Here is a 257,811-nt window from a genome sequence, read left to right as displayed (position 1 = left end):
AGCGCCAGCAGATAAACTAATGGAGTCCAGCAAGACAAACATCTGTGGGGTTAACTTCTGCTCTCCTTTGCATCCTCTACAACCTGTTTGAAGTCTGTGGGGCCATACTAAGTAAATTAGAGGGGAATCGTGTTCACAATGTCTCTGCTGTAAAAATAACACTACCATATTTCCCCATGGACATTTCAAATAACTTTCAAGAATCAGTAAATCATTAAATTAATAAAATAATGTTTAAGCCGGTAACTCTTCCCTGAGGGTTTAAAACCTTTTTGTTTTAAAAAATAAAACCTAAAATTAAGTAGGTGAACATCTCCTGAGTAACTTCCAGAGGACCAAACAGGAACTGTCTGATAAGGTCATGCCACAGTTAATTAGACCTCACCTATGGGAAAGTTTTACCAACATTCAGTCCACATTTTTCTTGCTAGATTTTACCCTACAGCTCCTTGCTGGCTCCATCGCTGGCATCCTTTACAGTAAGGAACTGATCACATCAAGAGTCTTTGAAGGCCTGATTCAGTGCCCACTGGAGCAGTGGGAGCACTCCCAGTTACTACAACATGGTTACTGGTCTGGGTATCCTGGCCCTGCCCTCTAGTCAAAGCAGAAAGATGTGTTGTCACAGGTAGGTACGAGGTCTAGTCCTCCAGCAGGAAGCTGGTGGACTTATGTCCAAGAACTTTGATTTAGGATCATTCTGGGCAACAGCTAGTGCCTGTTTTTCAGTGAGGCTGAGAAAGTCAATATGTGTAACGTGCTCATTGTCTGTAAAAGTCAGACACATGTAGGGATAAACACATGCTCAGCACTGGGGAAAACAGAGCTGTTTGGGCAGTTTTGATGAATATGCATACCATCACTCCATATGGATATCGTGCCTTCCAAAAGAGAGCGCTGTGTGGTTTGTATGGACTTCTGTCGCCAGAGCTTCTAAATCATAATGAATCGTCAACTTCTAAATCATAATGAATCAATTTTTTGGGGTTTTTTTTTCCTCTCATCACTGGCTTAATCCACTAAGACAAATTTTTCACATTGTATTTCATTCTTAGAAGAAAACTGCAGGTAACAATGATGCTTGTTGAGATTCCTTTATCTCAAACCTTATTTTGACAGCACTGTAAATTAATTACAGGACCGGGCTTGGCTGTACTGTTAGCCATTGGTCCCATTTTCATGGTGATTTTGACACTATCTCTAGTACCGTCTTCAAAGCTCCGTATGGGCTGGATGCCATGTGGTTTAACAGTGAGCTTTCTCATTGAAATCCATACAAGTCTAGCACATGGGCAATTTCACAGCATGGAAATGATGTTTCCAAAAATGTACAGTGTCGATATCTTTTCCTTGGGCATGGGGCCCACTCGCTGCCTTCTGAGCTGAAAAACACTCCAGTTGTAGCAGTGGCTTTGCGCAACTTATTTAAGGAGCAGTCTCAGCTGCTGCAGACTTAATAGATCCACTGATTTCTGTTTCCACCTGATAAAATTACAGCTCGTTTGTTTGCTTGTTGGTTTCATTTAAGGTTTGAATTGTGCTGATGATCCTCACAAGATCCATTTCCTTCTGCATCTTTCATTGAGACATCGGTGCTGAATTGGGTTGAGCTGCGATGCGGGAACTCTTCTTCTTAAAACAAACGTTGGGTGAAATTGTGATGCAGGCTCTGGCAAGGAGAGGAGGGTGATGGCCTTTGGTGGGGCTCCAGCTCTGAGACCTGGTCATTTGTCCCTCAGCCCTCTTACCTGTGCCACAGGAGAGCTGACAAGATAATGAAATTTTTTGATCTGGGAATAAAATCGCAGTATTGGAACCCAACACAGTCACAGCACTGAATTCTTCCTGATCATTTAGTAAGGCAAAACACACCAGAACAAAGCAAATGTAAAATGTTACTGTTCTTACTTTGTAGAGCTACTTCGTAGCTGTATAGAATTTTTCTCCACATGGTTTGATTTCAGCAGTCCAAGGGCACAGCATGCATGGCAATGGAGTATCAGACTGTGTCATTTTAATATGGAGTTTTAGCTGTGTTTCATTTCAGTAATATTTCACAGGAGGCTTCTATGACTGACAGGTACCATATAAATAAAATATATGATCATTTCAAAAGCATAACCCGTGGGTTGCTCTCTTGTGCTGACTACAACATTTGCTACTAACATTCTTCCTCAGCCATAAATACAATGAATCAATGAAGCTGCTGGACAAGGTGGGTTTTAAACCAGTCTATAAACTAAACATGTAAAAGAAGTATATAAACCATAAGGTAGAGTACATATATATATGCACCAGTTACTCACTCACTGTCACTTATTCACATGGTGCAAGATACCAAGTTCTTCCTTCTCAATCATATACTTTTAACAAATGTAAAAATAAATCACCAGTAAAAATAAATCAAGTGACTCAGTTGCCCACATACTGTGAACTGTGATATGCTCTACTTGTCAGTAGGTGTCATGCAACACCACAGTTTTTAAACCCCAGGCTTGCATAAATATGTTCCTTAAACTGGATATTCATCTCCAAATGGGTTTTGCTCTTTTTTTAAGGTCATAAATATTCTCATCTGGGTGATGAACAAGTGTAAAGTGAGTATCCAGTAATGACGAACTTCAATTAATTCCCCTCTTTTTGGTTATGCAGTTGGTTGTGTTTGGAAAGGCAGCAGTAGCCAACACAGCAGTGAGCTGTGTAGGCAGGGTAGCAGAGAAGAAGGGAGCCCTTGTTGGAGAGACTAAGCACGAAGGCACAAAGCCTAATACCTTCTCACCTTTGTATTACCTTTTCTTTCCCCTTTTCTTTCCATGCCCCCAATAGTCCAATAAAAAATTTTTCTCTCATAGCTGCAAACACAACTCAATAATGTCATCATACAGATTAGCCAGCTCAATTTTTCTCTAATCCAATCAATAAAATGACCATGCTGTCTCCCTGCTCCAATTTAAGATCGAGGGTGATAACCTGAAAGAAGTAAATCCCAGCCCACTGCTGATCAGACCTTAGGGTATCATTTTGTTTGGTTGCTGCTTCCACAGCTAGGTCGTATGCACATCAAACCTACAAACACAGCAATGAAGCTAAATGGGGGGTGGGAATAAAAGTTGATTTTTACAGATTTTAGGCTGATTGGAGCCCTCAAAAAGCTCATCAGATGCCCCATGGTTAGGAAGGAGGAGGGTTCAGTCACATGCCCAACATTACATGTGCAAGTGACATGACAGATCACAGTGATTTATGTTTCTGTGCCCCAAAACCTAGGTCAGTCCACAGCCCTGAGAGGTTCAGACTGCCCTGAGACAAGGCGTTAGATACAGCAGTTGAGATCAGTCTGGCATTTCCATTCCAGTTCCCTCTGGCTTATTCCTGATAACACTTTGAATGTCTATTGATCAAACAGAAGTTTTTCTATTTGCTCCTGCAATCGAAATCTCATTTGATTTGTTGGCATGAAGCCATCACCAGTCTTTATTATGAAGAAAAAATTTGTTTCCAACATCTATAAAGAAGAAAATTGTTGCAACTTTTTTTTTTTTTTTTTTTTTTTTTTTTTTAAACAGCTTTAATGCCAAAGCAGCTGGGGGAAGCAAGTCTGAATTTGTCAGACAGATAGATAGCCCTCATTGTAGAGAAGTGTCTTGGAGTGTTCCGGTTAAAATTGGTTTTGATTTGCCAGAGTTAAGAGCTGTTGAGAATTGCACATGCAGTAAATGTTTTAACACTGATAATGCTGAGTTGGGAACTGGCAGAAGCTCGCTGCTGCCGTAGCTGCGGTCTGGCCAAGTTTGCTGAGGCATAGGATGTAGGAGGCCCCCAGAGGCTATAAACCAAAGGGGCCAGGTGGAGGGATCCTGACCACTAAATGAAGTGAACAGGAGCCAAAAAAGTGCCAAAGCCCCCAGGGGGATCTGACCTCTCAGACCTCTATTAAATCCAGCCCTAAGACAGGCTGATTTTTTTTTTTTTTTCTCCTGCATAGAGTCACACTCTCTAGGGAAGATGTCATGCTGGTGTCGCCAGTAAGGCAGCAAAGCACTCTGACAGCATATTGATTTTGTGCAATGTAAGATACTTCATGGAAAGAGAAAGATTTACCATGTGACTGATAGACAGAAAGGCAGGTAGCTGTGTAATCAGAGAAAATGGAGTCTACTAGAAGCATCTTATTTATGGTTGTTTATTGTGAAAACACAGAGCACCCAAGAAGGACTGTTATTTTGTCTTTAAAAGCTCTTGGAACAGCTTCCCAGCACCGCATGCAGTATTGCAGTTAGTGAACTATTGGACTAAGTAACTTGGACCAATGTTTTGTTAACAGATATGTATTACTAGTAGCATATTTATTGATCTATCACTTGAACTGTGGCCAAATCTTGATTCCAGTCAGAACATCTGGGGTAGCTATAAGCTGTACAATGTACAGCACCAGTACAGCATCACCCTCTTCCCCAAAGAGCACATCACCACCTATTTATGTCATTGTTTCTGCATCCTGTATATGGCTACAGGATACCCCTCTATAGGTCCAACACTGGTTGGACCTCCAACATGCTGGTGAGGAGAGAGAAGACATGGATGGTGGTAACATAGTTGTCTGTAAGTTTGTCAGTAAAATCTATAGATTGAGAAAAGGATGTAAAAGTGGAGCATTCAAACAACTGAAATATACAGAGATGCAGAAATATGGAGACTGAAAGACAGAACTTCATTCATGAGATGTATTCAAATGAATGTCTGCAGATACACAATTTCCAGACACATTACAAGGCAGCAGAAAGAGGAGGGTGGATATGCATTTGCAGAGATATCCAGTTCTCTAAGCATGAGAAATATGTAAATATAACAAATAGCTCAGAGCAGCAGAACTAATGCAGGCCGCTTTCTTATGGATTTGTGTCCTTGCTTGACTATACAGCATATAATAACGTGTGAGCTCCAAATGACTGTTGCCCATGTCTAGGAACCTGACAGTGTTTTCTAGCATCTGACAAAGGGTTAGACAAAGCTTGTGCTGCAACCTTTCCTTCAGTGGAGATGACAGCACAGCTCTTTCCTCTACTTGGATGCCAATTTACAATAAATCTGTAGGGATACAGTACCTCTGAGATTGTCAAATATGGTTGAAATTAGTCCAGAGGTTGAAAATTTATTAGTAACACATATACATATATACATACACACGTGCAGTGTGTGCTTGCAGAAGCATGGGCTCATAGGAAGACAAACTAAGAGGTCTCTGATCTCGAAGCTTCTCATTCCCAGTGTGAAGCAAAACAGCAGAATGTAGTTTACTAAAATATTCATCAGTGCCTTCTTAATTTTAAATCTGGTTCTTTCTATAGGAGAAAAAAAGAGGTGCCCCTCTCAAGAGCTGAACAAGAGTCAAATGTGCAACTGATCATAGATTTGAAAGCTGGAGGACAATTACACTCCTGTAGTCCCATGTCCTGTATCACTCATGACAAAGAGTGTACAGGTGAGGTAGTTCCCACATGCATAAAGCACAGTTAGTGCCGTAAGCTGAATAAGACTTTGGCAAGACTATATCTGGGAGTCCCACACCCAGTTCTACTGTCATGTGATAACGAAGAAGGATTCAACCTGGAACAGGGTAGAGCAGGCCTCATAGGATGCTCAGGGATTTTGACATTTATTTTTTGAGAGGAGACTTGTTCTTAGCAAAATAGAGGTTGAGAGACAATATGGTAATTCTCCATAAAAATATCAGAGAGGTAAGTGTGAGCACAGCAGAAGTACTGGTTAAATGTAGAGATTGTTGCTAGCGTTAGACGTCACAGTTGTAAGATAATCTTCCAAAATTAGACTAAAAGTGGAAAGGAGCTACTTAGTGAGCAGAAAAGTCAATTCCTGGATCTGCATTTTAACACAAGTGGAAGTAAACAACAAACTCAGGTTAAGATGTAGCTTAATAACAGATTTTCAGGAGGGTGTTTGACACAGTGATATATGACGAGTAAAACCTGCAACCCAAGATGTTCTCGATCATCATGAGGTTCTAAAGGACTTCATTCTCCAGTTCAGAGGATGGAAATTTGGAGCTGAGCTTTACATTATGTTGGAAAAACAATGTGACATAGGGTAGCTCTGCAGTGCAAAGTCACATTCAGCATTGAAGGAGGATTGGGATCTACCCAGGAATGAAGGGGAATTTAGGCCCCTTCCCCTACACACCACACCACACCAAGTGGCATACCACGCAAGCTTCCAAGTGATGTGGTTGCAGCCCTATCACTGCCCCCACTTAGCCTAGCACCATGTCAGCTCCTGTTAAAGGCTATCCCATTAGCAAGAAGCACAGTGCTCTAACCTGTTTCATTACTCTATCCTTGTGTTTGCTCATGCCCCTTTACTGGGTTTGTAAAATGTGTATAGGCTACGAGTGGCAGAAAGAGTTTGACTAAAAATATAATTAAGAGAATTCTGTACAAAGCAGATACGATTACCGTCGAAGGCCATAATGACAATGCTGTTGGACACGCATAATTGAATGTCACTAAGCCACCCAACAGCATTCCATGTTATGTGGGTTTGATTTCTTTTTCCTGGATACTGCTGAACAGATTGGTGGGAGTTTGAGGGGAAGAAAAGAGAAAGAATTATATTCTGACTTGCACCCTAGATGCTAAGCCCCACCTTTCAACAGCTTTCTACCCTGAGATTGTTTCTCCTGGTGTGTAGTTGTAGGAGAAACCTCATTCCTAGTGTGGCATATAGGCTGTATTTCGGTCTCTCTTTGTGTTTATCAGTAACATAAATCTCTCTTCTTACAGTGCAGAACATCTCTCGGAGGCAGGAACTCATTGACCACATGCTGCAGCAGTTGGAGAGGCATGCCTACTAATTACTGGCACTCTGCAGCACTTACATCAACATTTGCTGTTGCAAGTAATAATAATGAGCTACAGCATGGTTTGGATCACACAACCAATAGCCTCCTTCCTACTTCTTGGTTTTCACCCTAGTTTGTTCCTTTTACTTTCCACCCTGATCACCTCCCTCATCGCTGGGCCATGAACAGGCTCCAGGTCTGACAAAGCTTCCAAGTTGGAATGAAGGAAAATAAAGGCACTAACCCTGTCTGGAAATTTGTCTGAGATGGAGATTTCCCCTGAGCCACTATCGCTTATTTCAAAAAGTATGTTCAGGTTAATGTTTCTCCAAGGTATGGCAACCCTGGCTGTGACAGCATGGGCTGGTCTTACAGAACAGTTTTCCTATATCAAGTGAGCAGGAAGCCTTTGTAGATCATAGGCAGAGAAAACTTGTTTTATGTCCATCCAGTTCTGAGGTGTTTGCCATCTTCATTCAGACTAAAAAGGTGTCATGGGAGCTGATGGTGCACTGAGTTACCGGAGTGAATCAGCAAGGTCTGTTTAAATGAATGGAGATCTAATGCTTTAAAATACATGTGAATGTTAGGAGAATGGAGATTTTATATGGTTAGCTCTTCATGGTGGCCTTTTCATCTTGGCGGGTTCCTCATAAGCATGTAGTATTAGCAAAAGCTGAACGACTTACAGACAGCTGTGGTGGATACTTCAGGACACCGCAGCAGCCTTGACTGTCCTTGTAACAGACATTTACTTCCAGGTGCTTCATAGGTTATTTCACACAAACTGATGTCTGTAGTCTGAGAGCTACTGCTAATGTGCTGGACTCACTCGTGTGTTGCTCTGGTTTGTGACAACGCCACCCTGCCTGAAACAGGACACTGCACCAGCAAGAAGAGCAGAGCATGGTGGGTGCCTTCCTCCTTTTCTGTCCCTGGTCACCTTTCCACCCAAGTGATCTTGGAGAAGTCAGCTTTCTATGCATGCCAGTGGGAGCAATTGCCAATCCATCTGAGGCAAAGCCCAGCTAGCATCAGCTCAGGAACTCCCCACCTTTTCCTGCAGTACATCAAGAAATTAGATGTAACATCAGCAACTCCAGGTCACATTGTCTTCTCAGGCTGGGCTACACAAAGGATGACTCCCAAAAGATGCCTAAGCCCTCACCCCAGATCGCCCCTCACCAGAAAGTTACTTCCTTATTGCTTTTCTACCTGGTAGACCAAATCACCTTCTTCTTTCTATCCACAGGCCCCCTTAGTCCCTCTTTAGTCAAATTAAAGTACACTAGCAGTCTGGAGACTCACAGAGAGAATTTCAGCAACATGTGCTTGGCTCCTACGACAAGTCCATGCAGGGCACTCACATGCAGCTACACAAAGTGAAGCAAAGTATGTCCTATGCAGCATGTGAAGCCTAAAGTTTAGCACTTTATTTTCTATTCTCTTTTCTTTCTTATTTTGATTAATACTTAAAAAACCCACTTCCAGACTGAAATAATTGCCAGTATCTTGACTGGCAACTTATATTTTCAGGTTTAAGAAGCTAACGTTAATCATAACAGCAGTCCAAAAGGGCGTGTTGCCCAATATCCTATTTCTGAGAAAAAGCAAGGGAAGAGCACAGCCACATGTACTGGTACTGCCACAAAATAACCTCCCTGCCTCCAGCAGCTTGGGGACTACACAGGATGTGCAGGCAGGTTTTGTATGAATGATAATGTGATATATGCTCTTTATTTTTAGTCAGCCAGCACATATAAGAAGCTTCTAGGATTTTAGTTTACTCAAGTAGGAGGCAAAAAGATTTTCAGACATTATTTATTTCTATATATAAAGAGAAAAGTACTGTTTATTTCCCCCAATGAATTCCTATTTTCCTCTTATTCTTAAGGCTCTCCATGCTGGAAAAGCAAATATACCTGTAAGTTAAACACATGTCTTTAGTTGAAACTGATATGATAAAGACTTACTGGGAGGAAAGAAAAAAAAGAAGAGGTAAAATGCTGTCTCAGTTGAGCCTGATTTTTCCGAAATAAAAATCCGTACTGACAAATACTTGTTGAATCAGAAGATGAATGTTTAAACAGCCAGGTAAGCAGGGTTAGTTTGCTAGCTGTTTGCCCAAATCAGACCCAAGATTTTTAATTGTGCCAAAGGTGAGTGTTCATAGGTACGAAAGAACGTCTGTACAATGCATAACAGGAAATTTTAGTGGTCCTACCAAGTCTAGAAATTATGCCACATTCTCTGAGTGTCCTTTCTTGGCACTTGTATATTGATCTGCTACATACATATGTGCTATAACATAGTTAAGTTTCCTAATTTGAAATATTACTGAGTCTTCAGCTCCCACTGATCTCAGTGTTTAGGTTTCTGGGGAAAAAAAACAACAAAACAAAACAAGAAAAAGATTTGGCTGTCTTTTCAGGAGTCTAGATATGGAGACAGAAAAATGGATACTCAAATCCTGGCACCAGATGTCTGATGGCATGTTTGGAGAATTAGTAAGACTGGATAGACAGGAAAAATCGAGAGAAAGGCTTCACCCAGTATAATAGGAATGTATCTGCAAGCAATTATTATGTCATTATAATTTCACAAACAATACGTATTAACCAGTACGCAAATCTCAGTAAGTGCTAAATGAAATGTTAACCGTTATATTCCAAATGCTTTATCACATGAGACGTTTTGTGACATCAGAAACTAGTTTTCCTTCCACTCAATTATCTCTATTAACTGGTAATGTATACTGAATCCCTGCCATGCGTTTTGTAATGCTGATCCTCATTAACTGAGTAAACAGAAATACAGCCTCATTGGCAAGGCGACTCAAGTGACCAGAAAGCAGAGATCACTCTGGCCAGAGATCATCCATCATCCGTCCCTGTGCCAGGGTATGAAGTTAGCATGTAATTAATAGGCACTTAGGGAGAGCTGGACTACAGATGGAGTCCAGAGCAAGCACAACACTTCCACAAAAGCCCACAGCTATGGCAGGGTGCAAGACTTTGCTTTATAGGAAGCATTTGACAATATCAGGTGATTTCAATCCCCCCAAAATCTGAAGCAATTTGTAAAGCAAAATGACATAAAACCAAAAAGCACAGAGCACACAAACGCGTAACTCGCTTTTGTTTTCTCCTAGTCTCCCAGCAATACAAAATTGGACAATTATCCTTCTCTTGAGATATTTGAATTATAAATGACATTTCTAGATCTCTGTAAATGTGTAATTCTCACACTGTCATGTAGCAGGCCTGATGCTTATTAACTTTGACCTCATATATAAAATTCTATCAAACCAAGGACCTGCTTCAGCAAAACATTTAAACACGTGCTTAAGCTTAAGTGCTGCAATGAAGTTGGTGGGAGTAAAGCTCATATTTAAATACTTTGCAAAGTGGGGTGTCATTATGAGTTGAAAAGCAGTCCTGGACTGCAACTGCTCTGACTCCAGAGTGTCTGCGTCTGCTTTGTCTCACTCTGGAGTGTTTTGAATGACCAAGCAGGGAGCACAGCTGTGCAGAAACAGCCCCTGCCCCAAAATCCACCAACTTCAGTTCTGCTGGCCTCTCCCCTTCGTTCAGTATAATTGCATGAGCACAGCTTGATTCTCTTCTCACTTCTGTAAGTGTAAATCACAAGTAAATCCTCTGAGGAGAGGACTGCATAGTGGAAACAGGGAGAGACTGAGGCCAGCTCTTCTCTCTGTAGGTACTCAGTAAAATCTCACCAGCGCTGGAAAAACAATCCCTAGAAAAAAAAGAAAAAAGGAAAAAGGTTTCTGTAAAACTGTCACGCACAACAGCTCAAGATTTCCTACTGTGCTTCTGTCATCACCTTCTGATCACCCTTTAACTTTGTAGCTTATCTAATTCTTCCTGAGTTTGCTGAGCCTGCTTGTCCCCTGACAACACTTTAGTGTAAATCCACCGACTGCAGTTACACACAATTTACACCAGCAGGAGCGGGTGAGTGGAGAAACGGCCCTGGTGGCTCTTACCTTCCCACCACTGAGCATTTTTAACACACAAAGACTAAGGATCACACCCGGCAGCTTGTCCCTTGTGGGTTGGGTTGTACAGGCATGGAGTCCATTATGGGATTTATTAACGGAGAAGGTGGTGATGGCAGTGCTGTTCTTCCTGAAATTTGCATAAAATCTGTGCAGAAAGAGGGAGAAAAATTGTGAACATCTGGCTATACCCATAGCAGGTACAGAATTCCATTATCGTGTTGGCACAAGCCTGTGAGCATGGCACTGCTAAATAATTCATTAAATTAGCAGAAGTTGCACGCGGAAGATGTACACTAACGCAGAGGAACACTGTTCTCTATGGCAGAACAAGCTTTACAAGAATGAGGTATTTACCACCTGATGTCAAACCAAAGCCTAGAAGGACGTTGCTCTTCTTCCAGTGTATTTAGTAAGTGATAGAAGCTCGGAGGATACTCATTGCCCAGTCCTGTCGAGGTTCATTCTGCATCATGGGGAAGAAGGATGGCTGCTTTCCCTTCCCATGGCAGTTGTGTTACTGGGCTACAGAGAGACCCTGCCCAAGCACCAGCAAGACAGAAGGTGTGATACAGTCAGGACTGACACTGTGTCACTCACTTGGCATAGCAGCTCTCCCAGCATCACTCTCTAGATGAGGCTGATGAACAGCTCTCAGCTAGGCAAGACACGTGGCTTCTGCCCACCTTGAATTCTTCCATTGTGTGGGTGTTGCGCCTCCCAGTCTCTGGACAAGAACGACAAGGCCAGCATGGTGAAACTTGAGCATGAGGCTCAGTATGGAGCACAGAGTTCCCCAGGGCCAGATCCAGAACACAAGAGCGCAGGCTGAGGTTCTTCATGGTCACAGAAGAGCTGTGAGCAAGTTCCGGGGCCAGAACTTCTGCTGCAGTTCAATACATCTCCCCGCGCAGGAGAAGCCTTTCCTCTCTCTGTGTAATGAGATGTCTTGATGTCTTTGGTGTCTGCAAGCAGTTCAGGTACTCACAGGATTAAGCCGTAGAAGAATCTGCTTAAACAGCAACAAGAGCATAACCAGAAAACAGCATCAGCTGGAGAACCCAGACAGAAGCACAATGTTGGCCATTTATTCATGATTAATTCAACCATCTCTAATTTGCCTAACATACAGAATTTGCATTTACTCTGAATTTGCTATATTAGCTTTCATGCAGCATGATGTCTGCTCCATGCAAAACCCATTTCTCATCTCTTCATAATCTAAGTATTTCCAGCCTTTTTCTTTCCTTTTTTTTTCTGTCTCTCTTTATTTTTAAGGCAATGAAATCAAGTACAGTTCCTCTCTATTGTTTCGCAAACAACTGTTGAGTAAAAGAGCAAAACCGTGTCAGATCTCCATATCACCTGAATGAATGCCATTCTCAGAAAGGACAGCGCTTTCATCTTAATTGCTAGCTAGCAACAAAAGTGTTGGAGTTCAGCACTTCAATATAAATCAATGATGGAAAAAAATCATAACCATTTACTAGAAAAGAGAGTATCTTTTATTGTGGGTATTTTATAATGCTGCAAAGAAGGGAGAATTACACAGCCTACTTGCTCTGCTAACACAGTATTTATAAATCCCTATTATGCCAGTTTCCAGAATTTAAAATTTTTTTTCTATTCTTGAGCAATTTTCAAAGTGGTATGTGTTCTGATAAACACTTGAAATGCAGATACCTTGCAATACCCAGCACTTGTGAGTTTACAAATGAGCTGTACAAAGCACTTGTAATTTAAATCTTATTTTTTAAAAAACATACGCAGCTCTGAGACTGCAGAGCTATAAAATAGCAGTCTGAATAGGCATGTGACTCACTGAAATGCATTTAATGTCAGGGCTTTCATTATTTAACATGAAACCTGGCCAGCATGGCTGGCCCAACTCCAGTGGGCACTACAATTCCCAAAATGAACCCCCCATAATCATGTAGCCTGATCTAGTGGTTGCTTAGCCTGGTGTAGTGGTTGCAACGCTAAAAAGGGGACTAGTGATCTGAAATATCCTGCCTTACCTGAGAGCTTCACCTCAGAGATGGGGGAAGCAACTAAAAGTCTATTGAGTATCCAGAAGCAGAGGTGCCTAAGACCACGGACACCAGTGGGTATCACCCTTCCCAAGAGAGAACTTTCTATCAGAGAACATTAAACTGACATTTGCTTTTAAAAAGACCAGTCTCTAATTAAATAGGATTAGTATATCTTGTGATTCAAGATTAATCTTTCTGGCTAAAATGCCAAGACTTTATTATAAACAAAACCAGGCTTTTCCATATGTCTGTGGTGATCTTCACTATGAGGGTGTTGAAGCAGTGGCACAGGCTGCCCAGAGAAGCTGTGGATGCCCCATCCCTAGAAGTGTTCAGAGCCAGGCTGGATGGGGCTTTGAGCAACCTGGTCTGGTGGAAGGTGTCCCTGCCCATGGCAGGGGGGTTGGAACTAGGTGATCTTTAAGGTCCCCTCCAACCCAAACCATTCTATGATTCTATGTATGTTTTATATACATATATACACCTATAAAAGTGTTTTAAATGTGTACCCACAAGCCAGTGTGAACCACTTTCCTTAGTATTTGAAGTTGATATCCAAACTTCTCCAGCAGCTGGTCTCTGTATCCAATTAGTTTTCTTGACAGGACCTGAATATTAAGTTGTTGTGGGTTTTAATTAAATATTGAAGAATTATGGTGACATGGCATGACAGCCTACTGCAAAATAATTTACAATATCCTGTTACATTGTTATTTTAAAACAATTTTCCTAGCATGTTTAATCTTCTTAAAACCTGCTGCTAAATGAAATTACTGTATTTTGCTATATATCAAATAATGATAAATGGCATCTTGCATTTACTTGTGCCTTCCATATCTAAGAAGCAGAGTACTCACTCCTTACCTGCCTCCCTCCTTCTCTTAAAAAGAAAAACATTGCTTTCAGATCAGTACAGATCCTCAAGGGTGTCACTTATATTTTAAAAACCAGGCTTACACTGAATATGTGCTATTACTGTCAAAGGCAGAGAGGTCAAAATGGATATTACAAATCTGTACAAACGTTCTTTTGTCTAGCAGGTCGGGCCAAAAAGTGCCCATTCATGTGTCTGACATTTTGATGCAGTTTGTGCATTGGCTGATAAATGAATCACAAAATCCACCATTCAACAACAATTAGGTGTGTAATAAAATGGGTTGGATCCTGTCCTCCCTTTCAGCTGCAAACCCCACAGAGCATGATGAAATTCCTTGGGTAAGTGCAACCCAGAGAAGGATTTACCTGGTGAGTACCAGTATCTGCAGTTACTGTGTCAACCTAGTTGGAAATATATAGAGAGCTGGGCTGATGTTTCTTTTCAGGTTTTTTTGCAGTGTGCATCCCCTCATTAGCCAAGCAGTGATCCACTGTGCTTATCCTTCCACACATCCTGAGATCCTGTGTTTAAAATAGACCTTCATGATACCAGTATTTGAGTATCACTGGCCACCTGAATGATGCTAGAATTGAATTTTTTGATCAGCTTTGTTTGAACTAAACCAGAAGAGGAACATTAGATCTCTGAGCACACAGCATATTTTTCAAAGGTTAGAATGATCTTTTTTCCTGCACAAGCAGGAAAAAATGCAGAGTTAATTTTGACAGCGCAGACACTGCTGCCATTGTGCAGGCAGAAACTCGAACTTCCCAGCTGTCTTGCTGGCTCAACACTCCATTAGATGTTTGAAAGGGAAGAATACATGCTGGAAATTTTGTTGGGAGGAATAGCTCAAGGGCAGAATGTTAGACTGCTTTCACAAACACCATTCTGGAAGCCACATTACTACTACTACTACTACTACTACGACGACTACTAAGATGACGATGACGACAATGACGACAACTACTACCGTTATTATTATTATTGTTACTGTTATTGTCATAATTTCTGTTTGCCCCTTTATAATCTCCAGCTTCCAGGGACATGATGACACACTGCTATTTCTCAAAACCATAACCGTAAGCATGGCAAATGAAACTTGTGCCAGCATCATCAACAGAAGTAGCTAAAAGCATGCAGCACTGGTGTCGTTTTTTAGCTTTATGAGGGCTATAGCATACGGATGGTTCGGCTCGCTCCCTCCTCCTCAGACCACAAGGAGCAGGGACTGCCCAGGCAATATCAGCCTGCTCCACCTCTGGAGGAAAAACATCTCAGCAACAAATGCAGGGCGGGCAGGAACTATTTGTGGGCACTGTGATCTTCTCTTCCCCACCTGCAAACCCCCATTCAATCTCTACAGTGATATTTTGTGCCTGCCTCGGTAGATGATTTCCATAGCTCATGTGCTGCCCACAGAGCTGGGGACGCACGAATCCATATCTAGTGCCTGGCTGACACCCTCCTCCCAGCTGGTGTCGTCTCAGGCATGGACTTGAGCAGAGCTCTGGTACTTCTAAGGAGATCCCCATAGAGTGACATACCTTTGTGCAACCCTACCATCACACAGTGTTTGGCCAGGCTGTCCATAGACAAGTCCAAAAGTTTCCTCTCCAGAAGGTACCCCCAGCTCAGTTTTTGGGACTAAGTAGTGATGTGGATAATATGAAGGCAAGCTATCTGCAGGTTTTAATAGCTTTGCTGAGCACACAGGTCATGAAGAGTGTCAGAATTCAATTTACTGTATAATTTTGGATTATCAAGACAGATGTTGCTTGCTACAGCAAGAAATGCCAAACCGAGCGATGCCATGCTAACCTGCAGCTGGAAAACAGGCAAGGTAGAGGTGCCTGTGAGCCAGCCTGCACGTCACTGCAGAAATCCTGCTCAGTGTCAGTCTTATCTGGTACGATGTAAGGGGCATCTGTCTTCTAAAGCCAAAATAGTCAGCAAACTGAATTATTTCAATCCAGCTGCAAACACAGCAACAGAGAGAAGGATCAGGAAACAACGGCATGGATTAAACATCTTCCCACAACGGGGCTGTTTCTCCATGGCACTGCATGGCCCTGCAGAGAGGCGATCCATGCTAATGGCAGCCCTGCGCACAGCACAGGTGACATCTTCGTGCTGGAACAGAGGAAAGAAGTTTTACTCTCCCTACTTTCCCCTTAATGTATACTCATCTTTCAAACTAAGTGACTCGGATTGGTGCCATGGAAGTGCTTTGGGGAGCCCATGTGACGAAAGCTTTAAAAGCATAAAGGGAACTATTAGTTTTTATGAATCCCAAAAGGCTATTCTGAGAGTTGCCCAAAGGGAACACATGAGTAATACCTGAGAAGAAGAAATATTATTTTTCAATAAGGTAAAAAATATTTACTATCTGCCAGTGATGGGCACTGAATGATTTGTGGATATCGCTTTGACAGCACAGTATTTAAGGATGCATTTCACCCTACGTAGGCAATCATCAGAGCAGTATATCAAAACCTAAAAATCTCCTGCTGGTATAGATATTGACTGCATCTGAAAACAAATACATGTATAACTCACCATATATAACTTACCTTAAATCTGTGTGATTTTTAAGTATGTGCATACATATTGTTGGACAAAACTCACAGCTGATATGTTTTGTTTCTCAAGAAAGAAAAATCAAGGCTCTACTTCACATCAGATGCGGAAAATTTAGATGCCTTTCTCATTATTTACTTAGGTAGGGTGGCTGTACTCCATCCTGCCAACCGATGAATAAAAGCTTCCTCCATAGTCAGAGCAGAGCAAAAGGTAGCCCTAGGGATAATTCATCTTTTCTATCTCAGATCTTGTTTTCGGATGGGAGGGGTTGCTCTCTGGAGGTGCCTACCTCTCACCACTTGATGCTGATGAGTTGCTTAGCCCAGAGACCACAGAAGGGAAGTAAAAATAATGTCTACTGGTAAAACAGATGTATTAATATTTTGCATTGATTTAAAAAATATTTTCTCAATGTTCTGGAGCAGCATCCTTATAGCTTGTAGATCTGTGCAAAACGCCCATGAACAGTTTTTTCCTCCACTGGTTTTAATCCACTTACACCCCAGCCCAGTGTACTGCATTTCTAATTCTGGCTTCCACTGAACTCAAACTGATCAGGAAGGCTGTGGCTATCACTTTTCAGTATACAAGAGTATTCAAAGCCCCAAGTTTTTAATGGTTCCACAGCAAGCAACTTAAATCCCTTCAGTTCCTCACTTTTTTTCCCCCAAATGTTACGTTTCTTTTCAAATTGGTTTGAAATAGCAAATTTAAACAAAGACTTCACATTTGCAGCAAAGATGTTGTGTAGATGTGCATGTAAAACTCTAGGCCACTTGAGCGATGTTATTCTTCTGAGTGCATTGCCCGGTAGTAGCACTGGACCTCTGGAAACCTAATTACACACTTCTGGATTATTCACAGGAGTGAAGCCTAGAAGATCAGTCTCCCCTAATGAGAGATTGCTTCACCCAAACCTGACATGTAGCCACTTCTGATATGGATTGTGGTAGCATTTAATAGTGCACAGGAAGATAACCCAACTAAATTAGGACAAGAAGTGGAAAAAGAATAATGCTGCCAACAGGAACTCCAGGGAGACTGTAAGGCAGATTGCAGCTACCCAAGCTGTAATGGGGCCAAGGGGCCAGGGGGACTGCTGTCGGTAGCACAATAGTGGCTGCACTGTTACAGTGACCTGAAGGTACTAAAACCTGGTTTATCTCTTACACCTTGTATGAAACTGCACCCCCCCTTTATAACTGGCACAGGTGGGAGTCAAGAGCAATACCTCTGAGTCAGTTCTCTAGTTTGCAAAAGGGCCAGTGTATGCTGCTGCCTGGGTGCATCCTATGCAGCAGGTGACCCAGCTGACCTTGTCTGGCTGTGTGCTCAGAAGGGAGGACTTCAAGCTCTAGGAAGTAATCTGCAGCTATTACATTTGCTATTACTTTTCCAGTGCTTGCTTGCTTTATGGAGCTGTCTGGGGCCATTAGGAAGTTTCTGGATTGTACGAGACTTTTAAACTCTTTGGGTACCTATGAATAAACTGAGCCACATGAAATCATAGCCTAAAGGAAATTAAGAGTCAGAGTCTAATACTGCATGCATGCCTGAAAAAATCTGTGAGTACACCAGCAAGCTTAGATGCCCTCTCTTCATACCAAATTCCTAGTGAGCCCTTGGTTGCTTTTATCATTTTCTGTTGCTCAGCTTCAACCTGAGAGTATTTAAAATGACCACAGCACAGGCACCTGAGCTGGCAGGGCTAGAAAGCATCAGTTTCAGCCTCTTAAATATGAAAAGACTTCAAGCTCTTCTGAAATAAGCCTTTTGTTGGCTGCTCAGAGCAACACAGAAAGTGCTAGCAGGAACATGAAGTTGGCTCCTTAACACCAGGAATGCAATTGTTCAGGCATCCCATGACACACCAGAATACAAATTAATATTAATGAGAAAGCTCCCTCTGCTGAACTTCTCTTCAGCATTAATTTCTCAGCCATGTTCTGTGAGCCTGAAACCACAAGTGGAGTCCATGCAAAGAGAAAGTCTGGCATCTCACAGGGGTGAGAAGCTTGGAGCCCAAATCCGCCCCCGCTGGGAGGGTCCCCTTGCTCTTTGTTGATGGAACAGTTATTCCCTGTCAATGCTAACTTGTTGCATGAGGACTTGCATATGGTTTCTGCAGTTGTCTGAGATGTGCTGCATGCCTAGCAGTGACCCACTTCACTTATTTACTCCTTCACCAGTAGTGTGATACATCTGGTTTAAGGCATTTGAATTGTAGCCCAGAGGTTCATACAGTGCTTCAAATAATAGAGCTGACCGTGAGAAAACAGATTTTTTTCTCCAGGTCTGGGGCTGGCTTCCCAAAGACTACCAAACAAAGTTCACAATGTGATGGATCATTCAAATGATTCACATCTTTGGCCCAAAAATATCTTAATAACTGCTTAAAGCCCTCAATAAAATATGTACTCAGTAACTGTGCTCTTCTGCTGGAACTGGACCTCTCTAAAACTAGGGCAAAGCTTATCTGTGGAGGAGACAGAGCTGGTCAGTCTGCGACTGTGGAATGAGCTCCCTCAAGACTTAAGGTCCCCATTTCTCTAACCTTGCCTTCTCTAAAATAAATACAGAGCAATGTGTGCATTTTTCAAAGAAAACAAAGCCAAACAAAACCAAACCAATTAAGCTGTACCTAAATAAGACATTCCAGGGCACACACTTCCCTCCAGAGGAGGGGAGAAGAGTGAACATCACATGAAAGATATTAATCTCATCACTTAAGGCACCAGTGCAAGGCATTCAGATACTGTCAAGATGAACATATGCATATTCAAAATCTGAGCTATTCAGCCAATTTTTTGAATGGTCAGCTGTGATACTTTAACTTCTCCCTTAAAACCACTTTGGAACTGGAAAACTGAAATGTCCTCGCTTTCGGTAGGGGAGATCAAGGGAGCTATTGACATCTAAAACTGACACAAATTAGTAGGAACTGCAGTAAAAATAGAAAAAGGTGATGCCTGAATACCTATGATGTATTTTTTGGAAGTCAGCACAGCTTTTATAAAGGTAAGTCCTGCCTTAGAATTCCATGATAGGCCTTTGAACAAGGTGGAAATAGGTGGGTGAAGGGGCTGCAGTCAATAAAGGCTTTTCCTTTGCCAAAGGGTTTTGTGCATGTAATTTTTCTGGACGGTTTCACTGAACACCCAAGAAGTTAACGGGAGGGAAAGTAATAATAATGTCTTGTACAGAAAACCTCTGAACTGAAAACAGTTGAAAGCTGTTCTCAGTATCGTGTATGTTTGTCTTATTCTTACATCTTCATTATACAAGCATCTTCGCTCTTTCTTACACATACAAGGGTACCAAACTACATAAGCCTTTGATTTGACTGTTTGCCATTTTATTGGGCTATTGATCATTTCAGCACCTTTCATGAATTGGCAATAAAGGATCATCATCAGAGTAAGAAACGAAGTTGGGAATTAGGCTGTGAATGAGTTTGAATCTCTCTTTTCCCAATTTTCTTCCCACTGGACTTTAAATGGCAGTCACTCTACTTCCCTACTTCAATGATGTGATGTGAAAGACTGAGAGGTGCCTTGACTTTGCAGTAATGAGCAACAGTAGACACCCTATTTATAGAGAAGGCAGGAAAAAATGCATTGTAGGAATACAGACATGGTCTGTCCTTGGTTTTATGAAAGATAAAGAACAGAATTTACTTCAGCAGAGTGTTTTAATGACTCCCAGGTTGAAAGCAGGGTAAAGAAATGCTACCTGGAAGCATAGCAGTGCGCAATAACACAGTGACAATGAATCTCTTTCTTTTAATACGATCATCTGTGGTTCTGTTGACATAGCCCTGTAAGCCATGTTCCTGTGAAGTAATGGAAGAAAACCCTGGGTTACAATTTCCAGGCTCTCAGAGAAATCCAGTTATAGCTTGATATGACTTCTATCATGCCCCTACTAGCATTAGTAGCCTGCAAGAAAAAAAAACTAGAGCCCTTCAAAAAGCTATTTAAGAGAGATCTGCAGTGAAAACAAACCCATGTGAGCCGTAGTCTAGGTTAAGGACTATCTCTGTTAGCAGGGGTTAAACAATTTTCTTCAGAAGTATAAGGTAGACAAATCCTGCTGCAATTCCTTTAGCTGCAAATAGACATCTACTATCTTTGAGATGTTTTTGGGTACCCAGGACAACCACATGAGACTGCCAGATGAGACTCCAAGTTTCCAAGGGGCCCATCACTTTCGAAGGGTCGGCCACGGAGAAAGGTGTACTGAGGGCATCTGCAGTGGCTCAATGAACTTACTTTGTTTTTTACAGCCACAGAATGATTCAAGCTAGATTGAGCTGCTTTGGGTTTTGACTCCTGAGGACCAGAATGAGAGCAGAGGCCTGCCCCACCAGTCAGTATAGATAGGAGCTCTGGCCTTTGCAGTGATAGAAGAGAGCTGTTCTGCTAGCTGTGAATCACTGCCCACTGACAAGGCCCTTCAGCTTCACGAAGCTGATGATCTTTTCTTCTCAAAGCTGTGCTGTGAGCCACTCTTCTATGCAGTAAATCAGATGCCTTTTATCTCAAGCCCAGTGCCTGTGTGAAAAAGTAACAATATACATGGCTCTACTTTGGGCTACAGCAACCGTGAGATGCAGCCACATTGCAAGGAGCAGGTTCCAGAAACTAAGGCAGAATCAATGTCAAGCCTTCAGCGCTGATTCGATTTTCTTCTATTTTTACCTGATTTATTGTGGTTTTATGTAAAGGGCTCAGAAAATCACTAGTAGATAAGTGCCCTGGAAATACAAATATAAAAATATACTTATGTTCCTATTTTTCAAATCACTTCTTAGAAGCCAAGTCTTGTGGCCACAAGAAAGGTACATTGCACATGTTAGTAAGTGCGTACGGGAGACACTGAAGTGAAGCTGGGGTCTGCTAAGGAAAGCCCATGATAAAAAGAGAAAGGCTAAGAACCTCTGGGAAAGCTTTAAATATAATTAAAACATGGAAAGGAGAATGTCAAATGGATTAAGGTTAATGGTTCATGAACTGTCACAGCTTGTTCATGAAGAGCATTAATGGTTTTATCAGAAAAGAGTGGAAAAGGGGAGTGTGCAGCAATCTCTTCTGAGGCAATCTGCAGAGTGCTAGCTACTGACCTCAAAGGCATTTCTTGACCAGGTCAAGAATGGCCACCTAAAGACTACAGTATATTAAGATGAGGAGGAAAAAAGTCTTAGAAACATGGTTATGCATCCTGAAATCTGATTGAACCTCACTTGGCTTTCAGTTTGATCCAAAAGAAACTGTAGCTGGAAGCTTGGACAGACTTGAAATATTATCTCAGAGCATCTCTTTCAGCTCCCTCCTGCATTATTTGACACTGTCTTTTGATACCACTGTTCTTGTCTCAGTGATTTCAGACACAGCTGGCTTTCCTCCAGGCAAATGCTGGCTGGGGAGCTGGGGGAGAGGCCACTGAGGCCTCTGAGGAAAAGCCCTTGTTGTACATTCTGTGCATGGAGAGGAAATCCTAACGGTGTCCACATCATGTGGAGGGGTGGGAAAGAGGGTGCAGGGGCCACACTGGGGAGCCAGATAAGAAATGGAAATCCCAAATCTGGCATAAAATGTGAAATAAAACCCCAAAACAGTAATATGTTAAGAAATTATTCAGAAACGTAAAGGTTCTGGTTTCTTCAGGGAATTAGTAACACAAAAGTCAGCCTGATTTTGCTTAGCAGAAGAGAAACAATACCTAGCTGACAAGATAGCTCCAAGTACAGGAGATGACTAGTTAGATTACTTGGAACAAAGGCGCTGTGGTGACAGCAAAGTTTCCTTTCCTGTGTCTCAGGGTCTTAACAGATGTTTACTGAGAGCACTTTTTTTCCACTTGGTCTTTTCAAAAATTTAGTTCAAAGGAGTCAGGAATTCACGACCATCAACATAACAAAAGAAGCAATAAACTTATGCATATCAAGGCTGATGTGTCAAAAGCTCCAAAGACCCAAGCAAGCAATACAGTGATGTGCTATGATACAAATAAGATGCTGTAATCCATCTCAATAAATAGTCAGTGTCTCCAAAAAACACACCTTCTGAAGTGAAAGCTTCTCTAATAGAGAAAGGTTTCCCTTATGAAAAGATGTATCTGTTTTACAGGTATTCCAAGTGCTCTTTGTTAATTGGACTTTTTTGCATTAGCAATACCATTCCTATCCTAGTTTCATTTGCCATGGTGTCATTTCTGTCATAATAATTAAGCAGACTGGGGTTTGTTTGTTTGTTTGTTTGTTTATTTATTTATTTATTTATTTATTTACTTATTAGCACTCAGATGTAGAACCACCCTGTAAATACAGGCAGGCCCTTTCATCTTGACTTTTCAGTTGTGGAAACAGAGACACCTTCACCTTCATGGAGATAAGACCAATATTTTCAAAGTGATCACTACTAGTCCACATCGCTCGCTGATAGGAATTCATTGAGCTTGTTTATTTCGGTTTCCACATTTTGGCCTAATTTAGCTGCTTTACTATCACAGACTAGCTTCACATTAAAGACAGCAGCAAAGCGTGTGCTTCCTGATGTGTTACCCTCCAAAAATGTTCTCTATTTTTAAAGAAGGAGTGGGATCAAGCAAAGACAGGAGTTACAGTAAGGGTAGGGTGAATATGTTTGAAGATGCATTGTGCTATAATGAGCCAGAGCTGCCACTGCACACTTTAAAACCTGAACAGCAATTAGTAAGAATGTCGTCCACGTGTGACAGCTGCAGAGCCTAGTGAGGGTCACAGATTTCCTCAGGTTTGGTATGAGAAATGAAATTATTTTTATAGATTTACTGTTGCACTGGGAGCTGTTTATGGTAGTCATTGGGTGAAACAGAAGACCCCATATTTTTGGTGAATTATTATAAAAAATGACAATTGTATTTCAAGAAAAGAAGTAATCCCTCTGGTACTGTCATCCAAGCTTTTGAATTCAGTCTACAAGCTCATGGGCAAGCAATGCAACTTTTGTCTGTGCTACAAGCGTAACAATTGCCATAGCCAGTAGTGTTCTGCATCATGGACTTGCTTCAACTTCTGAAACATCACAAGGCTAATGCCAAGGAACCACCTGAGAGGTACAGTTGTGAGGCAGCCAGAATATCATTAAAGCAAGGTCCACAATCATAAGAAAGAAGATGCTTCTCTCATCATATTTCACAGAAAAACATATTAGTTGGACAGCAGCCACTTATGTCCAGTAAGGGCCATCTGCCTCATTACCCAATATCACACACCAGCTGCTGTGCCTACAACTTGAGCAAAAAAGGGTAAAATCGGCCTCTCCCTCTTCAGTGCTCTGTAAAAGAGACATGATCGTGTCCGTTGGTATACCCTCATAGCAAGAGGCGAGGATGATTTGACCCAGCCTTCTTACATGGATTTTAGTGTTAAAGCAGTGAAGCTAATCTCCAGCAGAGTTCTTCCATCCATCCAGACACTAAGGTACTTAACTGACTCTAGTTGCCATGATTAGTTTAGCTGTGAACACTAAGGCATGCAGACAGAAATATGATACTACCGAGACTTTGGATTTAGGCCAGTCAGTCATAAAGGCAGGGGAGTTAGAAAGTATTTTCCAAGCGAGGAGGCACACATACATCTGGGTAAGTTAGTGCAAGCAGTAAAGGATGGGCAGATAGCCACAACTTCTGAGGCACACATGTATTATTTTAAAACAGTTTTCCTTCAGTATGTCTGTCACACCCAAATTTATTATCTTCACATAAAACTCATTCCTTTCACAGAACTGGCTTCTAGTCATCTCTTTCTAAATTATATGGGTTTCTCTAGCACAGTTTTGCTGTTTGGGAGAGGCACTGTAATCATCTGGAGTTACAAGGCCAATTCACACAGAAATAATTCTTGCAGAAGCTCAGTATTAGGGTGGTAATATGCCTTAGGCTCAGTATTCCTACGTCTGGAAGATTCTGAATTTCACTGGAGAGGCGTACTCTCAAGAGCTAAAGAAATGTCTGTCTCTATGGGAGGTTCACTTGCCACGAACTTGGTAAGTTATGGCCCGTCTGTGCTACTGGTCTTGTGCCATGCTGTTATCAGCAAACAGCGTTTATCCACCTTTGTGCCTGCTTTGAGATCTCAGGATACAAACCGGTGATCATAGAAGAAAATCAAAAAGGCAATTCAATATCATCGTGAACAGGGCTGTTAAATTCCTCTGGGCGGTGGCCTCTCTCGGCACAGACTAAGTTCTTGCACATTGTTTGAGTATGATCCATGTCTGTTTTGGTCCAAATGCCTGAAATATTACATGAGAAGGAGAAACAGGGGATAAAAGGCTAAAGGAAAAGCTCATGAGAATAGAAGATGTCTTTTAGTATTGCAGCTGCTTAGCTAGAGACCCTTCTCAGCTGGCCACCCTCTCCCAGGGTGCCACCAGACATGTCCTGTGGGTCCAGAGTCATAGTAGTGACCCACAGCCTGTCTGAAGAGGCACAGCCCAGGCTCAGCTTCTGGAATACTTGTCCTGTGTTGCCTTCACAGGCACACGGTGACCTGGTTCAGGAACGGCACGGCGGCCGACCCCTGGCCCCGCGGTCCATTAGCTCACAGACACCGATGTGGTGGATGGCAAATGGCGTTTATTGCTGAACGACGTGACACTATATAGCCTAGGTTTACAATGTCACTTCCGTCTGCTTACATCATAAACTAAAAGCTGTTGGCTACCTGGAGGGGGACCCTATGTTTCCGTACAGCGCGAGATCTTCCGGGCGCCAGGCCCTACCTAGCAACATTCCCCGGCCCCCCCCCCCCCCCCTGCTTAACTAAACAAGCTAAAATAGTAAAAATATTTCTAAAAAAGAGTACAAAGATAAGGCACACTGAGCAATTGGCACTTGAGAAACGACTGGGGGTAATGGAGTGTAGCTTGGGATATTTGGGGAGAGCCAGGGAGAATCAGAGGAAATACTGATCAAGTACATTTTTAAAGCAGTTGCTGGTGTTCTACAAACATGATGTTGACCCTTTCTAGCCGGCTCTGGACGCCCCTGCGGGGGCTGTATCGCCGTTGTCTGGACTCCGCCGGTGCAGAGCCCTCAGATGCGGACAGGCCGCTTGCCGACTCGTCGTCTTCTCTTGTCACCAGGGTATACGGGTTACGGGGGTGTCCGATGATCCGGTCCTGCAGATAAAACCTCACAGTTTTCATTAGTTTTATTCTGAAGGTCTGGCTCGATAGACTTAAGTGGACACCATTTGATTCTGTTATCTTTTCTGACCGCAGCAGTCCTGAGAGGAAGATAACAGTTTAATGTGACAAACTGGCTCTGGAGACCCCCGTTTCCCTCCTCTGCCTGTACATGAACCCCTTTCCCTCCAGCTCTCTTAAAGGTAACCCAAGCCAGTACTTCCAGCTTGCTTTTCCACTTACTTTTTGAGTTGCCCTTGACTGAACAAACTACAAATGTAGAGAAATGTCAGGTTTGATACTGCTGAACACTTCTTCATGGGTTATGGAAACCTGCTGAACCAACTAGAGGCCAAATTGTCCCGTTAACATATGGGCCTCTTGTGCTTCAGGCGGGTGAGTAATCACTTCGGGCATGTTTCTGTCACTTGGAAAGAGCAGCGTGCCCAGCAGCCAGGACCGTGCTGGGCCTGGCCTCCCACCCTGTCACCAGCACCTGGAAGAAGGCAGCTCTCCCAGTGCCTGCCACCCCGCCGCCGGCACCTGGAGGAAAGATTCTCTCCTGATGCCTCAGCGAGAGGCCCCAGCACTGCCTCAGCCTGCGCTTGCAGGCGCACGAGGAGTGGGGCTGGCAGCGAGGCCGCGCTGGGCCACCACTAGCCCACAGAGCGGGCAGCGCCACTAGCCAGCCAGCCCCCTGGCTTCCCGGCTCCGACACGCTTCGGAGAGTACAGCTGGAAAGTAAGGACTAGCAGAACAACTGCCAACAGTTTTTAGCTTGTTGTGAGCATGCTGTGTTCTCCTCTGGTTTGGAAATCACGTCAAATCAAGCTATCTTTCATGAAGCTCGTATGTGTGCCAGAACGGTGTACCTGCAGATGCTCTCTGCAGCAGGTGCAGCCCCCGTATGGCGTTTGAAATTGCGGAGTGAAATAATGGGAAGGCAAAGCTCCTGTTCTGATCTTTCCTAGCAAACCCAGAAGACAAAGGGATAACTAGCAATAAAATCCCAAGCTTCCCTCTGACGGTCTTAACAACAGAGGAAAATGCCTGTATTGAAACACCCGAGGAGAGCCGAAGGGAGGAGGAAAGTTGTGCTGGAACAGGCAGCAAAGAGTCCCAGAGCAGCTCCTAGCACCCGTCTGGGCTGCACTGGGCTCACCAGCCATGCTCAGAGCCTTCACCCCCAGCACAGCTATGCCACTGCATCCAGCTTCCTACTTTTTGTCCCTGGCAAATAAGTTGAGGAAGCATTGTATTCAGTCTCATCATGGGGCAAGCAAAAGGGTTAATCCATCACTGCCATGCAGTATCACCAGCTTTCTGATGTTGCCTTGTTTTAAAACAGGACTTTAAACATTTCTGACCCAGACCATCAATTATTACCATGTGCTGCTCAGTGGCCTTCCTCAAACATTTCTGCAGCACTGCAGCACCCGTAGATGGTTTCGATATACCGCAGCCACTACTTAGCCACAGGTTAACTCAGATGGTCTCCTTCCCTCTTTGCAGTCAGTTTGCTTGCTTTCCAAATGGTAGCTCAGCAATTGCATTTTTTCCCCTTTGACTTAACAACCCCTGTCCTTTCCCACCTAGTAGATCTGTGTGCTTGTCTGAGGGTTTCGATAATAAGAATAGTAGGAATCCTAACCAGCCCTAAACATTCTCTCAAGCCATACAATTTGTAAAGCTCTCAGCTCCTTCACTGAGAAGCTTTCATGGTCAATTAAAGCAAGGATTGTCAAGACGTCTGCTTTCAAAGTCCAGAAAATTCTTTGGTTTGGCACTTTTTAAAGAATATGATTTTTAGAAAGACTACAGTTGCTGAACAGCCGAAAAAGTTGACTCTCTTCAGATTTACTCATAACGATAGGGAACTTGGTTTTCTGTCACATTGTTCTCTATTCAGACAATTGGTGGATATTTATGATAACTCCCAAGTTTCATACATTGTGGGAGGGATGGCTATCCATCTGAGAACACCCACTGAGTGTGTATTTTCTGCAGTTATTATTTGAATTGTCCAAGCTCCTTACAACCCCCAGTACGTCTATATAAACCAGATAGGGGCTGCCAGAGAAGGCTGCTTCTGATTTATCAGATGGCTATCTCTGCAATCTGGAAGACTACATAAACTCAGAGAATTGCAGTGATTTCCCAAGATCATTTATAGCATGTGTAGTAAAAGCTCCTTTTGACGCCCAGCCCAGTACCCTAATGAGAGAAATCAAAGCATTTCTTGGTTTAGGTGGTGGGGGAATGTTGGTTACTAGTATTCAGTGTTCATCTTTTCAATCAACAGAAATAATATCTTGAGATAGAGATGACCAACAATTTTCAAAGTAATAGAGAAGTGTAGATATCATCAATAGATGAGATTAGAGAGATGTTGTCTGTATTGCATTTATAACTGGCCTGCATTACAATGAACATATGCAGTTTAATGCAGTTAAAGATAATCTGTATCGCTTGCTAAACACATTCCATCAGTTTTACATTTATGCAGCTAAAGGCAAATGTTTAAACATTTGGTTAATGCACCATATGTCTAAAATGTTTTAGTTCCATCTGACATTTAAAAAATATTTTTATTTCAGTGGTAGCTCACTGAGTAAATTCATTTTTTCTAAAGCCGAGTATCCCATACTCCCTTTTGCCACAGCATTCCTGGACCTGTCCGCCATGATGTCTTAATTTTTTGGCTCACTAATCTAATTCAATCTAATGTAATTGGTTTGGCAGCTCTATTAACTTTTTTTTTTTTTTTTTTTTTTTGCATGTAGGTGCTAAATGAGGCAGAATGTGTGCATGGTATGTGAAGCTGCCTTTTTCCACTTGCCCATTTTAAAGCATGATTGCAATTTTATGGACAGGGGCAAGAAAAGTGGGACAACACAGCCCCTCTGTGCAACCCACCTGGCAGCAAATGAAGCATCCTTCATGGTAGATTAGCAGTGAAGCCTGCTGGCAAGCAATGGCACAGTGCAGATCAGGATCAACTTGGTGCAGGCTGCTCAGGGTGACTAATGTGCATGAAAACTGGACCTCAATAAGACGACGTTATGCAGGCAAATATAGAGACAAGAGAGACAATGCAGAGCAAGAGACCATCTTACCTCATCCAAGGGAATTGAGATAATGGCTGGGAACCTTCATGACTGCAGGCTGTGCTTCGGACTCCTCATAAAAACATTAGGCAAAAATATCCAAGCAGGTATTATTAGTTCAGTGTTTTCATTTGATGACTGCTTTTTCGCACGTAACTAACATTCTACTTCCCAAAAAGCTGTAGCTCTCTGAGAAGTGCTATACTGAGGGCAACAGTGCAACGAGTTTTTCACTAGGACACCAAAGCCATTATAACAAATATCAAAACAGCAAGTCAGCCTAAACGTTTAATGAAGCGAGATTCAAACATAGCTTAATAGATTTTCTTCAAAACTTCACAGAAACATCCTTCTTGGTTCTGAAAGAAAATCTTCTAGTTTTCTGTCTGGATCAATTTTGTAAATTAAAATTTACTGCTGAAACCTCATCACGCAACATTGCAAGGAAGATTTATTAGTGTGGTACTAAAATCAGAGTTGGTGCTCTGACTGCAGCGATAGCAAAACAAACTCTCTGCTAATGTTACTTAGTTTAGATCCTGGGTGCCATGCAGAAAGGATACTTCACCTGACGCCACAATCAGGCTGCTCCAAGAGGTAGATTAATTTAGATTCAATGGATTTATGCCATGAGAGAATTTAGCCCAATATTCCTCACTCTGTCTTCTACCTAGGGAAATATTCTAAGATTAATTTTAAGTGGGTTTTGACTGATTTTATTTATTAAATTTCAATAGAAGACCTTGCTGGAGAAAGGAGGAGATCAGCTTTTCTCAGCACAATCCAATTTAGATGATTGTCAGAACAACAGCAGGTGGGTTTGAAAAAAAAAAAAAGTTAAATATTTTTCAGAACTTAGGGACAATTTCTTCTTCACAGATAGCAAGGCACCGCTTGGTCATGATGGAGTGCAATTTCCACAGGTATGTCTTTGCCTCTGTGGACATCAACATTGGTTTCCCCAACGTCAGTGGAAGGAGGCATTAAGCAAGAAGTTTGCACGGCTGCAGGTTCAAGCCACAAAGGATGAGCAGGACTTTAAGAACAATTTACACAAATGCTTGACAGAGAAGGCAAACGGTGGGTTTAATCAGATCTGCCTTGGACTCAGGGAGAGACTGGGCAACTTCTTGGTTTCAGCTCCCCTGCCGACCTCTGTGCAGCACAGGCTGCTTTGCTGTCACCTCCTCTCATACAGATCCTGCCCTCCTGGCAAAGGAGTAAAGTCCCTCTGCAAGACACTGCTTTATACAAATGCTGGCAAGTGAATCCTGATAAAGTAATCAATCAGTTTAACAGAATGAAAGCCCTGTGTACTAAAAGGTGATGTGAAATTATTGCCTAACCTATTAAAGGAATAAGCCTGCTGTAGCCCAATTACACCTTCACTATATACAATGAAATAGCTTTCAAGCAATTCCTCAACAAAGGAATAAACCTGTCATGAAAGAAAAATTTATTGTTCATCAAGGCTATGTATTCAGGAAGTAAGACTTCCCTCAGGGTCATGTTGGTAGTAACTCAGCATGAGATTAAAGGAAATTAGAGGGAGTCTTCATTGCATTTTACATTTTCCCTTTGTGAGCTACGAAATGTCTATCTGAATCCCTAAATTCCAACCAGCAAATGATTATTCAGTGGAAAACAAAAGTTTAAATTGATAAATACAAAGAAAAAAGTTTATATATGTACAATTTTTTACTTTGTAAGAACCTGCTTCCTAAAAATAATCTTCTTAATAGTTACAGCAGCTAAAAAACTGAAGTAACTACACTGACTTTTGAAAAAATATTTTCCTGATTTGCACTGGTGTAGCTGAGAGTTTAGTCTGTTCTGTTTTCAATATGAAGTTTTCAGACTCCAGGTTCCTGTAGCCATCTATAATTCTGTTTGTAGCCTAACAAAGAAATTGTGAGGTGAAATAGTTCTAATGATTTTCAGCATTAAGTATAATTCCTCTATCAATCTGTGCAAAAAAAGATATACTAAAATAGAAAGGGTCATATCACAGGCTCTTGGTTAGCTGAGCAGCATCTAAAAGTCACAGGTAGAAAAGATTGTGAAATAGGCTTAAATACTGATTGGATGCCTGGTCTCATTCCGAAAAGTTTAAACTGTATATTCCCCGTGAGCTTCAATCGCTAAAATCTTTTCTAACAGCTTTTCCAGTCTATGCAGGCAACTGTATCTCTCACTAACTGCTTATCTAATCAAGTTGTAATTAGCATGGTTTTCTTTAGAGAAAAATAAAAAATGACCCAATGCTATGTTATAGAAGATGCACATTTGGCGAAAGGAAGAAATGCAAGAGATTTGAGAACTGTCATTTACAAAATGAGTGATGCTTTTCCCATCATGGGTTTTTGTGAAGATCAGTGGAACAATTGCTCCAGATAAATATGATTCCTGAATCATTTAACAATCATTTTAAGGAGAGCAGGTTCTGCTTCTGAGCAATTAGAGGTATGATTAGAAATCACAGAGCTGCTGAGCAGGGAAAGTGAAGCTAGTTATAATTCTGCTCTTCCACAATGGGGTGAAGAATTGCCATATAATTAAGCTTCTTCGAGCTTTTATGGAAATATTTATGAAATTAGAACATCTTTTAAATAAATTACTGGCCTATTTATTATTCAAAAAATGTCGCATTGACAAAATATTCACCCTGGCTTGATTGTTAAACTTGTTCGTGAGTCAGGCTCAGCAAACAGTCAGAAGCTAAAATGCTGAACACTACAACCACAGGACATTTTCAGTCTGTGCTGACTACATGACCCTATCAACTCAGGCAGAAGAGACAAAACATACTGGGATCACAGCAAGTGGAATGGGGAAAATGTGCCTCCCCAGCATTGTCTTCCCTTACCCTGACTACACAAAGGCTGTCAAACAAACACTATGTGAATTACGGGTCCCCTTAGTTCAGAGAGAATATTGCAGAGCTGCAGGGCTACAGGAAAGCAAGGCAGGTCAATAGACACAATAAAAGTACTTGAAACATTCTCCTAGGAGAAGATATTGCAATGATTGGAGTTATTTATCTGAAAGTCCCAGTTCATGAATAGGAACCAGTTAGCTTAGGATGGCTGAAGTGGTTCAGACCTCCAGACATTGGCTCTGCCTTCTTGGAAGACGTATTTGTGTAGCAGTACTATCAGAGAAGTTTGTAGAGCTACTGCTGAGCACCATGGTGCAGGTCAGCTGGAGTGGGGACCACTAGGGCCAGCTCCCTTCTGGGCTGTGACATAAAGACCTTAGAGAAGGCAGAAAGGACATTTGTGTTCTTTCTGTCTCAAGGCACAAGCTGTAGGCAGGATTGGAGGTGGTAGGAAGGCAAACACTGAAACAACTCAAATACAAGAGCAAATTTCTTCCTGACAAGTGCACGTGTGCTACAGAGCACCATTGAAAGTGAGAAGGTGAAAGAATTAGGTGTGAATACTGCTCTGTTAAAGATAGGGTCAGTGAAAATTACTACAGCTTTGACTTTCACTAAAACCAGTAATAATCTTTCTTATGCTTACTTTGCAGTCTTACTTCATTGCTGGAGCCAATCTGTAATGAATAGCAGGCAGACAACTCCTAAAGCAGTAGCTCTCATACATGGAAGTCTTCTGGCACCTTCCTTTAAAAGGAGGATGATGGGACACTTCCAGATGTCCTGTCAGAGCTGGCCGGCTGTACTGCCCCTTGTGCCCATTGCCAGCCCCAGCAGGCTGCAGCCCCAGGATGGTCTGCAGAGCCCCTCTGCTCAGGGTCACAGTGAAAGGACGAGGCAATGGTCACAGGTTGCAGCAAGAGAAACTCCAACCCAGCACAAGGAAAGAAGATCTCGTAGCAGGAGCAGGGGCCTAGAGGCACAGTGCCGCCTCCCTCTTTGGAGGTATTCAAAACCAGCCTGGACAGGGCTTTGAGCAACCTGGAGTAAGTTAGTCCAGCTTTGAGCAGGAGACTAGAGCAGCTGGTTCCTCCTGTCACATACTCGCACATACTTTACCACAGATCCAGATTAAACATTGATACCTCAATATTAGCGAGACTTCTCCTGTGAGATGCTGGAAGGAAAGATGGAAGATTGACTCAACACAGGAATGACAGTGTGGACTAGTCCTGGACTCTACAAGGTTTTAGGTGTGGGAGAAGAGCTGACGCTGGACACCACCTGCTCTATAGACTGTGGATGGAGGGGAAGGAAAGCAATGTGTGACAGCAGTGCAGGTGTCTATCATGATAGCTTGATTCTTGATTTGCTAATGGATCTACTTTAGAGAGAAGGGAGTTAAATAAAGATTAATCTTTGTATTCTTACGGAACCGAGAAAGAAATGTAGAACAACCTTTTGCCAATTCACTGATACACTTTCCTCACTATGTCTGGTAAAAGGCAATAATAATCACCCTACAGAGACTCAAGGAAAGTCATCAGTGTGCATTGTTCCCATTTGATTTTTCATCATTTCTGTCTATCTCCTGCCACAAATCATCTGAAATTGTCTCCATTCATTAGAAAAGAATATAATTAGGGATCATATGAAAACATTTCTTTTTATAAAGAGCACTAACTCTGCAAATGTCTGGTAGATCAAGAACATTTTCCAGATTCCCAGGCCCCACTGGAATGAAACTGAACCTGAATTATTTTTCAGAGATCCACAAACCTCCAACATTTTCATTTTATTTCAGTATTTTTTTGCTGTCCCTACTGATCTCAGAAACTCATGCCCCCAAAGCATGGAACAATCAACTTTTCTGTTATTATTTGAAGAGAGATATATGTTCCATATTTTTAAATAGCAATGTGATAATAAGGCGGAGGTTTATTTGACTCACAGATAGCAGAAGCTGCAGTTCCCCTCAGCAGAATAACCACAGCTTCCCAGGCTGCAAAGTTTACATGACATCCTTGCACATCGTATGCAGATTTATGGGCAAGGCCATCTGCAAGACTATTTTAGAAAAATGATTGTGTAATTCTAGAAATCGGGGCTCCCAAAAAGCAATCTAGTATGTATTAGAAAAAAAAAAATATTGAAAGAGTTTATGCTCTGAAAAAAGATTAAAATTCATCTGATCACAAGGAGCTTGTCTTAACAGTGTCTGTGTGAGTACTCACATGGCTTGTGTAGTGCACAAGACATTACAATGGCTTCATGCACTGGTGCTAAACGCAGGCAGACTTGACTGTTGTTTATCACTCCACTGCTTTCATTCAAGTCTCCAAACATGCAGCAGTCATACTTGGATGCAGCATTTCTTTATATCTTTTTGGCCACTTACTCAGTCTCCTTTTAAAAACACCATCACATCCTCAGCAGATGCAGTTCTTTGCTCTTCCCTGTAGTTTCATGATATACTACCAAAGTGTAAGCCCTTGGCTTTTCAGACTATTAAAACTCCCCTTTATATTCTGTGGGCATCAGGCGTTCAGTGTGAATGAGATCAGGACACCTACACGTTACGCAAGCACAAATACAAAGTGCAGCACAGTTATTTTCTGACTTAAGAACTGTAGTGTAGCCACTGACTTTTTCTCCCTCCATTCCCATTACTGTTGTTAGCAGCATATGAAGGCACTAGTTCTGCATATACTCCAGTGAAGACAGCAGGATATCTTTTTCTCCTTTGACTTCAGTAAGGATGAGATTTCTTCCATGAAATCTAAATGATTTTGAGAAAAAAATATTAATTTTAAAGATAGCTGCATAAATCTGATCAACAGCAAATTTCAGATCAATCTATTTTAAAATGTCCCATTTCTGACTGAGTCTCATAGTCCAGAGCTGCTCATCCAGGGTTGTTTACCACTGTTGATGTCAGCAAAACTTGCCATTTTACACCAATTAAGGATCTGTGTCAATTTACAAAGCAAAATCATATAAAAGTGATTCTCATTTATTCTGTGACCTTCCCTTACAAAATTAGTCACCCAGTGTGAGTAATTTCCATTTAATACGTTTTCCCCATTATGATCAATAATAGAAGCAGAGAGCAGATGAGAAGATATTGTAGCTATACTGGCAAATTTTCCCAAGAGATTTGAACGACTGGTTTATTTCTCACAAATACTACATTTTTAAAGCAGTCTTACATGTTTTAACTGTGATGGGTAACGCAGCTCGCTCGACCATCACTGCAAAGCAGAGCCTGAAGCTCTAAAACTTTGAAACTAATGATCTAAAATTTCACAGAGAGAACCACAGGCTACATAGTGGGTCTGTGTTTCTGTTACAGTAAAATATTTTTATGTAAACCAAAATGACACATATAATTTCATGAATAGATCATAGACCACGGGAAAAGCGGTGTAGCCAGTATGTATTTATACAAAACATCTCTTGCAAGATGCAGTGTGACTGCTGGGAGTCTATCTTTCCCTGTCATGTCAGTCTAAGTGTATGCATCACATTGGATGGGCTAAATTCATTTTACTTATTTTCTCATCCCAGGAAATTCAGCCTGATGATGAAAAAAAAAATGTCCTTTTTGTTTTCATACCAATTCTTATAAACATTTGATAATTTTTTGTTATTGTTTTTAAATGTCTTCACTGACTTTTGACAGGCTAGAAAGGTCACCAAACAGTTTCAAAAGAGTTGTCTGATGATTTTCCTATTGTGTTGGTGAGCAACATCTTTATTTTGAATTCATGAACAGCAAAACACGTTTTATTTTTCTTTCCCCACAGGCAGCCTCAACACCATGAGTACTTGGGATTTCTGTTTCACATTGGAAACTTAAGTAAATCATTTCAAGCTCACTATTTACACCTTTTACTCTGCTTCAGAAATGAAATAGAAGTTTACTGAGCTGGTCACAATGTTCCTTCATATAAAAATAGTTAAGGGTTTTATGTTAAGGAAGTACAGGCTGGGATAACAGTTATGACACAGACCAGCAACAGTGTACAGCTGGTTATCCAAAGCTTCTGGCCAAAAGTCCACTGGGGCAACATTTCTAGTGGTAGAATAAGGATAAGTTCTGGGTTTGGTTCTGCATCTTGTAACATGCACGCTAGGGATGTGCAAGGGATGTCTCTGCCCAGTGTAGGCTGTGGCGGGATGGGATAACTCCCTCCCTGAAACTCACCAACACCCATTTACATTGCTCAGTGCAAAAGCAGACTCCATCCCAGACTAAACCAGTACACCTGGCTAGAGGCAGGAGACAGGCTACTCTCAAAAAATCTCACGTGAGCATGAATTTGGAAGCAAAAATGCTTGCAGCTGGAGTGAGGAAGGGGACATCTGTCCTGCTTACTGCATGCTGCTGAAGAGGCCACCCACCTGGGAGATTGAGCTCATCAGCCATGTGGCCCATGCACTAGTAGCTCTGCCAGCAGGTATCACCAGCACATGCTGTCCTTCAACCCCTGGCTGGACCCCAATACCTACAAAGTAGTTGTGTCACCTCGTACGGCCACCCAAATTACACTGCAAGCAATGCACAGTGAGGGAGCCAGAGTCACAGCATGGGCAGGCATGAGGCGTGCCAGGCTTGGGCATCTTCTCACAGCTGCCCATTGACTGCTGTGGAGCCACAGACAAAAATCTCCACTGTCTGAGTGGCAGACAATGTCCTTCACTGGAGGCTTTATTCTGTGATCTTCATGGGTGGTAAAGAGATGGAGAGGGAAATGCTTGTCACCCGCCAGGAATTATTAATGCTTTCCTTTATGAAATGAGAAAGGCATGTATGAGCAATCACTAAACACAAACTAGATGGCTAGATCAAGGGGCTGCTGGTCTGGCAAGGTGCCATTTCCTATTTTGCTATGAGTTTTCAAGGGGGGCCTCCAACAGTTCCATGAATCCTCAGATTTTCTTCCCCAGTTAGCACGGGCCATCTGGGTAAGGGCAGCAACTGCCCCTCTTACAAGCTATGAGCTCTTCCAAGCAGTGAAGAAGTAGCTACTGACACTTTGCTTTTCCAGAAATCATGTCAAGTACAGGGATATGGAGCTGAGGTTAAAGTCATCAGCCTGCTTTTAGAAAACTGGATCTCTGTAAATATTATATGTACATATTATACATATTACATGCATGTATCCATTTGCAAAAAGAATAAAGATGCACAATAAAGTAACAGTCTGGAATACTTAAAGCTGTTTTGCCTTATTTTTTAATCACTATTCTTCTCTAGAGAAAACCAAACTGGGAAGGGTGGGGGGAGCTCTTCAAAGAGAACAAGAGGCAAACTAGATATCCAAAGGCAGGATAGGTTTCTGATTAGACTGCGAGAAGGAGCAGGTTACAGCTGTGTCTTTAATTTATGACTAGGTACTTTTTTTTTTTTTTTAACACTCTGTCCAATTATCCTGATATTTTTAAAAAAAACCTATAAATCCACAGGTATTCAGTAAAATATTCCATGAAATATGGGGGTGTTGGGGGGTTATAAAATGCTTTGAAATACTCCAACAGGGAAAATTTCTGTGCTGAAGCAAAGGAGCAGCCTTCTACACTGTAACCAGAACTTCTAAGAATGAAAGTCCTGACTGAAACAAACATCACACAGAGCTGAGACCCTAAATAACTTAAGTGCAAGTATTAAGGAAGTGAAAAGCATACCAGAAATTTCTTTAAAAAAACAACAAGCAAGAAACAAACGCAAGAGCAAATCTGTCTGTGATTCTTCTCTAGGAAAGGCATTGTACTTTATACTTGAAAATCCCATGTAAAATTCAAGGAAACAAGACTACTCCCACCCTTTAAAAAAATGTGCACCAGCTCTTCTGGACATCTATAACCCAGGAGTGACAACTGGCCTTTGTTTTGCCAGTTGTTCAATTCTGGCAAGTACTTCATTGTATATGATCTAAGATTTTGTTATGGGAAGAAACCAGTGGATTCAGGAACATTGTGCAACTCCCAAAAGAGCCAGTCAGTATGGTTCTATGATTCTGTGTCTCCCATGGCCTAGATATGTTATTTAGCCTTCTCTTCCTCAGACCCTTGCTTGTGAAATGGGTGAAAGGATGCTGTCCTCCTCAAAGAGCTTTTGTGTGAGAAAGACATTGAACAGATAGTACCACACCCATGCTTTTTGGTAACTCAGATACTATATGCATACAACATGAATAGCAAAGCTGCACAGCAGGGAAGTTGTGGATGCAGCCCGCGTGGCAGAAGGACTTCTGGGTTCCTCCATTGCTCCTATATTCCCCAAACAGATGAGAGGAGCAGGATTTAAAAGAAAATGGAGTCTTGGGTATTTGCAGGTTTCCTAGCATGGGTATCAGACTTCCAGTAGTCAGCATTTTAGAGAACAGTAATATTAGAAAGCAATTTAGGAAAGAAAAAAAGAAAAGGAGAATGTGATACTAGAAATAACAAAGAAGTCAAATGTTCTTGTGCTCCTGCTAGATGAAATGCAGCAAATTCAGATTTAACAAAAAGTAATCAAAGATAAGACTATAAGTCATAAAACCCAGCAGGTACTGTACTAAGACAGACAGAAATCTTGCTGCATGGGGTGGCTGCTGTAACAAAAGAAAACCACACCAAAGAGGAAAAAGCCAAGGAAAGGGTGAAATTAAGAGTACACAAGAACTTGAGGTAAACAATAGAACGTTTTTCAAATATATAAAGAAGAGGACAGCAAAGGAATCATTAGGGCCTCCCAGAGACAGAAGAGCAGAGACCAGATGCCAGAAGAGGTAAGCATTACAGAAAAATTAAATGAACTTTCTGATTCCCTGTTCATGAGGGAGGAGAATGAACTGTTACCAAAGAGAGCAACGCACTTTCCCAAGTGAGAAAAATGAAACACAAAAAAAAGAACTCAAGGTCAAAGAATAAAAAGTGATAAAGCAATTGATTCTGAGAATGTTTCTGAGACTCTGAGGCTGAACAGGTCCCATTCCACTCATTGGGAAGAGCACAGCAAGGAGTCCCTTAAACTGAGTTAGCCTGGATTTACGAAGGTATATAACTCCTGATCAAACTGATTGCTTTCTATGACAAAATAACTGGATTCGCGGACAAGGAGAGATCAGTGGACATCACTTATGTCAACATTATCAAGGCTTTTGGCAGTGTCTCCAACAACATTCTTGTAGGAGTTGGGAGCTATGGTCTGGGTGGGTGGACAACCAGATGGGTAAAAATTGTTGGGAGGGTTAGACTCAGAGGAGAGTGGTTAATGGGTTGTACTCTACTCAGAGTCACGCTGGGGCTCGCTGGCTTTACTGCAGAAGCTCTGGAGAGTCCTGGTGGACATCATGCTGCCCATGCATCAGGAGCGTGCCCTGGCAGCAAAGGCAGCTAATGGCATCCTGGGCTGTGCTACGGGGACCATAGCCAGGAACCTGAAGGAAGTTCCTGTTCAGCACCTGTTGGACCACATCTAGACACTGTGTTCTTTTGAGCCCCCTCAGTACAAGAAAGGCATTAAAAAACTGGAGAACAAATTCTCAGGAGCTGGAGCACTAGGTTTGTTCAGCCTGGAGAAGAGGTGGCTTCAGGTAGACCTGACAGGAGGACCTGTGAGAATATCATCAAGAAGATCAGCAAGCTCTTCACAGCAATGCATGGTGGGCAGATGGGAGACACCAGGCATAAATTAGAACAAGAAAGGTTGAAATTGGGTATTAGGAAAAACCTTTTCCCCATGAGGACAATCAGGTATTGGAGCAGGTTACCCAGAGAACTTGTGTAGTCTCCCTCCTGGCAAGTTTTCAAGCCTAAACCAGATAAAGCCCTGAGCAACCTGATCTGATCTTACATGTGGCCTTTCTTTGAGCTGAGTTTGAACCCGAGACCTCTTGAGGTCCCTTTCAGTCTGAATTACCCTGTCATCCTATGACCTGTGGGGTTCAAAGAGGAGCCAGCTGAGAAAAGAGCAATGGAAGGCCCCATTAGACCTTGGAAACTCAGACGTGAGAAATAGCATCAGTGCCAATTAAAGACAAGATTAGGAACAGAGATTAACCAGCAAGATAGGAAAAAAGGAGCATATAGGATCAAGGGTAGAGTCTACAGTTCAAGGCAGAAAAGTTGTTTCTATGAGACTGTCCTTGGCTTGTGGAGATATGGAGAAGTCTCAGCGAAAGTTCTCCCCTGTGGTTAAAACCATACTATTCCCTGCCCAGCTGCTGTAAAAACACGGACAACCAACAACCCAGCAACAAGGGTGCTTACCAAAGCAGGGGCAGCCTTCTAGGAGCTAAGGGCATGATGATGGCGACTGTGTTGAAGATATACAGATAAGTCCATGTGCATGTTCTCTCCAGCAAACACCTGTGGTCCAGGCCTGGACCTGTCTGAGACAAATTTTCTACCTCTGGCGAAACCACCCACCAGAGAAGCTCACCAGCTGGAGCAGCCACCACAGCAGGAACCACGCAGAAACCTTCCACCATTTTTACCAGTTTTCTTCATCATGAGTTAAATGCCTACTTGCCATGGTGGGCTAGTAAACACAAACACACTGATTCTGCCTGGAGAAATCCCTGGGAAACCCCAGCTGCTAAAGGCTGGAAAAGTATCCTAAAGTATTGCTGCTGTTCTGTCCTATTCCTATGAGGGACTGGGCTGGGTAGACCTTTTTCCTGTTATCTTTTGTAATCTTTTGTCCCAGGTGATTTTGATTTCTATCCATAATACCGGGGGGGCGCGGAAATTATTCCAGTAATGCAGGGACTTTGTCACACTATATTCACAGTAATAAGGGGCTGTTAGATCTTCAGAAAAATGCAGATCACAAAAAACCATGTGTTCTTAAGCTTGTAAATAATTACATTTTAAAATGCCATAAAGAGAAGTCAATAAACCCATTCCCAGGAGATCAGCAAAGAGCATTGTCCAAAGATTATAACCCAAGACTGGGGTCATTCTCAATAGATAGCTGTCTCATTTCCCTTTCAAAGAAGCAGCCGTATATCACACTGCAACTCGTCGCAGAAGTGTAATAAACAATACACATTCATTAACCTGCAGAAAAGAAATGAGAAGGGATAAAGCATGCTGATGAAACAAAAATAAGTCAGCCTAGCCAAGACAGGAGGTTGTAAGGAGCTCCAAATGGACTAAACCAAACTAGGTAATTGAACAGTAGCATACTAGATGAAACTCAGCCTAGACATGTGGTTTGCGGGAAACAGTTTAAAACTACTTGTAAACATTTATGTTCTCTGAATTAGTTGTAACCTCCAAGGAAAAAGATAAACGCATTATTGTGGGCAGCTTAATGAAGACATGTATTCAATGTGCAGCAGCAGCAATCAAAAAAAAAAAAAAAAAGAGTAAAAAGCTAGGGGATATTGAGCTGGAACAGACAGAGAATAATACAGAGAACACTGGAATCAATGAGACATCCTCAGCCTTGCCAAGTCAATAGACATTTGTTTTGTATGCCACCTCTCCTGAAATCCACAGCCCAAAGCAACCTAATTGCAGAATTAAATAATAACAAGGGGAGATAAATTTGATTCTCTGTTCACAAATTGAGTAAAGAGCAAAGGGTTGAAGTGAAGTCTGGATGAGGGCTGCAGTCCTTCACAACTGATGGACAATTTCTGCCTAGAGATGATCAGAGACAGAGGAACAGATAAGCAAGGAAGCAAAGAAAAATACAGTCCTGCTCTGACTGTTGAGTGGGAAGCAGTGTGAGTAGATGGCTAGGTTGGTTTGTGGGTATGTATTCCCATACATAGTAAAAAAAAATATATATATATAATGGATTATCAGAGGTGAATCCCAAGGGAATCATAGTCACTGGTTTAGTAGTTGCAGTGGTGGACCTCAAGCGAGGCAGCCAGGGTTGAAAGTCAGCTGTTTCAACTTTCTGTGCCCATTCATCATATCCCCTTTTTTGCCTGTTTTTTCCCCTTTGGCTATATATTTTGTAGGTTACAAACTACTTCTTTATATTTTCTGTATGTTTGTGCAGAATGGGAAAAACACAGGGTATTAACCATGAAACAAATACACAGAACAATGCTGACAGGCTCAGAGCAAGACAGCTGAACATCTGATCTGTCAAGGCCACGTCATATATGTGCAGTTTTACAGTGGTAGTAATAAGGTAGATGTGCAGACTCAAAAGGAGGAAAAAAAAATGCAAGGATACTACCGAGTTAACAAACAGTAAAACTAATGGGAAGCCTGAGTTAAGGAGGCTTCATGAAACCTAGGTAATAGTAGGTAAACCTCAGATGAATGCAAAGTCGAAGGCAAAGTAATGATGCTGAATTCTACTCGAGTGGTTCACATTCACACTTTTAAAGGTGGAAAGGAATCGCTATCCTCATGGTACAGATGAGAAAAATAAGAAAGCAGTTAAAGATCATCCACAAAGTCATAGAGTCAGGCATTAGTACATAGGGGAATGAAACAGCTTTGCAGTGACCTACCAACAGACTACACTGCAGAAAAGTCACTGAAATGTTCTATTATGAGAAACACCATTAATGTGCTCAGAAAAATTCCAGTTAGAGGTGAGCTACAAAAAGTGAAAAGGTGAATAAGGGAAAAAAAAAAAAAAAAAAAAAAGTGTCCTGAAAATGGCACTAACTTGGGTCACCTCATTTCAAGAGCGATGTAGCAGAAACAGAACTGATCAAGAAAGAATAAAGAGGCTGAACTGGCACTGCTCAGCTTTTGGGTTGTAACCCCAAGAAAGGGTACGAAAGTCAACGCAAGAGGGCAAGCTGAAGGAGGACTGGCAGCATAATACGCTGCGAGTTTAACTTCAGTCTAAGGCAATCTCACTCGCCCTTTGCCTACACATCCCACCTTTGGCGTCAACCTTGCACAGCACACACTTGGGTCCACTGTATAAGTTTGGCGTTAGTATCACGGATATATATTTTATTCTTACATGCAGAGTAAATTTAAATGTTTCAGGAACTTTTATTTTTCTATTCTAAGTAAAGGAATTTAAATCTGAAAAGGCTGCATGGAATTAAATTAGAGAAAAGATCAGCACGGGCAGATATTTGGAAGGAAAAATAAATCAGATATTGAAGGTGGATCTATTTTGTACCTGTTTGTAACTGAAAATATACAGAAAAATAAAAAGGAAAATCTTACTAAGATAAAAAAATATTTTAAATTTGGAACTGGATCAAAAAAACCCCTACAGTTTTTATTTACTAAAATTCTCTTTTGAAAGAGTGGAAGAAGGGGGGGGGAAGGAGGAGAAGAAAGACGTTGGAAAGAAGAATGAACATTATTTCTTAAAGAAAGTTAAAGAAAGAAGCTCCAGTTTAAATTTGACTTTGTCTAATACAGAGATGATGACCTTCTCTCTTTTGAAGAGGTGAACAAGTTAAAAAGGAAAATTCAAAAGTGGTCCTCTTAAAGTAAACACTTAATATTGTTTGCTTCCATCTGCCTTCCTGTCAAAAGGGAGAAAAGGAAAAGGGTAGAAACTGAAGTAAGATTAATTCTTTTTCTTCTCACTTAAAAAAAGGCAACTTTACAATCTAATTTTGAAAATAAAAATGACATAAAATAATTTGAGGAGATCCTATGTGATCAAAGAGAAAGTGTCACCTTGGTCACAGCCACGCAGGTCACTGTCTGGGGTAAGAGTTGAGGAAAGACACATAGGATCTTTTCCTACAGTCATAATCCCATTTGTACAATGAAGTGGTAAAGCATTATGTGGTAGAAATCCAGAAATTTCAGAAAACTGAAATGGAAACCATATCCCCTGTTGCAGCACTCTCCAAACTATCAAACTGCAACAAGGTCTTTTACCATCTCATACCAGCACACTCTTCATGCCAGTCCCTCTGCTGCCTTCTCCTCATCTCACCTCATCCAGGACGCATATCCTGTCTTCTCTTGCTTTTTCCTCTCTCTCTTCTTCCTTGGCTGCCTAACATCGTAACAAAACAGCCACAGCTGCACCTTATCTACATCAGCCAACCCACCGCCCCTGAAGCCAGCCCACAGCTGTGTGTTATCAATATTAATTAACTCAGCTTCATTCCTCTACAGTTCTCCCTGCAGGACCTACTGCTTCCATGTTTAGACCTATTCCCTCCTTTCAGTGCTGTCTCGGCTTCCATCTCAGTGCTCGCTCCTCCTAGCACTTCTCAAAGTAAAACAGTTGATTAATTTAACCTGAAACTGTCATCCAACTATAAAATCTATATTATTCCCAAGGTGGTAAGTTCTTTTCATTCACTGTCCTAATGGTACTTGAGGACAAGAGTGAATCTGGATTGTAATAAACATAAAATATTCCCAAACCCTTTTTTCCATACACAGCTGTCCTGAATACACACCACATCCAGGTCTTACATGACAGAGAAGTGCTTGAGCAGTCATGGCCTCTGACCACCTGCACGTCAGTTTGACTTGCTGAGCAACTGAAAGACCTTTGCTTGTGCTGTTGATGTTGAATGGCTCTTTCTTGTTTGCTAAAAGATACTAAAGTCAAGAAGCTTCTGCAAAACTCCACCATCATCCTCTGTTGTCTGAAGGCACTATCCTCACTGCTGCTGGTACTGTTTAAATACAGTGGTTTTAGCTTTTTTTCCACTTTTCTTCCACGTCACTGTCTGTGATCTCCTGTTATATTGTTGGGACAAATTTGTTCATTGACTCCTCCTTGATGGTCTTACTTTTTCATCTAAAAAACCCTTTTTAGATGTGTTTCTCTAAAATATTGGGAGATTGAGGAAATTCCTTTCTGCCTCAGTCAGGTAAGTAAAAAAGCCACGGCTATGCTAATGGAAGGAAGACACAGCAGCTCTCCTCAAATTGACATTCACCTCCCACAATGAAGTGACCTTGCAAGAGGCTCCATCCATCTGGGCAGAGCAGAGTGCTGAGCCCTCCATGCAGACTGTCCACAGGGCAGAAATGGGGCAGTCAACAGCAGCAAAGGCAGGCAGGACATTTGGGACATACTGCACTTCTTTAGCAACGTGACTGCTGACTTCCTGATCCAGCAGTGCAAAGCTGTTGCAGGCTCCCAGGTCACTATATCCACCCTCTGGAGCACACCAGCCAGGTCCACCTTCCATACTGGTTGAACACCAGCAAGATCCACACCTCCTTCGAGTCCCATGCAATGCACCTTAGACCCTAAGACAGAATTAGTATTTTTGGTTTTGTCTCAGAGACACACAGTGGGGCCTGTGCTGCAGCCACCAAAGCTCCACTTCATAGTGTGAAAAAGAAGGCACGTGTTGCCTCTGCTGCACCATGGCACGAGAGCACCTGGTATGTTTTTGGGTGAAGACTCCATTATCCAGCTTAATATATGTCAGTAACTATCGTCATGGGTGACTTGCCATCTTCCACACTGAGAGAAGTGAGTCAGTCCCAGAAAGAGCACCCAGTTCCCCCACTTATTTTTCAAAATAAGTTTCAGGCAACTGAACTCCTTTAGATGCTATGGACTGACAATATCTATCTTACCTTCATATTGAAAATGCCACATCTGGTCCCAAGCCTTCCCTAAACAGTTGCCTCATATTAGCTGTAACACATTTCTTGGTTAAAAAGAAGAAATAAAAGAATAGTTTTTTAGCCTTGTTAGTCAATTGAGCAAGGGATTTGGAGTCTGTAATACACTATTGCCCAAGAGTCTTTTCAGAAACTAGAAATATAAAACTGAAGCATAAACCAAACCCAACCCTTAGAACCATGTGTCCTAATGTTTCCTGGTGCTGTGTTTTCATAATGTCTGTGTATCGTAGCCAGGACAAACAATATGTCATCGCAGTTTCTTTCTCCCTCTCTGCCCTGTTGTTTTTCAGTGGAAGATGCCCTGCCCTACATTTACACTGCTCCAGCAGTTGTTCAGTTATAACTTGCTGCAGGAAGCATCCTGGCAAGATGCTCATCCCCAAGAGAAGGGGATGTTACTTCTCTGAAGCACCTAGAAATTAATCGGCTGCTCTGAGTATGCCTGTGCAGGCAGGATGAGCAAATCAAGTCCCTTTTGCTCTTGTCTGGGCTTGTATTATATATTTTATCCCTCAGGGACTCATGTAAAGGATACAGACAATAAATGGATGACTTTTAAGCAGATTCCAGACCAGAGGGAGTTAATGCAACTGTACATAGCTGCCCCCAGTCAAGAAGACATCCTCCTGGGAGAGGAATGCACTCCTGGTACAGCAGCTTATCATTACTGTTCCTGGAATATATACACTCCTCTTGTATCAGTTCTTGGTAGCTTCCTTCTATTGTACTCCACACCCATTTCAGAAATGGAATAGCACTCCAAAGAACTGATTGCTTAGGATCATCATAGAAGTAAGAAATATTTCTGGAAATCAGTTTCCCCTGATTTTGATTTTGATGCAGAAGTCTGGGTTTGGTAAAGTCTTGCTGCTTCTCAATTATGCAGTAAAGCGGTACTAAACACAAGGAGGTTGAAAGAATGCCCAAGGTCACAACGGGAATCAGTATCTCAGGTTGAGTGAAGTGTACAAACATGTGAGCTCTGATTTTCGTCATCTAGCTATTGGACAACACTTTATTTCCAGCTACTATTGATTTACACCCTTCTACCCTCAGAATCCATCTGGCATTTTGTTAATTCAATACCCAATAGCTCATAATGATCCTGCTAAAGATAGACTGCTACGGGGCAGTCAAATTCCATGAAATGATTGTGTAGAAGTGTGATCAGGAAGTCATTTTTCTTACATAGTCTGATATATAATTCCTCAGCCCAAAGAAACTTTTTGCTCAGCTAAGTTTTATGTTGAGCTGGTAAAAAAAAAATTCAGTGGAAGAGCTTTCTGGCAGAAATAGCTGACTACATTCAAACAGAATGGTTTTCAGGAAAGATTTTTTTACTTTTTTTTTTTTTTTAATTTTCAGTAGGATCCTGTTGAGATTTTCCATTTTGATAAGATGGATTTTTTTTTCCCTAAAATGGGAAAGAAAGAAGGAAAGAAGGAAGAAAAGAAAAAAAAAAAGAAAGAGAGAAAGAGAGAAAGAGAGAAAGAAAGAGAGAAAGAGAGAAAAAGAAAGAAAGAAAGAAAGAAGGAAAAAGAGAGAGGGAGAGACGGGGAGAGAGAGAAAGAAGGAAGGAAGGAAGGAAAGAAAGAAAGAAAGAAGGAAAGAAAGAAAGAAAGAAAAAGGGAGAGAAAGAAGAAGGAAAGAAAGAAAAAGGAAGAAAGAGAGAGAACGAGAAAGAAGGAAAGAAAGAAAGAGAAAGAAAGAGAAAGGGAGAAAGAGAGAGAGGGAGAGACGGGGAGAGAGAGAAAGAAGGAAGGAAGGAAAGAAAGAAAGAAAGAAGGAAAGAAAGAAAGAAAGAAAAAAGGAGGGAAAGAAGGAAGGAAAGAAAGAAAAAGAAAGAAAGAGAGAGAACGAGAAAGAAAGAAGGAAGGAAAGAAAGAAGGAAAGAAGCAAAGAAGGAAGGAAGAAAGGAAAAAAAGAAGGAAGGAAGCAAAGAAGCAAACAAACTGCTCAAGAGGCATGATTATTGGGAAGATATCCTTAAAAGAGATGCTGATCAAAAAAAAGATGGAATTTTATCACACTGTTCATTTTCCAGGTTCCTTGAATGACACAACATGTCAACCAGCACCACTCACATCATTTGCCACGACAGACCCAGCCTGACGCAGTGAATCACAGTCACCCAGGGCATGTGACTGGCAGTCATTAATATAGCGGGGCTGGTAAATCACTGGTTTTCATTTACACCGACATACCGTGCACAGGCAAAAGCTGGGGTTGCACACGCAGCCAGCTGCTCTTGGTTTGTTTGCAGATTCAGAGAGCGCAATAGCAAGGGACAGAGAGCCCCTTTCAGCACTCCTATTTCTTTCCAATTCTCCATGCAAAATGACTAGAGATTTCCATTAAAACATCAAAATATCTTTCTGGGTGTAAGACCAACTCTGCATAAGATAAAGAAATAAGAACTGTATAAACAGTCTTAGCATTCAAAAGCCTTTCCAAGCCAATTGCAGTATAATGAATTCAGTGCAAATTTGTGCTGACCTTGGATACAAAATGATCTCTTTCTGCCAATAATTTGCATAGTGGATATTGCTTTTGAGTCAGGAATACTGTAAATTGCAGTGTGAAGGTTTTAAAGGATGAAAAGAAAGCAGAGACTGAGTCTCAGCTCAGAGAGACCTACATGAGCAGGAGGGACACCAACAGAATCAGCAGAATTTTCTTCCTCAAGTGAGGAGAGAATTGCATTGTTTTTGAGGAGCAAATGCCTTTGTGTTTATTCATGTATGTTAATCCATCTGCATGATCTGGCTGGAAGATCATAAAGTAAATTGTACATAGCGCAGAGAAGACAGAAAATGGCTGTTCTAGCTACACCTGCTGTGCTGACAGCCAAATGCTTTCTCATCAACCTGGGTGCACCTTTGTGCTTAGGGCAGGGGCTGGTGTGGATCTGGGCATCTCATTCCACACACTTGTGATCCAGCTGGATCCAGAACCAGCCTGCATGAAAGCAGAATGGAAAGGAGAAGGAGTATGTAGAGCATAAATTGTGGTTGCTATTTCTCTGTCTCTTTTAAACACATATAACTGTTCAGAGAGCTATTCACACTACATGATCTTAATCTAGTTCAGTCATAATAAACATCATCTCGTGTTTGTAGAACACCTTTGTCCCATAGGATCTGAAAGTACTTAACAGAATTGTACTGTTTTCCTGGATAGATTCATTTTTATTCAATAACATCATAATAAGCCTTGTACAGCCAGAGACTTTTTAAGTGAATCTTTAGATGTGTCAGCCCTTGCCCAAGAGAATTTCACTAAATATGCCTAGATCATTGATTCATGCAATTCTGGACCTCTTCCACTTTATTCTGAAAAGTCAATATTTTTGAAGGGTTTGGTATAGGAATGTTAGAACAGTATGTTGGTAAAGACAGCTCTTCTGAGGGGATATGAATGCTAGCACCAGCATAACACTGTAAATATTAGGAGGCTATTGCTCATGACAGAGGGGTAGATGACGTAAAATGAGGGCCTGACTAAGCACATGCATTGTTTAATGGGTGGGCACTTCTAACAGCAAGGAAGGGTTTCCTGCTACATGGCATGACACAAGAGATGTCAACAAACACAACGTGGTTTACAAACCATGCTTGACTGGCTGCCTGAAGGCATATTCCACCACCTTCCCCAAATCCTGAGTGACGAAAGCATGGGAGCACACAGCACTGTGGAGCACCACAGGGGAAAGGATTGGGTGAGGTTTCAGAGGAGACATGGCAATGGAGCCCCACCTCTGTCCATGGCATGTGGCACTGTGGATGTCACAGAGGCCAATGGGACCCCTCATACTTGATGGTGCTTTTGTCACCCTGTAGGCTCAGAAAGGAGCCACGTTCAGATGTCTAGCACCTCTACTGCCAAGGGCTTTCCCTGTCATCCCTGTCCTCCTCATCTGCACAGTGGCGAAAAAACACCCTGCTTACTATGGTGACATGATGGGCTTTGAGATGATGCGGTGCAAAGCACTGGGTAAATGTAAATGACAGCCAGGTCACCAAGAGTAAAGAGCATTTGACCTTTCTTCCTCTGTTTGCACAGGGGAGGGAAGAGAAGGGGGCTGGCTTCAAAATAGAGATGAGCTATTTCTGTTTATATTATTGGTGCTGATGATTTTTCCAGATGAGCTGAGAACAAAGGACTCAGACATACACTTCTGCCCAAACTATAGCAATAGGTCACTTCACAATGTCTTTGCAGTCACAGAACAGTGGCCAAGTGACACCCTGCCTTCTGACGCCTTGGCCTTTAACTGATACTGGCAGTGTAGGCAGACTGCAGACACTTTGCCTTTGAATAGTCTAGGCAGTATAGACAGGCTGCCAACACCCTGCCCCTGCCTGACATCAGTAGTGTAGGCAGGATAGTGCCCACATGATTCACGTTAGGTACGCTTCTCTCAGGTTGCACTGCATCACTGGCTGCTGCTGACGCACAAGAGCCATGGCATTGCCTACAACCCTGTGTTTGATATCAGTGATTGGTTGAATCACTGTATTGGTGCGCTGTTGCTCATCTTTCCTACTACCTCAATAGAGCTTTGTTTTATAAAGTGTTGTCAGGCTCCAGTACTGTTTGGACCACACCAAGTTAGGTGGAAACAGTTAGCAATCTTAGAGCACAGCAAGGGTTTTGAATGAAGATGCAAAAACAAGGGTTAGAAGGTTTATGTGCAAGGAAGATTTAATAATTCCAAGCACCCAATCAATATTGCAAAATTATCTCAGCAACATGTGTTAGGCTCATGACAGGGTCAGAATGGTTCAGCTTCCTTCCATAGTTTAAAAACAAGCAAACAAACAAACAAAAGCCCCTTTCTCTAGTACCCCGCAGCCTCATTCTTCAAAATATCCCTGGAAAGTGGGACCCTAGAGCTGTCCCTAGACAGAATAAATCCTACAGTGCATCTCGCAACAGGGGACATTTATTGGGAAGTCCCTGGACCTGAACTTTCTAATCCTGCAGCATGTGATCCTCATAACTTGTTGGGCCTGAGAAAATGTTCTCTAAGTTAGTTGGATTTCCCTAATTGATTGCAGTGGAGTTTGCAGGTTGCTTTTACTGGGAACTCCTTGGAAATCCTTAGAGAACAAAAGGCTTTAAGCCCTCGGTGGTAGAAAGGAAGGATGACTTTTGGGGGTGCTTGTGAATGCCAAGCTCCAAAAGAAACAAGTTTTGAGGTAGGTCGTGGGGGAGACCAGACACAACCATTCAAACCCACATACTTTCTAACAGAAAACATCTTCATTTATTTCACCTAAGGACAGAACAAAAGAGAAAAGCAAAGGGAGATAGAGACTCACACAGATCTGCTACAGGACTGCCAAGTTCTTGAGCAAGACCAGTGAGCCCTCTGGCCTCTTTCTTGCATATTCTTTCTCCCAGTCATACAAGATGGATAACTACACATGCTGCAGGGTAGGTGCTGAAAGGAGAACTACACAAGTCTTTGTTCTGTGTTTTGGAGCCAAAATCTGTGCTACAAATGGCGGAGATTAATATTATTAATTCCAAGATAAAGTCCTGTATGGAGCTAATAGAACTATTTTTTATCAGGACACTCTTTCCTCTAACCCCAAGGTTACTGCTGAAAGCTTTCTATTTTTTTCATTTCTTGCTGGCGTACAGCAGTGGAGAAGGAAAATTACTGCTATACACATAGGTGGTCTGAAAGTTCAGAGAGCAGAGGTAGATGGTCAGGGATGTTAAATAAACATGGTATCTTGCAAGCAGATGGCCAAATTTGTAAGATAGAAGCAGTCACCGTAAGAGCCACACAGTCTTGGTCCAATGTCACTCGCAGCGTGCCTTCATCAATAGCTGAGAAAGGGCTGCTTGTCCAACACCCTGATGCCATCCCATCCGACACCACAGGCTGGTTAACTAACAGCACGTTGCAGTGGGTGATGTGGAGCAGCAAAAGGAAGCAGCTGCAATACGGGATGTGCAAACTAGGCCAGAACTTGCTGAGTATGAGGTTATTTGCTCCTAGCCTCCTAGAGAAAAAGTAATAGTTGCCCGATACAACCACATGGGTTGGATGAACTGGGACAGCTACCAGGAACCAGATGAAACTCCCATGCTGGGCAAGAAGCTGACCCAACCTGACAATTTTTGTGTTGCAACCACCATGCCAGGCTTGAAAGGGGTGATTTTTCAATCAGATTCATCTCTGAAGACCTTTCTAAGCTTAATTTTACTGCTTTTGCCTAAGGGAGGGTAACAAACATGACTGCTGAAATTTCTGCCTTCTGAAGGCTAAAAATATAGGTGAAAGAAAACTTCATTTCAAACACTTAAAGCTGCTCTGTTCTCAGAAAGGAATCCAAGTATTCATGTTCCTACCATGGTGTGCACGGAATAAATTAAGCACTCATGCTCACTTCTTGCTCTCAGTGCTTAGAGGAGAACTCAGGTACTAAACCTATTAGTAAATGGAGAGGAGGACAAAAGACAGTGAACCCACATTTGACAGTGCTAAAGCTGAAAGTACTGCTGCTAGTCATTGCAGCCAAAAATCACATTTTACGGATGAGTGTTACCAGACTCCTGTTCAGCAGTGCCCGGTGATTCGGCACACCGTGTCCATGCTGCTGGCTAGACCACTGCGCAGCACAAGTGGGACTTACAGTGAGGGTGAAAAGACCTGAAAGCTGCTTGCTTGAAACAGCCCCTGTGATGCCGACATTGCAGCTAGTTAATTGCTTACCTTCAACATTACTATTGATGGCAGACTGACAAGAAGCCTGGGAACAGCCTAGGATGGAGTCTTCTCTTGTTAGCCCCCATGCCACCCACAAAAAGGGATGTTCTTCAGCTGCACAAGCATTCTGGTTTGCCTTCGTGGCCAGACAATTAGGAGGGCTGGCCATAAGCAACAGCGTGCCCAGGGCCAGAGATCAGCAGGGCTGCTTGAGGGAGAGGAATGCTGATGAAAAGAGATGTCACTTGGCCACTGAGTGATCTTTGTCAGCCTGAGCTTAGCAGGAAGGTTGTTGCTTCTCTTTAAGACCAGAGAGAGGGCTTGAATAGCTGAGAACTTGCCTGCTTTCTTCTAGATATATTAATTGGTCTGATAGAAAAACACCTCTCCCTATGACCTTCATCTCATGCAGAATGTAAACAACCCTTAACATAAACAGCAAACTCCATCTACATGATGATTATTTAGTATTAAGTGAAAATGGAATATGCTGCTTTATATTAGCTGCACAGGAAGGCAATGACAGCTATTAATGGTCTACACAGACTCAACACGGAACAATACCGGCAGACACAAAACCATGGTGGAGCTGGCCTTATGGACATGTGGCTTCAGTTCCCAGTCACGTGCAGGCAAATTCCTCACTCCTGGATGTAAAATAGGGGTAACATTGCTTCTCACATCCCAGGAGTTTCAAGGAGACCAATGGCCTGATGCTTGCAGAGTCTTCAGCAGCCACAGGCATAGAACTTTTGCTGCTGCTGGTCTGTATTTTTGAAAGCAGCAGACACAGGGACATTTCAGAGAACCTGTATTGAGCTGGTGCACATGTGTCACAGCACTCTCCAAACTATCAAGCTGCAACAAGGTCTTTTACCATCTCATACCAGCACACTCTTCATGCCAGTCCCTCTGCTGCCTTTGCCTCATCCAAGGCCCGCTCTCTCTTCTCTTGCTTCTTCCTCTCTCTCTTCTTCCTCAGCTGCTCTCTTCATTGACTGCCCAACCACTTCACAGAACAGCCACAGCTGCACCTTATCTACATCAGCCAACCCACCGCCCCTGAAGCCAGCCCACAGCTGTGTATTATCAATGTTAATTAACCCAGCTTCATTCCTCTACACACATGGAGTGGTTCTCTGTTCAGATGTCTGGAGACTGGGGCTTCAGATGGTCCATCTCACAGGAGTGAGCACCAGGGTGTCCCTTGCACTCACCATTGGGGAAGGCTACCAGGAGCGATGGGTCAAGGCACCAGCTTCTGTCATCCCCAGGCACTGGCTTTGAGGCAGGTCTGGAGTGGACCCACAGCTGCTGGCCACCTGCACCACATGCAATAGCAACCTGGAACTGCTGTCAGCACAAGCTGAACCCAAATTCAGCAAACATCTACTTATCTCAGTCCTTGCACACCCTCTTTATCACAGTCTAGAGGTAAAGAAACTGTATACTTGAGATAAGGAGGGTATCCACCGCTGGGACACAGGAGGTCAAGAGTTTCACTGTGGTAGGTGCCAACCAGGAATTCCCCTGCCTGATGAACTTCCTGACAGGGCAGCACCAAAGGAGAGCTGGCAGCTACTAAGGTCAGAGAGAGCACAAACCAAGTATTCCCAACCATAAATAATAACTTTATTCTTGTTCTTTGCACAACATCAATAAAATTGTATGAACCTACTCTTTGCACATAGCAATAGCTGATCAACAGTAAAAGCAACCTCTTACCACAAGCAGGCATTTTTATGGCACCAGTTAAAGTGCAAGATGAACTAAAAGGGGACACCCCCACAATAATTTCAGCATGTTTGTATGTTTAAAAGCTGAGTGGTACTCTTTGTTTCTAGTCTTGATCTTCAGAGCCACACCACAAGCACTGGAGCCTGAGAAGCCTCCTGCCACCCTGCATGCAGCACCAGGCTGCGTGGAAACATCCACCTATTCACCCTGGTGCCAGCCCTGCCTTCCCGAGCATGCTCCCTGTGTGGCTGCATCCGACGAGCAAGGAAGGGGTGATGCCAGGTAGGCAGAGCTGGCTGCTGGGATAAACAAGCCCCATGATGAACATGGCAAAGGAGCTCAGGAAACTATTTCAAAGCAGAGGCTTCATGGAGTAAGTGGTAAGGGACTTCATCCCCTCCTCAGGCCATCAGCAGCAGCTGAATTTGGGAGAACAATGCATCCAGAGCAAGGGCTTTGGCTCAGCACTCACTTTCCTTCTTGGCTGGAGAGAGCCCTTTTCCATCGACTGTCATGGATCCGGGCAGTCTTTACTCAGGTTTCCACAGATGGCAACAAGTCAAGGGGCCCAGGCAGAGAAAGTAATTAACTTTTCCATGCAAGCTGGATCTACCATTTATGGAGCCGACTGGTGCGCTCAATGTATATCACAGGCCTGGCCTTTGGAGGGATTTCAGGAAGGCAGAGGGACATATTTTATCCATCAGTCTTCTGATTTCTGTGCTGGTACAGCCAGAGTTGCAGCAGTAGATCTGCAGGCTTTAAGGCCAGTGGGATTGTTACGGTCGTCTCATCTGCCCGCCTGTGCAAGGGAGCCCATCAGTTTTCCCTGGCGATGCCCTCATCCAGCCCAACGCCGTGCAGTTTGGTGAGACTACACTCCTTGGAAAGACAGCCAGGCCTGATTTACAGGCTCTGAGTGATGGAGATTCCCTCCCATCCCTGGGTAACCTGTTCCAATAATGAATTATGAGAAGGAAGGGAGCCATTTAGTCGATGGTATTTGTGTACGATGATTTTACATGTTGCAACAGTGCCCACTGCAGTAAGTAAATTGCCCCCTGGCTTTCATAAACATCATCTGTACACAAACATTATCCAGAGCAACTGTATGGCAGAGAAATTCTCCAGTGTAAGATAATGTCATCTCCACAGCAATAAGAAAGGTAAAACAGTACATACCAGCTGGGAAAGAGGGAGAGGCGACAAACAGCAGCCAGCTGTAAAATGACCGTGTCAGGGCTACAGCTGCTTGGGTCTGCCTGATTTAAAGCACCAGCCCTGCAAAGGCATGCTGAGGAAACTAATTCTGTAAGAGAGTAAATTCATACCCAGAAAAATTACGAGGCACCCGGAGGTCAAGCTTGTTCTGTGGGGTGCCTTTATAAGACAGCCACCAGCAGAAAAAATGTCAGAAATTAAGTTCTACCTAATCAGATGGAATTGGCAATAAAGCCAGGACTGCTCCATTTATTTATTTATTACATTAGGTCCAAGGCAACAAGAGCCCTTTTTCTTTCTAAATTTGGATGTATTTATAGCCCGTTCTTCATTAGTGCTTTCTAACCTCCATCTTGGAGCGCTTTGCAGAGGAAGCTGATGGCATCGTTCCGGTTTTACTGGCGGAGAAACTGATGCTCAGAAATTGAGAAGTGATTTTGCCAAATTCTTGCAACATCCCAGTAATAGATCATAGAAGGGAACATGGCCCCACTGCATCATATCCCTTCCTTGTGTCCTCTCAAGCTGTGCCCAGCAGGAGAAAAGCCCTGTCATTTCAGCATAAATCTATCACTACAAACCAGGCACAGTCAGACTGAATGGTCCATTTTGACCATAGCCAACTCCTGCCTACATCTCTGAAGACTGCAACACCCTTCTCCACCAGACAATGAAGGGGATCAATATTTTTGCTCATGCAACGTAGACTGATCTAATCGTGCTGTAGGAAGTTATGCAGCGCTCAAGCGTCTCTAGGTTAGGTTATGTGATCTCTCAGTTGAGAGATGGGACAGAACTGCTTTAGGCCATTTAGTCATTTCTCTAGTCATTGAATGTTACTTTCCAGGACAGAAAAACTTGTCATTTTGTGGCTGAGAGCAGGGCACCAGGTCGGACTGCTTCCAGACCTCAGCATCCACCCCACCACCCTACTCTGACCAAGGGAATACTGCTTCCAGCAGCCACACTTTTCCACTGAAAAGCAAAAAAGGGAAATAAATAAATCCTCAGTCTGCAAGCCAAGATTTCATAACCACTAGTAGTAAGGGCTTTTAAAACACCGAGTTGCTGAGGCACCATAGGCCCTTGCCCTCAGGTGCCCAGCTGTGAGCCTGTCCCTGCACAGGCAGGACATTAGCCAAAGCAGACCTCAAGGCAGAGCAGGCGGCAAGACTGCGGCAAGGCTGCCCTTCGCTTCCAGAGGTTTTTCCAGCTGCCCATTAGCCAGCCGAACTGGAACATCTGTTCTCAGCAGCCCAGCTCTTGGAACTTCTGCTTTTATTACCCTGACAGGAAACTGCCCAGGAGAAAATTTTAATCTGCCTTTAAAACATAAATGGGTCTGTCCTACGTGGACTTCTGACTTCTTCAGATATGTTTAAAAATTAACACTTCTTCCTCCAGCATACACCCATTAACACAGAGCAAAATGAGAATTTCATTTCTACCTGATGGTGTCAACAGAGCAAGCAGCCTCGTCATGCACCAGGAGAGAGCAGGAATCTGAAGCCTTTATCTTCCATCAGCATCTTCAGCTTCCAAAGAAAACACTAAGCAAATTGCTATCAGTTCCTCCAAGGTGGGGACTAAAGAGTTAATTTTAGATGAATCATCAGGGCATAAGCCCAACACCAATCCTTGTGGTACTAGGCAAAGCATAAAATAAACAACAGTTATTGCTCCCAAGGGCTTACAAATGGCTGGATCTTTCTGAACAGTTCAGCATGGCTTTTTTTTTTTTTTCCCTTTTTTAAAAAAAAAAAAATCTATGATTAAGTGTCCCAGGGGAGGCAGCTGCCTGATGAGCACTTCAGGAAATTTGGCCCTTATCTGCAGGTGCTTAAATGGGAGCTGAGCCCTGGGGAAAAATCATGCCTCTGAATAGCCCAGTAAGTGGCAGTGAGGATGGCAGGGAGCTTATTCCCTTGCCAGGAGAGCATGGATGTGATTCAGTCTGGACCAAGGCAGGAGCAGGGAGAGCAGCCTAACCTCGTGGAGCACTCCCCAGCCCAGGAGCTGAGACGATACAGGCAGCCAGAAATGAGTGGGAGGAGAAGGAAGGGCAAGGATCCAACAGCCCCAGTACCACACCAGCACCCCTCTGCCTGCAGGCACGGACACGCTGCTTGATCTCGGCCAATGTCAACACACACACACAATGCAAAAGCAGGATCTACCAAATTAAAGCACTGCACTAAGCTGCCTGAAGGATGTGTGCTCTGTTTTGGTGGATCTTCTGGCTGTTTGAGCCTGTCAGGCAGCACCAAGCACTGGTTTTGTATTGTAGGTCCCCCTCCTGGGTCCATGAGCAGCTTGGTAGTATTTCTGCAAGTAAATACAGCGGGGCCAGGGCACCCAGCTGCCTGTGCTGTTCCCCATAAACACACCTCCTGGTGCAGTTTTGGCTTGTGCCACCTTCTTGTCTCCCAGACATCTCCCATGCACCATTTTGGGGATGGCACAGGCTGGGGACTGTCCCTACCAGTATCTGACCATATTCACATTGGATTTGAAGGCAGAAAGAGAGCGAAGGGAAAAACCCAAGGTGAGTGGATGCAAGTCAGGCCATGACACAGCTCCAGGGCTGCAGAACAGACCCTGTGCTGTTTTAGCTGCATAGTTGGAGCCACTTTCCAGCCTTTCCCCATTTCCAGTCCATGGGTGTCAGCAAGCTCTCCCCTGCTCTCTCCTGTACCCTCTGTCCCCTTTCTTTACACCAAAGTCACAGGTCTGGGTCTAGCACGCCTTACTGCAGCAGCAGGACTTGATGCCTTCATTAACATGTTACAGAACATTGACAGTGGAAGCCACACAAGCCAGTCAAATTTCTGTGCCTCAGAGACAGCTCTCATCTTCTGTTTCTGTTCTTTTTGCTAAACAATCATTTTCCAATACAACTCGGCTCAGGCTTCCAGCCAGCCATTTTTCTCCCACTCTTCAAATCCTCAGCTTGTTCCATCTCACTTTTGTCTCCAGGGATCGCTTGCAAAAGAAACTAGGGAAATAACATGTGAGCTTCTCCCTCTGCTCACTTCATTCTCACCTCCTTCTCCCTTGTACCAGCAGGTCACAGCTTTGTCTCCCTCTAGTTGCTGAAGTCCCCCAGGACAAAACACCCTCTGTTCTCTCACGGCTATACAAACACAATCTTGATGCTTTTGCTCTTTACAAAAAATCTGGCCCAGTCTTATCTTCCCCTTCCTTGTCAGTCTGGAAACCTTTGCCACTACCCCTGGTTGCTCTGGTATCTTTTTAATGGCTCCTCTGGGATTTTCTTCACCTTCTTTACAACTTTCAGGGAGAAATTATATGGATCTCTGCTCCCACTTGTTCTATCTTCCTTTTCCAAAGTTTATTCCCAGCCTATTCTGCTCATAAACTGACAGTTCCTGGATCTCGCTTCTCACTTCACATTTGCAGGGACCAAGCACATTGTATTCCTCCATATATTCTACCACATCTTTCTGTTTGCTTGCTCTCTAGCCAAACTAATTGTTAATTAGTCATAAAAAGTGAACATTTCCAAAGGAAGGAGGCAAAGAAATAGGCTCTGCAGCAGAGCAAGGAGGGTGGTCATGGGGGGCCAAACCCTGGAAAACTCCTTTCCCTTAGCTCTTACCTCTGGAAGCATCCAAGCTACTGACAGCTCCCTGGAAAGGGAACAGCCTTTGTCACTCCCCTTTTCCTCCTCCTCTGTGGAAATGGCTGCACAGAAATCTCCCCTGAAGATGCTGGGAAGCAGGTTTGGCTTCCCAAAATGCACAACACCTGTGAGCCTGCCAGTGCCCCGTCACACTCCATTGCCAAGGGGATGGTCCAGGTTGGCCTCGTCTTGCATCCCAGACTCCCTCCCCAGCCAGTGCCGGGGCATTCCTCACTCTTCTGCTGGTCAGTGGCAGGTTTATGTTTTTATTAGTACCTTCAGCATAATCTGGTTGTCCCCTTCTTTCCCTTAAGTATTTTTAAATATACTAGACACCTAGCGAGGAGCAGGCAAATCCCACTCCTGTCAATAGCAAAAGCAGCAGTGTATCGCTGCCCCTAATGGGTTGTTTCCAGATGCCTTCATTGAATATACGGTCACAACATCTATAGATGAAAGCCTTGTGCTATACGTCTTGCAAGGGCAAGCTCTATACCCCAGACAGAGGACATATACTAGATATTAAACATTGAGGACCCCATTTTCTGCTATGCTGCAGCTGCTGAGAGCCACTCTCATGCAGCAGAGTAAACATAAACCCAGTTAAACTGGGTTTACAGCTGCTATGTGCCAGTTTACTGGCACAAGGCAGCTGGAGTTTGCCAGGAGAACCGGCCCCTACAATATTCTTGAGGCCATGTCAGACCTCATTTTATCAGCACACTTCAGATGGCATGGGTGGGAAGTGTAGATCATGAACGGAAATACAATTAAATCAGTTAAAGACAATGATGCACTCTCTCTGAAAAATTACACCATAGCAAGTATTTTGTAGGAAACCCTTCGAAGTCGGCTGCTTTGGAGCACAGAGGAGAGAACTGAGGCTCCCAGAAGCAGCAGTGCTTCAATGATCTTACCCAGCATCCTCTTCCTCACTCCTCAACCCATGTTTGAATGTTGAAATTAGTTGTGCTGGGGGGTGAAGAAAAGCTGATGCATTGCCTACTTCTAAGTATTCATATAGTAACTTTCTGCCATGGAGTCAAAGAGATTCTTTTAGCCTGGAGTTACGTGAGGAAAGGTCATTGTTCACACAAGGTTTGTAAAACCCCTTAATGTGATGTGATTTAAAATTGAAGTAGTATAAATTTGTAACCAGATAAAAAGGGGTAATTGCAAAAAAGGGCAAGGCAGAGCACACTTAAACCAGCGTTTTGGAAATTTGAAGTAAAAAAATGAAAGACTCAGCACTCTTTAGCAAAGAAGAAGGTTGTGTAAGCACTCGAGAGGAAAAATGGAAGAAAGAAAAAGCTTTTTTCTACATGGAGAATTAATCTGGGCACTGTCCTTCAACCTGCTCTGGCACTTACACAGTGGTACAAGGGGAAATGCGGACATAGTGCAAATGACATAAACAAATTCCTGCAGAGGAAATTCTTCTGATGAAAACATCCATTCTCCAGGCTCCAACCCACCATGCTAATACACTTGCTTCTTGCACTGTGCACAGCTCCTGCTCTGCTGATGGAAAACCTCCCGCACAAAGTGTAGCTTGCAAGTGAAAAAAAAATCAGTGCAGGCAGGTTTGAATTTCTCAAGAGCAAGAGCTGCCATGCTTTGGCAGTGAGAAAAGCCTTTGGCTTTGCAGGCTCACCTAGCCCACGCTGAGCCCGAGCGGGTTGCCAGCCTGGAACATCTACAGCCCCCTGATCTATTGCATTGCTTGAGGCAGGACTGATGACAGTGGGCTTGGCTTATCAGCTAGACTGAGTTACGCTGTCGGGTAAGAAAATGGATGCTATTGCCTGCTCGGCAGTAAAAAGAAAAGGGAAAAGGCAATAAGGGATAGAGACAGTTATAAGTTTGACTAGGGACAGAATTAAATTGATGCAGTAAATGGCACTTAATGCACTTTAGTGACCCAGTGCATTTACTTCATCATACTGTGCCGTGCGGCTGATCACATTTGATGCATAGCGTATGAAAAGCACTAGAGGCCATTGCTGGAAAATCTCAGGATGCAAAATGAATTGTCTGGGCACCTCAGGTTTTCAGCATTTCTGCGTGCACAGGCACAGTCTCTCTTGTGTGGCACAATGGATTTGATAGCACCTTTCAGAGGTCATCTTGGCACCGACTTCACACTGCCACTGAGTTTGCCTTGTTGGGATCAGCAGTCAGGGCTCCAGCCCTGCATAAATTCTGACAGTTTCCCTGGTTTTGTTTGATTGAAATAGCATAGCTGCATTTTTTTTGTTTGTTTGTTTTCAGACCAAAAATCCAAGAAAACTTGGTACAATCTTGGAAAATTAAATAAGCAGTCAAGTTTTCCAGCTGCAGAATACAGTGGAACTTCACTCATTCGCATGGCATTGGTCCATACACACAAACCAGGCAGGCTGTCCTCACAGAGTTCAGCTCTGAGGGCTACCTGAAAGCTCAGATTTCTTCATTTACATGACACCCTGGGGAATATCCGATGCCAGAGCAGTGGAGATGTAAGAAAAGCAACACAGTCCTAGGAAGATGCTGGATTCTTGTCTGGGCATTGATTTGCCTTTTTTTTTTTTTTTTCTTTTTCTTCTCTGTTGCCACCTTAGTCAGGGAAGTTGCTAAAGACTCTTTGAGACCCTCTGAATCTCCTTGAGACACAACACTGGGCACCCCAGCAGCTCCCCCCTGCCCAAATCTGCAAATTCCTGTACCATGAACCAGGCAGCGGGGAGGTTTCTCTGCTACTCCGCACCCAGCTCCAGAGCTGAAGTTGTGAGCGTCTCTAGCCTGGCTTGCTATCAGTGAATTGGGTTAGGAAGAACCCCCATGGGTGCTTTGGTCAGGAGGTCTGCACTGCAGGGTTCCACAAACTCTGTGCATGCATGCTGTGGACTTGCCCACTGCTACTTCCACCCCCATAGTCATTCTCCTTCGGGACAGCATGCTGAGAGTCTGCAAGCAGATGGAGAAATAGCACATGAAAGCCAGACATCTCCTAAATTGATGCTGAGGACACAGGTAACCTCCACAGCAGCTGGAGCTTCAGACAATGTATATCGATAATTGTGACGAACTGGGACTCAACAGGTTGAGGTAGCCATGCCTTACAAGACTGGACCTCAAAAGTCTGTCCCCCGGTTATACAAGGATAATGATTTTGAACCATTCTTGTAAGTGCTTGTGACTGTGGTATTGTTATTGCTGTGTGTCACCATAAATCATTATGGTTTTCCAAGCCTTCTCTTCATTTAGAAGTTAAATAGAATAAATGAGTGGAGAACTGCAACCCATTACACATGCAACAAAATGAGGGGTTGGAAGCAGCCACCTCCAGCACTCCCACCTACTCGTATCAGTTCCAGAGCTTCTTCCACATGATGTAATAAAAATTTACTTTAAAACCCAGTGCTTCACCTGAGGACCAGAAAGCACTGGCATGAATCCCTAAAGCTCATATTCTTCCTTACAAAATGAGGGTGTTTATGAATATCCACTTGCTGTTTAGGAACAGTGAGGGGCAGAGAGGTTAAATGGGTTTTTACCTCAGAATAAATCATTAGAAGAATTTGGAACAGGACCAAGAATCCTATCGGCGAGTCCTCGGTCTCATTACAGGAAAGCTGTCTTCCTGGGCACTTTACTGAGTCCTGACATTATTCCTCTAAATGTATCTGGCTTGACTTCTGTTACTAGGGTCATAAAAAGCAATTCAGGGAGGCTAAGCCCCATCCCCGCCCTATCCAACACGTCCCACATTTGGACTTGTATTGCACAGCAGCGCAAAGCGCAGGGCAAAGCCACCGCTCCCCCTCAAGGACTTGGAGGGGAAGAGTCAGTCCCAAGGTGACCTCAGGCCATGCTCACCCCCGGACCACACAGCTAAGGAAGCTCACTGATATCCCGTGGGACCACAGCTTGGGGCTCAGGGGAAGCGTGAGGAAGACTGCAATAACTCTGCATTTACTCCAGTGTTGCTGAGAGCAGAATTTGGCCCTGCTCTATGAGAGGGAGAGAAAAATATATATTGGATTTATTTGCCTTTGGAGTGAACTAGACAGATTTCAATACTTAAGGGGATTGCATTTAAATCATCTGTGGATTTTGAAAACAACATTATTGCTTGGTATCACAAGCAATTCCCAATTTTTAGATCTTCCTGAGCTAGATTCAGTTTTAGTCCTAATAGCAACAATTCTATTACTGCTGCGAGGGAAATGGAATTGCAATGAACTGGTATACATTTTCCTTAAAAATTATAAAGTGACAAATGTTTTATTTCAACTTCTTTTGAGGATTTGCTGGATATTAAAAATAATCTTAATGTAGTCACTGGTTGGCGTTAACACAGTACTCTAACTGTCTGTTTCAGGGAAAGCAGAGGATTGTGTGTTTTCTCAGCAGACTCTCACAAGGTGCTGCTCACATTATAAATGCGCTTTGTTATCTATCAGCATCAAGACATCAATGAATAAAAACGTATTGTAACTTCATGTTTTGAAAGTCTAATTCCACCCTTTTTCAGGCTCAGAACAATCCATTGTCTTTACCACAAACAAGAAGGAAAATCCGTTTCCTCTTGCCGTATTGCCCTTCATTGCTGTGTTTTAAATTCTTGGTTTCCAAACCCAATTTCAGCTATTCTTAACTTGTCCATTTTCATATTGTCTTCCCAGCTCCCTGATGCCCCATCAGTGGTAGCAATAGCATGTACATGGCAATCAGGCCACTGGTACATTATCTACTGCATCACGCAACTCCACGGCAGGTGGTGAGATGGTAAGACGGGGCAGATTTTCAGAAAAAACCCTGGTATTCATATAGCAAATCATGGCAGAACTAAAAACCGAACATTTTTAATGTCTGACTAGTCCATTTCAGACTTATATTTTCTAAAGAACAGAGTTGCTGCAGATGCCTCTGTTTCTCCATCTCCCAGTTAAGATGCTATAAAAAGTCCTAAACTCTTCCTGAAAATGTAGGACCTTCTCAGTCTTCTAAGGGGCTACTGAATGAAAACCCCATTGGGGCTGCCACAGACCTCAGGGTGCTTAATACTAGCAGGAACTGAATGTGGATCCCTTTTAGAAAAAAACAAACCCCAAAATGTATCCCTGTTGCCACCAGGTGGTCTGCCTTCTGGCTGTTTTGTGACCCTGAATAGGAGCTGCTTCTAACCAGAGGGGAAGGGAGAAATTTGAGGAAAAATATTTTACAGACTCAAAATTCTTGTTTCTGCTGCAAGTTCAAGAGTGTTGTATTGCTTTTTTGGCAGTCACTGCCTCAGCAGTTATCATTAGTGTTACATCTTTCTTCTTGTGAAATCTCAGGGATGGCTTTATCTTATGTTTTCTGGAAAGAAAACCAGCTCTTTCTTCATTTGCTTCAGCACCACCAGCAAAACAATAGTTAATTACAGAAAGGAAACGGGGAGGAGCCCAAGCTGCACAGAGGAGCCACTGCAGCATGGAGCACCCATCCATCCTTAATGCGCAATAGAAATGCAGGTAATGTGCAAAACGAGCTACCCAGCGCCAGCAGTACCTGGAGCAGGCAGCTCATAAAATCCGCATACAGCCCTGAATGCCACGGAGAGGAACGCAAGTGTGGAAGAAAGCGTATGGTGCAGCTCCTAGAATGTCACCATCATACTGCTCAAAATCTTGAGCAGAATCTGTTTCTCCCTGATAACATTGTAGGTACAATTAGCAAACAGCTTTAGAAAGGGAAAGCAGAAGCTTGTTTCTTTTCTTTCTGCTAATCATGTAAAAGAGAAAATAAAATAAGAGTTGATCAGTGCCAACTCTTATCTATCTCCATTCAACTGATAGCACAATGAGTTTCAGTGAGATTTTCAGAAAAGTCCTCAAAAGGGCATTTAACATTGACCTGATTATTAAATATTTTGGGTCAGATCCTCTGTTCATGTAAGCAAGGTCCCAAGGACTTCACGGACCTGGCTTTGGTTTATTCCAGCTAAGAGCTGGTGTCTGTTCCCAGTGTGGCAGATGAGCAAGCAAAACTGACGCTCGGTGTGGGATTCCCCTGACCTAACAGCAGCACAGAGAGATCTCCGATGGAGCTGGTTCCTCCTTTACAGACCGCTGTTCTATACAACAGAGGGGCAGCAGGCACAAGTCTCAGAGGACAACATCCATCTGATTTATTCTGGATTTGATCTCCACTGGCAACAGAGGCTGTGAGGGCTGCACAGCGACAGCAGTGGTTTGGTTCAGCCCAGCCCGGCACTTCTGAGGTGACCATCCCGACTTTCCCCACTTACCTCATTTTGATTCACACCATAGCACAGCGCTGGAGCACACAAACTGGATCTTTTCCAGATGAACTGAGCTGGCAGGTGCAGATGTAGATGTGGTGCACTACATCCCCACATCCAAGTCACCCCCTCCAAGATGTGTCTAGCACCAAAGGTCTCACGCTACAGCTCCACACCAGCTAGCCCACGCTAACTGCTAATGTCCACAACAGCCTTCTGGTACCTCCTGCAGGTGTAGCTATCTGCATTTAATCGAATGAATTCCACCTCAAGTTGTTTTGCACGAATAACATGGCAACAACCCAAGAATTCAGGTGTTGAAGGAGTAGGAACACTGTTCTCAGATAGTTTTCAGAGTAAAATTTTTTGTTCATTTTCTGGCAGAAAGAAGCCCGTAGCCAAGATCAAACACCAACAGCTGCTGGGATGCTCTCTTTTGGAGGAACCTGCAGCAAACCTCAGAAAACCATGAGCAGAGCAGGCTCGGCCACATCTGTCAGCCTCTTCCCAAGATACAGCAGTCTTCTATGACTGGCAGATCAGATGGGATGCTGATATAAGGACCTCTGAATCCCAGAAGGGATGAAGCCAGTCTGGACATCTCCAATGGGAACAAACCCGTGGCTAATCCCTCAAATTTACAGGCCATGACTCAAGCCCTTTGGTGTCATCAGGAACTTTCCCAGCGTGAGATACATCTGAGCAGATGTTGGTATCTATGCTGCAGGACCTGCAATCGGCGTGCTTGTACTGCCAGCAGGGAGAAACCAGCACACTTGAGGTGCAATTTACCTCGTGCTAAAGCCTATGTGTGAAACAGGAGAGGAGGATGATCCCCAGCAGAACTTTGCTCTGTCCATTGACAACGCAGGGAGACAGTGAGGTCTGGCTCTGACAGGAGTGCTTTGTAAGCACCTAGAGATAGGTGGGATGAACGTGACCCCCCATGACTGCGACAGGCTTCCGATAACCCCCTAACAATAATTATGGGTCAATAAATGACTATATTCTCAGCCTGCAGGGATGAGCCCTCACGGCTTTCCAGGCTGCTGAGCGATCATTTTGGCACACGCACATTTACAGCGACTCCTACAAGTCACCATTCCCTACCAATGACCACGTCACAACACAGGGACACTGTCCTGCCGCACACAAGTGACACAGACTGAATGTATTTTCTGCCCTCAGTAAGACAGTAAATACCTGTCAGTGTCGCTGGACTAGTCACCACTGTGCATAGATGCTATACCACATGTATTACCTATGTAACAGAGCCCGAGGATATATATCTAGCCATTGCTCAGGTCAAGCTGAGGAGAAAGCAGATAAAGAGCCATTCATTTAATGACCCTGAACTACCCATGGCAATCATGCTCCCAAGTTTGCGTTATTCTACCTTAAAAATAAAAAACACACTGCAACAGAAATGTATGTCCTTTATTAACAACTTTTCAAAATAAATCTGAAGAAAAAAAGTCTTTGGTGACACTATCTATAAAAACAACCTATCTTAGATGGTAAACCTATGATGTTATACAGGTTAATGAAGTAAACCAAATTATATGGCTTTTAAATTTCTCATTCTCTCTTTTTCTCTCACTCACACACTTGCTTTAGGTTTAATTGCACCATGTTGTCAATAGTCAAACAAAGAGGGAGAAACACTTTAAAAAAGATGTGGCAGCACTATGAAAACATTGGTAATGCATTAGAAAATTTTTCTCAAAAATGTACATTTTATACAAAATAAGATTGTATTTTTGTTTGCTTTTTTGCTTTACATTTGCCCACCTAAGAATTCCCATTTCAGGTTTCCATTCTCATCATCCAAACACTATACATATTTTCTCTCAAAATAAATATACAGAATTATGTACAAGGTTGCAAGGCCCGTTGGATCATCACTAATCCACTGTGAAATAGTCACTAAAAACATCATGGAAGAGTGGGAGGGAGCATCTCAAAGCATCTGATGAGTCCCATACCTCCCCCACCCCACCCCGCCCCCACAATTTAACTCCTCCTAATTTAACTCCCAACTTAAAAAACGTGTGTGAAGACATTTAAAATGGTATAAAGGCCAGCTTGACTTAGTTTTAAACAAGGGTGAGATGTACAATATTTTGGAAGATGCAGTTTTATTTCCAGCAGACAACGGCTAAGACCCTGCGTGGGGCAGGTCCCTTCTTGGAAGACCAGAGGCCCATCCCCGTGGACTCCCGCTAAAGCCCAGGGAAATGGCTCTGTCAGGCTGACACCCTTGAAGGGCACATTTCTGCAACAGACAGCAGAGCCAGCCTGGAAAAAAAAAACAAAGGAGCAGACCACCAACCCACCCCTTGCTGCAAGAGGATGTTTAACTGGAGGAATTAATCAAGCTGTTGTCAATCAATACAGCGTTATGACAAACACTGAGTAGTCTAGTTTCAGTATGGGGGGAGTGAGAAAGAGGGGGACACAGCATTTTACACTGGGAATGTAACGATTTTAAAAAAAACCCTAGTCTATGTCTAGCTCTTTCATTGCTTCAGTGTCAAATGACGACTTCCATTCTCCAAATGACATCTTTTGGTAAATGAGCTTTTTTAAAAGGCGCTCATTGGTGAAAGATTAATTTCTTTGTCAAAGTTGGCTCTAAAAAATAAATTGCAATCTGAAATTGATCAACTCCATGATGTCTTCCAATGGAAAAGATCAAAGCGCTCAATAGCCATGCATTAGCACACCAGTGTGTTCACTATGGAGCTGTTAAAAAGCTTAAACATTCACATCTAGAAAAAGTTATGGTAACAATTAGTGTTTTCACAAAATAGGAAGAGGGCAAATAAAATCTTCTACAGGCCCAAGGGACTGCAAGGAGAGCCAGGCACTTTCTATCTTGGAAGTCTGCCCCTATTTTTGTGTCATGTTTTTCTCCTGAAACCCTCCTCCAGCAATAGATCTTATTCAAATTGTAACTGGGAAGGGTTTCTTTCCCTATTTTCCCCCCCCTTTAATAAATTCGATTAAAAATTCATCAGTTCTCCCAAACTCTAATCCCTACTTTTATTCTGTTTTAATGGCATGGATCTATTCACATTCATCCATCCATCTCACCCCTGATTAAATTAAGGTCAGTAACCTTTACAAAAGGCCACATGCGTAACACTCAGTCAAGTCATCAGGCATTCAAGTACCTGTAAAGTAAAGGCTAACATAGCCTGCTGTTAATGAAAAATAATAAAAAAAAATCAACCTACAAAAGGAGCAACAAGGAGTGAACCTTGTTTCAGCACCATCTGATTTAAGGAGGGGGGAGGGGAGAAAAAAAAAAAAAAGAAGAACCATTAACTCATACATAGGACACGACAAAAGGGTGATTTCATTCATTAAGGAAACAACACAGCTCTATCCAACAGGGATACACCCGGGAGGCTCGGAAGCATGCCTGCTGTCCTTAGGAGCACTGGCTGGTAACATCTGCATTGAGCGTAACACACCAAATGTCTAAGCTGGATCTGCATCCCGCTCTTCCCCTGGATCCCTGGCCGTGGACACGGAGACCGAGGGCCATTCTTGGGACTGGCTGCTAGGCACATTCTTTCCTAGAGAGACGGCTATGCCCCGGTAACTTGCTGCAAAGGGAAACGCTCCTACCTATCCACATCCCTTCTGGAGCTAAGCCTTTCATTGTTACTTGTTTAATTAGCGATCTGTAAACAGAAAGGGCCTCGAATCACATTGAGAGCGAGCTTCAGCACAGTCTCTTTCAGCCACCCCTAAAAGTGATGGCAACAGAATGTCAAACAGCTTAAAAGTTTGGCCTCGCTTGCTGTACTCCAAAAATGGTTAGCTACTCCCTATTTTACTAAAAACCCAACCCACGTGCCCCAAAATGGCATTAACTAAAATCTAAGCAGAATTTTAATTCTTGTTTTTGTAGGGTCCCCTCTTTCCCTCTCCCTGGCCCCTCTTCCTGGCTACGGACCATTAACTGCTTCCCAGAGCTGCAGATGCTCTTTGTGGACACATTCACACACATGCCTGCAAACCAGGACACGAGCAAAGTGTGAGCCCTGCCAACCTCATCCAGGGTTTCGACACATTGTCCAAAACCCGAGACCTAGGAGAAGGTCTATTCCAGTCCCTGAAAGAGCTGCCTGATCTCCCAGAGGCAAAAGTGGCACGAGAGCCCCTGAGGCATTCACTCTGAAAAATCAAACCACCAGACTTCACCTTCGCCTGCAGATCAGCAAGCGCAGACCCAAGAACACAAGGAAGTGAGGTTCAGGTTTTTATGGGATGTGGGGAGCTGAATTAGCAGCTCACCCTACAAAGGCAGGATCATATCCCGCTCCCCTTCCCTCCCTGGCCCTGCCTACCTACTCTTGCCTCTTTATACGTCTCTCCACATGCTGATTTAACTCTCTAAAATAGCATTTAAAAAATCCAATAAATCACCAGACACTCTTGTGCAATTTTAGAGCTGAACGGGCTCACAGAAGCATCTGGTGGGCACCAGCGTGGCAGAAGGTGACAGGCAAGGCTACGTGGCCAGGGGCTGGGAGACCAATGGGAGTGGAGGGAAAAGTGGCACCTCCTTCTCTCACCAACTCACTAGCTGCAGTCTCACACATGTTTTGGCAGATTCCTTTACAGATTTGGTTCAGATTTACAAGGGCGTGTAAATAGGGCAAGGGGTAATGGCTTTAAACTGAAAGAGCATCTATGTAGATTAGATGTAAGGAAGAAATTCTTCACTGTGAGAGTGGTGAGACACTGGTAGAGGTTGCCCAGAGAAGCTGTGGATGCCCCATCCCTGGCCGTGTTCAAGGCCAGGCTGGATGGGGCTTTGAGCAACCTGGTCTGGTGGGAGGTGTCCCTGCCCATGGCAGGGGGGTTGGAACTACATGAACTTTAAGGTCCCTTCCAACCCAAACCATTCTATGATTCCATGATTTTAACACAAAATGTCAGGAACCTGATGTTCCTGCCCTAACTCGCTGTGCTCTGTTCAAATATTGCAATACATACACAAAGCAAAGCATTCTTTGCAAGTCTTTACATGTCAGGTTGCACACAAACATTTAGCAATATGTACTTCGCACTTTTAAAGCAACTTTCCATTTAGGGATTCTGATCTTACCAGCATAAGAAATTATTTAGGCTTCACAGCATTCCCTCTACAACCAGTAACTATTACTTTTACAAATGAGGAAACTGAGGCATGCCTCAGTTGTGGGAGTTGCTTAAAGCTGCATAATAAATCAGTGCCTGAGCCTGAATTAAACTGGTGATAATGCTGGTCCACCCTTCCTAGCACTCCAGCTACTCTTCAAACCTGCTACCGGACCGCCTGTTTACAAAGGAATGAGGTATAGAAAGGCTTGCTGGTCTTCTGGGCATCGGCAGCAAACCCTCTCGCTGTGACCTTAACAGAGCTCTTGAGGGTGATGATTGTTACAGAGCACCCCAAATGCACCTCATCAAATGTGAGAGTTCAAAACAGTTTTAAAGTGCTTATTTTCTTAGCAAATTGGAACGGCATCTTCTGGCCCAAATCACTGCTTTTGTTTTCATTCTTCAATGTAAAGAAACACATAAATAAGCAAAGCACTACAGAGAAATAAACAACTTGAATATTTCAATTTAAAAATACTTCCATTTGAAATGCTAAAACCATTTTGGAGCAACACCAGTACTTCAGGGGAAGGTTTTTTTGTCCAAGTTATACTGCCTCAAGTATGCCTGGGAGCACCCACTGCCGCCAGTACCCGGTGTCTGACCACACACTTTACTTCAGGTGTCAGACCTCCAGGAGGGAATTTCTCCACCTATTTGCACTTCCAAAAAAAAAAAAAAAAAAAGAAAGAAAGAAAAGGAAAAAAAAAAGAGAAGCCCGTGCTTTGATTTCAAATAAACCAATTTGTTACAGGCCAAATTCCTGTGTTGCAAGCACTAACATGCTTTCTTTTTTTGCCAACACCCCTCCTGCCCTCAGGACAAAGTTGTTTCTAGAAATCTAGCTGCTGTGCGTGGCTAAGCAGCACCGCTGCCCCTGGGCAGCAGGGACTTACTCAGGCTTTGCTGGCCGTGCTGACTGCCCCTGTGGCGCTCACCCAGGGGCAGGGCCATTCGGGATGCACCTCTCCTACCAGAACACACAACTGGCACGGCATCCCTGCTGTGCATGGAGCCCTCCCTGTGCTCCACGTCACTGGTTTGCTCCTCTCTCCCTTCAAGGCAAGGCTGATGGCCTTTACAAATGGTTTCCCCAACAAGAAGGATCTACACTCCCGTCTGGCTTGTTGGGGGTTCTCCAGTTTTCCATTCGTCCCAAGGAGTTTTGCCACAGTGGCTGCTACTGGCGTGGGGAAAACAGGAAAAAAATATTAAAAAGTCAGCAGTAATTGAGAAACGTTAATACTTCGGTTCTGTCCTGTTTGTGCTCAGTTTGTTTCTGAACCTGCTGCATTTTCTCCCCATGAGATTCAAGTGTTTAACTTTGCATGGGAAAATGAATGAAAATTGCATTGACAATCAAATGCATGAAAGAAAGAAACGGCAGCTTTGAAATATTCACAACCAACACAATTTTGATTAAAGAAAGAACTCTGTTTTTAATAGGTTTTTTTTTTGATCATTAAAAAAGTTTAAACCTGCATAGCAATCATTTCAAAAATAATTATTTAATGTTCCATAATGAAACTGTACACGACCTAGTCTTGAGCGACAGAAGCCTGCCGGGTGGTGGGGCGCAGTCTGGGCCAGGGCAGCCCCGGCGCTGGGACGCTGCTCGCCGGGTCGGGCGCTTGCCGGTGGCGGCACAGTCTGGCTCCCCGTGCCGGTGGCCGCGCAGGGCCGGGGGCGGCTTGGCCCCCTGGGCAGCGCTCCTCAGAGTCGTTCAATGTCTCGGTACTTCTTCCTCAGGATGGAGACCTGGTCTTTAAAGAGGACAGGGTCGAGCCTCATCTGAGAGTGGATCAGCGGCATATAGCCAAACCAGCTGGCAAAAGTGTTCATGCAGCTCTGCCGCTGGGCGAAGTGGTCGGGGTCGGCCCAGCGCGAGGCCCGGGATGTCTGTGCGGAGAGGAGAGCAGAAATCAGACGTCAGTGTGGCACAGCAGAACGGCAGGACAGGGCCGGCGCCGCGGCTGGGCTGACGCCATGCTGCACAGCAGCCCCAGGGCTTGACAGCGGTGTGGCCCCCAGTAGCTGTGTGAGGGGTTTCAAACCCAGGGGAAGACGCCGGGCCCGCGGCAGGAGCTGGCGATGGCGAGCTGGCCACCCTGACTTTGCAAACAGTGCTGAGGGCAGTCTGGTGTGGTGACCCCGTGTGTGACCATAAGCCAGCCTGACCCTGAGCATGACACCTGTGAGCAGACCCCAAAAAGCTTCCCAGCAACTATTTCACCCCAGCTCACACTATTTTTTTTTTTCCTCCCCTGAAACCCTCAAGCTACTCCAGAGATAGAACAAATCCCTAAAAAAAGACCAGGAAAGACAAGGCCATGGCCTTCCCTTAGAGGTGCACATCCAAGCACGGGCCAGCTGCTGCCCATGGCCTTCAGCCATAGAAGGAAACCACGTTACAATTATTACAGTTTCACAGGTGAAAAATGCACTTTTGCAGTCCAGATCTGCAGAAATTTATACACAAGCAATTTCAGCTGGCTTGTAACTGAGCTCAGAAGTTCTTATGTGCTTGGCATTACTCATGCGTGTAGATGTCCTGCCGGGAAAAGCAGGGTGCTTCCAGGAATCCCATCAGCTGAGGCAAGTGCCTAAGACAATGCTGTCTTATGGATAGAGAAAATTAACGGAAGTTCCACATTAGATCACAATGCACGCTGACCCAAGGAAAAGACCATGGTCTTTGCATGCATACATGCAAAATACTGTGGCCCGATTTTCCAAAATTTTGGGCAGCTGTAATTTCTATGGAAGTCAGTATCTCTGGATAAGGCTCTAACAGCTCTGAATATATAATTACAAACTACCTTTATAAACATAATAAAACTATTCTTTAAGATAAAGTATGAATGCTGAGAACCTACAGGAATTTTTTGTGCCACTGCTCACGCAAATCTCTTCTTTCCTTATGTTTCCACTACACTTTAAAAACCAAATACAAATTCCTAAACTCCAAGTATGTTAATTAAAACATGAAGAAACTGATAAAGTCAGGGGCATGCCAAATGAATGTGGAATCAGACTTGATGTCTGTCCAAGGCCTGTCCAGTTTAGCTCAAGTGGTAGGTTATAATGTGCATTGATTACAGATCCTTGATTATTACTGAGCTGCTAAAGACCAAGCAAAAGCTTGTTGCTAGAGGATTATAGCAGACATTCTGACCATTAACAGTGAATTTCCATATGACTATTAATCTCTGTCACACACTGAGGTTATGTTAATTTTTTATTTGTCTTTCAAGGAATTATGAACATGGTCCATTACATTTCCCAAAGCTGCGGGAACAACTTGTCTTTTGAAGAGAGTTATAGTTCATGGCTGACTCTAGTCACCCGTGCTACAAGAAGAAAAATGAATGTTTAGACTTTGCCAAACAGCCAAAGCACAGCCCTGTGGAGAGGTGAAGTGCAAATTGGAAGCAATAGGTACTTTCTGGATGGCACCTTCTTGTCCCTGTGTCTTCTGGGTACCCAGATGAGTCAGAACTGCTGAATGCTACCCACACCTCAGGTGAAAGTGCAGTGGCGTACAGATAAAGGAGTCTACCAACTGGCATTGCCACTCCCCAGTCAAAGATCCAAGTGATGCTAATAGGAGAAAATGTGAGGGGAAAATAGAGGGCCCCTTCATTCTCCTGCCCCCTTGTAATCACGGCACTGTTTGTAGTGAGGATCACAGACACTGTGGCAGCACAGATGGGAGGTTATTTAGGACTTGCAGGTCTTGCAGGACTTGCTGTTCCTCCCATGGCTCTCTCACACAGGGCAGGAGGAAAAGTGCCCCCAGGCTACCATGTATCCCTGTTACTAGAAGGTATATCCATTTCTGCAATAACGAGTGCTTATCCAGTAGCTGGAAGGGGATCTAAGGCAAGTATTTCATGGCTGCTAGTGAGTGATGTCATCACTGTGGGACAAAATGTTCCTCACTGGGGAAAACGCTTGGACATCACAAATTACCTCTGTTGTGACAGTCCAATGTCAGTGCTCGAATCACACTATAGACTTCAAAATATCACAGGGATAGCCTGGTACATTATATTAATTAATAATAATTAAAAATAGAAAACCTTTCTAGAATTTACTTCTGTTTCTAGCATTCCACGACTAGGTCTTAGTTCTAGAATATTTAATTAGAAGACTAGAGTTTAACTGAAATTTGGTCACCACAATCATTAATTCCGTAAGTTTGGGATCACCGTGAGAGAAAACTAGGAAGAGAAGCTGTCATCCACAGTAAATGTTTGCCATTTCACCCTTTCCTTCATTAAAATAAGCATATCTAAATCTATTTACATTCCTGATAAACTAAAAACTGAAAAAAAAAAAAAAAGACAGACAGAAGTGTATCATTCTGTAAGCCTAACCTAGAAATAAAACTGCCATATTATCAGTACATCCAAACTGGTAAAACGTGCTGTGGATACATACCTGTCCCATCATGGTCTCCTTATACTGTTTTTTCTGTGTTACTTTGATTGGAGGCAATTTTGTCACAGCTGACACCAAAAAATTCATTAGAATGTCCTCACAATTAGCCAGTTGGTCCACCATATTCTTTAGGCTGGCAGGCAGGTAATGAGTGTACAGGTAGTGATAATATCTGGAAATCAACAGCAGCATTATTAATACAAGTCACTGGGCTTTCAGGGACTTCTGAGACTTCAGGAAATTTCTGCCTCAGCTGAGAAACAAGTTCTGTACTCAACTCTGGATATACCACTTCTTTTCTTTGGTCTCATCCTCCAAAAGGAAGGGAGAGCAAATGAGCATCTCATCAAGACAGTAAACAGCGCAAATGGAGAAACAAAACATACGTCTTTTTTGTAACTGCATTGAAAGAAATAATGCGGATCTAAGTATCAAGATAATGGAGTAGCAGGAAAGAGAGCACTACGCTGCTGTAATGTGATAGACAACACTGATGAATCCATCCTCCCCCTCTTCTTTCAAAACTGTTCAGCTGGAGAGAATTCTATTAAACTGGCCTACTCCTGTGCTTAGATTATCCTTACATATCCCTTTTTGGGGATGTGGATTAGATACTCCAGAATTTGCTGACCTTCTCCTAAGATCTAGAGAGGTCTTTGGTCTGCTGAAGTCCTAACAACAAGGGTTTTCTCCGACGTGCTGCAATATGTTGATCTGTGACATGTCCACTGTGCTACATTTCTAGAGTAGCAGGAAGACTGCAGTTTGCAGCTGTCAGCCAACACATACCCAGAGCTGGTCTGGAAGTAACCTCCTTTCTGCTATGCTACAGGCCATTCAGCCAAGCAGCTTAATGAATTCGGGAACTCTTTGAAGTGTGTAATTCCTGATGTTAAAAAGAGCAGTCCGACTGCCTCAAAATACAAGTGACTTCAAAGAGACCCAACAAGCGCAATAATGATTACCAGATCCCCAGAGCTAAACCAAGAACTTAAATTATTACCCCATAAAAATAAACCCATTTATTATCTTTCCATTTTTTCCCCTCCCCGGAAGAATGTTCTTCACACACACACCCCCACCCCCATTTACTATTTTGCTTCATACAGAAGGAGGACAACAGATGCTCTAGGTTCTTACTTGTGGTAAATAGCAGCTCCTGTCAATACCATGGAATAGTCATTAGTCCATTTGGAGGTATACCCCCACCTCTCCTTAGTGTTGTCCCAGAAGTGACTGCGAGCAGGGTACCCTACAATCCTCTCTGGAAAACTCTGCCAAACTGTAAAGGCAAAATCCACCTGCAGACAAAGGCACAGGCCAAATGAACACCGAAACTGTTTCAACAAATGTCAACAAAACAAAATATTACCTTGCCAGTAATTCGTAATTCAAAATCTTGGAACTGTTGCAAAACATTAATTCTATGTATTCATCAGTAAATTAAGCTGACTGCTTGACATTTTGCCCTATAATTATGCACATTTTAATGGTTCCTGTTAAAGGGAGTCTAGAGCATCACAGCATTACATTAACATTTTCAAGCTTGCCCTTTACATATCAGACCTCTTCCAGTTACAGAAAGAATGGGTGTAGGTGCACGTATTTATACTTAGATGCAACATAGAGTGGAAATAGCTTTGCAATAAACTGAAACGCTGGCACATCTTTGTGCATCTCACCTATGATTTCAGTACTCTTAAAACTTGGAAAATCAGGAGTCAAATGCCTGAAATTACAAGGGTGACTCAGCGAGATTAAAACAGGCAATCAGTGCAGAGTCCTTTTATATCTTCCATCCACTCTGTGCCTTTGAGGACCACGCAGGTCATATTTTTAAGACTGTCTATACATCCAAGAGGGTTAAACATATAGCTTAATAAAGAGGAAGGTAAGATTCCCATGTAGTTAAATGGCTTTAGGAGCCTATACTTTAAGAAAAAATGACTGATAGTGAATGAGCCACAAGAAGATGTCAAATGCTGCTGAGTGTTTTTTTATTTTACTGTCTTGCCATAACTATTTTAATAACTCAGATCTCTGAGAATTGAAAAGGTGACAGGACATTGCTTCCCCAGGATCCCACCAAATTCCTGGTGACACTAGTAAAGGGAAGATTGTGGTTGTCTGCAGAAGGCTTCTCAGCACTAGATTTGAAAGGAGTATGGTAAAAATATGTATGGAAAGATTTTTAGTGCTGTAAATTTCATTGGCAGTCCCTCCACTTCAACTTAGATTTTGGAGCTCAAGCTAGACCAACATTTTAGAAAGAGCTAAAGACAAGTGTAGTTGTCCTGGTCAGACCCAAAAAAAGGAGCACTTTGTTTCTGCACTACACACCAAGTTCCTTCCAGGACCAGAGGGACCTAAATATGTGTTCAAAAATGCTTGAAAAACCTTCCAAGCACCTACCCAAAGTCAAGGGTGTAGAGGTTAGATAAAGAATAGCTGCTCTGAGAACAGTCACATTTGGTGTGATTACTGTCAGACTTCTCGCATTTACAAGTGTTTTTATGAAACAGAAGAGTCGCACATGTACTGGAACACAAAGTTAGGGACTGGTTATTTTCTTTCAAGTTGTTTCAAGGAATCTGAGGCCAACTAGAAAGACAATATGCACAAGCCAGTTACCGTTGTGATAGTTCTGATCTCATCCAAATCAATACCACATGAAAGAACTAAAGGGTTTTTTCCCCCGTAAAGGCCTTTCCCATAAAACGTGACATCTGTTTTCTTTAGAGAAGTCTGAGAATCTCAAACTAAATAAATAATAAAGCAGCTGCACTCAGTGCCCTCACTTACGCTTTCAAGTATCTCCCCTTGCACCAGGGAGATACGCTAAAGCAACTACCCTAAAAGAAAACTCTCTTTATTACCCTCCCCCCCCGCCCCTCCCCTGCCCCAGCCCTCATCCTGTATAAATTCCAGCAGCATTACCACTCAGCTGATCAGCAGGAAAAGCCAACCAGGCTGCCAGTCTCTTAAACCCCTGTATCACTTCTGACCCGAGCTGATTTCTAATTACTTCCCACGCAAACATCCCTCTGCGCATGTGAAACAGCTCCTCTCAAAAGAGCAATGATGTGCTGTTCTGTTGTGAACAGAAAATCTTTTACTACTTTAAGAGCCGGACAGTGCAGAGGATGTGCCTGGTGACTGCTCCTCTCAACAGGAACGTGATCGTGTTTGACCACATTTCTAAATTGCCTTTTCTGGGCCCTGAGGCTTTGCCACAACGACCACCCATGTGCAGCTAGTTTCAAGGGAAGCTTCACACCACACGCTCCATGTCAGTGTTTCAACACGCTGCTCCTTTGCGTAAGTTGTATGATGGGGGAAGTGAAGCAACAGAAAGGCCACAGTTCTTCACAGAGAGCCACCAAAGAGAGCTGCTGACTCTGGCACCCCAGCAGAGACATGCCGAAGCTGCGAGGCAGATGCTAGGAGGAGCTGGACAGCTGGTTCTCTCTGCAGCACTGGGGCCATGGGTCTCGTAGAGCTTATACCCACCACACAAACATGCAGTATCAGCTGCAAGCTGCTCACAGGAGGGAAGAAGCCAGAAAAAAATGTGTATGTTGTCTCACACAACAACAAATATTTGCATTTCAGAATCTTTGGGGTAAAACATGGCCAAGCTGAATGAGAAACACTTTATTTCATATGCGTTCCAGAGAAGCCTGAATGACTCCAAAGTTTGGATGATGACTAAATACCAGTCAAAACAAAACAAAGCCCCTAATCCTCATGGAATCCACAGGCTGGATTGCTGTAAATAGCACCTCAGTGCAATGAAGTCCCTGAGACATCTTACCATGGCCCCCAGGGCAGCTGAGACAGGACCCTTCATCCTGAGCCACAACCTGCTTAGGAACTCCAGCTCTAGGATAAATGCCTTTTATTGGTTTTGGGGCAGTCTGGCTATGCAGGGCTTTGCACACATGTGCTTTGGCAGCAGCTGTAATTCCTCCTCATCTAGCAGAAACTACCAAGGTATAATCTTTGGATCAAATAGGTTCAATGCCAACTACTTATTCCATCTGTGCAGGAAAAGAGGGCTATCGTGGCTCCTTCTGGAGCAGTCTGACTCCATACTGAGGAGAAGAGCAGTTGCAATCTCATCCATTTAGAAGAAATTCAGTGACGTCTTAGGGTATATAGCAGTGACTGGTGACTAATGTTAGGCATTTCTTCACTGACACATAAGCAGTGGTAGCATCAGTGAAAGATCCCCACCGCTGACAAAAAGACATTTTTATAAAGGTGAAGTGGGGAGAAGGGAATGGCCATGAACATGGGGAAAAAAAGGGAAAAAGAAAAGAAAAATCGAGTTTTTCAAGCTGTTCCCTGGACATCATTAATAATGTATTTCCCAAATATTGCACTCTATATAAACTGTCATCTGTTTCCCCTGTGATTCTCAGGAAGAGGTTCCAGAAATCAATACTCATCCCAGTTGTAAAAATTGGTTTTCTACAGTATTTTTCTTTTCTTAGAGCTATCTTGCTCTTGGCACAAACACTCCAACACCTAAACTAGCAAAGACCTCCAATTTTATGGGGCAACACAATGGTGAAAGAGCATTCCTCAGTGAAATCCTGCATTAGGGTGATAATGCTGTCTTTTGGAGCGACAGCAGTCCCCTGCTACTGACACCCCTCCCTTCCCCACCTACACCCTACTGATAATGTGGAGGGAAAAAACCTACCCCAATCAGAAAAGTGAGAACAGAGTATTAAAGCTGACTGCTCTTGGCTGCCTACACCCGCCTGCAGCTATGTTACTAAAATAATAAGGAATGGAAGAACCATATGCTAATGATGAGCCAATTAACCAGGGCGAAAAGCTCCTCTGATGGCAGGCAGTGGCAGGGTTGCTGAAACAAGTGCAACACATTAAATCTGAGGAGCATAGCAGAAAATCTTATAACATTTGCTCACTGGCAAAGCCATGAGAAGAGCCTGTCTGCTATGCTCAGGCTGAGCTGAGGAACCAAGCAAAGCCCCAGGCCGACAGGGACCCTTACCTCAGTGGTTGAAAGCACGGTGTCCTCATCCAGGCTTAGCACTGCATCTGTCACTATGTTGTCGTAGGGTAGGAAGCGACTGCTCATAACCTGTGGGTATCCAAGGCAGGAAAGGGAGGAAAAAAAATCACTTGAAGGACTCTTTCCAAGGGAAATACTTTATTTCATTCCTCACTCTTATTTCCTTTTGTCTGAGGTACACTGCATATCTCTGTCTGATGGAAAGGACACTTCAGCTCAAGAGTGAAAGACTGTCATTTTTGTCATCCCAGCAGTCAGCCTACAAGTTCTACCTGAGGAGTAATTTCTGAACAGACCTCCCTCTTTGGAGCAGGCTGCTTTCCTTTTGCAACAAACTGCAATGGTCTGTACTGAGAATTACATATACCTACAGCTTCTTCAGGGACGACACTTTCCTGGTAGCTAGGACTGTCCCTCTGCTCTCCTACAGAGTGTGAGGATCAAAGATAATGAATGCTGAGAAGGACTTTGCAGCATTCATAAGGGTACACAGCTGGGAAGCCAAGCAGTCCAGGCTGTGTGTGAAGGACGTTATGCTGCCAGGATGGTTCTCCTGTAAAGTGGTACAGCTCCATCTCTGTGCATTGCTGTTGTATCCATAGGGAGCTGCTGCCAAATGGTGCAACATTCTCTATCAGGAAAGGAGAATATGATAAAGAACATGTGTATCGGTTGAGCTTCACATGCATCAAGGATTATATTGGTATTGTAGCATTTTAGAATGTCACATTCTTAAGTGATATAGCTATATAAAAAAATCTGTATGGAGAATAAGCTTTTAAAAACTATGGCAGCACAGTTCTCAAAGTAAAAGGAAATAGATGGGAAAGCAGGATCAAAAAGATAACAACAGCAAGAAATGAGAATCCATATGGTTTCTTTAGCAGACTAATTAGCACCTCTTGAGAACTGATGAACAGTAACAAGGACACAACACAATTTGTTTCCCTCATTTTCTAGGAAAATAGCCTGGCTAGTTAATAGACTTATTTTCCAATTTATTATGGCAAGAAAACACTACAAAGATCAGGCCCAGTAGGAGGAAATCACTGTATGGAAACAGGGACATGGAGAAGTTTTACACATCCCTCATAATGGACATGGTCACTTTTGAGTCCCCTGAAATCAGTTTGGAAGCAACTCTTTGGAATCTACACCTTGATTCAGGGAAAGCTCTGCCTCCATAATCACGATGTTCACGGTGCCTGTCTGGAGAGCATCCCTTCATTGCTACGATGGCCTCGGTCCAGGGAGGCAGGGGCTGTGAGGAAGAGGTAATCTGGCAGCGGCTGATCGTTTTGCTTTGCTTACACTAAGGCAAAGCAGAGCAAGTCGTCAGCGGGAGACCCAAATTCTCACCCCAGCTCTTTTACAGACCGTGTGAAATTGTCAAATAGTACAACAGTCGGGAATACCCATGCATTTGTTTTCGTAGCTAAAGCTCCCTTTTGTAAAATGGGTGTGACAATGTATCGTGATTTCAGGGGAAGAGTGAAGGTTAGGTAAAGGCAGACCTCTGTGATCACCTGCACGGAGTAACTGCCTGCCAGTACGCTTCAGTTAAGTCTGAAGATGAAAAGGAGTCCCTCTGTGCAGCCTTTGAATTGCACTGCTCTGGCTCTGCAAGCTTTGTCCAAACAAACAGCTTTTCCGTGCAAGAAACCATTTGGCCTATGTTGGGATATTAGAGGTAAGAGACTGTCCACTATAAACACACCTTTGTGTACTCAGGAGACTCATTTGTAATCTAAACAGTGCCTGGGGCCAATTTCTACAAACACTGTAGAACTGGTCAGAGATTTTCTCCCCTATCTCACCTCTGAAAGTTTTCCAAAAAGAAAAAAAAACAACCCCCACAATGTTCAAAAGACTCAGAAATCACCACAGCCTTCCTTGGCCCTGCAGCAACTCTCCTGATACTGTTTACATGGCTAGCTAACGCAAGAACCGTTAGCTGCCAACTTCACAGGGCTCTCACCTTCCCCTTGTTAAGGTGACCGGGGGAAAAGACCAAAGACGGGACTATAAATGCAAAACAGCACTGTACAGCCAAAGCAACTAAAAGTTCCCTTTGCAAATGCAGAGCTTGGTCTAGAGCTCGATCAAATGCAAGGCCTGCGTTTGGAAAGGAATCATCTACTTCAGCATGGATTTTAAAAAAAAACCACCTCTTTTCTTATCTGGGTGGTGTCTGTTTCAGCTTTGTGGAAGTACAAACAAAGTGTTGCACAGCAAGAGATGACACAATGACTTTGTTCTCAGGCAAGTGTCCCTTGCCTCTTCTTTTTTTTTGGTGGTGGGATCCCATCACCAGCAGCAGTACCCTACAAGGCCATGAGAGAAGGTACTTTTCAAAGGGAAGTTAACACCATTAATTCTCATCTCTTCCTCTGCTTTTGAGTCCACAGCTGACCCCCAAGTCTTGCATCTGACTGCTCAGACTCAATGAATCCAGCTGCATCACTGCTTTCATGCACCTGCAGACAGAAATCTCCAAAGACGCGGTCAGCGCTACCTACTCTCGGGGCCACATTTCAAAACTAGGTCCCACCTGTGAATCTCAGATTCATGGCATTATTTGCCATGCTGATGATTTCTGAGAACATGGGCCTCATGCATGAAACACAGATCCGTGACCAAGCTGGTACAAAAGGCCAAGGAATAGAAAGGAGCTATCATACTGCTGGGAACTACAAAGCTTTCACCAAAGCGGCTAGAAAAATAAATTCTGGTCCCATTGGAGAATACAGGCAATCTTTCACCATGCTTCTCTCCACCTACCTTGCTCTCTCCTTCAATGACTATGACAGGCACAGAAGTGGCAGGCCAGCGGTGTTTGGCTGGGAGGGGTTTATCACAATTCCATAAAACAATAATCTGAAAGACAGTATCGGACCATGATCAGAGACCTTTGTGGCAATGCAGTTCAAACCCTAAGGATCTCCAGACAGAAATGTTAAATTCCAGTTAGGAATTTCAAAATCAACAGCTAAGAATAACACTTCCTACAGTAATTTCACCCATCCTGACTATTTACAATATACATCCTCACAGGCAAGTATAGGCTGGACAGGAACTCAGGAAGTCTATCTCAGCCAGGTCATACGGTTGTCACTGATTTACTTTGGCTCTCATTAAAGGCTAAACCACTTGTAACACTTCACTGCAAGAGGGTGCTCCTCCTGAACTCCCCAGGGTTTCTTTTAGACAAGCCAAAATTCTGGCACTGCTGAGACAAAGAGCCACCGGCAGCAGGAAGGAAGATCACATCGGGGCTCTTAAGGCACAGACATCCTTTTGCAATTTGCAGCGCACACAATCCTGATCTTTAAAGTGCATTCATTGTTCAACCTGCTTTGTGAAACAAAGGGGTTTAATTACTGTCTCTATTCCACTCCCACTACACTCAGAATTTTTGTTTGCCGTGCATGCAGGTCACAGACAGTAGAAATCTCAGAGAAAAGAAACATCAGAATTGAAAACAGGGTTAAAACAGGACTGAGAAGATTCGACATCAGTAGGCTCTTCACTCCTGGGTTAATAGTTTTGTCTCCCTTGTGACTGACAGTCAAACAGCGCTGCTTACCTGTGCACAGTACTGGGACTTGGCTACAGCAACCAGGAGTTTCAGCACAGGCTGAGACTGGGAAACCAGGGGAGTTACTGCGTGGATAACGGCAGTGAATGTGGAAAGAGGCTTCAAACCTGAAGTGAAGAGATATGTGTTCAGTAAAGACAAAATTGCCCCGGTTAGTACAGATTAAAGGACTCTGGAGATGGAAAAATAATCTGCGCTTAATGCAAACCTTGCCATGTTTTTTTAGACCACCTCCTTTCGTCTCAGATAGTAGGATACCAGATGCTTCAGAGGAGATCACACTTCCCTTTAACTCCCATGCCCTCTGAAATCCCTGACTCCAACACAATTACTGCCTTTTCTTACTCAGTATTTCCACAGATGTCCTGCAATCTCTTTCTTTCATTCAGTTTGTCCCACAGATCATATTGATATCTCGTTTGTTCAACTAAATGTGTTTCTTGACGCGGGCTCTGTTTTGCTGCCTGGCTCTGGATGCTTGATGTTTTCTACAGATTATCTCTACAGCTTCCAGAAGCTTGTTCGGTTTCTTCAGTTCCATTACAGACTCAGATTTTTGCTCTTTCTGGGTTGATCCCTGTCCACATGCGTCTTCAATTACCTCCTGAGCTGTTAATTCTGCTTGCATCCTCGCCTTCCATTCTGACGTTTTTGTCTCACTACGATTTCCTTTTCTGCCTGAAGTAACAGATCCTACTGCCATCTACCCTTCATTACTGCTCTCAATCTCATCTAAATTCATCTGTGTGGGGTCACAGTCATTTTTCATCAAAATTCCCACAAAAAACTTCTCCTCCCTTTTTAACATGGCAACTGTGCATTTTTAGCAGGTAAGCAGTACAGATCCACACAAGTGGGATGGCACAGGCTGAGCCAAAAGTAGCAGCAGTCTGGTAAGCAGGATCACTTCAGCATGCAGGCACACTCCCCTGCAGAAGTCATTGTTTAAGTTCCACTTCAGGAAAAAGCCACGGACCTAAGCCCTATTCATTCCTGCTAGTGGGATCCATATGAAGACACATAGTATGGAGAATAAATCCATACCAGCTATGCACTCCAATAACAAGTGTCATGGGTAAATTACCAGTTTTCCAATTTGCCAAGCACAAATAAACAAAGAAAGCAAAAAGCTATTCCTCTTATGTCCCCTTGGGCCATGAATGGGTCAGCAACTCAGACATTAATTACTGGCAACTGAAAAGTATGAAAAGACATAGATTTTTTTAAAACAATCTTTGCAAGTGAGAGGCACGTGATGCATGTTGATGAGTCAGAGACATTCCAGTCTACAGTGGGCAGGCAAGATTGAGACAGGATAAACAAAAGGCACCATTAACTAGAAATGAATGGTAAGTCACTTGGCCCAAGCTACTCAAATATCAAATTCCAAATTTCCGCTAGACATTCCAAATACCTCTAGATTATAGCAAGGATTCACTCACCAAGATTAGCATAGTAGTAAGGAAAATCTCCCAGATATGAGGAATACTGTGGCAGTACAAATAACCCTCCAGGATGTTTGTTCCATATTAAGCTGTTACGTGATATGTGCTTAAATATTCTGTCCTGAATAATCTGGAAAACAAGAGAGGTAATGATTTTTAAATAGACTGTAATAGTCACCGGTAGAAGCTTCAGGGACTCCAGCTGACTGGAATCATCACCCATTCTGCAAAAAGCTGAGGCACACAAATTACTAGACATTCCTGCTTAATCTCTCTTAAAATGACACCGAACTTGCACACTTTGACACCACTTCAGCACCTCAGGCTTTGTGCAATAGGTTTCAGAACACCTCGTTAGCCTCTCTGGACATGGGGACCTTGCAATTCATTGCATTTTGTATTTCAAGTCAAATATTTTGTCTATTAGAGTATCTTAGCAGTTGTAAGCCTGATTAGTTCAATGTCAGTTTTACTATCCAGAACTAACAGAAGATAATTATTTGAGGATAGCATTACAAAGCTAGGTATTATTTTGAGATAATGAGAGCATTCAAAACCACAAAGACTTTCAGCAAATCAGGCTGCACTAATTATTCATTTTTGCTTAATTATAAAGGGATATTAGCATTCAGATACATCATCTCAGTTCTATAACAGCTCCTTGTTGAATGAAACAGAAAAAGATCTTTTGGCAACTACTGTTTCTGTAGAGGGCTGCAAACGCAGATTTCTAGATTTCTAAAGGTCAAAACGGATTGCTAAGTCATCTACTTTACCACCTAGAATACCACAAGCCACAAAAAAAGTTAGAAAGCTATACAATTGATATGTGTTTTACAAACTAATGATGGTTAATTCACATCAGATGCCTGTACGCAAGAGCCATAGTGGTTCTTATACCAATGGGAGCTTTTTCAAACTTGCTGCAAAGACATAACAAGACTCAGTAACTGGACAAATTCAGCCTCCAAATAAGATGCAGCTTTCTAAGTGCAATACGCTGTTGGACATATGTTCTTATAGATTTGCCTTCCCTCAGAGCATCAGAGGTTGGCAGGTCTGGAGATGGGACATTGCAAAGGGCCAGAGGGTGGTGAGGAAAGAACTTTGCCTACGTCAGCTAAGCAGGATCACCTTGCCGCCTTCTGCAGCTCATGTTCTGTCATCAGCTAAGGAGATTTCACATAAATGGCGGTTCATGTATTGCACAGGGCTCAAGTGCCAAGAACACGTTGGCTCTCCTAACCTAATGTCTCTGGCCTTAACACAAGCATATCTGGGTGAAAATCTAAGGCTCTGAAGTTGGACTAAGTCTGATCCCTTGTCATTCATTCTGGCCTTAAAATCTATGCAACTAAAGAACGTATATACCCACAGCACAGGAAAACTAAAAGCAAGCAAAAAGACCCAACACAAGCTGAACAGAAGCAGCTGTTGGAGTCTAAACAAGCTAAAATCTCTGTAAGCAGCTGAGTTCAGGGACATTTGGTCAATACAGAACATGAATAAGTGTTGCCACAAGCAGTGGTTGTCCTGTAATTTTTGATTGCCATGACAAAAAAACATTATAACACCAGTTACATTGCGCTAGACAATCCACTGCTGGTGGCAACACATATACTGCTAAACAGGGGCAAATGTTAGGTGTTTGCATGCTTGTCTACAATTTAATTTTGCCTACAGCCAATTACCATAAATAATATGCAATAATTCACTCACAGGAGTAAGCAAATGTAACTTTTTTTTTTTTTTTCTGAGTGCATCTGAATTTTTCTGTTTGGAAAATTAGGTGCATCAGTTGTCAGATCTTGTGCATGGTGGTGGGGAGAGGAAAAAAAGATGCTGACTGCGGTTTCTCCACCTGCAATTTATGCCACTAAACAAAGACAGAACCTAGAAAGTATGTATTTTTGAGTGTTTACCACAACGCCTAAATATTACAGCTCCTTCATCCTGCTTTCTCAGAACTGGGGCATAATCAGATAAGGAGAAGTCTGCAAATTTACATGGTCAGGGGGTTTTCACAGATGATGGAGTTTTCCACCGTGCTGGTAGCCAGCAAGGCTGCAGGGGAAACACATGGCTCGCATTCAACGCTGCCTCGGTGCACCCAGAGCTAGCGCAGCTCTAACACAGAGCAGGCCCCGGGTGCCACACAGCCTTCAGTGCATGTCAGGCACACAGATCTCACCAGCACAGTTCCGCACCAGGCTGGGGAGCTGGCCTCGGTGATTTATCACAGTTAACAAACGGAAGATTAATTTATCACACTCCTGGTCTACATAAGAAATCTAGCTGTCCATCATGATAGAGAGGAGAAAAGACCACTTGGCAGAAAGAGAACAGAAAAGTACACAAAAAGATAACATGGAGGACCAATCAATTAAAACGCAGAGTGTATAGTGTTGCACATATTGCAGAGACAGACAGCAGCTACACGGCCTCTCCAATGATGAGGCATGAGAGGAAGTTTAATAAGAGAAGGAAGGGGTTAGGATCTCTGGCAAGATCTCCCTTTTCTTTTTGGAATTCATTACTAGTCCAATATTTTTGTCCACCTCATCCTCACACTTCAAGAAGTTCACATATTGCCTTAATCATTGATGCTTCTCAACATGCCTCAGCCAAGAAGCAAACATTTCTTGTCTGTACTTTATGCCGCCCCTCTCCCCTCCTCTTCCCAAGCAGTGGACTGAGCATGCTTCACAGAGATTTAGGGAAGTTTTAGGTTTGTTTTCAGAGAAGACCAAGCTAAAAAAGTGCAGATACACTGCAGCATGCATCTGGATGGTGTTTGCAGCAGTTCACTGCTGCGCTGCCAGCGTTCCCACTCACCAGCCTGCAGCAGACACTCGTGAACAGTTTCCTGACCCACACGATAGCCACGGCACAGGGCACTTCCTCTGTGCCTGCAGTAAGCGCTGATGGCCAAGTGATACAAACCTCTTATTTTGGCTATGAGCTGTCTGGCTTAGGCCACCAGATGCCGTGAGAAGATCGAGGACCTTAAAACGTGACTTGATGCTTTCAGAGGTGTGCAGGATAAAGGGCAGAGAGAGCTGTGATGTCCTTGCAGACATCTGAGTGGGTGAATACTTTTTCTATACCGATATCCTCATATGTGGACATGTACCAGCACTGCAGTCAGCAGGCAAGTGATTATCTTGATGATACCTAGCATCATCAGAGCATTCTGACACAACAGTGTCACAACAGAATACGGATAACATCCACCAGAAAAAAATAATCGTGCTAGGAATTTATTTGCAGGCATCAGATTTTAAGAAGAGATTATCTGCTTGTAGATTTCAGACACTAAAAATCACGCTCAACTGTTTTTTTTTATTTTCTGTCTATTTTTATTTCTGTAACTGTTTATTACTTTCCTAAGGAAAGTTAACTCAGGACTTTACTCAGGCAAGTTGAAACGTTCATAAATCTGTTCATAAAACCAGAATCCCTCTTAGCTGTCTCAAAAATTTCTGAGAGTCCTGTATTAAAAAATAAACAAAAAACACCTCAAACCAAAACCACCCCCGCAAACAAATGAAAAATCCCAGAACATAACTTCAACACCAGGCATGCATTACTCAGTTTCATTAAATTAAACCTTCTAGGAAGATTTTTGTTTTCACTTTAGTTTTTCCCCTCCAAGCAGAAACTCCAGATCGCTGGTTGCTCAGCTGCTTCAGCTTTATTAAGGGTTTTGCTGTCCCCTGTGCACCTGTGGCCACATGGGCCAACGTGTCCCAAAGCAGCACTGAAGACACATCTGTGAGCGCTGGAGCTTGATGTGATGGACACCAAGGCTGTGGGGACTGCAGGTTATGTCCCCTCAAGATCAGCCCCAGCACAGGCAGGAGAGGTGCAGTGAGGAGAGCCGTGCATCTCTCTCCTTTTAGCAATCCCTCGCAATAGCAGGGTGCATGCAGGGAAGGGGCAGATGGTCCAAGAGGCACCCTGACTGTCCCTGGGAATACGGGTAAATAAGGCTGTGAGCAATGGCACACGGTCTTCCAGCTTTGTGAGTTTGATCCTGGCATGGGCCGTGATAATTATAACCATCTCATCAGCACTTATGGGGAGTTTTGAGGATGCAGAGCAGTTCCCAACAGGCAGCACAGATGAAGACAAGCTCCTCCAAGGGCAAGGAGAGCATTGCGAGGATAGCTACGCCAGGAGCTCTGAGAATGTTCCCTGGTTGGTTTTCTTTACTGGCACAGAAAAGCCTAAGGGACTGTCCTGCAGCAGCTGGAGTTAGATCCGCCACAGGCAACCTGTACTGCAGGCAGCAGCACTCATTTGCAGTTTTCAGGGGAAAGCAGGCACAGCGAAGAATGTGGAGCCTTACTACTGTGCACAAGAAAGGATGCAATTGCAGAAGCATTAGCATAAAACAAATGCATTCGCACCTACAAAGTGAACCACTTCCAGTGGTAAAAGTGTGTCAAAAATTTATGTGCAAAATTGCAAAACAATTAGAAGAGAAATCTGCTTTTGAAACTGTAGCCTGGGCCCTACTTCTAAAGAGCCTTTCATCTCTCCTCTATCTCTGAATTCAGAAAGGATTCTCTCCACACTTGAGATCATCTGTCTCCCTGTTTAACAGCAGTCTAATTATGATTATTTATTAATATTTTATATGGATGATCAGGCCCATCCCTTATCCTGTGTGTGAAGATAGGACACAGTGATTTACAAGCCCCCGCTTTTCCTTGAGCCAGACCAACAACCCCATCACAAGGCATCAAAATGCTAAGGGATGGTCAAGGAAGAGCACTACTGTAGCGTTTTTACCAAAATGAATTCCAGCAAGGTTTCTTAAAGAAACACATTCACTACCAATGACAAGGATAGTGATTCATAAGCCACAAAGCTTTGCGAAGGCAAGATCACACATGACAGCTTTTTCACGTGTTGTAGCTCCCATTTTTCACTGTGTCAGTTTTCTCATGTGGATTCTGATAATGAAGAAAGTATTTCCTTAGGGGAGAAAATTTATCTAGATGACAAACTTTTTTCCCATTGACCAACTGTGCGTCATGAAAACCAAGGTCCGAAGCCAGCAAGGACAGGAGCAACTGGACAGGTATGGAAACCTCGCTGTTCAGCAAGGTCCCAGACAATTTTTACTTACCTCTAGTGTAGTCAATACAATCTTCTCAACTGAAGAAAAATAAGCCTCCCACAAGAACTGTGTCTGCTGTCTAAGTGCTAGGATTTTATCCTGATGGATAGACCTGATTGTAGAAGGAATCTGTAATACAAGATGTAATATAGTCAGAAGCTTCAGAAAACAACGGAGTCTCATCAAATTAATATGCTGCTGACAAGCCCTCTCCTCTATTAGCAAGCTGCGCAGCTTCAGCACTCCTGTCTGACAGAGATGCGTGTGTCAACAGTTAAAGCTTCGATGTAAAACGAATGAGACACAACCCTTTATAACCTTTGGTACTGAATATATGAATTTTCTTTTTTATCTGTTTTCTTTTAGGTTTTGGTTGTTTTATGGAAACAAAAGCTCCCTCTCCCCAGGCAGCACTGTGCCATGGCACAGCAAGGAGCTCCTTCTTACATCCCTCATGCACAAAGCTTTTCATGGATTAGTATTTTAACAAACTAGTACCTGCAGGTCTTGAGAGTCCAACAATAATCGCCACTTTCAAAGTGTATTAAAAGGATCTGGAACTGCATTTACCTCAGCATGGTAACACTAAGTGCCCTAAGGAAAACATAGCAATGTCTTAAGCAAGACTCCACTTTTTGGGAGCCTGTGGATCAAATTGCGTTTTACTAATTGCTGGGGGTCAAAAGAATAACGCCTCCCACAACACCTGTTATTCACAAGGGAAAACACTGCTTCTTTTTCCCTCCTTTTCATTAAATCAACACATTAATTCTGGTATAAGTTGCCTTGCAAATAAAACCCAAATTGCCCTGCTGCAATGCTTTCCCATCAAAAAATTTAACTGCACACTGGATCTGATGGGCAGGGTTCACTTCTACATCTTTCCCCATTCCCATGTCCCTCATCCAGACTGGAAGGAAACTAACATATGTACATGTCGTTAACTTAGGACATTGACCAAGGCCTCCAGTACACTGGTTTGACAATGTAAACTGACATTATCAAGGGAATGTAATTGCAGTTTTCTTCAATTACAAGGGCTACTCACAGCACCAGAAAGGCATCTATGATGTTGCTGATTTATGTTCATTTTTAGTACGAATGAAGAGTTGTGTTTTTGCACCTACCTTTTTGTGATTTCAAATTAGGCCACCTTGTTCTCAGACACTCGTTTCTCATAAATTTTTTACCTAAGTCGTTAGTTGTAAAGGCATATACCTGAGCAGTGTGTTGCTTTTTGCAGATCCCAGCTTATTCTGAGTTTGCTTGCACCCCACTACATCCTGCCCTTTCCTGACCAGAACACACGTTGCTTATTCCTAAAGTATTCTGAGAGGTTGCAGTGATCATTATTTGCTTTCACATGCTCCCAAAACAAGTTTTCCTGAAACATTTTCCTGAAGAAAATTAGAGATTTTAAGAATTGATACAAAAACAAATTTCCACGAGCATCATCAAATTCCCTGTAAAACTAGTAAGAAAGATAGAAGCTAAAAACATGTATTAATACATGTTTTTCTAATCAATTACATTACTATTCATGACATGAGGCAGTAAATAACTCCATCAGATTTCATCTTTTGGGGTGAACTTTCTTTGTTTTCATTACTTATCCAGTAAGTTCCAATAAGCAGAAGGATAATGAACATTATCTGTACTGGCTGTACATAAATGTGTATTAATCATCTTATCTTTATCAGCAGCAAATGAAAGATCAAAGTCACTTCACAGTGTTGATATTGCATTTTTTCTATAAACGTAAAAATTTCATTGCGTTATGTGCAACCTTGCGCCTGTGTGCGTACGTGTGTGAGCACCTAATAAAAGCAATACTCATTGCCAACTACACTTTTAGAAAGGGAAGGCTGCTCTGACTGTGAAGGTTTACTGAAAGAAGTTATGATTTTACAGCGCACACCATGCTTGTGAGTGCCTGCAAACACAGTGCCAAGGCTAAAAAGCAGCCTTGGCGCCTCCTCCGTTACAACAACCAGAAAGAAAAATCAGAGACTCCTTTTTAACTGCATTTGCCTTTTAGTTATTAATCGACCTGTCCAGAAAGACAGGTGGGAAAAATGATGTATTAATACTAATCTGACAGAATTACACTGGAATTATTAGAATGGGTGACGTCTTAATAAAAGGTCATTTCAGTAATAAGTAGGGGGAAGGGAAAAACCACCCTGCACAAATAAATGCAGGAAGGCTGGATTAAGCTCTCCTAGCACTGTGACGAGGAGAATATGCAAATAAAAACATCCAAGCTGCTCTCAAACAGGAAATGAAAAACTGTAACATAACAAAAACATTTCCCAGAGCAGACATTCAGGCCCTCTGCCAGCTCTTTAAAAACACTGTTAATAACGGTGCAGTAGCTGTTCAATATGGAAGCAGCTGTGAAGAGAACGAACAGCATGTTACCGGAAAGCACGAAGATCAGCACATTATTATTATTTAAAGAGAGAAATAATTTTGCTCAGAAAAATGTGCTGTCCACCGAAGCAAAAATCAAATGGCCCTTTTATATTTGCAGCTTATATCACATTAAGGAGAACAGGCAGCACTTTGCAAGGCTTGCTAGGCCAGCTCTTCACAAATATTTACATCTTCCAACATGTAAATAGGCATCTAACAAGATTTTCAAAGGTACTTCATTTTTGGGGTGCCAAGACACCTGTACTTTTGAAGGCTTCTCTCTGTGGATGACTATAGCTTGCCACTTTGGAAATTAGTTAAATTTAACCATAAAAAACCACCCGCTTAGTGGCTACTTAGTGCCTACGCCAGATCTCGTGGATCTCAGCTTCATGCTGGGCAATGGCATTTTATCAAATGCTGTTTTGGGGAAATGAATTTTTCAAGAGTTTTTCCTAACATCAACTTCTTCACATACTTTACAGAATGTTTTTATACTATAAAACCCACTAGGAAAACAGAAAAAAAAAATCTAGTGAATTTAAAACCAAGGTAGATGCTGAAGGTGGCATGGAATTTCTAACTTCTCAACTTGCTTTTGTTCCATGACCTCAAGGAGATTAACAATAAGTGACATGAACGCTGCTTCAGAAAGCCATGTGACACAGTCTAGACAACTGAAAAGGGACAGATGATGCTTCCCACAAAACTGTTAGGTGGTAACTCCTGCCTGAGAAAGTACCTGCTTTTCTGAGGAATCCCTTCAGTACCTGCCAGCCAGAGACACAACGCTGGTGGGACAGATGCCTGAGGATAAACTATTTCTGAAGGACTAGAGCAGACGCTGCCTTCAAGTGTTTTCTCTCATCAAAGCACACAGTCCAGGAGAGCTCTGCTTCAGAGAGGCATCCAGGTGCTCCACACCAGAAGAGATTTCATGCTTTTAGGAAAAATCAGAGTCTCATGCACTTAAGAATGTGGCCTGGTGGCTGCAATGACCTTCAGGTCAAAAAATGAATGATGTCATATTAAATGAGTTCATAGCCGATGTGACACAGACAATCCCTTCATGATAAAAATTCTTATACAGCCCTGACCTTTTGGATTCATCTTCCCCGTCCATTTAGATGGCAGCAGCAATAATCAACTGATCCGCTGAAGGCTGCGGTCTTTTCCTTACCTGTAATAACAATCTCTCATCGCCTATGACGGCAGCTTGGTTCCAATCAATCACTTCCGAGAATGGCAACTCCCATCCGTTGCTGAGCATAACCGGGACACAGGCAGCCTGCACGCACACAGAGGCATCACAGTTGTCAGCGGTACCCGATGGTTAGGGCAAGCTTTGAGGTTTGCACCAACACCATGATCACTGTTTTCTGTACAAGCTCAGGAAAGGCAACAGGGCAAAGAATAGCAGAAGCTAGAGGCCACAGGAGGGTAGCCCAAATGTTGATGGTTTTCCATTTTGTACTTATGCACGTTCACTGAAAGGTGGGGTTTGCATGGAAAGTGGCATTTGAAATCTGGTGCTTATGCTGCCAGATGAGGGCTGGACTGTTAAAATGCTGCAGATGTAACACCAGAGAATTTAATAAGAAATGATGGCCACGTCTGCTGCTTTGTGAACCATTCAGAAAGGAGGTAACTCCCTCAGTTTTTATACATTGCAAGACAACCCTACCGAAAATATAGATCATATTTAATTCCAGAGCACTTTTCCCACAGAGTGAATTCCCTATCCTGTTTGATATGAACTCTCCAAACACAGGTAAATGCACAAACACAACTCATCTGTCATCACCTGTCTACAAAAATAAGAATCGTTTTCTGTCTTAAAACAAACAAAAAGCATACACATTTAGTATCTCTTTCATACCAGTACGATCTGTCTACATTATTTAATCTTTTACGAGTTGCACATGTTCCTTTGCACAGCAGCAAGTTTGGGAATATTCAGTAAATAGGGCAGTATTTCTGTAAACAAATGATCACCACTACGTTCCAGTCAGCTGGATCACAACATAAGAACCAAACAAAAAAACCTCCTGATGTGATGAAAGAACCTATTACCAGAGAATATGCAATGAGCCTGTACTCTGGTTCAGTCTCCTTTGCATCAAGTCAAGCTTAAGTGCTCTGAATTTGGTTCCGACTAGAGTTTGGATCTCCCCACACCTCCAAAACGATGGTATAAAGGGGATCCTTTCAGACTGCTGTACCTTCCTTGGTAACATGTATGACACACAGGATCTTAGACTGGTCAAGTCTCTGCATTATAGCAGTGCTTATAATGTCTAAAGAACTGTGATCTTTCATAAGGAAATTACATTAGTGCATGAAAAAAGCCAACCAGAAAACACTTAGCAATGTGTTTTATGTTTAAAATATTCCACTAATGTGGATTATGTCTTTCAACATACCCTGGAGCCAGGCAGAAATTGGGAATTCATCATAATTGGTGAATTCTACTACCAGGCTGCTAAGAAAAAACTCAGTGCCTGTATTTTATCATCATCAGCCTGGAGCCTCCAAGTTCTGTACAGTGAGGTACACTCCCTGCTTTCTTTTTCTGAGATGATGTATCTAACAGAAGCTGCGTGACTTGTGTCCCAGATAAGAGAATAGCTAAGCAGTGTTCTTCAGAAGGATCTGAAGTGACTCCTCATCCTAAATAAGCCAGTCTCACTTCTTCCTCTGAAGAGGCTGGAGAGGGAACAGCACTTTGCAGGCTATCAATCTGAGTAGGAGCACAGAGGTAAGCGACTGTCCAGAACCTGGATCTCAAATCTGACAGCAGGTGTGGGGTTCAGTTGTTAAACCTAAGTGTCCAGCACATTTGGGATTCTCTAGGCTATCCAAGAAACCCATCAAAGGCTGGTGGACATGACACAGGATCTCCTGGAGGCCTTCTGGAAAAGCAGCAGGAAGCCAGAAAGGCACCCCTGGGCTTCTAAAATGACATTTATTATACACCTGCACTTATGTACCTGAATTCTGTTCTGCGCAAAACAATACTCTTTAATAGTGGCTGGGACATTTTACGGTTGATGAAGAAAAGTGATGCAATGATATTCATTAACAGCTTTACTGCCAGTGCTGGAATGCTTCCCAAATGGCAAAAGGACAGCAGGAGGCAGGACTCAGTGAGGTGTTCTCATTTGCCATCTTACTGACACTAAGAAGCACCTCAGCCTCCCCTTCACTCCAGCCCCCACGGAAATCCAGATGCCAGTCCTAGAGAGGAGCTGCAGCCTCTCTCAGGATGCTCTGTACACCTGACTGAACATCCAGGACCCCAGGGCTGAGCTGATGCTTGCCAAAAAACAAAGTCATGTTGGCTGCAGCCAGAGTAGGTCAGTGTCAGGCTCCATCACTGCGCTGCCAAACCCTGCTGCCACAGTGACTCAGGAGCCCCTCTGCGTTGCCCTCTGCTGCTGGCCAACAGCCCTGGCTAACCAGGGAGGTCCCAGAGACAAGAGGTTAGCCGATGCGATGCCCATCTACAAGAAGGGCAGGAAGGAGGATCTGGGGAACTACAGGCCTGTCAGCCTGACCTCGGTGCTGGGGAAGGTTACGGAGCAGGTCATCCTCAGTGCCATCACAGGGCATGTGCAGGAAAGCTGGGGATCAGGCCCAGCCAGCGTGGGTTTATGAAAGAGAGGTCCTGCTTGATGAACCTGATCTCCTATGACAAGGTGATCTGCTTAGTGGATGAGGGAAAGGCTGTTGTCTGCCTAGACTTTAGTATAGCATTTGACACCATTTCCCACAGCATTCTCCTGGAGAAACTGGCTGCTCATGGCTTGGACAGGTCTACTCTTCACTGGGTAAAAAACTGGCTGGATGATCAAGCCCAAAGAGTTGTGGCGACTGGAGTTAGATCCAGCTGGTGGCTGGTCACAAGTGGTGTTCCCCAGAGTGTGGTACCGGGGCCAGTCCTTTTTCATACCTTTATTGATGATCTGGATGAGGGGATCTAATGCACCTTTAGTAAGTTTGCAGATGACACCAAGTTGGGCAGGAATGTTGATCTGCTTGAGGGTAGGAGGCTCTGCAGAGGGATCTGGGCAGGTTGGGACCGATGGGCCGAGGCCAATTGTGTGAGGTTCAACAAGGAGAAGTGCCGGGTCCTGCCCTTGGGTCACACCAGCCCCACACAGCGCTACAGGCTTGGGCAGAGCGGCTGGAAAGCTGCCTGGGGGGAAAGGGCCTGGGGGTGCTGGTTGACAGCCGGCTGGGCATGAGCCAGCAGTGTGCCCAGGTGGCCCAGAAGGCCAACAGCATCCTGGCCTGTATCAGCAATCGTGTGGCCAGCAGGACAAGGGCAGTGACCATCCCCCTGCACTGGGCACTGGTGAGGCGGCACCTGGAACCCTGTGTTCAGTGTCGGGCCCCTCACTGCAGGGGGGACACGGAGGGGCTGGAGCGTGTCCAGAGACGGGCAACGGGGCTGGGGAAGGGGCTGGGGCACAAGTCTGATGGGGAGCGGCTGAGGGAGCTGGGGGTGTTCAGCCTGGAGGAAAGGAGGCTGAGGGGGGACCTTGTCGCTCTCTGCAGCTCCCTGACAGGGGGCTGTAGGCAGGGGGGGGTCGGTCTCTTCTCCCAAATAACAAGCAACAAGACAAGAGGAAATAGCCTCAAGTTGTGCCAGGGGAGGTTTAGATTGGATATCAGGAAAAATTTCTTCACTGATGGGGTGGTCAAGCATTGAAACAGGCTGCCTGGGGAAGTGGTGGAACCACCATTCCTGGAAGTGTTTAAAACACGTGTAGATATGCTGCTCAGGGATGTGCTTTATTGGTGAACTTGGCAGTCCTGGGTTAATGGTTGGACTTGATGATCTTAAAGGTCTTTTCCAACCTAAATGTTTCTATGATTCTATGAAAAAAGGGAGATCATTAACCAAAGTTTAAGGGGATTCAGGTGCTGTCCCAAACACACTGTGAGCTCCCTGAGATTAGCCTATATCCACCTTCATGTGAAGCTTCCATCTGGGGCTTTACAGCCTCCAGGCCACCTTCTGCATGTTCAGCAAGCACCACCTCAAGATAGGCAAGGCATAAGCAGGTCTGTTTTGGCTAAATAAAAATAAAAAACTATTTTTACTGCCCCGGGACTTACTTGTAGTAGAGGCCAGTGTCTCATGGAAAGTCTTGCAGCTTGATAAAATACTGCTCTAAACCGGTCCAAGCCTCACCTCACCCAGGGAGACCCTCTTCCTGGAGGTAATGCAATTCAACCTTCCAATGAGCTCAGTGCTCAACCCCTCCTGGGAAGAAGCTGCCAATTGCTCCAGAAGTATGAATAGAGGCTTTCGCAAAGTGGATTACTGTCCACTAGGGAAATGAAACACATTTCCCTCCTCCCCACCTCCTTGCTATTGCATGCTGAATTGCAGCCAGCATAGCCAATGCTTTAAACTGCAGCTCTTACCTGCAAGGCTTCCAGAAACCTGAAAGAGCCAAGCCTGCGGCCACGGGGAACCAGACAGAAAGTGGCATTGTGCAGCATTTCACGGTAATCATACCTAACAAGAACAGGGGAGAAAAGAGAAAATTCAATTAGCGGTGAGTCCTAGAGTAACTGGGCGTGAAAATGCAAACAGCTGCTGAGACACATCTGGATAAAATCACCCCCAACCAAGACTGCTCACCACCAGGTTAACTAGCTCCCTCCCTGCACACGTGTGCTAGCCATCTCCCTGGCTCCTTTTTGTTCATCCTTAGGAGCAACCACCATGGGAGAGAGCTGGGGAGGGTGGCAATGAAACTGAGAAGGAAATAATTTTGCCTTTGCAATAATCGGCCATTTCTAAATAAACAGGTATGCATGAGTTCTAACAACTGTGGTTGTTAGAAGTGGTACTTCTGTGACCCTCATTTCCATTCAGATTTAGTCAAAGTCATGCACAACTGTGTTCATTTCTGTGCAAGAGGTTTGTACAAAGAAAAAAAGCATTCAAGCTATGCCAAAGAAACCTTCCCTTATCAAGCAGGCACTCAAAAAGGGACAGAGGGGTTACAATGACTCACTTGGTGGTTATTGTCAAGTGTGGCGAGAGGGATAACTGCCAAATTTTGGCAATTAACTACATAGCTGCAATGGCCCCTGCTACTCCGAATTAAAATTTTAAGCACCTACAGACACTCCTGAGCTTTATTCTGATTCCATCAATCACCTCAAAAACACACATGCAAAAATCCTCACAGTTTCCAGCCTCTTATTAGCTAATTGTACTTCTGGCAAACCCATGAACTGTGAATGGCATCAACCTTGACTGAGACAAAAGGATCCAGATTAAACACCCTCTGTTCTCCAGAGTGTCCTGGACTCTGCAGACAATTGTTATTTTCACAGTAACTTGTGGCATTTACATTTTCTAGAAATAATAATCAAATTTAACTGTAACCTGCAGGCAGAGCAATTTTTTTGTATGTGTGTTTACATGTATGTATATACATACATATATGATTATATTTTATATACAAAAAAGTCCGGATCTACGTTTTTATTCTCAAACAGGCCAGACAGATGGGAGTAAGGCAATTTTCAATTATAAGCTCTGTCTTTAGGAAGAGACATCTTGCAAAGGCCCATTTGCTTAAACAAGCGTGTACAGCTAATTTGCACAAGAAAAGGTCACTGTGAATGGATTAAGATTATCTCCACAGAGAGTAAAATAAAAAGCCTCGTTGCATTAATTAAAACTACAAAACAGACTTCAAAGTACTTTTTTTTTTTTAAACCGTATCTCAACTTTGGTTGAAATACATATATACATATTCCATTTAAGTGGCAGCCATTTCTTTTTCTCCATGTGGGATATTGATTGGCAGCCATGTCCCAGCTCACCAGCCAGCAGTGACACAACACACAGGGGAAAACGTCAGGAAACTGGAATACAAAAAAATAATAATAAAAAAAATCTGCCATTTTTAAGCATTCTGTTTTTTACATATTGAGAGGTCTGAGGCTCACCACTTCTGCTGTATATGGCAGAAAATGTTAATAAATACCAAAAATAGAATACCCCGTAGGGCTAGAATACGCCAGTCAGAAGTCCCCCATCATTAGCTAGCTAAAAATGTAAAATCCTGTTAATACCCCAGAATGTAACAATATCCACAAAACACCGGTGGCAGAACCAGAACACAAAGACAATCAGAGAACAAGGCCAGCACAAGTGACTTCTCCATATGCCAGTGATATCTTACACTGGGCACCTTTTCTTTTGTAACTGATTTGTTGATATTAGGATAGATGTACAAAGGAATAAAAAAAAGGATTTTGTTGACCATTTCCCACCTGGAAACCACTTAGCGTCTTCCTCCCATTTGTGTGTTTTAAAGCCTAACGTGTGATTTATTGCTGAGCTCTGGAATAGCATGGTTCATGGTCATCAAGCAATTTATCTACATAATACAGACACAGAAACCTCACCCTAACCTTGATGTATGGCCACAAAATTTCCACTCACTTCAGGGAGAACGTGCAAATACAACAGGAGCAGATCCAGAGTAAAGTAATATCCATTGAGAGCTGCTGCAGAGAATGACATGCAGCAGAGATTCTTCTCATGAACAAATTTCTTTACGATTTCAACCCAAGTGTTTTCAGGTGACTCAACAAGATCTTTGAGCTCAGTGCTAAGGGGCTGATTTCCAGTTTAATACCCCTCAGCGACCACTCTAGGATCCAGCATTTATTTGAAATCCTTAAATACAAGGTGCTAATTTTACTCCTACTGGTTCGTGGGTAGCATGCAAAGCAACAGAGGCACCCTGCCTTAGCTGAAAGACAGAAGATAGCCCAGTATGTTTAAATACAAAATTGGAAACGCTTTTCACACAACACATGTAGCCAGCCACAAATACATAAACATCTCTGTCAAACTGCAAGCATAGCTTTGTAATTTGAAGCATCACTTATGGAGGAAATTGTTTACATGTACTTCAGTCAGCCTGCAGCAGAGGCCGTTTCACTTTTTTTTTCAGGCTGCCAGGCAGCATTTGGAGGAGATCTTGGCCACAAAACATCACCTGGTGAATGAAGCTCCAGTCCACAGGCCATGGTGGGGGACAGAAGGTGTCAGAGCAAGCCCCAGTTTCAGATTCCTTCCCATTCAGCCGTGTAGGAATCACACATGCAGTAGGAGGTTTGAGCTTTGCCAGTGTTTTGTCAGGGCAAGAAAATAACTTCTGTATCATTGGCATTTTTTTCCACATAGAAAGCATACACACATCTCACCTGAAAGCATCTCTGCATTTCCCTTAACTCTGACTTGAAATACTTCCAGTGAAGTCAGTGAGATAACCTCTATGATTAAAGGTAGGTATCTGAGTTAAATCTTTGCTGTACTTGAAATTTCTCCTTCACTTTTTCAGGAGAGAAACCGAAGCTGGCACAGACATCCAGGAACACTCTCTCAGCCAGAGCAGGACACTTGTACATTAAGTACTGATCTGGCACCTACTGCAAATACCAGTATAGCATCAATGACGGGCTTGATTTCCCCACCACCTTCACTGACTAATCTCAACAAGACCTCAGGGAGGCAATGAAGTATTATAATCCCGCTCACAACTGGCAGAGGGGCCTTAAGTTACAGAGAAGCAAGTCAAGTGCTTAGAAGAGGTTCTTCCAGAGCCTCCTCTTCTTCTCCCCTGGCAATGGGGGTTATATCTGTTTTCAGAACTACTTATTGCCATTAGGCGGTAATGGCTGAAGATGGCAGGGAGATTTGTTACGGTCTTCCATCGCTGTGGTTTCTGCAAACCTGGAACTGCCGGCTTGTGGGGACAGCTCTGCATTACCTGCCTATCCGGATGCACTGGTTTTACCCGGCTGCAGAGGTTTTTCAGGCTTCACTTGCAGCTGAGGAATTGGAGCTCAGACCAGCGTCGTGGGGCACCACGCAGGCGGCTGGCCAGGCACTTCTTCCTTACTTGTGCTGCTTCGGTGTCGCACTCCTTCTGGTGCTTTCCTTTACTGCTGGCAGTTAATCTTTCCGAGTATTTACTGTAAGAAAGCTTTAAGAGGAGTCCTCTGCTTTGCTTGGAGGGTATTTATTTCCAGAATAATCCTGGTTTCTGTGTTAGAAGACTGCTGGGAGAGGGGGCACATGCTTATTGCTCATATTCCCATACTCCTTCATTCTGCACGCTTGCATGGAGGTAACATTTTACTGCCAATTTTAGGGTCGGCTTGGCCTGGGCCTCAGCTGCATCATTCAAAGATGTTAAAATCCAAAATGCATATGCTTTTAAAATGACAGTTGGGGCTTTAGAACTAAAATAGCTACAGATTTAACCCAAAGCTGGCATCCCTCTGTAAGGATCAGCAGTGTGTTTTATTAACTTTCATGCTTCCTTCTGTAATGATTAAGTGCACCTTGTTCACAGCTAATACCTTTTTAGGCAGCATAAACAAATAGCTCTATTTGTAATCAATTCTAATTTATTCACACTTTAATTGAAATATCCCCTCCCTGCTACCACCCATAGCTGAGAAAACATGTTCGGCCCCATCTATCACGCAGGTGTAAACACTGCAACGCCATGCGGGCAATTATATGAAGGAGAAATGCTGCTCAGCCAAATGCTCTTACCATCTTAACTTCTTGATCCAACACATTGCTTCTGTCTTTCTCCACCACCCTCCCCCCCACCTTTTTTTTCCTTCTGATGTGCCGACCTTGTCAATCAGCAAACGGATTAGAGGGCTGCTTGGGATTCCTGGTTCACCATTATCCCAAGGAGCCCAGGCAGGCTGCAGAGGCTCTGCAGTAACTAATCAGCCATGCCATACATTCCTTCTTGCAGCTTAAGCATTTCCCCATGTCACTACACTTAAGAGATTATAAACTAGCCTGGGAAACATTTTCACTACCAATTTTAACATAAACTATTTTTTGCCCAAGCCACATTGTCATCACTATTGATTGAAGAGAGGTCTAAAAAGACGTTGGCTGTTTAGATCAGCAGATATGTCCAGCTACCCAGATGTGATGATATCATACTTTATCCAGCTATATGTCACCTGTCACGCAGGACATCATAAAGCAGTGTACATATTTTCTTATCTAATCCTTTCAACACTGATATGGGACACCATCACCATTCCCATTTCGTAGACAGAAAACCTGAGACACAGATGACTGGTGGCTTCTACCGCAGCTAGACAGACCTTGGGAATGCTAACCCCGGCGTCCTCATCTGCCTCCTTCCTCTCTGGTGATAACAGCACTCACCGAAAAGCAGCTGTATGTTATGGCTATCAAAATTCAGATGGAGATACAGGAGCAGAAACCAAACCAAATACAATGGGTTTAACCCAGGAGTACATATTTTAATAGCGCCACATATAATCCATCTTTTGGAAGATGCTGGAGCTCATCTTTGGCAGGAAGTATCAGCACGTAATGCCATAGATATCAGATGGGACTAGAGCTGTTTTTTTCCTTTCCCAAGCCAAAAATTGCGATGGCACTTAATCAACTATGTCCAGGGCTCCCTCCCTGAATCTACACACTACATCTACCAGAAATCTCTGCATCAGTTCAAGTGCTACAACAAAGACAGATATAAGACATGTGTAACACAAGGCTAAGCGGTGGAGTGTTTCCCAGTTTTCCAGTATATTCAGTTTCAGCTACTAACCGGCCAGTTTTCTATGCATGAATGCTTAATGCAGATGGCTCTGAACTAGTGGCTGGAGAGCCTGAAAAGAAACCCACTCTGTCACACAGAGCATCTTGTTGCTTGGCTTCCATTAAGGTATGTTGGCTTTTAAATAAACTGTCAAGTAAAACTTGGCATTGAAAACACCAAGTGAGTAACTGTCTTTGTAGAAAAGCGGACGGCTCAGCTGTGCATCAAATAGATAGCTGCCCAAGACTGAGCTCGAAAGACTAACGCATCCTACTTGGAAGGGTGCCGTCGCTGCAAACTGCTTGCTTTTGGATTTACGGCTGCACAATGCTTTGGGGTGATCTTAATGCCGGTTAACAGGCTACTGGCTGGCAGTTCATCTCCCTCTCTGCAAGCACTGGTTCTGGAATTAGAAAGTTTGGAGGTGCAAAAACATAATTGGAAAACTTTTTTTTTTTTCCTGCTTAAAGGGCTAATTGATTTCACAGGTGTTTAATTATCATTTGCTGTGAGATAATACCTTGTAGTGCCATAAAAAATGGATTTAATTTTCGAGTGCTTGCAAAACCACTGCCAAAGCCAAGTTAGAGCTAAAGCTAGATAATTGTTCTATAAATCAAACACACTGCCTCCTTTCTTTGAAATTTTTAATACTTGGCTATAATGATATCTGACGACCTTGAAACTAACATAAAAAGGATTTTCTTGCCAAGTGCTGAAAGGCAGCCATTGGAGTATTTCTTTCAGCCTGGTTCATTACTGCAGCCGCCACAGACATGTGCCCTGGCTGCAGGACTCCAAGGGATGCTATGGTGTAAGTACAGCAGCAGCATGCGTGAAAAGTGATTTCAGCACAAGGTAACAGCGAAGTACAGGTATGAGCATGAGCACAATCTGAAAATACTCCTAAATTAATGAAAATACTGCAGTTCTAGACATGGCAATGGAAATTAAACTCAGCAAACATTCAGCAAATAATGTCAAGGTACAACTGTTTCCTCCTTTCCATGCCAGCATCTTCTTCTAGTTCAGAAGGTTGGAATAATAAAGAAAACCTGGGAAGCAGAGTTTTCACTTTAATGTACTGCTAAAGCAACTTTGTCACAGTTAAGATGGACAGTAAGCATTGAGATTTAAATAATATTTAAAATCTTCAGTGACATCACAGTTGGATTCAGTTCGCTTTGGTATTACACACAGAAACATTTCGATACGCAAGTCATTAAAGTCAATATACATTCTAACAAATAAAAAGGCTCTAATGACTTTTGTCTAACTATTTACACAGAATGCCCTGTAAACCTATATGGTGCATATAAAGCACACAGAATATCTGCACTGCCAAATACTATCCAGCTGGCTCCCAGCATGGCGGTTACACCATCTATAATAAGTAGTCTTATACAGTAGCAGATGTGGTCCCACCAACCCAATTTGATATTTAAAGATAACCGCTTATTTAACAAATGCACCACAGAGGGTTCCTGAGCAGTGTGTCAGAGCTAAGCCTTGCTGAGGTGCCTCTCTAGGCAGTGTTAAGCCCCAGCTACCAGCAACCTGCTAATAGCATGGTGTAGCTTTTCTTCTAAAACCAAATGCCATCTCCTAGGCTTTGAAGTCCTCTAAGAGTGCCTGTTTCACAACAGCACCTTGCTGTGCTGGCAGAAAGAAAACTCAAAACATGCCTGAATAAGAAAAGTCCATGAGGAAGCAAATGTTCTGCTTGCTTGTATCTTCCAAGGAATGTAAATGCAGCACCACATATTGTGAATTCAATACCCCCTAGGTCGGTGGAAAAGCAGTGAAGATGCTGATGCTTACATGCGTGGATGCATGCACAGGAACACACACAGAGCCACAGCGTAAGACTATGGACCCACCTCCCCTGTCAGCCCCTCTCAAGTGACATGGATGTGTATGAATCCTCTTTGCCTGAAACATGCCCATCTAGCAATTACTGCCTGTCAAGCTGCTGAACCCTTACAAGGTAAAGACAAGACCAACCTGTTAAGATGATCCAGTGGTGCAAGCAGGCTCTTTCTGACAGGATTCTTCTAACAATAAATTATGCCAACACTTTGCATCATTATGGTACCTCTACCTTGCCATTATCTGGAGATCACAGACTCCTTTTTGAATATTTTAATATAAAGAACCCCAGCCTGCCAGCAGGAGAACAAAGCAGCATCTCCATTTCACTGATGGGGAAACCACCACACAGCCTGAACTTGGGCTTCATCTACTCAGCCTTGTTCCCCAGTACTCTGTACAGAAAAATATGAGTAAGTTGAAAGTAGCATCTAACTCTTGACAGTATGCTTTGGCATTTCGACAGAGAACTAATATCCTGGGCTGCATCAAAAGAAGCCTGGCCAGCAGGCTGAGGGAGGTGATGCTCCCTTTCAGCTCCGCTCTTGCGAGACGCCACCTGCAGTGCTGCATCCAGCTCTATAGCCCCCAACACAAGAAAGACAGGGACCTGTTGGAGTGAGTCCAGAGGAGGGCTATGAGAATGCTCAGAAGGCAGGAGTACCTCTCTGATGAAGAAAGGCTGAGAGAGTTGGATACAAGGCTCCAGGCAGACCTTATAGCAGCCTTCCAATATATAAAGGGGGCTTATAAGAAAGATGGAAAGAGACTTTTTATCAAGGCCTGTAATGACAGGACAAGAGTAATGGTTTTAAAACTAAAAAAGGGTAGATTTAGATTAGACATAAGGAAGAATTTTTTTACAATGAGAATGGTGAGGCACTGGCACAGGTTGCCTAGAGAAGCTGTGGATGTCCCATCACTGGAAGTGTTCAAGGCCAGGCTGGATGGGGCTTTGAGCAACCTGGTCTATTGGAAGATGACCCTGCCCGTGGCAGGGGGGTTGGAACCAGACGATCTTTAAGGGTCTCTCCCAATCCAAATCATTCTATGACTCTGTGTGTCTAGTTTTTAAAATTGGGGATATTATATTGTGTCCTTCACAGAGTGACTTTGTTTGGATTTTAGCCTTTTCCTAGCAGTGAGGCAGTGTCAAACACTTGTCCTAAATAGCCCAATCTGGTCCCATTAACCAGCCTCGTATGCTGTGATGGTCCAGCTGTGAACATCTTTGGGGCAATTTCCCACTGCAAAGCCCGTTTCCTTATTCATAGAACCATAGAATCAGAATGGTTCGGGTTAGAAGGGTCCTTAAAGATCATCTAGTTCCAACCCCCCTGCCATGGGCAGGGACACATTCCACCAAACCAGGTTGCTCAAAGCCCCATCCAGCCTGGCCTTGAATACCTGCAGGGACGGGGAATCCACAGCTTCTTTGGGTAACCTGTGCCAGTATATCACCACTCTCACAGTAAAGAATTTCTTCCCTCTATCTAATCTAAATCTACCCCTGTTTAGTTTAAAACCATCACTCCTATTGCTACAGACCCTACTAAAAAGTCTGTACCCATCTTTCTTATAAGCCCCCTTTAAGGGCTGAAAGGCTGCTATAAGGTCTCCCCGGAACTTCTTGAGGCTGAACAACCCCGACTCTCCCAGCCTGTCACAGGAGAGGTGCTCCAGCCCTCTGATCATCTTCACAACCCTCCTCTGGACCCGCTCCAACAGGTCCGTGTCTTTCTTATGTTGGGGGCCGCAGAGCTGGACACAGCATTCCAGGTGGGGTCTCACCAGAGCCGAGTACAGGGGCAGAATCACCTCCCTTGACCTGCTGGCCATCCCTTTTTTCAGAGAATAGATCTATTAATTTATTCTCTAACTTTAAAGAAGTAAAAAAAAAAAAAAAAAAAAAAAAAAAAAGCCTACTATTGGAATTTCAGTTATTAAAGCATCAGTTTGAATTAAAGACCCAAACAAAGAAAAATCCATACTGCATTTTCTGAACAAAGAAACAAATTCTAGCTCATCTGCCACACACTCTAATTCTGAGATTACAGGGCACACCTGAAAGCCTCAGAGTGCAGAGAAATAAAAGACTTATTGTGAGATCTCTCACCTGTCAGCACCTGCTGGCTCTGAATCTGGCGATTCCCTCTTGAGGGTCAAAAAAAAAAAAAAAAAAAAAGGGCTCCAAATTTTTCCTAATAGCTCTTTATTGAAAACCTGAGGTTAAAAAATGCTGAAGAGGAAAAGTTTTCTAGGGTTTCATGCTTCAGTATCTTGGCCTACTGAATGTTTTAACTAACCTAGAAAGAGAAGTGGTTGATTACAAGCCCTGGATAGTAAAACATGAATAAAGCATCTGTTTATGCCACAGTCCAGTAACTGGACCCAGCAGAGTCCAGAGGACGCTGGTGTAAAGAACACTGGCCTCTCCATTAAGCTGCCTGTAGGACTGGGACTTCAGCAGGACAGTAGAGAAAGCACAAACCCCTGCAGATTGAATTAGAAGGGGTTATCATTTCTATTCTTGCTTTGAATGTCTGGCTGAGCTCTTTACCAAACGATTTAGAATAGTCATTATGAAGCTTATCATTTTCTATTCAGCTCCACAGATTTTCCCATTACGGCTATCGAGCTCCTAAGTGGCTTGTTGGCATCTTTAAAAGTTATAGTCCTCCAGACGCAACATCTAAAAATGGAAAGCAAAGATGATGTGCAATACTGGCTCTAATTATGCAGGAGTTCATTTCTATGAATGACTGGATTTGTTTCCAAGGAAAAAAGAGGGACTTTACACAGGAACTGCTGGCAGAGCCCCATGTTGTCTAGGCACGCTGACCCAAAATGTGACCATTCTTGGAGGAAAAATTAGTTCAGTAAATGCATGGAACAACTTTGAATGAAATAGAGAAGTGATTTATTTTTACTCATAAGAAGTCAGCTGCAGCTTAGTCCCCAGGAGGCGTAACACCACAAGATACCTAGATACTTCAATATTTTGATTCTTTATTAGTTCTCATATTTGCTTTCATCTGTGGATCTCAAAGTATTTTCTTTCTGCCTTCTATAAATGAGATAAAGCTACCTCAAAAATAGGAGTAGGACACAAAGCAGGGGAAAAATAAAAAGAACCCTAATTCAGTGTATTTTGATCTTGTAGCACTGAACTTTAGGGTGAAACCCCAGCGCTGTCAGTCCAGGGCAGGCTTCCACTGACAGCGGGTGCTGATATTCTGGACCTAATGAGGACTAACTAACTTCTGCAACAAAGCAGTGCAGGAGCATGAACTGTGGAAGGGCAGGAAACCGCAGATTTTTTCCCTATTGCAGTGAACAGTGAGCATTCAATTAATTTTCATCTAAGCGAGAAAAGAGGAGACAGCAGGAAGAAATATAAAAATGCACTGATAATTGTTTTTCAGTGACACCTCCCATTCCTGTCCTCAGTTTTGTTAACAGAAAGCTAAATCAGGCCACTTCATGTAAGACTGTGCTTCAGAGTGGCCTGATAAAAAGGGATCTGTCACTCAAAGATCTGCTCCTTCTCTGTGCTTGCTCACTTCTGCTGACTACAGTAAAATAAAAGTTTTCTATTATTTGCTTTTCTCAGCAAAAAAGGCAGCTAGAAAAAAAGTATGACTCTTCTGCATCTCTGCATCACCAAGTCCCCTTCGGAACTGGACTCTCTTCTCCTCTTGAGCCAGAGGAAAACATGAGCTGCACACCGTTAAGTGCAAGCTTAGAATTGTAGCTTGCTTTTTTTAGCCAGTTTGTACCTTTTCTAGGGTTGTTTAGGCAACTCCAGCGGTCTTCAGCTGACATTACACCAGAACAGGGTGACTGAGCTGGAGAGTGTCTTATCTTACACACTTTCAACAGGACAAGAGGTAATGGTTTCAAACCAAGAGGGTAAGTTTAGATTGGATACTAGGAAGAAATATTTTATGTTGAGGGTGGTGAGACACTGGAAGAGGTTGCCCAGAGACGTTCTGGATGGCCCATCATTGGAAGCATTCAAGGTCAGGTTGGTTTGGGCTCAGAGTGACCTTATATATTGAAAGATGTCCCTGCCCATAGCAGGGGGGGGGTTGGACTAGATGATATTTGAAGGCCCCTTCCAATCCAAAACTTTCTATGGTTCTACGATTGCCCATGGTGGCACATGGGACTTTTAGGTCCCAGCTTGAGCCATGCAAAACTGCTGTCTAAAAAACCCCACAAGCACGTCTGCATCCATGCATACTTAGACATACACACTTCCACACTATTTAAAAAGGACTTCCATCTGGAAACCACTGATGCATGCGCATATCCTTCTTCTCTTGGCTGACCCTGCCCTGACACACAAAGAATGTCACACATGATTTTTGCAAAATTACTTTTTTGAAAATTCAAGGCCCATTTTGAGAACAAAGTTAGAGGAATAGCCAACCAAAGCAAACTGAAACCTCGTTTTGAAGGAGACGTCTTCTCAAGCATTCAAAGCAAGTCTTTTGAAAACCAGTCTGCAAACATGAGTGCCAAACACTATCTAAACCAGACCATATCGTAATTCTGAGAGCTGCTTATCGTTCTGCTCCTAAGAGTCCCAGGGAAACCACATACCTGCTGATGGTGAATGCCTGACTGCTCGCATCTGTAGCCCTAATGCATCACTGCAGTGTCAGGCACCTGAGCTACGTTGGGACCAATCCTAAGAGATGCAGACAGTGTTTCTCGGTCCCTATTGATGCCCACTCTCACTCATGGTGTTCAGCACCACATAGAATCGTCTGTTTCACTTTTTTTAGCATTCCTGCCCTGCTGGGCAGTGTCTGCCTGGAACATGCTATGTCTGTTTGTGAGCTAATACATTATTTACACAAACTATTCAGGCATAGAAGCAAGGATATAAAACATTTATCAACAAAGGGACCTGTTTGTCATTTTAAAATAATTATGTTTCTTTAAAGAAACCAACAAATTCAGTTGTCTCAGAATTATTTATTAGGTTGCACAGGCTTGAAAGGACTCTCTCCTTCGGGGGGAGGAGCCTCCACTCCACATAAAGCTTTAACCATAAGAAATTTTATACCTCAGCAATGAAATCTCAAGCTTGCAAGTTTTGTAAGTCAGAACTCTAATGAGAAGCACAGGTCAGGTTAGGTGTATAGCGGCACCTTCTCCTGTAACCTGCCAGACACTGAAACACCTGAAATGAACTGTGGGGTTGCAGGGCAAGGAATTCCCGAGGGTATTTACAATTCTGCTCTACTGTCAGTAGCTGGAACACACCTACACTACACTTATACCTGGAAGCAGCTCTATCAGCCCCAGCCCTAGTGGGATACAGCCAGGCATCTCCTCCAGCCCCGCTGAGAAGTGTGTGGGGCCACCCTGGCACTGCCTGGCAAAAAAGCCCTTTGCTCTCTACCTGCTCCAGGCCCTGCCCTGCCTTTTTATACCTCCTCCAGCAATTCAGGCGCAAGGACAAATGGAAAGGGAAAGGCATAGTCATGTAAGTGTTCAGATCTGAGAGGGATCTGTGATCTGGTGTGCTTTGCAGATTGCTAAGGAAAACATGACTGTCCATACAAAAGGGCTTATGAGGGGATGCCAGCAGTGATCACATTGGTTGGAGGAACAACAGCTCTTTGACCAAGAGCTAACAGCCAACAGATGGAGGGGAATGATGTTCACTGTAAGAGAGGCCATGTGATGACACACTGCAACATGCAACTGGACTGTTTTTTTATACAGGTGTGTTAATTTTGATACTAATTTTAAAGTACTTAATGTTATTTTTTAACCTTCCAGTGATAAGCACACAGCAGGTACAAAGACATCCCTAAAGGAGTTTTCTGCATCAGAGTAACTTCAGCTTCCTACCTCTTATAAACTATAACCGCAGCACCCTGCGCTGGCAGGAGAACAGGCTGCACCGTTTCCAGCTGAGTCTGGGTTTTGTGTGCTGTGTCCCCACGGGGCATACATGAGACCATGAGCTCTCCCTGCAAACTTCCAAGCAGCTTTTCTCCCTGAGTTCCTCCCCTCAGATTCCAGATGGGCTGCGATACAGGCATTTTCATACAGCAGCGCCTCAAATCATGTGTTAGACATGTCAGCAGTTTTTGCCAACATTGGAGGCTAAAAAGGTGCAGACCTCGAGCAGGTTTTCTGGAGCATCCTCATGCAGCACAGACATCTTTTACATACTGTTTAAGAGACTATAAAATGCAGTAAACCAAAATCCTCTGTAATGCTTGGTATCTGAAACAAGACTTTTTACCTCTGAAAGGAGCAACTCTGTAAAGGATTAGAGGGTCACTGTGGACAAGCAGCTCAAGGCTGTTACGAGGCAAATGAATCCTTTGACACATCAACCACACTGTACACACAAAGAGGAAACAGCCCCTAGGTACCCAGAGCTGGTGTGGCAGACACCAGAAAATATCCAGTGCTAATACCTCCACATTTTAGAAAGATGCTGAATAACTCAAGACAGAGAAAAGGGACAGGAAAGTTATTTAAGGGACTGTAGTAAATACCCTTCTGATAGAGGTTTAAAGAGCTCAGTGTATTCAGCTTATCAGAGAGAAGAGGAAGAAGTGGCTTGATTACGGCATGTAAGTGGCTCCACAGGGACAAAAAGAAAAGGAACTGAGAGTTCTTTAAGCTGCTGAAAAAGGACACAACAAGAATCAAGAGGTGGAAGTTAAAAGTGAAACAAACATCAATAGAAATCTGTACTAACGCCCCGGCACCAAAGGTATTTTAACCACTGAACCAAACTGTCATGAAGGATGGTCGCTCCTCCATTAAGCCATCTCTGGAAATCAGAAGCAAGTGCTTTGCTGGAGGATACGCTTTAACTCATCATGGTTCACTGCAGCACAGGGGTAAAGCCGGTGACACAGAATGGGCTGCAGCGTGCAGGAGATCAGACGGAGTAATCTCCTGGTCCATCTGGCCTTCCGTTTTCTGAAAAACCTACTAGTTCTGGTGCTTTCTGATAGTCCTGAGCATAAAACCTCTATCTCCAATACGCTGTCATGCAAACTTCATCCAATTAGATTTGTATTGAAATGCAGGGGGACATGAAAAGGGATGGTATCTTCCGATAAGCAACCCATAGCACTACTTAGATCACTTTACGATACAATAAATTCTGTAAGACTGAACAATAACAGACTACACTTAATAACAAATAACCTTCAGGATTTTTGCTACTTCAGACCAACATATTCAACTTACTCGAGAATCATTTATTTGATGAATGGGGCAGTTTAAAAAGTACCTATCGTTGTACAGAGATCAGTATTGTATTTCTGTAGATCTCAATTGGTTTCATTCCTATAAAACTCTTAAGACTTTTCCATAAGGATGATCATTCCAATCAAAGCACCAAGTGAAAAGGTTCACTCTTTGATTATCATTCGGGTAAACTTAATAGAGGCATCCATAAATTAGTAGGGAAGAAGGAAGGGAAAAAACCCAAATCAACAAATGATTATGCCTGGGTGGAAATTTTTAAATCTTTTTCAATGGATTACTGAAACCCTCCCGAGTTCATCTGCAGATACTGGAAACATGAATGGATAAAACTGGAAGCCTAGGGATTAGCAAAGTCATTACCATAATCACATTTTCCTTATGTGAAATATTTTGCTTTCTCCTCCCTCCACCTTTCAAAGGTTTATGATCTCTGTCTAGTAATGCAGTCAGTTTTTCCATGAAATGGACCAAGTCCTCTGTAATTTAGCTGGGAACATCGGTGTTTACTATCTTTTGCAGTGAGCAGTCCTGTTTAAAACCAGTTTCTCGTCACACATTAATATTCTGGTGTGGGAGGTTTGCAGACATGGAGAAGGAACAATAAATAAGTTTGAAGGCAGCTCCTTGCCTGTTTTATCGTCTCACAGGTTAGTCTGCGTTCAGAGGGGAGGAAGGTCTGCGTACTGCAGTCACACCTCACAAATACAGTTTTCTTGGTTTATACCATCCTCTGCTTTGAGTTTTCTCGCTCTGCTGAGTAAATACATCTTTGGCAGAAGCCCAATGAGGCGAGGAGACATGTGGTTTGTGCCTTGCCCACACCTCAGCATCTCGAGATGGCTGTGGTTTCCACAGGTGTCTCCCAGCTCCGCTCAGCTGCTCAGCTGGCACCAAGAGCAGCATCGGACCCCGCCTTGCTCACAGCGTCTATCACCCCCTTCTCCCTTTTCAGCCTGACAGGTTCAGTGTGGTTCTGCAGCGACCTTTTCCATGGAGTTTTGAAGGATAACGTAATTGCTGCCTCAGCATATTCCCCAAGAAATTCATGAGAGAGCTTTCAGCTCCAGTTTTGTGAAGAATTTGGAAAAAATTAAGCCTTTAAAGTGACACACGACCTTACTGTCTGTCCCAGCGCTGCCACAAATGTCAAAAGCCTCAGCAAACACTGCTTGAATGAGAGATCTGACAAAAGCCCCATAGAGAAGTTATGGCAGATAATGTTAACCCGTTACTCTGTGAATTTTATTATAGCCGCTGATTTTTGGGCTTCTCCTCAACCCCCAAACTCCTGATGAATGTGTAAATTAGTTTTGCCTAAGGACACCAGCACACAGTTACTGAATCGCTGTGTGTTTAGACGAATGCTGCAGGGAAATGTCCATGTACATCCTGTAGCTGTTTATATTCATCACAGCTGCGAACTAGCAGTCTCTTGGCCTTGGGTCCTAATGCACCTACAGTCTCACTCATTTGCAGGAACGTAACTCATCTGCATGTGCTGCACGTGGAGGGAAGGGCGGCTTTAGCTGGACTGCAGGTTATGGTGCTCCACAGCATCCCAGGTGCAGTGGTGCAGTGCTGCTTCTCCAGTAATACAAACCAGATTCCACTAAAAGCCGGTACCCGTCTCATCCAATTTAATTTCCAAGCAGCAGAGAACTCAGTAACCCCTGCTGCACAGACCAGGTCAGAAGGGAGCAGGCTCAGGAGACAGTCAAATGCTGCGTGGGAGCAGGAGCCGCCTGCCTGCAAAAGGAGAGCTGGGATCTGGGGTTAACCAGGACTGAAAGGCCAAGCACCCAGCAGAGACATCCCCGCAGGCTGGCTGGGACCCAGCAGTGGCTGGGTCCCCAAAGGAGAGGACAGAGCCTGCAGGCATGATTCTACTGCAAAAGGCTCTTACCCACGTACTGCCAAGACATGCTGCCCGCAGGGGACAGCCCAGACGCTCTCATAAATTAGTGCATCGAGGTCACCACAGCCAGGTTTTCACACGTCCTGGGCTGCAACAGCCCCACTAAAAGCTGTGCTCCTTTCCCAAAGTCACGAGGCTGCTGACAGCAGTCCTGGGCCAAGGACAGATGGTGCCTGTGCCCACGTGGCCCCATGGGCTGCTTCAGTGCCATCTGCCTGGGGACACGGTGCAGCAGTAGGCATCCTCTGTAACCTCATCCCCTGAACTTCAGCCTCTGGAGTTTGAAAATCTGGCTGTAGTTCTCATACATTGACAGCAACACAGCCTTTACTTTGCTCTGTCCGCTGCTTAGAAAAACACACCAAGGTCAAAGAAAGAACATGACTTGAAGGCTCCTCCCAGCAGCATCAGGGTCTTGGTGCCTAACAGAGGTTACACCATCAGGAAAAATGCTTCTGCCTCTGACGTCTGTATTGTGACCCCGAACAGCCAGTACCGGGTGATTTTTATGCTTAGCCCGAGGAATGTTTGCAAAATGATCAATGACGCACACAAATGGGCTCTTGTTTGCCTTACTGTACACTGCAAATACTGTTGTTGATGAGGAGGTTTTTGCCAAATGGTTCTGAACACACCCAAAATGGGATCCCAGAGATAAAACTGCAAAAGCAAAGTAATGTGATCACCAGCTGTCTTCTAAAAGGGACGGACTAGTGTCTTCTGATTTGGGCTTAGCCTGCAGGACTGTTTCAGCAGAAGTGAAAACAGACGCAAGTAATGTCACCTACTCACCTCTGCTGCTCTTAGGACCAGCCTGGATTGCAGGGAGCTGTTGTACTGCTTTTAAGCTGAAAATCCTTTCCCACTCAGCTTCTGGAGCAACTCTACTCTTTAAAATTTGAATTCCCTCAATTTCCAAGCAACACTTAATCGGAACTTGTTTCTGAAGGGGTCTAAACTGGGGGCTGGAACGAGATGATCTTTAAGGTGCCTTCCAACCCAAACCATTCTTTGATTCTAAGTTAATAACAACTATACAAGTGCAGGTTTTGGTAGCAGAATCTCTAATTACTTTTACCAATCATTAAAAGTAAATAGGTGGTTACTGTATGATTGTACCATGTCCCCAAACCAAGTAAAATTGAATTCACACCTCTCTGAAAATCAGATGTGAAAGGCTTGTAAGAGGAAGGTAAGCAAGCTATTCCCCATCCGAGCCCTCTCCTGAGGTCAGGTGGATGATGTTGGTCAGATTCTGCTCTCAGTTACTCTGGTGTGAATCTCAGTGGAGTTGCTCTGGATTTACACCGATGTAGCTGAGAAAAAAACCTGCCCTGTCAGTTTTCCTTCTTCGGTGACCATTCTTCTAAATCTTGGGCTCCATCTTAGATCTGCTTCTTCTTACGAGTTGCCTGACTTCACCATGATGCCAGCTGGCATCGCTCTGCTGATCTGCCTGTATTTAGTTCAGAGGATTTCCAGACGGCTTCACGGATACTTTTAGTTGTTAGAAAAACCCCAGCAGCTCAAGAGGTACCTCTCCTATTCTGAGTGCAGTCATTCGGCTAACAGGTCCAAATGGCTCTGCCCGTGCCCCAGAAAAAAAATAAGCAGCACCACAGAAATTGGAGTTTAATGTTCTGCATTTAAAGCTGAGGGTTTTTTAATCTTTGGCACCCATGAAAGGCTGTTTTTCACAAAACTGAGTGATAAAACCCTACAAGAAACACTCATCCTCAAACTATCTGTGTGGCTTTAGCACACATCTGTTTCTCTCCTGTCCTCAAGAGATGTCTAAAATCTAATTAACCAATTAATTTGCAAATATATTCTAATTTATTCAAGGCAGATTTTCTTAGTGTTAAATTATCTGACAGTGAACCATACGCTGTACACAGGAACAGGACTTCATTAAAATACCAAAGGTTACACAAATGGAATAAAAATTATATTCGTACTACAGTCAGCACATACTTATATCCCCTAATGAGAAAATGTGTTTGTATTTCCCTATTTCTAATTTGTTTTTTCATGTTTGGTGTAAACCTGCAGTTAATACATTTGCAACACCAAACTACTACACCTAGTATGGAAACACAAATACCCTGAGAGGTTTCCACCTCCATCTAACTTGCAACAGAATTTAAATACACCAATAATCCACCATCAGCACTGGTAAAACTCTTCTCTAAGCCCAAGCAATGCCACAGCTCATTTGTTATTGAGAATTAGATCCAAGTCCCCAGCCAGCCCCACTCCTCCTGCCTCCCTCTGCAGGTAGCACTGTTGGCTGGGAAATCTCAAGTTCTAATTGACGGCACTTGTGCAAAGCCAGTCTAAAGGGAAAAGCTGATGCCTTGTTCTTGATTGTTGCATTGAACTGCTTGCTTCCCTCCCACCACCACCCCCGCCCTCCCAGCTCAATAGCTGTGTGGGTACAAAATATGACAGCTGGTTTCAATTCTGCCAGCTACTGGAGAGATTTTATCATTCACCATCATGTAGCATCAGTCACAGCTCCGCTCGACTTTCTCGAAAGCACAGGAGGTGCACTGTTGTGCTCAGTAAAAACCACCCAACAACATCAACAAACACCCCCCACCCCCACCCCAGTTACTAACTCTCCAAGTGTGTTATTATACAGTGTTAGCACAAACAAAAATACTTTGTCTGTATACACTGGGCACAGAATTATTTCTTGAAGACATTAATACCGAACAGTTGTTTTCTTTGCTTCACAAGCAACTTAGTATTTTTATTATAGCTCATCACATTCCACTTGCGCCACGGTCAATTAAGACAAGTTACAGTTCTAGGTGCATGTAGGCTCCTATACTGAAAGGCAGTCTATCATTAATGCATTAAAAAATAAGGGACTTCCCCCACATCACACACCAGATCAGTGGCTCAGCTAGGAACGGCAGCCAGACCTCTCTGCGCTGCAAACCCCGGGCTGTCGAGATGCACCCAAGCCTGTTTTCGTGCCACCAGGGCTACGTGCTCACAGCAGGCTCCCTAAATCAAGCGCTGCTCCTGGCCGCGGGTGCCGGAGCTGCAGGAATCCATCAGTGGCAGTGCCGAGCCCCCACGAAAAGGGCCGGGGGCTGTGGGGGGCACAGCAGCTCCCGCGGGGTTTGACAGCCCAGTGGGATGGTCTCAGCAGCAACTGAAAGCGCTGGCAGCACTTCTCTTGATTAAAGAAAAGGTGTAGGACCAGCTAGCTATTCTGGGGGTGGGTGAATTAGGTTGGAAGACCGGTAAAGCTGGGGGGAGAGTGAAACTCCTACCTTCTGGGGCCCACTAGCGATTTTAAAATTACACTTCTCACATTTTTCTCCACTTACTTTTAGCAGCAATATTTAAGGCAAGTACATAAGAAGGAAGAAGTGCCCTACCTGCCCCTAACTCCTTATATTTAATTTTTAAAGTGTTTTCTTTGAGCAGGCACTGACCTGGAAGAGGAGATGACCTGCAAAGCAACTGACTCTGCAGGTGACTAGATGTATAGCTAGATGTATAGCAACTGTCAGAAGGGCAAGAAAAATATGAAAGCAATGGAATGAAGGAGGAGGAAAGGCCCATTAGAGCACAGTGGTAGGATATGAACGGCACTGCTCAGGCAGCCCTGAATGCTCCCACAAGAACATCTGGTCTGAGTCCAAAGATGGTTAATGAGAGAAAACAGAAACAGTTTCCTAAAAAGAAAGCAAGTGTTTAAGTTCAGGGAGGAGACCAGAGCCAGATCGACAGGGAATGCAAAACAACGAGCAATACAAAGCAGGGAGACTTGGCACTCCCATTTGTTTTTAGCTGTACAATAAGAACAGCCAATAAAAAGAAGATGGATTTAAAGCGCTACAACATCTTATTTTTTTTAAAGCCACAATTTATAATTAAGACGTGGAACTAATTGTCTCTAAATATAATTGAGGCCAGGAACTTCTGGGAGAGGAGAGAAAGGACGAGCAATAGATAACATGACTACCACGTCTGTGTTCTATTCCATGTCAAATGGGTGAGGGATGCTTAAACTCCACAGATCTGTGGTGCACCCTGGACCGGAGGTGAGGCAGACGCCAAACCTTGGGGGAGTTATTTTATAATTTTCCCTTAGGGACTGTAGCATCTTCCTCACACATCAGTACTGACCTCAGCCATAGGCTGGAGGACACTGCCCACAGATGCCAGCTGGCAAGGGAACAGCCCCATCAGGAGAACAGCTTCAGGAGAAGCAGGAGAGACTCCCTCCGATGCCCCCAGGAGAAGAAGGGATAAGGAGGAGAATGGATTGAAAACAAGTTCTGGATGACTGAGGAGCAGAGACAGGGTCTGAAACTAGTTTTAACTCCTTTTCATATGCTTCCTTTACAGCTGTAGGTGAAGTGTGGAGAACGCAAACACCCAGGTACAGGGCCAGGAGCACAAGGGGCAACTTTGGTAGTGAGGTGAACTGTTTTGAGTTTCTTATCGTGGCCCATGATGTCAGGAGGAGTTGTCCACATGGCTTGATGTGGATGATCGTTCCTCCAAAAACCTTTCAAATTCATTTATGTTTGCTCATATCCGAACTGAAGGATTAAGTAGCTATTTGCTTACTGCAGTGGTCGCTGACAGAGCTACCTAACAACCACTGAGGTCTGAAAACAAAGATCTTACAACTTCACAAATAAACCACAAAAATAATCTCATAGATGCTCTCAATTATTTCTAACCTTTGACTTGAAACCCCGCCCGTTCCAGCTCCTGCTGACTGAATCATGAAATGCAGACAGCCACACACCAGTGCCTCGGTAAGTGTGTGTGGGGGCACTGGGTTCATGTTGGTTGCCTTGTGGGTCAGTGTGGTTGTCAGTGTACATGGGTGCAATCTTGTTCCCTTATGGAAAATTGATCAAATTTAAGTATCTGAGAATCTTTCCCGCTTGTGCTGCTCCTGACCCTTTTTCTGCCCTCAGCCTTTGGTTGAAGACCTTCAAATCCTTGAGTAACAACAGGGTATTGCCTCCTTTCCCCCACTTTGAAGTCTTCTTGTCCTACAGGCTATACATCTTTACATACTTAGCTATAATGTACCACTTCGAAACTGTGCAATCAGACAACACTTTAGTTATTAAGACATTATATTATACATACATATGTACATTAATACAACTGCTTGTTATTAATAAAATGCAGATGCATCCACCACTGACCAAAGAAACGAAGGTTGTGAAACATGAGAAAGGTTGACCAAAACCCAGCTCCTGTTTTAGTGACAGCTTAAGCTATTAAAAAATACTCAGTATCATTTGCCTTAATGTCAACCATAGTAAATACTACTGTTCTGATACAGAGCATTGCTGGAGCAAGAGCACATTTTCTTCTACATTTCTCATATGAAGCAGATGACACTTTTTACCTTGCTCAAGCAAGGTCTGCTACCACTGACAATATATTTCGTATGCATACTGCTTTTGGCTTACATCTGAAATGGCAGTATATGCTCTCAGATCTTCCCAACAAGCTTCAGCTTATTTAAGACCCACTCAATATTTTCATTTCAGCTGTTGGGAGAGGAAAATAAGGTGGGGAAATGTCTGAAATTGTCACACCACCAAAGGGCATTGCCTATAATCACGCAGCTGTGATTTAAAGCTAAGTGACAGTCTATAATTGAATTGTCTGGGGCTGCCGATGGTTTACTTACTGAAATCAGATGTACTGCGGGGGGCCAGGGGGAGGGGGGGCCGGGGAAGAGCACAGCTCTTTACTTATTCCTAGTGAAAGCAAGAGGGGGGCCCTGGCGATCCAGGTACATCTGGTGTTGAGGAGCCTTCTACATGTGTTGTGGCTTTTACACCAGCTTCAGCAGAGCAGCAGCAAAACATTGCCATGTTGAGCAGAGGGGAAATGCACCCATCAGCATGGGACTTCTCACCCGAGGAGAGGATGCAATTCCTTGCAGAAAACTGCTTAAGTCTCTCTAGACAAGGGCTTCATCAGGCTGAGAGGACAGAGACATTTTTCAAGCTCTCACCTCCACACCCTCCTTTTCTCCTGGGTCTTTCTTGCATGGGTCTCAAGGTGGCCTTCTGGAAGCAGGCACAACTCCTTCTTTAGCATACTTAGAGGTATCACCAGGGTAAAACCAAACAGCTGTGATAAAGCATCCAGATGAACCCCTCCTGCTGTCCCAGCATGGGGCTGCACAAGGCTGCAGGATTCATGCTAGCCCAGGCTCCCAGCAGTACAGTCTTGTTTGCAACAGCCTCCAAACCCAAGTGGATGAATGAATGGACATGGTGGAAGTGAAAGACTGCTGATGCCTTCGCTGCAGGGAGCTGATGCTCCAGCCCTGACCCCAGCCTCTCCATCAGGGCTACCAAGAACAATGTGGACATCTGTCCGTGGAAAAATAGGAAAACAGGTTCTGAACCACCAACACATTTAACACCGAAGAGCTAGCACAGTCTGTTAATCTGCACCACCACGATGTGTTAACCATCAGCCCCTGCCAGCTAAGGTCTCTGCTTCTCAGGAATCACAGACTAAAAGAACCACAACAGGTACCGCACGTTTGTCCCAGCGAGCATGCACTGATACTTTGGATATCTCTGCAATACTTACACTCAAAACTACAGACATACAGAAACACTTCTGCAAATCTATGGGAATGGCTTTCGTATGCTTTGCCACGTGAGCTTTTAGGGACACCCTGTTGTGCGCCCTGTTTGCCCTACCAGTGAGTTAACAGCACGCAGGTGTAAGGAGGGACAAGAAGATCTCCCCTCATCCCAACTAAAGGAGTAGGTAAGGAGAATCAACATACATATACACGCACCCACAAACACACTCAGATCCAGCCTACTCCCTTCAACTTCAAACTGGCCTCGGGTCCACTTGTGGCTGAGAAGCCCCATCCCTTCCTGGCATGGCAGATGTACTGCGCTGTTTGCTAGGAAAGAAGATGGGAGTGACACTGTGGTTTAGGCTATTCTGCCTGGGTAAGTCCTTGCCACTAGCAAAAAGCTTTTCAGAGCCTTTGACAACACTGTCCTTACATTTCTGCGCACTTTAGCTAACTCTAAAACAATCTGATCACATACTGGACATTCCCCAATGCTGATCTACTGAGTGCTTTGAAACCCCGTATGTTAACTATAGCATTTCTCTTGCCACTTTTTCAGTTAAGGACACTTTACCTTTGCACAGTATAGATATTCAGACTCATTGTACTAACCTGGGGCCATCCAGCTGAACCAGCTGACATTTCCTGGTGAAATGAAGGGTGTAGAATTAATGGGGTGATCAACTCTGGGACTTTTGGGATGGCATTCTCTACTCTGATTCTCTGCTCTCTAAGCCCTAAGGAGTAGAAGGAGAACACCAGGTTGTAAGTGGATGAAGCCCAAGTGTTATGGATCTGCTGTTAACACTGTGGCAAAACTATGGCTGTGACTGAGAAAAAATAATTAGGTCCCAAATCTGCGTTAAAACATTTTTGCAGAATTTTGCTCTTCAAGTGGAAAACTGTATCCATGACGTCTATTTTTAGGTATTTTATATTAAAGAGATTGGAAAAAGTCTTCAAGTTTCAATTTCTCAGTGGGAAGTTTTAACAGCGAAGATACTTGGAACCAAGATAGTGGTGACAGAAGAGGGGAATGGGTGAAGACCGTTGCCTCTGAAAATAGAAACGAACGTCTGGAGCCAGTGCAGGGGTGGTGAGGGACACGCTCGTGTCAGTTGCTCTAGCAGCCAGTGTGCACCCTCATTAGCCACAGCTCATTCGCACCTTATGATTACTTGCAGAATAATTTCATGTATATTGCTATAATAAACCACCCAAAGTACTGCTTATCCATTTCATTCCCACAGCGTAAGACCCAGCACCAATTCCTTTGACCCAGCTTCATTGAGACAAGCATCATGCTTTCGAGCCAAAGTCCAGAGCAGGGTCGGGGATGTCCCCACACACTGAACAGGATGCGCCGGTCCCTCCAGCACTGCAAGGTGGGGAGAGCAGAGGGTGAGGAGAAAAGAAATACCAGGCTTCAGAGAGTGAGGAGGCTTGAACAGAGAAAGGGATGAGGGAGGGCTTTTTTTGCCTTTGAGATTGAAAACAAGGCAGGAGCTGCTCCAACCGCTTTGTGAAGCTAGCAGAAGGATTTTCTGCATCAGTCCCTTGGTAGCAGATGCTTGATTTTTTTTTTTTTTTTAAATTGCTTTTGAACAGACTGCAAGGTCACATTCCAGCAGAGCCTCAGCACCCTGGATACAGCTCTCGGGCCAATGCCCAAAACTCTGAGATTTTGGTTTCTTACAAGCATGTTTTGTGAATCCCCCTGAGTCCAGCATTGCACATCCACTGCACATCTCCCTGGGAGGAAATTATCTGTCAGTACAAGAAGCAGCTTCTGCAGTATCCACCGCATGTTTCCCCTTTCACACAGAAGGAAAATCTCATCCTAATTCTTTCCAACCCACCCAAAACCATGTCTTCAGCCCTGCAAATTCACATCCTGCATGTTCCCACACACCAACAGGCAGAAAATCCCCGCCTTTGAAAATGTGCTCTTCAGTGCCTAGCCGACTGCACTTTGCTTGCGACTTGATGGCTCTTTGGAGACACACGTGACATTTCGTCCAGCTTAGGGGGTGATGAGCTCCCATGGTAACTACTGAGACAAGATGCCTCCCAATGCCATGCAAATCTAGGCATGAGGGACTTGCTTCCATGCCGCTGGCTGGAAAACACCAGAATATCATCTGACATCCACCTATTTGCTTAACACAATGGGATTTAAAGGCCTAATCCTGAGAACCGCTTACCAAAACCAGTGTTTCCCATTACATTAAAGAACAGGGAGAGCCCAAGTGAGGTGGAAAGCTGTATGTTCACTTAATTCCTGTCAAAATAAATATGCAAATGGTGCCTATGCGCTCACGCATATCTAGCCTGGAGTGTCTGTTCAGCTGTGGGACATGGACACTGAGAGCACTGGAAAGGGGTTGCATCCCTCTAGATCCCCAGGGAGAACGAAGCCATTATGAGCATTTGCGGTACGGCCCTGAGCCGTCTCTTGCCTCGCTGCCGTCACTCACCTCTGTGCCATGTCTGCCTCAAACCTCAGAATTCAGGTATTTTACCACACAAAAGGTGTGGGAGGGAGGGTGTAAGCAAACATGGTGCTGAGAAATGAACCAAAGCAGCAACTTTTTTCATGTTGACACAGTCTGCTGCAAGTAATGGGAAAACTTTTTATTTATTTGGACTTTGGAAGGTAAGTAAATTGGACACAAAGGGTGCTATGGATGGTGTATCACATGTCCTGTTTCAGGCAGGAACCTCTGAATTAGCTCACCTGACAGCATCTGACAGCCACAAGCACTGCTATGGGGCAGTCTCGCATGCGCAGGAGTCTTGTGCCCCCAGCCATGGCCATTTCACATTGCTATGGGGGTAGATGGGACAGACAGCAGCCATAACAGTCACCTTGAGTCGGTCACCTTGAACTGGTCCAGGGAGACCTTTGGCACAAGTGTCCACCTGGGTGAGAGGAGATCCATTCATCTTCTGCAGCCCTCTGGTCCAGGGCAGTGCTGGACATGGACACGACACTAACCTGACCAGAGCTTCCACACAGCTCTCTCTTCTCAGAAAGGAAACACAAAGCCTGAAACCCGTTAAATAAGAACTTAACATCACCCCTTATAATAAAGAGATACAAACAATAAATTTCTGACATCATCCAGTTAGAGCATTGCATCTTGTCCAATTTTAGATTTAGTGCTCCTAATTATTTAGGCTCCAGAGCTTCCAGATTAACATCGGAGCATGCAGTCACTGCTGCACGCCAGCATCTCTCTCTGCAAGACCAGTCCCACTGCGATCCCAGGGAGCCGCTTCACAAGCGCACAGCCAACTGTCTGGCTCCAGGCTCCAGGCAATAACCAGCAGCAGACACGAGGCATGTCGTTGCATTCATGCAATGCTTATGGTTATTCTAGGAGTAAATAAGAGGCTCTGTCATGTCACCAATCACTTGAAGCAGCTCCTGATGATTTGAGCAGTTTTCTCTATAAAGATGAGGACATTGTGCAACTCAAGAGCAGAAGTAACAAATGCCTGAAGGACCAAAGCAAATCCTGGCCCAGGCTAATTTTTAAACCGGCCAATTTTTGAAAGGTTATTTGGCAGGGTTTGCTGTGTGTTCAGAGACCTGGGCTTTCTTCTATTGTGCTGATGAACTCCACTTTTGAATTTTCTGTGCTTTAAGCCATTGCCCATTACCACTCATTATGTTACAGATTTTCAAACACTGCCAGAAAATAAACCTGTATTTCAAGCAGGTTGCTGGAAAACAGAAAGCAAAGGGGAAGGAAGGTTGTGCGAATGGGAGCCGCACTCCTTGGCTAAGCCCTGTTACAGGCTGGATGATGATCTACCTGGTTTGGTACCCCGTTAGCCAACAACCCGTACTGCACAGCGATGTCCCCCTGTGAAACAGCTGACCCTCAACTGCTCATCCAAAGCACTGGGGCAACAGAGCTGGATTTTGTTTCTGCAGTGCAGGGAGCAGAAACCAAACACAAAGGAAGTATAATGACATGTCTCTTTAGGGACTATGAATCAACCAGAGACACGAGTCAACCAGAGACACAAGTCAACCACAGCCCCAAGCCAACCAAGAGCTTTTGATCAGCTTTAGGTGACAGGCTATAGTCCAGAAACATTCCCCAGGTTTCACATGGGCAGGTTTTGGTTTTCTGCCTAAATCGTTTTCCTTCCCGTCACTTCTGCCATGGAAGCACCTGAAGCACTCTGCTTGGGAGGGCAAAAATTTGCAGCAGGGAGTGGAGACTCCAAAGGAGTCATTTTTCTTTCAGAAATATGCTTCTCTCTCATTTTGTGTCAAGCTTGAAAACAGCATCTCAGTAGGCTTCTGCTTACTCGAATAGAGGTTAATAAATTACTCTGCTTGAAAAATGTCCATATGTTTCAGACAGTGAGCTTCTGCTCAGAAGTTTCTTTAAAATCTGTTTTCACGCTGACAGAATAAACCCAACTATTTTTCAACTTCCCCCCACCCCCACCCCCCCATGGCAACACCTCTCAGACACCAAATAAGCACCCAAACCCAAACATGGGTGCAGGTTCACTTTGGGTGAAGCCCTCAGGGCAGTGGGCATGTTTCCACCGCGGCACATGCCCAGCAAAAGGATGCAAGAGTGCTCGGAGCACCGTGTCCTGTGTCCCGCTCCTGCTACCTGCTCCTGGCATGGCCACCCACTGTCCCCTGCTGTGCTCTGGGTGTAGTTATGGAGATGAGCATCCCTGGGCTGATTAGAAGGAAATATGTCTTACATTCACTAAAAACGTGTTCCACAGCTGAAAGTAAAAGCAAGGAGAAAGTCTTCGTTAAAGATGATTATGAAAAAAATCACCCTTCATTGATTAATTCCTTTTCAGCAAGCAATGCCCACTCACGGAAATCAACATTTTTAGTTAAAACTTGATTTAACATTTTTTAATGCAAAATCAAATTATCATTATATTTGGTGTTGGTATTTTAAGTAGTGGAACAAGTCTCGATTTCTGTTTAAAAACACTTTTGATTTAAAAATGAAATGAAGTTTAAAAGAAAAGCAAGAGCTTAAAATCCGTATGAGGCCAATTCTCCTTTCATTTCCTGTTTTCTTCCATTTGAATTTTATCTCTGTCTCAGACTCTTCCCATATTTTCATGATTTCATAACCATATTTTCCCATTAAAAATAAGTTTCTTGTTACTGGAAGAACATCCTCAAAATCACAAGAGAGCAAATTACTGCCAAACGTTACTGGAAAAATAATTATCCTGACTACCCAAGGCACTGTCACACAGAGTCAAGGTGAAACTCCTTCCCATGAAGAGGTTCAACAGAAGATTTAGGGAATTCATCGACTTAATAAAATAGAAAAAATACTTTTGCTACTTTTCCTCCTAATCTTTCTCTTAACCTATGTGTCGGTTGTACCGCGCCTTTGTAAAATACTGTGAGGCTTCAACTGCATGTCCCTACAAGTTTTCGTTTCTGAAACTGAAGAGTCAGAGTCCTTTAAAAGAATTATATGCTGAAGATAATGCACAAAGCATGTGACTTATGTGCAAACCATCATGGACCAAAAAGGAGATACTGCTGCTAATAATCAGTAAATAAAGGGAAAGTGGCTTTTTCGATTTCCCAATTAAGCAAGATAATACTTTCATCAATTATATATTTGTGTGACATATTCCCAATATGGATATAATAAATGGTATTATGACTCTTGGTTAACAGCTCAAAGAAAATCCATTTAATTGTCCCTGCCCTTGCAGAAAGTAGCACCCGTTGCCTGTAAACCACTGTCTAACTCATACACACGACTGGTGCATTTCTGGAAGCCCAGCTCAGCTTTACATACCATTACTCACTAATTAGCAACTTCTAAATCCCAGTCTGACACCATTCCATTGCTCAGAGAATATTCTTCCCTCCAAAGCAAAGGCAGGATTATCCCAGTCCCATGGAAGTCCCCAGGGAAGACAGACCCTTTGCGGTCCCTGTGCCAGCAGCCCTGGGATTGCTGACTGACGTTCACGAGGCTGCCGTGAACGAGAGTCATCAGGTCTTGGCTGGTTTCCCCCTGGGAGAGCTCCAGTGCCACGTGGAGAAGCAGCAGGGAGAGGGTTGGTGAGGTTCACCCTTTGGGGACAGTTGATGGTGGTTTGGGTAAAACAGGGTAGAAAAGACAAAGTGCTGCTGCTGAAGGGCTGCAGTGGGATCCAAGCATCTCATGCACAGTAACTAAATAAATGTAGGTGATTTATGGGAAGGCCAGCACAAAACACTGCCCCAGCTCAACTGAAAACTTCAACTGCAGAGGAGAAAAGCAGAAATGAAGAAGATCCTGCCCTGCCAGCCCCTCTCAAGGGCGGAAGAGGAGAAAGGTCTGTCCACTTGTGGCTATAGCCTCAGCTGAGGCCTCCTCCTCATCCTTCACTCTGTTTCAGGGCATCACAGCAGAAACACATTCGTCACATATTTTTCCCAGAGCCGTTTGTCTTCCAGTCACTCATTCTGTTCTGTGTAAGCAACATGGTTTATGGACTCAGCGCTTAGCAGCTATTTGTAGAGCTTCCCCATATGTCATGAAACACTTTATCCCTAAATTTCATCCTGCATATACCTATTTCATTTAGGTTGCTGCTTTGCATCAAAGCATGTAGTAGTGGCAGGCAGCGAGCTGCAACCTCACCCATCTCCCCCACCTGTGCTCTGAGCACGTTGGCTGAACACGCTCGTGCGTTTGATGATTATACCTTTATTTTACTGCAGGATGAATGGACTGAATATCCCAGTTAGACTCCAAATCCTTGAGAAAATTCTGTTAAATTTTTCTGAAGCCAGGTGTTTATGTAGCCTGGCCAGGAGAGCTGCTGAGCTTTTGGATGCTCCACTGAATGGCTGCATGTCCAGCCAACAGCAGCAAGGCATCTCAGCACATACCCCACCACAGGCCAAGTGTCCCAAGGGAGCAGGTGGTCACCACCAGCCAGCTTGTAAGACCTGTAAAGCCCCTGCTAAAAGACTGTGGATGCTGCTGAGGATCCCACCGCCTGCTTTCAGACCTCACAGCTGTAATCTCATCAGTTAAAAACCCACGAAACATGATGAGATAAAATCTTGGTAGTTTCTTCATTCTTCTCCAACAGTGATGTCTGAAGACCAAATGTGATGGGAGCTGGGACTGCGCTAGAGGCTACACTGTTTGACTGCAGACACCTCCTCAAGAACACCACCACTGCCTGATGCTTTAAAGCCCAGCAGGCAACTATTTCCCCCCATGTGGAATATACTGTGCCAGGCTTATGGAAAATAAGCCAACGCTTACTTGTCTCTAGGTCTTAATTTCAATTGGGTGGGCGGTGAGATAATGGCTTAGAAACAGAGCCAAGCCACAGAGTCACCAACAACTTCTATTACTCAAAGCTTTGTGAAGGGGTAAAAAAAGAAAAAAAAATAATCTATTATTTCCAAGGCAGGTTGCTTCCCCTAATTAGTGAGTCAGCTCCACTAATAAAGATTACAACAGGGCATGAAAGCAGTGCTGAAGATGGGAGTATTTATGCAGGTCAGTGGGGGTTTTCCTAAACATTTTGATTACAACTTTAACTGCACTAAAACACATGCAAAAACCCTATCATTAAATTTAAACAGCCTGATGATATGCGGTACCAGACTATGAGAACTGCAAATAAATTGTTGTAATCTGCCATACTGTCACTTACTCCTGTTCCTCAGCAGCCATAACTGACTAATAGGATAATAAGGTGGCAGCTACGAATCTGAAGGCTCGACTCCGTTGTTTTAAATGCCCTTGAGGAGAAAATACTCCAAGTCAAGAAGACAAAGTGGCCTGATTACAATCATCTCCCTTGATTCAACATATTTAAATGTTCATCTGGACTCCTCAATTACTCGATGTAAAATGTGATGCCATCCTGGTCTGTTCTGCAGGGTGACAAATGTCCAAGCAATGCCCTTGTTCCACTGAGCCCCCAGCTTCCTCCCTGCCCTTCGCTGCACAAGCCTGTGAAGCAACAGCAAGAAGGATGCTCTTGGGCTGAGGAGCTCAGCAAGAGACCCCAAGCTTGTGCAGTCCTACTCTGCTGCAACCTGGAGAAAATGTCCTTTTACCCCCAGAGGCCAGCTTCATGTGCCTGTGGGACCAGAGTACCAGCAGCTATCCCATCCCATGCAAGGGCTACTGAGGAGCCACCTCATACCCTTTCAAGCAAGTGGACCATCACCATGTGAAAATGGTCCTGGTGAGCTAGGACATGGTGTATCAATGACTGGGGCAGATCAGAAGGATCTACTCTTCAGTGCTGTTTACACAATATTTAAGGGACTAAGATCAAACAAGGGATTTTCCAAGCAGAGCAGAGGCCAATCTGGGTTAAATGTTATCAGAGCACTCCAACCCATTCTGTAGCCATCCTATGGCTGGACTCAAAGCCCACACACAGACCTCCTACTATGTGTGTGTACACACACAGGAGAGCTGGACCACAGGAAACATCCTCACTAGCACTCAAATCCTTAGAGACTAAATCCTGGGGCAAGATAAGCCGATGTGATATGGCTACATGGGTACCAGAGCAACCCCTCACGCCAGCGAAGTCTTTCAGAGAGATGAACTGCTCCTTGGTATAAATGGAAAGTCAGCGATGAGAAATGAATAAGCAAACTGACCTCCAGGGTGGATCAGCATCTGTACTTCTGCAGTCATATGTGCTCCTCAATGCAGCTCAGCGAGGAGGGAAGGCTGGAATCGGTGCCAGCCCTCCAACTCCCACATCTTGCCTCCCCACTGCTGCAGCCTGCATCCCAGACAAATGCTTTATTGCTTTTTCCCCTGCCCTTTGCCTTTCTCAGACATCAACAACTCGTTCTTCCTCTTCCTTACTGGGAATAAAAAGGAACAGCAGGGCTGCTCTGCTGTGCTTTCCCACTGCCAGCCCGCACAGTGCTGTGGGGTGGCCGCTGCCACCACTTTGTTTCACCCTGAACCCATGTCACTTTGACCGTCCTCTGACTGGGTAAGAAAACCACAACAGAAAACTCTCCGATCTTCTCACAGTAATTTCTTTTAAAAATCTGAGGCACTGCTACCAGTTTTGGGAATCAGTCTCACAGACCCCCATTGCCTCCCACCCTTTGCCCTCAGCAGCTACAGGGCTCCTACTGCGACCCAGAGCATCACTTCTCCATGGAGAGCACCCAGCTTGCTCCAGCTCTTTCCGGCAGAGCAAGTTTTCCAGCAGTGCCAGAGGAGAGGAGAGCCCTGCTCCATCAGGGCATCCCCAGCCCATCAAAGAGAGGAAGTCACAGGGTCTGTGCAACAATGGATTTTCAGAAAAAGGCAAAAAGGCATGGCAAGCCTCAAAGCAGCAATGTGGGTCCATGATCAACAGGGATAGAGACAAACCCGCATGACAGAAATAAACAGCCAGAAATACGATTCCAGAATCGGGGACGGGATTGCTCTAGAAGCACTCAGGGCTAAAAATTTGGATTAAGAACTACTAAACGGGCTTTTTTTCTTTTAAGGACTTAGATTTAAGAATAAGGATTAACTCTTAATTTGAGCCAGGGCCTTTAACCCTACCTAAGGACAGAGCTGGAAAGACTGCTGTTTATCCCTGATTCAGTCTGTTTACAGCACAGAGTGTTAAAGCAATTAAGGGTCCTTAAAGATAAAATACTCCTGAACAGTACACCATTAAGTCCATTTGAGCATGCAGTGTCAGCAAGCAAAACAGTATCTTTGACTCAGTGCTCTAAGAAAGTTTGAGCCTGGGTAATAACTTTTCTTTAATAATGCAAATTACAGAAAATAATGAGAACATTTGCATGCTTCCTCGACAAAGAGGGGCATTTCAAAGTCTCGGGGAACAGCCTAGGCAATAAGAAATGTTCTTGTTCTCATGTGTCAAACTGCTTTGCTTTTCCTCTTTCCTGCTGACCGAAGGGTTTCATGCTGGAAATGCTAATCACGCTTGCATTTGCCATAGCTCACCCTCTTGTTCTTATTGTCTATAGAAACCTGCAATTCAACCAAATCACCGTCAACTGTGGTATTCACTACAGCACATCTATATGCCCACACATGCTTTACTCAGGAACCCCTCTGCACATCCACATGCATGAATCATCGCAGAATTCAAGGCGACAGGCAAAGGCTGAAACCTCCTAAGTGTTAAGCTAAAGAAGATGAATCCTCTCATTTTTCTCTCTGCTGCCAAGTTCCTAGCTTTATGCTCCCATCCAATCATAAGATTACAAAGCTTGGTTTCCACAAACTTTGAAATTGAGCTTATTTGAGAGTCAGAAGATTAGAAGCCAAGGGTGCCTTCTGCTGAGGCACAGGCACTGCTTGGACAAGCTAGACAGTCATTTAGAAAACTTGAAAACAAAGAAGCAAAATATTTTCCAAGGCCTCGACAGGAATGTAAAACAACTGGAATAATAATATGTAAGTAAGAGATTTAGGGGCCCCAAACCAGTCCAACAATACTGCTCTGGGCTAGCACAAGCCATTTGAAACAAAGCTTTTTCAACTAGCATATACAGGAAAATCAAGGTGCAAGACGCAAAGTTGTACTACAAAATAAAATCCGGCATAAGTTTTCCCAGTACCATAACCCACACTCCACGCCCATACACCATGAAGGTCCCACTCAGCGCACATTCAAATTTGCTCAAAAAATTTCTAATAGGCCAAGTTTGACTGGCATAGACCCCAGGAGAGCAACTCATACATCCAAATGCAGATGTCTGCTAGGTTTTCAGGTGTCCCAGGGTCTTCTGCCCAGCCTCCAGCTCCCGCTTCAATAGGGTGCAGATGTCCATTGTGTCCTGAACCACATCTGCCTGGGCAGATGCCTTTGATGCATCTCAGCTGCTTGGGATGCTTGGATCCCTCCCTGTCCTGGGGTCCTCACGGTGCTGATAAGGAAGCAAGACAGTGCAGGAACCTTCCAACCCAGCTGGTGCTGTGCTTTGGCTGTCCAGAGGGTAAGGGCTCAGCCGTGATTGACACATGATACCCTCACTAAAACAGCACAGGGCCTCTGAGATACCTTCCCTTTCAATTATATTTGTGGAAACCAGAATGATGTTGGGATGCTGAATGCCTGAAGAAAACAAATCTGGGATCATTTTCAAGTCCCAACACCCCACCACTGTCTCAGGTTTTACAAGCCAGGTAGTTCATTCACACTTACACTACTTACGTGCAACAAGACCTTTAAAAAATTACTGTTTGTTTTTCAGCCATCTCGCTGTACTTTTCCCTGTGACTCTTCTGACAAGGTTGGATGTGAGGCTTCTTGAAAGTGCTGTTGAAAAACTTAAAATTTCATTTGTAAACTGAAAAGAAGCAAACAAGTAAAAAATAAAGACTCCAGTTTTTCCATTTCACCTGTGCTATTTATTTCCAATAGAAAGCTCTGAATTACCTGCTAACTCTGGCTGTATCACAGGGAAGAAAAAATGAATGAATAGCAGTTTCTAGACCTAAGGTAATGACAGTGATCAGCTCAGAAGACAGTGTGGGAAATGACTTCTAGGCAAAGTCCTGATTTGCTTTGTTACATGGGGAAAAAAACCACTGAAAACCTAAAACTCTATTACATTTTCCCTAATCTACACAAAACTTTATGATGAATAATAGGGTCTTCAAAATGATCCTAAACCATCTTTTGAATGAAAGGTCACTTGTCTGTATACAGAGTTATCTGAATGCATTTATGCTGATGTAATATGCACTCTCCCACTACAGAGGGAAGGTTGCATTCAGGGAAAGCACTTATCAAGATTAAATTTACATTTTCTGAGATTGTCAAAAAGTGCTTTTCATGAAGAACAACTGCAGAAGCCATGCTCACATTTAGAAATGCTGCAAAAAGCACTTTCTGAAATAGGCTTTACTACTACAGAACCTGATGGACGGAGCTAGAAAACCCACAAAGGGGCTGATTTATTGTTTTTAAAGAAATGTGTGGATGTCTCAGAGATTAAAACCAATATCAAAATTAATTCCTAAATATAACTTAAATGAGAGCTTCATAGACTGAACTGCATGCTTAGCTACATCTCTGACTCAGGACCTTTATATGCACTTTTACATATATCAGCATGCACAAAACACCTTTATTGTATTTATGTAGGTATCAACCCAGTAAAAATATATTTCATGTATGTGAGCCTGCTCTTTCACATTAGAAATGTGTGCATTTTATACACTGGGGACACACATGCAAGAAATTCCTGAGACTGTGGGAAAAAGGGTTTCCAAGTTACATGAACAACAGTTTTCTCTTAGCACAAAGGACCAAAAAACAAACCAATTCCAGCAAGGCTCAGCACCCAATCTCTGCTGTTTCAAGAATCTGCACTTTGAACTAGAAGCAAACCCCATGAAGCCTGATAAACCGACAGCCCTGAACGATTTAACGCATCAACAGCTCTGCTCCTCTCTCCATCAGCACACACATCTGTGATGAGGGTTATGTTCTCATTTCTACTACTGGGGAAATCCATATCTACAGCAGCACTCATCAACAAAAAAAATACACTCTCAAGTTTAACAAGTGAAGCTGGATTTTGCAGACAACATTAGCAAAGTCATTTGCCAAATGGGTTGCTGCAGCTCAGAATTCCTGACCACATGAAAAGAGTTATTGGAGAAATTAATCCTTCCTGGTCTGTGCTCTGAAATATCAACAATTTTTCTGAGTTACTGTCTGCATTGAACCCTTTCCGGTGTCCTATGAGAAATGAGTCTGGTATGTTTAGTCCAGTTGCCAGAGAGCTAATATTTTTGCACCACAAAAATTATAACCTCAGTTATTGTTCCCCTCGCTGGCAATTCTCAACAGAAACCTCAAAGGCTGAATATGCCTCAAAACAGAAATGACTAAATGCTGGAAACAGCTTATTTTCAATCACAGGGAGCACTGCTGTTGCCATCAAAAGACCCAAGATTTTTTTTTATCCAAGAGGAGGAACCCCACGCTCAAGTCAAAAGACTGAAGAAGTTTGCTGTATTACTGCTACCTGTTCTGGGACTACTTCTGCTTCCTAGAAATGTCAATAATTACCTATTATTGAAAAGAAGAAGCTAAAATACGTGACTTAAAAACATTCTCATTTTGATTAATTTTTGCCACTTGTGGGCAGTTACTCGTTGAACACTCAGACTTGAAATCGGTAATTTGGGGAGATCAGTAACACATTTGCAGAGGCCCAACAAGCAAAGAGCTGCTTCATTTTTAGTAGATACTTTTCCTCTGATTTCTGAATGCATTGAAGATATTCTCCTGTGTCACTTCAAGAATTACATCACTTCAGTGCCAAAACCAACAGTAATAAACCAAGCTTGTGTATTTTTTTCTATGCATATGCATGTGTGTGTATATCTCTCTCTCTTTCAAGCAAGAATATAGCACAGCATTCTCATCAGATAGTTCCCTTTAGCTCTAAAAAAAATGAAACCCCAAACACTCTTTCTTGGCCAGATTTGATTTACCTTGATGTATATTGTATAATGGTGTTGGTTTCCCCCCCCTCCCCCTTTCCTCTCAAGGCAGAAAAGAATCAAAGTAATTAAAAAACAAGAATAGCCTCCTCCTGACTCACAGTAAAAGCTGATCATTCCCACAAGCTTTCCTACTCGCAAACAGCATGTTGCTCTTTCTAGCTCGTGTGAAACTCTACCTTCTTTTTCAGGAACCAACAGCGACCTCCAGTAACAGTTGGTGGATTGTAACACTTGAAAGCAATGGAAGAGGAAAGGAGAGCATTAGTAAGGAAGAAGATGAAACCTACTGCACTTGGTGGCCCAGGGCTGGAAGCATGTGTTGGAGTACGGATGCCGAGGCTGCTTTTATAGCCCTGGGACCATATCACTGCAGCATCACCTGGTAGCAAGGCTGCCTGTGAACTTGCAACAGCTACCTCCTGAGCACTTCTACTGCTCAGCTACTAACACAGCTAGAAGGTATTTAAGATCAACCATATTGTTGTGCAGCTATCAGCTATTTAATACCATTGCCTTGCTGAAATCTGGCAGGGGTATTCTGTGCAAAGGGTGATAACATCTGCTCCTTTCCATGGTGGTCTGACCTCTCCAGATGATAAATCTGACTCCTCGTCTTCCTTCTTCCTCGAAGAGCCAGCATGCCACAGAAATCAAGGCTGACCAGCTCAGGTTTATTCTGCTATTAATCAAATAAAACCTTTATCAGCGTCCAAAACGATAGTAAATTCAGGAAGGACAGAAGTGGTATTTTCTCAAAAGTTGCTCATCTGGTGAGCACATACAAAAACAAACGAGGAAAAAAACAGCGCTTGTGGGACAGTGCTGTATCCTTCCTCCAGGGTTACGACTACACACTGTGGAAGCAACTCAAACTCATACCCAGACGATGTTTGATGCCAAACTCATACCAAGATGATGTCTGGTGCCAAACACTGACTACTACAGACCCGCTCATCATCCAAAACTGCTTGCACACATGACCTTCTCAGAATATAGTCTATCTTGTATTAGTATCATCTTGCCTTTGCATAAACACAGAAAATAAAGGGTCCCAGCATACTGCACAAGCCTGAAAACAGTTAGTAATTCCAGGAAGAATTATCCTCATTAACATTCATAACTATGGAAGAGGAGAAATGTAAAGACTGAGCCTGACCAATTTAACTGCTCTGCAGGCTGCAACACTGCATGGAGCCAAGAAGTCAGACCCTAAACCTCTGCCACAAATTCAAAATAAAAATTCTTTCCCTGTTATGGAAATAATGATTGATCTATAGCAAGAGAAAATAAAGTTGGCAGGTTTAGCAACCCATCCACAGTTGCCAAGAATCAGTGGCTGGTCAGGAACTGGCTGGTGGAACCCAAACCTCTCCCTGCTCCGAGTCAACAATGAGTTCATCTACGCTGGTGAGCACACACAGGACTAGAAAGGCTGTTCTCCCAAAGCCAGCTAGTTATATCATTTTCCCCTCTAAGAAAAAAATAATATACACATTTTGGACAATTTCTGATGACAAACTCCTTCCCACAAGCTCAGTATGATAACTGCAAAAGAGCAAAAGCTGGGGGGAAAAAAACCCTCCCCAAAACCAGTGTTAAAGATGAAGGCTGGTACACTTAATCCCAGGATGTTTTAAAGCTTATATGTGTGGACCTACGACGATTTCCAAAAGAAATTTGGAAACACTCTTGGCAAAGGGCAATTCCCTTGTCTCTTATTTGTGCCCATCCAAAAGAACGAGACAGAAAATAATAGCTGCCTCCCTGCAAATAAGTGCTGCTGGAAGTGCTGGAAAGAGCCAGTGACCAGAGGTTAATTTTTTATTAATTACAGCACAAAGCATCCTGACTTGTCCCTCATTAGGGCATCTCCAGGCAGTTTGGCTTGGCTAAACAGAGAGCTGAGGGAGGCGGCAGGCACCCTGCGACAAGGCTGTTGTGGGGAAAGCTGATCGCTCCCGCTCCAGGAAAGGTTCTTCAACCGGGACATGGCAAGTCTGATCAACAACAGTTTCTCAGGCTGAATAAAGGCAATCCCAGGGCATTGCTGGCTCTGGTTGCCTGACAAGGATCCTGAAATCTGAGCCTGCAGCAACAAACCCCGTCCTTTTTAGCCAGGCTGGGTTTTTTAAATAGTTGGGGAGGGAGAGAGCGCGCCAGGGATGGCTGGCAGGGAAAATCATCAGAAAAGTAAGCAAAGGGAGAAGAAAAGAGAGTGAGAGTGGGTATTACAGATTCATATATTTAAATATAACCCTACTACATCTGATATGCCAGCACACAGGGTCTCAATATGAAGATTAAAAATAGCTCAGACCGAGGAAATTAACCTCATGGGGGAAGCATGTCTTGAAATACATAGCACCAGGAGTGACCAAACTTGATTATTTTTTTTTCTTGCTGCAAAACAGACTTCCAGCATTGAAAATTTAACTCCTGTAGATCATCCCCAAATCCTGGGAAGTCAGCTGAACATCTCCAGACGTGACTGAGAAGAGAAAGAACATACAGTGCCTGTAAAAACATCGCTATGAATTCTTTCCCTACATCAGTATGTATCCTTTCGCTGCAGATAAGGAAGGCTGCTTTCCCCAGGACAAGCTGTGAGGAGGTGTGTGTCCATCCCCACACGCACGCTCATGCGCCTGAATTTCCTCTTTTTTCATTTCTTCTTCTCATTTTTCATTTCTTGTTCTCCTGGGAAGACAGCTCAGACAGTGTCTGGCCTTACCCGGAGATAAACCTCCTTGTTCTTGTCAAAAGCGGTGCTGGAAGAATGGCAGCACAGGCAGCACAGTATTTTAACTCTTCCTTTTAAAAAAGGATTAAAGAATGGCAGCATAGCATTAGTCCTGGCACAGGTTACACATAACTCAGTGACAATATCCATGTCTTACCAAATCATCTGGTATTTCATTTAAGTGTCAGCTGAAACATTCTTATTTGCAGTTCCTAACAGGAGAATATCAAACAATAATTGCAACGTGGTAACACATTGCATCAAATTAAGGAAAGTTTAAAAATTAAAATTAATCACCAATTTTAAATTGACTCCTTGGTAAGCCCAATGCTGCTGCCTATTGCTGTTTCTGCCAGGCAAAGGCAGCTTCGTTCCTCAGCTGTCCCTTTTAAATACCATGTTTTAGATTCAGCTGCATTGCATCTGCCTGAAGATCAAAACATGCTTTTCAAAAAATTACAAAACCCTGAATTAAGTAAATAAATGCATCAGCTGAGGCTAGAAGTAGCTAGGAAATATACCCCAGAGTGAAGTTAACAAGCAGCAGAATTAGAAATAAAGCTGATCTCTAGATTCAGATTTCTTCTAAATTGGAAGTATTTTCAAAGTTGTGAAGACGCTGAGCCACTGGGATGCAAACCCAAGTATCTATTTCTTTAAATGACTTTAAAAGGTAACTTTATACATCAGAGCCCATGACTGTTCAAGTATTTTCAGAAAATTTGCTGAAAACTCATCAGTATGCTTTTTATACACTGTACTGTAGCCCAATACGGAGGCAATAGCCATAGGTACCACATTTGCATTTTTATGCAGACATTTACATGAATAAATGGAGTGTTTTGTACGTCTGGATTCCCATTTAGACACAAATCCCTGTTTCCGAGAGCACATTTTCAGGAGCATGCTGAAAACAGAGCCCTTAAACAATGTCTTGCTGCAGCAGCCTTCCCCCCATGTGGCAGTGAGCTTGCAATTTTAAACTCATTTTCCCTCTGTATCTCTGGAGCTGTGCAAGACCCTTTGGGTATTTTAAGCCCCTATGAGTGTGCCTGTTTACCCATGGCAACACTACAGCTTACAGCAAATTCATTCCTTGCAAATGATCCTCTTGGCACCATGTTTTAGAATTTGCTTCACCATCATTTCCAGAAAAGGTACAGAGAGACCTAAAGATGCATCTATGCACGTGCATCCTGTGCCTTTTTAGCTCACTGGCAACCCAAACAATGGAAATGGGGAAAAAGCACCCTGGACCATGGGGGAAAAAAAGTGATTAACCAAAATACTCAGATTCCCTGCAGGAAGGCTCACTTCAGCCGCAGCTTTTCCCAGATAGTTGGTGATGAAGAATTGCCAGGGACTTCACGCCCTAATCAGTCTCTGAGGAAGCCTGCTCCAACAGCGACAGACAAGGGCTCTGGTCCTGGGTCTGCTCTGAATTTCCTGTGGGACTGGGAGAGTTATTTAAAACTTGTAGTGCTTCAGCATTTCATTAATTCATCAGTGGGTCAAATCACAGTTTAACACCAGTTCCAGTTTCTAAAAGGAATGTATTCGGTTCAGAAGTCAGTTGTATGCGCTCTACTTGCTAAGAGACAAAAGAAAAAAGAAATCCCCCATGCCATTATCTAAAAAAAAAAAATATCCAAACTGTCCCTTGCTGCAGCACTGCCTTTTGCTAAATCCTGTGAAATGCTATGACGAGCTATTCGTTTCCATCCCCAAAGAATTCCCCTTAAAACCTCAACATCCCAGTTGCAAAGTCTTTATTTCAAGCCTTCAGAAAGCTGGATTTTCTGAAGGACACTGCAACCTTCGCTCCCCTTGAGTCCTGCAGTACACACGCACCTGGGAAGCATGGCAGGGGGAGCACGGGACTGGAACCCATGAAAGCCAAGCATGGCTTGGAAAGAACCCCCAAACTCCACAATTCCCTTAGCACGCATGTTTTTATCTTCAAGTCGAATTCCCTGCTTGCTGCCTCTGAGGCTAAAGCTAAAAAAAAACCTATAAAGTGTCTAAGTTATCCATTTTTTTTAAAGGCTCAGACATTAAACTATTTGGTGAACAACTGGTTTTAGGCATAAGAACAGCAAATGAATCATTATTTTTATCAAGTTCTGTATTTAAGGCAAAAATCCTCTATCAGAAAAGAAGACTGCAGAGAGCCTGGCTTTGCAAACACAGCAGTAGACAGTAATACTACTTCTCTGCCATGAAAATACACCAAAAAATACTTAAGACATATATCTTAAAATCCTTCTCTGTGATAGCTCCTTACCTGAAGACAGTGCTTGAGGTGTGCTGGACCACTCTGAATCTATGATAAACACCGTGCTGCCCTGATATCAGTTAAAAACTTGCTGGATCATCTGCCAGCCCCACCAACCCTCCTTTCTCCTTACAGCCACCACCACAGAGCACGTACCAAAAGGTCCTGCTCTACCACTGGAGCTTAGAGCCCCCCATAAAATAAGCCAAAGGTGAAGTTTCCCAAATTGTTCAATGTCTAAGGCCTTGTTTTTTCCCCCAAAGAGACTGGTAGGATGCTTCACCTCCAGCCTGGTCTGCTTGCAGCTCATTGTTAGCTTTTTCTTTTTTTCTTCCTCTCACTGTGCTCTGAGCTGGACAGAGGCTAATTGAAAAAACAGTCCACACATTGCTTGCATGGTACAACGCTATCATCAAAACATCACACCTCCTCTGTCAGGTATGGCAGAGCACACCTTCAAGCTCAGCCTCAGATGGTGCGATGAAGGACAAGCTGCCAATGGCCCCCAACAGGCTCCAGTGCTGTAACAGCAGAAACAGACAGGACCACGTCCCTGCAGCGATGAAGGGAGCATTTTCAGTCTAGTTAGTATGTTAAGCTCAATGAAAATGAAAAACATGCCTTTTGTCCATTCAGAGAAAGGCATCGGATCAGCCACTGTCTCATCTATTTTAGCTATTTTTCTTAGTACGTGTGTACATTAAGTCTGGACTCCTTTCTTTACACCCTCAGTGTCTACATCTGGTACCTGAAGCACCTTTCTTTTTGCTGTCTTTCAAGTGGGCAGGGGACCCTGCCCTCACTTTTCTGGGCCATGATGCAATTCAGCTGCTGTTTGCAACATGCGATGAATTTCTGGAGGAACGCAGTGCTTTCGTTAACTGCTCTGTAACTGAAAGCTGCCTGACTCGAAAGCTGTTTTCCTGCTTGGCTCTTCCATGGAGTGGAAATTTCTACAACAAAGGTAAAATCATCAAGCATACCAGGAGCTACTGTAACAGTGAGACTCATGCTCTGGCTTTTCAAGTCTGTAATTCCACTGGGCTTTGCGCAGGGTGCCAGGACAAAATCAGCGTGGCAGGGAGAGAGACCCAGAACGGCAGACAGGAGCCTGTGACCCTGCACCCACTGCCTTCCAGTCTGCTTCATGCCTGGTCTATGCAAAAAGGCTGAGACTCTTACTTCCCTGCAAAGTACCTGGAAGAAACATCAGAGTTGTGTGCACACCCACCCGAGGCAGCAGGGATGTGGGTTTCCCAGCCAGAGAAGTCCACGTGAGCAGCTCACATTTTTCCCCAAAGACTGGATGGAGTGTTTCACCTGGCTAAAGACTACGGTTGGTACAAGGTTGCGCAGCACTACACTGCTAACGCAAAAAATACTGCTGCTATTAAACATGCCAGTAGTGTGTCGATGTGCTGGAAAACAACTAAGGCTGCCAAAATGCTCCAACGGAGAAGGACGATGGGGTTTGCAGGTCCAGTAACGCCAAGCACTTTTAAGCTCTTGCTTAAAAAACACCTCCTCTCACACAGTCAAAAAAGAAAAAGTGCCTCCAGATATTTGGTGTTAGCCACCAGGAGGCAGGCAAATCTAAACAAGTTCACGTAGATGCAAAATCGAACCTGACAGCCGTACTGCTCCTTGGCAGGCAAACAATATGACCAAAGGGAAGCGGCAAAACGGTCCCTCGTTTGTAAGGCCAAGCTTAATTGTAAGCAAAAATCCTTCCCTAAAAAAGGTATTGAGAACTGATGGAAACCGATGACATGGCCTGTCACCCTGGGGGGCATCATGTGCTTTGCCTAATGCTTCTGCTCCTTGGGCAGTTTGTGGCTGGTGGCCCTTGGACCCTGCATGAACTTGCTGAGCAAAGCCCCAGCAGCTGAGGACACACCGGCTCCGCTGTCCCAGCCCAGCCTGGAAAGCAGAGGAGGAAGATGCCAGCCTGCCCCTTGTCCTCCAGGTCCTCCTGCAGAAAGGGGCTACCACTAAGGACTGACCTGCAAGCGTGAACACCCAAAAAATCCTTTAAAATGTCTGTATGTAATGAGGAAAATGCTGTGAACTACAGTGCATAACTCACAGGTATCTATAGACTGTGAGAAGGCATTTCAAGGTAGCTGAATTATCTTGACACAAAGGAGTTATTTATACATAAATTACAGTAACTTTAGCCATGCTAACAAGGCTGTCATCCCCCCCTGTGATTTACCATGATCTTGTAATGGAAAAGCTTCATTCCCTGACACAGAGTGGTAATGGGACCGGTAATTCCTGCACTGTAAGTGTTTCCCAGAGGCGGTGGCAAATCCCGGGTGCGTTTGCAGGTCAGGGGGGGTCCCGCTGGCTGTCCCCAGCCCGGGGGGGCCATCCCCACACGCCTGCATCGGGCCCCGACCCACGGGCTGCTGGGGCAGTCACAGCTGGAGGATGCCTGCCCTTGCCTAGCAACCGGCTCAGAGAAAATGGCATCAATATATGAGTAATTAAAATGAGAGAGACCAGGTTGAAAGCTGAAAGCTGAGCAGGAAAATTAAAATGAGGCTGAAGTGAAATCTTTCCCAATAAAGGCATGAAGAATTAGCCTCGTTAGGGCATTTGCTTTAATAAACAAGGTGCGTTTTTATCCACCCTCTAGATCAGTCATGACCCACAGGCTCTCCCACCAGGCTGGCTCTGGCTGCAAACTGGGGCTGCCCATGGCGGCAGCCCCCAAGCTAAGCAAGGGGAGGGTTGGCGAGAAGTCCCCATCACAGGGCACAGCTCAGCGATGATTCAGAGGTGCAACCACAGCTCCAGGCCTGAGAGGGGGTCTCCAGTAGGTACCCTTCCTTTCATCCCTGCAAAAACATTCAAGCTTTCCTTTCCAGACCAGCTCCTACTCAAGACATGAATGTGCACGAATGCGACCTTGGTCATTCTGCTTCCCGCCCCGCCGCCCCCCCCCCCCCCCCCCCCCCCCATTTATGAGGCAGTAAAAAGATATTTATCTCAATTCCAAAGCAGCAGTCATCCTGTGCGAGCCTAAAATTTCCAACGTGGCAATGTGCTGGCCCTTGGTGAAGGGTACACAGCCAAAATGACGGGAATCTGTGTGAAGTCTGCATTTATGCTAAACTGGAACTCAAACTTGCTTAATTAAAATACCTGATGGCAACGTACTGGGACCAAGTAACAGCAATTAGTCGAAGTACTGAGTTTTTTGCAGCTAGACTTTGACACAGAGCAAAACTTGGCCAAAGGATTGCAATAATCTAATTATGCACTTGCAGCTAAAGACCAGCCTCACACTTGCCCAGCCTGGGTCACCCCTCCGCCAACACTGTGACCCTATCTACCTCACTTAGCACTGACAGACACAGATCTGGGGGAGCCCGGATCCATCCCACAGTGCAGGATTGGCTCCAACAGCAGCAGCCCTTTTGGGAGAGAAGGCTACAGCATCTGTGGCCACCATGCTGCTCAGCCAGCAGCCCCCGCTGGGTGAAGGCCACCCATTCAGCAGCAAAACAAGGAGCAAACCCCCCCAGAATCAAAGACTTTTCTCGAATCTGTGGAAATAAAGCACACAGTGCCTCCCTAACCATCTATGTAAACTCTTCAGTTTCCAATCTTTCCCCATATTTAATACAAAAAATAGTTTGCTGCTATATTGGCAATTAAAAAGGTCCCTTAACTCTCTGTAAGAACAGAAAATGCTCCCTCATGCTCAGCAGGGCTGTCCTGCAGAAGAAGATAATCCGTTTAGTTATGACTGTAACTGTTCTTGGAAAGAAAACAGAAATCTCCTTCAGAGACTTCAACCTCATTCTCAGAACTCCTAAGTTTTAGCAACAAGGCTGCTACCCCTCCTCTTTGCAGCAGGACCCAGGAATCTTGCTTTACAATTAAGAAAAAGGAGAGGGAAATGCAAAGTGAAAAAACTGCCCCTCCTCCAGTTTGAAAAGAACTACTAATTTTGATTTTCTGTGAATGAGTGTAAGAAAAACCAGGAAAACTATTTTGCATTTTTTTATTTATTCGAACCATGACCAGGCAGTGGAAATGCTAAGGCCAGCTACTAGCAACAAATGTGGACGTGAAAAAGGAGTAATTTTCCCTAAGAAGGCTGGCTGGTTTTCTAGTGATACTTAGGAAGCCACTCTTGACCAGAAGCTCACCAGGGTATTTCTTGGCTGGCAAGGCTGCTGCAAAGTGAACTGGAATAATGCTAAATGAGGGGGAATCCCTTTGGTTGCATTGCTAACAGAAGCTAAAAGAAAATTGTCTATTTACACCTTCGCGAAACGTCCTCTCAAATCATCTGAGCACAAAGGTAATCAGCATTTGCCAGTGATTGCTGCGTTGCATGGCTCATGGCAACCTCACGTTGGCCTCATGGGTCATATCATACGCTTCAGAGAAAAAATAATTATCACCACAAGCCTAAACAAGCTGAATAAATAGGAGATCTGACCAAGTGGCTGCAGTGCTGTCCAGCAGGTTTATGAAAACGAGTAATTGCTACTGCCATACCTTGAAGACATAGAAGAAGAGGACAAAAACACAGAGGTAATTTGGTGCACGAGATTTCATACGCAAAGTTGAGTGACCATGAGTGACTCAAAAGCAAACTGCAAACCACACATTTTCCTATTTTGCTGATTTGCACCCTTTTTTGAGCTATTGTGACAAGAACTTCTCAGAGCTGGCTCTCCAAAGCAAAAAGTGTGGCAGGAAGCCTACATGAATCTGGGACTAACACTTATCTTTCTGATGGATGCATCATATCTACATGGCTGCAGAAACAAGAACTCCTATCCCACAGCACTAAAGCGCTTGAGAGACAAGAATTAATGGGGAAATAATGCAAAGAAGTGGGCCAGATAAGAGGCTAGAAGAGCACAGCACACATTTCATGCCACAGAGCAGGCACAGGATAGGGCAAGAGCACCGGACTGCTTGGCTCCTTTCCAGCTCTGCCCTTCCAGCTCACTTTGGGGTGGTGAAAAGCCCAGCAGCTAGCTTCCACAACCAGAAAATAGAAACAGGAGTACTCATCTCCTTTGTAAAACTCCTCAAACTTTATGTCTAAAAAGTATTCTGTAAGGTTTTACTACGCCATGCATATGCGCACTTTACAAAGGATTTTCTGAAATGAACTGTTCCTGTTGTTATTAATACACTCCATGTGGGATGGGGAGCGACTAATTAGATTACAGCTTTCAGAAAAGGACCTGGTGATTACAGTGAATCACAAATAGAGCATAAGCCAGGATATATCCTCCTGTTGAAAAAAAACAACAACCCAACAACAAAAAGAGAACCCTAAACGCTGCCCAGCCTGGAAAGCAGAGACAGAAGCACAGGCTGCAAGACACATGAAGTCATCTTTCCACTGCTGTCAACAGTCCATGCGGCCCCAGCTGACAAGAGCAGAGGTGACGTGCCTTCAGAAATATGTAGGGCAATTGAGTTTCTAGAGAAAGCCCAAGTGAGGCCACGCTGTACACCAGGGGAACAGGAAAAGTCCTTGAACCGGAGAGCCCTGCTGCTCCATGCTGCCAGGCTGGCTGCGGGTTTTACCACTGAGGTGGCCAAGAGGCTGCGGTTGGGATTAGCCAGTCCAGTGTACTGCTGCACAACTGACACGGAGGACGTTTAGCTGTCCCTGTGGTGCACAGCCAGGGAAACACCTGATGCTACAGATAGCAGCCCAAGACAGCCACCATAGGTCTGGAAATAAAGCTGTGTGCTGGGGATGGCACGCTCCTGCTGGGCACCACAGCAGCTGCGATAGCAAGAAGAAGGAACCGTGAAAGGCAAGGCCGTGAGCTCTCTCCTACCCCTTCACATCTCCTGCTTGGCCCTAGCACGGATCCCATTTCCAGCAAGTTAATAGAGCAGCCTTGAAGGCTCTGCAGGTAAAACACTCTGGGTCAAAACACTTCCCTCCCCTTCTAGGAGGCCTGCTGTATAATGCAGTGAAGAGAAGATCACAGAACCGCAGCATCATACAGGGACACCTTCCACTAGACCAGGCTGCTCAAAGCCCCATCCAGCCTGGCCTTGAGCACTGCCAGGGTTGGGGCATCCACAGCTGCTCTGGGCAACCTGTGCCAGTGCCTCACTGCTCTCATGGTGAATAATTTCTTCCTAGCACCTAATCTAAATCTACCCTCTTCCAGTTTAAGAATGTGGTTTGAGTTTAAGATGTGGTCCTCTCTCCTCCTTCCTTCTCTAACTTGGTCTGTGCTTCAGCCTCTTCCCTCCCCTGCTCCCAGCAGCATTTCCTTGGGCTCAGCTGGAAGGGTTGTAAACAGAAACGGGTCAGGATATGCAAGCTATCCAATATTTGCACCAAAAGAGGTCAGGTGCCTAGGGAACCAAAAAGCCCATTTTCTTCCCAGACAAGAAGCATTAGCACTTTCTTAACAGGACTGTACCCAGTTAAATTTAGCGACTCGGCACACACGTTGCACAAGGTCAAACTGGCTTTTCAGAAGCCTATCTAGCTTTGAGATCGTCGCACCTCATTTCTTTTTCGTATATTTGCGATAAACCAATTTGTCATTCATGCTTGAACATCTATCCTCTGAGTCATGTCTAGGCACAAGGGTTTTTTAAGACCAGCGTCTGGGGGCATGAACAAAAAGGCCATTAATGGCAGTGGAGGCTACAGACAGTCAGAGGTTTAATTCACCCAGTTTATGAAAGTAATTTGTATTCAGGTTATTGGTGATGATGGTAGATATCAGATTCACATTGCAAATATGAAGAAAGAAAAAAATCAGAGACTCAAGAACCAGGCTAAAAACAAAGCTGCAAATGAATAACTGAGGAAAACATTACTGGAAAATATTATATATTCTCTTTCCTAGAACAGATAAACCTGTGAAAAAGCGGCAAGATCTGGAGACTGGTTCCCCTACAGTCTCTTTTTCTCATTTCCCCATTGTTTCTTAATACTTCATATTCACCAAGTGCAATATTAGATTATGACTGGCATTTCTCTATGTGGCTTACATTAGAGAGGGGCCCAAGCAAGCGCCAGCTGGAAGGAAAAAGGGAAAACCTTTCCCAAAATTTTTCATTAAAGAAGTATCTGCTGTGAAATCCACATCTGGATTTTGCTGCTGAGACTTATCTCTACCTTACTTATTTCAATCTCTTTATAATTTTTGCATATCTGTTATTGAGTTTTCCCTATGCATATACCATTACGTATACTCGTGCATAATCTTGCAGCCAATAAAATCCTTTTCCATCTAAAATCAAATTACTGTCCCCAGTCACCTCCAGTCCCGCTCTGGGTATAATGCCTACCCAGTTTTCAAGTCATAATTAAGTTGGATACTGCATTACACTCTGCTTGGGTTTTCTAAGTTGAATGATGCCTTTCCATACATTGTTAAGCAGATAACCTGTTTCTTAGAGACTGTAATTTTACTAACAAGCAAAAAGATATAAAACATGTTTGTATACAAGTTTAATCTCTTCCCAAATTTCAAGGTCCTTTATATTAGGTTACATAACCTAACACTTGAGAATGGAAGGTACTGTATGAGCCATTACTCATACACACGAGAATAATATGTATACGTACACACTTATATATAAATATATTATTTATGCGGGCATAAATATCTCAAATGAAATTAATGACTTTCAGTACTATCACTTAAACAATATTACCAGTTATTTGTGCATTTTTTTCCTTTGAATTTTCCATGAGACTCACAGTGATTGAAAACAACTGCACTACCAAGGTCTCCTTGTTAATGGATGTGTCAAAATCCCAGAGGTAAAAGTAGTGACCGCAGCTCTGCACATTACACTGCATTTCTCATCCATTTCACAGCACAGACCTGAAGTTATTTTTTAAGCCATATGGTTTTGCTATACTTGCAACCTACAGCTAATACTATACTTTTAAGTGCATGAGTAGGCATTTACATACAGACAGAATACAAAACTCAAACCCCCAGTACTCATTTACATATATATCTTTGCACACACATGCAAGATTTATGTAAATGGATGCACTTAAGAAGCCCCTTCTGATCCTTAAGGTATTGCCACCTCCAGTAATATGCTCCATGTTTAAGTGGAGGCAGGTACCTCTCCATTCCCTACTCCTTCCACATACTACTGGAAGGCATAAACCGGTCTCTATAAGCATTATGTATTTATAATATATGGTATATTTATACCCAGAGAAGTACTCCCCATGTATCCATTTTGAGCAACCTGTGCACAGATTGCTGCATACATCACTGGTGCAATCTCATAAATCAGTCACCCCTAAATTGAATCTCCACTGCCACAAGCGTATCTTGTATGAAGATGCTATAACTCAGCAACAGTACAATAACCACCTCTCATGACCTACTAAAAATTGCATGCCCCCATTTGTGACCCTTCTGCCTTAAAAGTCAATGGTGCACAAAGTTGCTGTGCTCATTTGTATGCTTATGTTTGGAGATGAGCAGCAACCAAAACTAGCCTATGCTCAGACACAGTCAGCACCGGCATCTCCCTGGATGATCTTCCATTACATGAGGAACAAAACCCATGGAAATCTCCAGCCATCTTAGCCAGGGGGCTGAGCTGGGGGCTGCCCTCGCTACCCACTGATGTGGCTGCTGCCTCCATCCCCGTTCCTGCACGCTGCCTGACGCTTATGCTTGGCACTTGATGAAGAGGAAACAAGGCTTTGAAGCCACTGTGGATTCCATCAAGAGAAAGCCAAGCAAGGCTTCTCAGCTGCTCCACATCACACATTGCCCAGTGCACTTTTATTTGTTCCATACGAGCCAGGGACAAACAGAAAGATAAATAAATAATGAGAGCTAGTGAGATGCTACCTTTTATTCAGATTGTTCATTCGCAAGGATAAAATATCATTGCCTCTACAGACCAGTTCAGCTCTCCTGAGTTACAGCAATACAATCAGCAAGAAAAATTATGAGGGGACCCTTCCCAAGACTAAGTGCTATGCAGACAGGGCATGGACGATGGGTTTGAGTTTGGCTGGGCATTTGTCTTCAGCAGGCCAGGGAGTAGGGTCACGCCGCACTGATGTATACAGAGAATATAAACTGGGGAGGAGAATTTACAAGGCTGTAAAACACATTGTGGGGTCCAGCCAGCACCACATAAACTAGGATAACGGAGCTCAAAGGGTTTGCAATGCCAAAGGAATGCTGTGAAGTGTTTACCACCGCAGTCAATGTCACTGTCACTTCTCTTTTGTACAGTCCTGTTATTCAGATGCTGCAACATGGGCCATTTTTACATTTCACGGCTTTTGTGAGACTTATTCCTATTTCACCACCTTTTCCCTGAACTACATCAACATGAATTTCAGCATTAATTCCCACCCATTACCTGATCTACAGACATTTATGCACACAAATATTTGTGCATGCCAATCATGTTGATTCAAGAGAATTACTCAAATATATACAGATGAGCAGAAAGGTAACAGCAAACAGGATAATAGCAAATAACAAAAGATGTATCGCATTCAATGTTCTTTAAAAAAGAAATACATGTAAAAAGATAGTGTCAGAAACATTCTTGAGATTATTAACGAAGTATGATGCTGCATGATATTTTATTTCTTACTGTTACTTACCTGACTTAATTAAGGGAATAAGTTAATTAAATAAATGAGTGGCACACAAAAAAATTATAAAAAGCCTGAGGTACTGGTGTTCATATCTTGCCTCCAATGTCATCCATAAAACTACTTCCCTGCGAGTCCTCCTCGAACACCTTGAGGCTAATTTGCCTATAAAGCCAAGGAGACTTATTTTCCCCATGAGAAAGAGTAATTTCATTCTGGAAGCAATGTGCTACACAATCAAGCCCAGGACCAGACGATGGAGAGGCCGTACATGTATGTGGGGTGGGAGCACAGATGCTGCAGAGGTCAAGGAGATGAGGCAGCCACTGCTGCTTCCCTCCAAACACCGAAGTCTGAGCAAGATATAACTGGAGGCCTCTGTCAGCAGACAACTCGCATCATTTGACAGGCATGCCAGCACTTCAAACAATTATGCCCCAGCACCTAGAGCCCAAAAACAGAATCTGGGCCAGAAAACATATTTATTGTGTTTTTAAAACATGCATGGATGCAAGGAGGCACTGCAATGAAAGATAGGGGAGAGTTTTCCTTCTGCCACCCATCACTCCCAAAATAACGTGAAGAGCTGTAGAACTACAAAAAAGAGGGGGGAGAAAGTGGTGGTGTCAGTAAGGTCTACTGGCATGGCACAGGCAGGCAGTGTAAGGGCAGCACAGAGACAGCCATCCGCCTCAGCTGAGCACAGCCCTGTGTGGTAAAAGGCTCTGCACAGTCTGGGATATACTGGCCCAGGCAGGAGTGAGTGGGTAAAATCTGTTTAAGGATGCAACCTTTTCCATGCCTAGCATGCAGCTCAGAAATTAGGTTCCTTTTTTTTTTTTTTTTTTTTTAAGAGTAATTCTAGCTGACTCCATGGGAGTGATTCCTGTTGCAAATGAAAGGCTGAGGAAGGAGGGAAAAGGTTTAACATGTATATTAAATTTAAATACAGACATTTGACATTTGTAAAAAATTAATCTGCAGTATTTAACCGCAGAGCTGTACAAATTGGTGCTTTCTGGTTACATAGGAGGTTTATGCAGTCAATTCTCATAGTTCAGTGGATACTGTATTTTAGCTTTTAACTCTGTTAAGCTTATTTTTCTGTGACAGAGCAGAGGGGTCCAGGGTGCATGGTGTAGATTACACTCAGAGAAGATATCCTATGAACACATCTGGAATGGTTTAACAAACTCTTAAACTGACAGCCAGGACGTGATAGCTTTCACGGAGAAAGGGCTGGAATTAAAAAAAAAAAAAAGAAGAAGAAGGAAACAAAAAAGGTCATTTTAAGAACATTTTTGTGCCTCCCAGACGATAAGCTGTTGCAGAGCTGCTGGCTAAACTGGGGTTGCTTCACAAGCGAAGGACTCAGGAGCCACACACCCCCTCATCCCACCGGCTGGTTCCGACACCAGCAGGACCTCCAGAAGCAGCTTTGCGCCACCCAGCACAGAGCCCAGGCAGGGGACAGACAGATGCTGCCCCTGACCCACTGCCCTGTGCTGGCCCTGCAGGAGCCCAACCCAGTCCCACAGAAGGAGTGAGCAGAGTCTGTCTGCTCATTCAGATTTAAAACAAAAGAAAGAAGAGACGTAACTCTCAACAATCAAGAAACAAACCCTGATTTTGCCTTCCTTGCTCTGTAACCGAAGGCAGATTATCTATATGCTGGCGGAAACAGAAAGGCAGCTGCATGCCCCGTATCTCCCAAACAACAGCGCAGGGTGTCATTTATTGCCGGTCCTGCACGATGATCAATCAAGCCCTGTTTTGGCTGCTTATAAATTTACCTCTGTAGATAACGTACTGTGTAAGAGAGAGATGAAGGGAGGGAAGGAGAGGGAAAGAAAGCAAAACAACACTACCACCACTTATCCCCAAGGCAATCTTAACAGCTTTTGGCAATCTGATACAAATTGGATTTTAAAACCTCAACAAGCATCTCAAAAAAATTGAGATGGCAACATATAAAGGTATTAATGTGCTGAAGATTCATGTCCCTTCTCCTTTTCCTTAAATAAATAAAAGTTGGAATGCTAACATCTAAACCCCCCAAACTTGTCCTGTGAAACACTCGTTTCAAGGAGGTGCTCAATAATACCCTGCAAACAACCAGGCTTGCACAGTACTGATGTCAAGTTGTCAGATGCACAGATCTCCACCATCAGTCAGGCTGATTAATATTTGAATAAAGCCCCTATCTCTACGTACACACGAAAATATGTGCAAATGAGATACAGCAATGTAAGGGAGATTAAGAATCCAGTACAACATGAGATTAAAGATACTGCTTCTGCCTGGGGTCTGAGGTCAACATCATTTGCTCTTCCTGAGATGCGAAAGCATCTCTTTCAACAGTACACTAAGGGCCCTCCAAGGCTTTTTGGTCAACTTCAGTTGCAGGAGGAAGGTGACACAGGTCCCTTGGTCTGGTGGTGGGTGCATTTGGATTTCCTTTGGCTCTTATCCAATGCAAGCCAAATACCAGATGAAGATGAGATGCTTGAGTACCCTCCTGCTGGGAAATGCAAGGTCTGGAGAAAGGTGCCAAGGAGCCTGGGGCAGGGCTGCGCGTCCCAGCACCTGCATGGGGACTACACCAGTCAGCAGTGCTCAAGGGGCACTGGGACACACTCTTCAGATCCGATACCTCCATGATGTGGCTTCATGATCTCAATGTAGACGGGGTTCTCATCTCTAAGATTACACGTGGCGCTTGTTCACAGCTGCCTGTGAAACACTGAGAGGCTGCCAACGCATGTGCCAGCCCTGCTGTAGGTGGCGAAGGAGCGAGACAGCCCAAAATGGCCTGGAGCCATCCAGTAGCCAACAGCTGGCAGCAGCTCTGGGTCACTGTCAAGCCCCAGGACTGCCAGGGAAGTGCTTCTATTGATTGACCTTTCTAATCCTGCTGCATCTTATACACACTATGGTGGACTGAGCCAAAGTGCTAAAGTTAGGCTTGTGAGTCCCGTTCCTCGAAAGCCTTATCCCTCTGACACAGATCATCATCTAAAAAAGAGATTTTCTTAGTCAACTGGATCTGCTCTGAGTGCCTCTCTCTGAAAGAAGGCCAAGAGCAGGGATTCAGGGGAGATGAGGCCAAATACCCTGCCCTTCATGCCAAAACCCATCAGCTACTGGTATTAGGTGCTGGTGCCAGCTGTTCACAGGACAAGAGCTGAAGCTCATCAGCCCAGATGAGTGGATCTGGATGTGCAGCCACAGCAGTCAGAAGCAGTTTGGTGGCACAAAACCAGGCAGTGGCAGCCCTGCAGAGAGCCATGGCACTCCCCAAGGCGGGCAGCGTGGCTGAAGCTGGGGCACCGGGTGTGGGTCCGGCCAGGGGCAGCAGTGGTACGCCAGCACTGCTGCTTCCCTTTCCCTCCCTGCCTGTTCAGGCGAAGTGCTGGCATGCCTGCTTTGTAACAGAAAGGGTTTTAAAACAACAAAAAACCCCAGACAGCTCTGCTTTCTGCCGCTTTGTTAATGACACGCTGGCCTCTAGTCAATATGTCAATACAATAAGATCCAAAGGAGGATACAAAGGTCACGTTAGGAGAACACAAGTCCCCCAACTTCAAGAGAAATGCAAAACCACTGGCAGCAGATTATGCCTTAAGATTGCCTGTAGGTCTTCGGGTGACACTTAGCACTCACATCCCTGTATGGACCTGGCCCCTGCACACAAGTCAGCATTGCCACTCTGCTCTGCAGCTCCCTTCTGTCATTCTTCCAGTGCCTATCTATCCATAAAGATATTTTTTTTCTTTCTGTGTCTTGTTTTTGTTTTTGTTTTTTTTTTTTAATTTAATTGCTTTCATTTACTGGCATATGCTGTGCATCTGACATACAAGAACCTTTCCAGACCAAGAAGGAACCATCTTGCCTGTTTCCTGACATGAACAAGCTCATGGAAACATCCAAGGTCAGGCTGGACAGGGCTCTGAGCAGCCTGATCTAATTGAAGATTCCCTGCTTATTGCAGGGGGGGTGGACTAGATGATCATTAAAAGTCCCTTCCAATCCAACTATTCTGTGATTCTTTGATTTAAAACAAAATATACACTTGAGGCAGGGCAACCTGTGCTGAAGGGCTGAGGCACAGCAATCATTTCCTTCCTGAAGAAAGCAGCAAAGATTAAAACCACTCTGACATCAAACTGTCTGACAAGGACCCTGTTTGTTCCAACACATGAACAATCAGGCACACATGCATTCATGCCTACTGCAGCTGTAAACCATGTCACAGCCATGACTGGCAAATAAAAAGCAATCAAAACCAGGTCATTATCAGCACGGATAATGGCCTCATATAGCTAATCATACAGAAAAAGTCAATTTTCAATTATTTTGCATGCAAACTATTTATCACGCTCAATTCCAGTGAGTAATTGATGAGTAATGGATGCAAAACAAAATTCTGAAAGCACTGAAATGTCTGGCAAGCCACCTCAACCCCACTGACTTCAGTGAGACCTAAGCCAATTCCGTCACACCTAAATACACCTTAAAATACTTTTTACATAGTCTCAAAACTGTACTTTAAGTGGAAGCACAGTCCCATAGTTTGAACACTGGCTGTCAGTCCTGAACTGCCCCTGACAGCAACTCTACAGAAGGGCTTTAGCAATTCACTTTGCTTCTCTGCCTGTAAATTTTGCCTATGTGCAGAGGATAATAATAACAGGGTTTTACTGAGTATAAAGGGGTTCTGTTGGGATTAACATTTAAGAAGCACAGTGCGATCTAAGTGTTACGTTTGATTAGGAGCAAGGCTCAAACTCTGACACGGAGAATATCTAAGAAAATATAAAAATCACCATATGAAAAGCAGCTATGTAACACAGGAATCATCCTACCCTGCCCTGCAACACCATCCCGATTGGAAACCTTTAAGCTATGATCTGGCATTTCTACATAAGATTTTCTCCTCTCTCTCTCTTCCCCCCCCACCCCCATGTGATTAACAGCTTTATTAATTTAACAGCTCCTTACTTAAGAGGATTCCACCAGCTTACTGGTAGGATCCTGGATAGACAGCGCAGACTGCACTGTATACAGGAAGGCAATATAAGCTCATCCCAATGTAACAACTTCACATAATACTTCATATAATCAAAGACACACAAGAAAAGTATTCTTCCTAAACTACTCAAACCATTAAAATGTCAGCTTCAGCCCTGATGCATGATGTATTGTGTTCAACTGGTGGGGAGACAATTTGAACAGCATCTCTCTGAATCTCCCTGATTTATTGAGTCTGACCACCATGCTTCCCCTCCGTACCCCTCCTCGGCTTTCAGCACTGCCTGTCCGTGTAAAGCCTGAGCAAGCAGATACCCTGGCGCACCGCCAGGCACCGAAGCACAAAGATGAGGCTTCTCAAACCCTTCCCCTGTGGGGCTCTCGCAAACACTAGTAACAATAGTTGCAAAGGAAAAATTAATAAAATAATCCACCTCAGGATGCAACATGCTTCGGTGTGCTTTGCTCCAAGCCACTGCTCATCAAACCAAACCATAAATAAATACAACGAAAAAACTAAAGAAAACAACCCATACATAACATGCGGCGAAGCGGGAATGGGCTGGGGTGTGCCAGCAAAGCAGCACATACCACAAGTCGGATACAGACTGATTACTCAGCAAGCAGGAAGCCGGTGTCATGATCTGACTCACATTTCTGAAGTCACTCTGTGATGACTACAGTATCCACAGCCAGAGATGGCTCAGATTGCTCCTAAAGAGGTAATGCCAAAACTATGAAAAGCTAGTTTACAAGTTCATGGGAATTGTGTGACTTTTTTTTTTTTTTTACTTGAAAAACATTCAGTCTAACTCAGACAGCAACCTTCTTACCCCCTCTGAAAAATGCTCATCTCTCCCAGAGCCAGCTCCAAGGACACTGCACCCAATGTGACACAGAGGTTAGTTGCCACAGGCCCTGTGAATGCTTTTCTTGGTAATTGCATTCACACAATACAAAGTTTTTGTATTTTCTTCAAAGCAAGGTTTTCATATAACTTTCGTGCTTTTTTAAAGCATTAATGGTATTTCTAGTATCTGTTCCTCTTCCCTCCGTTCTGTTTTTTTCTGCAATGCTGTATTACCTTCTAGCACAAGCAGTGAACGTGGCACAAGACAAGGTATCCAAGAGCCCAGCTCATGCCCCAGCCCCTACATCCCCAGCTCCTCCACACTCCTCAGGCAGGGCTGGTCTCACCCACTGCCTACGACAGTCCATTTTATCCATCCTCCCCTAACACACAATTAATTCACAGCTCTCCTCCAGCCCAGTTTCAACAGTACAGACACAGGGAGTACAACCGTTGAGCTTGCAAGAGCCTTCTCCCCACTTTTTAGAATTAAGAAGGAGCAAAGCTCAAGGGTAGGCTTCCCGGTGGCTCGGCTTTCCACCCCCTCATGCCAAAAGAGTTGGCTGACGTCCGCTCTGCTCTCCCTTAGGGCTGCAGCCCAATGTGCAATGTGCAATACTGCATCTGGCTGGGAGCACAGACACGCTCACACGGTCCAGGGAGGTCCCTCCTGGACCACAAAGGATGTCAGCCATCACGCCAAGAAGAAAACTCCCAAACTTCCCATTCCCTGGAGAAGCTGTGGGGAGGAAATGAATGCACTTCTCTTACCATAAAATACAGAGGAAACAGGGTAGAGTAACATCTTTTCAATGCATACTAGTGAGGGCAGCTCATACCAGCAGTCTCCCATGGTCTGTGCGTGTATCTCTGTTTTGCCCCTTTCTGGGGGTCTGGTCTATCAGGCTTCACCTTCCCTGTAAGTCTTTCTCTGTACTTTGCGTCTGAGTCTCAGCATCATGGTACTCCCCTCCAGGGTGTACATCCTCACCCAGACCCCCTTAGCCCTCCAGACATGCTAGCTGGTGTCACAGTTTAACCCCAGCTGGCAACTAAGTACCACTAAGAACCACTGATACATCCTGGACTGGCTCATTGTCCTGCTGCAGAAATTTTTTATTTCCCTGGTCCAATTTCCATAGCAATGCTCCTGCAACCAGAGCTTCCAGCCTCAGTGCCACACATTTATTCTGGTGACAGTGATCCTTCCTGCACCCACCAGCCCCTGAATGCTCAGCCTTCTGCAGGAAGCTCTGAAATAGGCTCTCACATACAGCAGTCTCCTCCAGATTTTACTCTTTCCTTCTTGGGACAGCACTGGCCTGTAATGATCTTTCCTTTGTCCTTACAACTCTTCTAGCATTATTCACACGCAAGCTGAAGGACACCTACAACCTCTACCACATAAGCATCCTGCAGTCCTTGTGTAACAGTTTCCTCCTATCAATTTTAACCACAATGATTTCTTGCTCCTGAGGAAGTGTGAATTTATAAAGAACATACCAGAATGTCTCCCTGGGGTATAATTTTGCTTATTAACTAGCTAAGGGTTAGAAATAGCACCAATGAGGTTCAACTGAAATCTCCCTGTCCTGTAACGGGAAATCCTCCCCTGGCTGATGGCTGAAGCTATTGCTGAAGTCAGATAAGATGGTATCACTCTTTTCTGCTCCTCTTGGTAGGAACTGATATAAAGATGTGAGCAAAAGGATCCTTTTCCCATGTGCAGCAAGACAAATATGCTACATACTCTGAAGAAGTATTTGGTGAAGGTGTTTATGGAGTAAACTGTTCACCTGCTTGCAAGCAGAAAGGACTCGAGGGATGTTCCCATTGCCCACCATATCCCCAGGGAAAATCTTCCTTTTCCACCCTATTCCTTATTTGAAAAGATACACAGAGTGGAAGTTGCCAGATGGGAAAACACAAGGGAAACACAAGGCATACAATAGCACGTAAGACTAATGAATAGGAGAAAGAAAACACATTTTTTCCATGGTATGGTGTGATCTTGGCCAAATAAACATAGCAGGATTTGTGCAGGTTCATAACCTGCTTCAATAAACAACATACTTTGCTCCAGAAGATAAAATGTCCCTAATAATTAACTTTCAAGTTGCTCTGTGGGATTTTCTGATGATCCCTTGCTGCCATTTGGCATCTCTGCATGGGACTTTCTGGGCCTGACTCACATCTCATTATACACTGTTTCCTTATGCCACTATAATTTAATCAACTCCAATAAACTTACTCATGATTTACATCACCCCCAGCAAGAAAAGAGTTGAACCCTCCATCAGTTCCTCATTCTTAAGCAAAGCTTATTTTTTAATTTGGCTAAATTGTGCTCAGCACAGTTTCTCTGTTAGAAACTTAGACATAAGGAAAGCTAACACAAAGTTGTTTGGTTTTTTTTATTATTTATTTTAGGGAAAGGAACAGGTTGACTCAAGACATTTATAGGATGTCCTCTGCAATATGAACACCTCCAACACTATACAAGAGAGACATGCACAAATCCAGGTCAGAAATTATCTACATACATGCACAAAAACCTGCATTTCCACACCTACAGAACCTTCCAAAGCCTTCTGTGCTTTTTATGGTACAATGTAACCTTAAATATCCTGTTCTCCTTTATTTTTAACCCAGGGTTCACATAAAACTGTTTTTCTCCTTCTTGTATTTAACACTTTTTTTAAAAGAAGCTAAAACCCAAAGAAGATAATTTAAAAGAAAGCCTTGACCTTTCTGCAGTGTAAGGGAGAACAGCAGGAATGCCGCAACAGCACTAGCAGGCAGAGATGCTCTGTCCGCTCCACAGCATGTCTGCACACCCCCACGGTAACAGTCTCTCCAGCTAGGCAGGACCCTTCCCTAAGTGTCATTCCCCATCCCAGATTTCCCTGGGAAGGGGCCAGCCAAGCTCGCACTGAGCTGGGGGGCTGCAGACCCAGCAGTGTGACCTATGCCTGAAGCTGGCCCAGCAGGGACTCCGCGCCTCCAGTCCCTCCGGAGCACAGCTCCTCCTGCCTCGGGAGGATTAAAATCCTAAAGACTGCCAAGTATTCAGAAAAACGTGCATTCAGTCTCCAGAAGACCAGGTGCTCATTTCTGCTACAAATTTGACCTGACCTCTGAGAAGACAGCTACTGAGCGGCGCTGCCACGTGGCCCCCAACGACAGCTTCCCTCAGGGGGCAGGCACCCTCCGCGAATTAGATTTAAACTTGTTCGGTTTTGCAGCAATCAGACTTGAATTTAAACCAAGAGACTGAGAACAAGCTCCCTGATTTTCTCCCTGGCTCAGTTGTTTATGCATTTTCTGCCTCGTGTCTCCAAAAAGAATAACCAACTTCAAGTGCACTTGCACAGGCATTATGAATAGGAATAACGCCTTAAGCAGCTGTTAGTCATTCAATTCTTCGAGGATTATGAGACTCGCTTCAGTGATCTCTGCTTTAACCTACCCATATAAACCAGCTGTGCGTTAGCCTTCCCCATTTATGGTCACTGACACTTCTCGGGTAGTGTTTAGATCTAAACCCAGGTTGTATAAACAGCACAAGGCAAGGCTGCATTGTGATTTCTTTCAGGCACACAAGCCCTGGCTTCTTTCTTTTTTTAATTAAAAAAAAGGCCCTCCATTATTTGGTCCTTATTTGCTTTTCAAATAAGAAGGCAAGGCGCTTTAAATAAGGAGATCTGCACTCGAAAAGATTAAGAGGGATAATTACAAAAGCACAAAGGCCACTTATGCACCCAAGGCCCACGGTAAGGGGACAACAGTGGGGAGAGGAAGAAACCAGGAAAATTCAGGAGCTGAATTTTCCTTAATTTTCAGGAGCTTAAAGCTGCTGCTGCTGGTCCTGCCTCCCTCCATCTCGGCTGCTGTTCCCCTTCACTGCATCTGCTGAAACAGCACTTGAGAGCCGTCTGATGCAAGTATTGCAGCCTGCATTCAAGCCCATTGTCCTCCCGAGGCAGAGCTCAATCCACTGCTGGGGACCTCCCAGAGTCTTCTTTTTAGCTTGAGAAATAGAAACCAGTAGTTTGCAGCTGAAAATTTTGGATTCTCTAGCTATTTTGGTTATGATGTTCCCAACAGTTTATCCTCTAGTGTACTTTGAAGCTCGACAATGTCCTCCAAAAGGCTCAGATAAACAAATGTTTAAGGGCATGACATGGTGCCATACTGGGATGGTGAACATTGCCATTTATTTTTGGGTCCTTAGTTTTGGCCTAAGATTCCCTCCTTCTGTCCTATTAGTTTAGAGTGCTCCAGCCCAGAAGCATCTGCTTCTCAGGAAGGTTGGATGTGAAGTGCTCTTAAGTCTTCTCTATTATAGTCTGACATACAAGTATTAAGCAATGACAAAAACGTAAAAAAAAACCAAAACAAAACATACCCAAAGAGAACAAAGCTCCGGAACACACAAAAAGCTCTATTAAAAAAAAAAAAAAAAAAAAAAACAACAACAAAAAAACAAACACAACCAGCAAACTACAATCTGAAAAATGGTGTCAGGTGCATGTTTCTGAAAGCCACGTGGCTGAAGAGGCATGAAACCGCAAGCCTTACAAAGTGACTGCCAGGCTCTCACAGCTAACTTCAGGAAGGAATTCATGTCCTGCTCTGCTTGGACAGAAAGAGCCAGCAATAATTTTATACTAAAGAATGCAGCCTCATCTTACCTCAGGAAAAAAAAAACCAACCACCAACTCTAAACCAAACCAAAACAGAACATGCCTAAAATGCTTCTGCTCCTGTCTAGACTTAGGCAGCAGAAGGGATTAATCAGCTCCTTTTGCCCAAGCTGTGAACCATCCCGGCCAGCCAAGCGATGCTGATGGTGGAGGGTGATGCAGAGCCCACAGACGTATGGTCCCCACAGGGGCAAGAGCCCTGTTTAGAGCAGCGAATGCTGCTGCATGGCTTTGTATCTGCTCTCTGAGGACATTCAGCAAGCCTTCCTTCCTCACTGCTATAATTCTTTCCTTGGCACGAAACTACAGCAGCGGTGCTTTGGTACAGAAAAAGTCAAAACTGGCACTAAGAGAAGCAAGCTGGCCATCCCTCCTGGCAGGGTCCACGCATCTCATTTGATCAGGGCAAATCCCCACCCCAATTCCACATAATCTTCAGAGCTGCTGGCTTCCTCTCCAGCTTAAGTGGCTCCCGCACTCTCAGGGGATGGCGAGGGGCAGGGAACCACTGGCCATTTCCATGCTGACCCCAAGAAGGTTCCCACTCAGGGCCTAAAGCATCTGAGCTGTTTAACACGCTTAACCACCTTTTCATTGAAACGTGTTTCGTTATAATTGCAAACTGGTCTCAGTAAAATAAGGCTATTGGGATTAGATTACCAAAGTGATCTTATCCATTTAACCAGCTATTAGCAACGGCTTTACGGAAGGCACTGCCAGGAACCAGACAGGCCAGCCCAGAGCACAGCAGCCTCTCCATCAGACCTCACCATCCACAGCGACAGCCCCAAAATGGCTATTCCTGCAGATGCTTGTCCCCTTCCAGCATGGCACACTGAGTGGTGAGAATTCATTGGGGCAGAAGGGGAAAGCACACATGTAAAGAAAAGCCCTTACTATAAAATCTTACCAGTAACTTTTTCAATAGGTATCGAGAGCTCTCAAGCTTGTTTTAAGATCTAGGAAGCAGTGGGCGAGGAGGGGGGTTGGGGAAGCTCAGCAGCATATTACAAAGCTTCTGTATGAAAGCCTCTTGGAGGGTGGCTGGGGATTTTTTATGATTTTACAAGAATCCCTTGTAAACAGGAAAACTCAGAATGATTCAGATACCTGACTTATGAAATTGTGTTAGCTTCAGCCCATAATGGAAATTTCTGTTCAGGAAAACATCTGTGTTGGTTTAGGTATCACTGAAACTGAACGTGTTCTCTAAGTAGTGGCACTCCAGTAACAAAAACCACAAAAAAGGGCAAAAAAAGCTCCTGTCACCTTGTACGGGATTCGGATCTCAGTTGCACAGACACAAATGTAGAGGAAACATTGTGACTTCAAGGGGAACACCACTCCAGATTTACACTGGGCTCACAGATTAGCACCTGCCCTTTTACCTCCAGCCCAATGTGCAAGCAAAACGTGAAAAAGAAAGCTCCAGTCCCAGAGGGTGCCCAGCTAGTTGTAAGCCAGTAGGGCAGCTGTAGATGGACAGGAGATGGAGTAGCACAGTTAGCAGAGCCAAGTGTGATGCGGAAATGGCCAAGCCTGCTGTCCTCACCAAAGCCTTTTCTCCTGATGCCTGTACTCTGCTGCACCTGAAATATCAGCTCCCATACTTGACAAATTTTAAGCATGGCACATCAAACATTTCAGATCCAGTCCAATCGTCCTCCCAGTCGGTAAATGTCCAACATGAAACTACACCGTTCAATTAATTAAATAACCTGAAGGAAGTTTCTAAGAGACTGTCATGCATATTCAGTCAAAGCAGCAGAGGAACTTGAAAGGCTAATATCCCTGATCATTTGATGCTTAGGTTAACATTCCCAACTTTTTGCTCATTAAAAATTGGCTGTTCCCAACAAAAAGATCTTTTATAGATGGGTACAATTCAAACACCACAAATGCCAGGCAGTAAAGGATACATTAGGAAGTTTCAGGAGCGTCGAGTATTGAAGACTCAAAGCTAAGTTTTAATATCAAGCATATCAAAAGGATAATACTCACTCCTTACACAATGCTAATGGGGAGGGAAACAAAGAGGAACCTCCACAGAAGGGACAGGGCTCCTCACTGGGCTCAGCAGAAGCCATCTCCAAGTTCACGTGCTGAGAAGCCTATCTCAGCACGGCTAAAACTGTGACTTGAATTTGAAATGAAAAAAATTTAATTAAAATGGTCTCTCTCAGCTGACAGCTGTAGACAGCCACCTTCCTGATGTGACAGCCTCTGTGACAGCAACAGTCCAGAAGCCAAGAGCAAGACGGAGAAGAGCAGTATATAAAAGTAACAGTAATTATATAACACTCTCTGGTGAAAAAAAAAAAAAAAAAAAAAAAGCTTTTTGTGATCAATCATTAATCCTGGAAGAGAAGGGAGGGTTGTTGTATCTGTGTGCTAAACAAAGAGGTCAGATAGAGATCTGACTCTGATCTCAGCTACTCTGAGGTAAACCGACATCACTTCTGGAGATTTTGGCCAAGTCAAGCCCAAGTCACAGTAGAAATGTGGTAACACACCCAGAAGTCCATGCAGGGATGCACAGGGATTCTGAACTGGGAGTTTCTGGCCCTGATATTTAGTACATTAGCTCACGCTGCACCCCTGTGTCATGGAGCTGCACAGAGTCACTCTCCACTTCAGATGGCACATCTCTCGTTGGGTACCTGGAGGTTAACCAGTGCAGGGATGGAAATATTTCCAGCTGCCCCCCATGAAGGATGCCAGCTTCCTCACGGGTGAGCCACCGCTGGACTCTGGCCACACACAACATTTCCCCAGGCAAGACCAGCAGCAGCAGCTCGGCAAACTGATGATGACCATGCTGATGGTGATCATGATGATGAGCAGCAGACTCCCCTAAGGGCCCAGACAATCAAATACAGAGGACGTCTGCTGTGTCATAAGACCTCTGAGTTGTGAACAAGCTCAGTCCTTTGCCCTCTTCCCCTTCTCCTCCTCACTTAGCAGTTACCAATCATTTTCTACACGCTGCTTTCATCACTAAAGGTATCGTAGGGCGCTTTTTCCATGCGTTGCAGTTTACAACAGCAGCCAAAGTGACTTTGGACTATTTGCATACTAATTTATAATTAAAAATGGAAAAATATTCCCGACAGGGTAATTTTAGATTCCGGCAATCTTTTCCCCCCTGTAAATTTAACAGGTAATGCTATAAATCCTCATTTCCTTTTACACTGATGAGCAATGACAGAGCCTTGCTCTGCGTAACGGGAGTGTCTGGAAATCAGTTCATTTCCTGTCCGCATCCCCCCAGAATAAGCATGGGGGCTGGCAACACCTCTCTTCTGCATCAGCAATCCAGCAAAAAGTGTCCTTGAGCCCAGCAGCCACCGGCACACAACGGAGAGCACAAGGAGCTATGCATCATGTCTGGCTGGTTGTGGATCTCCAGCCAGGCTGACACTTTTACAGCTAGGTCAGCCCAGAAGGCAAAAGGGCAGGGGGAGAGGAGGCAGTGTTCAAAGCAAGCCCCCAGTGAGCCTCAAACTCCTGCCTCCAGATGCAAAGTTGCCTTCAAGATGTAAACAGAAGGAATTGCTGTCGTGTCTGGCTTGCCTGGTGATTTAGATGCATTATTTGACTTCAGAGCATTGCAACAGCATTGTCTGGCAACAGGTAAATCTTATTCACCATGGGAAAGTCTGAAAAACTGAAAAGGCGGGGGGTGGGGGTGGTGGGGGGAGTGTGTGTGTGGAGGGGGTGTGGGGGAGTGTTAACATTTGCTGCCGCTGTTAATAACACAAGGGTGCTTTAAAATTCCTGACTTAACTACTCTCTTCTTGTGTTTGCATCAGAAACTCTGCAAAGACAGACACTAATTAGCTTTGACTAATTAATGAAGAAAAAAGCTAATTAGCAATCCTCCAAACTTTGGATGACCTCCCTCCCTGACGCTTGCTGTTGCAGCCCATGAGTACTCACAAATTCTCTCCTCGCTGCAGAGCGAAAGGATGAAGGGTAAGAAAAGGGTAAATAGCAATGGCGGCTAAGGGTCAAAACTCAAGCTTTGTTTGGTAGCCCTCCACCACCAGCATAAAAAGGCAAAGACTGGTTGAAAACCCAGGAAGTAAGGTACCAGATTCCCGAACACTGGCTCCTGCTCCATCCCCTCCAACCTGAAGCCAGCCAGCCCTACGTGCCGTACTTACAAACCTTTTACACCACAGCCCACCTCCAGCAACGGCTCTGCCAAGCCCATGAAGGGCTACCAGCTGCCAATGGTTGTGGGTCACTGTGTGTCCTCTTACATCTTGCTAAACCTTGGGCTTAGCCCACTGCCTCGGGTGGGTAGATAAAAAGGAATTAAGACTAGGCAAGTAAAAGCTCACACTCAAGATGTCCTGCTCTCCTCCTGCCAGGGTGGGGAGAGGCGCTGGGTTCATTCTGCTTTGTAAAGCAGGATCCTTTCTGGTGGGACCTCAGAAAGACAAATGCTCCCAAACACAAGCACTCCACCCCACCTGATGGCCGTACAAGGTTTGCATTTTGAGAGGAGAGTTCAACAGTTTGATAGCAGCACCTATGAGCAGCACAAACATTCTCATTACAAATTTAGGATAAAGTGAAACATTTACCTTGGCCTGAAAGCCTGAGCTATTCTTTCCTAAAATTTTCCCAGTAAAAGGAATTTATTTGCATTACAGGACGTTTGAAGAGCTTACATTGGCCAATAACACTGACACTGCAGTATCAGACAGTGCAAACTGAGGGCTTACCATCCATTTGATGAATTCCAAACATTTGGACTGGAATCAGCTCATCCCACCCCAATTTTTCCCTTTCCAATAAAATATTAGCAATCCACTTTAACTCCCCATTTCCCAGCTGAATTAAAACCCCCTGAGAAATGCGTATGTTTACAAGGCTTCAGCTTCGTGATTCCCAGTTAAAATAAATTTGAAGACACGATTAACATTGAATGCATTGATCTATCTATTTATCCAGTAAGATGATGTTTTAATATACCCAGGACAAACGGTAATTCATGTGCAAACATATTTGAATTGAAAAATGAAAGTCAACCATGAATTATTCCACTATCCATCATATTTGCAAAAGCTGCTATGGTCATTTCTAGCTGGCTAAATCATAACATCATCCCTAGAAATACTAAGCAATCTATCTAATATTTCCTTCTATCTTTTTGTGGCTCATTTTTTACTTCTTTTTTAAAAATGTGTTCTCTCAATTTACCCTTCATTTCTTTAGAATTCTGTTTCCCCTGCCATTCCTGTGAATGTAGTTAGTTACCACCACTGAAAAAGAAAAATAATTTTCTCTTTTTTCACCTTGTTTATTTTGTATATTCTCAGCTTCTCCATTTCTTCTGAATATCTGGCAGTTTCTCTGTTTTTTGTGTGTTGTCTCTCACATAGCAACAGAAGAATGAGCAAGAATAAAGGGGGAAAATAAACCTTCACACGGGAAAATATGAGCTCCTTTATAATCCAAAGAACTTAGTACACTCAGAAGACCTAATTAACAAACTAAATAATATACTTTGGAAGCAAACACTGACGCACAAATGCAAAACAAGGAATGAGAATCTGAGGGTCATGGCAAATCACAACATAAACATGAGTCAACAAAGTAACGCTGTTACAAAAAAACACAAAATCTTGATTTTTAGGAAGAGGAGTGGCATACATAAGAAATGAGAGATAATTGCTCTGTTTGTTCAGCCCTTGTGAGACCTAAGCCACATTCCTGTGTCCAGGCTCAGACAATGCACTTTAAGACAGATAGAGCAGCAGACGAATTTAAAACAGCCCAGCCCTTGAATAGAGGAACACAAGTCAAAGAGGTTTAAGAAATGCAACCAATGACTAAAGGGTAATAGAACTAGATGTACAAAGTCTGAAATAAAAGAGGATTATAAAGTAAAAACTTGAACAGTGAAACTGGAAAAAATTTGAATTTAAAATATAAAAAATACAGTTGAAGATGATTATGTCCAATGGCAGATGGATCAAAAAATCTCCAGTTGCAACAAAATACTTTTTAGTTGGGTACCAAATGAAAAAAAAACCCAACAAATCAATATTAAGGATCATTAAACACTGGAACAAAGGCTTCCTAAACCTGCTGTGATACTAACTTCATGGAAGTTTTCAACAGCAGCTTAGACACATGAGATCAGGGCAAAACTTCTTCTTGTCCCAGTGCCAGAAACTAGATCATTTCTTGCAAATGTGTCATTGCTTCAGGATTCTTATGGAGTCCTGATCCATTCCTGAGGCTGAGGATGGAAGGGTAATACAGGTAGTAACGACCTAGGTCAGGACAAACAAACAAACAGAAATTATTCACAACCATCCAGCACCTCTTCAGATCACAGGAAGGCTAATAGTTTGACAACAGACATTCACTGCCTCTGCATTTCACTGACATCAGTGCCAAGATCCTTGATGTTCATCTGTCCAGCACAGAAATGTATTCATATATTTAACTAAACATCCAACCCTGACAAATGAATGTTTCATCAGCAATATTGATTAGCGAGGATGGAAGAGTACAGATCTCCACTGCAGTTACATTCCTGTTCCCGAGAAGTTTCCCCCACCACACCCAGGCTTTCTTTATGGACCAGAAGCAAAGTCACAGGTTCCCACCCTGGCCGCACCGTGCTGCCAGCAAGCAGCACTGGACCCACGGGCACGGGCTTGGAGCGCTGCTTCACTGGTGCCTTATATCACTTCTGGCTACACCTGATTCCCCCATGCAGCCCATATGAAATACCCAATCCATTATGTCCACTCCATTCCCGGAGGTGACTGAAATAAAAAGCTGTTCTGGCAGAAAAGCTTAGGAAATGAAACACGAGAGAGACGGGGAAAGAGAAGGAGAAAAATAGAAATCAAGAATAGAAAAAAGCACTCAACCAGGTGGATGGAATGAGTCCAGAATTACTTACAGCTCTAGAGCTGAAAGAAGAAGAAGAAAATGAACACCTGGGCACATTGTGAGATTAAAAGTGTATTTAGTATGTGTGTCCCAAAAAGGGCAAGTCATAGATCTGAACCATGGGCTGAGAAAAGAAACTCTTTCCCACAAAGATGGAATCTCAGTATTTAAGTTCAGGAAAGAAGTATTTATTCAGAGATAGTTTTCTCCTTTCCTGCCAGAAGTAATGAAAATCATACACAAAATCTACCACCTGCACATGATTACCAGTTATTTAACCACAATCAAAATATTTTAAAAAATGTAAATGAAGTACGCTGATGGACAAGAATGCCAGTTGCAGCCAAACTTCCCCATGAAATTCCTTCCGTAAAGCTGGAATTGCCATGGGCTATAATTAAAAAAAAAGTCAATGTCTGAGGTCCCAAGTATTTTCTCACAGAAAATCCACAGAGAGATCCAAGATTTGTATGCTCTGTGGCAAACATTAGCATAGGCACCAGCACTGGGAAGGTACAACTTGGGAATAGCAAAATGGAGGCTGGTTCCTCGGTACTTCTTGTAGTATTTCAGCACCTCTCGTTCTTATTCTGTTTCTCCTTTGTCCTCTTTTGTTCATGAAGGAGAAGTATTCAAGACTACTGATCCTACATGGTTAATTTGAACAGCAAAATAGCAAACTACACCTAAACTGAATTTACTAAATCGAGTCAAGTCTCTTCCTCTCCCTGTCTATTGGGAGACCTGCTGCAACTCATGTTGACTTACTGTAACGCTTTAACCCTTACAGAATGCCTTCCGGTTTTCAAAGGGAAAAAACCCCACACAACCACAAGGCATTCATTCTGGTGCTCCACACAGGCAGGTAGAAAAGCCTAGCCACACCAAAACACCAGGGCACTGCCTCCCAAGGTCTCCAACCCAAAAGCTTTTCCACATGGCTGCGCTTCAGCTCTGCAGCCAGCACCCAGCAGGTGGGTTTGTGGGTCCTCCCGGGCTGCATGCACCAGCTCGCATGCAACCTGACATGGAGACCACTGAGCCACCCCAAGGAGCACGATACATGCTCTTCTGCACCACCTTTCACTGAGGAGGGATTTTGTGCCAGTTCGTGGCGGTTATGTTATAAAAGGAGTTTGGAGTGATTTGGTTTAGACAGTTAGATACGGGTGGTTGCAGAGGTAAATGGGCCACTCCCTCATCTAAGCCAGGAACTTGAAAACACCTCTTAAAAAGAGTATAATCTGTTATTAATAAATCTTCAAAGGCCTGCTGACATGCCCAAACACACACAGAAAATGAGGTTTTGCAAATGACACAGCATTCAAGGCTAGTGCCTGCTTACCATCCAGTCAAGAACCAATACAGAGAGCAACAGAGGATGGCTCTTGTACAAATACAGACACTGGAAACCTTAAAATCTCGCTAGTGTCCCCTGCCCACTCATTAGCTACCCTGCCTGGTTTTTTGCTGTTTTAACACCACATTTTCCTATTTTTACGAACCTGTTTCCTGTAGCTATAGGAAAGTGCCATGCAAACAACAAGGGGAAGCTGACGACACAGGGGAAAAGAGTGAAGTTGCCTAACAAATGTGAAATAAATCATCTGGAAAACCCCAATCTCTTTCCTCTAAACTCACGTAGTTACAACAAATTCCTGTAAAAGGAACAGAGAAAAACAGATTTCATGCAAAATAACACAAGGGCTTTTTTTTATTCCCCTCCTTTGTTAGGTTGGCAGGGCTCCTTGAAAAATGTATTCCTTCCATGACGGCAGCCTTAATCTCAGTCTTCAGAAAGGGTGCTGGCAAAGTTAAAACATGTTTCATTCAAAACCAAAACAAACTTCTCTTTCTGGCTTGCAAATATTACATCACTGAGGTAAGGGACTGGCAATACTATTAATCAACTAGTGCATTTAAGGTTCTTTAATCCTGGAGGCTGCTTGCATGTAAGCTTGGCGATGGTCCTCAAGGGACAACTCACCATGGTAGCTTATTCCAAGCTGATATTCCTCGGTATATCCTTTATGCCAACTATTACAAACCACACTTGTACCAGAGTCCAGGACTAGTACCAACTAGCGACAGTCATACTGGGGAGAGACAGTTTAGACTGCATGTGCTTTGGTGTTGGAACTGCTCTTTTGGAGAGGCTGCCCTCTGCCAGGACAAGGGACCAACTAATGGAGTTACTGTTTGACAGGAATTGGCTAGTCTGGCGGCCCCATGACAGCAAAGCCTGCTATCATCATGAAAATTATGAAAAATCAAGCTGGTCCCATTCACCGTGGGTGGTCCAGGGCAGGAGCTGGGCCATGGTCAAGGGAATCTATAGGTGCGACTTCACTGTTGGTAGACACCTTTAGGCACAGTGATGCTGTTTGAAACACTTCCTTTTTTCTCCCAGATCTCTCAGCAGGGTTCATGGAAGGATTATTTATAAAGCCCTCTCTGGTGCACTGTTTTAATCAGATATAGTTTGAATATCCCAAGATATATTAATTACCATTGCCGCACAAGTGCAACTGAAGAAGCAAAATGTTTTTCATTTGCACGGGCTGAGTATTTGTTTAAAATGCTCTTGGTATCATTAGGATCTAATCAAAACAGAGTGCATGATAGTTATGCAGGAAATACAAAAAAAAATCACCTGCTGCTTAAGTATCCAGTTTTCTAATAATATTGCAATAATGTCTTGACAGATAATTGGCTTCCCAGTTATAATGGAATTGCTTATCTAAGTTGGTAAAATTACCTATTGGTATTTTCAAAAGACAAGGGAAGGTTGGGAAGGAAATGATAATTCTCTCCAGTATGGAGAGATTTAATCAGAAAGATAAGTAAAGATATATCACCTGACTTCTTTTGAAAAATAAAAATAAAAATGATTGAAGTAAGTTTTACAAAGGCTCCAACCCTTTTGGAAAATTATGCAAGTGCAATTTTAAATTAAAATTTAGAATAAATTGTTTCATAACTGCTGGGTTGTTTTTAATGACCTGTTCAAAGGTCCCTGCAGGTAGAATACCTGATTTGAATTTTAAGAATAGACATAGGAAAAGTACAAAATATTTAAAATAGTTTTACTTCAAACTGTTACTAATTGTGACTTCTCCTTTCCTGTCTACCATAACAAATGGATAAAGGGCTACATTTTCACATACTTTATGACTGCCTTTTTTATTTTTGGTTGTCACAATTCCAGGGAAGTTTAAAGTGACTCTTTTTCCCAAATCCTGCAAACACAACTTTAGAAAAGCAAAATCTTTTAAAACTTCCCAAAGTAGTCTTCCAAGAATCGTAATGCTTCTTTTGAATTCAAAGAAAAGGATTTTAGGAACTATCAAATGTTCTCAAACTGTGAAAAACACAAAAATCTGAAAGCTTTCATTCATTCAGCCCGCACTGCTGTGGACATCCTCTCATGCAAACCCACCTTTCCAGCCTTTGCAGCTTCAGTTCTGCAGCAACTCCTGCAGCCTTTGATTCCAGTCTGTCAGTTCACATGCAGAAGTGTATCACTGAAATCATGAGCTGGACTGCAAGTTATTTTCAAGAAGATCTTAGTCTTCATAGTGTGTCCTGTGAATTACAATTGCCTAGGAATACAGCTAAAAGATGTTGCCCCTAACTAACTGAATACCCTAAGCTAGATTTCCCCAGGCTTTTAAAAAAAGTTTTTTCAAAGCTTTGGGGGTTTAATAAACCAATATATCACTTTTTTTTGGTTTAGGCAAAGAACTTCTTTAAATGATAGCTCTTTTAATATTATGACATTAATACTTTAATACTAAAGCTAAGCCATGATTTTAACATCTATCATTAAAAGTGCATCAAATTCTGCACGCCTTTTTCCAAAAGTGTTCAGGCCTTCCTCTCCAATCTTTTCTTGACTGTTCTGCATTTTACCTTAGCTGGGACATTAACATCTCAGAAGCATGAGTATCTGTTGATAAAATGTCTTTCTGAGGAAGCATCCCTCAGTAAGGTCTTATTTTTCCTAACGGTTAGCAAAGTATGAGAAAGCATAGAGCAAACATAAAGCAGACACTTTAATGTGACCGTAAGAGGGGCTGGAGGTGTGGGGTGGGTAGACAACAAACCTACAGTGTTAGCATTTCTAGATAATACTCTCTGTACTACGAGTCAGCTAAAACCACTAGCTACTAGCAGTACAGATGGTATCAATAGAAAGTACATCATTTACTAGTTGTGAGAGTTGTGCCCTTTTGCAGAAAGAAAACTAAAAGAGACATGCAGAGATGGTAATTTCTAAGCAGTGGAATTTGTTTAACGCTCTTTATCATGCTTTGATAGTTCTTATGCTTTGACAGAAACAGGTTCTAGCCACAAAATCTCATGTCCTATCTGGGCTCTGATGTCAGGCTCCAAAATGAAGTTTTTTTAATCGCTGTGCAGCTGACAATAACATCCAAAATTCCACTTCAGATCTAAGTTTGGATAGAGAAAACAGCCACTCTTTGTCCCACAGGTGAATACTTGAGGGTTTGAATCCAAATGTCTCGTTCAGGTCTATTCTCCTCACAAAGAGGATAAACCAAATATGTCTCAATAGAGTATGTATTTGCAAGGGATCTAAGAAAAAAAACCCACAACTTAGCTATTCAGTACTGTACAAACTTCTAACAACTCAGTATTTATTCTTCTGGAGGACTTCCTATCTGATGACTTCTGGGTACTTTATTAACACTCAAGTTTCAGAACATGTATGAGGCTTTATCTTCAATTTGCAGATAAGAAACAGAGATATTTATTCAGATAAGGCACAGAAAGGTGGAGTGACTTGCCTGAGGTCACATGAAGGTTTCTGGCAGAGGCATGATCTTTCCAAATCTTCTGAACTCTAGGCCTCTGCTTTAAATTACGAGACTTCATCAGGTTTATAGCATCTCACCCTCCCCTCCCACCAATCGTTTGCAGTGCTGAATTTGCTCTGAGCAAAATGCATTCATTGATGAACTCTATTACTTGTTCCTAAACATTACTTATGGACTGCAACTTCAAATGAAAATCTCTGCACCGCAGTCATATTTTACCTACATGGTTATTCTAATCGAGTATTGAGCAAAGTGGCTAATTAGAAGTCTTCAAGGGACTGTTTGTTTAATTTTGTTTTGGAATGTGTGCTTGCAAAATGCCATACATGAAAAAGTCTGGAGGCCACAGTCATCTGCAATGTAAAAATATTTCAGTTTCTGTGAAGTTTTCCCTCCCCCAAGGGTTCTAATTCATCTCTACTAGTTGATAAATCAAGTCAGAAACACCCTCCCCCCCTCGCTTTGGTGTCTAGCAGAAATATGACCCTTTTCTTGTCCAGGCATGCAGACAAGTGATGAATCAGACTTTCCCCAAGAAAATGCTGCAGCTCTTTTCCTAAGGCACATTGCTGCCTGAATAACTCAGGTTTTCCTACAGTGGGCCTGCTTTAACAGCCTTTATTTACATGAACGAAGAGAACACAAGCAGTACGGTCTGGGTCTGGTCTGGAGAAGGTTATCAAGTGCCACCCAGACAATGCCTACAGAAAACCAAGAGGTCTTTCACAACACACTGCTTCAGTGCCTGCCCTGGTCCTGTGTGACTGCTGAGATAGTGCCAGAGGTTTCAGTTGCTCGCAGCAATCCCAGCTTATTCTCTACCATTAACGAAGGAGCATTTAGGCACTCTGGGCACACCAAAAATACCCATGAAGACTGTCAAACACAACCTACCACTACCTGCAACACATACAAATAACCCTACCTCCTTAAAGCATTAAAAGAAGTTTTAACTTGAAACATTAGTTGCATCATTATGATCTAAATCACAAGTATTTCAGACTATTTTCAACTCATTAGAGCCTACGGCAAGTGGATTTCCCCAGAAAAGTGTTTCTTCCCCTTCAAAGTGGAACAGGGCCAATTTCTTTTCTGCCCTATAGAGAAAAGATAGAAGCTGATCCAAAGAACAGAAGAGATGCAGGCTATTTAGAAATGTGAAAGTATGTCTACTATAACTTCAAGTATGCAGCTGCTCCCCTGATTATCCAGGCTTTCTATTTATCCACTGGCTTAGCCCATCCTCTTTCTTAGCATCACATTCAACATTGTGGTTAATGAAACTTTTGCTCACATTGTTAGGCACCAACATGACTGAATCAAGAAAATACAAGTTTGGTCAATGTTCAGGCAATAATGAATTAATTTGTCCTCACAGTACTCATGCAACATTTATGAACGCTCCTATTTTACAGAAGAAGGAAAAAAAAGACTGCTGTAGAAAGACAAAGGGTAGTGCCTCATTTGCTACAGGTCAAAAACAGACCAGGTCAGAATTTTGGGGTCTGCTAACTTTTATTTCTTGTACCCTGGAGCATACAACTAAGTGCAGTGATTCAGGTTTCCCTACCCATGTTCATCTCTGTAATCTTTAACTGCAGAGACAAACATGGCTCTACTGAAATCACCAGCAACTTTCACAGTATTATTTAATCAGGCCAGGATCTCACCTTATCTTATATGATGAGCCACTGGTCACAGGGAAAGAGAAGCACTTGCTCACAACAAACCCAACAGCCAGTATACGGCATGGCAAGGACTCAGTCCAGCTAGGAAGGAGCTGAAAGTCAAACACAGCTCAAGCAGTGTATTATTCTTCTTGCACTAAAAGCAGAGAGAACAGTGGTGGTCATCTTTCATCTTCCAATTACTGTTAGTTAGGGGGTTCTTTTATTTTTTGTTTTACTTAGGAATAACCTACAAATTGGCAAATGTGCCAACTACTTGGAAGTGTAAGGAGAAAGCAAAGCATAGAGAACCCGTTCCTGTCCATACTGCCTTGCAAGTACTTTGCCCTTTGCCTGCAGCATATGGTTTGCTACAGTATACGCTCTATAGCATACTAAAACCAGAAGGGGAGCAAGAGGGTAAAAGTAAAAAAAAGTCTTCCCGAGGCAATAAGCTTGTGTATGTTGGACCCTCCTGTAAGTGCTTTCAATTGTTCCCAAATCTCTCCTTACCTGATCACATGTATTTGGATATGTGTGTTTTTACAAACAGCTTTAAAATACTGTCCTTTAAGAACAGGTAAAAGTAAAGTGCATCCCATGGCTTTACAGTTGGTAATTGCTAATCAGCTGTGTATGGGCACTAGTATTTAAGAAATTTTGTATCAAATTTGGCAAGCCACTGTAACATGAAACAGACTCCCAGTCTTGAATGTTTTTTCCACAGCCCTGCTCCCATTTCTTCCCTTTGAGTAGATACTAAACAGACTTTTTTCATCTCCCAGGAGCTGTGCAATAGAAAGAAAGTGCTGCAGGATGTACACATCCAAATGATTGTTTATTTGGATCACTATAAGCCAGACCGATTTACAGAAGAAGAAGGGTCCCTATTTAAGTGAGCTTGTTTCATTTCATTCCTACTGCACACTTACACAAGGACTCCCCAAGCCCCACGAGTTAACACAGATGTTTGAGAGATTAATCGGGAACAGAGACTTAATATAAAGTTTGCAGACACCAAGCAAAAAGAAGCACAGCTGTAATGCACAGACCCCCACTGTGCAAATGACTCCAGCTTCCTCTCTAAAATAGCTCCAAGTATTTTATTATTTCAGAGAAGGTCAGACTTACACATCAACATCCATTAGTTTCAAGATGGTCTATGTTGCATGTTGTGAGATCTCTGGGTACAGTAACTAGCTATTCAGATACCTGTTTGAGGAATGAATACCCTCCACATGGCCGAGACCAGAATTCAATTCCTCAAAAGATAAACTGAGCCTGCACAACACAATGAACTGAAAGCTTTTGGTAAAGGCAGGGAGCTCACATTTAGGATGCTCACTGGGAAAGATCAGCTTTAAACTAGGAAGTGTATGTGAGCAGTGCGTTACCTCACCTCTGTGAGTCTTCTGTCACCTCTATTCTCAAACTGCTGCTCCATAACCTTGGGAATCATATACTCCACACAATTTCAGGGAGATGACTGAACTTGTGCATTCACTGTGCCACTCTGAACACAGCACAGTGTGACCAAAGCTGTGCTCTACAGACTCCCCCCCCCCCCCCCCGCCAGCATCAGGGTGTAAAAACTCCATGACACTCATGGATTTGGGCATTCATGCTGCTTCTAAGTGCTATGCCCCACACATGATGGGACTGCGCCTCGCAGCTCAGGGATTTACACTGTCCTGTATTGTATGGGGTGAGTGCAAATGACTGGAAAGACCAAGATCCAAAGTGCTTATTAAAGTTGTTGAGTTAATGAAATAACACTGATTGTGCTGAGCTTCACCCTCTCTCTGCTAACTGAGCCAGGCTGACAGAGGAGGTCTAGGGGGATGTTAAACTTCCTACCTACTTAATACCAACTAACTTGCAAAATTAATCAAGGAAATTCACATTAATACAACTGACAGGCAAATGTAATTACAGTGTGCATAACATTTAATTCAATATGGTTACTGAGCCTAAAAAGCACATTACTTTCTTTATGAGATTGCTTTGCTATTTATTAGGGAAAAGGTCTTTGTAAAATGACTCTTTATCCAGCTGCTGGGAAGAAAGAGAGATCTGGGAGCTACTCCCATGGCATGGAAATTGCTTTATTCACTTCAGCTAGATTTGCTTTTTAAAAATGAGACACAAATCAAGGCCAGAATTGAATTGCTGGTCTTCCACTTCTTTAGAGCAACTTCTGAACTTCTGGGTGACCATTGTGGAAATCCAGGTTGAGCTGCAGCCCTCCTATTCCTCTGACCCTTCACACAGCTCCTACAAATACACAGCTCCTACAAATGTTCCAATAAGACAACTTTTTTTTTTTTTTTTTTTTTTTCTTGCCCAATAAATGTCCTGTTCAATTCTAGGTTTCAAAGCTGTATCAGATGGCAGTTTTATCAGTTTAGCTTTCTTGCTTCTTGGGAAAGGAATGAGTAGCAGTGGTGACAGAAGAGTCACCTACTTGTAGACCTCAGCAGAACACACTAATTCCTTTTAAATTAATTTGAAAGGCTGTCTTGGCAAAGAAAGGCCAGACCTTCCTCTTTTTAATTAAAACTTAAAATAAAAAAAAAGCAGGGTGAATTTATGCCTTAATCTCCCTCTCTGGTCAAACAACGCAGTTTCACTCACCGCTAGCAAGTGGACTCTTTTTTTTTTTTTCCCCCAAGCCCTGCCCTTCACTCATAAACAAAACCAGCCAGAGTTCCATCTCATTATAGCCTGCACAGACACATGGTCCTGCTGCGAGGGCAGCCCCATGCAGCGAGGCGCACAACGGCAGAAGGAGCAGTTGTCTGCTAGTTTCTTATTATAACAGAGCCGCCGTTCATGCAGCGCTGGGGCTGTTTAGAAATTCCATTTTAAGCCCTGTTCTAAGGGTTTGCAAACCTGGATGGGAAAATTCGTTACGGATTGAATCACCACACGCCAGCCCTGCTTGTGCTGCAACATGTGGTCCCCTGTCAAGGGATGCTTACGGATCCAGGGTGCTGGCTCCCTGAGCCCCATCCCCTCTGACCTCTCACCTCTGCTCTCATACAAACTGACTTTTGGTCACCAGCTGCAACAGCAAACTGTGGTGTTCATATTTATGTGTTACAAGAAATATGGCATGAGGAAACAGTGGAAGTGTAGATTTTCTCATTTGCTCTTCAATTTTGGGTTTGGGCAAAACGTGCCAAATTTGGCAAGCACTGTGAACAGAAAGAGATACATTGGTAAATAAATCCATTTCTTTTGCGAGCCCAAGCAGTGCTAGCCATAGCTACACTTTTACAGCTGTCTTAATGAAGTTTACAACTGTCTCAATACAACTAAAAGAAGCAGCATTTTTGAACCCTGCAGTAACAATTATAAAATTAATGTAATCCTGACAGATATGCCAAAACATGCACCAGGACAAGCATGATTTCTTGATCCACATATCAAATGTTACAGCAGGCTTGTCAGTCAGCTACCGATGAGCGCAACAGCCCTGAGGTTTGTACGGCAGTGAAGACAGATTAATAACTGGAATAAAATCATGGATTGCTAATACCTAGAACAAGGGAGGTGCTCAGCACATGTGCTGGTTTTGCTGATGGCCCCTGCGCTCCTGTGGCTGGGATGTAGGCAGGGATGGGGGCAGTGGCACGGGCAGGCAATCTGCCTGGGTGCAGGCAGCACCCCAGTGCCTCCAAATGTCAGCGCTTACGGTGAGGGGCCATCTGCCTGAACACCGCTCCACACGCCAGCTGCTGACCACCAGCAAAAGCCACATACGTTTTAAACCCAATCCCCTGGATTGCCCCAACCTTACCAGCTGGCGGCTCCTCCCATCTGATGGCTAGGAGAGAAACATGGGCTTCCTTCCTCTCTCCTTCCTTCAGATGCACATGCACGCACTGTCTGGCTTTGCCGCCGCCGCTCCGCCATGCCCGCTCCTCGCCCGCACCGCCTGGCTTTGCCGCCGCCGCTCCGCCATGCCCGCTCCTCGCCCGCCCCGGGCAGCGCTCAGCAGGCTGTGCCCCGGGGTGCGTGGCCGGGCCTGGCAGCCAGCTGCTCGCCCGCAGCCGGACCAGGCTCTCCACCCTGGCAACGGCGGGCTCCAGTGGCCCTCCGTGACAGATCTGTGTCATCGATTATCAACAAGAAGCTGTAAAAAACAAGAGCCAGGCGAAGGACGACCAAGACACCCCTTGTTTTCCAGGGCTGGGGGGTGTCGCCTGCCCACAGCAAGGGGCCTTCTGGCCTTCCCCTCGCCTGGAGGCCACACTCCTGCATTCATCCCATACGGCTCCATTGTAGCACCAGACTTCTCTTAGAATTGCCTTTGTCAGGCAGAGCAGCCCAGGGAATCATGGCAGCAGGAGGCGGCCACCAGCCCCGAGCGAGAGCAGGGAGGGAAGGCCGCTGGACACAGACACGGCACTGCCCGGCTGCTTGGCCACAGCCCGGCCGCCGCCAGGAGCCAAAGGCATGCGGTGGGCAGGCGCTGCTCACAACGTGATACTGATACACGAGTATTTGGTAACCTACAGATATAACCAGCAGGGTCTGTATTTGGGAAATACAAAGTGACCCAACTTTCAGAAAATAGAAAAAAACAAACAAACTAAAAATCTACTGTAAGTAGAAGCCTTTCGCTTCCACACTCCAGGCCATTTTTCAGATAGCTGTCACTTTTCACTTCAAAGGTTATTCCTTAAAGCTAAATAAAATATTTATGTTATCCAGTACCAGGCATGAAAAATTTCCGTTTTGCTCATTTCTGCACATGGATTTGAAACCTGCCTACAATTTCCTTTCTGTTGTTTGCAGGTTTAGCTGTGAATATTAAGTGCTCATCATTACTAAAACTGAAAAATCAACAACTAATCCCAAGGTCAAACCCGAATATTAAGTGCTGGGTCATTTCCTGCCTCACTGACAGACCTTCCCCAAAACGCTTGCTATCACATCAAATCAATTAGATTTTTTTCTCTCTGTATCAGAGGTTATCAAGAGCTTATTTAATCAGTTGGCACAAAGTGGACTTCAGCCCCGCAGGGAACCTTGCACAGGTTATAGACAGCCAGACCCCTACTTACACGCGTGCAGTAGATGTAAATACCATTGCTCAACTTATCAAACAGATTTGGTTTTATTTATTTATATCAATACATCAAACACAACCAATTTTATTTTCTTCAACCAACTTGGTTAACAGCTCACTGCATATACTGTGCAAATAAATCTCATAGTATTGCCACTGCATTTTCGTTTGTTTGTTTAAACCCCCAGCTTCAGAGCTAGCAGCTCGCAAATCACAAATAAAAGAACAGGTTTAGTCAACCCTGAACAAATTTAACTCCTGCTAGATTCAATGTTATTTTGTTACTAATTTCATTTAGGGTAAGAGAAAGTCCAAGTCTTTCTATGTACCAAGTTAAATACTAAAACTATAGTTTTCACCAAACATTGGAAGTGAAAAGCACCATAAAAATGATAGTTGTCCACCTACTCCCTGTACATTTGCTAGCAAAAACTAACCTTTGTAAAGGCCAACTTTTCCTGTTTTGCATGAGTAAATCTAATGCTGTTCTACTGACCTCACTCCTATTTTTATGTCGTAACTCAGCTTAGGCAGGTTTGAGTCGTGTGGACAAGAGCACGGTATCTTCAGAGACACAGGATTTACTTTTTGCAAACACTGGCCTTATCAGAGTAGGTGCTAGAATCCACCATTGAAGAGGTTTTACTAAAGCATTACAAATATTAAAAAAATAAAGATTAATGAAGCACTTCATTACCTTCAGTATAAAGGGCCACAACACACCTCCAATCTGTATTGGGTGAGAGGGAAATCCCTCCCTGTACACGGGAATTGTCATCCCTGCCAAAGCAAGCATGAAAGTAAGATGCTTATCAAAGCAGAAGAACCAATCTAACCTACAAAGGAAAATGAAACGTCCATTTTGAGGGAGCGTAATCAAATATACCTCAGATGCAACACACAACATTAGGAAGCCAACTTAAAGATGAAGGCTGCATTCACAGGAGCTATGGCCACAAGGTGTGCCTGTGTCTTCTCAGATCCTATGAACACAAATGAGTTTCACTGCAGGCACAGAGACCCATCCATCCAAACGCATCTGGGAGCATCCTCCGGAGCTGACATACACCATCATGTTAAAAATAACCCACTTGGTGTGATGATACATGTGTGTGGCCATCATTGCTTAACACTTGCCCAACAGGCAGAAGAATAGCCCCATCTAAAGAAAACTTTGAAAAGAGGGCCTGTTGTCACAAACCATGAAAAAAAGTTGTCCTCATCTTGACAGCATAAGAAACACAAATGAAGAATAATCCAGTAAGTAAACTGTTACCACTTGGGGGATTCATGTATTAGAAAGAAGCTACTTAAAGCCAATTGGGAGATCAAATATTAAATAATAATGTATTAGAACTAATAAATTAAAGATGAAACGTGCTTTACAATTTGAGTCAGAAGTACCACTGGCTTTAATCTGAAAAAATGCAACACAACTAAGAAGAACTGAGACAGCACTAATCTCTGAATTCAGCACTGTGACGGGGAAAAATAAAACGAAGGACTTTAATTCCACATGAGGTTTTATCTTGCACTGTTTTGATCTGGCAAACTTACTTTGAGGTTTGCTTGTTTTCACAGCACTTACTAGATAATGACGACAAGGGGCCAAGGTCCCCTCTTCAGCCAAAGCTTCCCAGTAGCCACCAGTCCTGCCATCCCTGCTCTGCAGATGAAGTGGTACAGTGTCCAAGCTCTGCTGGCTGCACCTCCATATTAGAAGATAAGCATGCCTGCAATCTGTTCCACTTCATGCTAATTACAGACAAATCCTGTTTAGACTACTCATGAAAGTAAATTGATTTGCATGGGATTATTTACAGGGGTAAACGGGATCTAGACTGGCCCTAAGGATTTGGGGCTTTTGGATGAGATATCAATGAAGTCTCCAGTTGGATGAATTTTGAGTGTCTTTTACATTGTGTTAATACAGGTCACCAAATGTGATAGAGAGATATCCTCCTTCCACCAGCCCTACACAATAAAACTATTTTTTTTTTAAATAACAGCGTTGGTTTACTATTGTAAATCTTAAGCATTGCTTTGAATAGCCAAAGGTCTGGTAATAGTAGATAAATCTAATTTTTTAAAAAAATTTTTTTAAGGTATTCCCAAAGGGACTACCTTCTTCGGACCAGTTTGCATTTTTGAAGGAGACAAATAAAGCAATACAAAACCTTGGCCCAAACCTTCGCTTTGCCCAGTTTACTCCAGTCCTCAGGGCCCTACGTATCCTTTTTAAACAAGGCATAGCTTATACGCCTCACACATTATTAGCACAGCATTTCTCCCCAGGCTTTCCAAGCTCTCAGCTCCCTGCACAATCACTGTTGACACTTCACATGCACCTGCTTTGTAGACCCTTTGACTTAAGACATGATAATCAGCAAGGCAGCTAACTATAACGTTCTTCCATGTAGTGCCTAGGGTGGCTTTAGCACAGAGTAGTCTACCTTCAACAGCAACAAGACTGAAGGTGACATCAGGAGAGACAGCTACAGACCTCCAATCTCTGAATTTCAACTTTCTGGAATTCCCCCATAACATGACAGCACCAGCACTGGCAGAGAGGGGAAGGGGGAAAGCCTCTCTCCTGTCATGCTGTGAAGCTCAAAACTTCACATCTACAGCAGCTTCATCTTTCAGCAACTGCTGCATTGGCTGGGGGTGAGCGCACCACAGCTTGTTGGATCCTTGCATACATACATACCTACATACGTAAGTGCACTTGCTGTCTTGACAGCAAAATCTTTCATGCCTGGGTGGGTCTTCCAGTGCCTGAGGTCTCCCAGGTCCAGCTCTAGGGCTCTTCCATCACAAAACAGGTGTCACGGATTAAACTGTTCCCCCAAAGACCACTGTGTTTCTGCACTGACTGTAGTAGATTCATGGATATTAACATGGATGTTTCTCTCTTGGATACCTAAACTGAGGCGAGATTAGCCTGGTCTTGCTGTGACCCACCATCTCCCTCAGGCCAGGCCAGGCCAGGCCAGGAGTACACCACTTTCTGGCCTTACTGCCAGACAGAACCAAGGTCACCTTACTGCATCCAACAGAATGGGTGGGATTTTTTTAAACCGTTTGCAGGTTGGCAACATTTTAAAATGTCCTAAATGTTGCACCAGGTCAAAAAAAACTTCTCTTTGCTCCAGCTCTCATAGCTGGGTGGCTCCATGAGTAGGCTGTTTTGGTTTTTTTTTTTTCCAAGAGGCAGATAACCTTCCCCTTTAAAGCTCAGCAAATGTCAGGTATTCACAGTGTCATTGCTCCTCTCAGGTTTCTAAAGCCTCTCTGATACAGATACTCAACCATAATCAGGGCTTGTACACAAGAAGGTTGCTTTTTTTTTTTTCCTCCTAGTTTGCCTGCCCTAACAGCACTTCAAAGCTTTTTAAGCAGTAAATTCTAAGTCAGCTACAGGACAAGAGACAGAATTGCCTTAACCTAGCTCCTCTGCTCTCCCTGTGATCCTTGCTCACTCTTCCCATCAGCGACCTCATGTTAACATGACAGTTTGCCCGGTTTACTGCTTGTATCCACCGCAGCCACTCCTCTGCTGCTTAGGACAGCAGCATCTCTTTGGTTAACAATTGCAGGGAAGCAGAAGGGCAAACCCCAACTCCCTGCAAGACCCCAGGTCTGATAACACACAAAAGCAGCAGCTGCAGGGCAACATCCTACAGTCCAGATATGTGCACGGTTCCCACTCCTGGGAATCAGCTGGCACTATGAAGAATTATATATGACCCTACAATAAACCCAGCAGGCACCCCGGCCTTCAGCAGCTTAGGCATGGCAGGCGGTCAGTCACAGATCTCCCTGCGCATACCCGTGGGCAGTTTATCTGCAAACCAGCAAGCCTTCAGGTGATGAGCCAGACCCTCTGTCAGTCATGCAACATGTTCCTGACTCAACAGCAGCTCAGTTCATGACAGCTCGGGATTTGGCCCAGGAAACAAGCTCGGTCAGTCATTTCATCCAGCATCCCCCACTTTCAGAGAGGCTTATCTTCACTGGTTCAGTCTAGCTAAGAAATACCACAAGAGGTTTGGCTCTGTTTAATGGAGGGTGTATCTAGAACTGATATCACAGACAGCAATGACAATAAAAGCCTGCAACTCCCAAACTTAACTAATTAGAAGAATAAGGCAAATTCAGACTGGATAAGGAGATCTCCTCTGCTAACTCAGTTTATTGTCTTATTGACCGGCACAATCTGGCCAAATCCCCAGTGCAAACAAGCAGTTTTAGCCAATATCATCACAAAGCCAAAAAGTCTTAATTTGCTACAGGAAATGCTCATTTTACTGTATCTTGTACATCTGGCAATGGCTAAAATGCATCTAACTTAGTCAACAGTCAGATGTGATGAATCACAGCCAGCATTTTTCCACTGGTATAACGCAGAGCTCAGCAGACAAGCTGAATCCAAAATTTGAACACCACTGAACATCAGATGTTTCTACATTCATTTTCAATTAAATGTTTTTTTGCAGGGCTCAGAGAGAGAGGCTGTCTAGAAATACACTATATGACAGAACATACATAAAGGAAAAATAAATAGAAGCACCTACACGATGTGCAAGCCTGTGCCAGCAGCACGGCAGAGATCTCTTCGTCGTCTTGCACATAAGGTTTTCTCCCCATCTACTGAAAGCTGCTTTATTTTTTAAAGTTCACAGAGGGTTGGGGTGCTATTTTTTGACAGTTGCCCAATAGTAATAATTAAGTTCAACAGTTCATTCCCATCTGAAGCATACTTAAGCCTTCTGACCCACATTAGATCAAATTCCCAATATTTGTTTTGCATTTGGGCAACATTTTATAATGTTAATATATATTATATATAATAATATATATGTTATAACACAGTTTCCTTCTAGCCCTTTGGTCAGAAGGGAGCATCATCTCTCTAGATGTCAGTGCCCCCTATGAAAAGATGCAGCAGCGGATTCTCCCGTCCACCTTCTCCTGCTCCTCCCTCCAAACACACACACTCTCCACACTGATTTCACGTTTTCCAGGATGGAAAACTGCTCCACACAGTTGCATAGAGTCACGGGGAGCAGACTGGGAAAATTTTCCTCCACTGCTGGAAAACATGACTAACCAGCATCTGAGATAGCTCCAAAACTGACTTGTCCTCCCAGCAGAACACAGGCATTAGTTGCCAATGTGGAAAGCCCAAACTCCCAGCAATTATGCTTAATTTCTGACTCATTCCTGTTGGCATAACTTGTTTCTCCCTCTCCCCTTTGATTTGATCTTCCTGCAACCCCCACCTTTCGAAAAAGTAATGCCGTAGCAATTGCATTATATCTTACATTCACTTTTGAGAAATGGTCTGTATTTTCCTTATTGATCAAACGGAAAGAGGAGGTGATGATCTCCACACCTGAAAGTAACAGTTTGAGGATAATTCACTGATTACACCAGTTTAGAAATACTTAAAACTTTGATACCAATTGGCTGGGTGGACTTTGTTTATCTGAAGTAGCACTTCCCTTCTCTTCGACCTGTTTCTCCTAGAACAGCAGATAGAACAACAACCACAACAGAAACATCCCCCACTTAATTCTTTGTTATTTGTAGTTTTCCATTGCACTAAAGCCATGTTTAATACCAAAGCACTGCAGTTCATAAGAAGAAATATATTACTGCAAATGAGAGAAAGTACAGTCAAAAAATTAAGTCACTTGATCAACAGCACAGACATTCATGGCCAGAGCAGGGGCAAGAAACTGGGTCTCCAGTGAAAGCTGACATCTATTGCCCTCCAAGCAAGCTAAGCTTCATATGGAAGTCGGGGGATTTCTTGCTCGCTCCCTTCTTCATGCTATCACTCACTTTGGGAGTCTTTATTTTGGTCTGACACTTTTAACAGGGTTGGGATCAGCTCTGAGATTTGCCAGTTTTCTTGTGGGAGGGATCTGTTTGGTTTAAGAGGGAGTGGGAGAAGAAGTGTTAGATTTTGCAAAGAAAACCTGCACACAAAGATATTTTTATTCCCTTGCCTTCCTATCAAAAGGTCTAGGCTCAATACCACTAAGCAAAAGGTGGATTTAAAATAGTGAGATTAAACTGAAGGCTGCAGGTGGGAGGACCTTCAGTTTTCAGTGGGGGGTTTAATCCTACCACCCCCGATTGCTTTGCTACCAGCCAGGGAATCAGACAGACACCCTGGATGTAGTGCGTTTTAATCCTGCTACACTGCTGCTGGCATCCTAGGAGCTTGGTCTGATTTTTTCTGTCATTTTTACCTGTCAGGCAGCAGCTGGAGTTAAGAGACAAGCAGTGAGTGTGGAGAAGTCAGGGCGTCCCTTCCTAGGGCTTCCAGAGGGGATCCTCACGGTCCAGCCGCTCATCCCTCCAGAAGCCAGGCAGCTGAACAGGGATGGCCATCAGCTGGGACCAAGGTAGCTGGGGCTTGGTCCCAACTCTCGTCCTGCACTTGTCCAGCAGCACACAGCACAAAATAATCTTTCCAAATCATGTTTTTTCATCTCTAAAGGCACAGCCCGTCTAATGCTGAAAGCATCCCAACCTCCTCTCCCCCCTGCCTGGGGGAGGGAGCCGTAAGTCTCTTGCACTCAGTGACTGGAACGCAGGACCCCCTCCCAAAACCTCCAGGGAGAGACAAAACAAGCTTATCCCAGGGCTTAACAAAAGGAGGTTTCCTGTCAGCCTCCTCTAATGAGATGCATCACATGGGCATTTTGCATTAAATCAGAGCAAGTCTTTACTGCTGTTTCCCACCCCCTCACCAGCAGAACTCTTCGGCCCTGCAAAGCCCCGCACCTCTCATGGGCTCACTCAATGGCGCCAAACACCCTTTGGCTGCTCGCACGGCAGGAGCACCCCAAAGTAGCTGCCCAAATGAGCTTCAGCTGCCCAAGGTCTCCAAAACACCAGGCCACCTTTCTTTGGCCTCCACAAGTGCGTTGCAGAGCAGGGCTATTTGCTAAAATTATGCAAATAAGTCAAAAAACTCGAAAACCAGTGCTAAAGATGAAGTACAAATGGGATTAACTGCCAAACCTGCAGACCATTGGAGTGCTACTGAAGTCAGCAGCAGCATCTAAAAGTATTCATCACATTTGAAGAATCCATCAATAACCCGATGGATTTTTATTATTTTTTTCTGTGTGGAAATGTTACTTTAATGTGATTTCCCTAGTGTATTCAAAAAGACAGGATGTGTATCTTTCTTCTGATCCAAAGTAAAAATATTTTTTTATATCTCAGTCAGCTATAAATACCTATAACCTGTGAATGCAAAAAATCCCTAGGAAACAGATGTAAAATCTCCCTATCTCTATATTCACTTTTTTTCATGCAACAGATCAGGACGGACAGAGTGCTCTGGAGATGGAACAGGTTTTTGACTGTGGCAAAAAATGTGACAATTCTTCACCACACATAGGAGAATCCAAAACATCAAGCTTTTTTTTTGCCTGCTTCTAGTGCTCCACACATAGCGCTCTCCTTTCAAGCAGTCTTAGGAGTGAGCTGTGAAGGAGCATCTGTTGTTTCATGGTACAATAAAAGTTTCAGTTGTTTAATTAATGGCCCCCCACCAACTGAAAAAAAACCCACAAAAAAACCCACCAAAAACAAAGATGGAGGAGGGAGAATGGGACAGACCCACATTCGTATCTGGAGGGAAGAAAGCCAAAAGCATTCCTCATTAAATTCCAGTTAAACATTCCCTGTGTAAAATGGTTACATGCTGCAAGAAAGCAGCAAGATAAGCTTCATTTCCAGGGAAAAGAAATACCTGGTTTGAAAAAGTAGTTGAAATGAACTGGTGTAGATCATGTGAATGTAATCCTCAAAGCTATTTCCAGTTAGGCAACAGTAATGAGAAAAACTCTTCAGCTGAAGAAGTGGGTTATTTTCAAGCTGCATTCCTTTCCCTCTGGATTTACCCCCTTCTCCTCTTCCCCAAAATACACTATACTTACGGAGCAAAGTTGTAGAAGCTGGAGTTTTTTGTTTCATTTTGTGGGTTTTTTTGTTTCAGAGCAACCATTTCATAACCAAAATATTCACAAGCACTGTTTGCTTTTCAGACAGATGTTAAATTACAATTCTGTCCAAATGAGTTGGTTTGGGTTTTTTTGTTTGATTAGGGAGCAAAGCTGATAAGAGCAAAACCACTGGGGCTACACGAAATTTGTAGAGTTTCAATGAATTAACTTGCGAGATTGCCTGAAAGCAACAAGACTGACCACTTGCACTTCCAAGATAAATTCATCAACAGCTGCTTTCTATGTCCCTCCCTAGTATGTATCTCAAAAGAAGCCTCAGGCAGAACCTCTCTCCTAATCCATCAGAGGGCTGAAGTCTAACAAGCTCCTGGGGATGGAGGTGAGAAGAGAGGAGCAGGACACGGGGATGTGCACACGCACAGGCAGAAGGGCACTGCATAAGCCCTCTCCCCGCGAGCCCACACTCATCCAGATTGTGCAAAACCAGACCAAGGTGGCAGAACGTTGCAAAAGGACCTAAAAGCACAGCCTGAAATGAGGCTTGTTAAAGAAGAGATAAGGGAAAAAAACCCACCCACACATGCCAGCGGAAAATGATGGCCCCAGAAGGTCAAATACTGCACAAAGGAAAAAAAATGTTGGCTATTATGCAATATGAGATAAATTAATCAAGGCCAGAGAAACAGCAGCTGCTATGCAGATGGCACTTTCCACATCTTGACTGCCAAACCGGACAACTCAGGACTCTCTATTTCCGTTAATCTTCTTGGGCAATGACAGGCCAGAGCAAGCAATTTAAACAGTCACGTCCAAGCATCCTAAGAGTCTATGGAGAGCCTGTGGAAAACGATGGCTCTGGGGTTAACCAAGCCACGATTCTGATGAAAAGCAGATGCCATTTAATTATTAGGGGGGGCTTCCACTAATTATAACCCGTGGAAGTATATTTTATAGTACACCAAAGATCAGAATTAACAAGAGCCCAAGGCTACTGGTACACACAGTTCCTCCCATGCCATTAAAATTGTATGTGTGGGAAGAGCAATGGGCCACTGCAACAAAAAGAGCGATCTCTTCTGTTGTTACAGGGAGTCCTGCATCTAAAGAGCAGTACAGACTTAGTTCAGGCTCCTGTCCTACTTGTTTGAGAGACTTCCTTTGGCAAAAAGAAAATTCATAAATTACATCTGTGTTAATTCAAAGGTTTCTTCCCTAGCCTTCACCTTCGCCAACAGAGTACCATTCATGACTAAACTACAATAGTCTTTGGCAGCTGACTATTTTTCTTTAACACACTGTTTTACATTTTCTGTATGTAGGAGCCCCGAATTATGCAACAGGATCTTGGTCAAAAACTAAGACACATTTTTTCTCGCCTGTCTGCATGGTGTGGTGATTGTAAAGGCATCTAAACCATGAGGTCTTTTAAGCTGTGAGTTCCCATTCTGCTATGTTTGGAAGAAAATGCTTTCTATGAAGAGTGAGGTAGGAGGCTGTGGCAAATATCCAGATAAATTCCTCGCTTTGGTGCATATGCAATCATTTCTCAGTACAAAGAAATCCTAATGACCTCAATTTTTGTGCCTAAGGTTCACTTTTCACAGTATTTTAAACACTCCACCACCCCAAATGCTCTTCAGATCTAATACATGCAACAATCCCAGGAAATTCCTTTTGGTTTACCCTTTACTTACAAAGAAAGCCTCACAGATGAAATTCATTTCTCTTAAATTCTTTAAACAATATGCAAGCAGCATGGGCTTTGAATACAGTGCTAATTATGGGTAGCAGACATTTTCTATTTAAATGGTCAGGTTAAAATTTATGGTGTGGTTTACAGACTACGAAAATTCCTGGTTTAGTAGGTAATGTTTGTAGTCCTTCCTCATGAGGATCCTATCTACAAGCAGGGGAACGTAACAGCATTAAAATGTACATCAAGACAAAAAGAGCAGTATTTTACATCATGTGTAGCAAAGACTAAGGTAATCTCACCTCTACGTTAAAAAATGCCATGGGCACAATTCTCCCAGTGTTTTTATTTTCACACAGAGGGTTTACTACATGAAAGCTATACATAGGTATCAAAGAGGAAGGAGGTACAGAAACAAGACGTTTGTGTAGAAAGGTGACTTGCCATCCTTCATTGGAAGAAAAGTCAGCCTGACTCCTTCAGCATCAGCCCATGGCAGAAACTCACAACTTCCCAGGTTAGTGGTGGCTTACACATCCCTTACAGTATTCAACACATCTTTCTAGTCAAGGGAAAAAAGCCTGGAGAATGCCTGTACAAGTCCCTTGCCACAAAGAACTCTCCCTTTGGGGTCAGGCAAGAAACGACACCATTTCACATTTACAGCTGAAACTACACTCCTTCATTGCCTCTGCACCTTTAACTTCGCCCAAGATGCTGCTTTTCTGCTATTCCATAAAGACATCAAGCCTTGCGTTTCCTTACATTTCAGCACTGCTCCTCTGGCAGGCAGGAGATGCCAGCAGACAGCAAGTGTAAGGCTGGAGGAGCAGACTGCGTGCCTGCTTTCCTGCAGACCCTCATCCCCAGCAGCAAGTAGCCTGGAGACCATCCCGTTAATTTTAAATCCCCCAGGAAAGACAAAATCGGATGTGCCAGGTTGCAAAGAAAGCTTTTTTTTTGTACCACAGCTTCCTCACTTTGCATGGTTAGGGCTTACTTAAAAGGACTGGAGGGCTGGTTTGAATTCTTAGACCACTTCTCCCCCTTCCTGAGGAAGCTCTGGCATTCTGACCAGATGCTGGGAGCAATTCCAGCTCCATCTGTTTGAGAGTTTTGAGTTGTGCAACATAAATTTTACTTTAATGTGTGGTAATAATGACCTCCAAAACCCCATCTTGCCTCATTCAAATGTGCTAGCTGAAAGCCAGTTTTCATATATGTTAACACATTAAGTATTGCAGGGTGCGTGTTAATGCTGTTTATGAAGATTAAGGCACACAAATTCCCATTAGTGCTAATGGCGGTTTCATGACCTAATCCCCGAGAAACACAAAAAACATTGTATCTTTGAGAAGCTCAAATCTCACCCCTATACTCCCTACCCGTGCTTGTCTGATCACTCCCACGTTTAAACATCCTATGTGCATCCATTCTCATTAGGTCTCACAAGCTCCACAGGTTCAGGATAGGTCAAGCCTTCAGACTGAAAAGGCTTTCACAGAAGTTACAAAGTGCTACAGGAAACTGCACCCCTGCTTCATTAAAGAGCATTTTCCCTCCTAAGGTAATATCAAATCAGTGCTAGGGTTTGTCAGAAAGTTTGAAAATCTTCAACTTTGCTGAGAGTTAGTCTTTTGGCATTCTTGCGCAGACATCTGCACAGGCTGTTTTAACAAACCAGAAACAAACGCTGGCTGTGCTCCGTTTCTGTAGTTCTGCTTTTTCACAGCCAACCTATCCCATTTCACCTACTTTTTCAACGGCAAAATGAAGACACAAAAGCTGATGAACCGAATGTTTTCAAATGTAAATCTCAAATCTCTTGTGAAATGGCAGAAGGCACTGTATTTTCCTCCCACAGGATGCTCCCCCTAATCTTTGTGTTGCTTCACTTTAATTCACGTCCTAGGAGATACAGAGAAGCACTGAAGTGTTGCTTTCTGGGTGATGTATTTTTATCATAATATATGTTATTTGTGTTCACCAGCACATACTTAGAGAGAGAGAAAAAAACTATCTGTTCTTTTCCAGGTGGCACATGTTATTCAACACTTTTGCAAGCAAGCAAACATCCAGCTTTGGCAAGAATCAGCATGATGGTTATTTCTTTTCATTCTGCAAAAATCTTTGCAGAGGTGAAGGTCACAGAAGAAGGAGCTGTGCAAGCAGCAACTTTTGTCAGAAACCAAGGAGGGGGCACAGTCAGGTTTTGAGGCAGGTTCACGCTCAAACAGCCTGAGTTGGGATTCCCAAAGGAGCAAGTCTCCTCTTCATGCTCTCTGACCTCCTCTGTCCCAAGACAGATATTGAAATCAGCCAGTTCCTTCCTCTCCCCACTTCAACCCCCCTTACTCTCACAGCACCCTTAAACCTGATGGCTGGATCTTCCACAGCTGTTTGCTCTGCACTGCCAGGCACAAAGCAGCTCGGGGCTCCATCTCAGTGGATGCAGGACTCTCACCTAGAGACTGAGATAACAACGTGTTCATACCATTCATTCTCTTTTCACAAACTAGGGTCAAGGCAGTAAGCTACACACCAGACAACAGAGTAAAGCAATGATAAGCATCATTTAGCAAAATTATTCAGCTCTTAAGATCGCAATAGTGTCTGTGTATCTTGTTACCACAGAAAAATGTTGTCCCAAGGCACACAGAATGAAGTCACACATTTGGCCTTTGAGCTAAAGGGATTTTTTGTGTGAACTGTCACTGGTAATAGATTAACAACAAAGTGGTCATTTACTCTTTGTTGATGATACTACATAACACTGGGTTATATGCACTGCACCAAAGCTTGCCTTTTAGTTTAATCTAAATGGCAGTGAAGAAGACTAATAGATAGAGAGACTTCAAATGCATGCTGTCCTGAAAAAGAATCAAAGGAACTGATGTTAAAAAAAAACTGTCGTAATTACGTGAAACACAATTCTGTGCATACTGAAACCTAAACAAATTTATCAATTAACTTGTCTTGCATTCAGCAAACAGGCACAAACATTTGTCTGCGCTGAAACCACTCTCAGCAGCGAGTGGTTTTTTGATGGACACAAAATCCTACATCTGCAGTGGACCCAAAAGATTACCATACTTCTGATTTCATGTTGTCTATAATTATTGTTCCTAGCATCTTACAATAACAACAAAGGAGGCAAAAATTCAAATGAAAAAATAGGAGATTCTTGCCTAAGTAACCTACAAAGACAGAAGTTCAAGAGGAACTAAGCAAGTAGGGAAATTGGATGAACTTTGATACAGAGCAGCAGATAATATACATTGAAATAAGCCCTAAGCCACGTTTGCAAAGCTCCAGTTGGATGCAGTGAAAGAGGAGAACCAACAGCCAGGACAGATTTGAATGCCTGCGATGAATAAAGGACAACAGAGATAAGGCCAAAACATGATGAAATCACAATTTATTTTGTTTAGGGCGAGGAGCCCAGCCTTTTCCCACTGGCCCTTTTCTAAAATAAATAGGAAAAACTAATAGTCACTAACTACAGAAAGTTCAACAAGCAAAAGGATTTAGCCATGGGTTCCAGACAACAAATTCTAATAGCTGGCACTGGCATCCTTCATCGTGTTCTGGCTTGCCTTTCACCAATATTTCAGTGCTCTAAACAGTCAAAGAGCATCATATTTGGGGCTGAAGAGTTTTGGAGCAGGGGAGAATCCCGACCCTCTCTTCCTTCCCACATAATGTAACAAAAAGACTTAATCTAGTTTCCTCAGTAGGGCTCACTGCCAAAATACTTAGTCACTTTTAGTCTGTTTGCTTTTGATACAGTTATACGTTTCTGGTTTGTCATACCCTTATCTGATTCAGTTTGATATTTGTTCAACAAGAGTGTTTGGGAATGGGGTACACAGTTTGTGTGCACATTCACATACACCTTTGACCATCATTCTCTGAAACACACACATGCAGGGACTGTCCCACGCTCCCACACACAAATATGGGCAGATTTAGTTAATTGCCATATGGAAAAACAAATATGCTCAAGACATCCCGTGAAAGAAAACAAGGAGATTGGTAAACTCCCAAGCAGTACATAAAGAGGGGTTTCAAGGCTTTCATTTGAGGAAGAGATCAGATCATCTAGCATTCTGTTTTGGCGAATTTGTGTCAAATTGACATTCCAATTTCGGCAGCATACATAACACTGCACAATTATTTAGCACTGTACAGATTTTACATAACTCTTGAAGTTACTGACTAGATTCATTTTCCTTCTGACTATAAGACAGATTAATCTGAAATGAATTAAGACAGGCAACCAGAAGTAATGTTACTATAGCTGGTAAACATTCTTTAAACTGCTATATCAGTAAGCCGCTTAAAAGCCTCACTATCACTGTATGCTACATCTGCTTGATAATTACTACCTCTCAGACCAAAGCTTATGACTACATACTGCATTATTGCAACACAACAGGCGAAGCAGTACAGGTAGCCAGCAATCCCAAAAGTAGAATTTGGTGAAGTACTTAATTATTCACACACAAAATGTTAGGCCCTGGAAAATCAGGCAGTGCAGTGCCCACTCCCTCATACAGGCAGATGCTCTAAGCCTTGAAATGAGAAATCCTGTCTCACCTTAAAAAAAAATCAAAATCAAGCCACCATGTGCTTCATTATACGAGGCAGAAATAATTCAGAGAAAGACATAAAACCTGCATTATTACGGGCAGGAGAGTATACTGTAATTATACCTTAGAAAGGTTAACAGAAAAAAAACCACCAAAACCCCAGCACCCAGACCAGGGTGAAGGAGGAAGGAAAGATTCCTCTCAATAAATAAAAGGCTTTAAATTTTGAGACTGAGACAAGTAGCACTTTGGGAAAAGATCTGTTAATTCCTATAGGACTGTGGTTCTGTGGTGGTTTAGTCCTTTACACCTAAAGGAAATGCAAGTGTTTAACAACTCCACAACTCCAGACAAGTCCAGGATAAAACATAACCTCCGCCCACAAGCACTTCCATATAGAAAAGGTTTCAGATTGCACACAAAATGTGGCAATTGTGCACTTAAAAGAGTTTGGGCTGGTAGAAAGGAAATCATCACCACTGAGTGTGAAGCACTTGCTAAATAAGGCCGGATTCTGGTTGTACGCAAAACTGGTATTACACAGCTGCAGTAGCTGCATGAACTGCAAAAATAAAAATACCCTCAAAACAAAAATCATGCTGTTCAAAAGACAGGCATAGACCACAGTGTGGAATAAGAATAAAGAGAAATATGTATAATGTTTCAGTTGTACGTTTAAAATTAATTTCTCTAAACTTGCCAAAGAAATATTTATCTCAGTGATCTTAATTCAGTGATGTCTCGGTCTACACAGTGAGACACAGAAAAGAATCAAAGGAAGAATTAATTGGCAATGCAACAGTTTCCAGTCTTGATTTGGTTTGTCTCCTCCAACAGTATCTTGCACATACATGTTCTAATACCTGACATTGGAGGCATCTGAATTTTGCTCTCAATCCCCAAGAATGCAAGAACACAAGAAAATAGCTGTCTTCCACCTGGGCACTTGTTTATGCTCTGCTTATCAGATTTTTTTCCTTTAAAAGTGAAAAAAAAATCAGTTTAGTTATTCACACAGAAATTTTAATTACTGCAGCTAACTCCTAGGCTACTGGGAAGTTTTCAATCTCTTGTCAGAACTGATTAAGCAAAATTCATCCAAATACCCAAAGATACTTAAGTTTAGAGGGAAACAGAGCTGTACTGTTAACTCTTTAGTTTCAGGATGTTCGGTAGCACATGGAGCCTCTCCTCACTGAAAGGCTTTTGAACACAAATGTCACGGAGTTAAAATTTAGGTAGAACCAGAAATGTGTTTAAACTGTAGTTCTGGAAGAAACTCAAAAGAAACACAGAGAACACAATCCTACAAGCTGCTTTCTTTCAAAGCCATCATGTACAATTTAATATCAAGTAACATTATGGCTGGCTAGCGCAGCTTTCCTGAACGGGTGTGCTTCATAGGACTTCAAATGTGCTATTTAACAAATCAAAAGCAATGGACCATGCAAATGTTTCAACAAAATAGGATCAATGCTTGATATAAAGTTACTTAGACAGTGCTGAAAGTAAAAGAAAATTACACTCTACAATGAGAATATTTAAGATTATGATAACTCCTATATAAAATAAGCCCTGTCTTACTCTTGCCCCTTCTTTCACATCAAGAATTAATTTGGGCTAGAGGACAAAACAATGCAAGGACTCCCATGTGTCATTACCCACTATAAAGGGTATCTATTAAATTCAAGCCTGGAAATAGTTCAGCCTCAAGCTTTTGATCAAGTCCTCTAGCATATTTACACCCTCACTTCTGCTACATGGCTTAAAAATTTTCAAAAAGAGGACCAGCATGGAAACGGAGGGATCAACTCAAAGGGCAGCTAAGGAAATTACCCAGTTACTATTTCCAGGCTGTTTTCTGTCCCAGTCGCGTGCCCCTGTGTAGTCAAAAGGGAAGACACCAAGTCCAGAGGGCCAAATTCTGCAGCATGCAGAGACAGTCCAACAGGATCTAAATTGTTCAGGGATCATGCAACCACCCTGGGGCCAGAGCTGGTCAGTGACCACCAGCTGGTCCGACATGCTCCTGCCAGCCGGCTGCTGCGTGCCCAAACTCTCCCGGGGACACAAACGAGGATTTAAGCATCTAAATGCTTAATTATCAAAACCACACAGGGGACCCACACGGGTGTCCGTGGGTGTTACACTCACTAGCAGTGCTGCAATACTGATGCTCTGAACAGAAACACCTGCACAGGCTCCCCAGCTACACACCCCTGCTCCATATTGTACAAAACACACAGGAAGCATTTGTAAAAGCTGAGAATAAGCACCCACTGGCAGTTCTAACAGCAGCTCCTCCTATACTGATAACCTTACCCATCTGCCCACGTCTGTTTTGGAAAAAATAATTACCCCTACCATCCCCAGAACCCGGCTTTGCAGGCGCATATCCTCCAACCCAGTAATCCGTTTTACGTATGTAAATGGAGTTTGCGTGGTCACTCCTGATGGCTTGCTATCTACTGGTCCAACAGTTAGGAGACTGGTGCTGGTTTTCTACCCGAGAGAGCACCGGCTGATTGCTCTACTGCATGCCAGCCTTATTATTTCAGGGTGACATATCTCTCTGTGACAAAAGGGATGAGGACTTCAAATGACCTGGTGGGGGGAAGCTTCTCCTTTATCTGTGTTTCATTAGGAAACACTATGGTTCCAAAATCCAGTAAGAAAATTTCAGTGTATTATCTGAGCAGGCAGAAAATGCGAACCTTTTTTTTTAAATCTATAACTGCAAAGCATTAGACAAAAGACAAGTAACTAATCTTTGTTTAAAATAGCTTGCTTTGTTTAAAATATAACATATGCCCCCTGGCATTAACTACTTCACATCTCAGGGGCTTGAGGTTATTTCAGGATTCAGTAACTAATGGAATAATTATATTACTAGGGGGTTAAGCAACAATGTCTACATAGTTTAAATATCTTCTTGTAACTGCTTGGTGATAAACTACATTACACATCCTCCAGAAGGCAATATATTCTGAATGCTCAGACAGTATTTATGAGTTTGTTTCAAAGGTTTCTGATTTTATTTAGAGTGTTCAAAGTGTGTAGGCATAGTCAAAGCAATACATTTTAAACCCTGCCATAAATCATTCACTGTGCAAAAGCAAACTTTCATTAAAAAGAAAGCCCTTAATTGGTGAGAACTTCCTGAATGTAAACCGTCACTCTGGATACCACCTCTTGAGCCTTTCTTGTAGCAGATGGTCATTAACTTGCGGCAGGATGGGCACACAGCCTGCCCAAATCATCCGGCCCTGCTGTCCCGCCTCGGCGATCCTTGACGGGCCAGAGCCCCCCAGCCGGCTCCCGATCCAGCAGCGCAGACCGCCTCACCACCCAGGGGACCCAGCCCGTGGCTGTAGCTCCCAGCCTGAAATTCAGCATTTCAGCACTTGAAGACATGGCCGTGAGCTGAACCACCAAATAAGCATCAGCAGAGAGACCCCAAGTCCTCTTTTGCCATTATTTAGATTTTTCTCTAGTGCAAGTTCTTCAGATCATACATTTAGCTTGGTGATGTTAATAGGCATTTATTAAGCTTATGGATGTTAACGATGGTCTGTTAAGATTTCAACTGTCTTCATGTTACACAAGATCCAAGAGAGATTTCTAAAAGGCACATGCAGACAATGCTACAAAATGTGAAACCAAATTACCATTTCCTTCCCTGCCAGTACTTCTAAAGGCCATTTCACACCTGGATGACACCATTCACATGTTTATGTGTGTGCTTTGACTTCACTGAGGGATGTTGATTTGCCTCTGCTTTCGAGGCTGCTCCACCTGGAGAAGTCCTAAGGCACACTGACACTGCCCAGCAAGGGACCCAGCAAGGATCCTTTCACATGCAAGGATCCCCGGGCCATATCCAGGTGACACCATCCGGTTAGCCAGGAGGAGTTCCCAAGTGAGAGTCAAAAGACGGAGGTGTTGAAAACCACATGGAAGGCCAGAATTCAGAACTTGTTCTGAAGACAAGACAATGTCACTTTAACAGACCTCATCAACATATGCAGGAATGAAAAAAAAAAAACCAACAAAAAAACAAACCTTTAGTGAAAAAGAAATCCAAAAGATTCCTTCAAGCCAGGTGAACAAAAAACAGGAGAGCAAAATATTACTTTCTGAACCCAACAGTTGTTCAAAATATAGACACTGAGTTGTGTGCATCACAGCTTTTACATCAGCCCTCTACCCCTGCACACAGGTAACTCAGAGACCACAGAAGGTGAGGGAAGGAGAGGAACTATAATTATCGATAAAACCTTGATATCATTTACAAGCGTTCTTAGAAGAAGGTACCTCACCCCTTCAAGCTTGGCTCCCAGCAAAGAATGCAACAATGTCACACAGAAGAGCACAGCACCAGTCTCTTAGTCTCTTATCCTTCTTCGCATCCCACCTCTGATCACATCCCTTAACTGGAGGTGTTGGTGCCATGGCCCAGTCACAGCTGCTCTAATTACCGGGAAAATGGAGCAAGTCTCCTATGCAATGCCGATTAATAGCATTTAGGAAGCTGATTTTGTAAGCATTAGAAAAATCAAATTAATTTCATTTACATGACAAAAATCTGATTTATTTCTTTCTAAGCACTAACTGGCTTTGCTCATCCAGATTTTCCAGCAACAAACCTTGCTCTTAAAAGCTGATCACTGACTTCTTTGTGATCGACATTCTTCTTGTACTGGCCTGAAATTTCACTTCACTTTAATCTCACTTTGTATCACATAATTGAGAAAAAGAACATTCTGTAACAGCCCTACCCTTCACAATGCTATCATCTTCACAAAATTTTACACAGTGTGTTAATGATGGGCAAAAAAAAAAAGCTGTGTGAGGGTTTTATCAGCCGCTGCGGTGGTCGTGACAGGCAAAACCATGCTCCAGGGCCAACTTCACCATTATAAATGTTCAGGGAAACTTCCAGCTTCCCGTATGGTCACGGCACATAATGCAACGCTTGCCAACGTAAAGCACATAGATATTTTAATACACACTGCAATTCACGTAATACAAAATCAAACTCAGTAAGGAATGGCAGTAGAACAGGGACAGCCTAGCGGAGTAACAGCTGTAGATTAAACACCATCCACAGCGCTTTGCTGAAGGGAGGACAATAAATAGACACAGAACTGCTGATCTCAGCTCAGCCCTTAAGGAGCTGTAAGGTCCAGGCCACAGAACAGGTACCAGCATAAAAATGCAAAAGCTACACAGACAAATTTGGTAATGTCTGTTCAAGACAGAAATCTAGGCTTGAGCACAGAAGGATCACAGATGTGTCACTGCTGAGAAGGAAAACCCAGTCAGGTAAAAAGATTTAGGTCACCTGCCTAGCAGGACTAGGAAAATCCACACTGTCTGTCTGCCCTGCATGTGACCCACCAGAGAAAAGGCTCCAATTTACCCTCCAGACAGACAGTTCTGTACAAAGGAAACTGGAGACTAAGACTCCACTGGAAATTACCACTTCGGTGATTTAATATGTGCACACACATACGTGCACACACACAAACGCATCGGAAAGGCACTGCCGGCAACACGGCTGAAGCAGGTGGAAATGCAGCACGGAGAGCAGAGCGGGCAGGCTGCTTCAGGCTGTGGGGTTTAATGCAGCCGTAAATATTACCAGTCTCAGCTATTCCAGCTCGACGCAAGCGTCGCTCGTCAATATTACTGTCAGCTCTGCGTTAGCAACAAGCCACATGACAGCCACGGGTCACCCGTTCCCCCCGGCCAGGAGAGAGCGGCTGCAGACAAGCTCAGCGTGCCCGCAGCCCTGGACACCTTCACGCAGGGGCAGAAAGAAGCAATGCAGATGGGAACCCAACACAGGGTGTCACTCAGGAATTCGCTTGAGAGCAGCTCTGTGATCAATTGCTCAGGGCAGTGGGCTTTTTAGGACTTACCCAGGAATGCAGAGGCAACCAGAAAGCTCCCTCTGAAGTTTCGCTGCAGCGAGTGACCTGCCTAAATGCCAAGGTGACAGATGCCTGTGTCAGGCAGCCTGTCCTTGCCTCCTGGCCTTGGGGGGGCTCACAGGCAGGGAAGAACAGAAAAGCTTTGATGCAGTGCATGGGTATGCATGTCAGTGGGTGTCTATTGATGGTTACAGAGCTGTCAGACCACTTCGTTAATGCAGCCAAGCCTTTAAATAGAAAAATGAGAAAATATCTTTAATTTTATTCTTTTAATTTTATTTCAAATTCTTCTCAAACCACTTCTGATGCTGAACTCACCTACAGGGAGGGGGCTTTGCTTCTTCCTTTGCTAAAATGACAGCTTTTAAAATGGCATCTGCAGTAAGGTGCATCAAAAGCAAGGTTCAGTCTATGGGTTTTTAGAAAACTTTTACTATTTGTTCATTAGTATTTGCTTTGCATTCCTTAAAAAACTCCCCATTCCTCTTCACTTTTACATTATGTCTCCTATAATGTCGTATCTACAACTGGGTCAGTTTTCAGAAGGAGCCAGCTCCGGCACAAATTCATCCCTGCTTAAACCGACAGTAGAAATACCAAAGCCTTTGATCAGCAGTCATCTAGTAACAGCAGTGCTGAGGAACTTCCACTATGAACATTAATTTTCAAATTTCACAGAATCACAGAATGGTCAGGGCTGGAAGGGACCTCTGGAGATCATCTAGTCCAAACCCAGGTTCACCTAGAACAGGTTGTAGAGAGACACATCCAGGCAGGTTCTGAATGTCTATAGAGGAGACCCCACAGCCTCTCTGGGCAGCTTGTTCCAGTGTTCTGTCACCCTCAGGGTAAAGAAGTTCTTCCTCATACTCTTGTGTTGCAGTTTGTGCCCGTTGTCCCTTGTCCTGTCGCTGGGCACTACTGAAAAGTGCCTGGCCCTATCCTTCATTCTAAGTATTGCATTCTGAGTATTCATTTTCAAAGTTTTAAAAACATTTTAGTGCCCCTTCTCCACAAAGCAAGCAACTTTGCCACAAGATTGATGGGCTTTGGTGGGTCTAGACTTCAAAGGTGCCAACATCCAGTGTTCTTTGGGGAAAAAGATGCCGAGAAGCAGGTTAAACTTTGCAGAGAGGGAGAACTAATGGAGACGCCCAGTAGAAGAAATATTTTCTCTCCTTCAGAAAAGGTTTTAATGTGTCTCACCATTGCAACCTTCCTGCAAATGGACTGGCATAATTACACACTGGCCTTTGCATGGGCCAGGGGGAAAGCCTGGAAGACTATACCACATCAGATATACTGAGCTGCGACACTTTGAAGAGACAAGAAAATGAGCTTTCTAGTTATTTATGTAAGCAATTCAGAAAGCACATCCACCGGTTTCTCATCTCAGAGAGATTTTATTTTTGTGGGGACTTCTCAAGGACAAAGGCTTCAATTCCAAAACTTTATTCAGGAAAAGAAAAAGCAAAAGAGATGAAAACCCCATAGCACTACTTGAGTGACAAGCAATGCTGCACCAATTGCTAACATCAGTAACGTCTTGGCATCCCTGGCACATACAAAGGCCCAGGTCAAACACGTTAGGACGGCAGCATTTACTGCTCGGTCTCACTTCCACAGCACTCCTGATGGATGCTGCACTGCCTGCGCTGCGTGGCATCCTCCCCCCAGCACCCAGAGCTGCTGCCTCCAGAAGATAAAACGCTCCTGCTGCAACAAGGAGTTAATAATGAGATACAAAAATAGTGGACTCTCATTTCCTTCAGGCAAATTAAAGGGAGGATTCAAGTTCACAGAAAGGTTTGAAATGGAAGGTAGGATGGAAAAAGACTGATAAAATACACCCCAGAGCATTACAGGGTGCAGTCTATGTATTCTCCCCTCAAACACAAGTCGTGTATCAAACAGGGATCTCTAAATATCTGCCCGTAGGAGCTCTGAGTGACAACCTGGTTAAGGCACAGCAGATGTCAGAGCCAGGCAGAGGGGCATGATGGCCCCTGCTCACTCAGCACCGGGGAGGGACACCCAGGGCTACCCGGCAGGCACGCCTGGACAGCCCTGGGGACAAAGCAGATAAACTGGACCCCTCTGCCTTTTGGGGGGTATTCCAGCATTCTCAGAAGGGGCTTAGCTTAAGAAATAGACATGGAGGTTTCTAGACCTCTGAGCAAAGGCGGGAGTGCGCCCTGCACTGCTGGCACCAGCCGGGGCTCTCCTCTCCCTGGAGCTGGCCAGGCCAACCCTGCTGTGCCCTCTCTGCACTGCCCCAGAGTGCGGGAGACCCAAAGCAGGGCCGCAAGGCTCCTTCGCATTTTCCCTTCTTTCCCGGTTTCCTGCGCTGCAATTACCGCTGGCCACAGCAGACATCTAAGTGGCAGGGGGGAGCGAGAGCAGCAGTGAGGTGCTGGCCCTGCTGCCTGTAATGGTGGGGTCCTTCCCTGGCTCCGTGCTGTGCGGGCAGAGGTTGGCCATTATGGGCCTCATCAGTCATGAAGCCAGAAATTACGGAATTGCAGATTTTAAAGAATAATAAAAGGCACCATAAACAACTCCATCTCTCTGGTGACAGGAAGGACGTACTTGACCAGTCTCTACAGCATCCACACTAATGATGGGGACAGCAAGGCAATGAGATGCACACTGACCCAGGAGGACAAGGGCATCTGAAAGGGTTGTGCGTAGGGGAAAGAAACCACTTTTATCCACATTTCTCCAGAAAGCCCAAATGATAGAACACGGGATGGAAAATACCAGTGTGACATTCTCAGCAGCACAGTGTCTCACTACCAAAACCGTCCCGTTAAGTACAACTGGAGCATTCCTGCAATAAGGTATTACCGCCCCCAACTCAAGAACAGCACAGCTGTTCGCTAAAGAACAGGCAAACAATGCATGAATCTGGGATAGAATTAACCCAAGCAAAACGAGAGGTTTGCAAAAGGCTACTAGATGCAGTAAATCAAAGAGAACTGAAAAAATGAGTGGCTGTAGAGAAAAACTGGGAGGTAGAGCTGACTTCCCCTTCTCAATATTTCTAAGGAATACCAGTGCAAAGTTTTGACAATTACAAAGCACATTAGCTAATCATGAAAATTCATCAAATATGTCATAAGTGACAAGGCAAGAGTACTTGACTGCTAAAATTGGATGAGCCACAAAACCTCCTGACAATCACTTACATAAATCACAGGAACATATCCATCATTTGACACAGAAGGTGTTTCCAGAGAGTAATATTTTCATGCCAAGAACAAGAAAGTTTGTATACCTCATTTGGAATCACACCATATTTTGATCATTACCATATCAAAGCATTTCAGTGTACAAAATGGGGTTTGCTTTTGTGGTTTAAAACTGAAATATTTGCAACTGAAGCTGAGGACCTTCCCATCCACACCAAGGCAGCATGATCAAGGCAGAGCTGCATGCCAGCACCTCAGGACTGCCACTTCCATGTAAGTAATGGGGACTGAACAGTAAATGCACATGTACACTACGCCATGACACTTCGATTCGGAAGTAGCACCAGATTACAAATGTTAATCCTAAATGGTTTGTGACACCACTGGAACAAAAGAAACAAAGAAGAAGGTTTGTTCCATTTCGTTTCAAGTACTGTACACATGGCATTACAATGTATCAAAAGTTAAGAGCATTTAAGCGAGCGCAATTGTGATTCTTTTTTTTTCCAAATCTTAGGTTCTGGGTTTCCATCTGTAACTACAAGTGTCCTAGTTCATTTTGTTGTTGTTTTTTTAACTTGTTTCTTCCCCACCCTCCCATCCCAAGTATTCCAAATATGAATTTATAATGTCATTAATATGAAATTTCACTGCTACTTAGTACAAATACAAATCCAAGGAAATAACCTGCAATTGACTTGATGATAAAGTGTTCTTTGCTTTTTTTTTTTTTTAAAGGAAGCCCTGCTCACGCCCTGTACACTCTTCAGAGCTGATCTAGTCATCAGCCAGAACTGCTCTGCTCTTTAGACATTTGGTTGCATTCAGCCCCACACTGGGTACTCTCTGCATGCTTCCTATTACAGCAATGAATGCCTTCTTTTTCCATAAATCCCAAGTGTAGATCAGGAAACAGCACATGGACTTACATGGGTTAGCAGCTTACCGGCTTTAGCAACTGAGCTTCACAGAAGGCATGGGTTTCCCTTCAGGAAGGGGTAACAGACAAAATACAGTATGTAGTTCTGCATGCAAAGTAAGAAGAGGATGCAAAGAGCAGCAATGAAATATATATTTCTTGACACATTATTCCCAGAAGAAATAACCTGCCATCCACAACTTCTTACCTTCCTTCTGCAATTTTTTTTTTCTTATTCTGAGTCTCGATAGTAGCTCTCAATATCCAACCATGGAATTTTATATAATATTATGCATCGTCAACATCCTATAGACTTTGAAGATGTCAATGATAGCTTAAAAAATAGCACACTTGTTCTGTTCTCTACCATACTTGAAATGCTGTCAAGAGATATATTGATAATTAAATCTCTGTGTACATCAAAAGACACTGCTCAGCCAGGTAAAATGCATCCAATCCAGCAGTACAATTAGTCTGACAGGACATTCTAGATTTTCTAGCTAACAAGGTCAAAAGAGAAAAGATGGGAAATAACACCTATTCAACTGCAATCATTACTGGCATATGCCTGTGAATACATTTGCTGTACTCCTTTTTTAAATTTAAAACTTGTCTTGCTAGCAAAAGGAGAAAAAAGATCGATTTTATAGTCCATACACTAAAATACAGCATGCTGAAAAACAGATTTTAGAACAATGTTCCACACACCCCAGCAAGACCAGTAATTGTACAGAGGTGCTCAACTTCTTCATGTAAAAATTTCTGCACAGTTGCCACCTATTTGACAATGAAATAAAAAGTAGTTTGTCAATAAAAATAAGGCATCTCCATAAAATAGCATGGGCAAGATACCTTGGCTACCAGAATCACAGGCAGGTGGACAGTTGAAAAACAATTCATCTTCAATTACTTTAAAACAATATTTGCCACCAAATGTACTCAACTAAATTACTGACAGTATATCTGTGCTTGAGCATGCGGAAACATGGTAAGCAGCTATAACTCTCTGACAACCACAGCACTGGTTATGGCCACACAAAGGAAACAAAGAAGTCACTGATATTTGTACTTTACTCTGTTTATGTGACATTATTCCACAAAAGTGGATAAATCTGAAACCTCAGTTCTTTAGATGACCTGCAGGGTATGCAATATAATACAGCTCAGTAATTTTGCTCTTTACCTCTCCACGGAAAGAGAATTACATTTCTCTGCACATGCTGTGATTTATAGCGTTCTGTTTTGTTTGTGCTCATAAATTCCTATTAAGACCATTAAATCATATAGCCACTGATGGACCTCAATTAGCACTGAAAACACACAAGAAAAGCTTTGTTACAAATAGTTAGCTGACAAAAGACATCTTTGAATCCAAGTTTTCTCATACAACAAAACAAATAACCTGATGATACAAAATACAATAGGAAACTAGTTGCAACCTCAACTATGGAGAAACACCCCACCAGTCCATAATGAGCACGGAACTGTCATTTATCCTGAAGCTCAGAATAAGGCTTTGTTCATCCGCTCCACCAGTTCTTTGTTACTATCCCCATGATTGTTTGCAAGCATATTCCATCCAATTAACAGCTTTTAGGAACAAGTATCTGGCCCTTGCTAGGATCTGGCCCTTGCTAGGAAATGTAACAAACCCTTTGGAGAGAAATCGGAACCTCTCACTGAATTCCTTCCCATTGCACAAGGAGTCCAGGCTCCTTCCCACCCCCAGCCCCAGAGGATGGATTTTGTCACGGTCACTTCACTCAGGGCTGAACCCTCAGAAAGCCAGAAGACTCAAATGGATGGCCTACAAAAATTTATGTTCCAGAAGTTCATTTGAAACAAGGATATATGGCACAGTTTGAGTAATAAATTCAAATTCATCAAGGGCTAAGGGGTGACAAGAACGTTAAACTTCCATCAACTTTGGCATTTGGCACCACTGTAATCAGAAAACCAAACGAGCCACAGAGCAAAAAAAATTATCCAGTCCTATTTAACAGCCTATCTGCAATCTACTGCCAATACTATAAAATTGGGTGTTTTTTTAAAAATGTATCAAAATGGTACATTAAAATCCATTTAAACGTACCAACAGAAGATAAAGAATTAAGGTTAAATTAATGACCATGAAAACAAGTTAAAAGGTGGAGAAAACAAGTTAAAAGTCTCTGGTGGAAAACCCTCATTACCGTCTTTATTTTCTAGAAGATGTGGAACAAGAAAAATTCCTTTCCAGCATCTCCAAACAGATTATCTCACAGGTTAACATCTTCACTGGTCACACTTCTGGCTAATAATTACAATAGACTAATCTTTTGTAGCAAGACAAACCAAGATTTTTTTTCTTAAAAAAAAAAACAACTTGAGAATGTCCAGTGAAAATTATGAGAGGATGAAAAAAAACCAACAACAAAAGAACAGTTCCTTTTTACCCATTTTACTTCCTGAAAACAGCTGAAAATCATTTTTCAAAATATTCAATTTAAAAAAGCTTGCATCAGTTGGCTTGGTCTGAACCTGTGTAATATGTTTTTAATTAGCATAAGAGAAATTCTTCATGTGTTTTTAAGAATAATAGAGGGATTCAAATAGTAAAATATGAAGTGCAATAACGTACAAAAAGAACTGTCAAACCTTTGCACTGACAGCAAAGTACCAACCCTATAAACCCTAACCACTGAGCACAGCACTTTCACTCTTTGTGCAGCCCTGGAAGGAATGGCTACTTAATGTTTTAAGCAACGCATCCCAAATCAGACAATACTGGTCCTTAAGAGGTCATGGGAAATTTGTAACACAGCTAAGGACCATATAACATGAACACCTTTAATAGCAAGAACATCCTTAATAGCGGGCTACTTTCTGAACAGCAGGCAGTGGGAGGAAGGAACATTGCGGAATGCCAAGGAATTAAATTTGCCTGTTGGCAAGAATGCACCAATTTTTGCTTTAGACGTAGGGGTAAAAATAGAGTGAGAGAATGTAGCCAGACCACGGCCCCTGGTCCACAGCTTATAAAGAGCAAGCTAAAGACTGTAAGTTTTCTTTTCCCTTCTGATCTGATGAAGCCATGGCCAGTTTAGGCCTTGGGGGAAAAACGAAAACTCCAGTATAAAGCAGATAAATTCTTAACTGCAGGAAGAGTCAATCCTGCAGTTATCCTGGTGATCCAGGGATTTATAATTAGTGGCAAAGAGCTATGAAGAAGGAAAAACTATAGATATATTTGCACTGAACTAGCCATGGGGAACTTTTACAGAAGAGGCTCTGCATTTTCTAATATAAAAGGAAAAGCAAAACAATAAGCATTCTAATTGGAATCATCTCTTATAAATTAAATATCCAGCCTCTCTCTGACTGAAAGCAATGATCCGCATTCCATTCACAAACACTTGCAAGCTTGTGAATCTTTTAATTTCCAATTTTCTCCACCTGACTTCTGGCATTCATCAAAAGTAACACAAGTTTCTACAAAGGGAACTGGCATGCATCACATCGCCTTGTAAAAATACAATCAGGAATCAGGAAAGAACAATACTTGACTCAGAACTGCCATCTTGTTGCAGGGAGATGGCCATGCCTTCTTTCATAAGTATGCACTTTAACAAATTTCTGTAGTTCAAATAAACCAACTGACCTAATTAGCAGACCACAAACCACAGGACAAACAAGGGAAAAGTCTCCTCGGCAAGTGTGTTTGCCTTTCCATCAGTGTCTAGGACCATACTAGGTTTATTCCTTCAAAAATATTCTACACAGACCATACTTCGACTTAGTGTCTAGAAATACAACTATTCCCTTTCTGGGGACTTTAACAACGTTTTAGGGGTGGTAATGAAAACGGTTCTGATGGCAGCTTTTTGAAGAGGAAAGGATCTGGGTGAGACACTGTCAGTGGCAGGTAGGCTCCCGCGCCTTCCTCCTACTTCTTTCCACCGATTTAGCACATCCACATTAGCAGATGGAAAGACGACAAAGATTTATTTGCTCATAAACACCTCTCAAGTCAGCAGCAGACAGCTGCCCTCTATCTCCGGGAGAAGACTGACAGGTACATCAAATGCATTTGTCAATATATATTTGGGCATATTGATACCCGCTGCCTCTCATCCCCAAGCATCACCTCTTCCCCACTCCATGCCATGTGACATGGAATTTGACTTCTCCTCAGGAGAAAATGAAGAACACGTACACTCACATACATACATGTGTTTGATCCATATAAGCTCAAGACACAATGGTTTCACCTGACATTTGACAGCTGCAGAAGACAGCCCAGCCACTCCAAAGTGAGATCAATCTCGAACAAGTCAACAACACTGGAGGAAAAAAGACAGACACGCTTTCAAATAAGCAAAACACCTTGATCAGATGTGTGCCCAGACTCATGTAATTTCAGAGGTGCAAGAGATCTGGTTCTGAATTTCGCAATTTGGAGCTCAAGCCAGGCCACCTCTTCCATCTTCTTCCACCAGCTGTAGCCTTCAATTGAGGCTGACTACAGCTAACAAAGTCATACAATTTAGCTGATCCAATAAAATAATCCAGATGGGAAAGATCCTTCCTCAAATGCCTTGTTATCTTAATTAGATAATAGAGTTTTAAAAGTTCTTTTGTTCGGGCTGCTAGGAGGCAGACACATACACATGACTCATAGAAATTATTATCTGGGCAAAGTTCAGCTATCTCCTTGCACCTGCATCTGATTTAGCATGACTGTTTCTGGCTTCTTTGCTACCTGCTCCATCAGCTCCTTGAGATTCTGCAATTTCCCAAAGCGGGGCAAAACTGTCTCACACGATTTCTTCGTGAAACTGATCTTTGGAAAAGGTCTCCTTTGCCTTCTCTGGAATAAGCCTTTTCTTTCAGCCCCCATGCTTTTCACTCCAAATAAAAGAGGCTACACATACTAACCAAGCCAAGAAATGAAAAAAGGTCCAGATGGTTTAGTAAGGAGTCTGACATGATTACAAGAAGTTTCCAAAAACTAATAACTTTCATGGGCTAAGCTGTGTCCTACATTAGCAGAATGATTTGTTTTCCATGATCTCCTTTGGCCTTTTGAAACCTCCCAAAAGCTGCACATTTCAGATTGTAATTTGCTTTGGGTCCATTAATTTCTGCTACGTTCTTCACAGAAAATGCTTCTCCTCCCCTTCACAACAGACGTTTCAGGAATCTCCTTCTGTTTGTTTTCTGAGAAGCTCCACACGTTCTAGATGTGCTTCTCTAAGAAAAGCTCTGCTGAACAGGGCAACCACATGTAGACACAACTAGGCTGGGCAAGAGGAATGGTACTTAAAACTGCCTCAAAATAAAACACAGTAACAACCACAATATCCACAGCTTATACATGAAAATAATGTGATGAGAGAGAAATTTATTAATTAAAGTTCTGGAACTTTATTAGGCATCCACTGATGGAATGAGAGGTTTAGGATGGGTCTCCTTTTTATCTGAAAGCCAGGCACTGTAGGTCAGCTATACAGGCTGAGTCAAGAGAAAGGGATGTGTTTCCCCAAAAGCCAGTTCATTCCATCTGTCCATGGCCACAGTGACATGGGTGTAAACCACGTGGATACCACCAACCTGAGCACAACCAGCCCCTGGCACTGCCCTCACTTTTCACTGCCTAGAACAGGACCCTGATTGCCCATCCTGGACAAGGTGTTCATGTTTCAGAAGACTAATTCAGAGCAATACAAACTCTCTTTAATAGCAGGTACTTTATACATCTCAGAGATGCTATGCACTTTCATGTACAGATCTCAGCAGGTGTTGTATACAGATACTGAAAGACATTACTGATGGAAGGAGCACACACCAGGGCAGCCTACTTTTGTGATGTGCCAGTGGCACACAACCAACACTCACCCAGGTCTGTCGGTCAGATGCAACAGCCTTAAGACTACTTTATGCACCAGAACAGGCACATATGGGCATGTTCTATAACATTCTGTACAGCTCACCCCTGCGCTGTTTGGCACATCTGAACACAGACTGTATAAGCAAAACAGGAGCTATCTAGTGATAGAAGTGTAGTAGCAGGAAACAGAAACACTGAAAGCCACTTCTTTAAGCACAGAAAGACACCTCCCAAAGCGAGTAATTCACTTTCTTCTTCACAGAGCAAAAATTATGTGGCAGTCATGTATGAGTAAAAGGGAGAGGAAATAACACCGAAAGAACTGAGCACAGCCTAAAGCCCATTGTGCAAACCATGGACTTTCAAGTTGAGTGCTGTCTTGAAGAACTACTGCCACTGGGCCAACTAAAGCTGAAACAACCTGTTGTTTCCAGTCCTCAAGGTGACATCTCACAATAAATGGCTCTAAAGTATTATGAAACAAGATTAGCCGCACACACCGTGCATGTAAAATCCAACATGCAACATCAGGTCTCCTCTTCTGCAAAGGAAGAGCAGTAAGACAGAGTGCCTGAATTTACTCAGAATATAATCACTCATTTTATTCATCAATCTAGGGCATGCAAATCTTAAGGCACTATGCGAACAGCCTACAACAACAATTTATGACCCACAATGATATTTTAATACATGCTCAAAAGCTAGATATCCATGTCCTCCCAAGTGGAACTGAAATATATAAGGCCCTTATGCAAATACTGAAGCAGTGTTATTAATCTAGAGATCCCAGCACAACTACTGTAGGCACTCAAAAAAAACAAAGCCAAAACCAGCCCTGGCATAAATCAGATCAAAACTAAAGTTTAGTAAGATAAACAATATCTGGATATAACCAAACAGGGAAAATACAGAAGGTTGCTTCAAAGTTAAGGCTGTCTGGATCTAGATAACACTGGGTCCATTCTGTGCTTCAAGATATTGTCATTATTATTTTAGCCTTTGAATTTTTTGTAGCTACAAATAAGGATCAAGCTCAAGCATGTCTTCCATCCAGTGACCCAAACACTTTCTGTCCTTGCTGCCTGCCATACTCCAGCTGCAGATCAAGTCCATACCCACCCATCACATTGCTTAGGAAGAGCTCAGTCCGATCACCTGAGCTGCTCAGAAAGGCTGCAGCTTGCTCCATCTTACTTCTGACCCCATGAAGACCTACAAGGCAGCTGGACCTCTTTTTCTAGGAGCTTCAGAGCTGAGCCAAACTCCATGCCTGAACACGTGAGCACTCCCAGCAGAAAGGAGGGCGTGCTATGCCTTAGCCTCTCCATCCTACTGTCTGGATTTGTGGGCAAACCTATTTTCACTGTCAGGTTACGCTAATATTTAGGGCAATAACCCAGAAGCTCAGCTGACATCCAGGTGCACACAAGGGGTTCACCAGCTCGACTACAAGCCAATCTTCCAGCAGAGCTATAAACAGCTGACAGCAGTAGCATCTTAAAAGGCTGCAACAAGATGCACGAAGTCTCAGTGGCACACAAAAGCCAAACGAGGGAGGAAATTCTAACCTCCAGCATGCCTTCAGCCAGACAGAACCAATGATAAACCACAAGAGAAGCCAGATTTTGCAGACATTAACCTGCCAGATCGCATTAAGGTTTGTGAACACAGGTGCCAACAGCTAGAAATTCAGCTCAATAGCCTGACTTCTGAAGGTCTGTAGATAAGGTGAACAGAACTGTCAGAGCAATGCAAGGAGCTAGAGGGAAAGGGTCACTGGTGGCCGTGACAGTGGATCATTGCTGCCTCTGTGTGGGACTCGGAACTGTTCCCAAATTTCCTCTTTGCAGGGGATGGGAAGGAAGGTAAGGGCTGCTGCTTTGGTTTGGATGGCCAAAAAGCTGTGCACTGAAAAGGATAAACCAATATAAAGATGCTGATTTTACAATGCTCAAGGATGCCTGTTAATCTGAGCACCCTCATTACAAAGGGGAGCACTCAAGGGAGAGCTGAAAAACAGAAGGCATCCATTGAGGCTGCCCACCTCTGCCAGAGCCTTTCTGAATGATGTCCTTACGCTTACTGTGGCTGTTCAGAAGCATTATGTGAAAGTGCAGTTACTGTAAAAGAGAAGTCAAGGCAAGAAGGGAAATCTCTCTTACCCACTGCTACATGGTTTTGACAACTTTCATATTCAAATTTCCACAGCGTAAAAGACTTCAGCTTAAAAGCTTCCCTTCACATCACCAGGGAGAATGAGCTTGCGCTTGCAAACACCCAAGTCAGAACTCAACCACAAAGCAAGACTAGAGCAAACCCATGCCCCGGGTATCCCACCGACATCGTGTGGCTGCAGCCCTTTAAACCAACGCTTCCCTTCAGAGCTGTCCCCACCGCAGAGGCACCACGTCTTTGTAGGTGTGACCAGTCTTCCACGCCACTCCATGCTTTGCCTTTGCCCCTCTGAATGGTTTCTTGTCCACATAACCCATGCAGGTGACAACTGCTCTGGGACACTCCCAGGTAAAAATGATGCGTGCTTTTCTAAGCTGTCTTATGAGAGAGGTTGGTGGGAAGGGAGGAAGCATTATAGGGAATTTAATAAAAAGATGAACACACAGGGGCAAAGTTAATGCCATCTGAAATCGTTGGGTTTGCCTTTCAGGTAATAATCTTAAAAAAAAACAACCAATATACTAGAGATATCAAGACAAACAGACACAGAGAGTCAGAGGAAACGACAAAACAAACACATAAACAGAGCAATTTTGGAAAGGGAATTAGCTCTCATAAAACGTTAAGCATGCTAAACTTTAACATGTTGATTTTCTAATACAAATGTAAATTTTACTTAAAACTTAATTTTCTTTGCGTTTTTCCAACACACACATTACAAGCAAGTTGTTGCTGGTGGGCTTACTCAGCTATGAACACTACACTACTGCTATCACTAAGATCAATCATGCACTAAATTGCTACTGAAAATATACTCTCTCTTCTCGCTTTATTTCTCCACATGGTTAAGCTGCTATTTTCCGCTGTACATTTTTTATGCAGGGAGTAACTGCATTTTGAAGTTGCCTGCAACTTAACCACTAGTTTTGCACGAGGGTCAATATGAAATACTTTTTTCCTATACTCTGATGATACCAAAAGCCGTGGCCAATATAAACACAGGTTGTGGCCAGGTTTTGTTTGGGACTGTGCTGGTTAACCAAGGAGTTAGCAGGCTCTTAAAGGGACCTGCATCCACTTTCGTTGGTTTTCACTGGCAGATGAAACCACGGTATTTTCCCTCTTCTCTTCAGAACAGGCAGATTTCACCTACTTCTCTCATGAAGAAACTAATCAAACAACGATTACACTTAAAAAAAAAAAATCGGCAAAAACTATCAACCATCTAGCATCACCACTCAAAAATTAAAAGATGCTTAAACAGAAGGTTCACAAAGCCTCTGCTTGACTTTGATTTATCAACAGCGAAAACTCCAGGAGGAACCTGGGCACCCTTTAAAGGTTTCCAGCCTGTTAAGCAGATACGCATGAGTGAATGGGGGGCTGTAGGGTCAGGGGTAACCCTGTGTCAGGTGCTTCTGATGCTAAAAACACCGGTGGACCTAATGACCACCTTAAGGATATCTGGAAAGGAGGTTTATTTTTCTAACAATTGTTTGGTTGTTTGGTTTGGGGTTTTTCTTCCCAATAGATTGCTTATACTTCTCTGCTCTTTTAGGAGATTTAAAATAGGCCTGGAAGACTGAGGAGGTAGGGAAGCAGTGCTGGGTTTCTCAGTTAACTTTTACATTACTGTAGTGCTCTAAGACATACGAAATCTGGTTTTCCCCTGTGGGATACTGAAATGTGAGTTGTAAAGACACCTTCGTTTTAAGGTTTTGAAGGCTTTGAGGCGTTACATTTCTTCGGGCTCACTCCTTGTGAAAATTCATTAGATGCTGAATTTAAATCGGCTTCAAGAAAGCTTAGACACTCTCATTCAATTGTTTCTATCCTCCCACAGTTTACACTTGTGGTAACAAGTCTGGTCCACCGGTTTGTGCTTGGCCCATTGTAAACATGTTCTCCGCTGCATCTCCCAACATTGCCATGGACTTCAAGGACTTGTACCCATGACACTGTCAGCATGCAGATACCTGCCACTGCTGTGTCTTAACACCGTAGCTGTTCTGCTATACAGAAAACACTGCATAACAGAAAAAGAGGAAACAAAGACTGCAGCATTGTATTGAAAACTGAAGTACAAGCAAGGATGCTAGTCATCCCTTTGGGTTTGGTTCAGCACTGGGTTAGCAAGTCTAGGTTTTGTAACACACAGCACATAGGATTTTGTTCTCTGTGGTCTTGAAGACACCTGATTCAGAAAGTAAAGCCTCAGTACCTCTTCTAATTCTCCAGCTCTTTGAAAACACTTATTCTAATGCTGACCCAGCCCTTATGGGTTGGGTTTGGTAGTGTGAAATACATTAAACCTCACGCTCAGACAGAGTAAGGAATACCAAAGAGTGGGTTCGGGTTTGTAACTGGATATGCACATGGCTGTATCATCCTGAGCATGCCAGTCCACCTCCTCATGCTTCATTCGCCACCCGAAAAGCTGGGATAATGCTCCAAAAGTCTACTACGAGGCTTATAAATTAGCACCTGGGCCTTGGCTCAAACTTACTGAAATGACCAAAATAGTCGCTTGGTTCCTCTGAAGCTGGGGGTGAGAAGGGGAGGTCTTTTACACTGTACAGGCGTCTGAAAGCATTGACACTGATTGGTAACAACAGCTGCCTTAAGGGAGAGTTTTTTCTCCTTAAGAAAAACAAAGTGGTTATCTCAGCCAGGACATGAAAGCGAGCAGGACAACCTGTCATGCACAACTGCAACCCCAGATCCTGAGTATCTGCATAGGTGGGTACTAGCACTGTACCATACCAGGGGGGCACGCAAGCACCTCGTCTTTACTCTGAACAGTTCTCAGAGGACAGACTGTATTATCTTCTCTGTGTAAAAAGAAATTACAATGGCACAAACTGACAGGTCTAAGTTGACAAAAATTCTCCAGCAGAGCTGGGATTTGAACCCGCTTCCAGTCCAGGGCCTTATCTATTAGGCAAAGCTGCCCAAAAAGATAAACTCTGTTTCCACGTCCTTGCTAACGAAGATTTTCTGTGTGGTTTTTTCCCCCCAATGACGTAACTCATTCTCACTACTGTTTCCCTTGGAAACAAAAATGGTTTTTGCAGTTTCCTTTGCAGTGCCTTTTTTTGTTTTTTGAGAATAATAGCTCCTAAAATTAAGGAATTCTTTTTTGTTTACTCAGTTCTATATGGCTCTTTCTGATAAATGCAGAATGAAAGGCAAATGGAGTTCAACAACCATGTTACTGAACAAACTTGATTTATGGATCCCATCACCACTCTGTACAGACCTGACCCAGTAGCTGAGAAATCTTGGCTTTGTGCTTGGGCAAGGTGGCTCCTAGACCAGCAGCATGTTGGGGTGGTTTTCAGGCTTTCCGAGCTACACTTTTACTCTTTTTCCTCACACTAAGGAAATATTTCCAAAATATGGCAAGTAAAATGGACAGCATACTATCTCCTAGACATCAGTCAATAGCCCCATGTCTCTGCCAGTAAAGAGTGCATCTTTGTATTTGTGCTGATGTCCTTATTTTGGTGAGCAAATTATGATACATTATATCAGAAGAAAACACTTTTTTTTTTTTTTTTTAGAAAATATCCACAATAACTGTTTTGTCAACTGGCTTAAAGTCCCAGAGTCATCTAGTTTGGCAATGCAAAGGCCTGGCCACGCTGCATGAGACACCTTACCTGTATGACTGGACCAGATGTAAAATCTCAGGTAGTTTCCGACAAGGAAAACTTTTGATGAACACAGATACACAGAGCAGAGTATACGTTCTGTTTGTCTGAGAACAGCACACTTAACGCTTACCCACAAAGGGACCTTTTTTGTAGGGTGAGCTTCACCTCTGTCTGAAGGACCCTGTGACCTTATTAGTGCAAGGGTTCTCTGCTATCGCTTCTCTCATCAGAACTGTGGCTGGCCCTTGCATCTCCACTGTAAGGTCAAAAGTTATTCAGAGGTGAACATCAATAAAGAAAAAAGATTCAAAATTTAAGAATCAAATGTGCTACACAAGCATGTCTTCAATACTTGGTTACCAAATACAGCAAAAGAGGGCAGTGGAAAACCAACAATCAACTCTGCAAAACCAGCAGAGGTAAAAGGAGAAAATGAAAACCCAGCTGACTCTGAATATACAGCTCCTAAACTATAGCTTTAGGTTTACAGAGCAGGTAAGGTGGTGTTCCATGACCACCGAGCTTACCTGCTAAGTTCACAGTAGAAAATATTAATATTCTTGACTGTTCGCCTCTTCATAAGCAATTACAACACGAATACAGTATGGTCACAAGCAGATGAGGAATTAGGAATGGCCTATGGCAAAGTTTTGTTCAGACTGCAGCATCTGTGAAAAGTACATCTTGCAGTATTGCTTATCTTCTGCCAAAAGTCATAGAGCAGATCCTGTTATGCCTCACTCAAGTTTATTTCTTTTTGGAACCACTAACAGTTACAAAGCCATTTATAAAATTCAGTAAGAAACAGTCAATTATCTTCCTTTCTTTTTTAAAATTATATTAAAAATAGAATGTGATAAAAGTCTAATTTCACTATGTCAAGAGTGCTACTCAAAATCAAGTGCTAAATTATTATTCACTTTCAATTCATCACTTTTGCACAATTTACATACATCAAAATCTCAATAAAAACAACCTCACAAGGGTTGTAGACAAGGAGAGACATGAGACCTGGACAAGTCTGAAAAATAAAACATGACCATCCAAGCCAAGCTTCTACCTTTTTCAGGCTGTAAACCTGAGTCCTAGCACCTCAAACCAAAACTGAAAAGTGGAAAAGTAAATATAAAAAATTTCATCAGTTGCAATGAACTGCAGGAGCAAATGTTTTCCATTCTGTAAGCTTAAGTTCTTTTGAATTAATTTTTACTCATATGCCCCTAAATAGCTAGGAAGCCAAAATTTATTTCAGCATACATTACCCTGCTCTTCTTGGAGGTGAAGAAAAGAAAGAAGGGATTGGCAAGACACATTTAAACTCTAAAATAATCCTTTAAAATGACATTTTGCCAGGACATTCCTTTCAGTGTAACACAAAAGAATTAATGCAAATAGACCGTACTTGTAAAGAGAATTGAAACATTCCTATTTTCTCTCTGGTGCTAAAACCTTTTAGCAGAACCACTGTAAAATAGTTTCATTCAGGAACGTGACCACAATACACCAGACTCCTTCTTTTCTCATTTCAGAGATACTGAAGCCCTTATTGCTCTAATCCTCCCGCAAGCGTCGCACCACTCGTAGCCCACCCCATTCCAAACAGGGATGACACAGACACGCTGGCCTGCCTCCCTCTCCCACCCCACTCCCCTGTTCACAGCCCTCTCCTCTCCCACACCCAAACTTTCCCCAAAATGAAACTCCTGCAGCTGGTTTCAAATCACTTCTGCAGACCCTTTTCAAGCAGATGGGCACCTTGAGCCTGCTTCCCCAACAGAGAGCCAAGAGGAGACACATGCCCGGGGTTGCTGCGACGTGCCCACGTGCCAGCTATGCCACCCAGGCTCGGGAGAGCCATCCCGTCCCCGGCAGAGCACTCCCGTCCCTGGCAGAGCCGTCCTGTCCGCGGCAGAGCACTCCCGTCCCTGGCAGAGCCGTCCTGTCCGCGGCAGAGGTCTGTGCGTGCGGCCAGCTGCAGGCTCCACGCCATGCTTGCTGAGCAAACCCCGGCTCCATACCCAACTGCTCACACCTCGCGTCACCCCGCTGCCCCCCAGCTACTTTGGGCCATCCTGCCCAAGGGGGTTTAGCTCCTGTCACACAGAAAAGATGGAGAGTAATGGGTACAAGTTACTCCTGGGAAGGTTCTGATTGAATACAAGAGGGAAATTTTTCAGAATGAGAACAATCAGCCGTTGGAATAATCTCCCCAGGGAAGTGGTAGATTCCCCACCATGGGACACCTGGAAGATTCCAGCTGGACACGGTGCTGGGCTAGCTTGAGCAGACCATGCTTTTGCCAAGAAAGGTTGGACCAGATGATCCTTGAGGTCCCTTCCAACCTGGTATTCTATGACTCCATGATTCCTACACACACAGGCTCTACATGGGACCAGCCTGTGAGACACCAGCTGAAAACTGATTTTTTTTTTATTTTTTTTTTTTACCTGATCTATGGCAGAGACCTGGAAAAAAGATGCTACTGAAAGACAAGTGACTGATCAATTGAAATGAAGACCCTTAACATTTCTGCTCCCTCAGGTTTTCTTTGTGATGTTTCCAGGGAGCAAACCCTCCCTAGCACAGGGGGTCACCGCAAAGCCAAGATGCTACTTTGATCCACCTATGAAGTAATTTGGCAGATACATGGGATTTAAGTGACATCTAGGTCTCACACAACACGGGGGAAATCCAGCTTCCCACAGATTAAAACCTTTATTGGATGTTTCTCTGCATGGCCCAGAAGCATTGCTCTCCAAAATGAAGACCTGTATCTGTCTGACAAGACTTGGCTACTGAACAACACACCACAGTTCATCCTTAAGGCTCTGCAATATTATTCCCATTAAACGGCATTGTTTTCCAAGCAGCCTATACAGCCACAAGAAGCTACAATTTTCTCTGGGTCTGTCAGCAAGATACTTTCTAAAATCTGTAGCCCAATGCAGGAGGGCTGCACTGGGGACCACGATAAGGTTCCCATGTTCATCCTTTTCATCAGGTTTCAGAATCCAAAGGAACCTTGCAGAGAAGAAACATAGAAAAGAGCATGCTAATAACTGCCTCTTCCCATGCCCTCTTCAAGATTTTTTTCTTTAAGCTGTCCTGATTTTCTAAGCTTTAAGATTCCTCTTTAAGCTGCCCTGTTTTGGGGGGGGTTAATTATTGTTATTTACTTATATATTTAGATTTCGCAATCCCTGCTCTGTGTAGTTTGGAGCTGGCTCCCGGGCAGTCTATCAGCCATGGCCCAGAGCAATCAGCAAAATCAGTGTTCACCACTGCCTCGAGAAGAATAATGAGCGACACACTACAGAAACCAACAGTGAAAACCACCACTCTGTAGTAAAATCCTCAAAGACAAGAGTTTCACCCAATTTGTCTGCTTCTCTTTTTCTGTAAAAAAGAAACCTTGCTTGCCAACCAATCACTTGATAAAACCTCCCCCTTATTTTAGCTGTTCTATCTATTTGTAATATTTGAAGTGCTAGAGAGGTGAAGGAAAAGGGTAACAGATATTGCACTTCTTTAAAAAGTGAAAGAAAGACAGCCAAATTCTGTTTTCATAGTAAACTGGCATAAGTAGAATAATGTGGAATAAACCCCACTTTTGAATTTTGTGTATTCTGGTTTTACTGAAAACACAATCTGCACGTTTACATGGCAGTCATGTGCAATATCTATACTGTCTATAAGATTCAGAAGTTAGAGGCCCACTGGAAAAAATAAATAGATGGTGATTGTTTGATTCAGTGACAGCACTAACTATGCATTTACATTTTAACTCATTTCTGTCTGAAAGGTGAAAGAGGAGATCTGTGTTTGTATCAGTTCACAAAAAAAAAGGGGGACAAAAATGCTTCATTTCCTTCTTCCCACTTGACAGTGTTGGGAGTTTATGGACTTTTGAACTCCTCAGGTAAAAAGCTGCCAAAGTTTTCCAAAACCCTGCACGCAGCTGCAGCAGCCTCTGAACAGCTGGGTCAGCCCATCAGTCCCTCTCCAAACTGCGCATCTCTATGAGGAGCACATGGACACCCATAAAATATCAGCTTACAAAGTCAGGTATGTATGCAAAAGCTCATAGGCACTGCCTTGCACAGAAAAGGGGCTTTTAATAAGCACTTTCAGTATTAAAGCAGGGCAGTCACATTACAGTTATCCTAACTAACTCTGGTGCACACTTTGGTGGTACCTGAACCCATGTACAACAGCACAAAGCGCAATTCTTTCCTCTTCTTGGGAAGATAGAGGAGGGAAGTGGGACCAAAGGCTCTGCTCAGCAATCTGGATATTGGGGGCAAACGAGATTAAAAGAAGACCTGGCTTATGAAAAGATTTCCTCCTCCTATCTCCAGTTACCGTAGCATAGATCTTCCACACAGCATTCAAACCCTACTAAAAAAAGGCAGACTCATTTCATAAGCTGTAATTTCATGGGTCCTGTACTGTACTCCTCACTGTGGACCACAAGCACTGCTCGTAACAGTATGCAGTACACAACCACAGTGATCAGCAATTTTTAGAGATCAGCTCTGCAAATCAACATGCTCACAGAACCTGTGACTTACAACAGATTGATGGCCCCACTCTTATTCCTATAGACCATCTGCCACAAAACCAAGGGCACCAGGAAAATTCTAAGGGAGATGGGAAACAGGGGATCAGTTCTACATGCCAATGGGTATGCTTGCCTGCCTGCGAGGGTAGGACAAAGGCAAAAACACTGGGGGAAATTTCTGATGCCAAAAGAACACAGAATGGCACCTCTGAACTTTGTCCCTGTACAACATCCAAAAAAAGCAATGGGGAAAGCTGTTCATTTTCCAGATAAATTCAGCATGTAGCTTTTCCACAGGTATTGGAAATAGAAATATTTGTTCTGCCATGAAAGCACCACCTCTGCTTAGGCTGGGTTTAAGCACAAACCCAAACCCATATTCATCTAATCCAGGTACAAGTAACTACAACCTGAGCTAGCAGTCACCTAGTCTCTCTGCAGAGGTCATGGTCAAGCTTTAGGGCCTGAGTCATCTGACCTATTTTTTAATGCCACATCAGGACGAAAAGACTTGCACTCTGGAGTGCACTTTTCTCTCCAGCAACTATCACACAAATCCAGACAACCCACCTTGAACAAAACACATCCATATTTCATGTGTCCAGTTTATTTAGTCTGCAGAACTAATACTCAAAAGGCCATAATTCCAACCATGCTAAGCCTTAACACTGGTCACAGTAAATACCAACTTGGGGTATGACTGGTAGGGATATAACTGGCATCATCCCCTGCCTGGCATCAGTCCCTCAGACACACTAGTCCTGCACCCCCCTCTCAGTGCTCTGGGAAGGGGCTGGCAGGATAGCTGAGCTCTGATGGGCTGCAGACAGTGTGAATACGCCACACTCAATGCACAGCTGTCCCAGGGCTACCTCAAGGCATGCACACAGGATGGATTACCAAGAACATCATACTTTTGCATGTTTCCTCACTTGTAGACACTGAGAAGGGCTTCGTTGGGGCAGAAGATAACCCCTTTCCTCTGCCTCCACTTTGCTGGATTAGATAGATTCACTCGCACACCAGTTACATCTTCAAGTTCAAGAGAGATTTCCCTTTCTCTTGACTGTTTCTTGTTACAGGAGATTGAGGGAGCAGGACACCTGGGGATCAGATCTAATGGATTCCAGCACAGAATCAGAGCCTCAAAACCAAATCCCGCTGTCGCTGAAGTGTTGCTAGGTGTCTTTGTTATTCTTTCCACTATCTGTTTCCCTGTTTTGATGCTGTCAGAATGATCGAGTCCCTTAGCATGCGAATGCCCCAGGTGCCACTGTTACCACGCTCTGAGAGCTCATGTGGCATTTCCAGCGCCTAGGATGTAACAGGGATTACTGCAGCACGTGCTCCTGCCTAGAAACTTGCAGGGTACAAGGACTAAACAGCGAAATAAAGCAATAGGTAAATTGCGACAGTAATTAGATTATACAGTCATCATGAATATAAAAGTGTTTGGTTGCGGCCTGCATTCATTAAAAGAAGCATAACCAGACAACTGTTTAAGAAAGATTTTTTTATTAGCATGCACATATGTTTTGCTATTAGCAACAGCACAAAGATTACTGGTGATTGCACCTGCGCGTTCCAGGGACTCATTAGCTCTAGCTATTGATCCACAAACTAAATGTATTTTTCTGGGAACGTCTGGACAGAAATGTCCATACTGACCCAAACTACTACAAATTTAAGAGGTCGCTTGCAGGCTGTAACAACGCTCTCCGTGTTCATCAGGTTCATGCTTCCAAACACATTATTACCCACCAGTCTCTACCACTAAGCAGCAAACTGCTGGGATTTGATTCTCTCTTTGTTTGAGGGTACTGATTTGGAGGGGGTGATGGGCTACTAACATCAGGGTTTAACTCAAGTACACAAAAGCCAGGAAACTCACAGCTAGGGGTGAAAATGTGTGCTGACACAGCAGCATTATCTCCTGCCATTAAGCCTTTTCTGGATCTTTTGGCACAACTGCCTGGGTTAAAGCCTGCGTCTCAGCAGAGATCTTTCAGGCTTCGCCACAAATTTCTTTGCTTAAGTCAAGCTGCTAACATCACTCGGATATATTCTTCTTAACATTTTATGAACACCTCATGAAAATGAAGCACATGTGTGCACACACCCCCACACCCTGTGCCTTCCCAAGTGCGGTTTCACCTTCGCTCTCCCACGGCATGAACCAACTTGCAAAATCCCAGCTGTTGTTCCAAAGTGGACACAAAGGGGGATTAAGCAGCACTGAATAGTGCTGACAAACAGACCTGGCTAACCGTAGCAATTGGTATTTCAGAGCAGCCTCACATCCCAAGGATTCAGCTTTGGTCGTCGTCGCCCCCCCATTCCCACCCTGAACCCAGGAAGGTGGGTGGCAGGACAACCCTGGGGATTAGCCACGGTATAGCTCTCCTCGGGGGGGGGAGAGATGCCAAAAACGGAGCAAGGGGAACTGAGTCTTAGCTCTTTCAGCCTCCTCACTGAATTTAGTTGCTCTTTAAATAGGAGAGTGAGGATAGGAAGCTTTGAGGCAGTTTACTGGGAAGTGACTTCCCAGAAAGAGGAAAATCTCCATGCGGATGGCAGCTTTGGCTGCTGCCCTTCCCTCTCTCCCTTGCTGTCCCAGCCCCTTGAGGGACTTCTCTGACCTAAAAATACCACAGGGCAGGGGAAAAAAAAAAACCAGAGCAATAAAGAGTGAGGTTTTCACCCATTTCTGCTTGTGTGACTAGCAAATACACAATGACGGGTGGTTTAAATCGAGTTAAATAGTGAAACAGCCCTAGTAGGTGAGGCCACTTTTCTGCAGGATGGCTCACCTGGGCGCAGGCGTGACAGGCAGCACTAGGGCTCTTCCCCTCCCTGGCTTCGCTGCGTCTCCCACTGCAGAGAGCGTATGCCCAGCACTGGGAATTACAGCTCCGGTGTGTCCCCAGGGCCTGGCACACCAATCACACACACACACGGGCACCACGCATGCACAGCTTGCGCCAGGACCTGCTGTCTCGGAAGTGCTGAAGCAGGTAAACTCTGGTCATGCCAGCTGGAAAAGAGAAAAGGGGACCTGGGTGGAAGCGGGGAGCTGGAGGAGGCTGCCCAGGTTAAACAGGTGACAGCGTGGCAGCTCTGAACTAAAAGCTGCTTCTTTCCACACGACTTAAATGTCCTGTCAAGCAATGCCAGCTACAGCTGCCCTTGGGCCCGAGAGCCGGGAAGGGGTCTGGTACAGCCCACACCCGCACTTTCTCCATCCACTTTTAAAATCCAGACCAAGGCTCTTTGCAAATTTAAGAAATGACTTAAATGTCAGTGAATAAACAAGAGATCCTATCTCATCAGAAACAAAACTTGCTAACTTGGCTTTCTAAACAGGCACTTTAGAAATTACAAACTCATCTAATTAGAGACTTTATCTTATCAGTTAACAAGGCACTTGTTATAGATTTACCAATAAATTAGAAAAATGGGAGATTACTTACACTCGCCCCAAATTTACCAGCTTTATACAAAGGAGTTGTCAGAATGACTCAACATCAAATAAAAGGGCAGGGTTGGATTTTACAGTTTTAAAGACATGTAGTTAATATAATCTATAAATAACCGAAATTGTGTTTCTGAGTGAAAGGGCCATTGTTCATTTTTATCACAGGTATGAAGGGAAGTGCCATGGGGAATGCAAAGGAGGCTTTCCAAAGGAATGTTATAGATAGATTTTATTAAAAAAAACCAACCCAACAATACAGAACGATACCTTTGGGGCAGCAGTTTCAGGTGTGCTTCAGTACAGGGGCAGGAGCTTTGACAATATGGATGCCAAAGGGATGAACCTAACCAACACACACTGGAAAAAGAAAGGAGACACCGGTGACAGATAAATTTGCGTTTTATTGGGACTCTAAAAACCTACAGAATTAAAGTTACTGTTAATATAATATAGCTACTTAGGAGGATTTTTGCAGATGAATGTGAGCCATTTTGGACAACGGCACTTAAGCAGTTTCCTAGTCATGCAAAGCCTAAACCTAAACCAGTCCTTACTTTTAAACCAGACCAGTTCCCAGTTCTGGTTCACTGGGCAACCATAGAAACATTTGTCTTACCACAGGGGAGGCAGAGGTACAGTCAGAGGCAGATGCGCTCCTTCTGATGGCAGTGACATCATTTTGACGTTAAAGCAACAGTAAAAATTTGGCAGGTGATAAATTCCTCTCCGACAATGCCACTGCAACAGTAATAGCTGTCAGGAGCATGCCATGTCTTGGGCTGGAGAGTCTTAACCGAGCCTGCATCTTTGCCCATTAATCTGACTGGAAACCAGCAAGTCCCATCCTGCTTCCCATGGGGTCCATGCAGAATCCACAGCACTGTCAATTGTTGAGGAGAGCAGAGCTCCCCAGATTGATGGGGCTGGCAGGAGAGCAGGAGCCCGCCCAATTAGTCTGCCCCGCAAGGCTGGCCAGCTGATGTTAGCCCTGCAGGGGAACCAACCCCTGGCTCCAAACACACAAGGGATTAAAAACCTCAGGTCGAGAGCACTAAGTCTTCCTTGCAATTAACTGAAATAAAAAGATGAACATCAGGGTGGAGGGGGTTGCTTAAAGGAGGCAGCCTTAAAGCCGTGTAGTAAACAGGAAAACAAGCTACAAAAAAAAAAAAAAAAGCAAAGCCATGCTACATCACCCTTCCCCCCATACATATTTTATTCCATCAATGACAGAGGACTGAGTCAGTCAAGATCTGCAAATTGGTAGGCAGTACATTCTGTGCTGTCTGTCAGTATTACACATCCTAAAGGGCTGAATAAATAATTGAAGAATAAATAATTGTGCCAGGGCTTTGTCTCATGGGCCATTTTTATAGATTGCTGTCTAATGATAGCACCATCTGCGACACTCTGCATTAATACGGGATAAAATTACACAGTGCTTTGTTTGCTCTGACACTGTGATGTTATGATGTCTCTTAATATTATCTTGAATAAAAGGCTAGAGCAATGATGGAAGTGTCCCAGTTGCTTGTAAACTTTCGTTTAGGGAAAACCAAGTTGAAGCAGTCGGAGATGTTTTTCCGTCAGGGATAGGACAGGGAAAAGTGGGGAAGCCTCACTGTTTCCAGTGCATGTCATATCAAGGCAATTAAAAAGAGAGGAGCTTGTTAGTACATTTTTGTTATGCATGTCCAATTCAGAGACTGCAGGTTAAAACCCTAGTGCTGGCAAGGAGGCAGCCAGGCTCACCTCCAGCAAAACCACACCCCAGCTCCAACCCCTTCCTCAGCACCGAGGGAGACAGAGATCAATCGCAGATTCTCACTCCCTAAATCCAAAGGAAATAAAACAATAAAACGAGTTACACCAGTTTAATCTGGCACAGAAGCACACCATGGGTGATGGGGGCGTTCCTGCAAGGAGACAAAGGCTTTTTGCATGGGAAAGCCAGCAAGCTTTAGCTCTATGATACAACCACCGCTTGCTTTCCAGTAACGCTTAACACTTCTTAACAATTCTCCACACAAGAAACATTTTCTTCCTTATTCTTAGAAAAAAAAACACCTGAAGCGATGATTAAATATTCACCAACAATACAGCTTACACTCCTTCGTCTTCTGTGCGCTTCTCCATGCCTGCAGGACACCAGCAGCATTTCCCTTCCCTCCAAAAGCGTCTTGTGGACACTGTCCCTCCCTCCCTCCCCAGCCAAAGGTGCAGGGGGCACGCCAGGAGCCCGTTTCCTCACTCCTACCCGTCTGCAGCTGCTGCAATGAGCAGCTACTGGCCTGGTAGGTCTTGCACAGACAGGAGCTAATTTGGATCCCAGGGAGTTAGAACAAATGCATTTTCTGCCTCGTAGCTATTACCTACTTGTGGAGCAAATGGTGAAATTTTAAGAAGGTTTCGCAGAGACCTGTCTCGCTGCCATGATGATCCAGCATCACCCCAGGGAGGCTGCGATAAGACGAGCTTTGGCCTCTCAAGCCCCAGCCCTCTGCCCTCAACCCCCAACCACCACTTGACACCTGCATCCAGAACTGAAAATAACAATTTTCACATCCCAGAAAAGCAGCCCGGGAGAGACACTGGGCAGATGAGGCCCCCGCAGTTATAATACCCGTAATGCCATGACTGCAATTCGCAGGCTTCGGGAACCAATTTGCAAAGCAAGAGTTTTCAGACTCTCCATGGATCAGGTTGAGCTTGGCCTCAGAAGTACAAGGACCAAAGGAAGCGGGTTTGCAGAAGGCATTGGACAACAAAGCACCGCAGCTACTCCAGTCACGGGAATGATGGTGAAGGAAAAGCCTCTTGCCTCCAAATCTTCCTCCTACCATCAGATAAATATTCTTCACTCACCCGATCCCACCGTAACACTAACAGCTGACATACAAACCAGCCCAGCACATACGGTTATAACTTGGCTGACCAGAGGCCAAATTACACCTACATTAACAATTAGAAAGAGAGACCTGCTGATACAATCCCCACCAGGAAGATGCCTTCAACCAGCACAAGGCTTCTGCAGACAATGGGTGCAGCATCCTACTTGTGTTCTCACCAGCGTGGACCACGGCTGAGATAACTCCATGTACTCATTGGTTACAGTGTGCAGTCTGTTTTCTCTCAAACCTCAAAAACCCAAACACATGACAGGCTCCTAAAGCACACCAGCACAGCACCACAGTGGTGGGAACCGGCTTCTGCAAAAAGAGCTCGTGGAAGTTTTCAGACAGATTTGGCCACCTACACATTAACCAGCAGCAGCCCACACGCAGCCAGAAATCAATTAATCAGTGACCACGGTTCACATAAAATGAACTCAAGGGCTTCACCCCCAAAACTTGCATTAAAGGAAATATGCACCAGGGGCCAAAACCAACGGTGGCAGTTTTGCTTTTCGTCTGTAGCAGTACACAGCTTTGCTCTGTTTCCAGGGCTCTCTGTCACAGGCTGCTCGCACTCGAGGCACCACATATGCTCAACAATGAAGCTGCCTGATTTAGGGGAGGTGGTACCTCCGTCTACGAATCACTTAAGCTCAAACACAACAAGATACAACTGAGCTGTGTGTTCACCACAAATAATGCATTGATAAGTTTCCACTTTATTAGTTGTAGAGGTTCTGCCTAAAAAGCCCTCCTAAAACAGTTTTAACTCTGGGGGCATACTCTTCTTGATGGCTGATGGCAACTTAAAACCAGGAAAAACTCCATGAGTGGTATTAGAAGCAACTAAAAACCTGAAAGTGAAGCCATTTGGGGAAAACTAAAAGGGGAACAGACGATCAATGATCCCGCCACTGCAAAGGAAACATTCGTAACTTCGGGTAGAACAGGCATTGACTTCAATTGAGCTTACGTGTGTTTTGGTATGGTTTTGTTTTTCAGGTAGAAATGCCACCAAATAAGAACAAGTAGGTCTCCCGCAAGCTGTACAGATCATTACTGCTCCTCTCTCCAGAGGAGGACACAGCAGTAGCTTTCTGAAGCAGTCAGCACAGACGTGGAAAACTGAAACCAACAGATGACTTTTTGGCATGACTGGGCGCAACACCAGCAGAAATCCCTGGTCTGCAGCTCATCCTGCCAGTGGTCACGAGCCCCATTCAAAGGCAACACCTGGGAAAAGCACATGTTGGATGGCCGCTGAGGAGCTCCACGTCCGGTCTTCAGCTCTGACACAGAGATGTCGTGCAGTTCGGACAAGTTCCATCATCTATCCTTCAACAACATCTGGCCAGCAGGGAATGTAAATCCCTACCCTACAGCAACGGCAGGCCTGCTCTGCATTAGTGATAAGGCATATTCAAGCATACCCACGCAAGCCTACAAACAATTTAGCAAAACTTATTCTAATGCTCAACCATCACCACCTTTGCCCCATGCAGCTGGTTATTCTGGGCATGCCTTCTTCTTCCTCCTGGAAGAAGTCAGAGTCTTCCTTAAAAGCAAAAGGTGGAACACAACCTGTGGGTGTGCGCAAGTAGGGGACAGGAGGCAACGCAGACACCAAAAAATGACAAGGGAAAAAATATTTATCAAATATATTACCAACAAAGAGCACTTGGGCTACAAATTGGAAAAACGGGTTTTCTACAGCAAAGAAATAAAATGCTCAGGGTGTGCCCCAGACATGGCACATCTGCATGCGCCCTCAGAACTGGCTCTGCCTTGCAGGCATTCCTCCATTTCTGCTGCAGGTAAAGAGGGGCCAGAGGCCCATGAAGCATGAGGAATTCATTCCACAGCACCCAGGCGCAGCACGGACAGCCACTGTGCTCCAGTGAAGCTCATCTGCACATCTTATCCGAAACGACACCACTCCCTGGGGGTTGCAGAGGAGGGCCAGGAGGAGGAGGAGGAGGAGACGTTTAGGCCCTTGCCAAACTGCAGATAAAAAGCTGGGGCGGGCGGAGGGGGCGGAAATAAAAAAAAGTATCAAGGCCACTGGCATTAGGGCAAACTTTCTCATAGCTACAGCTGAAAAAAGGGAGAGGGTGAAGAGGAAGGTGCAAGTAGGGTGTGCAGGGCATGCTGGCCACCGCCTGGTCTAGAGGGTGAACATCCACTTTTTTTGAAGCAGAGCAGCCAAAAAAAGAATAATAGTAATAAAAAGTACTGCGCTTGACATGAAATATTCATGGCAACAGCTACAGCGTGGCTAATGGAAAGTGTCCGTAAAACCTTTAAGAAGTTTGTTAATGCACAGAGACCGGCAGAGGTCACAGCACACTTGGCACAAATGGGGAGCAATCTAACAAAAATAGTTTGTCTCTTTTCAAACCAGCACTAAAAAGGTGTCCATTTATTGCACCAAAACCACTGAAGGCACCAGGAAGGATCATAAACACTCATTAAGACTGTTCCTGGTAGTTGGCCGCTCAGCTGCACAGCCATTAAAACCTCCCTCGCAAACCTGACAGCAGGTTTTGGTCACTGGCAGAGAGGAGGCTCCCAGACCCAAGGACAGTGCTGCACACCCAGTGCCACCTTCCCTTGTCCCATGCTAAGAAGTAAGGGCCAAAATCCACATAGTCCAATAGTCTCCACCCTGCAGTGAGGCTCAGATGTGGTTAGTGAGCAACACATGTCTACAGAAACACCATGCAGGCCACTTTGCTATCTCAATTCCGTAAAAAAACCACATACAGACTTCGACACCCCTGTGCTTTTAGGAGAGAGAACACAACATCTGATGCTCCAAGGCCAGATCAGCACAACTGCAATTTGCCAGAGCACCCAGTTCTGTTCTTTGCCCTCGTACTCCAATAAATCAGTTACCCCAAATCGATAGTCACAAACTCAGATTTTTGCAGTTTCCATCACTATTTTATTCTGAACAGCAAAGAAGTTCCCTTTCCCATCCCACCCCACCCGAGGCCATGCAGAGGGATATTTGGGCTTCCTGGGCAGAGCAGGAGCTGCAGCAGTGCCAGCGAAGCTCCAGCTTCTTCCATCACACACCCGACGCTCCGCCAGCAGCACAGGCGGAGGCAGCGGGTATTTCCAGACAACTGATCTTGGTAGTATGGTTCACTCCCTGTTGACGACCCAGGAGAGCACCATTTAAAACCACCTCGGGCTATTTTAATGGAGAGGTCCTGCAGGATTATGGCAGCCAGAATAAAGAGCACCAGTTTTAAACACCGCACATTGACTCTTGCCTCTCTTTTTTCCAAGCAGAACCACAGATGCAGGTGATGACAGCAGTTTTCTGCTAGGAGCCCCACCTTGTACCATCTATATACATCCACGAGCCCCAGCACAACAGCGTTTCAAGTTCTGATGCCAGTCTTCCAGCATTAATGCCATGCAAATAGGAAGTATGATAAATCACAGAGCCCTGTCACCAATTCAGACATAAAAGCAATTAAAAACCTGTAACATGTACGTGATGAATACTAACTGCATGGACAACTTCAAGGCTGCCAGGTAAGTGCTGCCTGCAGAAGGTCACCAGACACATAACCGCTTGCAGCCTAAAGATCACACAGACAAGCATGCCCAGCTGTTTTAAATGTTGGAAGACGTTAAAGTATAAAAAAAATGCCCAGATCTCTCTTGGTCCCTGTTTGCCTATAATTCTAATCCATATGCAGCTTTGCTACAATCAGCATTGCACTTCTAATACCACTCCTAATGGCAAAGATCAAGACACCAGTTGCTTTGTTTTATTCTGGACTTCAGAAAGCATAGTGCCCATGTAAAACTGATTACAATGCAAGAGTAGATTACATTAGGAAACCAACATATTAGTCGTATTAATACATTTTTGTCAAGGATCTGAAGGCACAAGTATCTGTCACTTCTATTGCTTGGTTCAGTTAATCCGTGCAGGTTTATTTATCTCCTATGGCTTGCTCAGCTTTACCACCACTTGTTTAAAAAGGTTTCCTGTCTTTTACTTTTTAATTAAAAACAGAGTGGAAAAAAAAATAAATTGTGATTCACTCCCAGGACACAGAAAAATCCATTTGTGATGGAAAAGAAACCACCAACATATGCAAACATTTCCTAGAAAGCCAACAACTGCTAGTGGGCCTTTAGGTTAATACCCACAGTATTCCTTGGCTTTATTTTACATAGAAAAGGTTGCCATTAATCTCATTTTCCTCCTGAACATTATTAATGCTTCATATTCTGCAGGTCCAAACACTATAGACTTTCACCATGGCAGAGCTTTCCAACGTATCATGGTCATTTATGAACCACAAGCTCTCCTGTGGAGCATGAGTGCTGGCTAAACCCTGCCCAGCACAGAAAGGGAAGCAGGACTCTCAGCTTGGGCAGCGCTGCTCTTCTCACTGCTATGGCTAGGTCTGATGAACAGATTTATAAAATGGTTGTGAACAAAGCCTGCAAAACCCACCGTGTTCCATGTGCTGGGCTTTCCGTTTGTGGAACCTGTGCTCTGTAAAGCCAACTCTTTGATCTCTGTGGATAGGTTTGGTTTTCACACCTAACGTATGTGGGGAATGTTATTTCAGAGAGTTTGCTGTGGCCAAATTGTAAAGATGATTAAATGCGAAGAAAGGAGGGTGAGTTGGTGGGATGGCAACAAGTGAAACAGAGTAAGTCACAGCGCATTCAATTCCATGAAAAATGTGTGTATGCATGTGCATAAATGAAAAACATTGTCTATACATCAGTTCTGAACATGCACAGAGACACCCACACCACACACACCTCCATAATGGAGCAAAATCTGGGCAACACCAGACATAACATGCTCAACAGACTCAGAGCATTCCTATTCCCGCAGAGAACACAGTTTTGCAAATTTAACTTTCATGCAAGAAATTTCAGTTTGAGTGAAAGCTTTTATTTTTAAAAGCATTTGTTTTTAAGAGCATCCATTTAGCTTTCTGAAGCGATGCCCACTCAAGGTGAGAAAGGCACACCAGAAGACCATGTAGCTTTACGCTCATATTACATCAACATGCACCCCTCACCCATTCCATGTGTGCTCCCAGTCATCGTTTGGCCACCAATTTCCTTCCTGTTTTTTTCATGTTTAGATTATCTCCCAACAAACTACTAATGTATTTACACTCACTTCCCATATACAAACACTGCATAGATACTAAATAGCAGAACCTTTCACACGGCAAGCGTTGAGCCTGGTGTTAAACCAGGGAAAAAAGAGAGAGCAGGTGAACTAATCAAAGCCACAAACACAGCACAGAGAATTTGTATTCAAGACCTTCCCGGATTCAGGTTCAGCATATTAGATCACTCTTTCCTGCAATAGTGTTTTTCTTTATCTAGACTTTGCCACAACAACAAATCAAACCCATCCAAAGCCAGAAAGCATCAGAGATGCCATTATCTACAATAGACTTACATCAGGGATGAACATGACTTGCAGTACCCAGAGGAAAGAAAGTAAAGCGCTGAAAATAAGATATTAAGAGCCAAATTAATTGGTGACATAAGCAGGTACAAGTACATCGAGTGAAATGGAGTAGCTTATGCCTGCAATGAATATAACCGTAAGCATTTAGCAGGTTCTTCCTCGAGTCTTTGTTTAAACAGATCTGAATTTATTAGTCTGCTGCTGAATAGATATGATAAATTCTTGTTGAAATTATCCTCTGGTGAGCAGCAATAAATACTAGGCAATATTCTTTCAAGTGATCCATTATTTTAATCTGGCTAAGAGCAACTCCAGGTTTTCTGCATGGACAGACAGAAGTTATCTTCAATACAATAAGTGAGTGTAAAATAGTGTGATGCTTCGAGTTTTGGGAGGAACAGGGAAAGGTTCCCAAGCTTGGTACCAAATCGAGCAACTCTGACACCCCATCTCCGTGGAGTTCATGCGGTAACAATACAGAACATTTCCATACATAATTTACAAGCTACTATGAAATGCTAGAGGTCAAAACTTCCAGGGCATAATTTAACAGGGAAAACGTGCATGGCATGTCAGATCAGCTTTTGTGATGTCACCAAAAAAAAAAGTGGAGTAAAAACGTAAGCAGCGTTTGCGATTAGAAAGAAAAAAGTCATCGTTTGTCAGATGTGGCATCCATTTGTTTCAGTAACAAGTACTTACACACACACACACTGGCCCCAGAAAGGGAAGGAGAAGAAAAAAAAAGACCATTTATAAAGCATCCTATTTATGCTCCATTACCCAAACGCACACTCAGGGTCACCTCAGCTCTTCCCAGTGCCCCCCAGTTGCAGCATTTAACAAACTGTGGTGTTGCAAGACACTTCCAAGCACTGCATTTCAATACCATAGAAGATGACATCCTTTGGATGCTTCAGTCTCCAGAAGCTGAAGCTCAGGCTGCTGCCTGACTTGATGCCTTGCACAGGGACCAAAAGCAGGCAACGCCTCATCTTTTACATCTGTTCCTCCAAGATCTCATTTATAGCAAAGCTTCCACCACCACTCAACTTGGTGCAGCAGCGCTGAGCGGTGCACTGAGGACCTCCCCCAGACAGGCTACAAAAGCCCCCAGCAGCGACCCTGCCCATCAGGGGCACCCTGCCGCCACTGGCACCAGCTCTGTCCCCACTCCGCAGCTTGCTGCCGGCATTCTCCCACCCCACGTAGCAGCAAAGCATCTCAAATGCCACTGCCACACCTGCTTCCCAATGCAACCATGCCTGAGCCTTTGTACAGAAAAGATCCTAATACATGTAAGCACATAATATAAAATTTGCGTTAACGGGAGAGAGACAGCAAATAAAACAATTTGATGTCAGTGAGTACATAGACAAGAACTCTTTGCCAAAGTGACACGAGGCAAACATACTCTATTTAAAAACACACCTCACACACCACTGTTACCACATTCAAAGGAAAATCACGCTCTTTAAGCCAGAGTCATTTACTAAAGTTCGGGGCCCTCTCAGCCCCGGGCTTTCCCCAAGGCCTGGCTGCAATGCCCAGGAGCCTGTGGTGGTGAAGGCATCTCTGTCAGCTGCAGCACCTGGTTTCACACCAGTTTCAGGTGAAACGGCACCTGATCTGAGGTAGGATACCCCGGTGAATAGCTAGCTCAGCAGAGACCCTGCCAGATCTACATCACATCATCACACTTTGGTGTTTTGTTTTGGATTCTAAGGAAATTTGGATGTGGAATGAGTTCGCATCAGGTTTATGCTTTGAAATCACATGCTTGTGGTGCACCATCCGGCACTGGCAGCTCTCAGATTTGGTTTGTTTTTGAACCAAGGTGCCAGACACGAATGCCCTCGCACGAGAAGCCCTGCAGGTCAGCATGGATGTGTTTCAAGCCATAGTGAGTATCTCTGCTGCAGGTGTGTTTGTTTCAACTGCGTGGTTGCCCATGTGGCTTACATTTTATATCTCACATTAAAAATCGAGAGTAACCTTTTCACCTCCTCACTACCCAAACCAGAACAGTGTAACCCTACTTCTATCAAATACAGGAAGAACAGAGCTGAGAGAGAAGAAAAAGCTGTTACACTGAAAGATGCAGTGCTGCTTTGCAAATTCTTAATTCTCCCCCTCCTTCCATCCTTGGGCTTTCACAAACTATGCTTATCTCCTTGAATTTCTTGATGCCCAGCAGATGTCCCATCCAGTACACATCCAGCCCTGGAGTTGAGCCAGCCTTGCAGGGCAGAGGCCATCTCATACATCCCAGCACAGCTCAACCAGAGACACTTTTTTTTTTTACAGTTGGAACCGTAGACCTTCACATCTTTGGTCATGAATATACACCCTACTACAGGGGTGTATTTTACTGTTTAAAAGAAAATGTGTGTTGGGTTTTTTTTCTAAGCCACTCCTGCTACCATTTTCTAACAGCAGGCTGCTTTAGGGTCTTATTATCTTCCCCTAACCCCCAAAATTTCAAGATCCAGTAACAGACAAATTCCTAACAAAGATACTGATAATCATAAACAGAAATGAGTTGGACAACAGCTCTGTCTATCCTTCAGGAAATATTGCAGCACCTGCAGCCTACAACTCTTCACTTTGGCTTTCCTTTGAAAGCCCAAAGATGGCATCTTTGTCTATGCATTTTTCTACCTCAAATGCCCCTGCAGTTTACTGCTATTTGCCTGTGAAAACACCAGCAACTGACACTATCCTCTGCCAAAGGACACCCATTGCCTTGATGCAGTCCCTTTGCACAGAAGCCTCCACCTGACAGAAGTAATTCCATCCTTTCCTGCATTTCTTTCCAACCCACCAAATAAGATGCACAGAAACACCATCTACATTGATATGTTCCATCAGCAGTACATTGCTCTGACAGGGAACTGCCAGGTTTCCATAAAACCCATCTGGGAAATGGCTGCATTTCAGATGACTCAGGGAACAGAGGATTAAAGAAAGCCACTGCATCTGCACCAGAGCTTCAAAGTCTTCTTTCCTCCTCCCTTGTTCCCACTGGTCTTAATTCCCTGAGTATCTTCACCCAGTAGTTGTAAGGGAAAGCAGATACAAGAATACATCATTGCTATTAATGAATTGGCTCCATCATGCCGTTAACAGTCCCACTTAATTGTACAGTAGTATTCGCCAGGCAGCTTCTCCCACCGTAATGTAACACAACAACCCACCACACTGTCCCAAGTGAACTACCAGGGCTCAGTTTACCATGTCACTTTATTCTCCGCACCAGCTACCCGAAATGCTATCTGCTTGACTCCTCCTGCCCTGTAATTAAGCATATAGTCAAAATCAGAGTAGTCAATATCCACTGCAGCTTTCATGACTAACTGTGCTGGGTTTGGCTGGGATACAGATAATTTTCTTTACAGTAGCTGGTATGGGGCTATGTTTTAGATTTGTGCTGGAAACAGTGTTGATAATTCAGGGATGTTTCAGTTACTGCTGAGCAGCGCTTAGCAGAGCCAAGGCCCTTCCTGCTTCTCCCACCACCGCACCAGTGGGTAGCTGGGGCTGCACAAGAAGCTGGGAGGGGACACAGCCAGGACAGCTGACCCCAACTGACCAAAGGGACATTCCATACCATATGACAATGTGCTCAGCATATCAGGCTGGGGGAAGAAGGAAGAGGAGGCAACATTTGGAGCAATGGCGTTCATCTTCCCAAGTAACCAATACGCATGATGGAGCCCCGCTTTCCTGGCAATGGCTGAACACCTGCCTGCCCATGGAATGTGGTGAATGAATTCCTTGTTTTGCTTTGCTTGCGTGCGTGGCTTTTGCTTTACCTATTAAACCGTCTTTATCTCAACCCATGAGTTTTCTCACTTTTACTTTTCCAATTGTCTCCTGCCTCCCACTGTGCGGGTGTGAGCGAGCAGCTGTGTGGGGCTTACTTGCCGGCTGGGGTTAAACCACAACACCAACCCACAGACATGAGGTCAAATGAAGAAATATCACTGCATGGGGATACTTACCAGCAGCATCCTCATTACAGACAAATCTGTCATTAATCATTAGGTCCAAGATGGTGGTTTTAGCTTTTTGTAGTAGAGAAATGAAGTCAAGATTATATATACAGCTGAACTATCAATAATAAGACAAAAAAACAACAATGCAAATCAACTTCTGGCTACAAACATAATTGTCTTGCCTTGTGACAGGAAGCTTTCATTTACCGCCCAAAGCATTCAAACACAGTAATCTGGTTTCTTCCTCCCCACACTTTAATTATTTGTCTAGGCCATTCCCAGCTTTTCCCTTTCAGCATTCCCTAAGAAACGGTAACAGGCATGGCCTCTCTATCTAAAAGCAATAGCAATGCTTTCTCTTGCAACAGGTTTGGCCCAAAGATTCAAAGTAAAAAACTTTAAGTGAAACTAAATTAATTGCAATTCATTGATCATAAGGTATGCAGGCAATTATCCTGGCTGCACCTGCTCATCAACACTAAGGCTAATTTTTCCTAAAACCTCCCCTCTACTGCTAGAGACCAAGGTCCAGCTCTGCTACACCTGCATGACAGACCCACAACAGCCTTAACTGGCCTCTGTTGCAGATACCCAGGTAATGTCCCCTGTCCTCCACAACTGCCCCATCCAAGCATTCCCACCTCCTTCCTTGCACTCGCTGGTGTTCATCCAGACACATCACCCCATGCCAGTGAGCCAGCTGAGCTTATGGACCTGGCACAACATCCCAGCAGTGGGATCGAAGCAGTATCAGTGACAGTGCAAGAGGGACAGTAACTGTCCACCCACACCAAAGGTCAGGGACATGTCTTGCCCCATTCCCAAGGGATAAATGAGATAACCAAGTCCACTGCTGTCGAACCACAGCTGAACAGGGTTAAGCAAAAAAGTATGAGTTTTCTGATCAAGCCACAGGCCAACTACACTGACCTACACCACCGATGTGCTACTTAATACCATGCACATGGTGCTGATCATCTGGCAGCCCCAGTTCAATTAGTATTAAGCACAAGGACCCAAATCATATTTCTGCCAAACTAGCTGGAGCATGTGGTGTGGTGTTTACACTGGTATTGCCTCCCGCCTGAAGGATGCTTGCTTGATCTAACAAAGCCAGAACTGCTCTAAGAGATGACACCTAGCTTGCCACGAAGTCTGGGGCCACATCACTCCCTGTGTAGCATATCAGAGTAGTTTTGGCTTCAGAGACCAATTCTCAACCAGAGATCATACTGTTGCAGTAGTGATGCCTGCTCCATCTGATCTGTTGGTGGGTCATGGTCACACCTAACCCCACAGAACCGCCTTTATTCAAAGAATCTCCTCTGAGTCATCTTTATTTCTTCTTTGGGGGGTGGGAGTTGAAAGCAGATTAACAGAGCAATGGTGGCTTCCTCTTCAAGTCTATCAAGCCTCCCATGCAGCTTATTTTCTGGGAAGCAAAGCTGAACTCAAAAGCTTTCTGAACACACATACCTCCCAGGGCTGCAGCTGAAGACATTTTGGAGCACCCATCCTCCTGAGCCTGGAGTGGAGAACCACACAAGGAAGTCCACCACTTGGTGCTGGACCGTAGAAGCCCTGAAATCCCCCTTTCCTGGCAGCTCTACTGTCAGCTCCAGCAGAGCCAGGAGATACTCCACCTGCTCAAGCTCAAAGGAAAAACATAGAACAGTTTGAAGTAGAGGGTTTAAGCATATGGGAACAGAGATCTCCAGTGTATTGTACTTCCTACAAAGAGTCTCACAAGTGACTCAAGCTGCCCAAAGTGAGTTCAAGCCACCTCTTTCTTCCCTCCCTTTATCACCCTACTTCTCTTCACAGGACCACGCTCATAATGATGGAAGAGTTTGAGTTAAAAGTGTCATCTACATAAAGGTTGCCTAGATACTTTGAAGATGAGTACCACAGAATGTGTGCAAATAACAGGATTTCACTTTATGTCACATTTAAAAGAAAATGCACCCAATGCCACCACTCTACACACAACGGGAAAGAGAACAAATAACGAGTCCACATCACACTGATAGTGTGACTGAAGCTAATGGCTTGGAGGTGGTTATTTCCCCCCCTACATTTACCTGGTAAAATGAAACCCATTTATTCTGGCAAAACAAGAAGTCTGAATCAGAAGCTACCCAAACTTTTAATTACAGTTCTGTTGTTGTGAATGCAAAGCAACACTGGTCTCGGAACATTTTCCAGACATTCATTAATTAAGGACCAGTAGACTTTCCAGGGAGATATCTCCCAACTCCACATGAGAGAAGCAATACCCCAGAAAACAAAAAATAAAGATGCATTCCAGAGCTTGCATTAAAAACTAGAGGGAACATGACATAGTGTATGGGGGTGTCAAACATCTTGGATCACTTGACTTGTAGCTGGACTCTGCAGCCTCTGACATACATAACACATTTAGCTCATGTGTGTCATGAGACTCTGCTGCAAAAGGCCATGTTTACACATCAGCCTGCAATTTGGTACCTGTCCTCTGCTTCTCTGGAGGACAGCAGGCTTCTATTTGAATAGATCAGATTACTTTCCATGGCCAGAAGTCTTTAAGTTCACACAAGGCAACTGCTTGCTCCTAACACCTTACCTGCTGCTGTTGGCCATCCTCTGGCTAAAGACCCAGAGCAGCCACAACAGAACCATTAAATAACTAAAGCCAGCAATGGGCAGGTTACACTAGTACCCCCAGACAAGGTGACAAGAAAAGCGTATTTCAAGGGAAATGTATGTCGAGGATATGACTCCAACACAGGGCAGCTCAGCACAAGGCTGTGCCTGGGCACCGCTGCCGCCCAGGGAACAGCACCTCCCAGCCCCAGCAGCAGGTTGCTGTGCCCTGGGCTGCATCATCGCAGCCTCTTTGCAGAGTTAAAGATGCAGGGAGCAAGGTGTTTCAAGAGAGGGAGATTTCTTTCTCTGCAAGGGTATCATTTAGCAATTTGTTATGTGCTCCCAACCCCATTGTTTCTGAGACTCACGGAAGAACAAAAGCAGCTGCTAATCAAGATTCAAAATTACAAGGCTCACCCTGCAGAGAGAAAGAAATACCTAACTCATAACTGCTTTTGAGGCTACGATTCACACAGAAGCTGAGCAAAGTTGCATTTCCTTTTCTGTCATTTTAATTAATTCTGCAAAGAACGGGGTCGAAGCAAACATTCCAAAGCACACTGCAGTTGAAGGTGCCTTGCAGACCCGCAGCTTTTAGTTTCATTACAAAAAAAAGTGGAATTTTGCTTATTGCTACTTTAAAGAAAAATAAACAGGCTTAGAATGAGTTTTCTAAAAGGATTTGGTTTTCACGCTTCACCTTTCGAACAGCCATAAGCCACTCACACATCTCACTTTAATATCTAATTGGTTTAAATGATCTAGTTTCACTTTTTACCAGAAAAAAAACCATGTGGTGGCGGGAAGGGCTTTTGCAGGGTTACAGCAAGCCGAAGGAAGCAAAACTGCATACTGCCCTACAAACAAATAGCAAACAGTAAATCTAAGGTGAAATGAGTATCATTAGCTCTTCAAAACTGCTGAATCCTGTGCTGGGTGTCCTGACAATCGGACTGGAAGTGGATCAAGCCAGCAATGCTCCAAAGAGACAAAGATACTGCAGCAGTTGAGGGCTGTCAGAAAAGCAACAAGGGCCAAATCAGAGGCCTCTCATACACCCAAGCATGAGCACGGAAGCACGTCACTGTCCTTCACGCTGCCAAGGATAAGCCACATGCAGAAAGGGCTCAAACCCAGCTTTAAGTCCTGCAGCTCAGAAACACTGGCCTTGTTCGTGTAGCCCACAGATTCTCCTCCCTCTTAACTTTACCAAAGCTTTAACATAAAACCCATTGTTTGGAAGGGAAAATTTTCCAAAAGTCTCTTCCCCATCCCTAGAGATCCACCAGTGCCATCCTGTGTGTACCCTCACAGTACCTTACACACCAGGGTTTAAAACACCGTAATAACTTACTCTCTATTAATCTGGAGAGGGGCTGAAACCATACAAAGGCATCCTTTATCTTACAAAAAGACCAAAACAAGGCAGCAACAAGCTCATTCTTAGGCTTATAAAACAAGCCTTTACAGATAATTATGTTTTATTACTCTTCATTTTATGAGGATTGTGTTATACAAAACAAATACCAGATGCCTGTTTGTTGAGTTGGGCGGGGGGGCAGGGAGGAGAAGGAATCTTTGTGAGCACTGCTGTAAGCAGCCCTGCTTTTAACTAAACACAATAAATGCATAAAAATTAATACTGTTTGAAACCAGCAGGTAGGAAGCAAATGCATCAACTGTAGCTGTTGCTAGACCTCTCCATCCGAGCTCCTGCTGCAAGAGCACTCATAAGCCTATTCCTCAGGGATGGTGCTCTCTGAGCAAGGCTCCTCACATATGCATTTCCCTGAAAAATTATTATGAAACTTTGCAGATAACCAAAAGCTTAGAAAAAAGGTGGGGAGGTGGCAGGATTTAATGCTACGTCTGTTACAGAGATACACATAGACTCAGCCAGGAAATCCTGTAATTAACAGTCACAGCTTAAAGATGGGGGGAAAAGGGGAGAGAAGACAAGAAGGTGTAAAGGATGTTTTGGCAACCTTGAGATAAAGCAACCACCCAAAATGGGCCAGATCCTTCAACTGCTAACTTGCCAGACTCACACAACATGCTCCCAAATGGCCTGAGAGTGTGCAGGACCAGCCCCCATGCCTGAGCCAAGGGACACACATCTGAAACACAGGGACACAGACAGAGGGAGGCACGCAAAGCATGCCTGATACAACAGCAAAAGTGGGACAAGGTTCCTCAATGACAGTAAAACACAGCCAGCCATCCACCCCGCCAAGAGGCACCATGAGGAAATCTATTTCCCATTTTCAATGGTGGTTTCCTTTTCATTTTAATTGCATTAAAATCCAATCACAGGGTGACAACAGACACTTCTTACTTAAGGCTGATACTAGCCCTATATTGTAAATCCAGGTTTCAACATCATGCCTGATAATGCTTTAATGTTCTGCAAATGAGACTGAAATTCTGTACACCGGATCTCGTTGCAGTGGGGAGCCTTCTTCTAGACAGAGTTTTTTTAAAAGGCACAGTGCAGCAGCAAATGCAAGGTAAGCAGCAGTGGGATGGTTTCCACACCTTGCTGTTCATTTCCAGGTTTCCATCTGTTGTAATTGTTGAAACTGAGGACGGGTCTCATCTATTATCCTCCACCAGCACATACTCTCAACCTACTTCCTAATGAAGTTTGTTTACAAATATTCATTAGATTCCATGCTTTATTAGCCCAGTCAGTTAATTGTAAGACCACTGTACCACAAAATGCAATTACAGTAATCAGTGCATTGATTATTGTGAAACACTGTTACCCTGAGACTAAAGCTAAAGGAAGAAAGAACTATTGCTATATCTAGTAACCACACCAACAGGGCAACCTGGGATCACACCAGCATCTCTAAACCCTTAGATCTCCAGTTTTATACCCAAACAACACAGACAACCTCACCGTTAATTATCTTACTATGACCTGTGTCAGAAAGATTTTTCATTAAAAATGAAAGAAGAGCAAAAAACCTTTTTTTGCTAGAAAATACTATTACAGGCCACCAGAAACAACTAACAGAACAAAAGCTAAGAAGCAGATTTCACTGCAGTTCACTGATGTTTCAGTGCACAAAGCCAAGAGACACACGTCCTAATGGCTCCACTGGTTCTTCTGGCTCTCAGCAGCTGACTGGGGGCAGTGAAGAAGAGTCCTGCAGAAGATGGCAGGTGCAAAGTGCAATGACTTTTTGATACCTTCAGAGAAATGTTAAGACAAGGACCAGGATCCCCTTGCCCAAAACACAGAGCAAGAATCCGTCCAGACTGTGCGGTGCTCAGCCTCCGATGGCACAGCAAAGAGAAAGCAGGGTTTGGAGAGAGGGCAAGGCAGGCAGAGGTGGCAGCTGAGAAAATGGCCAGCCCCATGGTTAGCTCCACATCAGGAGACATGCACAGAGGGTTTAGAGTTGAGCGAGGACTGGAGGCTCCCCCTGAGCTGAGGGCACCTGAAGCCCTCACGCTGGATGCAGAGCCTGTGGAGCAGCACCTGCACGCGGCTGGGCCAGGGGAGGCTGCTTGGGCAGGCCATGGGTGCTCAGGCCAGAACAGGACACACAGGGACGCTGCCCATGACAGGCCCAGCCACAGGCACCAGGCGCTGCTTAGATCTTCTAGTTCTCCTCAACCTACCTACAGCAAGCTAAAAACAGCACTGACGGGCAGAGGGGACAATAAGGTGCTGGGTTGTTCTTAGCTGAAGGTGAACAATCACCATCAACAACGCATCAAGCCATCTTCCAAGGAACAAAGCTAAGAATTTATTGCCATTCTCTGCAATTACATTTTGGAAAAGGTGTAGAAAAGCAATTGCATTTGTGTACATGTGAGCTCACCAATTAAGCCCAGCAACTCTGTTTACAGCAGGAGGATCATTTATGAGGAGAGAGCAGCAAGCGCCTGTACCAACCAGCTTTGATGTGTCACCCACCTGCCTTCACACAGCTCCAGCCGCGTGCACACTTTGATTATCCGAGCTTTCGCCGCCACTGCTTCACTCAGTTGCTTTAATCTTGCCACAACAACAGCACCGTGAAAAGAGAGGGGGAGAGGGAAGAGGACGAGAAGGAGAAATAAAGAGAAAGACAGAAAAGAGATTTGCGGCTGGAAAAGTCAACCTGATGGAGGAATCTGGAAAGAAAGAATGGGCCATCAGCCAGAGATGAAAGCACTAGAAATAAGGGATGTGTCACATGTTTATTAAAATGGTGGCATGATTCGCATAAGGAAAGCACATCTTTGACACTTGCTCAAATCCATTCCCATGACAGAGCCACCCAGCAATCTAGGACTGCTAAATTTAGCACCAGTTTTATCTTCTGTCAAATATGCATAAAAGCTCCTCAAGACACACATCCAATCCAAAACTAAAACAAAATATATTTTAAAATCTTGCTTAAACTGATCCACATGCCAGACCGACCATCAAGACAGAGACAATGCCAAGCAGTGAAGGGAAACCTAACATCAGTTTGAATTAAAACCTGCAGAGTTGTAGTTAAAAAAAACAGGCAGGGAAAGAGGGGAGAGAGTTACGAAAATGCATGATCACTTAAAATATTTCCCCACATTCAAAAAATGTCGCCTTGAAATTCCTACCTGCTTCATTCACCTTGCTGCTAACAGATTTTTTTATTACCCTCACTTTTGAGAATTTCTCTGGCACTTAGTATGCAGGAGTGGTGCTCAGGAATAGATCCCACTGCCATAGATAATGCGGTTCTAAGGGAAACCCATCAATTGTTAATGGCCATGCAAATTGTTGAAACTAGAGAGTTATTCACAGTTATCTCGCTGTGATTTGGTAAGTGTCCATGCCTGATGTGATCACTCACTTGATATATTATTCCATTACAATTCAAGAAGTAGCCTTACCTTTTGGGTTTAGGAAAAAAAGCATGAGAGAGCGTGGGAGGGTGAAGGGATGTTATTTTGTTTTAAATTATTTTCAACAGTCATACATACCTTCTCGTGCGAAGGTTTTACAGTACAATAAATCCCTCCCTGTGACTACAGTCATGCCTTACTGAAACGTTTAAATCCCTCCGATCAGAAACTAAAGGGGTTTAGCATACAATCTCAGACCCCGATCTTGCAAAGCACTTTCTTAGGTTTCAACCGTACACATGGTTCCCATATCCTTTGTGGCACTGGATCTTCAAAACTTAGGTTGCACTGTTTTACATTTTCTGATCAGGGTTCTCTACTGCTTATGCTAAAATTTGCTGACATTTAATAAGCTATAGGCATCTCCTCAAATCCATAATGCATTCACTCTCTTCCAGCACCAACTTACTGATCATTAATTTTCAGCTTTATTGCAGCGCCAGCATATCAGATGCTTTTTTTTTCTCTGAGATTTATTATATTTAGCAAAGTGTACTTTGTTTTTTTTATTTTGTTTGCTCGTTTTTAAACAGCCCTTAAGGGGGAAATGTTACTCTTCTTTATAAAGTAGTTCTGAAATCACAGTATTGAAAAATAAATCCTATAATTATGTTTCCCATTAGGATTAGATAAATTATATTTAATTGAAAGAAAAATCTGCTAGCACCCAGCACAATGGTTGGTGGCAAATCAAGGAGATGAAACATTTATGTGTTTATCTTCCTGAAGGCAGCTGATTGAGTCTATGAGCAGACACACCCAAACAAGCCTTCAGAGGTACAAATTCAGATATTATAAACAAAGATTTGTCCTTCCCTTCAGATAAAGGTTCTGATTTTTAAAAGCAGAGTGATTTTATTTTTTGCAGACTACAGCAACTACAGTTTTGATGGGCTTTCTGGCAGTTATACACTGAACTACCTGATTGCACCAGGAATCCCAGTATTGCGATAAAACGTCTGCAATTATTCACCGGGCAAGAAGCAGTATCAGAAGTCAAGATCTTCCGGGAGAATGAAGAAAATCAGGATTCCTAACCAAACTCTGCCACGCTCACCCCTCTCCCACACCACTGTTGGGCAGGTGATGTTCCCCATCAGCCTGACGGCTGTAGAGGTCATGACACATACTGCAGTTGCAGGAAACTATTTATATCATGTTCCTTTTTACAGCCCCGGAGAACTAATTATTAACAGGACTGGGTCCCCCACGTACACTTTGCAAACATTATAGTATGCATTTTCCATTTAGGAATCACTGCCAGTATTGCTACGCGCAGCCCGTCAGCATCGCGCTCTCAATTTTGTTTAGGAGCTAAAGAATGATTGATCTTATTGATTTGTGTCAACGGTCTGACATGGCCATATCGACTGGCGGTAATTTTGTGGGAGGAGCTGGGAGGAGAACGGGAGATAGCATTTTCTGTAACACACCAGCCTGCCTGAAGAGAAAATGTTGTTAGAGATGCTGGTACAGCCATCAACAGGACCGCACTGGGACTCGAACCTGACAAGACCAAGCAACGAAACATTTCCCATGACCGTGTTTACAGCAAATCCACTGCTGAACACCCGACTGTATAATTATAATCTATTACAATTATGCAAAGAAGTAACATTTCAGAAAGGCCTTCTCATTTCCCATTCTTAGCATTGAATACTTTTGTTTTGCAGCCAATCAACTAAATTAGCCCTAATTCTGTTTCATTCACAAACACAAAGAGTTTATTAGAGGGAAAAAAGTGAACGAAGGGGAAATTCACTTTGAAACCCAGGAATTATTTCATTTTCATGTATTCCCGGACTAGAAACCATCATGGGGAAAAAAGTCAACTTAAGGCAGAAATGCTTTACTAAATTTGCTAACTGTGTTGCGAGAGCCCTTGGAGGAACGATCAGAAACAGCAGTGCCTCCCTTAGCGCCTGGAACAGCAGTAGCCTCTGGTAGCATCTGAGTGAAGCAAGGAGGGTTAAAAGGCTCATATACCAAACCTGACCGCGTACCCTGACCTAGGACAAGTGTCAAACCCCCAAAAAACTTTTGTGGGGGCTTCTGCCACCATACACCCACAAGAAGAGCTGCTTTATGCTGCTTCTGATGGCCACCACCTTTTATCAGAAAGTCACAATTTAGACCTACACTCACTGATGCTTCCTAAGAGGATACAGAAAATATCAGTGAATAATATTTCAGCTTTACATAGCACTTTCTCTAAAACATTATAAAGCACTAAAAAAAGTATTCCTATGCATTTTGGGGGGTAAGCAAAGCATTCCTCCCTATTTTAAAGGCATATGGAAACGTAACCATGGTGGTCAGCAGCAATCCCAGCCATCGGACTGCAGTCCTGAGACCACACGTGCTACAGGCAGGAGAAGGCAGGAGCTCCTGTGACAGCCCTGCCAGCACCACACTCCACCCAGGGACTGCAGGAGCACGGAGAAGTCTGCCTTACTGGAATATGAAATGGTAGCCTGATTGAGCCAACACAAACAAGGCAATTCTTACCACCTTTCAGGGAACACCCACTTAGATCCTATCTGCATCCTTGCTGGGGAGACAGCACTACACCACCTGAAACACTGAGGCAAAATCTCTGCAAGAGGCGGTGGGAGAGACAAGCAGGGAAAAAAGATATTTAAAGAAAATTACATCTTCCTCCTCTTGTTATTGAGGAGACCTAACCCTCCTGACTGGCTTAAAGTTGCATTTTCTTATTCTAAGAAACGGTAACATTTTAGGAAGTCAGATTGCATTTGGAAAGCCATCAGCCTGGCAACACTCACACCAGCTCTTTCCCAGCAAAGCAGTTAGGCACAACGTTTTGCTGAGATAGGGCCTTTATTTCTTAAAACATTACTTCCCTCTTCTCATGTGAAACAAATCTCTTCTCTTTTGTTCTCATTCGGAATTCATTCTTTAAACTAGTTTCTCCTGCACCACCACAGCATGCTGATCTCCCACCTCTCTGCTTCCAAACCACCTCCCCGGCCCACACTGCAACAATCAGAACAGGGGCTGCTCTAAGCACACTTTTCGGTTTCTCCCAGTGCATGGGCATCAATTATAATTTGCTCCGTAAGTGGAAAAAAATGACTCCCACCATCCTCTGGCCTCGATCTTTAATCGCCCCTGTGCACAGCTGGTGCCACAGGCCCCTCCTGCCCAAGCTCCCTCCCTGCCTGCTCCAGGGATGCAGGGATGAGTTGTATCAGCATTACGTAGCATTGATGCTACCTCCAGTTGACTGAGGAGGCTCCTAAATTAAGAGCAAGACAGGGATGATAAATGTCCTGTTTCCTCCTGAAATTTGGATGAAAAAAAGAGCAACACAAAGCTTTATGCAAAAACACGGCATAGCTGGATGAACAGAAGAGAAGGAACAAACCTTGCTGCTCAGTGTAAACCACGAGAAGGTTTTGAAACCTGTATGTCCCAAAATACTCTGCAATGTGGAAAGCCACAGAACCTTAAATATAACCTGAAGTTATACTCACACATTGTCACATGCTGAACTAATCTCCATACGACATAGGACAGGAGTATATATCTTCCATCATCATCTAGATATAGCCAAATCCTTGAGAACTTCAGTCACCTTGGCAGTACGGAACACAGCATTTAACTCCCTTCACAGGCCAGACAGTTATCTACGTACCTACCGATTATTTTTCTCTGGTTAGCAAAATGGTTTGTTTACTCAAGACCACAAAACTCTGTGGATTTTCTGAAAGAAACCCTGCAGAGAGAAAGGGAAAACAATCACAGATAATACTCCAGAAATCATCAGATTACAGCACATTCTCTTGACTCACATCTGTTGAGTAAATAAGTGCTTCATGCCGACCAGTTTCATTTACCTCCCTCTCCCACAAGCGGCTGTCGGTTTACTTTCCAATGGGCTGTTCCAGGCTGTATGTGGGGCAAAAGGATTATTTCCAGCAGAATGAAACCAGTAGCCTTTTTCACTCGGGTTTGTCTTCAGCTGAAACTCACTCTCATTCAATCTCATCCTCCTAGGGAGATGCACCGCTTCAGAGCTGCACGGATGCAAAGAGGTCCACAGCTGGGAACAGCCTGAATGCAGCAGGGGAGCAGCAGGCAGCAGCATGCAAGCCTCCAAGAGAACCCCAAATTTGGCCACCCCTCTCCCTTAGGAGCAGTTTCAGCGAAGCTCACCTTAGGCTGGTACAAAAAGTCCTGCACAAGTCAGGGTTTGCTCTGTGAAACACCCAGCCAGGGAGGGCGAGAAGGTAGGGGCACCATGGGATGCTCTGCAGCACCTTCTAGCTGAGGGCACCTCGCTGGGGACTTGGCAGGGCTTTGTCTTGCCCAAACAGGTAGCTGGAAACACTACTTTTAGCTCAATTCTGATCTGGGTTCAACAAACCTTTCAAACTACGAATTTCAGGATTCATTCTGCTCAATATTAATATTAAAATGATGACATATCATTTTTTGGTCTGAATTCTGTTCTATTGCCAAGTGTCTTTTCAGTGATAATTAGTTGCCAATAAATTATCCTCGATCAATTCTCCTAGGCAGGAAAAAAAAAATCTGAGCCCCTCCAGCCACGAAAGCAGTGTTTACCTACGTTTCTGCATACAGAAAAATGCCTGCTCCGGACCAGATCAGCCATCTACTGTAATGCTTTGTCACCACAGAGCCTCATATAAGATGCTTCACAAAAAGATGCAGAAAAGCCTGAGGCAAGCAATTATAATAATAACTTGCCCCACAAGAAAACTTAATTACTTGGGGTTAGGAGGGTGCCTGGTTTAAGGCCCACGGGCAGGGTGGGCTCCTCGGCTCTGCTAGTGCCTGACCCTACACACCCGGCCACACAAGCTGCAGTGCTCAGCACCGCTCACACAAGGAAACAGGCTCATGCACACCCATCCAGCCTCTTCCATCCATTTTCCGAGAGGGAGGAGCCTGGTGCAAACAATGAGGCTGAGGATTGCACCACCAGCCATGAGCTCAGGGATGCTCCTGTCACCCCTGCTTCCAGCTCCTGCCAGGGCATCAGCCCAGAGCCTCCCAGGTGGAAGTTCCAACATCCCCCTGAACACTAGTTGCATTAAATCTGCATCGACAGGCACATAAGGACACTCTGCAAAACATACAGAGAGCAGAGGAGGAACACGACAGAGAAAATCTCATATTTCTCAGACATACGTTAAAGCTTTGTTATTTACCTGCTTACTGCATTTTGGAATAAACACATTGTAAAACAGGCAGATCTCCAGTTTCTTGAAAATTGATATTAAAATAAAAAAGCAGTCTGGTGGGGATAGGTCTCTGCAGGAGCCAAGATACTCTGGGAAAATGCCCAAGCTCTCTCAGTAGTTTTTGAGTTTCATCCAAGCTCCCGAAGAAGCCTGGTAATATACAAGATGCATGGGCTGGTTCCCATCTCGGTTCAGATGCCCCAGACAACAGCCACCCTGGACCTGGGTGATTTCTCAGCCCCGTCCTAAATAGCTGCAAGGGAGCTGACTTGTGAAGACCTTTAAGCAATTCCAAAAATAATCCAGTAAGTGATTAAGTATAGCATTTATATTTGTATTTTAATACAATACACTGAGGCTCAGTACGTTGAAAATGCAAGAATTTCACCTTTGCTCGAAACGTGCACACACATGCGTATGCAGCATCTAGATTATCATCACATGTTGGACGGGCATGCCTAAGCCTTACTGCACATTTTCATGCGGTCTTGTGAGTGGCAAAGTCATTCCCGGTGTCTATTTTTTTTTTAATGTATATTTTATTCCTAGTGGGAAGGAAACTAAACTAAAAGTTGCTTTTCTTCCCATTCAGTGCTTATTGCATGACTGTAACCTTTGCTCAGGGCAGCATTTTTATGGGCAGGAGGTTCAGCCATGACTGACACACTTTCCACCAGCAGAGTGCACACCAGGTAAACCTACAGAGTACCAGGGATCAATGAATATGTTCAGCTGGCTATTTTCACCTGTAAAAGTACATACACAACCCTGCTCAGCGCCATCATGTGCCCTGCAGAGATGTCTCACAGGCACAAGCAGCTGGTGCGCTGTTGCTGTCTCCCTCTTCTGCCGGCACACAGCAGCCCCAGGTAGATCTCTGCACAGCTCATTCTGTAGGCTCCTCCTCAACCACATGCCTCCAACCTCCTCTTGCAGAACTAGTCCCACCTCGTGAGGTCCTGCGTGTTTTGTCTGCCTTTCTCAGTTCAGTCTTGATCACATTGGCTTTGTGAGCACTGGCTAGTCGAAAAACTAGCTAAGTCTATGAAGAACACCTCACCACACTAGTTGTCCTCGACCGTAAGTTTGCATTTCTCCAAAAATACATTTTTCGCTCATTTTCCCTTCTCCATCCTACTGTCATCAACCCTGCTTATTGTTCAGTTTCTCCCCTTTGTTTCATTACCACCACTAACTTCAGCTGACCTGCACAGATATGAGGAAAAATCCTCCTCAAACAAGCTTTTGATGAGACCTTACAGTTTTGGATACCATCACTGCTACTCTTCTCCGTCTTCCAAGGGCAGAGTTGTTGCAGATCAGGGGATACACCACAGACATTATTTACTTTCCTAGAAAGATCCCCATTTTGCTGCAGATCTCCTCTGCATTTGGCTTTACTAGAATAGAACATCACATTCCTCCATTTCTTTTGGTACTCACAGTCATTTATATTACCTTCCAAAAAGTAATTATTTGGAACCAGTTAAGCCTGTACATGAATTCTGCCTTTGTTTAAAACACATTGTACATATGTATATATTTAGACTGTCATTAAATATTTAAGAGGCTGTCTTCAAACTTCAGCAGCAGCACTGTTTATTCGCTTAACCCTTTGTGAAACAGAAAGCTTTTGATGCCGAAGTCTTAACCATGGAGGAATTCAGAAAGCCCAGCTGCCCTAGCACTGGGTGACAAAGGCCAACTTTTAACAGGCAAGGACATTGTAAAGAAACCAGGAGTTTTCTTTGTTTTCCTTTATATCCTGTTTGATAGTAATCCAATCATAATAAGGCAATTCAGTTTAGCCCGCATCGGTTTTATCTGCTGAGATGCATAACTGGGATGCAAATTAATTAGCTGTAACATCAGGCAGATCTTTCAATACAATTCAGGGAGACAGAGTCAAATACGCACATGCCTGTCTCTGCTTCCCCCAGATGAAATAAGACACTTTACGCATTCTTCCACAGGTCAAGAAGTCACCTTTGTTGGCTTTTTCAGTCCCCTAGAGAGGAAACAACGCATTGGGTTGACAGGTGGACCTCGATCAAACCCAACACAGAATGTTGCACCACAGATGAAACCTCATCGCAAGTAACTTGCAACACGCACCAAGCACCAAGTGCAACACAACATAACGCTTCCACCCTGCTGACATGAGATTACCATGTTTTAAAGTCTGGTCACCCAATTTACCCAGTTTGGCAAGGGCTCTACCTAGAGCCAACCATTCGTATTTCACCCTGGCAAGGACCGCTCTCTTGGGGCCAGCTCTCCATGGCCTGGGTAGCCACGCTCCCGTCCTTCACACAGAGTGACACAGCACAGGATGGGAAAACGGACACAGAAGAGCGCATTATGTGACTTTCTCAACTCTATATGGATACACAAGTATATGTATCCTGGAAAATATGTTTTTCTTCTTTTTGATTAAAACCCTGAGGAGGCATTGTTAAATCCAAGCCCTAAAAGCCCCACAAGAGCAGCTCTGCATGCAGTTTTCAAGGCCCAGCTGTATTTAGAGACGTTTTTACTGAGCTGTAAAGCTCAGCTTATGCCACAGCCCTGTTCGTGATCAGATGCTGCTTTAGGTGGGGTGAATAGCGGAGTCCCTCCTACACCTTTCACACCCAGGTTACACATCGGCACAGAAGCATCTCAACCAGCTGACTGCTGTTACGCTACCCGGGGGACATGACCTTGTCAGATTTTATAAAGGGAGCAGAGCGCCAGGCGTGGTCCCTATTTGCATGGAGAGACAGAACGCAGGCCACCGCAGGACGCAGTGCTGGGAGATCAGCAGATGGCATACTTTGCTGTGAATCAGCACCGAAGCAGGAGTGTGAAGGGGCAGCAGCAGGCTCCGGCAGGTGCGTTCGCTCAGATAAGGTGCTGGGTTAAAGAGCTTCAGCATTTGCAGTTGTTCACCAGAGCGAGCCTGTCCATCTCAGTGGCCCAACCACAGATTCAGCCTGCCTCAGTTCTTGGGAGTAATCTTATTCTCTGGTAATCATCTTTTTTTACTTACTGTCTTTCCAACGGCAGCGTTGCTACAAACATTGACAGTCCCCATACGCCACGCCAGATATGGCCACCTTTCAGCAGCAAGCACAGGTTTCGTGTGAAAGCACGGTGTAACAGTTAGGTTCGTGCTTCCATATCCCCGAGCGTTGTTACGTACACCCCTTGCTATAAAAAGTAAGTGGCAAAGACACTTTAGAAGGGGCAGAACTTATGGAGGAAAGGTCTACCTTTTATTAGACTAAATGGCATAGCTGTAAAAAACCTGAGCATGGCCTTACTCACATCGAACCACAAGCGGGTGTGTTTGTGTTTATGACAAGTCAACAGCACACATGCTCTAGAACGCAGCAAATAACCAGGACTTCTCCTATCCGTAAATTAGCTCCAAATGCTGAGATCTATGCCAAAAATCAGCACAGCCCACAAGGCTACAGTTGTCAGGTATCCCTTTCCCCCACCCCCCAAAAAAATATTCCCTAAAGGAGGTCGCAAGCCAAAGGGACTCCCAGGTTACGAATAACACGAGCTTAGCTTAGTGTCTCTCCACTGCTCACTCGGTACTGCCGCTGCATCGCTTCCACGTGTGCACCATCTCACCACTCGCCCGCTGGTTTTCTGAAAGCGCACGGGATTAAAAGTCCACCAAGTATTTGCACTGCTGCTTCCACCCCCTCTGCGGCAGATTTACACTAACTGGAGGGTGAGCAGAGTTCACCCAGGCACACGTAGGCTTCCCGGCGCTGCGGTGGTGACCTTCCCAGTCTCTCCCAACCCCCTGCGGACAGTTTCGGTGGAGAAACGGGCAGCCAGCTGGAAATTTTGATCGGCATTAATGCCACCGTAGTTTCTTCCTGACTGCTCTCCAGGAGTATTTTTCCACCCACGTTCCTCTGTGCATCGCAAACCCCTCCAGCCGTTGGCAGCTCTCCGTGCTGCTCCGCTGCACGCTACTCAGCGCTATACGGCTGGTCTGTTTAAACTCTAATTCCTGCTACACGGGAACATTCTCATGCGAAAAACTTCACACACAGACACCTACTCTGCAGCAAATGTAGAGGTGATCGGCATTTAAATGAACTAATCAGTCGCAAATGCCTTAGTCAGCATCGCAGTCCTGGAGGTAGTTCCCAGGAACCGATTTTCCCGGCAGCTATATACACAAACCTGAAAAGCAGACTGGAAGGCAAGGGCAGCACCACAGCGACACAAAACCTGACTACACGGTGACATTCCCCAACGAATAAAAATAAAAACTAGGGAAAGCCAAAAAACCAAGCATTCACAGAACGCACAATGCTGTGCTTGCGCTGCCGGCCTGTCCTCTCACATAGAAAAATCAGAAACTCGGACAGGACGTGAACACAGCGTTCCTTTTTCCTCCTCCTCCTTTCTTTACTGATGCTGTGCCGGTTTGAACCGAAAGGAGAAGGACGGCAAGGTAAGTTACTGCCTCGTCTGAGGCGATAGGCAGGCACCCGCCAGACACCAGGCAGTGCTTTTTGGAGAAAGCATCCCAGCAGTCACCCTCAGCGACCCAACCACCGCCGGAGCCAGGCTCACACACACACACACACAGAGAAGAGGGCTGAGGACTTGCACAAACTTTGTCTCGGGGCGAGGAAGGCAAGGGGCACCGGTCCTGGGAGGCGCTGGGGGGGCGCTGGGCGGGCGCTGGGCAGCGCCAAACGCCAGAGCATCCTCCAGCAGCACCTTCGCCGCTGGCCGCGTTGGCAAAGGCGAAGGTCCCCGGGCAAGCGACGCTGCGGCTGCGGGACGCCGCGCCGCCCTCCAGTGCCTCCCTGCCGGCTCCCCCGGCCACGGCAGCGCCGAGGCAGCCCGGCGGGAGGCAGGAGCGCCCGACCCGCCCAGAGGAGAGACCGGGGCTTTCCTCAGCGCGCATCGGCACACATCTGCTCACATCTGGCCGGCGGCCGGGGCCGCCTGCGGTGGGGCATGCCCCTGGCGACGCGCGCAGGGGAAGGGGACGGGGAAGACGGGGCACCGCTCACTTACTTTTCGTATTCGGCGTTGTCTCGATCGCAGCGCGAATCCTTGTGCTTTTGCCAGTCTTTGCCATGCTTGCAGGTGGTCAGGAGGACAACATCCTCTCCGTTATGGACGTGATATAAGGCATTCCTGGTGTCTGACCCTATCCCCGTCAGGTACCTTTTCCCCTTGAATACCAACATGTACTTCCTGAGAGGAGGGATGGTGTTAAACCTCAAAAATCCCTTCTCCCCTCCTGTCCTAGGATGATCCTTAGAAAAGAGCGGGATAGAAACGTCAAAGTTGGGTCTGAAGTTTTCAGTACTGATGCTGGCTTTGGCCAGCATGGCCTGGCCGATGTCGAACCCCACATCCTCGGTGTAGTCGGGCCAGGTGCCGGAGTATAAATTAAAAATCAGGTGGTTTCTGCCGTTGTTCCACAGGTGGAGGCTCTGCACCTTGGAGCGGAGGTTGTGCACGTACTGGGGGGACAGCTGGTCCCGGTCCAGCGTGTCCAAGCTGAGGACGAAGAGGCAGGCCTGCCCGGGGTCGGAGGTGTAGAAGCGGGAGCCCTCGATGGCGGCCAGGACGTTCTGGTAGCTCTCGGCGATCTTCTCCCCCTTCTGCTGCGGGTAGACGTAGACCTTGAAGCCGTTTTTCCGGCACTGGGCGAAGTCGAAGCAGGACTCCATGCGGCAGCGGCGCCCGCGGTAGAGGCCGGCGCTGGCGTCCCGCCGCTGCCGGGGGGAGACGCGCCCGCCGCCGCCCTCGGGGCCCGGCCGCTCGGCAGGCGCGAAGGGCCGCAGGGCGTCGGGGAAGCGGGGCCAGGGCCGCTCGGCGCCGGGGCGCGGGGGCGGGCCATGCCGGCTACCGGGCGGCGAGTGCCGGGCCGCCCGCAGCCGCACGCCTCCCAGGTAGAGCAGCAGGGCGAGACAGGTGCCGGCGGAGAGCAGCGTCAGGTAGCGTTTTTTGGCCTGCATGTGTCCGGCGGGGGTCCGGGGGGCTGCGGAGGAAGGCGGGGGCGGCCCGAGCTCGCCGGGCGCCGCTCTCAGCTCCGCTCCGCCATCTTCCCGCCGGCGAGCGCTTCAAACTCTCTTCGCCCACCTCCGCTCGGCGCCGTTCCCCAAGCCGCCGGCCGGGGCCGCGCATGTGGGCGACCGCCGCAACTTTCTCCCCGCCGGTCTCTCAGGGGCGGCGGGTGGCGGCGGGCCGGCGGCGGCCCGGCGGGGCGCCCCGCATGCACTCAGGGGCCGGCCCCCCGCGCGGGGCGGGCACCGGGGCAGCCCCGCTCCCGCCTTCCCGCCGCTGCCTGCCCTCTCCTCCGCCACGCTCCCGCCCGCCCCTCCCCGCCCCGCGCCGCCAGCCCAGCCCAGCCCGGCCCGGCCCGGCCCAGCCCAGCCCAGCCCGGCCCGGCCCCGCCGGCTCACAGCCCGCGGCCGCCGCGCCGCAGCCTGACGAAGCCCTGCATCGCCCGGCGCCCCCCGCTCGGCCCCGGCGCCGCTCGCTCCTCGCCGCGCTCCCACTGAATGGCCCCCGGGACGGAGCGGCGGCGGCGGCGGCGAGGACCCTCCTCCCTCTCCTTCTCCTCCTCCCCCTTCTCCTCCTCCTCCTCGCCCCTCCCCCCTTCCCCGCCTCCCCCGGGCCGGCGGCGGCAGCGGCCGGCGAGCCGCAGAGCCCCGCGCGCTGCCCTGCCCTGCCCGCCCGCGGGCTGCGACCCCCGCCTCACCCGGCCCCCCGCGCGCCGCCCCCGCCCCGGCACCGCCGCGCTGACCTCATCCAGCCACGCAGCCCCGCGCCCCCATTGGCAGGGCGTCACGTCCGGGGGGCGGGGCTTCCGCTGCACCCATTCATAACCCGGCGGGCGGAGGACGGCGCCGCTGCCGCACGGCGGGGAGGGGGTGGGTGGTCGGTCGGTGGCGGCACGGCCGCCGCTACCCAAGGGCTCTGTGAGGCGGCACCATTACTCCACCGTACTCCTCCGGCCCGAGAGCTAGTGGTGCCCGGTCCGGCGCCTGGGATACACCTCCGCCCCAGGTTCGCCCCTCCTCCTGCCGCCGGTGCAGCCCCCGGCCGCGGGCAGCCCGGTTCGGCCTGGCCCGGCTTTCTGTCGCCGCCGCTGCTGCCCCCTGTCGAGCGCGCTGGAGCCGGCCCGGTGCGCTGCGGGGCTGGGAGCGTGGCGGTGGAGCGGAGCCGGGCACCCCAGAATGGGGGTGAGACCCCAAAAAGCGCTGTTCCGAGAGGCGTGGGGGTGCGCGCAGGCCCGGGGGCTGGGGCCGTCCTGCCGCCCCGCCGACGGGGAGGGACAGTCCTGTTCCGGGGCGCCCGGCGCTCCGGCCGGCGCGGTAGGGCTGGCAGCCCTGGGGAGCAGGCCCTGCGTGGCGCAGGGGTGGGCGCTGGCGGCTGGCACACACCAAAATAAAAAGAAAATAATGCTGCTCCATGGAGTAGCCTGCAGGGAGTTGCCGGAGCACCTCGCTGTCCCTGCGGCTACGCGTTTGTGCAGCAGCCCGGCTTACCGGGGAGAGCCCAGCCCTCCCCTCCCGGGAGGCGCCGGACCGGGTGGTGGGAGCCCCGGCTTGCTCCGGCACGTGTGGCACTGGAAAGGGTAATGGCACTGGGAATGGGTGTACGTGGTTCCGTCCTGCCAGGTCAGCAGGTAATAGCGGGGAAATTGAATGGGACAGGCTTCCAGCTGGTTGCACAAGACTCTGGATGGTGAGAAGTTATCCCGTGCGAAAGCCTGTGCCAACATGCTTTCCCTGCCACTTGTATCCAGCGTGAAAGCTGTAACGGATTTCCCTTCCCTTCCCTGGGCTGCGATCCCACCTCCCACCCTCCTGCTGCCTGATCCAGAGGTGTCTCATACCAGCTGAGGGACAGAAACTGTGTCTTAGCCAAAAGCTTGCCCATCCAGCAAATGAGGTAGGGCTCCTGTCGTGCCTTTCCTCTTCTCCCTCCGCTCCTGCAGGCTTGAGGAGGAGAATGTGGGTCCCTTCCAACTCGAGATGTTCTGTGATAACATGTGTGAAGATGGTGTGCCTCCTCAGGAAGAGGTGAGAGCCTACCATGGAAGGGTGCATTACTGAGAGCAAATGAGGTTCGACCTCCCAGCTGGAGCCAAGAGATGGCAATTCCTTTCCAAAATAATTTAATTGTAGGGAGGACTGTTGAAGGAAGGCCAGGGCTTGAGGCAGAATGAAGGAGCTGAGAATGATAATAAGAAAAGGTCAGATTCTGAGAAGAAAGTCATATTTATGGCTGGTGTAGATTTGGGTCCAGGGGGCAGAAATTTTGGCCAATGACCCGATGGGGGGTGAGGTGGGGAAGTGGAATGAAATATTAATGTGTTAATTAACCCTGTAATCCTTTCCTGAAACATTTGTCACAGCCCACATACCAAAACTGGGATGCTGTTCAAGAAAAAAATGGGTCAGCTTCTTGAAAGGTGAACCAAGGCTGCTCGCAGAGGCACCTTCTGTCAGGTGCAGGAAGGTTGAATCCCATTACTGTCTGCAAATTAAGCCTCTGGGGACCGGTTTCAAACAGAAAACGAAGCCTGTGCTGCCTGTGCCAGGGATGGTAGCTGTTGCATGTACGTTTTTGAGGATGGGGTGCTGGTGAGCCCATGGCACAAAAGTGCTGCTCACCACAACAGAGAAGTGTGGGAGGGAAGTGAAAGCTGTTGGGTTTCCAGCTGAACTGCCCCTGTGCCTGAGGTACCCACACTGTTGCCCATTTCTCTGCAGCAGTGAATATTTAAACTTTAAAATATTTGGATCTGTACAAAGGTAGTCAGGGAAGTAATTCTGGAGCACAGAGAATTAGATAAACCTCTGCAGATCACTGCCAGAAGGCTTTATCCATAGGATTCCTGAGTTGCGTTACAACTGCTCCGGGCAGATCTGGATCCCTTTGTGCCAGGAAAGACTGACTTAGGGAGATGTGTGTGTGCCCCTAACTGGGGTAGATAGGTTCTGTTTTTGAAGACCACCTTTCTAAACCAGCTGTCGCCCACTGTTTGTAATTTTCTGATGTGGCAGAATGAAATCAGCCTGCCTGCAGCCTGTTCATTGCAGCTGCTTGGGCCCTGTGGGCAACGTGGTAGCTGACAGGAATCGTGCAGCCTGCCTTTGGCTCCTCGGCCAGAAAGTTATCTGCAGCCCCGGCAGGCACTGGAGGCAGAGCGCTCCAGAAATGGAAGCCTACCTTTCTCTGCGGTAATAAATCTGCCTACATTTGCTACCCCGCAGGTGGATGGTGGCGTACAAACCAGTGTGTAACAGAAATCCCGCCTGGAGAAAAGGAAGAATCTGTGGTGAAATGGTATTTCAATGTATCCCTGTGGCAAATGCACAAGTCACAAGCCCCAGGTTTGCTCTGGCCACCCATGCCTGCTAAGGGTCTGCAAGCTTGCAGGTGCCTTTTGACCCTGGTCCGTTACCCTTTGCACTCTTCCAAATAATTTATATCTTCGTATGGCTGGCAGTTGTCTGGGAATCTGTCCAAGCCCTCAAATGAAAGGCCAGGAGAGGGAATCGGTTTTCTATTTCTGGCTTTGCAACTTAACACCTGCCCAATCTGTGGTGAGTCACTCGGGGCCAGATTCTTAAATGTGGATTAGTGTGCATTCTTGTTTTGGGTATTTCTGTTGGTGCCCAGCTGTAGCTTTAGATGCCTCCAATATTTAATTCCTCAGAGTTCCTGCTCAGCTGCTGCCTAACTTTGGAGGAACATGAAGTTCATGGTAGCTTCCACTTTTTATATGCGAGAAATTTCCTACTGCTTTGCACACTTGGATGCACCTTAGTTTTGATGCTGTTGAGTAGGGTTCTTGACTGATCAACCCTCTGGGTGTCAGATGTTCTTCTAACTACTTTTCCTGCTGCGTTCAAGCCTGAACCTCAAAATGTGTTTCTCAAATTGAAATCCACACAAAACATAAGAAAAAATGCTGTCACGTGTTCACCTGTCCCTAAACTACCCAACTTTGCACACGCACCCTTTTTTTTTTTCAATCCAGTAACTCTGCTTTATGTGTTTGCCCAGGTAGGAGATGTGGAATCACCCTCATGACTTCAGGAGAGCATCTTCCCAGAGTGGGTGGAGTGGGACTCTCCTCCTGAGATTGATTTGTTACAGGTAACTGCCTGGGGTAATCACTCTATTAGTTTACCTGTGGGCCTCAGATTTCCAGCTAAATAGGGTTGACGATGCTTTCCTGGCTAATAGGACAGCACTAGAGCTGATTTATCACCATTGTCAAGTGTGTCATGATCCTAGGGAGAAAACCAGCATCAAAGCGCAGTGCAGCTAAGATGTTTGGAAGGGCTTGGTGACAGGCACATGTGCAGTTAAAAAATGTTACCCTGTTGCTTCATTAGCTCAAACTGCCATTCTTTGTGCTGCGGACATGTTTTTCCATGGCTAAGTGGAGCAAGGGTTTCCAAAGAATTAAGCAAAACCTTGCAGAGCCAGCAGCCTGGATCTCCAGGCTTGGCTCTATATTTACAAGCCTAAGTGAATGCAGTCCGGTTTCCACAGATGCCACTTTGATTTGAGTGATTATACACAGGTCGAACAGCAAAGCTTTTAGCAAAAGTCCTCACCTGAAGGCTGCAGGAGAGGAACCAACACCTGTGTGATGTTTGCCTACCTTCTGGTGGGAGCCAAGAAGGTCACTGGGAGGCAAAGTCAATGCTCTCCTTTTATTCAGTAGTCAAAAGCACCGAGTTAAACTTTGGAAAGCATTTTTTGAAGTCCACTCCCCAGTCTAGAAAGACTGATAGCTGGCTCACAAACAATCTCAGCCTTCAACTAGCCATTGCCCAGGGCTGTGTTGCTTTATGAAAAACAAAAGGAAGAGGGAAAACAGAGGGAAAGATAGAACAGACTTTCAAATAGTTGTTTGTGGGATGGTAATACTCTGTTAAAATTATTCATCAGCTTGGAGCAAATTAGTGATCTTTGCTCCACAAATTAATACTAACACTATGTTTTTTTATGATGTCTTGGTAATATCCCATGGGAATAAAAATATCAACTCCTATCCATGCAAATAGCAGAGTTGTAACTGCTTGAGCTTCGGCATTGCAACAGCTGTTTCTCATGTCCTCGGAAATAATTGGTTGTTACAGAGGCTGTTTAAATGTGAGAAAATCACTGTGGTTTTATAATTAGTTTATTTTTAAAGAAAAAACATAACTGTCC

The 257,811-nt window shown here is 44.1% G+C and overlaps 1 protein-coding gene across 1 annotated transcript; it reads right to left on the bottom strand.

Moving 5' to 3' along the window:
* Positions 1-66,085: 66,085 nt before the first annotated feature.
* EXT1 (exostosin glycosyltransferase 1) lies at positions 66,086-252,936 on the bottom strand. The gene is made up of 11 exons (XM_005441441.3): positions 251,632-252,936; positions 97,339-97,432; positions 93,083-93,190; positions 89,497-89,616; positions 84,357-84,489; positions 82,903-83,021; positions 82,098-82,193; positions 79,296-79,385; positions 75,410-75,570; positions 74,270-74,441; positions 66,086-71,725 (listed from the first exon to the last, which is right to left on the bottom strand). The coding sequence occupies exons 1-11, from the start codon at positions 252,582-252,584 to the stop codon at positions 71,540-71,542; spliced, it is 2,232 nt and encodes a 743-aa protein (XP_005441498.2). The 5' UTR covers positions 252,585-252,936; the 3' UTR covers positions 66,086-71,539.
* Positions 252,937-257,811: the final 4,875 nt, after the last annotated feature.

The sequence above is a fragment of the Falco cherrug genome, chromosome 3, assembly GCF_023634085.1.
Source record: "Falco cherrug isolate bFalChe1 chromosome 3, bFalChe1.pri, whole genome shotgun sequence".
Taxonomy (NCBI): Eukaryota; Metazoa; Chordata; class Aves; order Falconiformes; family Falconidae; genus Falco; species Falco cherrug.
The sequence above is the reverse complement of the archived record's forward strand: the minus strand, read 5'-3'. Positions and strand labels throughout refer to the sequence as shown.

Excerpts from the sequence above, each read along its gene's own strand:
- EXT1 (XM_005441441.3), bottom strand. The coding sequence starts at position 252,584 with ATGCAGGCCAAAAAACGCTACCTGACGCTGCTCTCCGCCGGCACCTGT. Across the intron at positions 97,433-251,631 it reads GACAACGCCGAATACGAAAA|GTATGATTACCGTGAAATGC; the intron begins GTAAGTGAGCGG and ends TGTTCTTGTTAG. Across the intron at positions 74,442-75,409 it reads GGAGCTGCTATTTACCACAA|ATATTATCACTACCTGTACA; the intron begins GTAAGAACCTAG and ends GTTGATTTCCAG.